At 42.6% G+C, this 254,686-nt stretch overlaps 6 protein-coding genes across 13 annotated transcripts; 5 read left to right on the top strand and 1 right to left on the bottom strand.

The window, feature by feature from the left end:
- The first annotated feature begins 43,180 nt into the window (after positions 1-43,180).
- Positions 43,181-69,125, top strand: BDKRB2 (bradykinin receptor B2). 2 transcript variants are annotated; one of them, XM_053375746.1, is made up of 3 exons: positions 43,181-43,317; positions 57,592-57,714; positions 66,429-69,125. In XM_053375746.1, exon 3 carries the CDS (start codon positions 66,449-66,451, stop codon positions 67,559-67,561), a length of 1,113 nt encoding a protein of 370 aa, XP_053231721.1. In that variant the 5' UTR covers positions 43,181-43,317; positions 57,592-57,714; positions 66,429-66,448; the 3' UTR covers positions 67,562-69,125. The 2 variants fall into 2 exon arrangements, with proteins under 2 accessions (XP_053231721.1, XP_053231711.1); XM_053375736.1 differs by lacking the exon at positions 57,592-57,714 and having other exon boundaries at positions 43,182-43,317.
- Positions 69,126-84,432: 15,307 nt separating this feature from the next.
- ATG2B (autophagy related 2B) lies at positions 84,433-124,859 on the bottom strand. Of its 3 annotated transcripts, none has more exons than XM_053375725.1 (42): positions 124,192-124,859; positions 119,314-119,476; positions 118,814-118,966; positions 118,114-118,216; positions 116,892-117,054; positions 115,483-115,662; positions 112,376-112,472; positions 111,160-111,342; positions 110,610-110,764; positions 109,136-109,247; positions 107,493-107,754; positions 106,298-106,448; positions 104,494-104,589; positions 104,169-104,357; positions 103,152-103,425; positions 102,364-102,466; positions 101,395-101,590; positions 100,927-101,069; positions 99,691-99,842; positions 99,255-99,427; positions 98,889-99,036; positions 97,874-98,073; positions 97,701-97,781; positions 97,297-97,403; positions 97,036-97,128; positions 96,856-96,923; positions 96,260-96,336; positions 95,819-95,989; positions 95,518-95,659; positions 94,935-95,137; positions 94,048-94,274; positions 92,905-93,013; positions 92,323-92,517; positions 91,883-91,984; positions 90,770-90,848; positions 90,432-90,636; positions 88,990-89,059; positions 88,050-88,132; positions 87,285-87,406; positions 87,014-87,168; positions 86,063-86,212; positions 84,433-85,392 (listed from the first exon to the last, which is right to left on the bottom strand). In XM_053375725.1, the coding sequence occupies exons 1-42, from the start codon at positions 124,351-124,353 to the stop codon at positions 85,162-85,164; spliced, it is 6,228 nt and encodes a 2,075-aa protein (XP_053231700.1). In that variant the 5' UTR covers positions 124,354-124,859; the 3' UTR covers positions 84,433-85,161. The 3 variants fall into 3 exon arrangements, with proteins under 3 accessions (XP_053231700.1, XP_053231691.1, XP_053231681.1); XM_053375716.1 differs by having other exon boundaries at positions 98,889-99,039; positions 109,136-109,244; XM_053375706.1 differs by having other exon boundaries at positions 98,889-99,039; positions 124,192-124,858.
- A 1,081-nt stretch (positions 124,860-125,940) lies between these two features.
- Positions 125,941-132,928, top strand: GSKIP (GSK3B interacting protein). Of its 2 annotated transcripts, none has more exons than XM_053375682.1 (3): positions 125,941-126,080; positions 129,130-129,388; positions 131,173-132,928. In XM_053375682.1, the coding sequence occupies exons 2-3, from the start codon at positions 129,131-129,133 to the stop codon at positions 131,332-131,334; spliced, it is 420 nt and encodes a 139-aa protein (XP_053231657.1). In that variant the 5' UTR covers positions 125,941-126,080; position 129,130; the 3' UTR covers positions 131,335-132,928. The 2 variants fall into 2 exon arrangements, with proteins under 2 accessions (XP_053231657.1, XP_053231667.1); XM_053375692.1 differs by lacking the exon at positions 125,941-126,080 and adding an exon at positions 126,938-127,049.
- A 342-nt stretch (positions 132,929-133,270) lies between these two features.
- On the top strand, positions 133,271-163,337 carry AK7 (adenylate kinase 7). Of its 3 annotated transcripts, XM_053375634.1 has the most exons (19): positions 133,271-133,417; positions 141,631-141,657; positions 142,020-142,205; positions 143,246-143,354; positions 144,356-144,450; positions 144,813-144,923; positions 145,638-145,721; positions 147,738-147,826; positions 149,350-149,440; positions 150,767-150,844; positions 151,712-151,861; positions 152,759-152,887; positions 156,365-156,515; positions 156,753-156,881; positions 158,070-158,138; positions 158,371-158,568; positions 159,310-159,530; positions 160,990-161,148; positions 163,194-163,337. In XM_053375634.1, the coding sequence occupies exons 1-19, from the start codon at positions 133,313-133,315 to the stop codon at positions 163,230-163,232; spliced, it is 2,220 nt and encodes a 739-aa protein (XP_053231609.1). In that variant the 5' UTR covers positions 133,271-133,312; the 3' UTR covers positions 163,233-163,337. The 3 variants fall into 3 exon arrangements, with proteins under 3 accessions (XP_053231609.1, XP_053231618.1, XP_053231627.1); XM_053375643.1 differs by lacking the exon at positions 141,631-141,657 and having other exon boundaries at positions 133,272-133,417; XM_053375652.1 differs by lacking the exons at positions 133,271-133,417; positions 141,631-141,657 and adding an exon at positions 141,671-141,906.
- On the top strand, positions 154,639-155,105 carry LOC128407381 (prothymosin alpha-like). Its single transcript, XM_053375667.1, has one exon. It carries the CDS (start codon positions 154,782-154,784, stop codon positions 155,067-155,069), a length of 288 nt encoding a protein of 95 aa, XP_053231642.1. The 5' UTR covers positions 154,639-154,781; the 3' UTR covers positions 155,070-155,105.
- A 2,950-nt stretch (positions 163,338-166,287) lies between the features above and the next one.
- PAPOLA (poly(A) polymerase alpha) lies at positions 166,288-209,040 on the top strand. Of its 2 annotated transcripts, none has more exons than XM_053375621.1 (22): positions 166,288-166,556; positions 176,809-176,982; positions 178,966-179,032; positions 179,523-179,604; positions 181,705-181,814; positions 182,132-182,185; positions 183,570-183,681; positions 184,682-184,771; positions 184,870-185,008; positions 186,488-186,560; positions 188,150-188,270; positions 189,305-189,389; positions 193,910-193,963; positions 195,189-195,308; positions 196,269-196,378; positions 198,127-198,248; positions 199,843-199,985; positions 200,633-200,730; positions 202,169-202,389; positions 203,799-203,861; positions 206,062-206,139; positions 206,788-209,040. In XM_053375621.1, exons 1-22 carry the CDS (start codon positions 166,549-166,551, stop codon positions 206,881-206,883), a joined length of 2,220 nt encoding a protein of 739 aa, XP_053231596.1. In that variant the 5' UTR covers positions 166,288-166,548; the 3' UTR covers positions 206,884-209,040. The 2 variants fall into 2 exon arrangements, with proteins under 2 accessions (XP_053231596.1, XP_053231586.1); XM_053375611.1 differs by having other exon boundaries at positions 200,630-200,730.
- Positions 209,041-254,686: the final 45,646 nt, after the last annotated feature.

Below are 254,686 nucleotides of genomic sequence, written 5' to 3'. Positions count from 1 at the left end.
AAATGGTAAAACTGACTGGAAAGCTCAGAAATAAAGAGGACAAAAACTTTAAGAAAGAATGGGGAAATTTTACCATTTATTTAGGAGACCACTGTAAGCAGATGAAAACATTGGCAGGATTTTAATAACACTGTCTTCTGTGGATTACATTTGAAAAAACCAGAGGATGTGAATTATCTTGATTTTACAACCCAGAATGGCAAACACATCTAATGTGGAATAATGTTGATGTGCTACAAAAACATAAAAATGTAGTCTTCCACTGGAAATCTATCTTCTATCGGTGATTTCTAATTATTTCTCCAGGCGATAGAATTACATTATTTGGGAAGTCAGGTTGGATGATGATATGGACCAAGGAGAAGATTAGATTATAATAGCATTAGAGCTGAACGTTAAGTCAACATAAAAAAAGAAATCAGCTTCAGAACTGTTGTGCAATCTTCAATGGATGATTCATAGATAGGGTAATTTGCATTATTCATAACGAGTCTTTGCAATGCTCCTAAATCAAATCTAAACAACGAATCTTGTGGCATTTTACAGGCTAAGGATGTTTGTTATGCCATAAGCTTTTGAGAATTTGAGTCCATTCCATCAGAAGCACACAGCGTTATCATCAGTTGCAAATAGATATTCATGGTGAGCGGGTGTGTAATTGTTAACAGTGAGGTCAGAGGGACATGAAATGAAGAAAATACCATGTGCCGACTCAGTGAACCGGCATGAAAAAAAATGACGTTCATTAAGAATATTTGTGTGTGTGTGTGTAACTCAAGATGGGGAAATGAACATTCCCATCCTCTCTAAATGACATTTTTGCCCGATCAAGTTGCAAAATCCCGTGGATAAAGTATGCCTTAAAAGGGCAGGAAGCCAGTTCCAGGTGGAACAGGGCAGTGGAAACCTGAGTTAAGTAGGACACCAAGGAGGTGTGAATATTCGCAAGACTGTTCTTTGAAAAATTACACTAATAGGACCTGTTGCTATAGCAACATTGGAAGAAGGGGCTCAGCTTTCTCCTTTTCTCTCCACCCGTCTGCCTGCATAGCATCATCAGTGACCTCCTTTCTGCTCACTTTGTAGAATGGGATGGCAGCTTCAAGAAGTAACATTCATTTGGAGGGCCACAAATGGAACACCAGTTGACTTAGGACAGGGGTGAGCAAAATTTTTCAGCAGGGGGCCGGTCCACTGTCCCTCAGACCTTGTGGGGGACCAGACTATATTTTTTTGGGGAAATGAATGAAGTCCTACGCCCCACAAATAACCCAGAGATGCATTTTACACATTTTACACATTCTACTCATGTAAAAACACACTGATTCCCAGACTGTCCGTGGGCCGGATTTAGAAGGTGATTGGGCCGGATCCAGCCCCCGGGCCTTAGTTTGCCTACCCATGACTTAGGATCTCTAGGCTTGGGCAGGGTGATAATACAGAGCAGCATTATATAACAACCCTGTATGGTTCCGCAGTTGGTTGTGATAGGCTACTGGTAACTGCAGGGACAGCGAATGCGGTGTCCTCCAGATGTTGCTAAACTACATCTCCCATCATTCCTAGCCCTTGCCATGCTGGGTGGGGCTGATGGGAGTTCTGGAGGGCACCATCTGGAGGGCACCATGTTTTTTTAATGATTTTTTTTTTAATCTGTAAGTTGCCTTGAGTCCTGTTGGGGGGAAAGCAGTGTATAAATAAAAATGTTAAGGAAGAGCAAAAGAAGGACAGAATTGTAAATTTATGTACAGGGTGGAGAAAGCGGATAGATAGCACTAAAATTAACCCCCCATTTTTATTTTTGCAGTAGATCCTTGACCTGCAGATGGATCCCATACAGGACATTATTATCTTATGGAATTCACTGCTGTAAGATGTGATGATAGCCAGTAGATGGGGATCAGGCAAATCCATGGAAAGTACTATCTGGCTTAGTAAAACCTCCATATTCAGGATAATGATCATGATGATGTTCAGAAGCAGCATTCAAGGGCTATAGCCTTCATGACCTACTTGTGGGCTTTTCAGAATTATTCGGCTGGTCGCTGTAGCAAACAGGATTTTGCGCTAGTTGGCTTGATCTATTGGAGCTCTTCCTCTGCTCTTGCATAATGCTTTACGAAAGAATGGTTTTGAGTGATGTAATATCCAGCTGTTTGGCATGTCATTTTGACATGCACGTTAACAAAAATAACAATTCACAAGTGCAGTGGAACTATTGCACACTAACAACAAACAAACTTCAATGCATGCTTTGAAATTAACATTTTTTCTTAAAGAAATATGCTCCACCGATTTTGAGCAGATGTCTGCGCTCTGCCTAAAATTCTTTTCCTCAACGCACACGATCCATGGCTTTGGTTTTCTGTGAGCAAACCAATGTGTCTGGGGAGGCATGAGAGAGAAATGTTGGGATTTGTTCTCTTTCCAGTTTCTAGATCCAATTGTTTCAGGCTCAAATTTCATGCCTGGTTTAATCAGCTTTGATCCTTTGCCCAGGATCTCTCTGCAAAGATTATACTTGCATATGCAACACATCAATAAAAATAAGGAAAATCTCTGAATGATAGAATTGAGCTATGTGCTTAGTGATAAACTGGGGGGATGGACCACACATAAAAGCACACATTCTACTCATGTAAAAACACCAGGCAGGCCCCACAAATAACCCAGAGGTGCATTTTAAATAAAAGACACATTCTGGTCATGTAAAAACACGCTGATTCCTGGACCATCCGTTGGCTAGATTGAGAAGCCGATTGGGCCACATCCGGCCCCCAGGCCCCTGGTCAAAACCAACTGAAGTACCATCAGACTCTTCCTCTGTTATTATTGTAGAAAAGCCCTTGTGGAAGGTCCAATCTGGTCAAAACACACCGGGCATTAATAAAAAGTGCAACACTCTTCAGCAGAAGGAAAGAGTCCAGAAGCTGGCTGCTGGGACTGCAAGACACCTAAGAATGGGTGGATCAGTCTCTGTATGATTCATGTCAGTTTCACTTTGTTCATTCATAAGTCCATTTCCTCGCATTTCCACATCATCCTGTGGAATTTTGTGCCCCCTCCATCACCTGCTGCCAGTCAGTGGAGACAATACTGGTCTAGATGGGCTAATGGTCTGATTTAGTATAAGGCAGTTTCCTGCGTTCCTCCTATGCTCCTATGTTTATATGCATTTTTAATGAAATTTTCAAGCCCAAAACAGTATCACAAAATGTAAAAGTGTAAAAAGTAAAGGATAGCTGCATTCTGAATGAGTTTGGGAAGTCTGAACCAGGCAAGTTCATTTAAAACTGCAAAGCATCCTTAGGGACTAGTTGCTTACAGGAGTTCCTTTTGCCTCTTTCCCAGGCCCAGTTGTATCACCAGTGCTTTGAAGTATATACCAACACTTTATCTTCTTTTCGTTCTTCCATTCAGCTAGAGTTTCCTCAATGTGCAGCTCCCTCGTGGTGACCCTTGAGTCATTTTGTATGACAGTTCGAAGTACCTTCATCCCTTTTCTGGGAAAGGAAATGGTTGCTCACATCAACATCATCATCATCATCCCAGCATACTTTTAAAAATGGATCCTGGGGCAATCCAAAGTTTGTTTTTCCTTGATTATTTTACAGCAAGCAAGCATGAATGCCAAGTTACATCCGAAGAGTAATCTTAGAAAAATTACAAGCAAGTGGAAACATTTGTAACTGGCAACTAAATATTAACACCCAACGAAATTTCCTGCTATGCTTCGGTAATTGTTAAAGCATTGCTCTTGGTGTAAGAATTTCCTGGTAGTGAAATATTTGGAACTGTTAACTTCCTTCAGGAAGTAGCGAATACTCATTGAGAAGTCTAGTTTTCCCACACAATTCTGTTGGGAGGCATGAAGAATTGTAATCCATTATTCAAATAATATATTTGGTCTTTCAGAAGGACTCAATGGATTTTAGGCAAATATATTTGTATTTTATACATGAAATCCTTCATCAGAACATAAGAAGAGCCTTCTGAATCAGGCCAATGGCCCATCTAGTCCAGCAATGGATCATAGAATCATAGAATCATAGAATTGGAAGGAGCACCAGGGTCATCTAGTCCAACCCCCTGCAATGCAGGAATCTTTTTGCCCAATGTTTAGGGAAGTTTTTAATGATTGATGTTTTAATGTATTTTTAATCTCTGTTGGAAGCTGCCCAGAGTGGTACAAATAATAAATTATGGGCGGGGTACAATAAATAATAATAATAATAATAATAATAATAATAATAATAATAATAATAATAATTATTATTATTATTATTATTATTATTATTATTATTATTATGTTGGGGCATACTCTCTTACTCTGAGAGTAAGAACCTTATGCTCTACTGACTGAGCTGGCCAACCAGATTTCTATGAGACATCTGTAAGAAAGGTCCATGTGCAACAGCGCTTTCCTCACTTGTGATTCCCAGTGACTGCTAATGCAACTGCCTCTGATAGTGGAGGCAGAATATAATCATCCTGGCCAGTAGCCATTCTTGGCAAACGTTTTTGCATCTTGCATTTGAAAGAAAATGTTTGAACTTCTTGTTTCTGAGACAAAGAAGGAAGGACAACCTGCAAGGCCACCTAAGAGGTAAATATATTTATACAGTATATGGATCTAATTGATGGATGTTTACATTGGCAATCTGAAAAGCAATCTTATGAACACTGAAGCACTGTTTCATTTTGCCTCTGAAATATAGTATGGTAATTATGATAATAATATTGAAAGCAGATGGAAGGGCTTGCACAGAAGGGTTTGTCAAGCTGAAAACTTAAGAGAGAACTTGATTTATCCTGGGTTGAAGTGCCCGTTGGATTTCATTAGTTCCTTGGTTGAAATCCAGAAACAAGGGTGCCTTGAGCACCAAAAGTTATGCCAAGCGAGTCATCACTGCTTGCACATCCATCCACAGATGCGCATTTGCGGAATGTTCAAGGCTGCAGCTGTTTCCACACTCTCGATATAAACAGAAGAACCAGTGAATGGTGTAGCTGGAGGCATCAGTGCCTAGATGGGCAGCCACCAGAGCCCCATGTAAATCACTTGCTTTTCAACAGAGGAGGGAGGTACAATCGCTCAAGAACAGAAGAAGAGCTCTGCTGGATCAGATGCATGTTGGCAAAGAATGAGCCCTGTGGCAGGGCTGGGGAACCTGTAGCCATCCAAATGTTGCTGAACTACAACTCCCATCATCCCTGAGCATATTGGAGTGGAGGCTGAGATGCCTTGGGGGAGGATTGTGAAATAATCAACATTATGAAACACCAATACTGAACCACCAATACTGAAACACCATAATGAAACAACAATCCACACTGCAGTGGATTTTTGTTGCAGGACCTCCTTGCACCAATTAACTAGTACCCAGCATTCTGTGTGTTTAGGCATGCTCAGAATGTGTGGCTCAAACAGAAAACAGGCAATTGGTTTGAAGGAATGAGGACGTATTGTCTCCCTCCCGTCCACATTTGGACCTAGATTTGATAACACAAGGAAAGGATGATACGTTTCCAAGGTTTTACTCCTGAGGGGGGTAGAGAGAAAGGGAGAGGTGAGTAAATATGTCGGTTTTAGTTGATCCCCACACACCCCACCACAAATCTTAAACTTAGTTCTCCACATTGCCACATCAGTTTGCAAATTATTCATTTTCAAAAAGTCTTCATGAAATTCACCAGCGTTCTCCCAATACAGTGGTACTTCGGGTTACATACGCTTCAGATTACATATGCTTCAGGTTACAGACTCTGCTAACCCAGAAATATTACCTCAGGTTAAGAACTTTGCTTCAGAATAAGAACAGAAATCGTGCAGTGGTGGTGCAGTGGCAGCAGGAGGCCCCATTAGCTAAAGTGATGCTTCAGGTTAAGAACAGTTTCAGGTTAAGAACGGACCTCCAGAACGAATGAAGTTCTTAACCCGAGGTACCACTGTACACACACTTTTGCAAAGCATTCCCCCCCCCCATGCTATGCATTTTGTGCATTATTTTCACTTGTTTGTGCATTGATAGGCTAATACATGCACTTTCGTATATATTACTTGGCACTGCAGAATTTAGAGAAGTACAAAACAGCTGGTACATTAGTTAATTTTGAAGGTTCAACAAGATTCTTTGTTGCTTCTATAGTTACTGTGTTACAGTTCTATTTTTAACTATTCATTGTGCTTTCTTATCGTAGATGTTAGCGTGGCCAACATCCCAGCTGGAAAAGAGAACTTCCTACCTTTTTTTAAAAAAAGCCTTTTAGAGACAAAAAGTAAACGGTTTGTTTTTAAATATTAAAAGTCCTTTCACAGGTCAATAATGATGCCATTATTTACAACTTGCTTTTGGAAGAGAAAAACATAAGATTCACATAACAATTTGTTTTGTATTATTTATCCAATGTCAAGTCTAATTTGCCCATAAAGAATAAACAGAATAAGGTGGCAGTTTCTTATAGCCTGTTTCTGCCAAGTAGGACCTCATCATATCATGAAATCCTAGGAACATTGACTTGGAAGTAATTCCCTTTGTTTCCTTTGGCGCTTACTTCCAGGTGTGTATACATAGCATTGCATCCAGGCAAAGCAGCCCTATATATATACATGAATCTTCCCCAACCTGGTGCCCTCCAGATATTTTAAACTACCACTCCCACCACTACCCAGCCAGCATGGCTAATGGAGATGATGGGAGTCATAATCAAAAACATCTGGATCAGTGTAGAAGGGGTGGTGGCATCATGTTTTGTGCATGCTAGGAAAGGGGGGGACACACACAACCAGAAAATACAAAATGGCTTCAGAAGGACAGTCATACACCCAACCCAGACATCCTCCCCTCCAGTTTCTGTCTTCAGGCAACTGAGCCACATCAGTTATGATGATGAAGAAGAAGTGTTTGGATTTGATATCCTGCTTTATCTCTACCTGAAGGAATCTCAAAGCGGCTAACAATCTCCTTTCCTTTCCTCCCCCACAGCAAACACTCTGTGAGGTGAGTGAGGCTGAGAGACTTCAAAGAAGCGTGACTAGCCCAAGGTCACCCAGCAGCTGCATGTGGAAGAGCATGGAAGCGAACCTGATTCACCAGATTACGAGTCCATTGCTCCTAACCACTACACCACACCGATGGGGGTTGCCACTCTTTGATGGTAGCCTAGCAGCAGCCATGAGGGATGCCATGCAGGCCCATACTTCTCAACTGTCCTGATTAAACCAGAACATACCATTTTTGAGGGCCATGCTCTCACGCATGTGTTTTGGGGCTCTGTGCTCTAACGTGGGTCACTTGACATGGGAGTGTGCCCAGAAGACAGGCGTCTCGGTTTTTGACATGTTGGACTATATGCAGGCCATGGAGCCACAACATCCACCCAAGTATTCTGCATGTTGATTCCAGGCTTCATTGCACTAGCATTTTTGTTCTACTAGACAGGCGTTTATATGCAAGTCAACCGGATTCAAGATACATCGAGCCAAGAATTCCAGAGAGCCAGGAAAGTGGGCTACAAGCCGAAGAACTCTGCTGAACACAACAGCAAAGTTGGAACTTGGCTCAAAATAGGACTTTTTAAAAGGTGATGTGGAGAATCCATTAGTGAAAGCGTCCCTTCCAAAACCCTACAGTCACGTTCCTCCACAATGTTTATGATTGAAGCGCCAAATTGGAAAGGGCTCAGAACTGAGAAACAAACATGAAGAATTTGGGAGGCAAAGCTTGTAAGGAACATTGGCTACGATTCATTTTGTTAAGTGCTGCAAACTGAGTGGAGGGTAAGGTGGTTTATTGATGATCCCAGGGAAGGAAGCCAAAAGAACCGCCTCCAACTAACTGATGAAGGATTGGTGAAATAAATACCTTTATTTTCTAAGCCATGCAAGGGGCCCTAGCTCACTGCTGTAGCAATGCTGTGTGTGCAAAAGGTCCCCTCACAGAGTTACCATTCCCAGAGTTCCCTGGGAAGATGGGTTGATTGTTATATCATGGTTAATTGTAGCTCTGCAAACGGCATTGTAGGAGATGATATAAACAGAAAGGATTGTAAGTTGTTTTTATATGCAATGATGGCAGCAAGAATATTATTGGCACAAAAATGGAAGCAAGAAGAATTACCAACGAAAGAAGAACGGAGGATGAAATTGATGGACTATGCAGAATTAGATAAACTAACAGGAAGGATTCGAAACCAGAGATTCTCAGAAGACTGGAGTAAATTGATGGACTATTTGAAAAGTAATTGTGATGAACAGATTGCGCTAGTAGGTTTGCAATAAGTTTTCTAAGGTGAACTATTTGAAATATTGCAAAAAAGACAATGAGGAGAATTATTAGTTAAGGATATTAAAGGCAATATGAAATCAAGAAATGCATAATATGTGATAAATAATGGAAAATCATCAGAGGCGTTGACGGAAGTCCAAAAATATTGTATAGGATGAGAAGTTATGTTGTATGAATGTTGGAATTAATATGTTAAAAAATTAATAAAAATGTATATTTAAAAAATTGTAGCTCTGCAAACTACAGCTCCCATGATTCTTTGGGGGAAGCCATGAAAGTGATATAATACTTTTTAAAGTGGTATAATACATGGCCTTAGTTAGCCCCAATATCCACCTGGTAAGATGGGTCACTTTTATACATTGCAGAACATCATATAAATTTCCCCAGACACTGGTCCAACAGTCCAGTAATTTTTCAGTTAATATGATTTCTTCACCACCCCAGCCAAACTTTGAGCTGTACCACAGTGTGCCTGTTCCCTTTTCTTCTACTGAGGAGAAACTTGAGGAATTCCTCCTTTGCAAATTCTAGTGTGAACTAATGTGCTCAGAACTCATGGATTAATGAGCATACTGGATGGCAGTTAAGTTGAAGGTAGGGTTAGTGTGTCGATTAGAAGCAATTAATACTAAGAAGAGGACTCTTCTGTGGTGGCTCCCCAACTGCACGATGCCCTTCCCAGAAAGGCTCACTTCACACCAATTTCATCATCCTTCCAACACCAGATGAAAACATTTTTATTCTCCTGGGTATTTACACAGTTCTACTGTAATGGTAGGGACGCGGATGGTGCTGTGGGTAAATCCTCAGCGCCTAGGGCTTGCTGATCACATGGTCGGCGGTTCGAATCCCCGCGGCGGGGTGCGCTCCCGTCGTTCAGTCCCAGCGCCTGCCAACCTAGCAGTTCGAAAGCACCTCCGGGTGCAAGTAGATAAATAGGGACCGCTTACCAGCGGGAAGGTAAACGGCGTTTCCGTGTGCTGCGCTGGCTCACCAGATGCAGCTTGTCACGCTGGCCACGTGACCCGGAAGTGTCTGCGGACAGCGCTGGCTCCTGGCCTATAGAGTGAGATGAGCGCACAACCCTAGAGTCTGTCAAGACTGGCCCGTACGGGCAGGGGTACCTTTACCTTACTGTAATGGTATGGCCTTTGGTCATTGATTTTTGGTGTTTGTGCTTATTGTTATTTTATGTTTCGGGTGGTTTTGCGGGTGAACACTTTTAGTATATTTTCTTCATTACTGTATAAGGAAATTTGTTTTGAAATGTATGGTGTCCTGTTAATCGCTTCAAGCCCCCATTTGCATGAAATAAGATATACACTGAATCAATCTAATCTGATCCAAATTTTGTGTTGCAGTTCTCGGCTCAGAAAAAGACACTACTGTGAAATGTATTTTAAGAGGAGAAAATACATAGTTTAGAAAAGAAGGTGTATGGAAATGCAAACTTCATGGAAAAAAATATGTTCAAAACATTTTTTAAACATTTTTTATTTAACCAAATGTATATGTAGCTTACTAGAACAGAAGATGTCTAAATATTATTTATAATGCTTAAATAGATAAATAGGTAAATAAATAAAAATATGCTGCTTACTTGCCAAAATGACAAATCCATCCATCCCTACTAATGATTTACGTATATACCGTATTTTTCGCTCTATAAGACGCACCAGACCACAAGACGCACCTAGTTTTTGGAGGAGGAAAACAAGAAAAAAAATATTCTTAATTTCAGAAGCCAAAACAGCAAGAGGGATCACTGCGCAGTGAAAGCAGCAATCCCTATTGCTGTTCCAGCTTCTGTGATAGCTGCGCAGCCTACATTCGCTCCATAAGACGCACACACATTTCCCCTTACTTTTTAGGAGGGAAAAAGTGAGTCTTATAGAGCAAAAAATACGGTAGTTAAAGGCTAAGAAATAGCCCTACAGTTGGATTTCTATCAAGCTTTAGCTTGGTTTCTTGTCTCAGTTTACATGCCTTTAGGATGTTTCAGCTCTGTGACCACCAAGCCCTAAAATCCCCAATTTAACCTCTTTTCTTGGAACCACTGACAGCCCCTTTGCAGCAGCAACAGCAGTAACTTAGCAGAGATTCACTATCTTAAAGGACAAAGAAGAAAAAAATACTAAGGTGTGAAATGTTCATCTTGATGTGATGCTCCTGTGCTGGCAACAAATGCTCAGCAATATGAAAACCCTTTCGACCCTGGATTCTTTCTGGAGCCGTGCATTTGTGCACTCCTCGTTTGTCTCTCTCTGCCCCAGGGAGTGCTGTGGTTTGGCTGGTGTTTTCCAGCACAGAGTGTTGAAGAACCACAGTAAATAACTTGAAGGAAAATGGGGCACTTGTGGGCATGTTTAGCGGGACCTCTGCCTTCCTGCAAGTGCCTCTGGTGTCTGGATTGTTGAGATCACCAGCAGTGAATATGGAAAGCCGCCTTATGCAAGGTTAGACTATAAGGATGTAAGGAGATCCCTGCTGGATCAGGCCAAAGGCCCATCTAGTCTAGCATCCTGTTCTCACTGCGGACAATCAGATACTCAGGGGAAGTTCACAAACAGAACCTGAGCGCAACAACACTCTCCTCACCTGCAGTTCCCAGCAACTGTTCTTCAGGGGCGTGCTAGTTGTGTGTCAACCACCCCCTCGTTGAAATGAAACACATAGGACACCAATATTAGGTTAATGTTATTGGGCAAATTTTGGTCACAACTTTATTGATTACAGAATGTGAGTGGTATTGGCTTAGGCATTGAATGGACCCGACTATATCTGACTCCCTGCGCAGGGAGTCCGGTATGGATAAACCACCAGAAGGGGGAGCCCCCATTGATGCAGACCAAATTGAGCTCCCCCATGTGTTTCCGACGGGGGTCATGTCATGGCCCACAGCCCTGGACTCCTTTAACGGAATACCCTTAAGCTTGGAGGGGCAGGTGATGGCCACACCTCACTTCCCCTATCAAAAGGTCAAACAATGCCTAACCGCGAAACCTTACAAAGTTGTGACGATTGCTACGAGGTAGGTGAAAACCAAATGGCTAGAATATAAAGCAAGGGGTCTTCCTCACCAGCCCCAACCTATTTAAATCATAGAATCATAAAACTGTAGAGTTGGAAGGGACCCTGAGGCTCATCTCGTCCAATTCCCTGCGTCTCAACTAAAGCATCCATGATGGATGACCATCCAACCTCTGATTAAAAACCTCCAAGGAAGGAGAGTCCACAACCGCCCAAAGGAGACCATTCCACTTTTTTCATTTTAGCTTGGGATGTCAGGGATTGAATCTAGGACCTTAGCTACAGTATGTGCCTAACTTCTCAGATATAGCACCAGATGTAGGTGGGGCTCAGGGACATCCTTGGGGAGGGCCCTTCTGGCATCCCATAGCTTAGTAAAAGACAGAGCTTGGGCAGATCCACACCATACATTTAAAGTTCTTTCAACTCACATTCAACCTGCAGTCCAAGTGTCCAAATAGATGCCTAAATAAAACTGATTGTGTGCATTGGTAACCTCATGGCTGGACTACTGCAATGCATTCTACATGGGGCTGCCCACGAGGTCAGTCCAGTCCAGTTCTGCTGCTGGTGCAGAACACAGCAGCTGGGTGGCATGTGGGGACAAACTACCACTGGCAATATAACACCTTGCTTGTGGGATTTGCAATGGTTGCCACTCTGCTACCAGGCTGAGTTCAATGTGTTGGTGCTAACATATAAGACCCTACACAGCTCAGGAGCCAGTTACGTGAGAGATTGCCTTGTGGCTTATATACCCAGTATTTCCCAGTAGGTTCTTCTGCGAGTCCCAAAGATCTCAGAAGTTTGCTCTGCAGTAACTTGGAGCTGGGACTTTAGTATGGTTTCCCCTATAAAAGAGCCTTCCTGCAACAAGTGCCCACTATCTGCACTTTCCTGAAACAATTGCAGACATTTTTGTCTTGCTGAATAAATGAGTCTTTACAATGAGTCTCTGTTTTGTATTCTTTTAGTTTTGTTTTAAATGCATCTGCTGCTTTTTGTGGTTTTAACTGTTTGCTGTTTTTATTGTACATCACCACAAGAAGAAGAAGAAGAAGAAGAAGAAGAAGAAGAAGAAGAAGAAGTAGGAGCAGCCATATGTTCAAACATAGAAAGGGTAGTGAGATCTTCAGATCACTAGGTGAGAGATGGTGGGTGTTTCAGCCTTCCAGTATAAATCTCTTGGGCATCATAAGAGCAAAGCTAAGGGTTAATTATTTCAACTTAGGGTTTTTAATTCAGCTAGTGGGTGTAATATCGGGGGTCACTCAAGGTGCAAGGATAATTAACAGTTCTGCTTTCATCCAGAGAACCCTGTCTGCAAAGGGCACACGTTGCTTAGCAACTGGCAGAACCAGTGAGTCCTTCAGGTTTTTTGTATATAAATAGGATGTCCAGTATGTGTACTAATTCCAGTTGTGCTCTTTGTTTCTGGAACAGTCAACAAATGAGTTCCAACTTTATTAAGTTGCCTTTCTCTCCCTTGTCAGAATCAAATTGAATGCACAATAATAATAATAAATAATAAATTTTATTTATATCCCGCCCTCCCCAGCCAAAGCCGGGCTCAGCGCGGCTAACAACAATAAAACAGTACAAAAGTACAACACCAACAACACTCTAAAATCATTCATTATAAAATTAATTAAATTCAAGCCACTGGCCACCATTGGGCCAGAGCTCCGTGAAGATTGCCGAGGGAGGGAGTCAGGCTGTGCCCTGGCCAAAGGCCTGGAGGAACAGCTCTGTCTTGCAGGCCCTGCGGAAAGATGTCAAGTCCCGCAGGGCCCTAGTCTCTTGTGACAGAGTGTTCCACCAGGTCGGAGCCACAGCCGAAAAAGCCCTGGCTCTAGTTGAGGCCAGCCTAACTTCTCTGTGGCCTGGGACCTTCAAGATGTTTTTATTTGAAGACCGTAAGTTTCTCTGTGGGGCATACCAGGAGAGGCGGTCCCGTAGGTACGAGGGTCCTGGGCCGTATAGGGCTTTAAAGGTTAAAACCAGCACCTTAAACCTGATCCTGTACTCCACTGGGAGCCAGTGCAGCTGGTATAGCACCGGGTGAATGTGATCTCGCAGCGAAGACCCCGTAAGGAGTCTCGCTGCAGCATTCTGCACCCGCTGGAGTTTCTGGGTCAGTCTCAAGGGCAGCCCCACGTAGAGCGAGTTACAATAATCCAGTCTGGAGGTGACCGTCGCGTGGATCACAGTGGCTAGGTCAGGGTGAGAGAGGTAAGGAGCCAACTGCTTAGCTTGGCGGAGATGGAAAAATGCCGCCTTTGTTATAGCTGCAATCTGCGCCTCCATGGAAAGGGAGGTGTCGAAGATTACACCCAAACTCTTAACGGACGGTGCTGGCACTAATTGCGCCCCCACAAGAGATGGGAGTTGCCCCCCCAATCCCATATCGTCCCGTCCCAGCCACAGGACCTCTGTCTTCGAAGGATTTAGCTTCAACCGGCTCCCACGTAACCATCCAGCCACAGCTTCCAGACATCTGGTCAGTGTGTCTGGGGCCGAGTCAGGATGGCCATCCATCAACAGATAGAGTTGGGTGTCATCGGCATACTGATGGCAACCCAGCCCAAAACTCCGGACAAGCTGGGCGAGGGGGCGCATAAAGATGTTGAAAAGCATCGGGGAGAGTATCGCACCCTGAGGTACTCCACACACCAAGGAGTGGCGCGATGACAATTCCCCCCCAAGCGCCACCCTCTGTCCCTGACCAGAGAGAAACGAGCGCAGCCATTGAAGGACTATGCCCTGGATCCCCACATCGGCAAGGCGGTGGTCCAGAAGTTCGTGATTGACCATGTCGAAAGCTGCTGACAGATCTAGAAGAATCAGCAGCCCCAACCCGCCTTGATCCAGCTGTCTACAAAGATCATCTGTTAGGGCAACCAGAGCTGTCTTGGTCCCATGACCAGCGCGGAAGCCGGACTGGAATGGATCCAGAGCCAATGTTTTGTCCAGAAACCCACCAAGCTGTTCAGCAACCGCTCTCTCAATCACCTTACCCAGGAACGGAAGATTCGAAACCGGGCGGTAATTGGATAGATCTAAAGGATCTAATGATGTTTTCTTTAAGAGCGGGTGCACCACTGCCTCCTTCAGTTCCCCTGGGAATGTCCCTGTGCCAAGGGACAAATTGATGATATCCCCCAGGAGGGCCCACACCTCGTCTGGACACGCTCTAATCAGCCAAGACGGGCACGGGTCGAGAGGACAGGTGGTGGGCATGTTTTAACCATATGGATTGTACCATCCAAATCTCACTCACCGATTTTTTTCCTCAGTGGCCTGAGAAAAGCTGCTACTATCCTAGCTGTAATAAACAAGTTTGTCATCAATTCTTGTTTTCTTTCACATACTAGCAGCACAATTCTGTGCGCTCTTCCATACCCTCCAACATTTGTCCGATGAAAATAAGGGCATCCTATTTCATCATCATCAATATCATCACCATCATATATCCCTACCCATTTGACTGGGTTGCCCCAGCCACACTGGGTGGCTTCTAACATATATAAAAACATAATAAAACATTAAACATTTCAAACTCCCCTCTACAGGATGGCCTTCAGATGTCTTCTAAAGGTTGCCTAGTTACTTATCCCCATGGCTCAGGGGTCACATAACTTCATACCCTCCAATATTTCTCCAATGAAAATAGGGACATCGTAAGGAAAAACAGGACATTCTGGGATCAAATCAGAAACCAGGATGGCTTCTGTAAATCTGGGACTGTCCCTGGAAAATAGGGACACTTGTAGGGTCTGCACTTACAGGGAAGTAAGCCTGTTGTCATGGACTTGCTGGATACAGAGGAGTGGTGGGAGGCACTGGTTGGGGAGCCCCCAAAGGAATCCCCAGGAGAAGAAGGCTCAGAGCCAGGGGATTGGTGGTGAGGCACTGATGAGTGGTCAGAAGTAGAAGAGGAAGCAGACTGGGAGAAGGCAGTGTCGGAAGCTGATACTCACCTAATACAATACTTCCCATTCAACTCCCACACCTCATACACTTCCTTCCTCCCATCCAGGCCCCAACTACAGCCATCTTCAAGCTGGATTGCTGGATGATATGTGATGTGCGGCTTGCAAGGTGATTGAGCGAGTGGTTGCTGAACAACTCCAGGCACGCCTGGAAGAAGCAGACCACTTGGATCCCTTCCAGTCGGGATTCAGGCCTCATCGTGGGACTGAAACTGCCTTGGTCAGCGGCGTTTGATACCATCAACCATAACATCCTTCTGGACCGTCTAGAGGGGCTGGGAGCTGGGGGCACTGTCATACAGTGGTTCCGCTCCTTCCTCCTGGGCCGTGTTCAGAAAGTGGTGGGGGGGGATGAGTGTTCAGACCCCTGGGCTCTCACTTGCGGGGTGCCTCAGGGTTCTGTCCTCTCCCCCATGCTTTTCAACATTTACATGCAGCCACTGGGAGAGACCATCATGGGGTTTGGGCTGGGTGTTCATCAGTATGCGGATGATACCCAGCTATACCTCTCTTTCAAATCAGAACCAGTGAAGGCGGTGAAGGTCCTGTGTGAGTGTCTGGAGGCAGTTGTAGGATGGATGGTGGCTAACAGATTGCGGTTGAATCCTGACAAGACAGAAGTACTGTTTTGGGGGGACAGGAAACGGTGGGTGTGGAGGACTCTGGTGTTGAATGGGGTAACTATGCCCCTGAAGGACCAGGTGTGCAGCCTGGGAGTCATTTTGGACTCACAGCTGTCCAGGGAGGCGCAGGTCAATTCTGTGTCCAGGGCAACTGTTTACCAGCTTCATCTGGTAGGCAGGCTGAGACCCTATCTTCCCGCGGATTGTCTCGCCAGAGTGGTACATGCTTTGGTTATCTCTCGCTTGGACTACTGCAATGTGCTCTACGTGGGGCTACCTTTGAAGGTGACCCGTAAACTACAACTAATCCAGAATGCGGCAGTTAGACTGGTGACTATGAGCGGCCGCTGAGACCACATAACACCGGTCTTGAAAGACCTACATTGGCTCCCAGTACATTTCCAAGCACAATTCAAAGTGTTGGTGCTGACCTTTAAAGCCCTAAACAGCCTCGGTCCAGTATGCCCGAAGGAGCGTCTCCACTCCCATTGTTCTGCCAGGACACTGAGGTCCAGTGCCGAGGGCCTTCTGGCGGTTCCCTCGCTGCAAGACGCCAAGTTACAGGGAACCAGGCAGAGGGCCTTCTCGGTAGTGGCACCCGCCTTGTGGAATGCCCTTCCACCAGATGTCAAAGAGAGAAACAACTACCAGACTTTTAGAAGACATCTGAAGGCAGCCCTGTTTAGGGAAGCTTTTAATGTTTAACAGACTATTGTATTTTAATATTTTGTTGGAAGCTGCCCAGAGTGGCTGGGGAAGCCCAGCCAGATGGGTGGGGTATAATATATTATTATTATTATTATTATTATTATTATTATTATTATTATTATCCGCAGCTGAATTTAATAAGTATTTGAAAATGTTTGCATTCCCATTTTAGTAGGATCATCCACACAACATTCCCCTCAAACAAATCCTGTCCTGCTGCTCCCCCCCCCCATTCAGATTTCCCTGATCCACTGAAAATGCTGGTAATTTTTGAAAAATGTGACTCCAACCTGTCAGGGACTGGGCAGAGAAGGAGGAGGACACTGGAGAGAGGGGTGATGTCAGGGGTTGGAGAGGAGGAGAAGCGGTGGAAATTGCCTCCCCATCTTGACTCTCCCAGGGAGGAGGAAGAGGAAGACAGTACAATGGTACCTCAGCTTAAGTACTTAATTCGTTCCGGAGGTCCATCCTTAACCTGAAACTGTTCTTAACCTGAAGCACCACTTTAGCTAATGGGGCCTCCTGCTGCTGCTGCGCCACTGGAGCACGATTTCTGTTCTTATCCTGAAGCAAAGTTCTTAACCTGAAGCACTATTTCTGGGTTAGCAGAGTGTGTAACCTGAAGCGTATGTAACCTGAAGCGTATGTAACCCGAGGTACCACTGTATAGATTTACAACAGGGGTTTGTGGAAGGTCACAGCTCAGAGGCAGATGAGGAGAAAAGTTGGGAAATAATGGGAGAGGAGGAGCAGGCAGAGCTGAGCAGCAGCTGGCTGACACGTTGTCACTAGAAAGCATTCCAGACCCTCTGTCTCCCAGAACCTAGCAAGCCTTAAAAGTAGGAGAGCAAAGAGCTCAAAGGCAGAGGGCACTTAGCGGTACCATGATGATGATGACAAATGATGGAGTGGGAGAGATGGGGGGTGGAGATTCACTCAGGACAATACCATTATCCAAGAGGCTGGGCTCTATAGCTTTTCTGTGTAAAGTCTGAAATAAAAAAAGGACTGTAAGCAACTTTTCCTTGTTTTTATACTTTCCTGGGCAACCAGCCGGGAGCCTCTGACAGTACCCTGACACAAACCAAACCTCTCTACAGCAGATACATTGCCTTGATTTTTCCTGGGGATGGGTCAAGCATCCATTTTTGCTTCTCTCCTTACAGAACCCTAAGGGTAGAAGTGTTCCCACAGCAGTATTTTTCCACTGATCCTGGTGTCCCCACCCCCCCAAAACAGATTTGTGCAATTCAGGAACACTGGAAAGAAAGGAAAAAACTAATGCTTTCTCCATATCTCACTGCTTCGTGTTTTTCTTTTGATTTCATTGTATTTTTATGCATTTGTTGCTTCTTTAAAAAAAAAACAGCTAGAGAGGTGGGGCAGCTGGATGCACTGTACTCCGAGGGGCTGAGGCTCCAGGCACATATCTCATCTTCATTTCCCAAGGGAAAAGAAAGTTCTTCTCTGCACAGTCTGCCCAGCCACCTGATCCTTTGAACTGTTATAAAATTTGAAGGGATCCCTTCCCAGATCCCACTGCTATTTAGTAAACTGGGCAGGATGGTTGCATTGGGTAGGGATAGAAACCAATGGAGCAGGAAAGCAGTGCCAGGGACAATGCAGAAAGTGGGGGGGGGAGTGCCCAGGATGGCACAGGGGTCCCTGGAGGGCACCATGCCCAGCCCCCCCAACCTAGCAGTACTCTACTCCTGCAAGAGTCTGGCTGTGGCAACCTGCTCCCCACCTCCCAGTCTCCCAGATCCCAAAGAGGTATGAAGAGAGCAGAGCAAAGGCAGACAAGGCAAAGGAGCCTCAGATTGCTTGGAAATGGACCAGGGGAGGAGGATATTTAGGGAGCTTTGGCAAGGCCTTCAGTCCTCATAACTGCCTCATAGGTGATAGATCTACCAGGAAGAGTTGCTGTGCTCACTAGGCCTGGGCTCCCTAGCTTTGAATACTCCTGCTGTTGGGTTTGCACCAATAACATGTTTATTTCACTGACTCTGTGTGAGTAGTTGCTGACATGCTCTTGGTTCCCGCCCTGACAGGCAGATTGCAACTCTACTTTTAAAAAAGTAGTATATTGTCTGCCAAGTAAACACACATATGGAGTTTTGAGCCAACCAGTGGGTGGATTTTATAATACAATACTAAATATTTGGAAATCACTTGCTTCCAGTTTTCCTTCTCCGTCAGCATTAGTCATTGGCTTAGGTCTGTGATGCAGCCACTTAGACAACACAGAGAGGGGGGGGGGATTTCCAATTTGTCGAAAAGACAAGTATCTGGAGTACAAACTGCAGGTTGAAATTCAAGAATGTGTTTAGAGGAAGTCCCACCCACATGCATGAGTCTGCTGCAGAGTAATTTACATTATTGTTGCTGTTGTTGTTTTACTAAGAGAGTGGCTTTTTCAGAAAGTTGTTGTTGTTTAGTCATTTAGTTGTGTCCGGCTCTTTGTGACCCCGTGGACCAGAGCATGCCAGGCACTCCTGTCTTCCACTGCCTCCCTCAGTTTGGTCAAACTCATGCTGGTAGCTTCGAGAACACTATCCAACCATCTCATCCTCTGCCGTCCCCTTCTCCTGGAGGAAGGAGACATTTTATCCATTTCCCTGTTAATAATCCCTCCATCTCCAGCTGGTGTTTACTGTTTGAATGGGGGAAATACAGACCCTCCAAGTGTCCCTATTTTCCAGAGACATCCCTGATTTAGAGAAGGTGCCCTGGTTTCTGATTTGATCCTGGAATGTTGGAGGGTATGGAGTTATCTGACCCCCGAGCCATCTGAAGGCAATCCTGTATAGTAGGGTTGCCATGTGTCCTCTTTTCCCAGGACACGTCCTCTTTTTCATGGGTAGAGTCATCATAGTGATCCATAGTTAAAAGTAGAAGTTGGCAAATGTGTCCTCTTTTCTGCTCTTCAAAACATGGCAACCCTCTGGGGAAGTTTTTTTTTAATGTTTACTGTCTTATTATGTTTTTATATATGTTGGAAGCTGCCAAGAGTGGCTGGGGCAACCCAGTAAGATGTGTGGGTTATAAATAGTAAAAATATCATTATGGAATGGGACGTGCCTATTTTCAAAGGAGAAATATTGGAGGGTATGGAAATACATGGAAGCAATTTAACCTGGGGGGGGGGGATGCCACAAAAGACACCTCTCTCTCTCTCTCTCTCTCTCTCTCTCACACACACACACACACACACACACGGTGTCCCCCACCCCCTGAACATTTCGTGCATACAGTTGTATTTCAGGAAACAAAGAATGATGAAAAACTAACCACACAATATGCAAGGCACAAGCTTCTGGGTGCAGAATTTTGATCTATTTCCTTAAGGCAGATTATGTAAAGCCTTGTAACCACTTATTGATTCATGAACTTTGCTGTTGACTAATCCAACATGGAGCATTGCGATCAATTCTGGGTGGGCCTTGACTCATCAGCCTTCCCCTCAGTGCGTCTGGCACACATCCCCCTTCCATATAGGTTCATTCAAACCACTCTTATGCCTCTGGCTCACTGGCCTTCCTGTTTCCTGCATCCATACAACAACGGGGTCATAACTGATTATAGCTTCAGTATTGTTATATTATACAATTCTGTCTGGGCAGTATAATAGGAGATCACTAACGGCTGAATGAGTATACCTTGCCCTTACAGTGGTACCTCGGGTTACATACGGTTCAGGTTACAGACGCTTCAGGTTACAGACTCCACTAACCCAGAAATATTACCTCGGGTTAAGAACTTTGCTTCAGGATGAGAACAGAAATCGTGCAGCGGCGGCGCAGCGGCAGCAGGAGGCCCCATTAGCTGAAGTGGTGCTTCAGGTTAAGAACAGTTTCAGGTTAAGAACGGACCTCCAGAACAAATTAAGTTCTTAACCAGAGGTACCACTGTATTTTTAGTTTTTAGTTTATGTTTGGGTTAATCAGGAGGAAGTAGAGACAGGAAGCATCATAAAAAGAATTTAATGAAAGTGGTTGGTGATTCTGTGCATAGTCATAAGGCCCATTATTTTGTGCTGTAATAACCATTAATATTGTATTCATGAAGCTGTGACAGCATGTTTACATGTCTCTTCTGGGAAGCTTAAGATGTGTCTGGCTTTTTGACCTTCATTCACTTTCCATCTATTTGTAATTTATGACTGGTTCTGTTATCGTTTTCTATTAGTTACTGGATGGTAACTAAGGTCAGGGGAGGGCCTAACGCAATTGCTTTTTTCCTGCAAACAGCATAGCAGCCAGAGAACTACGAATCACTCTAGGATTTCCAAATAGGAGGAAACCCCCTCCCTTTCTTTTCTTTTTCTTTTTAGCTTCTGTGCTTGTTGCAGGATGTAGGGTTCTCTGCAAAAGACAACCTATGCCAGAAGTTTCAAAGAAAGCGGGAGTATGTTTATTTAGTGTATGCTTTGGCTATATAAGAGATCCATGCATGCAGTTCTAAGGTTGGCTGCCACAACCTTCTGAGCTGTTGCTCATCAGGGTGCAGAATTCTGGCCTTCGTCTCCAGTTATTACCAAAATGTTGCCATGTGGGAGGCTCCTCTTCAGAGTACTCCATCTTAATCCCTACCTTTTTTTTTCATGCCTCACCAACAGTCAGTCGGCATCCTGAGGATGCTAAGTTCCCATTGGACAGTTTGTGTATCACCCTCTTAGCATTTCCCCCGCTAAACAATGTTTGTATTTTTGCAAAAATGTAGATTTTCTCCAGTCCTGTCGACACTTCCCTTTTATATGTGAGTAGTGCCTCTTAGTTGCATAAATGTGCAACACTTGGAGAACTGAGTTCACTGTTAGATTACCGTATTTTTCGCCCTATAGGACGCAATTTTTCCCCTCCAAAAATGATGGGGAAATGTGTGTGCGTCCTATGGGGCGAATGCAGGCTTTCGCTGAAGCCTGGAGAGCCCCAGCGCCAGCCGCACAAGGTTGGGGGGCAGAGGGAGGCGGAACACCGCCATCCCGCTGTCTCCCGAAGTGGTTTGGAGGCTGACGGCGGGAGACCCCGCTGCCTGCCCCACAAGCTCCGGGGACAGCTGGGAGGTGCAGCGCGTCTTCCCGCTGTCTCCGGACCTGATCTGAAGGCGGGCAGCGGGGAGAAGAGTGCTTCTCCCCGCTGCCTGCCCCACAAGCTCCGGGGACAGCTGGGAGGCACAGCGCGTCTTCCTGCTGTCTCTGGACCTGGTCTGAAGGCGGGCGGCGGGGAGAAGAGCGCTTCTCCCCGCTGCCTGCCCGACAAGCTCCGGGGACAGCTGGGAGGCGCAGCGCGTCTTCCCGCTGTCTCCGGACCTGGTCTGAAGGCAGACGGCGGGGAGAAGAGCGCTTCTCCCCGCTGCCTGCCCCACAAGCTCCGGGGACAGCTGGGAGGCGCAGCGCGTCTTCCCACTGTCCCCGGACCTGGTCTGAAGGTGGGCTGCGGGGAGAAGAGTGCTTCTCCCCACTGCCAGCCCCACAAGCGCCTGGGGGGGAAATAAATTTTTTTTTCTTTATTTCCCCTCAAAAAAACTTGGTGCGTCCTATGGGCCGGTGCGTCCTATGGGGCGAAAAATACGGTATATAGTAGCCTTCGCCAACCTGGTGCCCACTAAGGTTTTGAACTACAACTCCCATCAGCCCCAGACAGCATGGTGTAGGCTGCTATATATGATGGCAGAAAGCGTGGAAATTCCATTTCTAGTTCTGCTTCCTCTCCGCTGTGCATTATGGGCTCACCTCAGCAGTGGCCTTTCCAGCGCTTGCCTCCGGAGAGAGCTGTCTGATCACATTCCTTCAAGAACTTCTATCCCCCACTACAAAATAATACATGTGAGGACCAGCTTCTTCTTCGTCCAGAGAGGTATGTATCTTGGAAACCAATGAGTAAGAAGAAGAAAAAGTCCACTTCCCTGGAGTAACAATCAGTGACTTGCCATCTTTAAAAGGTCAGGCCTTTTTTTGTTGTTGTTCAGCCATAACATATTGTGTGCAAGAAGTGCTTCAGATTGGTGGATTCTTCTTTGCCTGCAGTTTGGAAGTGCTGTAGATTCTTACCTTGACAAAGATCACTTATGAAGTCCGGCTGACCTTGGGGTGCTGAGTTCCACGTTCAGACCCACATTCAGCAGCACAGAATGGTGTCAGCAAGGGGCTTGAGGGCAGTAGGTATTGAGATCATTAATATTGCACTTGCGGAAGCTACTGGGTGAATAAATACTGACTCTCATGCTGAAATAAAAATTATCCAGTCCAAAAATATGGTTCAAAAGCTTTACTCACAGGACTTAATTTCAAAACAACTTAAAACAATAAAAACTGCAACCAGTTAGTTTCATATTTCTTATATAGTGGTACCTTGGGTTATAGACGCTTCAGGTTACAGACGCTTTAGGTTACAGACTCCGCTAACCCAGAAATAGTACCTTGGGTTAAGAACTTTGCTTCAGGATGAGAACAGAAATAGTGCGGTGGCAGTGGGAGGCCCCATTATCTAAAGTGGTGCCTCAGTTTAAGAACAGTTTCAGGTTAAGAACCGACCTCTGGAACGAATTTAGTTCTTAACCCGAGGTACCACTGTACTGATCCCAGAATAAGGCATACTGCATTAAATATATGTTGCATTCTGTGCTAAAAATCAAAGCACTCTCTCTCTCTTCTCCATTGCAGTTTGCTGGAGACAGGGAATCACACATCCATTCTCTTTGGTAGCTTAGAACAAAAGGAGCACCACACCCAACATGGATGCCTACCAGATTAGCATATGCATAGACCTGAAATACTATATTTTTCATGTGACTGTGAGCTAATGACCTTGTGACAGAGCCACAAAGATACAGTTCCATTACACAACTCCATTAATGATTAGGCTGGTAGGCTCTTCTTCAACTTCATGGGAACTTCCAGCCATGCTTCACAGTATGTAATGCAAGCACATTATGTAATTCCCATTTCAACGTACATTAAACAATTATATTGGTTAGGGACAAACCTATGGCCATTCTTATGTCGTTTGAGTCCATCTCCCATCAGCTCCCAGCCAGCATGATCAATAATCAGAGATTATAGTTGTTGGAGTCCCACAACATATGGATAGCCACAAATTCCTGACCACTGTTCTAGGGCTTGAATCAGGATCCTTGTGGTGTGAAACAGGGATCTAAACTTCCATATACTGTTTATGCTTGGTTCTGAAACCCCTTGTCAAGCACAGAAGGAAACCACTGTTTCCGTTTCTCATTTTTCTCAAGGAGTCTGAGTTGGAGAACACCAGTTCCACTTACCTGAACTTGTATCAAGTTGCTGGTGATTGAAAGAGAATGAAGCGAAGCGTTTTCTCAACATTTCAAATGCATTTAAGATTCAAGTGCACTTGAAACTCCTGTGCTCCTGTGGTGAGTTTTATCCCTCTGGTTTCAGGTGCTGCCAGTAGACACTGGAGAGAAATGTTGCATAAGCATGTTGCTTTGAAGGCAGCGACCTTTATGCCTGCAGACCGACTCCATGAACAGCTTATTGTGGTCTCCCTGAATTTGCTCTCAGGCATAATAACTTCTACTGTAAGATAAAAAAGGTAAAGGACCCCTGGACGGTTAAGTCCAGTCAAAGGTGACTATGGGGTTGCGGCGCTCATCTCGCTTTCAGGCCAAGGGCAGCCTGAAATTTCTGCTGTACTTTTTGCACAAGCCTAAGACATTTTACAAAGCACAGGGTGCCCTGCACACACACACATTCCTTGTACAGGATGTACCCAGCCTGACAGAATCCTATCTTACCTCAACAGTGGCAATGAGATAACATTGCTCAAGGTAACCGAGGGCAGCAGGCTAACTGATGGGATCCAAGTGAATGGTGGGAGCTGTTTGGCAGGGCTGGCCGGCTCTGCTTTTGCAAACCACAAATTGTTGTTCATCTAAGGTAGGCACCCCCAAACTCGGCCCTCCAGATGTTTTGGGACTAAATTCCCATCATCCCTGACCACTGGTCCTGTTAGCTAGGGATGATGGGAGTTGTAGTCCCAAAACATCTGGAGGGCCGAGTTTGTGGGTGCCTGATCTAAGGAATCGTCCACACTTACCTTTCCTCTGCATTTCTCAGCACAGGTTTGGGCTTTCTAGGTTCATGAAAACCCGCTCATTATAGTTAAACCAGAGCAAACAGCAAACTGCTGAAAACTAAATTGCTGTTTGCTCCAATTCAGTGGTAAAGATTGGGTTTTCCTGGGGAAAGTGGCAGGGCAAAAAATAGAGCACTCAGACACAGACCAGAAAAACGCAGACCTGTGCCTAGAAAGTGTGAGGCAAAATGTAAGTGTGGGTGAGCCTTAACACTCAGGAAACTTTACCTACTCAGCCCAGTGCTCTGCGGGTCAGCACCATGACAACAACAGCATCAACCAAAATGATATCCCACTCTTCTACTAAGTGTACCCAGAGTGGCATATAACAACATCCTAAAACCATATCATGTAATAGATAAAAATGTCAGTACAATAAGCAAATTCTAAGCAGTAAGAAAACCAACACTTAAACCGAAAACATGAGATAAGTCAACCATTTGACTTCTTGGAAAAACCAAGGCAACTGAGTGACTTGAAAAGTTGGGGACTCCCTCGTCCCATTTGAGATGCCTTGTTAATGGAGTGGCCCGGCTGAGGAACATGAGAGTTTGCCCAGAACTGCCCCAATTTGCCTAGTTATTAGGGTTACACACATAGCTGATGCATACCCCTAACAAATACTATGCCCAACGTAGCTCTCAGCAAGAAGAAAAGAGAATACCTTTGACTGCGCACCTTTAAATAAATGATGTCCTCCTCAAGTGATATCATAGTAACGAAATCATTTTGCCAAAACTAGGAGCACTATGGGAACTGTAGCACGAAAAGAAAAGAAAAGGAGGACTAACCATCCTAATTATTGTTGGGCATCTCAAACACAAATATTGAACCTCACAAAAATTGGGGACACCACTAGCTTAATCTCTGAGATCTCATTAGCCTCCTTTACAATATGCATTTCTGCAGACAATTACATTGTCCGATAGCACTCCACCTTCCTCCCTTTACGCTCCCAGCCCCATGAATTTTAATGTGATGCTCAGCACTTATAAAAAGCTAGAATCTTCAAGATTTCCTTGTTAATGGATGTTTTATGTTCTCCTCTCTTATTTTTGAAATGTGTTAATGCTTTACTTATGCAAGCTACAGGATGCGCCCTACCACAGGGATGTTTTGGTGAATACAGCACTCATCACTGCAAAGTATTTTGGAGAGTTTGCTGCAAAATTGCCATTCCAATTCATTAGAGCCAAGGAACATAATTACCATCGGAACACCCTAAAACTTTCACTTCTTGACATTGAGAAGACAGCTTTTAATGGATGACCGGGGCCTCTCAGCTTGTCAAGTAAAAGTGGTTCTGGGATTTTTATTTATTGCTTATAATTCAATGGAAGCCAGAGTGGGCAGAGGGCATAAAAGGGAAAGAACAACTAATTAGGATGGGGTAAAACAGGAAGCTCAGGGTGGCAGGATTTGTCATTTTTAGTACTCTCCCTTCCTCATTTTCCCAGTCTTAAGTTCAATGGTCTGCAATTTGCAGCATTGTTCTATTTTAAAAATTGTAAACCTGTTTTCCCCACTAGTAAACCCTAGTCTTCCATGATACCGCTAGATTATGTCACTTAAGAATTCTAATGCGTATCAGTTTTGTTTCATTGTGCAACTTGGAGTAATTGGTCTGGTTGGAGTTTCGCTTGTCCATCACAGTGGACATGAAAAAGCCACAAACCTGTTGCAGGACTTCAAGGCACATTGCATGTGACATCATTCTGATGCCATGGAAACAGAAAGGTAGGCGGCACTACCCACCTGTCAAATGTGTTAGGATATTTCCGTTCCACCTTAAAAGGGAGCAGGCTGTGAGTCACAGAGTCTGCGTATTTCCTGTTTCACAGGATTTTTCTGTTGTGTCTTTGCTTTCGTTTCTCTCTTGTTGCCTGAACGCGCAAGCAGGCAGTCATGTTTTTCTTTGTTCTGATCACCGCTGAATAAACTTGGAAAAATGCTCTCCTGCTGTGCATCTTTCGCTGTGTGAATTCTGCTGATAGAGTGTGCACCAGCCTAAGAATGTGGCAATCTATTTCTGAGGCTTCGTGTCGCTAATTGCTGATACTGCGTGTCTACGGGAGATCGATGGATCGTCCGGCAGCCGGCTTGGGGGCTATGATGGACTCTATCCCCCTGGCAGTATCCCAACAAAATGTGCCCTGCAAGGCCGATCCTGATAAGCATCTGGCCCACTGAGCCAAAAAGGTTGCCTACCCCTTAATTACGTTAACTGTGTGTTTACATTCTGATGCTCACCTGGGCCCCAAAGAAATAGGTGTGTTCAAGGGTGCCAACTCATGGGGGCTGAGCCCTTTTGGGGGGACCGTGACCCTGCAATGTCCAAAAAAATCAGTGCTGGAGGAAGCTTAGTGGAGAGCCAAACATGGCATGGCTTCAGTGGTCAGCTCCTTTTCCTCCTCTCCTGTCAAGAAGGGGAAAGAGGGTCAAAGCAGCTCTCTGCCAGTGCTGGTGGTAGGAGGAGGAGCCACTGTCCATTGAAGCCGTGCAGCCACTGCATTTGTCTCTGCCCCCGACTCCTCCCAACATCCTGATGTCGCATGTGTGTGATGTCACAGGTGACTTCACGCATGCGCGACGTCAGATCCCCCAATCACCCTCGCAAGCTGGCGCCTCTGAGTGTGTGTCTCTCTTTTGTTGTTGATGGGGAGTGGGTGGATAATGTCATTATATAGTTTAGTCACTAGATGGCACTGGACTCGGTTGCATCTGAGTGGAACCAGGAGTTTCCTGTGTCTGTTCTATTCTTGTTTCAGCAAGACTGTAAAAGTTCTTAGACAGGAAGCTGTCATCTACCGAGTCAGACCACTGATTTGTTTAGCTCTGACTCTCCCAACCCTAACTGAAGATGCCATGGACTGAACCTGGGATTTTTGCATGCAAGGCAAATACTGTGCCACCGATGTGCCCACAGAACCCTTATTTTCTTTCATACCTTTATGAACAGCGGAGCTTAGATGAAGTGCTGTGAGCTTCAGAGTTAGACTGTGTGCCCAACAGGACTCCCTCAAAGAATGCCTGAGCACAGAGGGACTCCTCAGACCTGTCAGCTGTGTCATAAAATCCCCATGTGGTTGAAACCTGCAAAGCTCAGAGAAGATGTTAGCAGCTGAATTGAACAGCTGTCTAAACAGCCCCGTTTGCAGGCAACATTCCCTTGACTTTCCTGCTTCACTTTATTCTCCTCAGAATAATATCTATTAGTATGTCAACCCTGCTGGCTGCCACACAATTAAAATGCCACTTGTCATTTTCCAAGAGTCTTTTTTTATAAAAAAAAATCCTCTCAGGGCTGAAAGGATTGCAACTTAATTGCTTGGCCTAATTTCCCTTGAAATCGTCAACCTTTCTCTTTCTAGCTCTTTAGAGCCACTGAAGGTGGCCATTTTGCAAAAATATATTCGTTTCATATTTCAAGTGAGTGCTCAAGAGCTTGCTTCTTTATCCTCTCTAGTGTATGGTGGTTTCTATCGTTTCTCATTTATTTATGAAATTTACATCCTGCCCTTTGTCTCAAAGCAGCCCAGGGCCGGCCCTACCATTTGGCAGAGTTGGCTGTCTGCCCTGGGCAGCTGCTATTGAGTTTCATGCAAGGGCAACAAATGGTTAGTCTACATGTAATGTTTTTCACTGCCAGGAAGAGGGAGAGGCATTTGTGGGTTTCTCCCAGATAAAACCCATTTATCTGGGAGTAATGGGCGGCTGTCATTGAGTAAGCTGGATCATTTTCAAGGGAGCCTTGTATACCCCCTTCCAGCAACTCCTGCAGCCAAGCTGGTGTCAGTCATATTGCTCCCTTTCCTTGAGACCGCATCAGTGAGTCCGAGAGGGGGGTCTTGTCATTGGGCAGCCCAGGAACCCCATACACAATGCCCAGGCTTGTGCCCTGGGGAGATCACTTCAGTGTTGCTAACCCAGCAGTTTGACTTCTTCCCCCAGAGGTGCATCAACATGCCATTGGACCTACGTAATTGCATCTAAGTGGAGTTGGGAGTTTCCTGCACCAATTCTAGTCTTGTTTAAGAGAGGCAATACGAGTAAGAGCTCTTGGAACATAGGAAGCTGCCACATACCAATTCAGACCATTGGTTCATCTCACTCAGTATTGTCAACATGGCCAGCAGTGGTTCTCTAGGGTATCAGTCAGGGCATCTTTCTCAGCCCTGGGGGAGCATTCTGCCCCTGAGCTACAGCTCTTCCCCTTCTTACTTAGCTTCCTGACTGGCATGTCCTCCAAGCTTTCCATGAAAATCCCCACCCAGAGATATTAATTTTTGCATATTACCTGTACATTACTATCTTGATATAGCAGATCTGGGGAACTTGTGGCCTTCCAGAGGTTGATGAACGCCAATTCCTATGAGACCCAGCCATCATGTCCCATGACCAGGGTGATAGGAGATGGAATCTATCAACACCAGGAGAACCACAGGTTCTCCGATTTCAGACACATGTGTACTATTTATAAGCAATGCTGTGTGCAAAACTGTATACTGATAAATCCGTTCCCAAGTACAACAGGTACACAAGAAGCATCTATCTGATTCCCTGCCTTTCTTTCTCTTATGCTGGTTTTGAGCCATGAAAGCAGATGCAACAAGGCAGCACGGCATTCCTTCCGCCTGATAACAGAGCACAAGAGCTCTCTTCCTTATAAAGTGTTGTCGTCTCAGGCAGCCTCCTGCACCACTCTGTCGCAAACCCAGATGAGCGTTTGACCATTAATAACTTGATAACCAAGCCAGCCTTGCCTTTCCACTGTAGCTCAGAAACATTGGCAGGACCCAAGTAAGGCAACATTTATTTATTGGGTGCAACCGGGAACCAAGCGACGAACATCTTACAGTGTTCTTTGCTTGAGGAATTTCCCCGACACAGATTTAAATCTTACTAATTTTATTAGATACAAGCGAAAGAAATGGCACCGAGCTTGTTTAAAGGGCTTCAGGCCAGACACTCCACACTCCATTACGCTGCGCAGCTCGGTGGAATTCATCTGAGCTATGCCAGTGTAAAATTGATCCAACGGAGAGGAAAATCAGGCCTGTTAACAACCATTCCTCATTAAGAATTTCTCTTTCCTGGGTTGAACAGTAGGAGAGAATCTCGGCTTGTGCAAACGGGTCTCTTTCTGCTGTGGTGAGGTTTCACAGGAAAATGAAATAGGAAGGGACTGAGGTAATTTTTTTTTTGCCAAGGAACAAGAATGGGGCCTCCACTCCCCTTTCCCCTCAACCATTAAACAGAACTAACTTGCCTCAAGCCAAGAATGTCCCCAACTCCATGACCTTCCAACTTGTATGTCTAAATACCCTTGTATTTCTGAATTAATGTGTCCTGATCTGCCTGAATAGTTTCCTAGTCTTTCCTGTATGGTTGGCAGGTTGCAAACTAAATGAAAAAATAATGTGCATTTATCTTTAAAAGGAATCGATGGCACAAGTGATGAGATAGCTACGGCTGCTGGGTTTGTACCTTCTAACTGAAGTCCTCGTTGTGCAGTCAAATTGGCCCTGGTGAGTCACACTGATGCCATGCATGGTCCCCCCACCCCCACCCTCAACTGGTCTCTGGATGTGTGATTCAAGGAAAGGCATTGAAAGACATTTTCTAAAAGGCCACAGAATTTCCTGCACAGGAAAGGAAGTGAAGGAGATCGATGGATGGATGGATGGATAGTAGAAAGATAGAAGATGATGATAGATTAGATGATAGATAGATAGATAGATAGATAGATAGATAGATAGATAGATGGATGATAGATAGATGATAGATAGATGATAGCTTAGATAGATGATAGAGATGATAGATAGATAGATGATAGATAGATAGATAGATAGATAGATAGATAGATAGATGATAGATAGATGATAGATAGATAGATAGATAGATAGATAGATGATAAATAGATAGATAGATGATAGATGATAGATAGATAGATATAGATAGATGATAGATGATAGATAGATAGATGATAGATAGATAGATAGATAGATAGATAGATAGATGATAGATAGATGATAGATATAGATAGATACCAAATCTTGAGGGGGCCACACCTTGTTGGGCCTCCCCACAGTGGAGGCATTTCACAAGTGGGCCTTAAACCTGATTGAAATGGATCCTGATTGTACCAATCTGTACCATGCAGAGAAACTATCTGCTTATTTTTTCTTACTCCATTTTTAATTTTCCAGCTTGTGCTAAAGGCAGACAGTGCTTCTTCCACTCCCATTATGCATTTCCCTTCCTGCACCACATTGAGCATAAAACCTACCCTGCTCTTAAAGTGAAACCATGTGCGAGCACACACACACACACACACACACACACAGAGAGAGAGTGAGAGAGAGAGAGAGTACCCAGTTCTGTATCATTAATTAAAAGTAGTGTGATGTTGAGGGAAACAGTTCTGATTTGTCTAGAATCATAGAACCACAGAACAGTAGAATTGGAAGGGACCCCAAGGGTCATCTAGCCCAACCCCCTGCAATACTTATTGTCAGAGGCTCAGGAGCAGAAGCACAGGGGAGAGAGCAAATAGAGAGCGGAGGAGAGGAATCCGAGGGGAGCGTAGGGGAATATGACAGTGACCCGAGAGATTCCATGAGCTTCTCCAGCGAATCAGAAGATTCCCAGAAGGGGGCGCCTATGGTAAGGACAAGGGAGGTCCCAGGGGGGACGCACCAGAAGCAAGGGGCCAGCGGGGACTCCCAAGGGAGCAGCGGAGGATCAGGACCAGCTCCCCCACCAGAGCGCAGGGGGGGGGGAAGAATCACATGAGTCAGGACCAGCCTCTCCTCCAGCGGGGAGAGAAGATGAGTCAGGGATGACCACGCCCCCATCGGAAAGTGGGGAAACGGAGGGAAGGTCAGGTCCAGCTAGCCTCCCCGAAGGAGGGAGCAGTGACACAAGTGTAACGGTCAGAAGGAAAGTGGGAGGCTGCGCGCGCGCGCCAAGTTCAAATGTGCAGGAGCGCGGGACAGCAGAAAACCCGGATTGGGAGCCAGGTCCTAAAGCCCGAAGGAGGGAGGGGGAAGAGTCAGGGGACTCAGCGTCAGAGGAGTCTAGGAAGGGTGAGACCCCGACTAGCAGGCGGACCCAGAGAAGGAAGGAACAGAGGAAGAGGTGGAGTAAGGCTAGAATCTTAAACTGGTGTCAGGGGGGAGGAGATTCAGATGGAGCTTCGGCGGTCTAAGGTTACAGACGTAGCGTTGCACGCTGCGCGTGTGGAAGTGAAACTGAACTTCAATAAAGACTTTTATACTAAAGAACGAAGCAGCGTTGGTCTTGTGTGAGCTGGGACCTTGGGCAGCGCTGACACTTATGATTTTTCTTGATGAAGAAGTACCACAGGAGCCAGCTTTTAATACACTGCTTAGAAACAACCAAGCAGTATATAAGCAGCTGCGGTAAATAATAAATAAGTAAATTAGTCTCAATGTGCACAAACCATGCACATTTAAAGCAACAGATGTGGCCACTTGCCACTGCTCACACTTGCCCAGTCTCAGGGGATGTGAAGGAAGCCCTGGAGAAAGACTGGCCTTCCATCGGACACGTCTGAACAGACCTGAAAGGAGATGATGTACACTTTCCACTTGGGTCAACAATATTCAGATGCAGGAAAAGGAACATAAAACAGACCCAGATAGGCTGTATCAGGGAAGTCCTGGTCGATCGTGTGATCCTGATTGATGCCCCCCCCAAAAATATCACCAACCTTGGGGGTCTCCCTCCCCCCAAAAAGTTCAACAATTTGGTCAATACAATGGGTAGATCACTGCCAGTTCTTTTTTTAGTGGGAGTAGATCGCAGTCTCTTTGAAGTTGGACATCCCTGGGCTATATAATGCCATCATCCACCATCATTTTATTATTCAGGCTGAGCAACAGGAAAGAAATGTTACTGAAACCTTCACTTTCTTAAAATGATGTTGGAATTGACCTAAGTGGACTTGGTAATAAGATCAGTAAGAGTAAGAAAAAATGGTAGGACAATTAGTTAAGGTATAAAGTTGTAAATTCGATGAAAATCAACCTAAATGTTATAATGAAAAAGGGGTAAGGATATGCTGAACCAATGTTATGACTGGGAATACAGGAGAGGGAGGCGCGAGGAGGTCAAAGAAATAAGCGAATGAGAATTTTGAAAAAATGAGAAATTTGAGTTGGTTCTTAATTTTTTCTTCTTCTTTTGTTATGTGATTGAGTGTTTTTTCTTTTTTTGATGTATGTTCTGTGGTTTTTCTGTTTTTGTATGCATTTTTTTTGTTATGATTATTCTTTGTTTTATTTGTGAAAAATTTAATAAATATCTTTTAAAAAAAAATATGAAACCTTCACTTTCTACCTTGTGTCAGTTCCCCTTCAATGTAGGCTGTCTCCCTTGCTAGTTAGCGCTCTCTCTGTGCTATATAGTCTGCCAGTTTCCCCACAGGGAAAAGCAGGAAGAAAATCAAACTGAGACTGAAGCCTTCTAGTGAGTGGGAGGGACACTAATCCCACTGCTACCCGATTCCTCCTGGATTCTGCCAGCGCTGAATTTCCATGTTGCCCACTGTTTCTGTACTCTGCAAGTGGGTGGTACGTTTTCGCAAGGCCCGTAGAGTAGTTGGTTCCAGTTATTAATCATGACTGTGGATTTCCACAACAACAACACTCAAATGCTCCTTAAAGATGAGCTTTTAGTAAACTCATTAAATCATCAGTGATGGCAAAAATTTCCATATTTGGTGGTGCATTGGGAAGGATAAATAATGCATCAATTTCTCGACAGGCAAGGGCCCATCAGCTACTTGCGTGCAAGCTTGCTGCCAAATATATACAGAACATTTCAAAGAAGACTGGGTCATGTCATGTAACGGTTCCCACCAGTGTGATTTCACTAGGAAAATCAGTGCCAGAACTCATCATGAACTCGCTCTCTTAGAATGGCCATGGTGGCCACCTGAGAGGTGCCGGAGCTGAGTTGTGGTGAGTTCCAGCTGAAACTAGACTGGTGACTGGGAGCGGCCGCTGAGACCATATAACACTGGTCTTGAAAGACCTACACTGGCTCCCAGTAGGTTTACGAGCACAATTCAAAGTGTTGGTGCTGACCTTTAAAGCCCTAAATGGCCTCGGTCCAGTATACCTGAAGGAGCGTCTCCACCTCCATCGTTCTGCCCGGACACTGAGGTCCAGCGCCGAGGGCCTTCTGGCGGTTCCCTCACTGCGAGAAGCCAAGTTACAGGGAACCAGGCAGAGGACCTTCTCGGTAGTGGCACCTGCCCTGTGGAATGCCCTCCCACCAGATGTCAAAGAGATAAATAACTACCAAACATTTAGAAGACATCTGAAGGCAGCCCTGTTTAGGGAAGCTTTTCATGTTTAATAGGTTATTGTACTTTAGTGTTTTGTTGGAAGCCACCCAGAGTGGCTGAGGAAACCCAGCCAGATTGGCGGGGTATAAATAAATTATTATTATTATTATTATTATTATTATTATTATTATTATTATTATGGCTGATAGGCGTGGTAAACCAGTTGATGACTGTTAACGACTGCAATTACGGTAGTCCTACAGGAAAAAGCAAGGGATGGTATGCAGGTGACCAAAAATAGCTTTAGCATGTACAATGAGACAAGAATCCAATATCTCTATTAAGACCAGGTGTCTCCATAGTTTTCAGTTTAGTAATAAGTTGTAATTCAGCAACTTCTCCTACATAGATTTGAAAGAGAAGTTGCTGAATAACAAACTTAGTTGGTCTCTGAGGTGCTACTGGACAATTTTTTAATTTTTTTCATTTCTTTATTGAGATTCCTCCATTGCAGGAGATGGACTAGATGATCCCCTTGGGACCCCTCCCAACTCTCCAATTCTAGGATTCTCCATTTACCTACCGAAAGCTTTTCTGTGTTCAGGCTAAAAAGATCGCTGCAGTTTGATTCACTCAGGAAGCCTTTAACCGGAAAACAAGGGTCCTGCATGTGTAAAAACAGATGTTGAACAAGTACAGCAATAATTGAATTTATTTTCTTTTTCTTTTCCTTTATTTAGGGCCTCTGGTAAAAAATATTAAAGTGGAAGCAAATTCGTTTCCTGGTCCTTCATTATCTAGAGCCTGTTGCTGTTGTGCATTGCCATTAATCTAAATGGGATATGGAAGATGGTATCTTGACCTGTATGAGCAGAATAAACATGAGGCTCGCCTGGGGGAGCACTCTTTTTTCCAATCCTCTGTGCTCTCTCCATTATTTTTGGAGATAAAAAAGGAAGCTTGCCATTCTTCTTGACCTTATTTTTTACTGTTTTCTACACAGAAGTCTCCTCAGCAGCCTTGCCTCTGCAATACAGGAATCTTGCCTTCAGCACATCCCATGTCTTGATAATAATTAAGAGTTGGAGTGGTTCAGTTAGGGTTTTAATGCAATTAAAATATGTGAATTGAAACACAGCCATCTCTCGAAATTCCCATTTTTCTGAATCCTGCAATTCAATATAGGAAAATGCATATATTTGGGGGAAGCATGCAGAAATTCATCTCTTAGTGAAAATAACATGCAAAAATACATGAGGGATTTGATCGTAGAAATGTGTGTATTGGGGAAAATACGCACCAAAATGCATATTTTGCAAGGGGACTTCTAAAAGAAAATCACAAACTGATGTGGAAATGTGATGAACTGAAGATTGGAAAAGTGAGAGAAATAAAAGTGGACAGATCCGCCCAACTCTAATAACTGCAGACACTTTCACTAGCATGTGTGTGGAGCTAAAGTGACAACGTGCTTGATGTCTGAATTTCTCCATAATTCTCAGTACCAAGACCCATGAATACATCACTTATAATGAATTACATGGTCAAGACTCCTTGACTTTGACCCAGCAATAATAAATGTCTCCTACATCTATGTCATCTGAGTCTTGCAGCCCAGTGTTTCTGGCTCATCCTGTCCAAGAAGTTTGAGAAGCATTTTGAGTGAAGAATGGAAGGCCGTGGATACAAACTGAAGAATCACTCCCTCAGGCTAGTTGCTGCAGCTATGCGCAAGGCATTCAACCTCTCGGAAGCAGTGGAAACAGTCGACCCGCCGTAAGTGTTCCAGCAGGATTCAGAAAACAACCTCTTTCCTTTGGCAGGTTTCCAAAGAAGCATGCCATTTTCAGGCTGTTTTCATCTACCTTCTCTCATCTCCCCTGGCAACAGTGATGGGGAAAACAAAATCATCAGAGACTGCTTGGAATACTCTTTGCCTGGAGGGACCATGAAAGGGAGGGGGGGGGGTTGTTTCCTGACTTTGAAATTCTTGTTGAAGACCAAGAAGGAAGGAAATGAAGGATGCTTCCTCTGCTTGTGGACAATCCAAGAGTTTCAGAGTCGTCCCAAAGCTGGCATGGACTTAGACTCAGGTGTATAATTAAAGTCTTGTTGACTTTTAAAACACACAGTAAGTATCAGGAAGCAAGAGGCGGGGGTAAGGGTTCTTTCGACTGAACTTTCTCAAGGAAACAATGAAAGACACCTCAGACATGAGACATGCCCTGGGCTGATCAGGTAGGAAGAACAAGCAAGCATCTGGCTCTCTTGTTGTACGTACCTTCCAGTGTCATCAGCTAACCATTTCTTGGCAAGGGCACACACTCGTTTTTGCCTCCTTTCCCCAACTCCCCCCATTCCTATAGCAACACACATATTTAAATTTGCTCATCTGGGCGATTATAAATAATAAGATTCAAAAGTGACAAGAAACAGGAGTTTCTTCTGGGTGGATCTCTCTATGGAAAGCAATGGGCTAAAAACTGAGGAAAGTGAGGAACAGTTAGCACAGCTGATCCAAATCCAAGTTTTCATCGCTTGAAGGATGGACTGCTTCTAGCCATATCCATCCCCATCAACTGCCCTGGGAAAAACTGGGACATCCCATTTTTCCCTTGCCAGAGTATGGCAGCCATTTTGGATGCCTTACTCTCATGTGATTTTGGACCAAGAGCTCTCATTGAAAAAACTTTGTCGGGGATCTGCAATCTCATGCAGTGCCCCCAAACACAATTCTTGGAGGGTGTGTGTGTGTGGCATGCCTGAAAAGGCACTTTTTCTGAGACCACAATCTCATGTGGGTCACGTGACTCATGCAGGATTTTGGACCTGGAAGATGGCGTCCCAGATTTGGGCAGCATCGTGTTGGAGGGTATGCCATATCTAGTCATGACTTTTATACCAGTGGTATCCAAAATGGTGCTCTCAAGTTACTCCCAGAATCCCTGACCATTGACCATGCTGACAGGAGCAGATGAGAGCTGTTTTCCAGGAACATCAGGTAGGTGCCATGTTCACTAACTCTGTGAACATGTGTTTGCAACCAGGCTATGGCCTCTGCTTGCAATTCTGCATGGTCAAGGACCTTAAGGATGTAACCTAAGACGAGCCCAACTAGATCAGACCTATGGCCTATCTAGACCAGATGCCTGTGGGAAGCTCACAAGTTTTGGCCTGTTCCTCACAATTGCTTCCCAGCAACCAATATTCAGAGTCATACTGCCTCTGCTGCTGGAGGTCTTGTGCGTAGATGTTTGGCCCTCACCATGATTATCCAAGCCGGAATAAACAAATGTTACTTCTTCAGGTCACACTGTAGAGAAATTATTCATGCCGTTCCAGAGAGGTAGTCATGTTGATCTCTGGCAGGAAAGACGAGAAAGACCAAGTCTTACACGGTCAGACTCTGCAAGTGTTCCTATTTCCCAGGGGCAGTCCCAGATGTACAGAAGCCGTCCCGGTTTCTGATTTGCTCTTAGACTGTCCCGCTTTTCCTTAGGACGTTCCTGTTTTCATTGGAGAAATGTTGGAGGGTATGTACGGTACATAGTTAAACTATGGAACTCACCATAGCTGTCAACGTTTCCCTTTTTTTAAAGGAAATTCCCTTATTCCGAAAAGGATTCCTCTCAAGAAAAGTGGACAGCTATAGAACTCACCCCCACAGGATGCAGTGATAGCTACCAACTTGGATGTCTTTAGAAGAGAACTGGACTAATTCGTGGAGGACAAGGCTATCAACAGCTTCTAATCACAATGGCTGTGTTCTATCTCCACTGTCAGAGGCATCGTGCCTCTGAAGACTAGTTTCTGGGAATCGCAAGTGCTGTTGTGCTGAGGTCCAGCATGCAGGCTTCCCCCAGACATCTGGTCAGTCACTATGAGGACAGAATGCTTAACTGGACAGATCACTGGCCTGATCCAACAAGCTCATCCTATGTTTTATGATTCCATGAAGTCCTGTGCCATGGTAAATAAATGTGTTCATCTTTCAGGTGACGCAAGACTCTTGGTTGCTTTTGCTTCTTTATGCCTACTTCTTATTCCTTTATTATTATTTTGAAGGTCCAAAATGCACAACACTGGCTACGATGAGATAATGTCTCATAGAAAATATTACCGCATCCGTTGCTGTTAGACAAATAGTGGTTGATATTCTACTAATAAGGCTTACTAACAATTGGGAAGTGTGTGTTAGGGACCAGTGCTGAAATGCATCTGACAGTCCATCGGATGTGCATCGCCGGATGTCCACAGATGTCCTTCGTGGCCCAGGAGAATACTAATAGCCCTATCAATATGGGACAAATAGACTCTGAAGTCGCCTGCCGTGTGTTCCCACACTTAATAAGCTGTGAAACCTACTTTCGCAATGCCAAAAGGAATTAATGGATCTGCCATGACAACCTCTCAAAGCTTTTAAGAAGGCAAGCCCTTTTTCTTTTTTTAACTTGTGGAATGTAGAGAAAGATAGAACCAGTCAGAGGAGAGAGGTGTCTGAATAACTGAGATTGCAGTGATTGAGGGCCGGGGATTGCACAGTTGGCTTACCTTCCTGGCACGGAATGGAACAGTTATCAAATTCCGAAAGGATTAGACCCTTTGGCTAAACAAGCAAGTGGGATATTCCAAAGGGGTGAGGGTGCAATTTCCCCATATATTTTTTGATACTTTATTTAGAAAGAAAGAAGAAAAAGAACAATACATCAGTACAGAGGTGCATCTGATGCCTTCATTATACAGTTTTTAGCGAATGCTAAAAAATGCTTTTTATTCTGACTTTTAACACTTGAGGTTAAAACTTGATGTTTCTAACACCCACCTGCCTCCTTTTTATGGTTGTGAGTTGCTTTGAATTGTTTTAAATATTCTTTTTAATGCTGTATCCCACCCTGGGACCATACAGTGAAGGGCTGGTAATTAATTAATTAATTGCTGAGTAATAGATCTACAGATTATGATCTGTACAAATGAAGCTATTCAACAAGCTAAAGCAATTTGCACCAATCATTGGTAAAAGATATCCACCAATTGTTTAATTATATATATTTTCGTATCCCACCTTTTCCTCCAAGGAGCTCCAAGGTGGCCTACATGGTTCTCCCTCTCCTTGTTCAGTCTCCACAACCCTGTGAGGTAGGTTAAGCTGAGAGATAGTGAATAGCCCAAGGTCACCCCATGACCTTCATGACCGGGTGCAGATTTGAATCCTGGTCTCCTAGGTTCTAGTCCAACACTAACCACAATACCGCTCTTTCTCTCAGTGGCATCTTTCCACATTAACTTGAGACATTCCCAGAGTCCTTTGGAGAGTCCTTACTCTTCTTGACTCAGTTGTAAATGGATTCATCTAGTTTCTCCAGCTTAACCATAGGGATTCAGTCCACCATAATCAATAGCTGCCATTACCTTGTCTGAGATATAGCATAGGGCAAGTCTGGGATTGCTATAGAAGCAATGCACATCTAGGACGAGCCAAATGTCTAGAAATGACAGCTGCATTCAGCTTTGCCCCTAGTTGGCCGACAGAAAGACTGTATATCAGGTCCTCCCTTAAAGAGGGCACGTATTGTGGTGAGACCTGGACAACCGACACCCTGTGTTGTGGGTGGGAACATTTGGTAAGCCACAACACCTGATTGGTAGGTCCCTCAAAGCTGGGTACAATCTGGCCAATGGGATGCAGTCCAAACGGTTCGATGCACGTGACCCAGAGCGTCCTCTTTCGGCACATGCATTCGGAACACCCACCCACCTCTCCCTACTTTTAGGGCTTGTTGCACTTGACCTTGCTATACCTTCGTGTGTCGTCTGTCGTTGGGATAGGGGCACGGCAGGAATTTTCCCCACTTAGCTGATTGGCTGTTGCCATTTGGGTTTTGCCTGCCACGTAGCAAATTGTCACAACTTGTAAGGTTGCGAATAGGCTCTGGTTCAGGTGATAGGGATGGGAGAACGCTCTTGCCATCCCTATGTGAAGGGTATTCTCTTAAAGGAATCCAGGGACTTGATGGTTTGGTCAACCCCTGAGAGGAGGTTGTGCCCATGCCTGAGTCTAGGGGAGCATCTGAGGAGTGAACAGAGTCTGTTCCCAGGCTTTTCACCTGCCTCAGGTGTTCACCCTTGGCTGACCTATGCTGGTGCCCTGGGTCAGTGCTACCTGCATGGCAGGGAGCTAGGCGAACCAGAGCCTATGCAAGCAGTCATTTTCTGTAATCAATGAAGTTGTGGCCTAAATTCTGACAAAAACCAAACCAAAGATTTGAGTCAAGTGTGAATTTATTTTTTTTGGGGGGGGAGGTTTCTGGGTTTGAACATGCAATTAATTTTGGCAATTTAGCACAGACATTCCTATCTCTCATACAGGGAAACATTAATTCAGAGCTGCAGGTACACATATAGCTGAATTGGGGCCTTTTGCTTGTTGCAGTCAGTAGTCCAAACCATGAGGCTTCCACTTCACAAATCCTGTTGCATAATGCAACAGTGAAAGGTTAGTATTGCCTTTCTCAATTATCAACATGTTTGAAACGTTTCTATGATGCTTGCCAGAGAAGTGGGAAGTTGAAGGCAACTTTGGCAAGAGTTTGTTTCCTATGGAGGAAAGCACTGTGGAGATGTTTGTTGTCTTTATAATAACCTGTCTATCTCTGCAAACGGACAGATTGAAAACAGAAACGTCAAGAGTCCAATAGCAGACACAGCTGGCTCTGAAACAATTCAGGTTCCTTCAAATCCAATGGGCTTTTTGGAGTCTAGCAGGAAGTCTAGGTGTGCTGAAACAAGCACACGGGTGTTTTCTATTTATAGGCAAAAAGTGGAGAGAGGAGTCAACATTAATTAAGGGGAAATGGATCTTGTTGCACCACTGGCCACCAGCTCTTAAGAATTTGTAAGTGTGGTGCATTTAGGTAATTTTAGACAGTGGTCTTCATGGTCTCATTGTGTGTAGTTCTTCACTCACTTCAAGATGTAACAAGCCAGCCATGCAGCACTGGGGGGCGGGGAATGACTCCTGCTCAATCTGTTGAGTGTGGCCCTGGCCGTTCACCCAAAAGCTCTGCCCCAATGGCACTGCCGTTGTAGTCCTCACCTCCAGATGATGGACTACAGCTCCCATCATTCCCAGCATAGCCAATAGTCAGGAGCCGAAGTTCAGAAACAGCTACAGGACAGGATGGTGGGAACACCTGGTCTATAGCAAAGCCTAAAAGAAAACCCATTTCTCCCATTTACGTAACACAGCAGCATGGCTCCCAAGACTGCTGTATGCCATAAAGGATTTTTATGTCAACATCACACAATAATGCTTAGTTTTTCAAACTGAAGCTCAATTTTGTGAGGATTTCTTTGAAAACAAAAAATAGGAAGTCCCATCCTCCTATCTACTAAGAAGTAAGTCCCACTATTTCAGCGGGGCATAGCTAGCCAAAATTAGTTGACCTTACATAAATATTGTTGAAATTAATGGAACAGGTCAGTCACAACTTAGGCTGAAGCAAAAGCGAACGGGAACAGTTCCCTCTCCTCAGGAAAGAATGCCTCCCTTTCAGAACTCCCTCCCTGCAGACTGACTTATTTATTTATTAGATCTGTATACCACCAATCTGCAAACCACCAGATAAAAGCACAAATAAATAGTAACAGAAACAACGAAACAATAACCCAGGGCAGAAAGCGTTGATACCTTCAGCATGTTTTGCCCTCACTCTCAATGAGCTTTAAGGTACCCTGTCCGTACGGGCCAGTCTTGCCAGACTCTAGGGTTGTGCGCTCATCTCACTCTATAGGCCGGGAGCCAGCGCTGTCCGCAGACACTTCCGGGTCACGTGGCCAGCGTGACAAGCTGCATCTGGCGAGCCAGCACAGCACACGGAACGCCGTTTACCTTCCCGCTGGTAAGCGGTCCCTATTTATCTACTTGCACCTGAAGGTGCTTTCGAACCACTAGGTTGGCAGGTGCTGGGACCGAGCAACGGGAGCGCACCCCGCCGCGGGGATTCAAACCTCCGACCTTTCGATCAGCAAGTCCTAGGTGCTGAGGCTTTAAACAACAGCGCCACCCGCGTCCCTGTCTCAATGAGCTTTGCCTCGTCATAAAGCCAAATCTGATGCCATAGCAACCTTATACTATTCACAGGATCCCAGACAGGCTGGGAATACTACCTGTAGAAGGAAGATACAGTTTTTTAAACAAACAAACAAAACACAACAGTGTCAAAGCAAGTTCTGAGGGTTAGTGAACAGCATCTTAAAGTTAAGCAGTCAAGGAAGGGAATTGAACACCTGACCAGGGCCAGCCCTGTCATTAGATGATGTGAGGCAGCTGCTTCAAGGCGGCAAATGCTGGGGGTCAAGAAGCAGCAATGAGGAACTGAAGGATGGAGCCATGTGTGCTGCACAGTCTGTTTCCATTTTCCTATACCAGCTGCTGTTCACAGCTCACTGCCCTATTGCCAAAACTGAAGTGAGAATTAGCTGACTGTCCAATTGGCTTCTGTACTTTTACCGGGAGTGGCAGGGGGTATCTTGACCAAAATGCCTTAGGCTGGCCCTTCTCCTGGAAAGGTAAAAGGTAAAGGACCCCTGGATGGTTAAGTCTAGTCAAAGGCTACGATGGGGTGTGGCGCTCATCAGTCGTGCTGGCCACATGACCTGGAAAGCTGCCTGTGGGCAAACTCCTAAAAATAAGCCCTCCCTTTAACAGACACACACACATACCAATTGCAAACTTTATATTGTTCCACTGACCTGGGTATCACTGGTTTTCTATGGGCATGGTCTAAAAAGCGAAATTGGCCACCTTTATGTTTCTCCTGAGAAAAGAAAGAAAGTTACATTTAAGTCTGTCTGAAAAACCACAGTGAAAAAGATGCTTGCATAAATAAAGATTTTTATTATTATCTTCTGCTTTAATTTTTTTTTTACAAAAATCACGTCAGAGCATACTTAGTCCAGCACAGTGAAGTGACCACACTGGGCTGCCAAATTAGTTTATCAACATCCTGGGAGTGATTTGGGTGTTATTTATTCCTGCTATGAAGTCAAATGCCGGTGACTTCATCATGCCAAAAGCAGCTGCGTTAAAAGGGGTGGGTGTGGAAGTGTGTAACAGTCTCAACGACAGAGGGAGGAGCTGCTTCAGTACTCTTCGGAAACCACAAGAAAACTCCTCAGAAACATTCACAAAGGCACTCCACAGCCAGCCCCAGCGCTCCCAGAGCTACCCAAGTCTTTGCTAGAAAGGTATGTACTTCTGCTTCTCTCTGACTTCATAACTCTGTTAATGGTGGAATTTCCCCAAAAGTTTTCTTAGCTCCCGGTTGCAGTTACTAATGAACTTTACTTTTTCTGCGTTACAAAAATTCCGCTACAAAAACCCATCCCAGGTTAGACCATGGGTCCATGATGTTTTCAGACAGGGAGCACTCTACATCTCTACCTGGAGATGGCAGGGATCAAACCGGAGACCTTGCGCATGCAAAGCAGATGCTGCACCACTGAGCTACAGCCTTTCCTCAGTGTGTCCCTTTGTTCCCAAAGGGCTTGTTATTTCTACTTACTGCACTGCAGTGACAGCTTTTATCGATGAATGCAATTACTTGTTGGGAGTCAACATGCACACAGACGCACACACAGTCCCTTTGCCTCTGGCACAATGAATGGGCACACACAGCTGATTTTGATAGTATTAAAGTTAGGGTGCCAAGGCAGGACTTGCCAGTGGGTTACATAAATGTCCGAGGCATGGGTCACTAAAGTTACAGTTCTAAACGCGATTGTAAAAGGCAGTGAGGCCCGCTGAACACACGGGGACTTACTTCTGAGTAAGCAGGCACAGGATTGCTCTGCTAGCTGGTGATGGCAGCCAGTTTCAATGAGTTGTGGACCCTTCATGTTTGGGATGATGCACGTAGAATGATGATCTTTAACTGCTGGATCAGGACCCATATGGGTTGTGCCTGCAGCATTGCCAGAACCGTTTCCTTTTGTTGTGCTTTGGGTTTTTCTTTTTTCAAATGAAAGAGACAAGAGGAGGAAAACAGAGAGATAAAAGTGTAAAAACAATTGAAGTGGCTCCCAAGTTGCAGGCTGGAAAGATGGATTCTAGTTTTGGAAAGGCTGCAGAAGACAGTTATGGTTATGAAAGGAAACAACAGTTATCTGGTTCCTAGTGCAATTGCCTTGTTGTAGGAAATGTGACATAGGGAATAGACGGGAGCAGAAATACCCTAGCGTGCGTACTTGGGAGTAAATCTCATTGACCTCACTGGAACTTAGCTCTCAATGAAAATGCAAAAGAACATGTTATGAAACAAAGTGACAACTAGTTAGAGAACTTTATTTCTCCGTATATGCATACATAAATGTCTCTGGGCTGGTGGACTAATATGTTTTATTAATATATTTGCAAGTTGGCAATAGCACTAGTACATGTGTCTGAGCAGGTGAGCAACTAACTTTCATGAATATATTTGCAAGTTTGTAGTAGTAGTAGCAGCAGTACTACTACTAGTAGTAGATGTGTCTGGGCAGGTGGGCTAATAAATTTTATGGAGTTTGCAGTTGTAGTAGTATTAACGGCAGGGGCAGTAGCAATAGCACTGGAACTCCAGACCATCACTTCATTGTTACCATTTTCCAAGTGAGTATTTGCCTGCAGCATACGTGTTTCATACAGGGCAGCTGTGTGACAAATTACAGTGGTGCTTGCTCCCCAATGCAATCTGCAGAAACTGGTCCCACCTGGTCTCAGGGCATTAGGTGTCCTGTGAGCTCTCCCCAAGTCCCATTCCTTAACTCATAATTCCCCTTCCCTGAATTGCACTTGTGTTGGGACTCCTGTTTCTGAATACAGAAAACTATCTCCAAGCAGAGTTTCCCTGCGGTGATGATAGTACCAGACTAGAAGAAGATAGTTCTAGGGAAGGAGATGCTACCTATGTTGATCATACAAGTCACTTTGAATTGGTAACCATCAATATGAGGTCATAAAATTCTCAGTGTGGCTTGCAGGTAGCTGCTCACCTGCAGAAGTGCTAATCTGTAAAGGCCATGAAATGTATGTGCAAAGTAAAGGTAAAGGGACCCCTGACCATTAGGTCCAGTCGTGACCGACTCTGGGGTTGCGGCGCTCATCTCGCTTTATTGGCCGAGGGAGCCAGCGTACAGCTTCCAGGTCATGTGGCCAGCATGACTAAGCCGCTTCTGGCGAACCAGAGCAGCGCACGGAAACGCCATTTACCTTCCCGCCGGAGCGGTACCTATTTACGGTATCTACTTGCACTTTGACGTGCTTTCGAACTACTAGGTTGGCAGGAGCAGGAACTGAGCAATGGGAGTTCACCCCGTCGCGGGGATTCGAACTGCCGACCTTCTGATCGGCAAGTCCTAGGCTCTGTGGTTTAACCCACAGCGCCACCCGCATCCCATGAAAAGTAACATTTACTTAAAAGATGGAGAACAAGTGGCCCTCCAGGTGTTGTTGAACTCCAGCTCCCACCAGCATGGTCAATGGTCAGGATGGTAGGCATTGTAGTCCAACAAAGGGCCACAGGTTCTCTACTCCAATTTTTAATTGCTAGAAGGAAAAACAAAATCAAACAAACAAAAATCCCACACTGATATAAAGAAATGTAAAGAGGGGGACACAGAGCCCATGAGACAAGATGAAGCAACTACCTCAGGCAACAGGGTTCACCGTGGGCAGCAGATCCTGATGTCAATCTCTTCTCTGTTCCTGATGTAGATCTTCCCTGCCTCCCATGTTCTTTGGTGGGGAGGCATAATTTTGGAGGTGCGCCTCAGGTACTGAAATGTCTTTGGCTAGCCCAGTGGGGGTGGGCATAAATGCCCCATTAAATCTCTAATGCATGTTCAGCTGCAAAGAACCTATTAAGCTGCAAATAACCTTTTATGTAAGGGAAAAACTCCTACGTAAAAGCTTCTCTTTCCTGAGGGAATCTGCAGGAAGAAATAGATAGGGTTTGTTTTCCTGGCAGCTTTGTCTGCTATAGGGAGTATGGGAGATGTGCTCAAGCTTGATTACGAAAAGGATCATAGAACAGCAGAGTTAGTCCAACACCCTGAAAAGCAACAATCACAGCTAAAGAATTCCCTGTTTAAAATCCAACCTTTGCTTAAAAACCTCCAGTGGTGGAGGGTTCACCACCTTCCAAGGTGGTCCATTCTACTGGTCCCAACTGGGAGATTCTGGAATCAGACAGTTGATGAGAAGGACAGTTTCAATTGACCTCAACTCTCACTGGAATATAAGAGGCAGCCTTATACCAGGCCAGAACATTGGTACACCTAACTCAACACTGTCTGCATTGATTGGCTGTTGTTCTCCAGGGCTTCAGAAGGGACTTTCATTGTCCTAGTTGAAGATGCCAGGGCAGTGAAGTTAGAAGATTAGGTGGTATCCATCTAAGTCATTCCATCAATGCAAGCATTTCAACTTGCACAACAGAGCAACATTTGTTCTGCGAGTTCCTCCAACTTTCTACAGCAGAAGGCAGGGAGACGAGTGGGGGAAGTTCCATTGTAGAAGTGGAAACTCTTCCATTGGTTGAATGAGTTAGCTGGATACTGCTCTGTGTCTGCAAAACATGTGAGATATGGCCCATGCCACTGGGATATGGTCCTTATATTTAGTTATCTCTTCCCAAAGGTTTTTTTTTTTTAAGCTGCAAAAACCCACTTTTATTCAAATTTCCAACAGGTATGTTTTAAACACAAAGGTAATTTTTAAACCACATGGAAACTGTGGACAGGGGTAGGGGGGAAATTGTTTCACTTCACACTTAAAAGCAAAGCTACTTAATTTGCACTTTCCAAACCAATAAATAAATTGAAACACAGCCGTCTTTCGAAATTTCCACGTCCAAGTAGTGTATATAAAAATGCATATACTAAAATAAAATGTGCATAAAAATAGTAGGGAAATAAAATGTGCATAAAAATAGTAGGAAAATATTAATATACAAAACTACATTCTATTAGGGGAAATTTCTTTGCAAAAATGTATATAGGGCAAAATTTAATTTTAAAATTTATATCTTGTGAGAAACTTTCATTGAAATGTCAATGAAGAGAGAAAGAGAGAGGATAAAGGGTGGTATATAAATTGAATAAATTGTGTGTGTTCAGTTCTCCTCATTTCTGCATCAGTATGTAATATATATCACAAACGGATGTAAAAATGTGGAGCACTGAATGGTGGAAAAATGAGAAACTGAGAGCAACTGAAATTGACAGATTTGCCCAGTCCTAATGGTGGATGTGTTCTGATTTTGTTAGTTCCCAAAGACTGCTGAGGTACCTACCATTAGGCCTCGCTTCCACTTCCTGTAGCTGGGCTCACTTGGGCTGTGTTCTTCTTATTTCAGTCCCATTTGTATACTACCCATACAAATGTATCCCAGAGCAGTTCACAATGAGAATTTACAAGTACTACAATGCAATTAAACTACTGCATAAAGCAGGGATCAGCAGCCTTTTTCAGCAGGGTCCACTGTCCTTCAGACCTTGTGGGGGGCCGGACTATATTTTGGGGGGGGAAATAAAATGAATGAATTCCTATGCCCCACAAATAACCCAGAGATGCATTTTAAATAAAAGCACACATTCTACTCATGTAAAAACACCAGGCAGGCCCCACAAATAACCCTCATGTAAAAACACGCTGATTCCCAGACTGTCCGTGGACTGGATTTAGAAGGCGATTGGGCCAGATCCGTCCCCTGGGCTTTAGTTTGCCTACTCATGGCATAAAGCACAGTTAAAATTAAAGCACTTTCCAAAGTCATCACAAGCCTCAGACCACAGAATGGGCAACTGGGTTACTGCCCGTTAAATATAATTTCCTTTCCCCTCCGATCTTAAACGCCTGCAGCAGGAACACTTGACGCAATCAGCAAAAACATGTTTCATAAACACAGGAGGCAAAAAGTGCTGTTTGGAAACCTCGGGTTGTGCCCTGGAAGCCTCTTCTCCTAATTCCAGATGTGAAGATGTAATGATAAGGAAGAGCACTTCCTATGTTCTCAAGTGTGGAAGCGCCAGCAGGCCTAAGAGCATTCAGTGAAATTAGTGCCAACAAGTCCACTTTAACATCCCAACAATGCAAGATAAAGTGGTACCTTGGGTTAAGAACTTAATTCCTTCTGGAGGTCCGTTCTTAACCTGAAACTGTTCTTAACCTGAAGCACCACTTTAGATAATGGGGCCTCCCGCTGCCGCCGCGCCGCCACAGCACGATTTCTGTTCTCATCCTGAAGCAAAATTCTTAATCTGAGGTACTATTTCTGGGTTAGCAGAGTCTGTAACCTGAAGCGTCTGTAACCTGAGGTACCACTGTATTGAGACAGGTGGTAGGGATTACACAAACTCAAGGACATTGTCTCCAGCAAAAGTAGCTCATTCACTTCAGTTGGCTGATCAATGAGCAGGCTGAGTGCTGCTGAGCTGACTTAGCTCCTTGCTGAGATTAATGATATTGGGGTGAGTGATCTTACAATAATGAGAACTTCTACCAGTTGTTTCACTCTGTAAAATAATAATAAAAATTTGGATTTTCTGAACCTGGAGGTCAGGGGGAACCCAGAAGTTGAGCAGGGAAAACATGGGAGCAGAATGTTTTGTAATTATTATTATTATTATTATTATTATTATTATTATTATTACTCCGCCCCCGCCCCCGGCCAGAGCCGGGCTCAGGGTGGCTAACACCAATAAAATCACAGTAAAAAACATGATCGGGGTCAAAGAAAAAGAAGAAAAAACCCAATTTAAAATACAGGTTAAAATGCAATTTAAAATGCAGCCTCATTTTAATAGTAGCCCATTAATCAAGACCATAAGGGGAGGGAAAAATAAGGGTCAGACTGAGTCCAAACCAAAGGCCAGGTGGAACAACTCTGTCTTGCAGGCCCTGCGGAAAGATGTCAAGTCCCACAGGGCCCTAGTCTCTTGTGATAGAGCGTTCCACCAAGTCGGGGCCAGTACTGAAAAGGCCCTGGCCCTAGTTGAGACCAATCTAACCACCTTGTGACCTTGCAATTGCCTCATGAAAAGTATGTGAATCTAGCATGGTTCTCCCCCCCCCCAGCCGCTGGCCCCACCGCCGCTCCCCCAAATGGCCAGTTTGGAAGCAGTCAAGTCTCTACAGCATCCAAGAAGCCTCTGCAAAGAAACTTGTTGATGAGACATCTCCATTCCTTTCTCCTCCATGCCAGACAAATGATGTCATGGTGACTTATAGCACTTTCAATCAAATGTTTGCATTCTGGAAGTGAATGCAAATATAATCAATTATGCTTACAAGTGAGCCAGTCTTTCACCCGTCCTAGGTAGCATTCACCAGTGAAAAAAGAAAATCTGCTTTACTTCGCTCTTGTGCCCTTAACAGCAGCTTGACATGCAGAAATCAGCACAGGAAGCTTTTAAATGCATGGACATAAACATTCTCACTTGGCAATACAGAGGTAGCTTGGGTTACATACGCTTCAGGTTACAGACTCCGCTAACCCAGCAATAGTACCTCGGGTTAAGAACTTTGCTTCAGGATGAGAACAGAAATCGCGTGGCGGCAGCAGGAGGCCCCATTAGCTAAAGTGGTGCTTCAGGTTAAGAACAGTTTCAGGTTAAGTACAGACCTCCAGAACGAATTAAGTACGTAACCTGAGGTACCACTGTATGTGCACATCAAGGAGCTATTAAAGACACAGGAACAATACAAAAAATGGTCAACACCACCCCTTGGCAGATGTGTCCAAATACTTTCCCTAGATTCCAACTTTAGGGTCTTTGGGGGGAGTGGACTGCTGATGGGAGGCAATGTAATGTTATCTGAGTTACAGAACCCAAACTGTTGTCTTGGCTCTTTAGCAGAGAACATTGGGAGTTTTGCTCAGAAAGTTTGTTTTGGAGTTAAGGTGCTTCCAGGGCTGAAGCCTCTGAGCCATAACCAGGCTTCACACCTGTGCAAACCAATGAATGTAACTTTCTCCTTGAAATTACTAATGGGAGCTGAATACAATAGAGACCCTCTGGTTAATGCTAGCCAGTGGAAGATGTCAAAGGACAGACAACATTCTTTCTCTTAGAGACTCTAACAGGCTGGCGTGTGTGACTTTAGGCAGGAAACAAGAGGCAGATGTTTGTTCTACTTTTTGCCACAAGCTGAATCTCTCTGGCAGAAGAATGCAAGTTGTAACCGGAAAATTCTGCTTTGTCTACCTGACCACTCCATTCTCCACCTCCTGAAGGAGAGTGTCCTATCTCTGGCTTTTAATTTCATGTGATGACTTATCAAGTAGCACTTATTTGGGGAGGGGCAGCCTGCCGCACTGGGGAAAATGCTCACAAAACTGCACTGAGAAGGGGCACACTCCCTGCCAATTTCAGGCAATAAAGTGGCGTAGGTCATATCCTGCAAAAGAGAAAATGATGAGTTCCCTTTAACCTTGGCATAGCTCATTCCCCCTATGAAGCTGGTGATTAACAGTTTAGCTTGTGATGAGAAGCCTAATATGTGAAGCACCATCCAGAAGTTGCTTCACTCAGTTCTGGCACCTCTCAGGTGGGCACCATTGCCATTCTAGGAGAATGAGGGAGGTGTTCATGGTGAGTTCCGGCACCTCTTTTTCTAGAAAAATAGCACTGGTTCTAAGTATTAAAAAACAAAGCCTCAAGTTGCTTTTTTCCATTCTTTTTTTACTCAGCTCACTCTTGAAAAAGCATGTTTTTAAAACCTTCAGAACGTGTCTTTTTATCATGGACTGTTTCTAAAGCATATTTTATGGTACAAAGTGCTTTACAGGATTGATGCTTTGTATTTACTCCCAATGCAATCAGAGAAGGGGTTTTCTTCAAGAGGAAAGAGGTAAATCTCACTCCTCAACTGCTATAGTCTTGATAATTATCTGCCCCTCCTGTTGATTAAAAAAATCTGCAGGGTAGCTATAGTAGGCCCTGACATTTGAGAAAAATTGAGACTTAAGGAGAATGGCAGTGGCCTCTCTTTGTGTTACATGCAATCAGGACACATATCTATCTATCTATGAAACTTGGAGCTCATTCCATTTTCCAACTCTCCTGCCACTCCCCACCCCCACATTAAATCCCTAGAACTTTCCCTTCCCACCCAACTAAGTTCACTTTTCAGCTTGCCAGCCTGATTTATTCATGCAAACCCAGGATTGTGATGTGGCACTACAAAGCCTCCAATGGGGCATGCATGATGACAGCCTTACATTTTTATGTATATAGGAAGATATACACACACACAAACTCATTCATCCATTTATTCTCATTTGTATTAGGGCAGGGGTCAAATCCAGCCCTATCAAGTGAAGCCACTAAGTTACCGTATTTTCCCCTGCATAAGACTAGGTTTTTTTCCTAAAAAACAATGTCAAAAATTAGGGGGCATCTTATACTCTGTGCCATCTCCCCCCATTTTCTTAAATCTGAGTCCCCCAAAATAGGGGGCGTCTTATACATGGGGGTGTCTTGTAGATGGAAAAATATGGTATATGGCTTCACTAGGCGATGAAACAAATATACGGAGGGCAAGGTTATAAGGATGACTATGTACTTCCTGAAGTATCAGAGGCAGCCTGCTGGGGAACAACAGCAGGAGAGGGCTGTTGTCTTCCCATCATCTTTGTGGGCTTCCCAGAAGCATCTAGTTGGCCACTGCAGGAAAGAGGATGCTAGGCAGGCCTTTAGTCTAATCCAACAGGGCTCTCCTTATTTCCTTATCCTTGGTATCTGCAAAGGGTGAGTGAACTGCCTCTGCCTTTGGACACTCCCCGCTCCTCCAGACATTAGAAATATATTAAATTGGATGACGTGAAGGGAAGCAAAATGGCAGGCAGACAAGTCCTACAAGTCACAGGGGAAATTGCCCTCTTTGATAAAGATCTCCGGCGCAGACAGATATTTTTCTGGCACGCTGTCAGAAAGGTACGTTATGTGGTCATTTGGATGGCCACATAATTGTATTGTACAAGAAACCCACTGCCTACAGTATTCAATTTATCTTTTGAGCTAGTTGCATGGCAGCTTCATCAGACGATGCCAGTGGCATCTCTGCAGTTTACTGCTTCTTTCCTGACGCAGGCAAAAACTATTCTGCTTGTTAAAAAGAGATCAGGAATTATTTTCATCAGATGAAGCTGACGTTGCTTTCCATTAGGATCAAGACTGTTTTATTCTTTTAAAAAAACAACCCCAGAAAAGACCCAGAAACATAAACAACCTAGTTTGAAGCATAGGCTCCTTTATTTTTCTTAGAGGTTTCTGAAATCCTTGCTGTAAAATAGTGAATGGTGTTGCATTCTGACCTACAGGCCTTCAATAACCTGATGGTAGGATTGCCTTTATACTGAATAAATCCAGTGGTACATGTAGTCCAATATTGTCTACATCAGGACTGCGGAGCCTCAGCAAGCATGGCCAGGGATGATGGCAGGTGTTGTCGCACAACACCTGGAAAGCATTGTGCTAAGAAAGGGCAGCTTGGGAGGACTATGAATCTCGTCAACCCTTAAGATTATCTAAACCAAGCAAAGGCAAACTCAGTCCTCCAGATGTTTTGGGACTACAATTCCCATCATCCCTGACCACTGGTACTCTTAGCTAGGGATCATGGGAGTTGTAGTCCCAAAACATCTGGAGGGCCGAGTTTGCCTATGCCTGATCTAAACCATGATTCAACATCATGAGAATGAGCCTAGTCTTGCCCCAAGCTCATATGCTTTCCCCTACCCTCTCCCCTGACATCGACATGAGGCCAAGTTTGGATGCTTTTGTTTCTCTTTTAGATCAACTGCAGCTTGTTGTGTTGTCCAGACATGGACAATGTGGTTAAACCTTAACTACAACTCATCTTCAACCACTGTTGAACTCACCAAATATGAAAAAGCACAGGCATTTATACATTTACAAGCATAGGAAAGCCTTGTCCATATATAGTTATACTTCCTTCTGCTTTCTTTCTTTTTTAAACATTTTTATTTGGTTTTACAAATATAATTTTATAACAATCCGTATACATATCCATATATGGAGATTCTCTGAATCTCGAGACTTCCCCCATCCCCTTCATGGGTGCTATTGCCAACATTTGAAACTGCATATTATTCCTTAATCTATATTTTATATCAATCCATTGTCAGGAGCTTGTCCTACACTCGAGTAGGACCCTGGCAGAGACACATGCCCGACTGGCATGTTCTCTCCCTCCTGGTCAATCGTTCAGGAGCTTCAAAAACTATCTTCAGCCCGAACATCACAGTGACCGATGCCAACAGACATTGGCACACTTAGGGATCCGCAGAGTCTTCACAGCTTGCGTGACAGACCTCAGCAACTCAGCATTTTGGCTAATCTACTTTATTTACATATAAATACACACGGAGCACTGCAACATTGCTCCCGCTCTCTCTAGCATCAGACAGCAAAGAGAAAAAGAACAAAGGACAATAGTCCCACTTCACGGAACACAGTAACACAAACATCCTGTCTTCGTCACTTCCCACTTTGTGGAGTCAAAATATACGCCGTCATGTGATAGACAAAAATCCCATGACTGCAATCATGGGGCAGGAATTCTAACATCCATATCATCCATAACATTTGTTACATTACAAATGAGATTAAAATCCTGCTAATGTTTCCATCTGCATGCAATGGTGTCCTAAGTATATTATGAATTTTTCCCATTCTTTAAAAAAGTTTTTGTCCTCTTGGTTCCTGAGCTTTCCAGTCAGCTTTGTCATTTCAGCATAGTCCATCAGCTTAGTTTGCCATTCCTCTCTGGTAGGGACTCTTTCTTCTTTTCATCTCTGGGCTAGTAACATCCGTGGGCTGTTGTCCCATACATAAATAATCTTCTCTTTTCCTTTGGAATGTCAGTACCTATAATTCCTAATAGAAAAGCTTCTTCTTTTTTAACAAAAGTTATTTTAAACATTTTTTCATTTCATTATATATCATTTCCCAGAAAGCTTTCATTACCTTACACGACAATCACATATGATAAAAAGTATCTTCTTTTTTTTTACATTTCCAGCATGTATTTGTACTAGTTCTATACATTCTTGCTAACATACTAGGAGTCAAATACCACCGGTACATCATTTTCATATAATTTTCTTTCAGCATACAACATGCCACAAATTTCAAATCTGTTTTCCATAACCTTTCCCAGTCTGCCATCTGGATATTATGTCCCAAATCCTTTGCCCAGTGTATCATTACAGATTTAACCTGTTCATCTTTCGTATGCCACTCAAAGAGCAAACTGTACATTTTCGACAACAATTTAATGTTATTTTCTAACCACTCTTTAACTAAAGCCGTTCTTGTTATCCATCTTAAAAATATCATTTAATTGGTGAAACTGTAACCACTCTGTTAATAACTCCCTTATCTTGTCATAACTAGCTAGCTTCTACTTTCTTATCTTTACTGTCTTCCCTTGCCCTTAACCCTTAAAGCAATCGCGACTGCACACATGTTGTTTCGTCCTTTTCTCACAGTTATCTTGCAAACACAATCTTCAAATTCCAACCTTCACTTGCTCATTCTTTCTCACGCCCATTTCAACTTTCTTTAATTCTTTAATTCCTTCATGATTTTATTCTTCTGCAGTCAAGGCCTGCCACAGCTTTCAACTGCTGCATCAGTTCTTATCCACCTAGGACATATGATCCAATTCTGTTTTCCCCCCGTTCAGTGAGTCCCAGATGTTTTCCCCACAGTATCTCTGCTCTGCCTTCCTTATTTTGTCTAAATAATGCTCTTAAGGTTCAATCAGGGCCGGATTTAGGTTTGATGAGGCCCTAAGCTAAGAAGGTAATGGGGCCCCTATATGTCCAGCTGTCCTTTGTCAACAACAATTTGTTGCTGTTTTTTCTGTTTGAATATATGCTATATGGTAATTTATGGACCTAATAGGTATCTAAAGCCATTTGCACATAACAAAATATGTATTTTATCAATGTAATTGTTGAACTGATATATAATTAAGAAGTATATTAATAGTGAAATACAATTAAGAAGAAGTATATTAATAGTGAAATAATATTTTAGGGAGCAGGCTAGCAGGCAGGGCCCATTACTTACACCATAGGAGCCTACAAAACACTGTTGCTGTATGTAGGTTTTATTTGTTTTTTAACTTATATTTTGGAAATGTACATCCAGCGTTTTTTTTCCTTTAATTTTTTTTGCCCCCCCCCAAGAGAGTGGGGTCCTAAGCTATAGCTTGTTTAGCTTATACGTAAATCTAGCACTGGGTTCAATCCAGTAGCATAGTAACATTTTTGTTATCCCAAGGTCTCTGTGTGTCAGACATGTTTGTTGTGGGTCAATAAAGAGGCATCCTAATCAAGTAATAATAGATAAGGCCAGGTTTTTACTGCCAAACTTTATCTGAGTTACTTACTTGATGCTTTCTGTGGCGCCATCTTACCTTAGGGATACCTGCTGTGGATTAAACCCCTGGACCAGCCTGAACTACTATGGGCAAATACACAGCTCCTAGGAATACGTTGCTAAATTTAATGGAATTGGCATGAGAAGATTTGACCTGTTCTCAGACAGGTATTGGGTAATCTGATCGTCACAGTGCTTCCAAATCCTTGTTAACCGTTTATAAGTGAGGCAGGAGGAAGAAGAGTGATACATCTCACACTGTGGTCTTTATAGTTACATCCACATTACTTAGCCCCCAAAGAATGACCATCAACGAGTGAAAACATGCTGATATCTATCATTCGAAAAGCCCTGTGGCTTCACGTCTGTGCCGGTGGCTGAGAGAAAAGCACAGGCAATGGAGCTGAAAATTTGAAGCACCAAATCATGAGATTGCTCCCAGAAGAATGCACTGAAAGAAAGTCAACAAAATCCATTCCATTCCTATACTGGCCTGATTAGAATGAACAAAATTGCATTGCTATTTTTTTTGAGAAGGTGAGGGGGATCTGACTCCACACCATAATAACACTCGTCAGAAAATAAACAACAGGTAGCATTTAACAGGAAGCCACAGTGCAGAGGCAAAGCTATGCAAGGAATCCAGAGCATGTCTGGAGATGCTGAAAAGCAGCCTGGGTAGCTGAGCTGGGAAAGGACTCTGCTCAGTTCCCTGGAGAGCTTCTGCCAGCCAGAGCAGACAGAACTGGGAGAGATGGGTCAGCACAAATCTCCTTTTAAGTTGTAATATTCCCAGCTTGTGATACCACCCTCCCCCACCTTGCTGTGGCAAAGCATCATAGCAAATGTGCCAACATCACCTCATTACTCCCGCTTCATCCAAAGCTCTTGCACTCCTCTAATAAATTTAACCTCCTCCTCCCTCTAGCCTTCTATTTGCCCTGGAAAGGAGGCTGTTGTGGGTGCAAGTAGCAGATTTCTTCTTGGCTTTATAGCAGCTTAGGTGGTATCTTCTTAGGGGAAATGGCAAGAGGGGAAAGGGATTAGATCCATTTTCTCCTGTATTATGGTCTTATTTCGGAATTGGGGTGACCTTTTGCTGTTACTCCTTTAAAAAAATATATCAGTGTAACTACTATCAGATATATCCCATAATGTCCAGTTTGGCCTGAACGCTTTGATCAGTTTTTAAATCTTGCTTCCTTTCCAGGGATCCGGGCCAAAAAAAATTGTAGGTGGACAGAAAGAAATCCCCTCCACAGTTAGCTGATGCCAGGAAGTGCAGCGTATTGATGGGCTGAGCTGCCATCAGCACGCAATTGTGCACTGACCTTTGCCTCCCCCACAACAGCTTTCAGAACTGTTGTGATGATAAATGGGACTCCCATATGGCTAGGCATGGCTCCAGGAAACAAAAAACAAACAGAACAGTGAGGCGAAGCCTGTTAATTACATACAGACTGGATCTGTGCTAGCAAGGTCTGTGAAGGCACGATGAAAGGCATGCATGCAGCCTTTAAGGAACTACTAGGATTAAATCTTATGACATGTTTGGGGACCTTTGGCCCTCCAGATATTGCTGAACTACAACTCCCATCAGCCCCAGCAAGCATGGCGAATGGCCAGGGATGACGGGATGAGGAGCTGCGTGAGGAGGTGGAAACTGGCCTGATTTAAATACTCAAGAGTGGACCAGAGTGAGACCTACAGCTCAGTCTGGTCCACCCCCAGGGGCAGAGCCAGTCAAGTAGCCCTCCCACAATTGGCCGATTTGGGGGCAGGCTGCGTGAGGATCATTTTAAGTGTCACACCATCCCACAATGCCGGGTCGGTTAAGCAGACATCTGAACAAGACTTTATCTGTCAGTTTGATTCCATGGGTTTAAGACTCAGTCCCATTCCTAGCCTAAAGTTAGCAAAGCAAAACTGGATTTGTACAATGGGGCAGGTGGGAGTTGGGAATTCAGCAAGATCTTAAGGGTCATGTGTTAGCTACCTCTGGTCTAAGTGATTCATGTATACAAATAAATCACAGGCTGTACTTTGGCATTAACTCTCACCCTTGTTTAGGAGCTAGCCATTTTTGTGCATATATTCATCATGAAGAAATAGCCGGTGCATCCTTGAGAAAGCAAGAGAAAACAACTGCTCTGACATCCTCCCACACTTGCCAGGTGTCTTCTTTCTAAGCAGGTGAAGTTTCTGCTTCTCATTAAACCCACAATAGTATTTATTTTCACAAGGAATCGTCATGATGAGATGAGATGAGAAAGAGCAAAGAGGGCTACTGGATAAGTGCATCACACAGGGTCAGAGACATTCTTTTCATGCAACCCTCTAGTTTTATTGGGATTCTTTGCTAAATATTTATAAGAATATCATAAGAGCCTTGCGAGATTAGGCCAAAAGCCCACCTAGTCCGACATCCTGCTTTCAAAGTGGCCAGCCAAAAGCCTCCGAGAAACCCACAAGCAGAATTTGTCATTCCCAGATGGAGATACAGTGATACCTCTGGTTAAGAACTTAATTCCTTCTGGAGGTCCGTTCTTAACCTGAACCTGTTCTTAACCTGAGGTACCACTTTAGCTAATGGGGCCTCCTGCTGCCGCCACACGATTTCTGTTCTCATCCTGAAGCAAAGTCCTTAACCTGAGATACTATTTCTGGGTTAGCCGAGTCTGTAACCTGAAGCGTCTGTAACCCGAGGTACCACAGCTATCTTGGCAAGCAGCCATCTCCTTATCCTCCATGAATCTGTCTAACCCCCTCCTATAGGCATCCATAGGTGCCAACTCCCAGGAGCCCAGCTCATTCCCCACCTCCTAATGTACAGAACAATCAGGGGTCAGAGAAAGCTGAGCATGGAGGGGCTTCAGTGGCCAGCGCCTCCTCCTTTTGCCGTGGAGGAGAAAGAGCAAGGAAGCAGCCTCCAGCCAGTGGCAGCAGCAGTAGGAAAAAGAGGAGGCCGATTGTGGAGATGGGCGTGGCTTCAATAGTCAACGGTTCCTCCTCCTGCTGCTGTCACATAAGGGAAAGATGGGAGAAGCATCCACTGGTGGTGGCAGTGGTAGGAGAAGGAGGCCGAGCACAAGAAAGGAGGAGCTGTTGGCCATTTAAGCTGCACTCCTAGAATCATAGAATAGAATCATAGAATCATAGAGTTGGAAGAGACCACAAGGGCCATCGAGTCCAACCCCCTGCCAAGCAGGAAACACCATCAGAGCACTCCTGACATATGGTTGTCAAGCCTCTGCTTAAAGACCTCCAAAGAAGGAGACTCCACCACACTCCTTGGCAGCAAATTCCACTGTCGAACAGCTCTTACTGTCAGGAAGTTCTTCCTAATGTTTAGGTGGAATCTTCTTTCTTGTAGTTTGGATCCATTGCTCCGTGTCCGCTTCTCTGGAGCAGCAGAAAACAACCTTTCTCCCTCCTCTATGTGACATTCTTTTATATATTTGAACATGGCTATCATATCACCCCTTAACCTCCTCTTCTCCAGGCTAAAGATGCCCAGCTCCCTTAGCCGTTCCTCATAAGGCATCGTTTCCAGGCCTTTGACCATTTTGGTTGCCCTCCTCTGGACACGTTCCAGTTTGTCAGTGTCCTTCTTGAACTGTGGTGCCCAGAACTGGACACAGTACTCCAGGTGAGGTCTGACCAGAGCAGAATACAGTGGCACTATTACTTCCCTTGATCTAGATGCTATACTCCTATTGATGCAGCCCAGAATTGCATTGGCTTATTAGCTGCCGCGTCACACTGTTGGCTCATGTCAAGTTTGTGGTCAACCAAGACTCCTAGATCCTTTTCACATGTACTTCTCTCAAGCCAGGTGTCACCCATCTTGTATTTGTGCCTCTCATTTTTTTATTTTTTTTGCCCAAGTGCAATACTTTACATTTCTCCCTGTTAAAATTCATCTTGTTTGTTTTGGCCCAGTTCTCTAATCTGTCAAGGTCCTCTGGGGTGTTAGCCACCCCTCCCAGTTTGGTGTCATCTGCAAATTTGATCAGGATGCCCTTGAGTCCATCATCCAAGTCATTGATAAAGATGTTGAATAAGACCGGGCCCAAGACAGAACCCTGTGGCACCCCACTAGTCACTCTTCTCCAGGATGAAGAGGAACCATTGATGAGCACCCTTTGGGTTCCTGCCATGTTCAACTGCACCACCTTGCTATGGTTTTGCCTGTCACTGTATTCTGGGCCGATGAGGAATTTATCCTTCAGACTAATTGAGCCTGTCTGTGGGTTTTGCCCTCCTCATAGTAATTGTCACAACTTGGGCAGATTAGGCATTGGGTGTAGCCTTAGTCATGATCAGAGGGGAGGTTGTAGGCCTCTGCCTGCCCCTCCAAGGGAACGGGGTATCCTGTTAAAGGGACCCAGGAGAAGGTGCTTCTGTCCAAGAAGGTGCTTCTGCCCAGGCAGGTGCTAGGGCCACAGGGTCCCAGCGATCCTGATGAGGTCACTCCTATTTGTTGTATGTATGTCGTAGGACCTCAGAATCAACCCCATTGGAAACATCCAGCAAGCGGGTTGGTTGATTTGGGATATACCCAATGCTTGGGGATAAACCCCTTTCATCTGTAATCAATAAAATGGTGGCCTAATTTGAACCTGGGAGATCAGTGTGTTTTGCTCACTGGAAGGACAGATCGTGAAGCTGAGGCTCCAATACTTTGGCCACCTCATGAGAAGAGAAGACTCCCTGGAAAAGACCCTGATGTTGGGAAAGATGGAGGGCACAAGGAGAAGGGGACGACAGAGGACGAGATGGTTGGACAGTGTTCTTGAAGCTACCATCATGAGTTTGACCAAACTGCGGGAGGCACGGGAAGACAGGAGTGCCTGGCGTGCTCTGGTCCATGGGGTCACGAAGAGTCGGACATGACTAAACAACAACAACAATTGGAACCGTAGAACGTTGTCTTGTGTGGTCTTGTCAGGGCGGCGGGCCCTCGGCGCCTGGGCACGCAAAACATGTTACTACAAACAGCCAGTAACTGCCCCTGCCAAATGGTTGAAAGGACAGGCTTTTTATAGACTCACTACACTTAAATGATGTAATGGCAGGAACACTCCACTTAACATTGTCGGCAGCTTTTTTTGGTTGCCCTGAACAAAACTAACCTCACAACTCATCTGGAGTTGAGTAAACATACAGGGGTTAGACTGGGAGTCCTTCCCTGTCAGCTTGTTTTGTTTTGCTTTTTTATATTCTAACTGCTTCTTTTGGGGTTGTGTTTGTCAATTTTAATATAAACACATACAGGGAAAAGGCATAATGACACGAGAGAAGACAAGTATCGAATGAGAAAAGCAATATCCGTTTGCTGGTGTGGAAACTGGTTACTCCTTAATTCACTTCAGCCATCCTCATGTTGAAACAACAGATAATAGAAACTGAGAGGTGATTTGTCATCTATATTAGTAACAAAATGGAGGACATGTGGTTGATCCTATACTTATGAATTAAAAACTCATTCTTGGGGCAACAATCCTTACATTCCCAAAACCTTGGTTTGTATCCCATGTACATGAATGTTCAATCGGCGCAAGGATTTCAGCTTGTGCAACAAGATGTTGTCCCCCCCTCTTCTCCCCCCACATGTCCCCTAAATCTGTTGCCCCAACTCTCTGGAACAGATTTAGGGAGGGAGGGAGCATGGGGGAGGGAGAGACCCAGGGGAAGAGGAAGGGGTGGGGGCAGTCTGCCCTGGGTGCCATCACTGAGGGAGGCGACATTTGGTGTGCTGCCCACCCACGACTCCCAAGCCTACCCCGAGCCATTGGGGGAAGGGCCAGAGCTGCCCCACTTTGCCAGCGTCCTTCCCCCCTTCCCCCTTCTTTTTGACAGCTCAGAGGAGGCTTGGGAGTCACGGGGGGCGGCGCACCGTTGCCCCCCGCTCCTGGGCTGCTTCCGGGGGGAAGCCTCCCCCGAGCTGTCAAAAGGAAGAGGGAATGAGCGTCTCCACCCCCATCTTTCTGCCTGGACACTGAGGTCCAGTGCCGAGGGCCTTCTGGTGGTTCCCTCACTGCGAGGAGCCAAGTTACAGGGAACCAGGCAGAGGGCCTTCTCGGTAGTGGCACCCGCCCTGTGGAAAGCCCTCCCACAAGATGTCAAAGAGAAAAACAATTACCAGACTTTTAGAAGACATCTGAAGGCAGCCCTGTTTAGGGAAGCTTTTAATGTTTAATAGACTATTGTATTTTAGTGTTCTGTTGGAAGCTGCCCAGAGTGGCTTGGGAAACCCAGCCAGATGGGCGGGGTATAAATAAATTATTATTATTATTATTATTATTATTATTATTATTATTATTATTATGAAGGAAGGCTGCTGGGAAAGCGGTGCAGCTCCCTCCCACTCCCCCCCCCCCAGGAAGCAGCCCGCCATGGGCAGCTTGCTCCACCACCCATGGGTGGCTCTGCCCCCATGGGTGTCTTGCCCCCAGGACACTTGCCACGGTGTCCCCCTTGGATGCTCCCCCCTCCCCATGGTCCCACCCCTGGGTGCACAGCGGCTAGCTCCGCCTCTGGAGAGACCACCATTATGCAAGCTGAAATCTTTGCACTGACGGGACACATTTGTTGAACCCAACACACTTTGCACACAAATAAGCTATCGGGTATCTTAGGGGAACCCCGAGGTCTGCAGAAGAACTAAAGGCATTAGGGGAGAAAATCCCTCAGCTACCAAAAACATTCCAGTGAAGAGTTTTCAGTTCTCTGTGCAGGAACGTCCAGGCAAACCTGCCCTTTTCCAGAATGCTGGACTGCATCCCACGCCCAATTCTTGGTATATTTAGTGTGTGAAAGCATCCTGCCATTACGTGGTTGATGCAGTTGGGCTGCGTGGAACTGCCAAAGGAGTCTCCTTCCATTTCCTTTGTCCTTGTTATGTTGCCATAAATAGGTGAGAGAGGAGAGCATCTCGTGCACACGACAGCTGTCTTTGTTTTGCTACTGATAAATTTGTCCACTGTTAAAGGTAAAGGTAAAGGTACCCCTGCCCATACGGGCCAGTCGTGTCCGACTCCAGGGTTGTGTGCCCATCTCGCTTAAGAGGCCGTGAGCCAGCGCTGTCCGGAGACACTTCCGGGTCACGTGGCCAGCGTGACGAAGCTGCTCTGGCGAGCCTTCACCAGCACAGCACACGGAAAAGCTGTTTACCTTCCCGCTATAAAGTGGTACCTATTTATCTACTTGCACCCGGAGGTGCTTTCGAACTGCTAGGTGGGCAGGAGCTGGGACCGAAAGACAGGAGCTCACCCTGCCGCGGGGATTCGAACCGCCGACCATGAGATCGGCAAGCTGAGGTTTTACCCACAGCGCCACCTGCGTCCCTTGTCCACTGTCAGTTGCCCCCAAATCAATAGGGATCACATGCAATGTGTTTCTTTGGATTTAGTTTTAGTAAGCAGCATTAAAAAAAAAAAAGTATGTGCTGCTTAGTTTTATGTACTGTTTAAAAATCCACAAAGTTTTTCCAGTTACCAAAAGGAATTAAATTGAAATATTTGACTAGGAGAAAAAGAAGTGTGTGGGGGGGTGTTGCGAGCTGCTGGGACTATTTACATGCTTGGGTAAATCTGTTTGTTTTAGGAGGAGACAAGATGCAAAGGGATCCTGGGATCCTGTGCGTTTAATATTTGTGCAGAAGACAGAATTTCAGCAGGTGAAACTTGTCAAATAAGGGCAAGGAATGCTGCAATTATTGTAATTCTCTCTTCCATGCAATAATGAACAGCAGCAGAGTAACCCTGCCTGCTTTGCATCCGTCCTCTCTGATTTCTTTTATAGCCTGTGTGATTCCCTAAAACCTCTCTCTCTGCCTGCCTGATTTTAACTGTCCGCTTGTACTTTCTTTTCTTTCTGGTTAATGGCAGAGACAGACTTATATCGACAATCGGTTCAAGGTGCTGTTAACACCCTTTGATACCACTTTTTAAGGCACATGTGACTGCAGCATGGTAGCAAAGAGAAACTTGCTTTACTATTTTGACCAGGAGCACTTTTTCGGAGTGAGAGTGCAACCCAAAATCGTGGCACCCAAAATGGCTGCAGTGATCCTTTGTGAAAAAACAGGATGTCCCATTTTTTTCTGGGGCACTTTGCAGGTATGAAATTATTTACATTGTCAGCTCTGGGCAGCTGTGAAGTGGTAAAGGTAAAGGTAAAGGTACCCCTGCCCGTACGGGCCAGTCTTGACAGACTCTGGGGTTGTGCGCCCATCTCACTTAAGAGGCCAGGGGCCAGCGCTGTCCGGAGACACTTCCGGGTCACGTGGCCAGCGTGACAAAGCTGCATCTGGCGAGCCAGCGCAGCACACGGAAACGCCGTTTACCTTCCCGCCAGTAAGCGGTCCCTATTTATCTACTTGCGCCTGGGGGTGCTTTCGAACTGCTAGGTTGGCAGGTGCTGGGACCGAGCAACGGGAGCTCACCCCATCATGGGGATTCGAACTGCCGACCTTTCGATTGGCAAGCCCTAGGTGCTGAGGCTTTTACCCACAGCGCCACCCGCGTCCCTGCTGTGAAGTGGAGAGACTTCTAAATGCCACAATCAAAGGCGCAAACCAGAAGTCCATTGGAAAGGAATTATGTGGCTTTGGGGCCACCATCAATAAGGTCCTGCCCATTTTGTGCTCCAACCTAACTGATGGTGGACACTCAAGAAGAGCATATGGGCAGGATTAAATGAGTGAAGTTGGCCCACTACTAATCTGGACCCCAGTTGTTTGGGGCTTTAAAGCTTAAGGCCAGAACTCTGAATTGCACCCAAAATTGGGCACAAAACTTGGCTGCCTGCTATTCACTTTTCCTGGCAATGCCTCTCTCTTTCCAGCTTCTGGGAAAGGAAGTGCCCTCAAGGCCACTTAACATTCTCCCACCTAAAGCAAGCATCCGGGGGATGTTTCACTCCCCAAAAGAAGGAAGGAGTAGTGACAGCATTGTTAGCTAAATGGCTGTAGCACAGCAGCTTTTGATTCACAGCTATGTGCAAGCGTGCCTTCCTGAAAATGGTGTCTTCTGTATGTTTTGTTCTACAAATCCCATCTAGAGACATATCTAGGGTCCCTGTGCCCTTGACAAGGAGCTGTATTGCTGCCTTCCCCCTGGAAAAAAATCACCTTACCACACATCTTTACCATAATAAATTATAATAATTGTTGTTTAGTCGTTTAGTCGTGTCCGACTCTTCGTGACCCCATGGACCAGAGCACGCCAGGCACTTCTGTCTTCCACTGCCTCCCGCAGTTTGGTCAAACTCATGCTGGTAGCTTCGAGAACACTGTCCAACCATCTCGTCCTCTGTCGTCCCCTTCTCCTTGTGCCCTCAATCTTTCCCAACATCAGGGTCTTTTCCAGGGAGTCTTCTCTTCTCATGAAGTGGCCAAAGTATTGGAGCCTCAGCTTCAGGATCTGTCCTTCCAGTGAGCACTCAGGGCTGATTTCCTTAAGAATGGATAGGTTTGATCTTCTTGCAGTCCATGGGACTCTCAAGAGTCTCCCCCAGCACCATAATTCAAAAGCATCAATTCTTCGGTGATCAGCCTTCTTTATGGTCCAGCTCTCACATAAAGAAGGCTGATTAGTATAATAATAATAAATTTTTATTTATACCCCGCCCTTCTCAGTTCAGAAAATCGGGCTCAGGGCGGCTAGCAACAAATTTAAAACACTTAACTGATGCAACAGAAAACAGCATAAAATACAGTATAAAACATGACTAACAATAAATTCAGAATTCAAAAATCAATTTAGGGGGGAAATCCATCCAATAAACATTAGATAATCACCAGGGCTAGCTGGCTAAATTAGTCCTATTTGGGCCAGCGAGGAGACCAGGGGAGAATTAACTGTGGGATCCCAGAGAGGGTAATCTTCATAAAAAGGGGAGGGGAGAGAAGGAAGGGGAGTAAAAGATCAGGCTAAGTTCAAATTGAAAGCCACTTCTCCTGTGTTTGATCTCGTTGTGGCAGTGGTGGGGTGTCACCACACATCATACACCCCATTAGTCTCATAAGTGATTTTTGTGCCTTGCCCCCCCCCAGGCCTGCACTGCCAGCAGGGGCCAGTTTCTCCCACCCCTCGGTTAACCACTGCTTCCATCAGCCCCAGCCAACCTGCTTAGGGAAGGCCATTGCTGTACATTTAAAAAGGTTGTCTCAAGGCTTGTTCACAGTGTTCTCTTTTTGATAGATGCCTGTCCCTTTCCAACATTGACTGCTGGCTGGGAGTGTGTCACCTATGCACAACACATCGCCGTGTGGGGACCTAGCCTACCAACCCTGATCAATCTCAAATGTCTCGGCGCTAGCAGTCCCGCAACAAAATGCATCTTTCATCTTAGCAGCAGTTTTTCATCTTTTTAATGAGCTGCCCAGGCTGGCTGTAACACAACGCTTTCCTCAATCTGTTCTGATGGGGTCCCCTAGCCTTCCACAGCAGATTGGGGGTGATGCAAGGTGTCTGCAGCAGGGTGTGTGTGTGGAGGACTCCTGTTGCACTGGTGGAAATCCTTGCAATGGCTTCTGCTAGTTGATTATGCACCCCAAAAGCCAGCTTGGTGTAGTGGTTAAGAGCGGTAGACTCGTAATCTGGTGAACAGGGTTCGATTCCCCGCTCCTCCACATGCAGCTGCTGGGTGACCTTGGGCCAGTCACACTTCTCTGAAGTCTCTCAGCCCCACTCACCTCACAGAGTGTTTGTTGCGGGGGAGGAAGGGAAAGGAGAATGTCAGCTGCTTTGAGACTCCTTCGGGTAGTGATAAAGCGGGATATCAAATCTAAACTCTTCTTCTCCTCTTCTTCAAAAATCTGGCCCTTGGTTTTTAATTGCATATTGAGCTTCTGCATATTGCGCCAAAGACTGGTCTAAATTTACCTCCTTGTTTTCCAGCCCCCACGTGGACCACTGTCATGGCCGAAAACAACACAGCTCTTTATGGTGTCACAACTGCCTGGAACTCTGGGGTGAGCCAGTCTGCTTGGCACAACACGACAAACAACTCCTCCTGCGGCTGGCCGCAGGAATGGAACTGGCTGCTCGAAATCCAGCCAGTGTTCCTATGGTTTCTTGCCACCGTGGGAATTGTGGAGAACATCTTTGTCCTCAGTGTCTTTTGCTTCCACAAGAGCCGCTGCACGGTGGCCGAAGTTTACTTGGCAAACTTAGCAGCCGCTGACCTCCTCCTCCTCTGTGGTTTGCCTTTCTGGGCAATCACGATAAGCAGTAACTTCCATTGGGTGTTTGGGCTGCCCCTCTGCAAAGCCGTCAATGCCATCGTTTCTATGAACTTGTACTCCAGCATTTACTTCCTGGTGATGGTGAGCATTGATCGCTACCTGGCCTTGGTGAAAACAATGTCTCTGGGACGCCTGCGCCGGCCTTCTTATGCAAAGTGGAACTGCCTCGCCATTTGGGTCTCTGCGCTGTTCTTGAGCTCTCCTGCTCTCCTCTTTAGATCGTTGAAAGAAGAAAACAATGTCACCGCCTGCGTTCTGAATTATCCATCAGTTGTGCAATGGCCAGTGATCACAAACACTTTGCTGAACACAGTGGGCTTTTTGATGCCTCTCTGCATCATAACCTACTGCACAGCGCAAATCATCCATGCTTTACAAAACAGCACGTTTCAAAAGATCAGAGCTATCCAGACAGAGAAAAAAGCCACTACCTTGGTTCTCTTTGTCCTTCTTCTCTTCATTGTCTGCTGGCTTCCTTTCCAGATCACCACGTTCTTGGATACGTTGGTTCGCACTGGGGTTATTCTTGATTGTGGGGTTGAACAAGCCAATGACGTGGCTAGCCAGATCGCCGTCTACTGCAGCTTCAGCAACAGCTGCCTTAACCCAATTTTGTTTGTCCTGGTAGGCAAACACTTCCGAAGGAAATCCAAGGAGGTCTACTGTGGAATGCTCCAGAGAAGACCTAGTGCAGCACCATCCATCCAGATAGTGACAACCGTGGAAACTCTCCGAACATCCTTTTCAGTCGAAAACCACCAGAAAAAGTCTGCTGTTAATTTGTGATAGCGCCACTTGCTTGTTACCATAAGGAAAAAACACACATAAAATGTTGAATGTAGCAGGCTTAAACAGAGGGTTTGATATGGTGCCCACATTTTGAACCAGGTGGATTAATTCATTGCTGATGAAACTTTGGAGAAAACAGATATCAGATGTAAAGTTTGCATTGACACCTGCTCCAGCCAATGAATGAATGCTGTTTTTATTTCTAGGACTGAATTCTGTATACATATACATTTGCACTTCCAGGAGCGATCTGTCTTGGGCCTTCTTCTATCATTTGAACTTGTGCAATTGCACAAGGGAGGGATTTCAGTGTGTCATTGATCCAAATCTTGGTCCTTGGTGCTATCCTGCTTCTCTTGGTACCTACACTATTCAGATCTGCAACACAGAGACCTCATTCAGATGAGATATTTGTGCAGGGAAAAATATGCATGGCTATTATTGAAATGAGATTCTAGGGCTCATTCAAAGAACAGCACCCCATTGCTCCTGGCTGGGAGAGTTATAGACAGCAAAAAGCCCCAGAAGTGTATCATGGTGCAAAGTTAGGACATTCTGTCCTGATACACCCCATGCTTTTGTCCTGGGACATTTGCACATTTGTGCCATGGACACGGCAGCCATTGACTGCTGCAGGAGTGGGGGGGGGGGCTGTAGCACTTATTATATTGTTGGATTCAAAATCCCCTTAGTCCCAGCTAGCATAGGCAATGGTCAGGGGTGTTGTAGTTCAACAACCACAAAAGATTGCCTCCTCTATGCAGATGAAAAGCTGAGTTCACAGAAATGCACCAGTGCATCAAGACCAGTTTCTCCTCCGTAAGTTCCTTGTAACATGGGGGAAAGGATATAGAGTAGGGGATAAGAGAGTCAACTGATTAAAAAATTGCACCCACTGACAACGTGGAATTAGGCAAGCCACAATTCTCTTCATCATAGTCCTGTCCCCCATTCACCCCATCTAAAATATGAGGATAATAAGCTGCCCTGTCTTACAGGGTTGATCTGAGAGAATGTATGGGAAATGCTTTGCCATTTCTGAAGTGCTATGTAGATGGCAATTGTCACATGCCACCCCAGTCTCTGTGAGAAATCCCACAGGTTCCAGGTGAGGGATTAGCCAAAGTTGAGTTTCCTTGTAATGAGGGATGGCGAACATTGTGGTGTATTTAGGATATATGATTTATTTGCACACAAGTATAACCTGAGCCTAAGGTGGAGGGGCTCACAGCATTAACTCCCCAAAAGGTTTTGCTTCTCCCATAGTCAAAGCCTAGGAATTAAACACAAATCAATCATGGCTCTGGCTCAGCTTCTCAGGCTGCAGCCTGCTCTCAGCTCAGCTCAGCCACAACTCTGGCTCTTCAAAACAAAACAAAACAAAACAAAACAGGGCAAGTGCATTTTAAAATCACATAGGATTTTAGACACAAGCTGAACTTCAAAATAAACGAGAATGTTCTCCAAAATGTGCATATGTACAAATATATCATCAGGACATTTGCTGTGTGGTATTGTAAAATACGTTCTTCTACAAAATAAAACTCTTGTGCAACTTAAACTGGAAGTCCATCATTTATTTTGTTACTGCAGCAGATTGGAGAAAAGGGTGATTAGTTCAGCAGTGAAATGCAAAGGGACAGCAGAGTGTTGCTGTTTTTCCTCATTTCCTCCCAGGTGTGCTCTTGTTCAGGAACCACCAGCCACACCCTCTTCTAGGAAATTTCACCTCACTTCAGATTTCCATCTTTCTGCTCACAACTGACAACCATCACTACTGAGCATGCTCAGTCCTCACTGGGATGTGAGAGAGGGAGGCATTGCTCACTTAGCGTGTTCTTTACATGATTTATTGCAAACCTTAGGTGTCTCCCCCTGAGCATGATGGGACAAAAATTGGGCATTGGGGAGTGAGAAATGTCCCTATTTTCATCTGAGGAATGCTGGAGGTTAGGCCATTGGCACTCACCACTTGAGTTGCTACAGTTATGTGGGATTGTTACATTTCACATGTTTGTTCACATTCCACCACAGAGTGCTGGAGTCCCGTGAGCGGAAGATCTGCTCTGTATTGCTTTTGTTTTCTCTCTCCCCGAGAGGAACGACAAGGAGAGAGGCCATGTTTTCTTTGCCCTGATTTATGTATAATAAATGCATAGTTTAGTATCGTATCCACGCGCTCAAGCCTGATCTGTTGTGCGTTTACTCTGCTGAGTAATGTGTGCTCTTGCATGCACAGCAGCTTGAGTTGCGGACACATGTCGAAGGAGGATAACTGATGGATCTCCACAGTGGCAAGGCTGAGAAGGAAGACACTCTGGCTGGGGCCAAGCCAGCTGGCTTTCCATCCCATGGTTCCGACAGAGTTTGCTATTATCACTATAGAGGTTGTGCTGTTATAGGGAACAATGTTACACACTAAAAGCTTGAATTTGTTATTAGGGGGAATGATGTTTAGGCTGTGCCTCAACAGTGGGAGTCAGTAATGCTCCTGAATACCAGTTGCTGCAAACTGCAGGATGGGATGTCTGGATCCTGCCCTTGGGCTTCCCTGGCAGCTGGTTGGCTGCTGTGACAACAGGAGGTTAGATAACATGGACCATTGGCCTGATCCAGCAGTGCTCTTCTTAGTTTTTCAGGTCTTGGCTTTGTTAATCTCATGTGCTACCTGAGAACCAAACGAGACAGGATCGCAGCAGCTGCATGAATGTAAATACAGAGCTGACCTAGTCACATAAAACAAGAAGGATAGGAGCCTCTGCACCACAGAAGGTCAGATTTTGCACCCATTGTTTCTTTGGCCCAGCATCAGGCATTATGTGAGTTTTATAGTGGAAAATATTCCCCGTAATTCCCCTCTTCCCTTATGAAAACCCCAGGCACAGCTGAAATATTTTAGCCATGATTCTTATGCAGTAAATGTTCCCGGCTAGGAATGCTTTATTCCAAAAGGAGGCCAGAAGTCTTCTCAACTAAGACAGGTTGTTTTTATGCAAATATCTTTGAACCTGGAATAATTGCTAAGCGCAGGAATGTTAACAGTCAGCGCTGGCAATGGGGAGACATGGCAAGCCTTCTCACGAAGGCCTCCTCTTCAGCCAGGCTTGCCTTGTATGAGTTGTTAAGTGGGATGAAGCAATTGCATCAATCACGAATCCATCCTGTAGCCAGAAGACCTACGACTAGAACACGGTGGTACTGCCACCATAGCTCTTGAGGATAAGCATCATTCTGAGAACCGAAAAGGTGAGTTGGATTTTTCCCATAGTCAAAGCTGTTGCTTGTGCAGTGGTAGTCAGTCACCTTGTGCTGGAGGTTTCCATGATGCACGACAGAAATCGCTTCAAAACAAGTGTTTTTCCAAAGTTTTAAAGGAACCTGTCCCAGATCCATGTGACTGCATGACTGCTATGGGACATGTTCTAGGCTGCACACATTTCATGTAGAGGCCTTTTGCTCTGTGTGAACTGAGACTACATTCAAGAGCACATCCAGTGCTTACCGGAAGCTGGAAGCTGGATGAGCACACAATTTGCAAGCAGAAGGTCCGAGATTCAGCCCCTGTCATCACCACGTAAGACTGGGAAGGACTTCTTTGCTTTTATCCCTTCAGGCAGAAGAAAAAGATTCTAACAATCCTTAAAGAGGACTTTATTGATAACCTCCAGTCACACTCCTGTTTTCAGGCTCTCTTCCTCCTTCTACCTCTTTCTTCAGTTATTGGTTACCACTAAGGACAAACTTCTCAACACTCAATGCACCACTGTATGTAGGGAAACTGAGAAGGAAGCTCCTTTCTCTGCTCTCCATCACTTTAAGTGCTGCCACAATTCTGCAGGTGAGATTTAATTACATGCCAGCAAATTCAGGTTGGGCAATTATCATTGGTTGGGAAGCCTTGTGCTTCCCCTGCAAAACTCCTCTTCCTCAGGACTTCGGACTTTATGCTATAAGGAAAATTACAGGTAAATGTGTGAGGTAACACTTGTTTTGATATGGTGTCACCTAAACTCCCAGCAAACAGATCAGGATGAATACTCAATAAACAGGTTGTCTGGAAGCGCCCTGCGTGTGGATGGGTTATGTGACTGGAGCTCTCCTTTGCACAGGAAATCATCCCTAACTGGGGCTACAAGGGTAGTAACTCAGAGTAAACTTTCGTTCCAACCTGTAGAAGACCTGTCAAACTTGCATCTCTCTCCTTGAATACAAGCTTGCTCCCCACGAACTCAGCAGAGGACCAATGACCTCCCATTCAGCATCACCAGATTCAGCATTTGCCATCTGCGGGAGTTGTCATCTTTCATGGTTGCACCATTCAGTCTCTCAGAGTTCAAGTAAAGTTGAAGTGCTCAGAAGTCACACAAGCCCAGAGCCTGGTGCCACTTCGCTGTTTATCTCCTTCATTGAGTTGCTTACATTCCTGCCGTGCTGAGATCCCTCCCGTCTGTTCTTTCCCCTGGATTTCTTGTTCTGTATGAAAGCCGCTGAGGGACTTTCGTGGGGGAAGTTGCTCGTTTTTGCAACCAGGTTTTCTGCATGCTTGGCTTTTACAAACAGCTGTCTCAATAGGGTGGCCATTGAAGGAGATTAACAAAATGGAGAACGGCACTTTGTCATAAGCCCCTAGAGCAGGGTTCAGCAAACGTTTTCAGCAGGGTGCCGGTCCACTGTCCCTCAGACCTTGTGGAGGACTGGACTATATTTTGGGCAGGGTGAATGAACTATTTTCGCCCACCCGCAAAGAGGCCTGAAGATGCTTCTCTTTACGTGTCCCAGTTGTCGTCCCAATAGCCACAGTTGGGCTTCTCCAGCCAGCCAGCTGCCGTTACGGGGTAGGAGGCTTGGTTGGCTGGCAAAGACAGAAGTAGGAGCCCTGGCGGAGGAGCTGTGGTCGGAGGTTAGGATATTGTTCTGTTCCAGCTTTAGAACACGCATGTGGAGTTGTTGTATGTCACATGTCTGTTTACTTCCAGCACAGCCTGCTAGGAACTTCCGTTGTATATAGCTTTTGCTTATGCTGTTTGCTTGGACACGAAGGGAAGCAGACATGTTTCTCCTTTGTCCTGTTGCTGAATAAAATCCTTGTAAATATGCTTACATATGCCTCTGTCTGCCCTTCTGTTGCAAAGAGTTCTTATCTCTGCTGGTTTGCGTGCTCAGTCTCTAAAGGTCTCTGAGGCTTGAGTCGCAGTTTGGATGCTGTTCCGAGAACCGGAGTTCGCCCGGCTGCTGGCCATGGCCTCCGCCAGGTGTTCTATCTATTTCCTCTATCATCTTCCCAGCAGCCTTTGCAGAAAAACAACCCTTTCGCATCCAGCATTCCCCCTTTCTCTCTGTGGGCTCCATTTCAAAAGCCTCCTGGAAAAGGCACTTTTTTCACACACCCTGCAATCTTGGCAGCCTCCCCCTTTCTTGTCTGATGCTGAATGTCTCACCTTTTGTCCAGGTAATGACTCTGCTATCGCTTGTATTTGTTGTTAGGTGGCACCTCTCAAAGTCTAGCTCTTGGGGAAGGTGGCTTGACTTCAAACCCCATGTTCACTAGTTCCAGAAATCATGGGCAGAATCTGGCACCTAAGAATTTTAGGGGATCCTGGCTCCCTGCAAACCCCTAGCAGTACCTATATGCTTTCCATCAAAAGGTAAATAGTGACTACAGAGGGTGACACTTTGGTCATCTAGCACTGTGATTCTGATATGATTCAGCACACACATATACTGCTGTCCCACCTGCAGAATATTGAACACTAGATCTCCTGATGTTATGCCTGAATTTTTTTTGCCCTAAGACCAGAATCACTGAGACATGGAGGAAATGAGGCACAGAGTGCTGAAGTTAAAGCCTTTTGCAACTTGCACATGCACTTTTGGACGGAATTGAGGAATGTGAGCAGAAAATCCCTCTGATGTGCAATACTCATTCTAGTGAGTCATCTGTGAGCAACAACCTGCCCTCCTCAGCTAGAATGCTTCTGTCTGTGACCATGATGAATGAATCCACAATTCTCATTCCATTTCTTTAAAAATAAAATAAAAAAGCACAAAGACAGAAGGAAAAGGAGTTGCAATACTGGAATAATATTATTTTTTTATGGAGTAGATAAATGAATCCTTCTCCAGCTTCTGGCATTCTTCTGCACTGGGATCTGAAAATCAACTCTCGCACAGGCTGACTGAATAGTCTTTCCTTATATAGCTACAATGGGAAAACCTGCAACCACGATCAGGCTATCCTGAACCTTCTTTCCTCTCTGGACCCCTTGTCTGTGTTGGTGCTCATTTCCCTCTTTCTCTCTGACCTTAAGGCAGCCATACGGGAACAATAAACTTCAAAGGGAGACTGTAACATGAAACTGCTGCATTACAATTCATCAAAGGACTCAGTGTTATTACTGACAGACTGAAACAGCTCAAAGCTTTCATTTAAATGTTAAAATAACTCTTCATGTGCTCACTGGCTCACCAATGCCAGAATGTCTGTGTTATCAACAACTGTGTTTTGTTTTGGTGAATAGCAATCGCTACTAATATAATTATCACTGTCTGTGCTTTTTTTTTTGCATTTTGTTTCCTTCTGACCTCAATATTTCCAGCCCCAGCCACATGTGTGTATGCCTACAGCTCAGGATAATGTGTCATTGATGAAGTGGACCATAGTACACTAAGAAATGCGTCAATCTATTATTATCAAATGACTAACAAAATAATTGTTAGTCTTTTGATAATCAAAGACTAACAATAGAATCCTTAGTCTTTTAATAACCAAAGACTAACAAAAGGGGTTATTAGTTAGACTAATATTATTTTGCTGCTTTGCATACTTGTGTTTCTGTGTGTGAGGCGAGGGGGGAATAAGTTGGCAGCCTCCATTTAGTGAGCGCCGAAAGATTAAGAAAAAGTTTCCTTGCCCTGAAAACCAAGAAGCAGGCAAGATCATTACACCATCTGGTTTGATAAGGAAAAATGATAAACAGGAAAATTGAGTGGATTTTGTAGCCCACAATCACCATCTTAGATCCTCTCTGCTTTCTTCCTCTTTCCCCCACCCCCTTTTTAAAATTTTGTGTTGTGTCTTTTACATTGCAATTCCGTGGGTAGGAACTACCTTTTTAATCTTTGTGCAGCTGCTTAGAAACATGTAGATGGATTTATAAATGAATAACAGTTCTCACGCGCATTTATAAGTACTGCTCCTAGTTTCCTTTCTCCGCTTTACAACTGTAAAAAAAAGGTAAAGGGAGCCCTGACCATTAGGTCCAGTCACTGACGACTCTGGGGTTGCGGCGCTCATCTCGCTTTATTGGCCGAGGGAGCCGGTGTACAGCTTCCGGGTCATGTGGCCAGCATGACTAAGCCACTTCTGGTGAACCAGAGCAGCACACGGAAACGCCATTTACCTTCCCGCTGGAACGGTACCTACTTATCTACTTGCACTTTGATGTGCTTTCAAACCGCTAGGTTGGCAGGAGCAGGGACCAAGCAACGGGAGCTCACCCCATCGTGGGGATTTGAACCGCCAACTTTCTGATCGGTAAGCCCTAGGCTCTGTGGTTTAACCCACAGTGCCCTTAACATCCAATACAAGATGAGAGGGCTCTCAGCCATGTTCTCTGCGATGCAGTGGGAAAGCAGTTGGCCAGCAAACCTACTTTCATGTGCCTCTGTCCAAAAGTAAATGCAAATACTCTCCCCAGCCTCCTTATATTATCACTCTAAGATTTTGGCGCTCTTCCTAGTGTGCAGAGTGGTCCTGCCGGCATCACGGCTTGTGAGCGCCTGTTTCCAAGCTAGTGGGTCACCTGCTCCTCTCGCTGCCACAAATCCTCAGATAATAAAAGGTTTAGCATCGGCATGTCAGTCACTGTAAGTTCACACAAATTGAAGTCAGCGGAGCTAGGCTGCATGTACCGGCAGAGTCTCTGTCAAAGAACAGAGGCAGCAATGCACTTTATACCGTAGTTCATTTGTGTTTTAAGGCAGCCGTCTGATTTGAAAAGGGCTAGTTAGACCAAGCATGAAATCAGTATGGAAAGAGTGGGAAAGGAGCCCAGATTACCTAGCATTTTCCATCATTGCTTTGGCTTCTTGTTGTGTCCTGGACGCACTGTGTCTTTCTGAGAAAAGACCATTGAAGCTGAATAAAGAAGCAATGGGTGTTGACTGTTGTGAGGAACTATAATTTGAGCCTCCCCCACCCCCCGGAGTCAAATCAAAAGAGACTGTGGTGAAATAGAAAAAGAGGCAGAGATCATTTCTTTGCAGAGCTCGCAATGCCAGTGTTGGTAAAGTGCTAAGAGAGTCTCATGTAGGCCAGGGTGGAATCTACACACATATAAAAAAACGCTTTGAAAATGCTTTTTTTTAATAAAAAAAACTGTTTTGAAAAATACATTGAATTTGCCATAGCTCACCATCGCCATCTAGTGTCACGTTTGTAGACTGCACTTTACAACACACTTGTAAACATTGTATTTGCAGCTGTGTAGCTGAGTCTCAGGCGTGGGGAAACCTTTGGCACTCCAGATTGTTGCTGAACTACAACTCCCATCATCCCTAGCCATGAGCTATGTGGCTAATGGGAGTTGTAGTTCAGCTCCCCATGCTTGATATAAATAGTGGAGCACTAATCCGTAGTGGATGGCATGATGGGGTGCCGCCTCTCACCGGACCAACAGGCCTGTAACTTCCAGGAATCTCTTGGGATCACTTTTTTAAAATTGTGTTACACAGACTATTTTCCAGTTCTCAGGTATGGAAGCTCATGGACAAGTTACGTTTTTTGTTTTTGTTTGTTCACATTTGAGTTCTTTGAGAACTCTCACAGGGAGGTAGTCTGCTAACATCTGCAGATCAAATTGAGTCAAGAAAGTTGGCCCACTATGCACGACTCGTCCCATTTCATGATTCACAGCAGAATATGGATTGGAAAGGAAGAATAGGATGTTCTTGTACAAGGAAGCAAGCCAGCCCTGTTTTGCCAAACATAATTAAAAATGCTCTGTACACATAGCTGTCATTTCACTCTGCAGACTCCTGCTTTGACATAACCATTCATACAGCAGACTAAAATAAATAAGCAAATGTCCTTTGCCCAAAAGAGTATGGAAGTAAGTGTCCCAACATATTTAAGTCAATGAAATAAATCTATACAAGGTTGGTTCATCAGCAGGAATGCCAAGCACAGAATGACTGGCTCACTACAAGAAGTGCTCATAGAATGAATTACTCATGAGCAGCCTCATGCATTGTTGCAATGCAAGCAGAGACTCATGGGAAAACAGCGAAGAGGCTCCAACCAGAATAAAGCCAATCTGGAGGAACTGCAGTGAGGAATGGACTGCTCTGCAAATGCAAACAACAGTTCAGATCAAGGGAAGTAATAGTACCACTCTATTATGCCTTGGTCAGACCACACCTGGGATCCTGTGTCCAATTCTGGGCACCACAATTTAAGAAGGATGTTGACAAGCTGGAACGTGTGCAGAGGAGGGCAGCCAAGATGATCAAGGGTATGGAAAGTGGAAACTAAGCCTTACAAGGAGCGCTTGAAGGAGCTGGATATGTTTAGCCTGGAAAAGAGGATATGTGATAGCCATCTTCCAATATCTTAAGGGCTGTCACATGGAAGAAGGAGCATGCTTGTTGTTCGACAGTGGAACAGGCTCCCACGAGAGGTGGTGGATTAGCCAGTGTGGTGTAGTGCTTAAGAGCAGTAGATTCGTAATCTGGTGAACTGGGTTTGCATCTCCGCTCCTCCACATGCAGCTGCTGGGTGACCTTGGGCTAGTCACACTTTTCTCTCAGTCTCTCAGCCTCACTCACCTCAGAGTGTTTGTTGTGGGGGAGGAAGGGAAAGGAGATTGTTAGCCGCTTTGAGACTCCTCAGGGTAGTGATAAAGCAGGATATCAAATCCAAACTCTTCTTCCAACCTTGGAGGTTTTTAGCAGAGGTTGGATGGTCCCCTGTCATGGATGCTTTAGCTAAGATTCCTGCATTGCAGGGGGTTGGACTAGATGGCCCTTGGGTCCCTTCTATGATTCTGAGTTCAGCAACCATGACCTTTGCAGATTCAGAGTTAACGCTTTTCATATGCTGATCACTGCTGTGTGAGGGAGATCATTTTCATTTAACTTTAATATGTTTCTTCATATTGTTGTTGGAGAGGGTTCCAGAAGTCGGTTTGAGTATAGGGAGGCTTGAGCCAAGGAGACGGTTACTGAGCGCCCTCTACTGACTAGAACCATTAGCTGTCAAGGAAAAAAATGGAAATCAAAGTTTCTTAGTGGCACGACGGGTGCCAGAGATCTTCGGGCTGTTTGCTGTAGAAACCTTGCCACTTTAGGGTTATGGAAATTGTAGGGATTCCACAGAGAAACTGTTGTGTAAGACACATACAAGAGCTACAAAGAACTCCTCAAAATTAGGATACAAAGATTGGTACAGTATTTTCATTTCATTTCCTTATTTGGACTTCCAGCCTGCTCTTCGTACACATGATCAGGGTGGGTTATGGAAGTGTATTGAAAGCATTGTAAAATAACTTGTACAGTGGTACCTCAGGTTACATACGCTTCAGGTTACATATGCTTCAGGTTACAGACTCCGCTAACCCAGAAATAGTACCTCGGGTTAAGAACTTTGCTTCAGGATGAGAACAGAAATCGTGCTCCGGCGGCATGGCAGCAGCAGGAGGCCCCATTAGCTAAAGTGGTGCTTCAGGTTAAGAACAGTTTCAGGTTAAGAACGGACCTCCAGAACGAATTAAGTACTTAACCTGAAGTACCACTGTACATTAAAGAACAACAAAAAACAGCAAATTGAGAAGAGTTGGAAAGGTCCACAGAAGCAATCTAATACAGCTCCCGGCAATGCAGGAATCTTTTGCCCAACACGGGGCTCAAACCCACAACCCTGGGATTAAGAGTTTCCTGCTGTAGTGACAGAGCTATGGATCAAATAGCACAGACAAGAAAGGGAAGTGGGGGGGGCTCTTTAGCTAAATGAACCGGTCTTTCTGCTTCCAGCCCCCAATGTGCTTCTGCAGCAATTCTGAGGCGTTTGGAGCTTACACTTCACAAGAAGCAGCATCGGCGAACAAACCTCGGCTCGGATGACGACGTGAAAGACTCTGAAGCAAATTGGCTTTGAAGGCCCACTCTCTGGATGTCAGCACGGATCGTCATATTAAATGGTACACGGAGCTTGAGGATATGCTGTGCGGACTGCACTAGGAGATGCAGGGAAACACGATCCACCACAATTGCCTCCTGTCAACCCAGCAGTTGGGTTAGGCCAAACAGACAGGGCCCAGTTCAAGCTTCAATGCCGAGGAAACGTCCCCCCCCCCAAATGACCGTTTTTTGCAATCCTTGTGGCTTGCATTGCCCTTTTTAAAACAAATAAAGTTGGAATCCGCCACCTCGGTGGTCCCATTCTCGGGGAAGAAGTTGCAGGATACAAATTTAGGAATTGTTTTGGTTTGGATCAGTTGCCCGAGCAAAAGTTAGTCAGCTCACACCAATGAGGCATACACACCAACTCCTCTTTATTGTAGACTCCCACCATTTAAATGAAAAGTGTCTCCTGATTTTCACAGATTTCCCCATCACATCCCAGGCCTTTACTGAAGGTTCCCCAAGAAAGGCTTTTGGGGTACATGGGCGCTTTCATGGAGAGTAAAAGAAAAAGCCCAACTCTAATCCACTGGCTAGTATCTATCATCATCATCATTATTATTTATTATACCACCCTCAGGTGGCATATAAATACCCACAGGTCTCAGGGCAGTTCACAGAATAAAACCACAATATAAAAACACAAAATATATAATCAAAATCAAAACAGTATCTATCAACACACTTTAACTCACCCTGAAGTTCAGCACTCCGGATAACTGCTTTAGCATTTTAGTGGCTGTCTTCAGGCAATGAAAACTGGTTATCCCTGAAAGGTGTAAATTTGTAGTGCCTGCTTTTAAGCGCAAGACATGGGAGGCCATAAGTAAGCGCAGCGATGAAGCTTTGCTCTCTCAGTTAATCATATCCCCATGTTGTGTGCATCCCCCCCCCCCCGCAAAAAATGTAAAAAAATCAAATGACTTATGGGTGATCACCTCAGTCGCTTGAGTGCAGTTAACTGGTTCAGACATGTCTACCTTAATTTCTCATTGATAACTAGCAGCTGTGTGATCACAAGGGGATGTGGAAACTCAGTGGTGTTTTACAATGTCTGTTTACACATTCCTGTCACCATCTGAGGGTGCAGTCATGGACCAAGGCACACATTTGGGATCCAGCCAATACTGCAGTGTGCTAGTCCTTTGGGCACTTTGTGGGCCTGGACTTTACAGTATATTTGGGAATCTAGTATTTGGGGTGACTTTTGCTAAGAGTCAAAGGGCTGGTTTTGGTTTCCTTATCATATAATTGTAGCGTTCCTGCTGATTTGGACGCTACCAAAGAAAACTGCAGGAGACAGTGGAAGGCAGGAGTGCCTGGCGTGCTCTGGTCTGTGGGGTCACGAAGAGTAGGACACGACTAAACGACTAAAGAACAACAAAGGGGAAAAAAGATTGGCTATGTGCATCAGACCTTTTTACAGTTCCAATGATATGTCGACACAAGAAAACCCACACAAAACATCAGTTTAGACTGTTTATTTTGATGACAGCAGCTGACAAAAATCATGAATTAATTGCATCGAACAGAACACCGTATTTGTGTAAGGCCTTTACTAGTCGATATACATCAAAATTGATACCAAGAAACTATGCTGGAAGCATAGCTGGGGGTGGGGGGGAACTACAGTGTTTGAAGCCAAATAAGGAAAAAAGAAAAAGAGGAAAAAGGACTACAGCAGCTCTCTTCCAGAGTAGCTTCTAGTTTTCATATGATTCTGCAGTTTGGTTTTGCATTTATTTATTTTTTACAATATCAGGCTATATACAAAATTATACCACACAAAGTGAAGTACATGTGTACTAATGAATTAAACTTGATTTCAAAATGTAAACACAAACCAGCATTTGCAAAAAGTTCCATTTCCTGTCAGAATCATAAGCTGTAGAAGGCTGGTGATGGACGAGGCAAGGTTATAAACAATAGCAATTCAAGAGAACGTATACCCGCATGTTTGTCACTGTTGAAAAATACTCTATTGCTACGAGGCCTGGCATGTTTCACATGTAAAACAGATTTCTACTAAATTAACCACTTCTTCCTATTTTACAAATACAGTACGTAGAAAAAGAATGAGGTGTCCGATTGGCAGGCTGTCTAGCTCAAGTCCGTTTCCAAGAGATTCGGATACTTTTACATCAGCAGCTGCTGATATATAGAGCTTCAAGGATGCAGCTTACGGTTTATAATGTTCACTAAATGGTGGTTAATGCAACGTAATATTAATCCAAAATCAAAAGAACACCAGCTCACAGCAAAGCGTTAGGGACAGGCAAGAAAGATAGTATATGAAGCAGAGAGGGAGGGAAAGTAGCAAAGAACTAGCCTGAGTAGTAGTTGAAGAAGCTGAAGGGATGGTTGACTGAAAGTGTCAAAGGCAGGAAGCAAACTAGAGCGACATGATAGTGGCCCACTTTCAAAGTGTTCATTCCTGCCTTGAGCTGAATGTGGTGCCGTAACCCATTCTACCAGCCCTGCAAGCCAAAGGGAAACCTTTTCTGTGTCACCTTTCTCATAGTCAAGGAGGACTGTGGTGGCAGTTGGTTTTTAGAAGGAAAAGTGGGATTTCTAGCTAGGAAAGCATGTTCACAGGATACCACAACTGTGTGCAAATGATGCCTGAGCAAAACTGGGACTGTGCAAGACTTTTGATGTGAACTCATTGGAGAAGAGCCATAGCTTAGCATAAGAACATCTGCTTTGCATGCAGAAGGTGCCAGTTTCAGTTACTGGCATCTCCACTCTTCGAAAGCTAGATGGACTTAGTATGAGGCAGCTTCCTATGTTCCTCTGCCATTGCGAAACAGACGACCCCACAGATCATCTATGTGAAGCAACTGGGTTTAATTGTACATATTATTTTACACCGACATAGAACACCTTGCCTTCTGCAAAGTAGCAAGTTGCAAAATGTTAGTTATTTGGTTCTTATATGTTCCAGGAAAAAATATGTTCTTGACACTTCCTTCTGTTGATCAAGGGAAAGAGATAGGGTATCAGCAACTACCAGAAGGATGTAGACACATATTGCAACCTGCCTGAATCAGGACACTGAATACACAACAATGGTTGCACGAGTTAACCACTCCAAACCAGCTGCATTGGGATCTAAATGCAAGGGCTTGCTTGTAGCTTCTTTTCCTCTAGAGAAGTTTTCAAAAGTTGGTTCAAAATCTGTTTCTACACCTAGATTAGCACCCAATGGGCCATTACCATGCTAAAATCTCACTGACTCATCATTTTCCTTCTCATCTTGCAGACATTAGACTACCATGAAGGCTTTGGCGCAGTTGGCTAGAGGCTAACGAAGGAGCTCCGATGAGAAGCTACTCGAGTTGAATTGGCACAAATTAGCTCTCAACCCTGGTTCTTCTGCGTTTGACCATTTGTGTCACACAGTCAAGAGATTAAGGACAGATCTAGACCAAGTGGCACCATTTATTTAAAATATTTACTTTAGATTAATGCATCTTCTTTTGCCTTTTCTGCACAGCACTGTATTGAGAAATGTGGGGTATTCTTATTGGATGGACATGTGTATCTGAAGAAGTGTGCATGCACACGAAAGCTCATACCAAGAACTAACTTAGTTGGTCTTTAAGGTGCTACTGGAAAGAAATTTGTATGTTAAAGGAAGTTTATGATGGGATGGTTTGGTCTATCTGTTTACTTCACGAGAAGCCTGTAAGTGCAACTGTTCCTTTATCTTCAGTGCATGTGATGGAAGAGCAGATAAAGCACCTGCAGGGTCAGCAAACTTTTTCAGCCGGAGGCCGGTCCACTGTCCCTCAGACCTTGTGGGGGGGCCAGACAATTTTTTTTGGGGGGGGGAATGAACAAATTCCTATGCCCCACAGATAACCCAGAGGTGCATTTTACATAAAAGGACACATTCTACTCATGTAAAAACACACTGATTCCTGAACCATCCGCGGGCCGGATTTGGAAGGTGACTGGGCCGGATCCGGCCCCCGGGCCTTAGTTTGCCTACCCACGACCTAAAGGGAAACTGGCAAATAAGAAACAGCATTGCTTTGCCTTTGCAAAAAAGGCATCACAATACACAGCGCAACAGGCTGAATAATAATAACCGTAAACATTTTATTGGTTATTTCCTAACGTAAAGGTCTAGCCCAGTATGTGCAATATATACAGTTCATATGTACGGTATATACAATAAAATGTTTACAGTTATTATTGTTCAGCCTGTTGCGCTTTGTGTATTGTGATAACTGTATTTGCGTAGCAAGGTATTGAATATGTTCTGCAAAAAAGGCAGCAACACACCAACGTGCTATTTCTGCAATAAATATCAATTAGCATTTTGATTTAAGTCCTTCGTAGTAATGTCTGTTTGTTAATGGAAGCACTCCCAAGAAGGCAGGCAGTCTGATTCTTCTTATGCACTGTGGGTCTAATCTTTAAGTTGTTCTAGGTCCAGCCATCTGTATCAATTACTACCATTATTTAAGCTGCAAAATACTGCCAACAGTGCACTCAGGACAAGTGAAACTGTGTTTATTCCCAACACATCAGTAAATGTATTGACTTTACTTCTTCTCAACTCATTGTCATCATGTTAACATAGCAATCAGCAATGTGAAGTGGAGAAAGATTACTTTGCATTAAGTGCTGTTAGACAAGGTGCCCAGAACATCCATCCTAATAGCTTGGTGAAGTTCGTAAGTAACTTAAGTTAGGGATGGGCAATATTTTGAACCAAAAATAAATAATCCAGGGTCATAGTGTCAAATGGCATGCATACAGAACCACGGTATCCCAAAGGAAAGAAAGATGGGGAATGAATGCTGTAAACACTTGTAGCCAATGTCAGAAATAAAAATACGAGCCTCAGAAGAGTGGGGTAGATTGCAATTTCCCTTGTGCATTAGAGCAGGGGTGAGGAACCAAAATATCTGGAGGGTCAAAGAAACCCCTGGTTTAGAGACAGCTGATTGTAATGTTATTGCTTAGCTTACTGGTGCTTGTTCTTTGCTCTATTAGCACCTATCTCCAAATATCTCACTCATTCACCCAAACACTAGCTGGATACCTCTGCCCAGAGGACCTTTATTCAAATGTACACATTGCTTTTAACTATGTTAAGAAAGCGGCTTTTAAATGACAGCAACTTATTTCATTGCTGAATGTCTCCATGAAGAACCCCAAAATGCAGAGTTTATTTTGAAAAAGCTGCAGTTGCCACTGTGTGTCAGAAAAGAAGCTTAATATGAATCTGCATACCCTTCTCAGGGTACAATATTTCTGAGCTCTGTTTCCAATGAAAAAGTGTACACAAATTAGGTTTTGGAATCAATTAAGAACATTAAGATCACAGTAGAACAGCAGCTTGTCAAATCAATAAAAAAATATTCTGATATGTGAACAAGTTTTAAATAACTTTGCTGTGAAAATTGGAAAAAATGACTATCAAGATGTAACTTGCATAGCATTTAAACTGAATGAACTCATGTCAACATATACAAGTCCCAATATTCCTTTCACAAGACACCTTTCCCCACAAACTGTATTCTCTCTGTGTGTATTCAGAACCAACCGCTCACTAGACCCCTTTTTCCTATGCAGCAATCTGAATAACTGCAAGCACTGCAATCCATTTTTAATGTCACTGATGATCTTGTAGTGTTCTGCCCCTTTAAGTGATTTGCATAAGTTTTAAAACTACGTAAGGACAAAATGCACATTTATTAACAACTATTTTAAAAAGGCAATATACAGGCAAAATTCTTTAAAGTGCAACACAACAGAACATGTCTGCAACATTCAGATTGCTCAAATCTCCACAAAAGGAGGAATTCATTATGAAGGGGAAACAATTAGTGTCCACAGTTGTCTGAAAACAATTTTCTGACCAGGTATCAAGACAGATTGTCCTTGTTGCTAAGTGCCACATGTGAGACACTCACAATTAGCAAAATAATTGAAATCCCCTTTTCCTTTTAGTATCCTGTAGTGTCCATGTCTCACGCCAGACATCAACCCTGTTACAGAAGGGCACTAATGTAACCCTTTGCTTTTTTAAACATATTTCAACCATGGTTGGGGAACCCCTTTATATACATGTAGACTGATAAGTATGGGAAGTGTGGTTGCTTCAAAAGAAGGACAAAAATACCCTGCCAACAACAAATAACAAGATACCACGGAGGACATAGCGCCCAGTCTAAAGCAAGCATTTTCCTGGATTTGGCCGTAATATTTTTTTTTAAGGTGCCACTCCATTTGGCACTGACCAAACTTGCTTTCAGGTTTTGCCATCAAATTGCTTTCCAATCTCTTGTGTTCCTGAGATAAGCATATTAAAAGGATACGTCCCATCTAAAGCTGCCATGAGGATAAACGATTTATGCTTCCAGTTTCCCAGTGTCTGTACGTCAAGCACGCTTTTAAAGCTATCAGTCCTCTCCAAGGCGCCACTTCTGGGACTCTTCCTGACGCACGTCGGGCCTGATTTGGTTTCTCATGCCGCCCAACACATTTGACGTCGCCTCCGTTGCCATTATGAGAGGTTTCACCACAGTTGGCGGGATCTGGCGGAGGACACCTCCCACCGCTCCAGTGACTCCTCTGTTCTCATGTTCTCGAGCAGCAGTTTCATAGATGGTATGCGCCGTATCGGTAATCCCCTTAAGAGAGTCCCAGACACACAAAACAGAGTGTTAAGAACTGCACCATCTCCCTTTAGTGAAGTAAACTGCTTGGGGAAGGGGGGGGCGGTGGGTTGGGTCATCAATCTTTATAAGCCCCAGAATCCCTGTCAATTACATCCCATTATTCACCGCAATGAAACAGGGAAGCCCTTCCCACAGATCAGCAAAACGGTGAATTCAGTTCTTGCAGACCCACACTGGCTAAGTAGCTTGATGCCCATGTGAGTCACCTAAGCTCCAGAAGCTGGTTTCAAGGCGAGTAGATACAACCAGTGGTGAAATGCAGTGTGTGGCCTGCTGGGCCGCACATTGGGCAGAGAAACAAAATGTCAAGCATGGATTTAAATCTGTTCCAACGACAGAGCAATCAGAGCCAGCAGTGGTTAGGGGTTCCAGCGCGTCACAAAGGGCAGCTGAAATGCCACATTCCACAGATACCAAGCAACTGCAACCCTCTCTTGGGTGTCCACCTGAGAAACCAACATGGAGAAAATACCACTCCCCTAAGGAGAATTAAAATTATTGTGCAGAAAAATGAAGGATATATAGCCTCATTAAAGCCATAGCAATATCCTAAAAATGGCATCTATCCCTCCCTCAGTGAATGCAATGCAGATGGCCAGAAGACAATGGTAATGCTCCTTACCTCTTTTACAACGCTGTATGCTTTGGCCACACCTTCACGAAGGTCCACAGGTTGATGAGCCAGGCGGTAGCGAGAAAGTCGTTTGATCTTCTTTGTCTCAATTAAACTAGGCCCGGGGGAAACCATGTCATAAGCTGTTTCCGCAGCTGCCTAAGTATCAGTTTCAATAAATAAATCAAAAACACATTCTCTTATCACGTGTGGTGAGCCAGTAAAAACCTAGATATGGCCATAATATCCAATTATTTGTACATTATGATAAGCCTCCTAGCTTTTTAAAACACAAGCCAATGCTAAATATTAAGAATACATTCACATCTCCCAGGGCTCCTTGTAATCCATCTATCCACTCCTGCCGATTCCCAACATACACTAAGACATGGTCCAAAAAAGAGCAAATTATGGCGTTCAAAGGGACCAATTAGAGCACACCTTCATTTTCTCTCAACTAAGTTAATTATTGACATTCACTTCTGTAGGGATATAATATTTCTTGGGGGTATTACTGTGGTGTGGATAAAATCAGTCTTTCATCTCCAACCCTACGCTACCTGGGCTCTGCTGACATGATTTCCACGGGGAGCTGCAATACGCATTCCCACAGTCTCTTTACAATATATAAGCCCTCCTCTTTCACACAACGCCTGCTGCATCTACAGATATTTTGCCAGCAATGAATAGACATGACTTCCAAAGGGGGAAAAAACCCAGTGTGTTCAGATTTCAGCATTCATGCCTAACTCTTTAAAATGCTATTCCAAATACCAAGCTACCGAAACATCACAGGCCACACCTTCCCTCCTCTTAATTAAGGATGAAACAAGAGAGATCTCAGTTAGCAATGTAATTGTAGGCTTTAGTTGACTTCTGAAACCATTTCCCAAAATCTTGTTTGCTTCAAATAAGATTAGAACTCCTTTGCCTATCCCCATTGATGAAGGGAAAACATACCTGTATGGTCTGAACCATTCTGTTTGTCAGTTCCAGTGCTGCCATTGCAGTAGATGTACCAAAAGAAGCTGCACCTCTCTGAAAGCCTCTTACAATGCGGCCGTCTTCTCGGTATTGTTCTATTGGTAACCACACCAAGTCTTTTAGACCCTGCACTGTAATTAAAGATAGCATGCCATGGATAATCGCTCAGGAAAAATATTCATTCATATGAATGCATGTGCATAGAATAAAAAACAGAGAGGCTTAAAAAAATACTGCAGGAACGTACCTAATTGAACCAATGAATGCATTGGCCCGACTCCTCCTAGAATACCTGGTAGCTGGTTTTTCTTGATGTCGTTAATCCATTCTGAGATGGCGTAAGAGAAAAGCTTATCCACACCTAGCAACCTGTGTGTGTACAAAAGTAACATTTTGTTACCTTAAGAATGATAGGAAGGTATGATGGAGAGACTACATCACTTATTGCTACTAAAATCTGTGAATTACTTTGGCCAGTTATCAACCAAAGAGTTCTGCTAGAGCAAGCACCGTTGGCTGCACTACAGAACTTCCCTCCCTCTCCATGTGCACCTCTAAATATGTTTTGGGGTTCCCCCAGCTCTCTGGGGCAATTTAGGGGGCACACAGGGGTTTCACAGAGACAGGAGAGGGAGGGAAAGTTCAGCTTTGCAGCCCAAAGTGCTTGAACTAGTGAAATTGTTCTGTTTGTCTTTCCTTCACAGCAAACACAGGGCAGGAGTCACCTCACCAGCCCCGTCAGCAGAAGTCCTGCACAAAGATTTCTGCCCTCTTGCTTTCCTCCCTCTGTGCACCCCCCCCCAAATTGTCTTAATGGGGCCAAGAACCTGCAGAACGGTGCACAGGGAGAGACGAGTAGGGATAGTTCTGTATAGCAAGTTGTAATGCTTGTACAGATAGAACCATTGGAAGAGTGCAACACTGAATCCCACCCACCATTACAATGCTCAATGTTGGTTTTCCTGGAACGGACAGCCTAACACACAGCAACTCCATTAGAAGAGAAACTTACCCATGTCTATAGCAAAGCCTCTTCAGTTTCAATTCTGAGCAGTTTAACTGAGCAAGCCCAATCAGAATCCCAGCTAATGTACCCTGAAAGTTAAATGGGCCAAACAGTTCATAAGGAGCAAATAAACACCAAAGTATTCTTGACTGCTTTTCATCATTTCTTTACTAAATTAACTGTATTTATAAGTTGCCTCCCAAAATAAAGTCCCCGGGTGTTGTACAGAAAAGCAAAGGAAATGCTAGAATAAGAATTCAAAATAAGCTTCAGAAAGTCGATTGGTGCAAAAGCCAAACACAAAATATAATAAAAACGGAATAAAATACAACCAAAAGCATAGAAGCTGGCATCACCATCAAGTTACAGGAGGTTAGAAGCCACCAACCATAACAACAGGGACTAAAGTACATGATCTTAAATGGCCTGGGAGAACAAAGGCAGTCTAGGCCTGGCATCGAAAGGACAACTTTAGCTTTCCTAGAGTAAGCATTCCACTATGAGGGGCCACCAATGAAATTATGCCCGTTTTGCAGTTAGGTATGTAAGTTTTACCAAAAGGTCTTTCACTACTACCTACTGAAGAATGCCATCTGAAATTTAATGGCATATTGGGTTCTGGATGCTTTAACTTTCATGAAAGCATGAAACTTTAATGCAAGTTGCCTGCAGTGAACAAGAATCTCTTCCAGGTGACAAAGAAGAGTTGGTGTTTTTTTCTTTTAAACCACAAATGACCCTCAAAATGGATGTGTGGGAGAATGGACTGGTAAGAATCTTTGCAGGCTACCAGCTTTTCTGGACTTATTTGCAAGACCGTAAGTTTAGCAATCTTTTGATTTATTTGAAGATTTTGAGCATATATATATCATCTTTCCAAAATAAAGAAAGAACTATTGAATGTGACACTCCAAAAGGCTAATTTTATCAATAAAAATCAACAAACCTGATCCATAGAAACATGCTTGCCATGGTAATCAAGACGTATTGGAACTTCTGATGTAAATCGAAATTCTCTAAAAGGAAAAATACGTTGATAACATGCTACACAGAAACAAAAACAGTTGAAAGATTGGGATCAACAGATAAAACCTAAGGTGGTCAAAAGTAAAACTAACATCCCTGAGCCCCATATTTTTTTTAGGATCACTAACCTTCACCTATATTTGCTAAATCCCCAACTTTCTAGGGATTTAAAAGTTGCCAGACCTACTAGTCATCTTAATCTCACAAGAACCAGTCTCATACTTCTATTCTTTTTGATAATGTTTATATTCATAAAAGTCACCTTTAGGAAAATTAAAGTGCAGTGTAAGAATACAGTCATACCTTGGATCTTGAACAGCTTAGTTGCTGAACATTTGGCTCCCGAAAGATTGGAAAGCGGAAGTGAGTGTTCTGGTTTCTGAACGTTTTTTTGGAAGCCAAACATCTGACGGGGCTTCTGAGGCTTCTGATTGGCTGCAGGCGCTTCCTGCAGCCAGTCAGAAGCTGCGCTTTGGTTTCTGCACGTTTTGGAAGTCGAACAGACTTCCGAAACCGATTCTGTTTGACTTCCAAGGTACGACTGTACTACATGCAAGCAAGGCTTGGTCCTGTGAAGGAAACTTGTATTTCCTACTATCTTTTTAGTTTAGCATCAGATGAAAACAGTCACATAATATACACTGTGGGGGAAGTATGAATATGATGAGCTTAAACATCAGGTGGGCAACCTTTTTACCCCCAGGAGCTACTTTCCAGTGGATGGGACCAGACTATGTGGTAAGTGTGGCTAAGGCTGAAATCCCCCGCACCCCTTTTTATGTTAATGAGTGTTTTTTTAATACACACATCCTTCCCAACCTTACACAAAAGGCACAAAGACAAACAACTGCCCCCTTACATGCAGGTGCATTTACGTGCACACACGCAGTCTTCCCACTTCTCTCTTTTTTACCCACAAACACACACTAACCACTCACTATCAATGCAGTCAAGATCAGGGATGCTATTAACAGTGCAAGGACTGTGATCTTTACCCTACTAAGCATGGATAGCCTTACACATGCAGGTTCCTTATATATACATGCATATATGCTTTGCTACTCATATAGGGTTCTGGACTGGGGCTACAGATGGAAGAAGTCCACTGATTATAAAATAGATGCTTCTGGACTGCAGAAATTAAGAGTTTACCAAATGAGTGAAATAAGAGGTGACTGTAACTTCTCTAGACTAGAGCATCTCATGGATCTAAGGTGGTGGTAGGGGGGGAATCTGTGGTCCTCCAGATGTTGCTCAACTACAGCTCCCATCATTCCTGCCCATTGGTCATGCATGCTGTGGCTGATGGGAGCCGGAGTCCAACAGCACCTGAAGCCACCTGTGATCTACGTCTCAAGGTACCTGAAAAAGATTGGCTGGTCACTGAATGGTGCCTCTTCATGTGCAAAATTATGGTCATCCCCATTGAGCATATCCACAGAATCGACACTTCCGTTCTGGCTCGCTCGCTTGTGTAAGGAGAAAGAAATGACTGGACTTGGCTCTTTGAAACTGCTGTGGTGCCTGGGCAAGGTACATGTCACTTCTGCACCAGGAGGCTTCTTAACTGCAAACAGATAAATAAATGAATGCTGAAATCTAAGGCTGCCTGCCAATGAAAGAGTTATTTGTTTGCAGCTCTGCTGTCCATGTATATGTTTCTATGAATTCATTACCAAAAAAAAGGACAAATTATTTACCCTCGGGATCTGGAGTCATTAGGACTTCTACTTCTGTAGACAGGCTAGTGAAAAAATCCTTCAAGAAAAACAGGGCATCCTGAAACATAAAAGTAGCATATAAATCACAAACAAGTGAAACCGCCTTATATACCAGGGGTGGATAAACTGTGGCCCTCCAGATGTTACTGAAATACAACTCCCATTACCTTTGGGTGATTGGCTATGCTGCCCGAGACTGATGGGAGCTGTAGTTCAGCAACATCAGGATAGACACAGCTTGACCATCCCTGTTAAGACACTTCTTTGAGTTCAACAGAAGGAAGGGATAAGAGAAAATGCATTTTTGCATTTTTATATACATCACACACGCCTATAATAAGCCAGTCTTCTGCCATGATAAAAAGGGGAATGCAGAGAAAAGGAATGGATTATTCTGACACAGGCTGGCTCGATTCTCAATGGCTCCCATCAACATCTATGAGTGAGAGTAAATGGGCTGCCAGCCAGGCAAGTTGAGAAAGAGCTACTGGCTCCATGAGTGGAAGGGTTAGGTCGAGTTGCGGTGGTTTCCCATGAGCCCCTTTTACTTTCTCCTATGCTTTCCATTCATATTGAGGAAAATAAAAGTGCTGCATGGAGAAGCACTGTTGCAATGATGGCAAAAGATCCTTACCGCCTGTCAGTGAGTGGACCACACAAGCAGGTGCAAAGATACACTGTGCACAAGGCACAAAAATACACACTGAACATACATCCCTGGAGGAACCTCCATCCATAAATACCCTGCCCACCATGATTATGAGATTTTCTCCAATGATTAACAAAAACATTTTGGCTATAAGTTGTTTTGGGTTACCTTTGGCAAAAGAAAACAACGAACAAATTCAATAAATAGCAACAACAACCATCTGTACTTCATAAATGGTTCTCTTTCTTCCACCGAAGCAAGTTACTTATGCAATAACGGCAACTTTGCACAATTATAGTTGCAAACTTAATCAAATCACAACTTTGCAATTCACACCCACAAAATGTTTACTACAGATTATAGGAACGAGTGATTAAGGAATCATTACACTGCATAAATTCTATATATATATTTTCCTAAGAAGTGTTGCTTGCTAAACCAACCTGGTCAATGTTGAGACGAAGTGGCATTAATGACACTCGCAAACAACACTCCTGGGGCGATCTGCCCGACTCTGGACGAACATGCAAAGCTTTGACCGTCAACTGAAGTAACAAGCGAAGAGAGAAAGAAAAGCTGAATAAAAATGAACGTATATTTGCGAATTGCTCTGAGAGCATATATAAAAGATACAGAATCTTTACGGCAGAATCATTACTGGGTGCTTTAAACTTGTGTCAAAATTGCTGTCACTCTAATTCAATGCAACATGCAGTAAAAGTTGTAGCCATTGCGTATGTGAATTTTTATGGGCTGTTTTTCAAGTCCCAGTGGAGGTCAGACACAACTTTAGTGGAACACATACTTCTACACTGCATGTTGATGCCACATCTATTCTCAGCCCCATCATTTCTACATTTAGCAAGTTGTTACACGGCCTTACCATATTAGAATGTGCCTTCCTAGGCATCTCCTTACTGCAGTAGAGGTAGAGAAATTTATTCATCTGTGATGTAGCCAAGCGATCTCTGATCTCAAGATCTTGAACCACAAACACTTGACGAGACACGGGTTGCTCCAGCAGGTTGACCTCACATTCTGCTTCGCCAGATGGATATACCTCATGCTGGAATTTGACCTTATAACCAGGAAAGGCAAAAGGCAAGAACTCTATTAAGACCCGCCCCCTGTAGCATTTTCAATGCTTTTTGATACAGAGTTGTCACTTATAAGTTCGGGTGGCTTCAGTGGCAAGGAGTGCCTGTTTCCAGCTGTGGCCCATTCACCAGCTATGGCCATTCCACTCTCTGCCCTTTCTAAATTCAAAAGGTCCAAGTATATACTGCTATGGCTCACAAAAAGGTCCTCAGATTTTAGAGCCTGAGGAAAAGGTCACATTGCCTCTGTATTTTTGTAATACTTCATATCCTATGCATGCCAAACAAATGGGCAAATACGGTCCCCATCAGTTGTAGAGAACTTCCCAGCAATAAAGAACAACTGTCGCCATTTCAGTTATTCTTACCTTACTTAACTGTATTTCCATCAAGAAATCTGGGTTCCTTCCTCTTCCACCACAGACTGTGTTGCGTCCATGCCTTGTTGGTGTGTGAGAAGGAGAGCTCTGAGGACTACTGGAATAGGAGAAAGGGGATTATTTTTTCCATTTAAACTTTAAGTTTGGCTTGCAACAACTGTTTCAGTGCTCAACTGGTCATCTTTTGGTGCTGTATTACAGTGGTACCTCGGAAGTCGAACAGAATCCATTCCGGACATCCGTTCAGCTTCTGAAATGTTCCGACTTCCAAAGCACGGCTTCTGATTGGCTACAGGAAGTTCCTGCAGCCAAATGGAAGCCTTGGAAGCCCTGTCCGACGTTCTGCTTCCAAAAGAAAAACTTCTGTTTTTTTATTGTTTGGGAGCCGGAACGTTCGACTCCCAAGGCGTTTGGGAGCCGAGGTACGACTGTATTATTATAACTTTTATTCTCAGTGTATTCTCAACACTACTCTGACATTTTGTAAGGTGAGGATTTTTATGTCTCTATAAATAGTAAACAAATTGAAGAGTAAAAAAAGAAAAGAAAATCAACTTGCTGCCACTGTTAACCAGACTGCATTTTCCTCTTCAAAAGAACTCGATGGACAAGCATTCCATAAGTATTAGGAAAATGTAAAGTGGCTTTTAAAAAAACAAACCTTTCAGAATACCCTCACTGAAAGTACATTGCCTGCTTTTACCACCTTAGATTCGACCAACAATTAATCACATGCTTCAAGGGAATGCCAGCCAGGAAGAAAAAAAACAACACATTTGAGTGCATACTTTCAAGCTGCCATTTCCACTTGCTCAGATGGAGCTCCAGGGCAAACTGAATGAGATGGTGTCCTGACACAGATAAATAATATCCCTTTATGCACTAGCCCAGCGAGTTTTATGTTCTGAAGACAAATGCATCTTTTTCCTATGTAAGAAGGTAATAAACAATTTTCTGCCATGTTTAAGAAGTGGAATGCAGAGAAAAGCAATGGACTATTCTGAGGGACAGTAAATGAGAAAGGGCAAAACAACCCCTCACCTGGACACGGGGTTGAGTTTTATGTTTTGAAGACAAATGCATCTTTTCCCTATGGTATGAATCTAATAAACTAATACCAGAAGTACTTACATGTAACTCTTAGCTGGAGACGTAGGGGGTGCATTTCCAAAGTCCTTTCCCCCATAAAGGTGCCAAATGAGTGAGATTTCTTTCACAACGTAGCGCACCAATGGGATAGGAAATCTCAATGGCCCTTTGTTTGTGTCTGCCTTCTTTACCGGCAGACTGAAATGGTTCTCTTTTATCAGGATCGCATCATCAACCATCGTTTTCACTACTGGCTCTTCTACTTTATCCTAAAAGGTTACAGGAGATTAAGTGCATGAACATTAAATGCTATTTAATTTTTTAAAAAATCATCCATTTGTTGTTGTTTTTCTGTAGCAAAACTATAAATATTGCTTGGCTCCGAGCTGTTAAGTTTACTGCAGGTTTGTAAATAGGCACTTGCCTGTGGCCAGTGGCAAGGAAGAACGGCCTTCAAAACGACCAATTCTGCTAATTAGAAGGTAGCTGGAGACTAACATAGGTAAAATTTGGGGGCTAGCATTTTCTTTTGATTTAGCTTGACTCTGCTTTCATCAAACAGAAGGGCTCCTTTCCTTTGACCAAAGATAACCTCTAATTCTAACATTAAAAATACTGAAAACAGCACTTCTAATGCATATATAATACATAGTAGCAGACTTCATGCTAAATTTTGCACAAAATGGCAACTACCCATTTCTCTTCATAGCATGCTGTAGTTATTGCCCAATTTGAGCAACTGCCTTTAAGGTCATTTAGCAATTGTGTTATCAAACTGCTTTGCATGGATTTGTCATGTCACATTCCAAAAGGATGACCCAGTGAGAAGCTCTCCAGTTCCAACACAGATTGTCTTCATTCAACAGCTGTTAACCTATGAGTTTTAAAAGGTCACATTTGATTTCTTATTAACATTAGGTTTTCCTTACAGAGACAACAGCTTTCGGTGCAAAAAGAATACAGAAGTCATCGTTTTCGGAAGGTACATCTCCTATCGCTTCATTAATCATATGGGGAGTGAATGATGCATAAGTAGGACTTGGCTCCTGAGAGAGGTTCCCACTTTCATCAGGAAACAGGAAGAGATCTGAGCAAGTTGGTGCTGGCGTTTGTGTCTTTTCATCCAAAACTCCTGGGAGAAGAGAAACAAGACAGTTCTATCAAGATTAAGCAGGTGAAGTACGAGAAGAAGGCATTTAACATAGGGTTGCCAGATTTCAAACAGTGAAAATCAGGACAGAAAAAGTTTTGCCCAAAGTTGTTCAGCTTTTCTTTGACAAATCCGCAAAAAGTGTTTTTCAGCTACTTTTAGGAAAACAGCAAAACAGCACTGCCCACAGATTTTCATGGACATATTTCTGATTTCCACCCAGACACTGCTAGAGATAGCAATATTCCGCATATGTCTGGGAAATTCCAGATGTATGGCAACCCTAATTTAACAGGATTGATTTGAAATACTGTATTTAAATGGCATCTCTTTAAAAACAGAAGAAACCTGGAAAGATCTACCATTAGTTTGTGGCTTAGAGGGGGAAGTAAATTGCTGGGTTTCAATCTCTTCCATAGCATCACTCATTAAATCCCGTAAAATCTGTTGGTCAGCTTCTGCCAGGATTGGACCTTGGGATGATGGCCGGCTAGAGAAATCTGCCTGGAAGATAAGAAATACACCAATCTAAACTTATAAAGGAAATACAGTGTGGTTCTTGATAAATATCTGTAGCTATGATGCATGCTAGCTTAGTTTGTTACAAGAGTGTTGTTTCTCAACTTTACAAAAGTGATCTAGTCCAGTAATGCCTTTTCATACCTTAACATTTTGCTTGGTCGCTCCACAAGTATTCTCTATCTTTGCAGGTGGATTCAGATCACCGTAACTTGCAATATACTGGATAAGATTCATTAACGCAGCACAGGAATCTGAGCATGTTCTAATGTGGATCACATCACTGGAACAATGGAGTTCAAAACGTGGCTTACTCTAAACAGACAATAATTCAAAATCATGTCCGACACCAGCAGAAGATGCACTTTTCTCAAGTCAGTCCTGAATGTACGATCAAGGCACCAGACATATGTGTTTAGAAAATGACCCAGTATGTTTAAGAGCCAAAGTCAATTTCAACCACACTTTTTTGAACAAGTATCTCAAAGTCCAAAGCTTTATTATACTATTACTTAAAAACACACACACGCTCCAAAACTTAAACCACACATAATTTAGCTTTTATATTTTAACTCAGTTCCTTACTCTCTCTCCATCAGATCCAGGTTTCACTGCCCTTATAGTCAGTTCTAAGAGTCCCATGTCCATAACTCGAACATAATCTGAAGAAAACAAAATAATTATCTGCTAAACTCCTGAATTGCTGCTTATGCCTCATATTTAAGACCTCAAATGCCCTCATGATGATGGACTGTTTTACGACTGAAACTCAAGCCCTTTCTAAACTACAGAAAATGAGCAGACAGCGCCCCCACCCCAGCTATGATTCTATCTGCTTTTTTTTTTGTCTTATGAATGGGAATGATTTTAGAATGACTATTTTAGTGCCCAATTTTGTCTTGTGCTTCCATGGACAACTTTACAGTTGTCCAGCAATAAATCCAGAATTCATTAATATACTGGGATGCCGGTTGGCTATTTGATTCTGATATGTTGACCATAACTGGACAACCATCACATGCATGGGAAATTCAGAACGACAAAGCTTCTTTCCTCCATCATGCTACATCAGACAATCGTGTCCAGTCAGCTAACAGTTGCTTAACATAAAAACACCTTTTAATATCCTTACTAGTTACTTGGAATTGTATGAATCCCTTTAAAAGCTGAAATGCACTTACCTCTTTGGAGGTTCACTGCAACATTACACTTGTCAGACAGATGCAAAGCAGCCTCATCCAAGATTATTCTATAACAAAAAGGATTTTTTTTAAAGGAATTACATTTTCCAACAATTTTGTAAGTGTTGAAAGAAATATAAGTTAAATGTGGGATTTGTTAAAGTTCTTAACAAACTTTACCTGAGAGTAGAAGATGATTTATCCAGTGCCACACTACTTGAAATGCTAAATGTTTCAACGGTAAGAAGTGATCTAGTTGGCAAAAACAGAGGCCTACCCAAAAATAAAAAAATTAAAATATTTGAAACATATTTGGAAAGCAAGCAGTTCAGAAATTCATGTGACCATAAATAAACTTGACAAACTGAATATTAAAGCAACTGGTTCAGGACAACAGTTGACTTAATAGGCTGATACAAACACTTTATTTGTTTAGCTTACCTATAATTCAGGGCACAACTCCAGAGATGGACGTGAAAAGTTGTAACAGAAGCTGGAGGATTATATCCCAACACAGGCTCATCAGAAATGTTCAAAAAATACAAAATCTACAATTACAAAAGTGTAAAGATAGGCCCACTGTATTCTAATCAAGTAAGGCAACATCAGCTGTCACTGAAAGATTTTGCAGACTATATAAAAAGGAGAAGAGATGGATAATATATTTATTGTAAAGGCATATTTTACTCAGAAGGATGGGGATTCCCAGTTATACAGGACTGAGCCACACAAAGCAAGCTTACAGGAACTCCAATACTCAGTAGGAATACTCTACGTTAGAACATACACCCCCCCCCCAGAATGATCTCCAGATAGACCATAGAACATTTAGCAAATTAACATACCTGTTCATGCCAGCTTAAACCTGAAGGAAGTACTCTGTGTTGAAGAGTGGCTCCTCTTAGTCCAACAGCAACTAAAAACTCCTACAAAAACAAGTTCATCCAAAGTATTCATGTAAATACTTTCAGAGCATATACAGATATAGATATACAGATATTAATTTCTAAATACAAACCTTTGTATTGGTCTCCAGCTTATTTGATTGTATCTTAACTGCAACAGACAACATGCTTAAGCAGTCCACTCCCACACCATCTGAGGAAGCCCTACTGAGACCTTCTTCTTCCGAAAAGTAAATAGTAGGCTCTAACCAATGGGGTGGCGTTGCACTTGGGAGCCTTACTTCAGATGGACAGACAACTCCATCCACCACGCCTGCAGAAAAACGGCTTTGTGGTTAGATGGTCCTTCAAAGAGATTTGGAATTGAGGTACAAAAAATCCACATATTTTACTCTAAAACTTGCTAACATCTGGCTGATGCTCTAAACACCCAAACTTTGTTAAGTAAAACTGCAGGGAAGATTTCTAAAATCTTATCAATCGTCAGCAATTTCTTCTGTTATGTATACTGACAAACGGAAATACTATACTTATTTTAAAAACAGAACAATGCATTTTGGAGTAGTTCTCTTCTAGGAAAGGCGGCCTTCAGAAATACCTGCAGACATCCAACACAACTTTCTTACTGTACAAATAGAAGGTTTTGCAACCATAGGTGTACTTAGAAAGAACTTTCTATATGTCAGCTCTGAATTGGTTGTTATTAGCAATTCACCCTCCTGTGTTCACATAAGCACCATGACTAGCTCCTTAGACATATTATGAGTACATTTCTTTCCATATGCTTACGGAATGCAGTTGTGGTGGATAAATTGGACTGCAGTAGACTTACATTTCTAAAGAAGTAATAATTCCCAATTTGGATTCATATATTTGTACTGGGGGGGGACGACTGAAAGGCAAGTGCTCTAGAATATTAAATCAAATCAAATCAAAATTATTTGAGGAACATATATAGGAAGGAGGAGTTGCTTCTCACTGATCTTCAAACTGTAAGGCCCACAAACCCTAGCTGTCAAGGTTTTGTATAACTTGCTAGATGACAATCACTCATTTTCTCCCTTACTCAACCCCTTACCTTTTTATAGCATGGAACACAAACATTATTTCTACACTGACATTTCATACCTTGATGATATAAGCTGAGGCTACTGGAATGGAGACAGATGTAATGCTGGTCTTCAAAGCCTTCATACTTTGTCACACAGAACAGCGACCCACTACTGAACTCAAACCAAAATTCTCCATGTTTGTCTTCACATACACTCCCATCGTCCTGCTAGAGAAAGAATCAGGGAATTATAGGTTGTCTGAAAAGATCCCTCTGCTTAGTCCACACTTTATCTGAAGCAATCCCATCCTTTAAAACAAAAACCAACATCATCCCTTACATACCATGAACATTCAACGTGCTACCATAGTGGTTTATGCAGAATAGTCAAAATAAAATCTCTAGTCAAGCTATTATGGGTTCTCTCACCCTAGATGTCATACCTTGACATCAGTGAATATTGACACTAATCCATGGTTAATGTTCAAAAGAACTGACAGAAAACTCTGCGTGTTCCTGTTCTGGGATTCAGTTTTTTTCTTTCTCCGGGAACAGTAGTTTGGATCAACAGTGGAAAAATATTGGAGTGTTTCCTCCTCAGACCCACTATCATCATCTACAAAAGGCAAAGCAAAAAACAAGTGAATCTTTAACCATGCATAATAAACAGCTTATCATAGAAAGTGAAAACACATTTTTTTAAAAATAAGGATGCTAAAAAATAAGCAGATTTTAAATTTTCCCTCAGGAACAGCAAGTAACCACTTTATGTATAGTTTCTCCCTCTATCAATTTAGGAGCTTCAGCTGTTTTAGAGATACACTTGGACTTTTATATGCTTAAACATAATAATTTAGTAAGATGTTTATAGTATATTACCATAGTGAATAGTAGATTTGAACTGACTGTCTTTACTGAATGTGTTGATCAGCTGGCTGGCCACTGAAAGTCCAACACCGTAAGAAATATTTTCAAATGTTTCTACAGGAGATGGAGCTGTGGGTTCCCACAGTAATAAATCATTACTGATCCTAGAAAGGGGGGGAAATACAGGCATATATTAATCTGAACCTGGAAGAACTTGAACAAAGGCAGGTCTGTGATCTGGAGAAATGAACTGATAATGGGTTTATTTTATTTAACTTAACAAAATGTATATAACGCTTGATTACAGTAAAACACCTAAGTGGTTTACAAGCAATATTTAAATTACCTGTGTGAATCTGAAAACAAATACAGTCATACCTTGGGTTGAATGTGCTTAGGAAGGAGGGCGTTCGAGTTGTGCTCCGCGGCAACCCGGAAGTAACAGAGTGCGTTACTTCCGGGTTTCGCCGCTTGCGCATGAGTTGCTCAAAATGACGTCACACGCATGCGCTGAAGCACCGAAACGTGACCCGCGCACGCACAGACACAGGTTATGTTTGCTTCTAGATGCGAACGGGGCTCCGGAACGGATCCTGTCCGCATCTAGAGGTACCACTGTACTTAAAAACATTTAAGAGAGAATTAAAAGTTACAGGAAAAGATTGAAGCACATTAACTACTATGTATCTGGATGGGCTTGCCTAAGCAAAAATGTCTTAAGCAGGCACCCAAAAGACTATATTGAAAGCACCTGCCTGATGTCAACAGGCTGGGCAGACTAGAATACAGTCAAATCTTGGTTCTTGAATGGCTCCTTTTTCAAACGTTTTGGCTCCCGAATGCTGAAAACCCGGAAGCAAATGCTCTGGTTTTCAAACATTTTTCGGAACCTGAACACCCGACATGGCTTCCGCTTGAGTGCAAGAAGCTCTTGCAACCAATCGGAAGCTGCGCCTCGGTTGTCGATGGTTTCGGAAGTCGAGCGGTCTTCGGGAACTGATTACATTTGACAACCGAGGTTTGACTGTTTGGATTTATTACAACTATGGAACAGGCATTATGTGGAACCTGTAAAGGGGCTAGGAAAGGTGATCCTAGCCCAAAGCAGGAAAGGGTAGTGAGAGGTGCCCTTAGCTGTAGGGTGGAAGTGGTGGAAAGAGCTTTCCCCTGCCTTCTGCTCAAAAAAAGGCCTCCTCTGGATCCAAATCATGGGTCACGCAAACCATGAAAGCTAGCGCTTATACTTACCGATTATATAGCTTTTCATAAAAGGTCTTGTTTGGGAATGTTAAATACACATTTGGTAACATGAGCTCCAGTACATAATGAGAATTGCTGATTGCTTTATCCTGAAACTCAGTCATCTCCAGTGCGTCTCCTGGCATCACCATCTAGAAATAAAAACATCATCTCAGGTATATCTGTGGTTATTATTAGCCTTCCTTAAACGTGTCTCAGTGCAATGTACAAAATGCAATGACAGAGCAGCTAAAAACAACACAGGAAATAACAACAGAGTAAATAACAGCATATTACTCCATATTGTTTTTAGATGCTCATGTAAGTTACACAGGCTTGCCTTGGGGAAATAGTTGAGACGATGCCAACTAACCAAACAGCGTAAGTTGAGCAATTTACGATGGCTAATTATTTGTTGAAACTGAATACAGCAACTGGATGCAAAAAATGCCATACAGATAAGCCCTTTGTGCTTACTTCTTCATTCTCAAACATGACTCGACGAGAAGAAAAGGGAGATGGCTTTGGTCTTCTAAGATCACACACATCCTTCAGGGAGTGAGATCCTCCTTCTTCCTCTTCTTGAAAATGACCATCAACCTCCTCTTCATCCTCAGGAGCTATCCTTTCCAGAATGGAGTGCACAGCCAGTGGGTTTATTTTAAGTACAATCCTAATAGTCAAATAAGAGGAGGAAACTGTGACTAATTCCAGAAATAGTTACGCATTTTGTGGCAATGAAAAGGTTCTCATAAAAGTTTCTACAGCTATTTCCGACACACACAAAATCTATTTCCATGTTATATAAATGTACTTCCCCTAAGTAGGCGGAATATGTGTCAAGCATGAATTGTTTCTCAGCTTTCTGCAGTTCTGAACCCTGTGTATTAAGAGTGAGGAAGACCAGTCTCCTGGGCAGCACTGAAACACTAGAAGTGACTATATAACTGATATTAAGAAACTGGACATGCTTATAATGGTGGAAATAAGAGTACCTTTAGTAACCCTTAGTCCTACAGTAGAAAGAGACAAGCATGGGTTTATGCTGGATTAATAAAACCTCCTCCTGAGTGTTCTCATTTTATCTCAGACATTTAATATATTTTCCAAATGAGACCCACACTGCCATCTTTTTATTATAGCTCTGTTATTTCTGCTGTTTCACTAAGTACTGTCAAAAATAGTTTTTAAAATGTCTACATATTATAGATGTTTTTAGTAGTGGTTATGATGGCCTTGGGTCTATGGAAGAGCAAGAGTGGTCATATTCAAGCCATGATCATTGATGGGGGGAAAACACCATTCCAACATCAAGAGTACTTAATTACCAGACCAACACAACCTAGATTTAATTTAACTCTGATCTAAACAGTTACAGTTTTTTCAGCAGCAGCACATCAGAAGCGGTTAGGATTTTCACAGAGAACAAATAGTATTTTGTTTTACCGTGGCCAGTCAAAGTTGTCTGATGAGATCATCTCTCCAACTACACCACTGGAAACTTGAAAAAATTGTACAGCTGATTCCTCTTTGCCTTCTTCAAATGATGCTATGGTGAAACCGAAGAAGATTATGTTGTGCATGCCTAGGACTAACTGCGTAGCCATTTAATCATGAAGAGATTAGCTTCTTCATTTAGCAGTGACACAAAATCAGCCTTTCTGAAACAATTTTTCCTTTTCCATCACAAAGAATGGAAAAGTAGCTCCTTGTTAGCTCTGAAAATAATTTAGATAGTGAACTCCTCCGGCATCAAAAGAGGATTGCAGACTACTATGATTACTCAAGACCAAATATCTCTAACTATCATGTAACAGTTGTGTCTCAAATGCCAAAGATTTATTGGGCTTTGTCTAAAGTTGCAAAAAAAAAAAGTAACAAGCGAATTTCCCTGTAATCTCATATGCTATATATATATGAAAACTGCCTTCCTTTCCATTCTCTCCGAAGAAAGCCTGCATATTCCTATAATAATAGAAACTGGAACAATAAATAAGTATCATCTTACTAATAGGTCCCTCATATTGCCCAGGAAGAACGTAGCTACAACCAGGATTTTGGGTGGGTAGGTGCAACAGTACTAAGTGGTGCTGAGTACCAGCAACCCTTTTTTCACTTCCCATGCCAGCCATTTTGTGCTGGCATCCACTGCACTTTTATCAATATATGGCACCTCAAACAAAAAGCACTGGCTACAACCATCTATTGCAACCAATAGAGATCCCTTCGCTTACCAGTTAGCTCTTTAAAAGTGAGTTCTAATTTAACTTGCTCTGGAGTTGGTCCTCCTGTAAACTCGGTTTTGAGTTCCATATCTGCAAATTCTAAATGAAGAATTTCTTTCTGAAGCGACTTCTTGAACCAAGGTCCTCGTTCTGGGTCTGACCGCAGGTCAGGAATTGGGAAGCGAACTGAGAGCTTCAAAGCTGGTGCAGTCACTTGTACCGACATTTTGCAATTTGCAGGAGTACGGGAATCGTCCAGGAAAACTTCAGCAAATGCCTTGTGCTGAAACAATTGCAAAATAAGGGGAGGGCAAACAAATATTTTTAGAACAATTCTGAGGGGCCAAAAACACAACTTAAGGGGCAACATCCAATGTCACATGAACACCCCCTTCCAAATTTTCTTTGGAGCACACACACCAAACTTTCTGGAGTGGATTTTGGAGGTGTGCAGAGAAAGGAAGAATCTATTCCGGCAATGGTGTCCATTCTGCTGGCTAACAGACACAGCTGAATTTCACATCTCACAAGGTTTTGGATCACCTCCCACCTTCAAGAGAAGCTTTGATGGGGATTCAAGCATGGCAGTCAAAAGCAGTTATGTCCACAGTCCATTGCATTACAGCAAACATGTACAATTTAGTATAAATTATAGAAAGTCACAGTCATTTTTAATGCTTCATTGTACATTTCAAGCACTCTTAACAGTATTTGTTGTTTAATGTGGGAGCACTGTCTAAAACCAATTAACAAAGGTCTAAGCAAATAGCTGTTATACTGCAAAAAATGGTTCATCATAGATCAAATAACACTGGTATAACTTTTGTTCCATCTAGCCTCCCTAAACTTTTCAATGAAGTTCACACACTGAGTTGCAATTAATCAACTTCTGAGTGGGACAAAACCTTGCACTGTAAAATTATTTATTAAATTATTTACATGGAAGTGTGAACCTGACAGATAAAAGCTGCCACATGCCATCTTGTCATTTTCCTTTTATCAGTGATAAAATTACAATTACTTTACCAGGCTAATGTGTTTGTTGTAGGAGGTGTACATGTGTGATGCCATCATCTCCACTGTGGTTAACTTCTGCGGCTGAAGCAGTGAATTTAGTCTGTCCACAATGCTGATATCTAATTCACAGAAAGCTGGACTCAACTTGATTTGTAAATCTGCTTTCTGGGGGACAGAGCTCAATCTCCCTTGGCTACCCTGTCACAAAAAAGTAAAATAAATAGTCAGTGGCAAAATACAGAATTTTCTACAGAGCTACATACATACAACTTGGATTATAGATTTCAATTGTTTTTATTCAAAAGATAAGAGGAAATAATATTTTCTAATCTACCTGAGGCCCTCTGTTATCCGAGTGCTTGTAATGGAGCTGAAGGCAGGCGAGAGGGTGCAGCTTGTTCCCTTGTCTTTCAGAGTTAAACATTAGCAGCTATAGCAAAATAAAAGGCAGTGGTGAAATGCAAGTATATTTCACAAGTAATTAAAATCCCTGCATTGTAGGGGGTTGGATTAGATGACCCTCAGGGTCCCTTCCAACTCTACAATTCTACGGAAAGCAAATACACTGATTAGGGAGGAAGACAAAATTATCTACTAGAAGGTCACCTTATTCAATTTGTTTCTCTACCAGATGATCTGCTGTGGTCTAATCCATTACAGACCTTCGGTATTTTTTGACATTTTATGAGTCATCTAGAGAAACTTGCAGTGACACAACAATTCTATTGCCAAGATGCCATCTCTCTTTACACTACAAGCTGGATGTGTAAAGAGAAAATATGGAGCTTTGGGAAATTTACAAGACAAAGGAGAAGTAGTCCAGCAGAACCAGGGGTCTTCTTATCATGCTCTGGTCAGTGATGTCAAGAGCGTCCAGGAAGGGATGGAGTAATTCTGGAGTATTATGCACCAGGGGCATCCGTAAACCCCATCACCGGGGTCAACAAAAATGACCTTTACCTGGAGCCAACTTTTCTATATCCTAGTAGCTGTAGCCTTGCGCTGACAGCAGGCCCATTGATCCAACGGAGGCTTCTGCCAGCAGAAATGGGAGGTTAACTTTTTTTGCTGATTCCCTCTTCACCTGCAGTGCTGTGCCACCTGCCACACTGTTCTAAATAGTCCCCAACACTCTGGAGCAGATTTTGGGGACACGCAGAGGGGGCAGGCGGGCAGGCGGAGGATAACTCAGCAAAAATCACCTCTCTCCATTCTGTTGACAGAAGCCTCTGCCGGAGCAAAGAACCTTCTGTCAGCACAGGCGATAACACTGGACATAGCCCTTGGGATGAAAATATATCATTTGCAGCTGACAAGAGAAACTCTTGCTGAGCTACAGCGCTGATAAAACATGCACTCAGGCTATCCAACTGCTCCTTTAATACTAGAACGTGGAGTGACCCCAATTCCACAAACAGTACGGCACATAGTACAAAAGCTTGCAATATGCGAGATTCTTCCCACACAACCTGAAGCAAGAGATATTTAATCTCCGAGCCTAATTTAAAGTGAAATTTCTAATCGAACGGCTCAAGTTATTGAAAAATTCGAGTTGTAGCACAAAGTGCCAGGTTCAACTAACTGGTCCCACTAGTGGAAGCCCATGCAAGGATTGCCACTAGTGCAATGCGGTCCGTCCCCACCCCTGCAAAACTGGCCCAGTGTGGAGGTGTCAAAAGGACCTCCAGAACAGCATGAGAGGGGAAGAGTTTGGATTTGGATTTGATATCCCGCTTTATCACTACCCGAAGGAGTCTCAAAGCGGCTAACATTCTCCTTTCCCTTCCTCCCCCACAAAAAGCACTCTGTGAGGTGAGTGGGGCTGAGAGACTTCAGAGAAGTGTGACTAGCCCAAGGTCACCCAGCAGCTGCATGTGGAGGAGCGGAGACGTGAACCCGGTTCACCAGATTACGAGTCCATCGCTCTTAACCACTACACCAAGCTGAAATGCTTGTGCTGATTGAACATCTGGAAAAGTGTGACATTGAATTCCTCCCCAAATAAGCATTCCTATGGAACACTTGGCCACTGAACTCAGTTTACTTGAAAGCAAATATTCACAGGACAGTACTATTGGAGCATTAAGAGTTTTTGCAATGCATTTCAATAGCTAGTGTTAAGTCATATGGATTTCTACCTCTGTATAGTGAGGTATGTCAGAATGAGAGTCCATGGAAAAGAGGCACTCCAGAAGTTCCATCTGTCCAATATATAAATCTGTACTCAAACAACGGGAAGCCAATCTCTGTCTTTGTTCATAGGATACTTTGATGTCTGTGCCTATAAACCTATGGCGAGAAACAACGGTATAAAACTGCATAAACTGAACACCTATAGTCATTCTGCATTGAAAATTATTTAAAATATCATAAAAATACATCAGTCATTAAACTGCCAATGTCACTGAAAGAAAACAAGGAGAAAGATGCAATTTTGCAATCTTATTCCAGCACATGCTAATGCTTAATTCCTTGCAAAACATACAAAGATGTGTTAAAACTGCAAGGCAGAAGATAAATAATGAAAAGAACTTATTTATATAATAGCTCCCCCCCCCCACTAGTGACATCTTAATTCGCATTGCCAAACAAACATCCATGTCCTTCCTCCACTGTAGAAGACGTTTGAAATTAAATGCAGCGATTTCCAATACAACATTGCCCTAAACCAGCTTTCTGGCAGCTGATGCACACACAAAGGTTATTCATTAATTTCACTCAAGAAAGAAGTTCTGCGAATGCTACAGGATGCTGAACCCTCTACTAAAGTCAACGGCAAACCTCACTTCTTGTAGGACTTATGTGCACATTGGAGGGCAAATGAATTTCTGAATCTGAAATTCTTCAAGAAAGAGATCTGCTCGTGATCATACCAATCTATATTTTGCATGGTTCAGTACGAATCTTCTAATGCCTATAAAGTCGTACCTTGGTTCTTGAACAGAATGTGTTCCAGTTCGACTCCTGGAACTGTTCGAAAACCAAGACACGGCTTCTGATTGGCTACAGGAGCGTCATGCAGCCAATTGGAAGCTGCGGGAGCCGTGCTGGACGTTCAGCTTCCGAAAATTGTTTGAAAACCGGAACACTCACTTCTGGTTTTCGATCGCTTGGGAGCCGAAACGTACGAGTTCCAAGGTGTTCGGCAGCCAAGGTATGACTCTATAGTGAAATAATAGCTGTGCTTACACAAAGCAGCAACCATCAGTTAACTTAGCCTCTCAAGTATGTTCCAACAACACTCATATCAAATATTTACTGAGCAAGCTCAAGTTGTCACAGAGTTTATGCATTTTGTTTGCTATGTTATAAGATGAATAAGCAAAGTTGTACCTAAGGTGATCATGTGAACAAGCCTTTGCAAATACTTCTCGGAGGGACAGAAAATCTTCTGTTGGAAACTTAACTGGATCAACCTTTTCTATGCGGGTAAAAAAATCCTGTGCCATTGGTGTAAGTGGACTGGCATTCAGTGACGTTTCAGGGGGTGGCAAAGGATCAATATGAAGTACCGATACTGAGAAAGCACCCACTGCCAGTCGAAAAAGAAGTTCAGGCCTGGATTCATCCACTGAGACAGATCTGGATGGAAGAGCTAAAGGGAAGGAAAAAAATGTTTAAAGGTAATATACAGTAGGTCTCAGTGTATGTGTTGTGTATGTATGTGTATAAACACACTTTTTTATATATAATGCAGTCTCAATGAGTTCAATAGGACTAATTTTCAGGTAAGTGTATGAAGGATTGTATCTCTGACTAGTACAAAAATTGTTAAGTATTAAATTTGCTACAAAGATACAAATTTTTTAAAAAACCTCTCCATTTAAAATAATAAGTTGCTCTGGTTTGCAGAAATGTATTTTGGCACAAATTACAAATAAAAACAACACTTTCAAACATATGGTGGATTTCAATATGCTCAGATCTCCTTACAGATTACAGATAATAAAACGTGCAAAATTAACTCCAACTTCTTGCTTAACGCTCTGTTCTGAATGTATTCCCACAAAAGTAATACTCTCCTTTTAAACCAAAGCCACAGAAAGTAGTGGAGACTCTCAGGCCCAGGGGCAAAAATGGGCCTCTCTTTCTGGCCCTTGGGTCTGCCACACCCTTATTGGTCCTGCAAACTTTTGCCAGGCAGGAAGAAAGCTGGAGACACGACCCCCACCCCACCCAGGACACAGATGAGTCACTGGTTTCATTGTTCGGTTGTCTTTGCTTTTGAGGAACCACTGGAACCCTTGCCTTCCTTGAAAACATTGGCGAAAGGGCTGGGATTGGAATCTAAAGTGCCACTGCCTATTTTGGATTCGAAAGGGGCAAAAGGACTGAAATTGAGAAGCGTTTGGTGAAAAACGACTGGCTGTTTGTTTGTCATCTCTCTGGGTTAGCAAAACTTTCCTTTTATCCTTTTATTCAGTAAGGACATCTTTCCTGCTCTACATCCTCCTGACGTGCTTCTGCTTGGGTGAAGTGTGTCCTTGAACTGATAATGTCTCTTGGTCGCCCGGTGTGAGTGGTAACCACTGACTTATTCATTCCTGGAAAGCAGTCTTATTATACTAAGGTAAAAGGGGGGGGGGCGCTGTGGGTTAAACCACAGAGCCTAGGACTTGCCGATCAGAAGGTCGGCAGTTCAAATCCCCGCGACGGGGTGAGCTCCCGTCGCTCGGTCCCTGCTCCTGCCAACCTAGCAGTTCAAAAGAACAACAAAGGGCAAGTAGATAAATAGGTACTGCTCCGGTGGGAAGGTAAACGGCGTTTCCGTGCACTGCTCTGGTTCACCAGAAGCGGCTTAGTCATGCTGGCCACATGACCCGGAAGCTGTACACCGGCTCCCTCGGCCAAAAAGCGAGATAAGCGCCGCAACCCCAGAGTCGGTCACGACTGGACCTAATGGTCAGGGATCCCTTTACCTTTACCTAAAAGTCACATTTGCTTCTGGCCCCAACCACCTTGACTTATTTACTTACAAGTCCTTCGCAGTGGAGCTGCGTGGATGACACTAGGTGTAAAGGATGAACCTCTTATGTGTGGCGGTTCCTGTTTGTTTTGATCAAAACAGTCTCCCCAGGCTGGCTGCTGCTAAAAGGAAAAAGAGAGAGCTGGTTGTTACACCTGTACATCACCTCAACTTAACTAATGTAACAGAAAATGAACCTCAACATACAGTGGTACCTCTGGATATGAACACTTCTGGTTGCGCAAGCGTCAGGTTATGAGCTGCGCTAACCTGAAAGTAGTTGCTCCTGGATGTGAACTTTGCCCCGGGATGCGAGCAGAAATCGTGCGCAGGAGGCACACTTACACTTAATGGCGCCTCACGTTACGAACAGTTACAGGATAAGAACGGACCTCCGGAATGAATTAAGTTCGTAAGCAGAGGTACCACTGCATATTATCGTTATGACATGTAATTTTGTAGTTCCGCTGTTTCCATACTTTAAAAAAACCCACTCAAAGGTTGCTACATGTTGCCTACAGGGAAAGATCAGTGGTCCTCTTTACCTAGTGCCATAGATGTGCACAGCAATTTGCAGAGGACAAGTTTTTGCCCCGAGCAGCTTGTACCCTAACATGGCTTCCCCCTGGGTCTAGAGAAAGGAAAGCAGGGGAAGAATATTTAGTTAATTCAGTAATATGTACTTAGAAATAGTTTCAGTAGGTCATGGGAATAGGGGGCTGTGCCAAAGGCTTCACAGGAAAAGTAGCTTTACAACTGTGGGAGGACGTAGGATACTAGTTGCCACCGTGAGATCAAATATGTGCATCTAAAGGGGAAGGGTCAAAACTCAGTGGTAGAAAGCAGGCTCTGCATGCAAATGGTCCTAAGTTTAATTCCTGATATCTCTATCAGGACTGGGAAAGATTCCTGCCTGACACATCCTACAGCCTCTGCCAGTCAGTGTAAACAATACTAAACTAGATGAGCCAATAGCCTGGCTTGGAGTGATGCTACTGTTCATTTTGTCAAATATAGTCAATACATAGAATTTCGCAGAGCTTTAAACTGAAGCATTTCTTGGTTGCATTGTCAAATTATCTCACCCACCGGCATTGGACCTATTGACATCACAGCAAATGATGTCACACATGACATCATAGTGTCATGGTGAATTAGCGGAAAGATGTGAGGTTTCAATGCAGCTATAGTGCCTTCACGGAGATGCAGTTAAAAAAAAAATCATCCTGTAGCAGACACTCTTTGGGATGATGGCTATAAGGGTATGAAACTGGAAGGCAGACAGCCATGCACAACAGAGATTAGTGCCACTGTTTTAAAAAGCCTTTTTAAAAGGCTTTCAGACACGACATATTCCCCTCCCTTCCTGCAGATCCTGGGGACTGAACCTGGGCCTTTCTGCATACAAGCAAACTGCTCTACCACTGAGCTATGACCTTTCCCCTCTTCATTTGCTCAAAGACAAACAGTTAAAGACAACCTACCACTGCAGCGCCATGGGGAGATCCTGCGGGCGTATTAGTGTATGTACTAGTCAAAGAAAGGTCTAAATCCATAGTTGGTGGGTCTCCAAGCGGTGGCAGAGAGGAAAGACTGTGAGACATCTCCATGTCAGCCATCGAGAAAAACACTTCTTCTTCTAATAGGAAAAAAAAAATATCATCTTGTGTGATCTGTTCACAATGAAAAACATTTAGGTCAACTACAGCACACCAAAGCATGAATGAGATGGTAATGCTTCTTTCACCTATCCTACCTTTAAGGGAGAATCTGTGACCATCACCTACCTGCTCCATCCTCTAAGTCAGCAGTTCTCAACCTGTGGGTCCCCAGATGTTGTTGGACTACAACTCCCATCATCCCTGAGCTCTGGCCTTGCCAGCTAGGGGTGATGGGAGTTGTATTTCAACAACATCTGGGGACCCACAGGTAGAGAAAGGCTGCTCTAAGTTGAGCTGTACTGCAACCAAGAGCAAGTCTTGCTCCAAAGGAAAGAGGAAACCAAAAAGCACCCTAAGATGTTCAATTGCTCACCCCGGCTTGAAGGAGTTCTGGCTGCCTCCGTCTCATAGAAACTCGGATCAGACTGTGCTCCTGTTGGCAATGTGTCTTTTCTTAAGTAGCGGTTGAGCTCCATCTGAATCCGATATTCATCTTCCTGCTGCATTGGCCGGTTTCTCCTATCTTTATTGCACAATTCTATTCTGCTAGGATTCTCTGTAATTGAAAACAGGGTGTGGCAACTTGACCTCCGATTCAATTCCCAAGCCCCAGAGACATCCAAACACCAAATAATTCCCCCCAAACAACAACTCATTTAGCTGTAAAAAAAATTCACACTCTTAAAAAAATGCTACCTAAAAGAAAACTAACTCCAAGCAACATTTCCATTTCACAAAGAAAGGCACTCAACAGAATTTGTGTGAACATTTTGAGCACTTTAGGTTGAAATGTTTTTCTCCCAATTTCAACCTAAATTAGTCGGAGGGCTATTTTAGGGTTCGTTTGGGGTTTTTTAGAAGACAGGAAGAAATATGTTAGAAATTTGTGTACAAAAGGAACAATCTGGCATATAAGGAGGGAATTAAAGTTTCCTGATTTGAGAATTTCTCTGTTTAAGAAAAATCTATCAAGCATTACTTTAAAATACACTATTTACTTTTTGGCCAGAGATCTTGAATCTTCTTTTGTTGCCTAAACAACTAGCCCTCTGCATGGAAGTGTATGAGGAAGAAGAAAGGGAAACAAACATTTATCATCCCTTACGGGCTTTCAAAAAAATCACAACAACACTAACTGATGAAGACTAGATAAAGTCTGCATGAGAAAAATATGTTACTAATATTAATCACAATTATGGAGCTACTAAACTGGTTTCAGATCCTTTTGACTATTTCCAATTTTTATTAGCTGCTTTCAGAAAGAGGAACAATACAAATCTACTTATGAGAAAGTTCCCCCCTAACATAAGATTTTCTTTAGACTTTTTGAAATAAAAGTAAAGCTTCAGTAATTTAGGGCCAATCTAGTCAAAGCATTTTAAAAACCCTTGGGTTTCAAAGGAAGAGTTCTAAGCATGTGCTTTCCTTTGCAGTTCAACATATGGGATTTAAGAGTGTTTAACTTTAAAGGTACACTTTGATACTGCCCTTAGTCTAGAGATTATTCAAAACCTTGGAAATAGTGCAGCGTGTTTAATGCAGTGCTCACACTCTTTCTAACCACACAAGGCAATGCAACTTTGGCTCACCTGGTCCAGCGATAGCTGCTAACATATCCAGCAGAAGATGTACCTGTCTGGGTGACAGGAATAGGTGTATCGAATCTATCTCTCCATCTACATCCAACTTAAGAAGAATAAAGAATATATTCAAGAAATATGGATCAGAAGAATTCTTTCTTTCCAATTCTCGGATTATGTACTGTCTCATCATTGAACCAAAACAGACATTTCATTCCCAGCTTTAATTCCTTATTATTATTGGTCTGTATACACACTATATTCACCCAAAGACTGATAGGGTATCACAACACAGCATTTAAATTGTTCTGGATACCAGTATTAGATCCACACTTGGATGCTTATAATGCTTACTTTGACATCTCTGCATTGAACAAGGGCCATTTGCATACTCAGAATCTACAAGGCAGTTTGTGCTTCTGGGCCTGTTTGTACAATTGCCTGGCAATTTTAAATCTGCAGCTGAGGTTTTCAACATTGGACTGGACACCTGTGAGATCTCTTCCCAGATCCTTGCCTACTACCACAGAAAGGTGAGCTTGAAAGGCCGATTCACACTAAGTTTTTAAATTCATCTCTTTTAAATGTTTGTAACCTGCTATACAGATACAACACATGAAACAGGCCAGCCATACAATCATTAGTAATGAAATTAAAAACACAACATTCAAAATAAACAAAGGCAGAATACTTGACTAACCCTGGTAGCTAAGATTGCATTGACAAAATGTTACAAAATGTACTGGAATATGCTGAAAAGACCTGGACTTTCAGTTCAACAGTAAAATATGCTCTATATTACAACAGCATTGCAGCAGTTTCCAATTGCTGACATATAAAACTCTTGGCAGTTACAGTATATGTAAGTTGCCAGACATAGCACAAAATTGTATGAAGATGCACAGAGGCAAACCACTGTTTCCTCTTTAGCTTTCGAATTCCATCTCTCATTCCCACTCTGTAGAAATCAGAGCATATTCTAATACCAACAGACTTTCTACAATAAAACGAACAATATTCTGGGTCTTTATGACAGGATAAATTCTCTGTCTCTTGTTTTCCTTTGACCCAGTAATTTCTTCTTTTACTGCCTGCTCCTGCGACAGATGCCACTGCCAGCATATCCTGCCAAAAGGAAGCCCAAAAGAAGCTCTAAAAAGTAACCAATTCCTTCCAAATGGCTTCCAAAACATTTCATCTCACCATCTTTAAGCAACAGGGATCACTTAACTGAGTGTATCTTAGAGACAGCATTAGTTGTCTGTGAGCAGCAATTCCTCAAAGAATTGCTTATGTTTACATCAGAAGCCTTATTGCTTTCCTGTTACGTGTAGACTTATGTAATGATGCTTTCTTGTTTTGGTTGATTTACACAATGAGCTAAATCCTGACTTGTCTGTTCATCCAAACCTAATCCAAGTTCATTATAACTTGTTAGGAGCAAAAATACTTCATGATCTATACTGTGCTTTGACACCGGTTTATGAATCTTGGCTTGCACCATCTGTGGTTTGTTATTATGCCTGAACTCTGCATCCAAATTTAATCCTATTTATTTACTCATTTATTTCTCACCTTTCCTCCAAAGAGCTAAAGGTGGTGTACATGGTTCTCTCCCTTTCCATTTTATCCTCCTAACAGCCCTGTGAGGAACATTAGACTGAGAGATAGTGACTGGACAAGGTCACCAAGTGAGCTTCATGACTGTGTGGGGAATTGAACTCTGCCTGGCTACAGAAATGGAATGTGAGAGAGACGAGAAAATCAAACCCATCACATGGCTAAGAGATTTCCCCAGGTATCCTTTCCCCACCTGCCTCTTTACTCACAAGCGCTCTCTCTCTGCATCTTAGCTGCCTAGTTCCACAGTAACCTTCTGAGGAAATTATTCTTATTTCTCTTAAAGGACGAAGGGTACTTTCTCCCAATTCTAATAACGAGATATATATTAACTGGGGGGTTTTCTCTCTCTTACCAAGCTGTTATTAGCAGTTCAACAAATACAATTACAGTTTCATCTAAAAGCTTCCCCTAAACACCAATGTCAACCCCATACCCATTTCCCACTAAAGTATTTCTGCAGCAACCCGTCTACCTCCTTTTAGATCCCAAGGACTCCAGTTATTGTTTTTCTGCTTGCTCACCAGTAATTTGACTACTGAAAAAAATGAACCATTATTGAAAGAGCAGGCACAAAATGAAGAAAATTTGTTCAGTACTGTTGGAAGGAAAGGACTAATACAAAAAGCTAGCAATCCTTCATAGGGAGGTACCTAGGAATGGGGAAGAGAGGGTCATTTTTTTGACTTTGCTTTGGCTCAGGGTCATGCTGCAAGCCGCCACGGATTTCGGAGATGAGTTTTTTACTTCCCCACCCTGTTTTTGCAGGTGGCCAATGGTTAGAGAACTGGCGATCCTTTGGACCCCATAAAATACTTTCATATAGCAGCTATCCATTCACAGGGGCAGTGCAGGGTTGGGTGGAAGACAACAAACCACCAAAGGCGACAGCTGTATATTAGGTTTGCTTGAATGTGAGCTGGATTCCAGCCTCTTCAATGTACAAAGTATGACTTAGCTTTCTATCAGAATACAGCCACTGATGTATTCGGAAATCAAACAAAAACAAAGGTCACAGGGTGAATACAATCTGTGCCTGGCCATCAACTGACTAAAAGGAACATTCAGTAGCAGCAGGAGCACCTGCATAAAGAGTGGCAGAGTGTCAGCTTCCAGGTGCCCACACTACGGTTACCTTGCTTCTGTCCTGGGCTGGCCTTTATGCTGAATCCAGGAGAGAGGAAGCAAAAACTAGCCTGCAGCAGTTGCTTCCATGCTCTGGAAATTTTCTAGATGCTTATAAATGTCAGTTGTGGAATTGCCTGGAGATCTAAACATGCCTACCCTTCTCCCTTTTTCAGGCCCACCAAATTAGCCAGGAGAGCTCAGCTGTGTGCATCAAGGAAAAAGAGGAATAGGGAATAAAGCAAGGTATCACCTCAAGCCTTGGAGTAAAGGGGGAAACGCATGACTGCATTTTTTGTCTACAACTGAACTCCTGCCCTGGCAATCTGAACACATGTCTTTTACCTGTAATGCATGAAGCTACAACTAACCTTTGCTCCTGGAAGCACTTCGTTTTGCTTTAATGTAAGGCTCAGTTCCATCCTTCCAATCAGCTTACATATTTGCACAGGATCAGATGGAGAAACCTCTGGCAAGTTTCTTGCTAATTGTGGGTGTGGTTCGTACACAATTTTTGGGTTCCAGCTAGGTGAAAGCTTTGGTTCTGTTGCCTTTAAAAGAAATACAAGGAAAGGCATTAATTCCATAACACAAATTGACTATTTTATACTCTTAAATATGGCATCTCATTTTAATGAACATACTGATTGTCAAACTGCACTTGATGAATTCCTAGCATTACTTTGTTACATCTGTATCTTCTTTCCTCTAAAGACCTCCAAGTAGCAATTTTAGATTAGCAGCAACTCTTGACTTAGGCTACACTGAAAAATAGCAATGTTGCTCACTGAGCAGCCTTGACAGACTAGGGATTTGAACCTGAATTCCCACAGTCAAGAGAACATTCTAGCCACTAAAATCACGATGGGTATCCTCATTCAGAATTTGTTTACTATAATATTGTAGGGCATAATGTATAAATGGAATTAACCCAATGCTATAAATCTTGCTCAATTCAGCCCTCACAGAAGCAGAAGCAGAGATATACAACACTGCAAGGAGCGAAATAAATCTGAGAGTAAAGAACAGCTGGGCACAGGGTCACTTTCTGGGTTCATATGTCCAAGAGATAGCTAGACGAAATGCATGGAAGCAACTCATCGCATAGCAAAATATATTCTAGTACAGTGGTACCTCAGGTTAAGTACTTAATTCGTTCCGGAGGTGCATTCTTAACCTGAAACTGTTCTTAACCTGAAGCACCACTTTAGCTAATGGGGCCTCCTGCTGCCGCCGCGCCGCCGGAGCCCGATTTCTGTTCTTATCCTGAAGTTCTTAACCTGAAGGACTATTTCTGGGTTAGCGGAGTCTATAAGCTGAAGCGTATGTAACCCGAGGTACCACCGTAAAGGTAAAGGGACCCCTGACAGTTAAGTCCAGTCGCAAACGACTCTGGGGTTGCGGCGCTCATCTCACTTTACAGGCCAAGGGAGCCGGCATTTGTCCGCTTCCACAGACACTTTTTCTGGGTCATGTGGCCGAATGACTAAGCTGTTTCTGGCGAAGCCAGAGCAGAGCACAGAAACGCCGTTTACCTTCCCGCCGGAGCAGTACCTATTTATCTACTTGCACTGTGTGCTTTCAAACTGCTAGGTTGGCAGGAGCTGGGACAGAGCAACGGGAGCTGACCCTGTCGTGGGGCCTCAAATCGCTGACCTTCCGATCGGCAAGTCCAAGCCGCACAGTGGTTTAAACCACAGTGCCACCCGCGTCTCTTAAAATATATTCTACGTTTCATTAACTATACATATGCATATATGTAGATCTAATTTTTTTTTACCAATTGTGTAGCTGAACACACTGGAGAGGATTTTGCTGATGCCAGAAATTCATCCCAGAAGAAAGAAACACCTGTGAGGTGTAACAATTTGTGAGCAAAAGCTGTGGGCTGATGCACATTAATTCCAGAGCATTCATCGGCGGTTTCATCGTAGTACATCGTTCTAGAAGGGTGGAAATAAAATAATGAAATACTTCTACAGCCATGTTGGACAGCGTTCCATTATTGGTTTTCTTAAAAGAGGCACTAGTAAATCTATAAGTAAGATTAGTAAAGGTAAGGGTAAAGGTACCCCTGCCCGTACGGGCCAGTCGTGTCCGACTCTGGGGTTGCGCGCATATCTCGCTTAAGAGGCCGGGGGCCAGCGCTGTCCGAAGACACTTCCGGGTCACGTGGCCAGAGTGACAAGCTGCATCTGGCGAGCCAGCGCAGCACACGGAAACGCCGTTTACCTTCCCGCTAGTAAGCAGTCCCTATTTATCTACTTGCACCCGGGGGTGCTTTCGAACTGCTAGGTTGGCAGGCGCTGGGACCGAGCAACGGGAGCTCACCCCGCTGCGGGGATTCGAACCGCCGACCTGATGATCGGCAAGTCCTAGGCGCTGAGGTTTTACCCACAGCGCCACCCGCGTCCCAGAAGTAAGATTACCTTTCAATAATTTGGTTGCTGTTTACTTCAATTATTCAAAAGTAAATTTTTAATTTTAAAACCCACAGTGAGAGTATGTACAGCATGATCCTAAGCCTGTTTACTTAAAAATAAATTCACTGAGCCTTGCTCTCTAATTGGAATTGCAGTCTTAAAATCCATTGTAGCACTGTGACCCAAGAAGTCAGCACCCCCATGGAGAATTGAGTGCTAGAAACCTATTTCACTCATGCTGTAGCTATTGTCTATTCAGAACCTGATCTGATGTGCATCCAAAAGCCCATTTCTTCACATGCATTCCCTAGTAGCAGTTCCTCGTTTATGAAATGCCCTCCCTGGTGAGGTTACAAACATTCCTGTTCACCCACATATTTAGTGGCTGAAATATACTGCTCCTAGCAGCCATGAATGAGGAGATTTGGCTGTTTTAAAATGCTTTACTGTTTGCCAGCTTAGACTCCTTAGGGAGAAAGGGCCGGACAGATATCAAATAAATAAAAAAATACAACGAATTCTCACACACAAGGACAAGATAACATTCTAAGCTCTACTTAGAAGAACAATACTACTTACTTCTCAATGCGGATTTCAAGTGCTGTCCCACTTTTTGAGTTATCTGGCACATGTTCAATTCGCAGAACAGTGTCTAAAAAGGTGACTTTCACTCTCCTTAAAACTATAGTGAAGAAAGCAAAATGGAGGGGGACGTGTCACATAGAAACATGAATATAAAATATGATTTCAGCTATGCAGATATCTGTTGGCTATACCAATAAAGAGAAAATAACATAAAATACTATGAACCCTCTTCCCCTCCTCACGTATGCAAGAAATTATGTAGAAGGAGCAGCTGGTATGTGCAGCCCTGAAACCACCTAGCTCTTCTTTTCCTCCCCAGGACAGGAGTGACTTGGGACTATGGTGCTGGGGAGAGAAAGAACTGCTGAAACATTGCAGGGAACACACAAGCTGGTTTTCCTTTTTAGATAATGACTAATGCATTTTGGTCCATGCATGCAGACTTGGGGGAAGAGGGATCACTTCCCCCAAGCAATTTCCACTGTGGACACAGCAAGATTTGCATATTGGTATATCATGGCCCAAATTTTAAAGCTGACTACTGTTACCATCAAACAGGGAACTCTTCTAACCTGAGCAAACTGCACATGGAATAAATTATCAAGGTCAACTCAGTTGGCAAAAGATCCCTCAGCTCTATGTAGCGCATCTTGATACAGTATAGTGTTTTGTAAGCTCAAAGAGTCCGTCGTACCTGTTTCAATTGTTTCAGCAAACTTTTCAAGCCCTTCAAAAGGCTGGGAACCTTCTCCTTGTTCATCTGTCAGTTTCTGGCTAAGACATTCTTTTGCAAGCTGCATACTACTAGTCATGAAGCTTGACCAATACATGGGCTCTGAACCAGAAGCTAGAAAAGAAGAGATAAGCCTCAGGTGCTTTGTCATAAATGGCCTTCAGCAAATGTTCAACCATAACCAAAGCACACGCATACAGGGATAAATTAGAAGCCCAGCTTCTGTATACAAGAATGAGAAATTCTGTGAATGGTACCTCCGAGCTGTGGGCGACACTCACAACAGAAGTATCAGCCTCCCCAGGAAGAAAGTAGTATCTGCTTCTCTATAATGTGCTGAAGTTGGGGTCACCCTGCTGCTTCGAAGAAATCAGTACTCACTGTAGAATGTCCCAATAGTCCACTAGTCAGAAAATTAAATAGGCATGACTTGTTTTTGTCAATGATCCTTCTTAACTTACTTAGTCGGGGTCTTGGCTTGAAGACCATCTCTAAGCCCTTCACTTCAAGTGCACAGTTATCTTGAAGTAACGAACCCCAGGGTACAGAAAGCGAAATTGACTGAATAAATCCCTCAGTGACTTCCAGAGGAGCATCTGCTGATTCAAGAATCTCATTAAGACTCTGAAACAAAGAGAAAAAAGAATCAAGAATTGCTTTGCATATTGCATAAGCAGCATATGATCATTTTTTGTTGATGCCCATGACATTTTATATCAAAAATAATGTAACTTCCCTTCAGTATTAAATACTAAAGTGAATTGTGGATCCGTGGTTTTGGTGAATATGTTATATGTCATATATATATTTGTGTGTGTGTGTGTGTGTGTGTGTGTGTGAGAGAGAGAGAGAGAGAGAGAGAGAGAGAGAGAGGGGGAGAGAGAGAATGAATGTATTTTGAGTAATTAATGTGCATAATAACTGGCCAATGTGCATATTCCCCAGGCCTTATGGGAAATGTGCACATAAGCCTTCCATGAACTGCGCACATTTCCTGGTCACTATACATAACCCCAACAAGCCTTAGGGGAAGTGCATATCTCAGATGAACTTTGTACATTCTCCAGCCATTATGCATAATCCACAACAGGCTTTGGGGCATGTACATAACTTGGCTGCATTTTGTACATTCTCTGGCAATATGCACATTCTCCAATCGGTATGCAGAGTCTCCAGGAAACGCTACCTTTTTCCTATTTCTTGTTTAGAAGTGTGCAATCTGTACTCCGCAGGTTACTTCTGGCAGTTTTCTCCCATCTTTTCCTTCATCTGCATTCAAGTTATCACCTCAACTATTTCATCACTCCAAACTCCCTGAAATACCATGCTGCCAATTTATCCCTAGTCAGTGTGGAAGTATACCTGGAAGCAATGATATTCACACATGCAGTTGTCTTATTGCAGAGACACCAGAAAACCATCCAAAACAATAAGCCTCCCCAAGAGGACCAATTGAATTGCCCCCTGCCAAGCATTAAGAGCTGCTAACAGCCTCAACTTTACCAGTAGTAATCTAGATCTATGGCAGACTCTATGGCATCAGACTGGGCATACACACAGCTACATGTGTTGGGTCGAAAATGTTTTGGGACAGCCTCATGGCAGACATTAAGGCTTGAACTGCTCCCCTGTGGATGCAGGAATCTCCCAAGACCTAAAAATTTTGGAGTCATCAAGTCCAAGACCACCTCTACCAATCAGGAAAGTTATGTTAGTAAGCGGGGTAGACAGACAATACAAAGTAACAGAATTCAAATATCTATCCAGAGAACACAGAAAGAGAGGATGCTACCCTGATAAAGTCTCAGAAATCTGGCTCCCTGGCTATCAAGTCTATGCTGATGCCAAATTACAAACCCACTTGGGCACTGCTGCGGGAGACGGAGACCAATATCACCTCCCTCATCCAAACAACACTGATATAGGTAGGAACATCCTCCATATGACAATGATGGCACTTCACTAAACTATACTGACTACATATCTGCTAATATGTACTCACCGAAATATGCTTGCATTAATAAAGTTCACATCTGAAATCAGGAATGGCTCTCCAGATGTTGCTACACTACAACTCCTATCATCCCTGAAGCTTGCCCAAGCTGGCTGAGCTTCATAGGAGTTGGAGTCCAACAACAGCTGAAGGACCACAAGTTAGTCACTCCTGCTGCACATGCTATGACAGGGTAGGAATAAGCCAATAGGCCAAGCTGGTGGCCTCCATATTATTATTTTTTACTACAATTCCAATCAGCCCCAGCCATGATGTTCAATGGCCAAGGATGATGAGAGTAGTAGGTCAAAATGATCTGAATGCCGATAGTTAATGCACAGGTAGCCAAAACAGTCCCCTCCAGCATTCTGCACTATAACTCCATCAGCCCCAGCAAGAATGGCAAACATTCGGGGTTCATGAGAGTTTTACTCCACAACATCCAGAGGATGTTAGCTACACCAAAATTAAGGGCACTATATATAAATCTGAAGCCTGCTCCTTATCTCACCATGCATAAAGTTCCAGAGAGCACTATTAAGTGAGCAGTAATATTATTTAATTCTCAGTGACAGGGATTATGAACAAACTTGAACACAACTGGTACCTGTCAATACGTCCCCATTCAGTTTCACATCTGTATCACAATGCAGAAAATACTAGATTTTAATTCAATTATATTTTTCTTAAAAAGGCCTTTCCCATTTAGTGCAGGCTGTAGATTTTCAAGAAAGAAACTAAGTAACATCTGTTAAAATACTGAATAGGGAGGTTCCAGTGTGTTGGTTTCCTAAGCACTGCTTTACACTACAGTGGAAAAAATGCTCAAGAGACAACCTATTGTTGGCTGATCCTACCAATGATCTCTTTGAGTAATCTGGGTCAAATGTGATCACAATGAATAAACCTCAAATATCTACAACCAAGTGTGCCACATAATCCCCATACATTCCAGAAGACAAAACAAAACAATGGGTACACCTGGAAAGAGACATAATCAAAAATTCCCCCACCACAGCATACCAATTCCAGGACTGTAGCATTCAGGTGCAGCTCTCTATTATCACAATGAAATTATCCAGCTAAACTATCACAGAAGACATGACAGACAGTAACTGTAGAGAAACAGACAGAGATGCCCCAAATGATACGGAAGGTAACAGGTGAGTAATCTATTCTGCCCTGATTCACATGCCTCTACTTCAGCGGGGGGGGGGGTGTTTCCTCACAGTTGGGTTTTTAAGACTTCTGGTTTTTAAAACTTTATGAGATGCATTTATACATTATAAAGAGAAACATTTGTACTATTTAGAAAACAGGAGGCATGCAAAATAGTCAACTCAAAACTGAAGAATCAGCATATTTAAAAGGCAGTTACTAATTTACTTATTCTTTCTAGCATAGCTTGCTGAAGGGAGCAAAGGTCCTGGGGTGTCCACTAGAGGATATTTAAATCAAAACATTCAAGGCTACCTAATGGCTATAAAAACTGAACTGTGCCACAGGGTCATATGAGAATAACCTTTAAGCTTTAAGTCAGTTACATCCAAACTCGAACTGTTTACACAAATGCTGAACATACCATTTAAAAATTGTTATCAGGATTCACAGCTAGCCAGTGTTTTTAAAATATATGAACACAGAAAAATAGAACATCATAAAATTAAGCATCTTCAAATGGTAAAGAAAAAATGTTTTAAATTGGTCTCCAGATTACCTGGAGAGAAACAGAGCAGACTACACCCCCCCACAAACATATACTTATAAAAAATAGAAAAAATCCTTCCAGTAGCACCTTAGAGACCAACTAAGTTTGTTATTGGTATGAGCTTTCATGTGCAAAAGCTCATACCAATAACAAACTTAGTTGGTCTCTAAGGTGCTACAAGAAGGATTTTTTTTATTTTCTTTCGACTACGGCAGACCAACACAGCTACCTACCTGTATATATTTACACACACACATATAAACTTTGGGAGTACTGTACAACAACAAAATATTGGGGGGTGGGAATGACGTGGAAAACTGTGTTGACCACTACCAAGATGAAAGCAACCACATAACCAAAATAGTGTGCTTCCTGACACTTCAATGAAGTAGACAAGCTAGTTTGTACAAATAGCACTCCATACCCCAATAGCCACTTAGCTAGAAGTTAATTGCTGACACATATGGACCCAAAATTTCTATAGTGTCAATGAATTAGCAACTTTAAGATTATGAGCATGTTTAAGATTACAGACTGAATAAGACACCTGTCTCCCGGCAAAAAGAGCAGTCTTTTCCCTTCTATCTTCTGCTTTTCCCTTTCCCTCAAAAAAAAATCTGATCAAAGCCCTCCATGTGTTGTTTAACTCCCATAAGCTCCAGCAAGCATGGCCAATGGGCAGGGCTGATGAGATTTGACATGCAACAACATCCAGAGGACATCAGGATGGGGAATGCTGCCGTAGACGATCTATTCACTTCAATAACAATAATGAAATTCCCATTGAAGTGAATAGATCGTCTACGGCAGCATTCCCCATCCTGATGTTGGAGTGGGTAGGGAGAAGCATTTAGGTTACAAGTCCAAGTGTTTGGAAGTGAAATGCAGTGTTCACACTTGCTCAATTATTGCAGCAGTAACCGTGACAGGAAGTTTAAACAGTTGGCTAGGGCATGTCTGTCAAAGTGAAAAGACAGCTTTTGACACTTGACAGATAGCAAGCTCCTCAGAGGGGATATATGAGGGGTAGGCAGGAGAAGATGTCATGCCGTAGGGGCAAAAAAAGCTCATTCTATTCCAGATAGCATCATCAGAAGTATAGTGTCCAGATCCATTCTATGCCGCTTTAGTCAGACCACACTTGGGAGTACTGTGTCCGGTTCTGGGCACAATTTAAGAATGATATTGACAAGCTGGGATGTGTGCAGAGGAGGATGATCAAGGGTCTGGAAGCAAAGCCTTACAAAGCACAAAACTGAGGGAGCTAGGCATGTTTAGTCAGGTTATGAGAGGAGATATGATAGCCATCTTCAAATATGTCAAGAGCTGTCACATGGAAGACGGAGCAAGCTTCTTTTCTCCTGCTCCGGAGGGTGGGACTTGAACCAATGGATTCAAGATACGAGAAAGGAGATTCCGACTAAACATATGGAAAAACTTTCTGACAGGAAGAGCTGTTGGGCAGTGGAACAGACTCCCACGAGAGGTGGTGGGCTCTCCTTTGGAGGTTTTTAAGCAGAGGTTGGGTGGCTTTAGCCGAGATTCCTGCATTGCAGGGGGTCGGACCAGGTGACCCTCGGGGTCCCTTCCAACTCCACGACCATACTGCTCCTAAGAGACGCGTGCAGCACCACTTACCCACTTGTCCAGGGGCACCTGTGCCAAGGAGCCAGTGCCTTGGTAGAGGTCCAGGGTGAGCTGCTCCAAGCTGAGCTTCTCCTGGAGGAAGTGGCCCAGGTACCTCTGCAGCAGGTACCTGCAGGCCCTCTTCTTGATGGACTCCGAGAAGGGCCAAGGCATGGCGGCTGCGATACACGGGCTGGCAGGCGAGGGGTCGGAGCTGCGGGGTCCGCAGGGAAAGGAGCCACCGGCTGGGCGAAGACGAGGAAGGGGCTGTCCTTCTCCAAAAAGAAAAGGCTGGTTATGAGGGCTGGGAAGAATGAGGGGAGGCCCGGCCCGCGGTGAGCCAGGCTCCTCTCCCAATTCCTATTCAGCGCCGTCCAGGAAAGCGGCAAGTCCTGAGGGAATTCCCGCGCGGACAATAACAAGAAGCTCCATCGCCACCGCCTCCTCACGCAGCAGCAGCAGCCGCAGCCGCCATCTTGTCAGCGCAACCCCGCCTTCCCGAGTGAGGGAGGCAAGGGGCGGGGCTTACGGCGGCACAACAGCCACGAGGGTCTCTCTCCCTTCTCATTCGCTGCCCTCACAGTCTCCTCCGACTGAGCTCGTCGCGGGGCCCGCTTCTCGCCCCGCCCACTCGCACTCCGCCTCCCTATCAGCGCGCAGATTGGAGCTTGACTGGTTGTTGTGGTCATTTGGCCCCGCCCAAGGGACCGTAACTACGCTAGGCTGGACGTCCCTCCCACGGGAGAGCGTCGTCATCTGTCCCGGCGCTGGGGGGACGGAAACGTTAGGGAGGGCGGGGCGAAGGAGGCGGAAATGACGCAGGTTTCCTCCTCTGAGCGAAGTTGGGGAGCCAGCGCGTGGATCGCCCAAGCTTTCTGTATAGAAACATTTCCGCATTTCATTACAATCTGCTTGTCTCGCTGTGTGGCTTTTTTGTGGTTGAAATAGATTTTTCAGACTTTTATCATTAAATCATTTGCATAAACAGCAGTAACTTAAATAACGTGCTATCATCATCAATATTTATTTGCCGCCTAACACAAAACCTATCCATGGGGCTTACATGCACAATAAAAAGTAATGAAATATAAGAATACAACAATATCCATCGTCCTTTACAAACACACGCAAGAAGCAGCGGTGTTATTATTCCTCAAAAACCCTAAATCTGGTGCTGAAAGGATGATGCTGTTGGCACCGGGTGAGCTTGGTTGGGGAGAGCATTGGGACGGGGAAATAAAAAAAGCCCTCTCGTCATCTCCAAAGAGCAGGATACATGGCGGAAGATTTCAGAAGATGAACTCAGGGTCCAGGCAAGTTCAAGTTGGGAGAGCCATGCCATTAGCTCTACATCGGGATCCTCTGCCCTGTGGATCTCGCTGCTTGAGGCAGTCGCCTCAATTTGTCTAATGCATGGGCCGGGTCCTGCCTGTGTGAAACAGCAGAACAGTACTTCCCTCCTGAAGTTTCCAGCAACCGGCATCCAGAAGCATCAGCGTATGTTGCAATGAGAAACATTTGTTTATTTGCAACAGTCAATGCGAGGGTTCCCCTACTCCCTCACCGCCTCCATCTGCGGCCGTGCGTCCCTCCTCCTCGCCCCGCACGCTCGGTCGAGAGCCGGAAGTGTCGGTACCGCTTCCAACCGAGTCTCTCGGCGCTTTTGCCCCGGCGCCTGTCCCGCCGATCGTGGGCTGGGCCTCGGCACGTGACTGGGGAGAGAAAAGGCCGCGAGTGGGAGGAGGGAAAAGAGAGCAAGAGGGGCCGGGCGCAAAACAGCTGAGAGAGGGAGGAACAGGGCTGGCTGCGCACCTCTCGTCTCGCGAGAACTTAAGGACGGGATAGAGCGGCTCGCGGGTGGCGAAGAGCCGGAGAGTAGGGACGGGATGGAGTAGGGGCAGGTACGTCGTCGGCGTCCGTTGTTTCTCTTGCTCTTCCGCTTGTTAGATTGGCAGGTGGAGCTGTGTGCGCGTGCGTCGGGTTGTGTGTGGGGAAAAGCTTCTGAAAGACTCCCGAGAAAGCGTGAGGGGGGGGGCTGGGTGAAGGTTGCCAACTGACCCCCATACCAGCCTGTGCCTGTGCCTGTCAGGCGACAGCTTACTAAGGCGCAAAAAATAAATATATTAAAATAAAACCAGCAGCGGGCGAAGCTCTTCTCCTCGTGGAAGGGAGCACGGTCCCCTTCCTTCTGTTTAAAAGAGGCCGGCTGGGAAGTTGGCAGCCCTTCCCCTCTCGGAACTAGGGCCTGCTCTTGTTTAACGGGGACGTGCTTCTCTGCATGTCGTGGGATTGCGGCATCCTCACGTGTAGGGAAGGGAAGGAGGGAGGCAAGCAAGCAAGCAAGCAGCGCGTGGGTGTTTTGAGAGGGGCGGCGAATCCTGGGTCTTGAATTTCTTTTTGGACAGTTCTGTGGGTGGGTGAGTAGGAGCCAACTCCTAAGGACTGAGGTCCCTTCGGTTCTCCCCATCCACCCCCAATAAAATATTTGAGGGGACCGCACTCCCCACCCCCAAGTTGATAGGCATTGCCATTCGAATTGCCACATCTTGTGATCGGTTATGTGGTGCTTCCTTGTCCCCGCACCCGATATTTTATTCAAGTTGGCACCCTTGGGTGCGTGCCTGAACCCACGAGAGTTGGTCTTTTTCCTGTGTACAGTCACTTAGGCAACTCATCGGGCATAAACTTGAACAAAATGAACGAAAATAAATCCTGTTTTGAAATGGGGGCGGGCGGGCGGGCAGGCAGGAGATGTATGTCTACTAGGTAAAGCTGGAGAGCAGGTGGAATGGATTGTACAAGGAATCTTCATCATCATTTATTTATACGCCACCCAAATCAGATGTCTGTCTCATCCAACCTTAGAAACGGTATGGCTAACAACATCTAGTGATTATTTTTTTGTGCGGGGGAGATGTTTCTGACATGCATAGGTGGAAATGCAGACTGATGGTAGAAGATAATTTTGAACAGGAGGAAGAGGCACTGAGTAGAGAGTTGGCAAATCAGCTTTCTCAGAATCAAAACGGGTACCAAGATGTTCCTTTCTTCAAGTGATGTTCCATTATGCTTTCTAGAGTGATGGTGGTTTGTAACTACCAATGCCTGGTAGAGTGATCCTAGCTGAAGAGGAGGGGGGAAACAAGGAGAAAGGATATGGAGTTTAGTGGTAGAAACCTGTGAAATGGTGTAAGGCAGAAAGGGGAGAATTATAGCATGTTTTGATGGCGCTGAGCATGACAGAGTGCAGAACTTCTGGGATTTTTGCTCTCATTTTAGGCAAAATGGCTAACAGAGATGTGTAGTCATCTTCTAAGTATTAAAAAAGTCAGTTTCTAGACCAAGGTATTGCAGCTTGTCAATACTGTTTGGATCAAAACCTTTTCCCTGCTGACATTGCTATACATTGTATTTATTATGTGAAAGGCATCCCAGAGGCAGAGGGTGATGATAATATTATTCTAACTTCTTAAGGTGCATATTGAAAGCGCATTTTTTTAAATAAAAAAAGCTAAATTGGCCTTTAAGAAGTACTAAGCATTATGCATTTGTATTAACTACTGTAATGCAGGCTGCAGGGGGTTGTAGCTAGTGCAGAATGCACCTGCTAGGTTGGTAAGTGGGGCAGCTCAATGGGACCATGTGTCACCTGTCCTGAAAGCTCTGCACTAGCCAAATTCAAGATGTTAATACTAGCATCTAAAGCTCCTAATGGCTTGGAATCCAAGTATCTAAAAGAGCACCATCCTCATTATCGATAATCTTGCATTCTATGATCTGCAAGTGATGCCTCCGCTGCTGGCTATCAGTTGTGATAGTGCCTTTTCAGTGTTGGTTCCTCTTCATCATAGCAAGATGCTCTTTCTCCCCCATTACTCTGACTTTCAGGGGAAAAGTTAAAAACATTTCGGTTTGCCCAGGCATTTGATGCCTGAAAGACACTATTCTGGCAACCTTTAGATCACTGGTTGAGAATGTTTTTTAACTTAAAAAAAATGTTTTAAAACCATTTTTAGTTTTTAGGTTTTTTGTGTTTTATCATTGCTGTGTCTGCTGTCCTGGACTATTTCTGGAGGAACAGCAGAATACAAATTGAATAAATGAATAAAATAAATTTCACTTTTCTGTTATCTATCCCTTTTTAATGATCGCTTGTGTTAATCCACATCTTATTAACCCAAATCTACATGGGTGGGATTTACACACATAATTTACACTAAAGTTCATTTAAAAAATTGGATTTTCGTGGTGTCACTAGTATCAGCAGCTGAGTGTGTCATTTACCAGGAACAGATAATTTTTCAGTGTTTGCACTTCTGTTATGGCACTCCCTCCCCAATGAGATCCAACAGGTCCCCAAATGAAGCATTTAAAATGATGTCTGAAAAGTTTTATTTTCCCACTAGGACTTCTCGTCTATGGAGTTTGCTGGTTTTAATTATAGTAACTTGAAGAATTATATTGCAATTTGGTATTTTGTTACAAGCTACTTTGCAGCCCTTCAGTTAAGGAAGAAAAACAGAGTATAGGTAAAATGACAGCTGCATGAAATGCAGTGTTAGCCATTTGGACTTCTTAGGCCTGATAATTGATTTGGATTATTAATAATGTATTTAAAGAACCCATGCTTTTGAGGGGTCTGTATGCTGATCTTCTAGATATATCTTGGAATTCCAGAATCCCATTGTCATTGCTGTATTGTAGAATCTTTTACTTTGCATTTTTTTTAAAGCCTGATATGCAGAAGTTTCAGTGCCTTCACTTGGTAATGGTGGGGGTTTGTATTTTTATTTTTTTATATTGATATACTACATTAGTGGGTTGCTATTCATAACAATTGACTGATGATTAAAACACAACAAGCTTAAACTCCCTGTGTGTATGAGCATTTGTCTTGCTGAGCATAGTTCTGAATATATTTTTATTTTAAAAATTGTGTTGTGTGTGCAGAATGGAGATGGACTGCAATCCCATGGACCTATCCAATAACACAGGGGTTGAAGACAATTCTGAATTCAAGGATTTTGAAGGAACAGACGTGAAGGACATGAGATTAGAAGCGGAAGCTGTTGTGAATGATGTGTTGTTTGCTGTGAGCAACATGTTTGTCTCTAAAAGCCTCCCATGCGCAGAAGATGTGGCGTACATCAACGTGGAAACTAGGGAAAGGAACAGATATTGCCTAGAGCTCACAGAAGCGGGACTTAGGGTAATTCTTCCTTTTGTGAAGATTAGTTATAAAAGAAATGTTAGCCAAAGGCTATTTAGTAATCTACTTTATCACAAAAGCAGCCCTCTTCAATTTTTTTTTTTGTACCGAGTGTTTCAGAATGTTTATATTTATACAGAAGATGCTAACAAACCTACTATAACAACAACAACAACAACAATTAAGTACTAGCCTATCTGACTGGGTTTCCCCAGCTACTCTGGGCATCTTCCAACAGAATGTAAAGAACACAGTGCTATTTCTAATTAAGAGAAAAGATGTTTGGAGTTAACAGTTTTGACTCTCCAGTCTTCTGCAATAGGGTTTCTATACAGTTTCTTTTTTAAACTTTGCAGGGATCCTGACTGGCAGAAATGCATCAGATAAGGTGTTCCATGTCACTTGGTTCATGGTAGGAAGGCCCTAAATCTTGAATTTCTGATTACTAGGCAGCTTTTTTGTCCTAGATGCCTTTTCACTAAAAGGTGCTATCTATCGTTTGCCATTTTCTTTTCTTGATTAATGTATTGAAAGATTCTGCATTTAATACTTCATCTTTTAATTATGGATAACTGTCTTTCAACATCTAATTACACTGGAAGGGAAAATATTAGCAGGTGCAGCTTGTAATGTCTGCAAGGAGCATGGGCATCTGCATCTGGCAGAATTCTTTTAAATGCACATTAACTTCCATGTTGAAAGCTAGTCATCCATGAATTAAAGCAGGGGTGGTGAACTTGTGGCCCTGCAGATGTTGGTCTTCCAACACCATCAGGCCCTGACAACATAGCCAAAGACTGTACTCCAGCAGCATCTAGAGGACCACAGGAGGTAAGCATCCTTGATTAAAGAAATGAAGTCTTCCTTCTCTGGTGATCCACAGCTTTAAACCATTGGAAACAAACTGCATGATGATCACCCATGAAAGAAAACACATATTTTCCACACATATCCAACACTGTAGACAGCTTTTTCTCCATGAAGGTTTTTATTAGGAATGCAACTGAAGTCTTGTCTGTGCCTGTTTGTGTACAGTAAGTATTAACTGTGAACTGCACAAATTGAACTTGCAGTCATAATACAAGTCTTTTTCCAACTAATCACTCTGTAGTACTGTAATCGTATACTATTAGTGTGCATCTCAACTGTCATGGTTACTCTAGCTGAAATAACACATATGGAGTTATTGTTTCCTTTTTGACTCAGTTTCCCCCCCAATATTAATATCAAAATAGGGCTGGGAGATGTCAGCTTTTCAACATTGCAATGAATCACCAGCCAAACATCACGGTTAGGTGATACATTGTGATGGTGAAACGGAGGAAGGAACAAGCTGTAAACACTGCCACTCCTGCCAAGAGATGTGAAGCGGTTTCACCCCACGGGGCCAGAACCAAGATAGCTTGTTCCTCCCACCAAGTGCTGGGGAGTCCCTCCGCCCCCAGTGCCCAGTGGGGGGATTCAGGAGTGGTGGTGGGTTTACTCGTGTTATACTGCTGGGAGAAGCTACCATCACGCTCTGGCCCTCATACTGATCCTGGGCAATGTATCAATATACTACACAAGTTTTACTAGACAAGTTTTACTCGATAACTTTCAGGTATAATGTATTCAGTACCATTTGTAAATAGTTCTTGGGATTGTAAGATCTTGATAAACTTTACAAGCCCAATAAAAGGGCAACTCACTAGAACAGTTGGTTTGGTTTCTTTATCAACCTTTTTGTTTATGTGTATGCACTTGGTCACTTAATTTCTTAAGTATGTTATTTTCTCTTTTTGCAGGTGGTTGGCTATGCTTTTGACCAGGTGGATGACAGCGTACAAAATCCCTATCACGAGACTGTCTACTCTCTGTTGGACTCTGTTAGCCCAGCGTATCGAGAAGCATTTGGAAATGCTTTGCTACAAAGACTAGAGGCTTTGAAAAGTGATGGGCAGTCATGATTGAATTTGCAATCGAAGTGGGCTTCAACAAATGTTGCTGCTGGATCTAAATAGTTTTTTCTGAGGCCTGATGGCAGAGGGGGGGGGGAAACATTAACCTGAACTCTTTGCTTTCAAAAAATCCCTTGTTCCATGACTTGCAGTGACACCAACTTGTAAACTATGTCCTTGATACTGTTGTTCGGAGTTAGTTACCCAATTTATTTTTAAGGTAACATAGTTACATATATAGTTACTGTTCTTTGTTAAACTTTCCTTTAGATAGTTACAATGTAACACAGTATAGTTTTGGTCTCTGATATTTAACTTTAAAATTCTTCTAACAACTTTTGTATTTGTTCAGTAGTGTGCTTCACAAATAACTTGGTTTTAAGGAAACCAAATATTTGCCATAGCTAATTTAATGAAATGGGTTTTGTTTCATTGAAAAGTTTTGTATTTAGCTCAACTTCTTGTATGTGGATTTAGACATTCTCTAGCTCATTCATTAGAGTGGTAAGACGAAACATTAAATAAAACATCTCTTAGGATATGATCCACTAAAACGTTAGGCCAGTACTTTTCCGTAACCGAACAACAGTGTGCAGTATTTGGTGTAGTCTTGAGGGTAGCAAGCAGCAATGCTAAACAATAGATACATTGTTGGCATAATGAATGTATTCATCAGCTGAAATACAAATGGGATAAGCACAGTAATGAAAAAATAAAAAGCCACATTCTGCATAAAGCCCAATCCTGCATTGCTTTTGTTAAACTATTAATACTGTGTAAAGAGAACTATTTGCATTGCTTTGAATGTTTACATAATGTACAGTATATCTAAAAGTATTTTTGAATCTTTATTTACTATATTACATGAGTATTTCTGCAAAGCCCCAACTATGCTGTAACTTACAATGGTTCATTGTATTGATTCAAAACCAAAGAAGGAAATTGGTATTTGAATTGGGAGAATAGGTGGTCTTAAGTACAATACTAGTTACCTTCCAGTGCTGTAATCTCAGTATATTTTCTTGGGATAAAAGTGGTTTTAAAAAAACAACAACCACCCACAAAGCTATAGTAATTGTGCATTGTGATAGATAATACTAACAGATGTTTTAATTCTCAAAGTGAGTGAATTTACACAATCATCAGCTCCTTGATGGATGTAAATTTATATTTTGCAAACCTGAATCAATATGAGTGATGCTGTTTAACCTTGCTGAGAACCTGATCTAGGAACTGAAGAAGTACCAGCTTAGTTGAAGCATTTATTACAGCTTTGTCTTATTTCAGCTAATTATAGGATAACTAAGAATCTATAGTAAAACCTGTTATGAAACATTGACTGTTTCTTACTGTTTTAAACGCTGAAATGTCTTGCTTTATCCATATATAGAAAATTAGACTAAAATGTGCATTTCATTTTCTAAGAAAACTGGGTACATGTGCACTTACAATCTGGATTTATAGCATGGAAGTTAAGAAAACGAGGAAAATACATGAAGAAAATGTGTTCTGTCCATTTTATCTGTACTTCCTTGAATAAGGCAGCCGTGTTTATTTTAGCAGTTATACGCTTGAAATAAAAGAAGCAAAGTGGTCTGCATAATGAGTTTGCTCTTTAAAATACATAATAAAATAAAACAGTGGACAGAGGGGTTTTTGGATTTCTGCACTAAACTCGCAGATTTTGCTGAATTAACTAAAACCTAAAGCAGCGGTAAAGATAAATGGCTTGCATCATTTATCTCTTGGGGAGGGGGAGAAAAAAGTCAACGCGCAATCTCTTTGTTTTCACATTATTCCATTGGCCACGCCCCCTTTCCTCGAGGAGGAAGCCCTGCCCCGTTTCCTCCTGCCCCGCCCTCTTGTCCGTCTCCCGTTCTGCGTTCTGTTTTCTTCCCAAGGCCCCGCCTCTTCCTCCTCCTTCCTCTCCCGGCGCGCGCGCCCTGGTCGCCTAGCAACCCCCTGCGCTTCCCTCTCAACCGCAGCCATGTCGGAGGAAGAGGAGGCGGTGGCGGAGGCGGAGGAGATTATTCGGAGCCAAAGGATCTTCCTCAACCAGTTGGACACCTACGGCGGCAGCAACATGGGGAGGGTGAGGGCCGGAGGCGGATGGTCGCGGAGCGTCAGTGGGTTGACGCGGCCCGGTAGTCAGGGCCGCCTCGCCGAGGAGGGAAGTTGAAGCAACCGCTTCGGGCGTGCAGGACCCTCAGGGGTAGCAGGTTCTCAGTAGTTCCTGATGTAGCTCTTTATTTCCCACCCTCTTTCCCTCATTGTTGTTGTTTAGTCGTTTAGTCGTGTCCGACTCTTCGTGACCCCATGACCAGAGCACACCAGGCACTCCTGTCTTCCACTGCCTCCCGCAGTTTGGTCAGACTCATGTTTGTAGCTTCGAGAACACTGTCCAACTATCTCGTCCTCTGTTATCCCCTTCTCCTTGTGCCCCCAATCTTTTCCAACATCAGGGTCTTTTCCAGGGAGTCTTCTCTTCTCATGAGGTGGCCATGAGAAGAATCACCCCATTCTTCTTAATGTTTTAATGTATTTTAATCTTGTTTTTTTAAATTGTATTTTTTCCCAAAAATTTTTTTATTGGTTTTCACAACATTATAAACAAACAAACACATAAGACAAACAAACATAAATCATAGCCTCATTGAAAATTGCACTTATTAACATTGTTAAGTGACTTCCTCGCTTCCCCTTGGTTGAATTTCATTGCATATCCTTTTAACGGTTTTCCAAATCATAGTTCTTATAAAATTTAACTTAAACATTAACAACCTTAGATCTTTACATTATAAAATTAAACATATTGATTCATCACTTAACATAAATAAAATCCTAAGCCAATTAAGTATCTGCAAGCTGTTTTCAGTTAATTTAACTTAACATATTTAACTAAGTAATCATTAAATTTAATCCACTCTTCCTGATACTCCTCCTCCTTCTGGCCGCGGACTCTTCCGGTTAGGTTGGCTAGTTCCGAAAAATCCATCATCTTCATCTGCCATTCTTCTATCGTGTTTTTTAAATTGTATTTTAATCAACTTGTTTTTATTATTGGTTGTTAGCTGCCCTTAGCCCGGTCTTGGCTGGGGAGGGCAGGGTATAAATAAATTATTATTATTATTATTCCCTGGAAGGGCATCCTTTTGTTGTTTGCCTCAGGTGTCAAAATGTCTTGGGGCCGGCCCTGCCAGTGGCCCACCTGGTCCATCATCCTGTTCTTGCAGTGGCCAACATAGGTGCCAACTCCCTGGGTGCTCGAGCATCCACGAAATTCCCCGGGGCCAGGCACCCACACATTTCGGTGCTTGCATGCCGCATGCACCCACAGGCCCCGGGGCACCCGCGGTTGTGGGGCCAAGTTGGCAGTCCTACCAGACGCAAGCAGGAGTGCTCTCACCACCTGTGGTTTCCAGGAGCTGGTATTCATTCAGAGGCATTGGGGATTGTACTCCAGCTATTACACTGAGGGGTGGGCAAGGTTGAGAAGGGCTGATCTGATGTGAGAAGAAACTACTTTCTATCTTTTAATACTTCCTCCCCTCCACACACACAAAAAGAACCTGTGTGTGTTTTCCAACTACTTTGGGGGAGGTAAGAAAAAGGGAACGTGAGGTGTTACGCCTGGTCATTTAAAATAAAACGCAACACACGTGAAACATGCTGATTTGTAAAAGAAGGGGGGTGGGCAGATCCCAAAGCCCACAGCTGGAGAACATGAAACCGTGTGTGCTGTTTTGCAGATGTGGGTGGCGCTGTAGTCTAAACCACTGAGCCTCTTGGGTTTGCCAATCAGAAGATTGGCGGTTCGAATCCGCACAATGGGGTGAGCTCCTGTTGCTCTGTCCTAGCTTCTGCCTACCTAGCAGTTCGAAAGTACGCCAGTGCAAGTAGATAAATAGGTATTGTGGCGGGAAGGTAAACAGTGTTTCTGTGCACTCTAGTTTCCATCACAGTGTTTTGTTGTGCCAGAAGCGGATTAGTCATGCTGGCCACATGACCCGGAAGGCTGTCTGTGGACAAATGCCGGCTCCCTCAGCCTGAAAGCGAGATGAGTGCCGCAACTCCTTAGTTGCCTTTGACTGGACTTACCTGTCCAGGGGTCCTTTACCTTTTAGTCCTGTTAATGAAAGTATTGTCCAGCTGCGGATGTTGGAGTTTCAAAATAAAATACCTATCCTCAGAGTGACTCTATTTTTTTTTATATATAAAATTTTTATTGGCTTTTCAACATACATTATAAGACAATACAAACAACAAACACAAACAAACAAACATAAAAACATGTATAATTTCATGAATTTTTTCATGTACCCAATTTCAACGACTTCCCCATGCCTCCCTTTTCTGCATCCCTATTTTAAACTTTTTCAGCAACCCCTGATCTAAATTACTTAAAAATTCCTTTCTTTAACCCTTTTCTTTCCTCTTGTCCAATCATTTATCTCTGCAAATCTGCTCTGCTTTACCCATGACATTTTAACACTCACTAATTTTACAACAATTTTTAAGATAAAATTTAAATTTCTTCCAATCTTCTTCCACCGTCTCTCTCCCTTGGTCACGGATTCTGCCCGTCATCTCTGCCAGTCCCATATAGTCAATCACCTTTGTCTGCCACTCTTCCAGCGTGGGTAGTTCTTGTGTCTTCCAATACTTTGCTAGTAGAACTCTTGCTGCTGTTGTAGCATACATAAAAAACCTCCTATCTTTCTTTGACACCAATTGGCCTACCATGCCCAGGAGAAAAGCCTCTGGTTTCTTATGAAATGTACACTTAAGCACCTTCTTAATTTCATTATAAATCATTTCCCAGAAGACCTTAATCCTTGGGCACGTCCACCAAAGGTGGTAGAAAGTACCTTCAGTTTCATTACATTTCCAGCATTTGTTATTGGGCAAATGATAAATTTTTGCAAGCTTGACTGGGGTCATGTACCACCTATAAATCATTTTCATGATATTCTCTCTTAAGGCATTACATGCCGTGAACTTTATACTGGTGGTCCATAACTGTTCCCAGTCAGCAAACATAATGTCATGACCAATGTCCTGCGCCCATTTAATCATGGCTGATTTAACCGTTTCATCCTGTGTATTCCATTTCAACAGCAAGTTGTACATTCTTGACAAATTCTTAGTATTGGGTTCAAGCAATTCTGTTTCTAACTTTGATTTTTCCACCTGGAAGCCAATTTTCCTGTCCTGTTTAAAAACTTCATTTATCTGATAATAATGAAGCCAATCTCTTACTTTAGATTTCAGTTTCTCATAACTCTGTAATTTCACATTTCCTCCTTCTTGTTCTATGATTTCCCAATATTTTGGCCATTTAGATTCCATATTGAGTTTTTTAACTTCCTTAGCCTCCATTGGTGACAACCACCTAGGGGTTTTATTTTCCAACAAATCTTTATAACGAATCCAAACATTGTATAATGCTTTCCTAACAATATGGTTTTTAAAGCCTTTATGAATTTTTACCTTGTCATACCATATATATGCATGCCAACCAAACCTATTATTGAACCCTTCTAGATCCAAAATGTCTGTGTTCTCAAGAAGTAGCCAGTCTTTCAGCCAGCAAAAAGCTGCTGCTTCATAGTACAATTTTAAGTCCGGCAGGGCAAACCCCCCTCTTTCTTTTGCGTCAGTTAATATCTTAAATTTTATTCTGGGCTTTTTGCCCTGCCAGACAAATCTCGATATATCTTTCTGCCACTTCTTGAAACAGTCCATTCTGTCCACAATCTGCAATGTTTGAAACAAAAACAACATTCTTGGCAAAACATTCATCTTAATAACAGCAATTCGGCCTAACAAGGAAAGTCTCAAATTCGACCATATTTCTAAATCTTTCTTAATTTCTGACCAACATTTCTCATAATTATCTTTAAATAAGTTCACATTCTTAGTTGTTAAATTAACCCCCAGATATTTCACTTTATTTGCTACCATTAATCCAGTTTCACTCTGAAACTTCTCTCTTTCCTCCACTGTTAGATTTTTCCCCAATACCTTTGTTTTTTGTTTGTTTAACTTAAAACCTGCTACTCGACCAAAAGCTTGTATTATCTCTAAGACTCTTTTAGTACTAGTGTCTGGCTCTTGTAAGGTTAGAACTAAGTCATCTGCGAACGCTCTCAACTTATATTGTTTAGCTCCGACCTGAATCCCTTTAACCAGCTGGTCCCCTCTAATCATATTTAATAACACCTCCAGAACAGATATAAAAAGTAATGGGGATATTGGGCACCCCTGTCGTGTCCCTTTTTCAATAGCAATTTCTTCAGTAACCACATTATTTACAATTAGTTTTGCTTTTTGTTCAGAATAAATTGCACCTATACCATTCTCAAAACCCTGGCTTACCCCCATTCCTTTGAGATTCTTTTTCATAAAATTCCAAGAGATATTGTCAAAGGCTTTCTCAGCGTCCACAAATATTAATACTGCCTTCGTATTAATATTGTTTTCAAGCAACTCCATAGTGTCTATTATATTTCTCACATTGTCAGATAAGTGTCTTCCCGGGAGAAAGCCAGCCTGATCTTTATGAATCTCACCCACCAAAACCCTCTTCAATCTTTTTGCCAAAATGTCTGCAAAAATTTTGTAATCCACATTAAGCAATGATATAGGGTGGTAGTTCTTAATCTGGTTCTTTTCAGTCTCAGATTTTGGTATAAGTGTAATGTATGCTTCTTTCCACGATTCGGGTGCCTTCTCCTCTAAAATTTCATTGCAGACTTCCTTGAACGGTTGTATCAGCCAATCTTTCAAAGCTTTGTAATATCTGGAAGTCAATCCATCTGGTCCTGGAGATTTTCCCAATTTCATATTCTGAATGGCTCCCTCTATCTCTTGCTCAGATATTTTCTGATTTAAAATCACTTTACTTTGTTCAGATATTTTTTGTAGTCCATATTTTTAAAGAAATTCTTCTATCTCTTTTTCATCCACCGGCCCTTGTGCATAAAGTCTTCTGAAATAACTCTGAAAACAGTTTCTAATCTCATTTGGTCTAGAAATGTTCTTTCCTTCAACCTCTAAGCTTGTAACCATGTTCAATTTTTGTCTTTTCTTCAATTGCCATGCCAAAAGTTTCCCACATTTGTCTGCCGATTGAAATGTCTTTTGTCTCATTTGCCTTATTTTCCATTCTATCTCCTGGTTCATCAATTCCATATACTGTCTCTGGTAAAACTTTATTTCTCTTAGAATTTCATGAGACTTTGACTTTGATCTCAATTTCTTTTCACCTTCTTTGATTTTTTCCAAAATCTTATCTTTCTTTTCATTCTGTCTCTTCTTTTTTAAAGTATTCTGCTGTATCAAAAATCCTCTCATCACGGCTTTGCTTGCGTCCCAAATTATTCTTTTCTCCACCTCTGTTTTCAGGTTTATCTCAAAATAATCCTTCATAGTCTTCTGGGCCTTTCTGTACACCTCTTCATCTCTAAATAGGGAATCATTCATCCTCCATCTGAAGGAACCAGCTGTTGTTATGTTCATTTCCATCTTTACAGCGTTATGGTCGGAGCAAGTCTTTGGGCAGATTTCCACTTTTTTTATTTTAGGTGCCATCCCACTAGTTACCCAAATTTGGTCGATTCTGGTCCAGGTCATTTTTGCTTCTGAGAAGAAAGTTCCCTCTCTCTCCAGAGGGTTTCTTGTTCTCCAGATGTCAATCAAATCCATGTTCTCTGTCATTTCAAAAAAGGTCTTAGGTAGTCTCCCATCCTTAGAAACCACCTGTCTTAGTGCTTTGTCCATATTTGTAGAGACCACTCCATTCATATCTCCCATCATAATTACATTGTAGTCCAAATAGTCCATTAATGTCCCATGTAGTTTCTTAAAGAACTCTGACTTCCCTTCATTCGGAGCATAAATCCCAATTATCAATAGTTTTTCTCCTTGGACTTGTATTTCAATTGCCAAATATCTTCCTTGTTCATCTTTAAACATCATCTTAGGGGCCAATTTTTCCTTAGCATAAATCACCACTCCTCTTTTTTTCACTTTGTCTGATGATATAAATTCCTGTCCCAGTCTTTTGTTAACAAGTAATTTTCTATGTACTCTGGTCACGTGGGTTTCTTGTAAACAAATCAAGTCCAATTGTTCCTTTTTTAAAATATGAAAAACCTCACGTCTTTTTCTGGGAAGGTTCAAACCGTTACAATTCCAACTTAAAAATTGTAGAGCCATCTTGTTATTTACTTAGTTGCTCCTCCAACTGCCCCCAACAGTTGTTCTTCCTTTGTCGGAGTTTTAAGTCCAAATGTCAAGTTCGAAATGTCCACCAAGTCCTTTGCCTCAGTAGTCAGGTCCACCACTTCCTTCACGAGGTCCTCTTCGTTTCTTGCCAGAAATTGTTCTTTATCTTGCACTGTTTTTATTTTAGTTTTTTTCCCTTTATAATTAAAAGACAAACCTTGTGGGAACTCCCATCTATATATTATGTTGTTCTTCTTCAGCAAAGTGGTCAAGTCTTTGTAGTGAGTTCGCGCTTCCAGGATGTATTTAGGAATATCCTTGTAAATCTGCACAAAGGAATTTTCAATCTCAAGAGATCTTTGATATTGTAAACTTAATATTTTGTCTCTCTCCTCCTTAGATCTCAAAGTTATCAGGCAGTCCCTTGGGTTCTTTCTATTTTGTCTTCTGCCCAGTCTGAAGGCCGTAACTATCTTGAATTCCTCCTCATTCAAATTTACTTGCCAAAATTCTGAAAGTTCTTTTGTGAGGAACTCTGCCAGGTTGTCCTGTTCACTTTCTGGGACTGATCTCAATCTCAGATTCCTCTCCTTTCTCTGAAGTTCCATTAAAGACAGGGCCGCCTCATGCTCCTCCAGTTTTTTGCAAACTGGTTCTAGCTTTACTTGTGTGGATTCTGCAATAGTTTTTGCCTCTTCAGCAGTCTTGCGAATTGCAACATTTTCTTCAATTAGTTTGTTTATAGTCTCTGTGTTAGATGCAACACTTTTAGTATTTAAATCTAGCTTCTCTGATAACTCTGTCAACTGTTTTGAATTTTCTGTACCTTGCTTGGTCAGAGCTTCTAAGGACTCATTGATTTTTATTAATGCTTGTGTCACTGTATCCATCCCTTTTTCCTGCCCTTCTACACCTGCAAGGGCTAGGCCTGATATAGAACCTATTTTCCTTTGTGCAATTTTTGTTTTAGCTCTTGTTTTTATCTCATCTTCTTGGCCACTCATGTCCCAAGGTCGTTCCCACAGGAATTATTTCCAGATGGAAAACTCCACTGACTTGCTCTTTGCACACTTGTCTTTATGGCTATTTTCCCACAACCCTCTAGAGGGAGCAGCTCACAGTTCAAAATACAGAAAAACAAAGAGAGAAATGGCTACAAAACTTCCAGTAAGTTTCCACCAAGAAAGGCTGTCAGTTTGTATCTTCAACCAAACTCCTAACAATAGCAAATAAAGTTCCAACTTTGTATCAAACACGCAATGCACCAACTTTGTGTCTAGTTTCAGATGACAGTTCCCAGTCCCGGTGACTTACTCTTTTTTTTTTTAAAGCAGTCCTTTCCCAAGGGTTTAAAACGGCAGAGAAATCTTTTTCCTTTCACCTCTTTCAGACAGGTAATACAAGTTCAAGTTCATCCCCCCCGCTCCTGCTGCTAAGGGGGGAGGTTCAAGATCAATGTCTGGGTTCAATATTAATAGGATTATCTTCCTTCAAATTGCAGCTTATATATCGTTGCTTTAGCTGTCATGCAGTCCGGGAAAGGCAGACTTCCTTATTTTGACTCTTTCCCGCTTTCGGCCAAATTTTAAAATTCCTTGCTTTAAATCCCAAAAGTTTTCCAATCCTACTCACAGGTAATTTGTAAATCCAAGTGCCAGGAAGGAATCGGCGCTCTCCGTTATGGCGACGCGGCTTCACTCCACGAGCTGGGTAACGACTCTCAGCACCGCGCTCTCACCCGATGCCGCTCCGAAGCCTTTAAAAAGGCTCCTTCACAGTAACGGGGGGCGCTTAGGGTGCCCACCGAGTCTCCTTGCTCACAGGCTTCTGCGCCTGTGATTTTAGGGGTCCCCGCTTCGCCGTAGCGGTCAGACCCGAACTCGCGGAGTAGTCTCCCTGAGCGGAGCTCAGCAGGAGACCGCCATTAAACGCTGGTGCCGACCGGAAGTCCAGAGTGACTCTAAAGGTTATTTAAAATATATACATTTATTACATGTCTAACCCAGCCTTTATTCTTCTACGGAGCTTCTGGCAACTTTCATGATTCTTCTCCCTTCCCTAATTTTGCCCTCACAGCCATCTTATGAGGAAGGTTGGACAGAGGTATAAACAATGGTTTATTGTTTCCAGAATGTGTCACAATATGCTTTGGGTTTGTGTGCTCCCATTTCCCCCTGCTTCATATGCATGGCAAGGAAACTGAAGTTCTGTCCATCATTTAACAAGCTAAACTTTGATTTGCACTGTATTTGGACACAGCAAAAAGGATTCAGGTCCTCTCATTTTACACATGAAGGGGGAGTGGACAAGCCCATAGCTCACGGCAGCATGTTGTCATAGCAACACACCATGGTATGTTGTTATGTCCAAATGAGCACAATTATGAAACAGAAAACTGATTACCATATCACTATGAATGGAATTCTCTCACACTATCCCACTGGTCATTTCTTGTATACTTCAAGTATCTAGCGAGCTGTACTGTTGGAGCCTCCCTGGAAGAAGTAGCAGAGGAAGAGGAAGAAGAAGATGAAGGTAGATCAGCTGTTGAAATTTCACCTCTGAAACCAAAGGAAGGAATATACCAAGTAGTGGGAACTCTTTCACAGGAGACTAGTACAAAACCAGATTTTGCTGTGGAAGCATATGGAGTGAGTATTACACTTCTTTAATTTACTAAAATACTTGGGGATATAGGTGGTCACCTTTATTAAACAGCAGGAAAAGAAATCAATAAATCAAAAGAAGGTAGTATAATGTATAGCCACATAAACATTTGATAACTCTAATTCTGTAAAACCTAAACGCTACAGTCTACAGTAGCTAAAGATTGTCAGGGCTAAGCAGTGAGACTTAAGGTAGTCATCATGACTGAGAGCCTGGCTTTGACATTTGCCATGTGAGAACAGCCTGAGTCTACCTTTTGAGAATTCTGAGCATGGTTAAGCCAGCAGTCAGAACACTAGAGTGGATCACAATCTCTCACACTGTAAAAGAAGAACCCTCAGCCAGCTTCAGCTATATCCATTGCTTCGCCCTGCTTATCTCTCTCCCTCTTTATTCACTGCTTAAGTTTACCCAGTCAGTGCAATATCCAAGTGCCAGCAGTCAGGGAAGTTAGATGGCAATGGAGATAAAAGCCACAATGATCTAATAAGAAATTGATTTTTTGACGGAATATATATGCTGGAGGGAGTAAAAGCAGGCCCTATCTAATTATACTGTAAGGTCCCTTCAGGATCCTCCTGGAGTGAAAGGTAGTTATAAACCAACCTAGCAGTTCAAAAGCATGCCAGTACAAGTAGATAAATAGGTATTGCTGCAGTGGGAAGGTAAACGGTGTTTCCGTCCGCTCTGGTTTCCATCATGATGTTCCATTGTGCCAGAAGTGATTTAGTCTGTGGACAAATGCCAGCTCCCTTGGCCTGAAGCAAGATGAGCGCTGCACCCCATAGTCGCCTTTGACTGGACTTAACTGTCCAGGTAGGGGTCCTTTACCTTTACCTTTTTTATTAATCAAATAAACAAAAATCCTCATCACCCCAACCCCAGCTTCCACTCTTTTAAAATTGTTAGAGGATAAAAAATAGAGGATTTTCTTCTTCTTCTTTAAAAATGAAGGATTGATTGCTAAAAGTTATTACTAAATACAGGGAAATAATTCCTCCTTATAGCTTTTGTTTGTTTTTAGACATCTTCTCGAGAAGAGCTGCTAGCTCGCCTGTTAGAGTGTGACATTATTATTTATAACATCACTGAAGATGTAAAACAGATTGAGGAAGCAGTCTGGGCAGCAACTGGTTAGTACAATTTGTTCTTAATCTGAAATGGGTATGGCACATTCATCAACTTTGGGAAGTGAAGCAGTAGATCTAGTGTGATTCAGCAGACTGAGACTTCAAGTTGGCACTACCTGAGTTCAAATCCCTCAGCCTTGAACTTACCAGGTGGTATTGGGGAAATCTCAGTTTCTTATCCTCTTGTTAGAAGAGCATAGTTTGGCTTAGCTCACACATACAATTTTAATCATGCATGTTGGGTGAATCTTCACCCAAATGACTGTGCTGGTTTAAATGGTGTGGTCAAGTTGAGCAGGTGCACAATATCTGAATTTGAAATTGGATGATTTCCCTACTTCTGATGCAGTTTATGCCCATCTCTGTGGCCTAATCCAAAAGACTCAGCCTGGAAATGACTGTGTATATCCCAGCAACCAAAGTGTAGAGCCCTGGAAAACATGGGCAATTGCCATTGGATGGGAAATGGCTGTGTGTGGACTAATCTCAGACTATGTGAGATGGCTGATCCAAATGGCTGATCTGTGCTATCACTGAACTTCTTACAGGGCCACATGTATATAATCTTATTAGCTGAATCATAGGAGGAATCCTGTACACAGCTTCCATTTGCGCATCTGGTTTTTATTCATTTTATTTTGTTTTTTCATAAAAATTATATACACTTGATTGTAAAAAACCCCTCAAAAGTGGTTTACAAAGCAGGTTACTCATTTAGATAGTGATCCACATGCTGAACCATCTAGCTGGATCGAAATTGTGTGTAAAAGCTCAATGTCTCCCATTCTGAGCCTCCTCCACCCACAGGCTTCTGAAATATCTTTGGATGCATAACAATGGATTGCTGTCAGGGGTGAAAGTGAGAAGTCTTGATATGTGTGTGCAAGTCTTTGTACAGCATTAACCCTAATTTGGGGAAAGAAAACATTTTGTCATAAAATGTAAGTAGAGGATTTTAAAAAAACAACATTCAGTAACATATATACTATAATGTAATTACACAGCAATACAAGCGGAATCATCAAAGTTTGAGAAGCAGAAAGTGTTCATTCTGCTTTCAACAATAATGACCTGGGCAAGAAGCAAACCTCTTGATCCGGTGAGTGGCAGAAAAAGTCAAGAAACCTCTGACATTTATTGACCTCAGCAGGTAAACCTGCACTTGAATTATTTGCCTTCCATAAATTTTAGTGACAGAATATATGGTGCAGGCTCATTTCTCAAACTTGCCTGGCACAGTTCCATTTGAACTGCATTTCCATTTTTTAAAATAGTTTCTAGCACAAGAAGCAGGGATTAATTCTTACTATTTCATACAATGACTCTTCAATTAACTAATATTAGGAATGCAATTATTTACTTTAAAAAATCATTTTGCTTTTTTCACAATAAAAATTGAATGATATCAAAGGATACAGTTTTAGAAATCTTTATTTTTTCTGTTTACTCCTCTCCACCCAGGAAGATCCAGAAATACCTTTCACTGAAGAAGACTATCGTCGAAGAAAACCCCATCCTAATTTTATAGAACACACTAATGCTGAAAAAACTATTACCAAACTTGGAAAAATCGTAAGTATTGATGGAAAATAAATTATATATCGTTTTTAAAAAGAAAGACGAAGAGTGTATCTACACTACAAAATTATATAAATTTTGTGATGGATTCTGAGACTTGGAGGGGGGCACCAGCCAGTTTCTGAACACCACAATCCACATTAGCTCCCTCTCTGTATAAGGAAAGGAGGAAAACACCTAATCCTTGGCACCTAATCCTATGACCTGCAGTGTTAACAGTGGACTATTGCATGGTAGCCAAGCAGTTGTAACCTAGGCTTGTTGTCATCTGTCTGTCTTGAGAGACAATGGAGTATGCCCCAGGGATGAAGTGAAACCACTGTGTTAGCACTGAAGTTACCTTCCTGGGGCGCAAGCCTTGGCAGTGTTTATGGAGGTCCTGAGCTGCCCAGACGTCAAGCCCCCCCCCCCCGGCCTCACTGATGTGGACCAAAGGAAAGCAGGGCAATATTTTGACACCAGCTTGGTTGCAGGAGTTGCTGGAAGGAGGCATACAAGATGCCTTCCAATCGCCTTAGTAACTCCATTCCATATTTGTGTAGAGTTTACTTCTTTGCCTTTTCTTATGCTATTTGTCATCTTGGACTTGTTGTGGAAGGGCTGGATATAAATGGTTTAAATAAATAAGAAAATGAATAACTTGCCTTAAATTAGGTTTGTAAAATGTTTTTCATTTTTTAACACAATACCTTTTACTCTTATCAACAGGCGAAAAGCAAATTTAATACGTATGTTGTTGCTTCCGGTGTTCAGTATGGAGCTGAAGAAAAACTTTTACACTACTTCTTTAAGGTAGATATATTTCAAGGTAATTTGGATGATAGTTAATATTGCAGGACTTGTCAGAAAGTGGATTTAATACATTCTTAAATCTGTGAGCATGCGGAAAGATGTCCTCTATTGGAATTAGATGCTAGGCTAGATGGATGTTTCATTTGATCCAGCAAAATTGTTCTTATGTAGTAAAATGAAATGGCATTAGGTCTTTACAAGTTTAGCAGAGGATTTACTTCTGGTTCAGAAAACCATGCACTGATATGAGAATTCCTTAAAATATAACTAGCAGGGTGCAGACTTCCAGCTGCCTGGACACCAATGTTGACCATATTGCATCTAGAAGAAAGAAAAGGAACTAGGAACTGTGCTTTACCCCTCATAAAGCTACAATTCCCAGCACTCATAACAAACCACAGTTCCCAGGATGCTGGGGTGAGGGAATGTGCTTTAAATGTATGTTGTGTATGCAGCCACAGTGATCTCCCCTCTATGTAACAGATGAAGGAACAGCATAAGAATTGAAATGGTTGAGCTGTAGATTTCAGCTTTTCCTGATCGTGCTACTGGGTGCATTAAGGCTGTTCTCCAGCTTACTTATCAGTCACTAAAGATGGCACAGTCAGCCTAGGAAGAAATAAAGGTAGACATGGAAATATGGAAAGAGATAAGAGGGAGAGGAGAATGTTGTGGCAAGCACTGTGTTTGAGTTGGGAAATTTAAATGAGTTGCTGTATGGAATCTATGCTATTCTCATTGAGCATTTTAAATTTGCAGTTCTTACTGTGCTCCTCTGTCAGCAAATCTGATCTAGACCACCACTATTACATATGTTCCAGTTCTTATACAGGAATAGTCCCTATTTTGTCTTCCAAGGGGACTTTTGAGGAACGCCTTTTAAGAACGTCTTTAATTTGAGTTACTGGAATTGCCATTCTCAGAGATTTGGGTGCTAAGAGTGCCCCAAGAGTGTCCTATTTTCTTCTTTGAAATATTGGAGGTGTGCTGCTATTCCTAGTTTCTGAATGGAGGACTGCAATGGAGCACATGGGAGACTTGCCCTATGCCGCACAATAACTCCATGGTAGAGGCAGAACTTGTACCCATGTCTCACAAGTTGACTTTCTATGGCCAAGTATAGTATGGCCTAAATCTGCCTCCTTTAAAATATAAAATTTGGCAGGTGTGGAAAAACACTAAACAGCATCGGAATGCTAAGTTACAACTTAATGAAGGAGCAATGAGTAGCCCAAAGCAAGGCCAGGGCCCCAGCAGGAGCCATTACTGATTTCCCCCTTTAAAATATTCTGGCCTAATGCTTAAAGCACTACTGGGCACCTGAGTCTAGCTGCCATTGTAATTTTCTACATTGCCCTTAAGTGACACTACACCAGAGGCACTAGAGGAATTATAATGGCAGCTAGACTCAAATAATTGGACTACTGCTGCTGTCACTACCAGGGCTTAGCAATTGAGGAAGGGGTCCATCAGGGCCCCCTCAAACTGGGTTTTAGGAGTTTTGCAAAAGAAATTGTTCAGTGTTAATTAGCATATGTGTTCTGCGTCCTAAAAATGTAGTGAAATATGTGGTCTGTTGTGTTGGTGAAGATGCATCAATGGTGACAGGTCACAGGAACATGTGCTTTTTCATTAGGCACCAAGTTGAACTCTTTCTATATACCTGTTGTTTTTGTCCATGGAGATTTCCATGGCTTGCTGGTTCCTGCTCCAGGTGGATCTCATTTAGTCAAAACCCTCCACTATGACCTGTCCGTCTTGGGTGGCCTTGCACAGCATAGCTCATAGCTTCTCTGAGTTATTCAAGCCCCTTCGCCATGACATGAACTCTTTCACCTTCGTTTGCATTTTCTTTTGCAAGTATGTGAAAACTTGCAAAGCTGTAGAACTCAGATCCTATAAAACATGTTGTTAATTTGACTCCTCTAGCTGATGAGGTAGCAACTGGAGTGAGTGATTCCTCATTCACATATACTAAAGTTACCAACTTAGGATACTCTGCAATTATTTTTTCAGTTATCTTGGCTTGGTGAGACTCCGGCAATACCAATTTTTGGAGATGGACGAAATGCTATTCCAACCATTCACATTGCTGACTTAGCAGCGTAAGTATACTTCTTAGCCATGCCTCACTTCAGGGTTAGAATCATAGTATCGTAGAGTTGGAAGGGACCCAAGGGTTGTCTGGTCCAATCCCCTGCAAAGCAGGAATCTCAGCTTCCATCTTCTTCCTTAATGAGAATCAGTGTTACCCAAAGGTATGCTTATCTGTTCAGGTTCCAGGAAGGATGACTTTTAAAAATTGATTTCATTTTTTGAGACATCCTAAAAAGGAATCATGCCTAATATTGTAAAATATACTAAGACTTCATTGTCCTTAACAAGAGGCAAACTTTCATGAACTGTATTAGTACCTTTCTCATTTTATGTTTTTAATAATAAGTTCATGGAAGCTTCCATATACCTAGTCAGTCCCTTGGCCCCTCTAGTCAATATTGTCAACACTGACTGGCAATGACTTTCCAGGGTTTCATGCAGGAGTTTTCCCCAGCCCTACCTGGAGATAATAGGTCTTGAATCAGGGGCCTTTTGCCTGAAAAAAGCATGTACACCATTGAACTATGGCTCTTCCATACACATGTAATAGTTGCAGTTAGTTACTATAGAGCATAATAAATTTCTTAAAAATGAGATAGAAGCCATTACAGTGGTACCTCTAGTTATGAACTTAATTCATTCCGGAGGTCCATTCTTAACCTGAAACTGTTCTTAACTAGAGGTGTGCTTTTGCTTATGGGGCCTTTTGCTGCCGCTGCGCCACTGGCAGACGATTTCCATTCTCATCCTGGGGCAAAGTTCTCAACTTGAGGTAACTCTTCCACGTTAGTGGAGTTTGTAACCTGAGGCGTTTGTAACTCGAGGTACCACTGTATAGTTATTTATTAAATTTGTATACCACCCTTCATCTGAAGATTTTGGGATGGTTCACAGCATAAAAATACAAGATAGAAACACGAAATACATAATAAAAACAAAACAATGCCCCGCCTCCAGCTGCTATCTGACTACAACTATATCCACTGATTTTTGTTCCTTCCGCATAATTTGTATTTGTAAGTCTCCTGCCTTACATTTTGAGGAGGGCCTGGGGAAATACCTTTTTACATTTGTGCTCCCTCCAAGTTCCTTGCAGCAGAGTCCAACCAGATCCTTGGCAAACCTTCCATTTGAAAGGGTTGAGCCATCCTGATACTCCAGCTGCATGGGTATGTCTCAGCTGTGACATGTGAGGGACATCTTCATTTAATGCCAGCTAGTTTAGACTGACTGGGTTGGATCCAAAATGCCCTTCTGCAAATTGCATGAGTCATTCCGTTCACAGAATGGCGGCGGAGGCTTCCAGAAATTTAAGGGAAAGGCAACTTTTGCCAACTTTTTTCTCCTGTAGCCCCTCCCATGCTAACCCTCTGGAGTAGATTTTTAGGTAGTTGCAGAAGGAAGGAGGCATCATAAAAACTTGTCTCCCTGAGTTTGAAGAATTATAGTATTTGTATTCTGTGTATTTATTCTATATTAATGTTAAAGATTGAGTGACTGACAACTGTATCTTTTGTTTCCTCCCCTGCAGAGTGTTACAGAATATAGCAGATCATAGGCCAAGAACACATTACCTTATTGCAGTGGACGAATCAATACAAACTTTTAGTGAAATAGTGAAGGTAAAGCAGTTTAAAACTTTTGACTGTCATGTGTCTCTCTATTATTCTTTCTTAAAGACTTTGAACCTCTGCAACAAATCTCGAGGACTGCAGTCCTAAATCAGAGGCAGGAAACCTTTTGCAGACTAAAAGCCACATTCCCTTATGACATACCTTCCAGGAACAACTGCTTGGCAATATGTGGCATATAATATATATTGAAGGAAGAACAGTTCTCACATCTACACTATCTGATTGTCCCCTTAACCTAGGGCTGCGACATATTTAGCAAATACAACCCTTGTCCTTGATCATTCTGTATGCATAGGATTGAGTGGTGGGTCGCGTCCAGCCACATTAAGGCTAATCTGCTGTGAATGCATAACAAAATTTGGCTGAGCCCTTTAGTCCTGGGGATAAACACTGATCGCTAGAATATGTGTAACACCTTCATTATGTTATGACTTACTCGATTAACTAACTGTCTGTGATGAGCACCAAGCTTCCCAAGCTATATTGAAATAATTCCTAAAAGCAGTTTTATATGAAAAATTATTTGCAGGTCAATATTTGTGGGCAGTGAATACCCCTTATACAAAACTGCCAGAGAAGGGCTGTTGGAGATTATTCTAAAAAATGTTTCGTATTGGCCTTTGTAATATAAAGTTGACATGGAGTGCAATCTGAAAGGGAGGGGAAAGGAAAAGTGAAGGTGGGTGAACAGTGTTTTCCTGTCCTTTGGCAGCTTCATGCAGCAGAGTGAAAGGAGTGTCTGCATTTTTCCTCTTTCTGTGGTTTGTTTATTATTATTATTATTATTATTATTATTATTATTATTATTATTATTTAAAAAACAGTTGTACATCCCACTGATGACCTTGGAGTCCTGATGTTAGAGAAGAACCACCTGCAAACCCTTCTGCAGCCTCCCATAAGATGCATTCAAAGTTAGATTTCTGCTTAATGTGGGCCTCTTTCTCCACCTACATAAAAGGAGCTCCAATGGATCCTCTTGCCCCCTCAGGGCCACAGCATTGCAGCATTGCTGAATAGGAAAAATATGTTAACTGCAAAGCAGGTGGCTCAATCCACTATGACAGCTTCCAAAATTTGCAGCAATCTTGTACAAAGGAATTCGATGCAGTGTTGCAGGGATAGTTCTGAACAAATATTAATTTTTGGTGTACTGTGCTTTTTTTGTTGGCACCTGACTACTCGATAATTGGTTCTTATTGTTATGGCCTTATGGCTTAAAACAATTAGTAATCTATTTTTATTCTTCTTTCTGCATGTGTGATATTTATTACTGCTGCGTTTAAAACTTACCCAGTATTTTTCTTTTAACAGTGCATCAGCAGAAATGTTGGTCCAGGAAAAACACAGAAGGTTCCAAGAGAAAATGCTTTCCTAAACAAAGATTTAACGGTATTTGTTTAATCTTCCAATATTTTCTGCCAGAGAAGATAACAGCACTCTTTAATGCTAATGGATTAAAGAACCCTGACATGACTTTAATGGTGACTGCCTTGTACTGCTTTTTTTTTTTTTTACGGGGAGGGGTTTACAGGACTGGGTTAGGATTGGGAGTCACAGCAACTGCTAGTTACAGTTTTAAAAAGATGTATGCAGTGCCAAATTATATGTTTAAAATCAGGTCAGTAGTCAAGCTTTTTAATCAACAGGGAGAATGAGAGAGAGAAGAAGTGGACTTACTGGAGAGAATGTGGGAGTCAAAATAAATGAATGTATTTCATACTTTATGAGCTTATTTTTCGGTCCAGTTAAAGGTCTTTTTTTTAATTTACATTGTAAAGCCTTATAGAATCTGGGCCCTGATTATTTCAAGCAGCACCTTCCCACGTATTCTAGGTTTTATTCTCTTGTGAGGTTGGATTATCATCTACCAAGGACAGGGCCTTCTCGGATGTGGGCATGGAGATATGCTCACACTTGAGAAGCTCATCTAGCTTTTTCCCTGATTGTGTTTTGGAAACAGCTTAAAACATATTTTTGGTGTTTTAATGATTTTAAGTGAACTGCCATGATATTGTTCTTATGAGTTGGTGATGTAGAAATACTCTTATTTAGAAATACTCATAAATATGTATTCTGCCAAGCAGTTCAAAACTGAGATTTTCTATTTATCTTAATGTGTATTTTACTATTTTTAATTAGTTTTACAATTGTGGTGTTACACTTTGTATTGTTTTCATCAACGCTGTGTTGAAAAGTCATTCGTAAATACTGTTAATAAGAGTGCATCATTATAATAAATTATTGCATTTTCTTTAGCAAGAACAGTTGGATGAATTACTTGTGAACTTGCGAATGGAAGCTGTATATTTGAAGGAGAATTTCAACATTAAGTGGGTTGCTCAAGCAGGAATAGTGGAGCACATTGATCAAGTAGTGAAGGAATACAAGCAAAGTCGAGGCTTACTGGTAAATAAATAATATTTTATGTTATTTTATAATCCATAGGTGGTGCAATATATGCTCTTAGAAGAGGAAATGTGAACTATCCCAGGAAACCATAGTATTTATTTTTTGGAGGGACATGGGTGGCACTGCAGTCTAAGCCACCAAGCAAGCCTCTTCGGCTTGCCAGTTTTAGGTTGTCAGCTCAAATCTGCATGACGGGGTGAGCCGTTGCTTTGTCCCAGTTCCTGCCAACATAGCAGTTTGAAAGCATACCAGCTTGAGTGAATAAACAGGTACCACTGAGGCAGGAAGTTAAACAAAGTTTCTGTGCGCTGTGGCAATCGTCATGACCCAGAAAAGCCGTCTGTGGACAAATGCTGGCTTCCTTGGCCTGAAAGCAGAGATGAGCGCCACACCCCTAGTCAAATTCTACTGGACTTAACCATCCAGGGTTCCTTTACCTTTACTATTTATTTATATATTGTAAGATGTTGCTAGCAGGGAGTAAGTTTCATTGGACTCAGTAGGGCTTACTGAGCAGAGTGGCTATTTCCTTTCATTAAAATCGGGGGTGGGGGTGGGGAGAGATACTTTGTGCCACGTCTGAGGCTAATGTAGTGCTGTTGATGGAAGGGAGGGTGGTTGTAGTCAAGGAGGATAAGGTACAACTTAGTGTCCCCTTTCCCTGTGCTTTAACCATTCCACCGCCATATCTCCGCTTGTGGAACAACAACACCAGCATTGTTTTCCATCAACAATTCCACTGGCATATTTGTTGTGGTGGCACTATATATTCCGTTTCACCAACTGGCCATATTTGAGTATAGGGTTGTACCCTTTGCCATTCGTTTTACTTCTGGCCATGGGATGCAAAGACTATCTATTATAATAAACACATTTCCATGTTTTCTCTTTCAGCCCGTCAAGATTTGTATTCTTGGCCCTCCTGGGGTAGGAAAAACTTCCATTGCAGAAGAACTGTGTAAACATTACAAGGTGCACCATATTAAAATAAAGGATGTGATTGCTAAAGCCATAGAAAATTTGGTAAGCAGGTCACTGTTTCATTGGAAATAAACTGAAAAGTTGTTAGGAAAATGTGGGCAGAAGACATAACTACCATTGGATGCAGTTAAAAATAAGTTGTTTACGGTTCATTACATAGCTCTAGATTGTGCATTTTATCTTTCTTGTTCTGATGCTTGATATAATCTCTTCCTCCAGTAAATGACTCAATGGTATTCTGCTGCACTATTTCAGTAGAAATATTAGAATATTTACAGACCTATTGTCAAATAATGAATTTCACTATAGTGCCATTCTTAGCCTTATCGATACAAGGATTGTAGATTTAAGATAATATATTGATCCACTTTCAGATAGCTTATAGACATTTATGAACATGGTCTACCAAAAGTTAACTTAGTTGTGCTGAAACAGGCTTCATTTTGACTTGATTCTGTCATCAATTTCCAACTTAGGCTTAAACCCTTTGCACACTTACCGAGAGTAGTTGAATTTAGTGAGATGTGCTTTTGAGTATAACATATGGATGATGGTGCTGTTATCGGACTGGGAAACTCCTCCTTTCTGCCTTGCCCCCTAGGGCATATCAAAGAAAGAAAGTTTGGGACATTGTGGACCCACTCGCAGTCACCCCACCCCAAGGAGCGAAAGCCTAGTTTAAAATTGGCCACAACTTTACTGATTACAGGTGTAATTAGGCTTTAGCTTAGATACTGGGTGCATCTTATTTCTCAGCCTCCTGATGGAGGGCTGGCGCTTGACAGGGTCAAGCCTGAGATTATAGGTCCTCCACAAGACATAGGTTCACCGGGATGGCCCTCCCAAGCCACTGCAGGAGCAGTCTGCATTTGAATAAGAAAGATGAAGTAAGATTGAAGTGGAACAAAAAAAGGAGAATGCAAAGTGGATTATTATTATTATTATTGCCAAGAACAACCAACAACAATGTCAGTTCAATGAAAAGGAGAAGGAATATCAAATTAAAGAAATTATTTCTTGTGCTAGTGCATTACTTTTAATACATGGCAAGTGTCATTACAAAGACGTGTCCAGATTGCAGATCTACTTAAAGGGTAATTCAGTATGGCTATTCAGTATTCATGGATTATATTCATTCAGTCATCATTGACTGGAAAGCTGATGCTCCAGTGAAAATGTGTATGAAGATCTTGTCACAATGCATTAAAATGATGTGGAAAGACTTTATTTGTTTATTTATTATTTAAAAGCATTTCTAAACTGCTTAATATTTAAAAATCTCTTAAGTGGTATTTAAAAATACAACATAAAAACAATTAAACAGTATCATAAAAACAGAAAAAACAGTAAAACAATATTATAAAAACAAGAATTAAGTAATAATAGGTTCTAGTCTTAACGGATCAGGGAAAGGATTTGATAGATTTCTTCATATGTTAATGCAAATCTACCTAATTTTCAAGTTTACAGATCTTCCTTAATTAAAACAAATCTTTCTCAACCAATAAACAGACCAAAACACAGCTATTCCTCAAAACTCATACTTCTCTAACTAAATAATGCATATAAACATGTATATTGGAGGAACATGCAGAAAAAGGTAAATATTAGGCGAAATGCACACAAAAATAGAGATGAATTTTCATGCAGACCTTTTTAAGGAATCACAGACTGAACTAAGAACTGAGTTAAGCCCACTGGCCATCCCAAGCCATCTTTGCATTATTCTGCCTTGCTTGCTCTGGCTCTCTGAGTTTTTTGTTTTTTCCTCTTCCCACCAAACCCCTTTTCTTCCTCCTCTTGCTCCCCAGGCGCACACTGGTGGACCTGTACATTGCTGGGGTCTTTATTTTTGTATTTTAGCTCTATTTTACATAGATATAGAGAGATATATCCCCGCACCCTGAAATATGCCTGCGCAACTCCCAAGCCAGCCATGTCAGACGCTGCTGTGGATACCAGCTCTGAGATCTCCACCAAGGACTTGAAAGAGGAGGAGGAAATTGTGGAAGAGCCAGAAAATGGCAGAGATGCCCCCGAGAACGAGGGAAATGGGGAGCAGAAAGCAGACAATGTAGTAGATGAGGAAGAAGAAGAAGAAGTTGGCGAGGACGAGGAAGAAGGTGAAGAAGATGGCAATGAGGCTGAGGGACCCACAGGGAAGCAGGCAGCTGAGGATGATGACAGCGATTCCAAGAAGCAGAAAACCAATGGAGACAATTAGGAGGCAGAGTAAATTTAAAAAACACACATTTTTAAAAAAAAACTTAAGAGGTTTTTTTTTAATAACATGCCAGCATGACCAGTTCACCTTTGAAACTCCTGTCGTAAAATGTCCCCTCCTCTTCCTCCCCGCTACCCCCTTTTTGCTGTGGTCACTTGTCATCAAGTAGAGTGGGGGGGGGAGCCCTTCTCCCAATTCGGAGTGGAATGAAAGTGGGGAAAGGTCTCCACCTACTTTACCCATTATGCCACTTTTGGGGGGAGGCAGGGTTGGGGGGAGCGGAGAAGTTAAGGTACTGCCCCCCACCCTCCCTCTTCTCCCCACAGAAAACCTCAAGGCCCAGTTTGCTTTCTTAAAAGTAACTTTGAAGGATAATTTGTTTGTATTTTTATTAACAGTGTGTGTGTGTGTGTGTGTGTGTGTGTATTGTGACGAGGTCAGTCATTTATAATGCGATCTCCGGTTGACCAAAGGGCGGGGGGGGAGCTTTGAAGTGTGGTGGGTTTTTAAAAAAACTCTTTCTCTCTCTCCCTCTGTTCCTCAAAAACAAAACAAAAAACCGAAAAGAAAAAAATTGAAATATTTCCTGACTTTACTTGTGGTGTGACCATGTCCAAAACATTTATCTCAAAAGGAGAAGAAGGAAAAAACACAACCTTGTAAAAATAAAAATAAAAAACGGAAAAAAGTCGAGTCTTTATTCTGAGCATTCCAGTAACACTTTCTCTTTCTCTTCTGTGTATGTATTTTAGCTGTACCATAACTAGTGGGTTTGTATGAGATGTCAAGGTCAAAGATAAAAGGGTCTTTCTTTCCTTTTTTCTTTTCCTTTTTCGTTCTTTTGTCTGTAAAAAAATTTAGTTAAGGTATTTATTTTGCCTGTTTGATGTATGTGTGAAAACAATGTTGTCCAACAATAAACTGGAATTTTATTTTGCTGAGTTGTTGTAACAGAAAAACAACAACCTAAGAACTGAGTTAAGGCCAGAACAATGAGAAACTGAGAGAAACTAGCATTGACAGATGTGTCCATTCCTATTTTTGTTTACAATAAGTAATAGATTAATTCATTAACTCAAATACATAACCGAGTATAGAAACCATAAGCTAAAAATCCAGTGTCATGCAGTGGGATAGGAGGGAAGAGAAATCCAAGCTGGAGTTGCTTTGGAGTAACTTTGGCAGGTTTGCGGTTCCTTTCAGAGTGGCTCAGCTTAGTTGCTGTCATTTTTGTGTAACTGAGGCAAAATTTGTCCAGAATTTGAGTGGCATTTTCTTTCCTATTACATCCCTAGGAGAAAATTGTTGCTCCTAAAGAGATAGTAGAGCCTGAAGTGGTGGAAGAGGAGGAAGAAGAGGAAGAAGAGGCAGAAGAAGAAGGGGAGAACATAGAAGAAGCCCAGGAATTATTAGATTCAGTTAAAGAAAACATGGAGCAAAATGCAGGTGAATCTTGTTTGCGATGAAAAGATAGTCTAGTTATTTGCATGCAGCTTATATGAAATGCATGTCTGCCTTCTGAATCTTGTTAAACCTAGTTCATAAGATTTCCAGTCCAATACTCAGCATGACATACAGTGTCTTGTTAGTGAATTCGGGGAGAGGGCAGCAAAAAACAGGATGTCTCACGTCCCCAATTATAAAAGATTATGCAAATTTAATAATGTTTCCCTGTAAAACTAGGTCGTCTGGATGATAGCTTTGTGGTTAGGTTCATGAAAGAAAAGCTAATGTCTATGCCTTGTAAGAACCAAGGATATGTTTTGGATGGGTTTCCAAAGACCTACGACTTGGCAAAGGACCTTTTTAATCGTAAGTAAGAGTCCTCTACTGTACTTGTCGTTACTGTACATTGCACTATGTAACAAGTGCTAGTGGCCACATTTACAATAAAGTAGCTTTATCATAATTGTGCAATTATGCTGAAACAAGTGTGTTCATGATTATAACTTGAAATATCTATTCTCTATCGAGGATCACTAGTGTTGTTAAGTTACTAGCAGCTCATATATGAGAGAGACGAGGGTTAGGAAAATCCAGAAGATCAAGACGGACAACAAATTCTGCACTAAGGGCAACACTGGAAACACTGGAGAGTTTCAACTACATTAACATCTTTTATTGTTTGCCTTTGTTTCCCTGTTCTCTAGGTTTAGTGTCGTAGCTTGCAAGTGGATTTAGAAATCATGATATCTGAAAAGATAATGAAAAAGTGCAACTCTGGGGTGGGGAGCGTAAACAATTTAAGACTATTTTGCTGTTCCCCCTCTCTTAAATTGATTATTTTGCCTGTATCTTATACTGTGCTGCTGTTTACGGCTCTGAGATAAATTATGAAAAATAAATAAAAGATTATTCCTAGGGGCAGGAAGGGTGAGAACAAATAATAGATGACGGAGATCTGTGACTACCTTTTCCATCTCATTAAATTTTGGCAAATACAGTCAACTCACAACTTACTGTACATTCTACAATTTCTTTGCCAAAATTTAAAGAAGCAGGAGAGTCAGTGATGGATCTCACTTATCCTGTTCTGTTTTGCCCTCTGACAGAGATTTTTTTCCAGAAATGTATTATCATGCATTGAGGACACTATTGTGCCCTGTACACACAAACCTTGGTTGGGAGAATCTGCAGAGCCTCCTTGAGGATCTTGGGTGGTTGAGTGTCTGCTTGTATGGGGAAAATCAACAGATCAGACCTCATTTAAAATAACTACATATGGTAGCAAACTGGTTGAGAGATATCTGTAACTTGTGAAAATGCCATGGTTTGTGAAAATGCTGTACATCAAGGTTAGGTACAACAATGAAAAGGAGAGGGAGGAGGAGCATGGAAGAAAGATCCTATGAGCCTGCAGGCTAGGATGTGTTTGGGGCATGGTTAGAGAACATAAGAGAAGAGTCCTATCTCTGCTGAGTGATATTAGAAATTTTTAGTACTGTAATCTTTAGTGTGCAAGTTTCTATTGATGACATCTTAATTGCATTTTTTTTTAAGTTGAAGACGATGAGGAAGAGGATGATCTAAAAGGCAAAATTCATCACTATGACAAAGTAATAATTTCTGGTAAGTTAGCTTTGCTTAAGGCCAAACTAGATGTGATGGTGGCAGTTCCAAGTATTTAAACCAAAATCTGCCCTGGTTATATAAGAGGGTGGTTGAAAGTATCCCATTTTTAACAACAAAAGAAGGTACACTGATGGAAAGTACAGCCCCCTTTCTGCAACTTCTCTACCTAACTTAACTAACCGTGTGGTATTCTCAGAAGATTAATTCTCATATATGTTTTCCTCCACAGACTATGTAATTTCCTTGAATGCTTCGGATGAATTCCTGAAAAATCGAATCATGAATCTCCCTGAATCTGTTGTTGCTGGAACTCATTATGCTCAGGACCGGTACTTGAGATCCCTGAATCTTTTCAGGGAGTTAAACACAGAAGACGAAACTGTTCTCAACTATTTTGATGAAATAGAAATACACCCACAGTATATTGGTATAGTTGAAAGTGCATTTAATTTCTTAATCTCCCTTCCTTTCTCTTTGAAAAACCAGCTTCAGGGAACTACCAAGAGACGAGAGACACCATAGCTCTCTCTCTCCTGAAATCCCCTACTGAAAAAGGGAGGGGGAAAATCTCTGTAAAGGTAGCTTCAGTGAACCAAGAGGCCAAAGTACTGCAACTAATAATCAGGGCAATTTTCTAACAACTCACACTGAAATCTATAGGAGCAATATTTATTTGAGATAGTAAAAAGAGCACCAATTCAAAGATCCTGTAACCCAACGCATTTAAAAAAAAAATTGAGATAAGTCAATAATTTTAGCACACACACCAAGATAATAAGAAAATAGTTCAGTTTAGGTTGGAATACTTTTTACTCTTCAACCAATCTTAAGGTAAGATTGTTGGAACTTTCCAGAAACTAATCAGGAGATGGACCCTTATGACAGGCTCAGCCGCAAGGTGTTGTCTCTCGTGGCTTAAGAATGCACAGTGACCCTGGGACTTCAGTACCCACCTCAAGATAAGGACTGTAAATCCCAAGGTGCTAGCAGTTACTCAGGGTCCCAAACAGCCTCAATTTGCCAAAAAAATGCCCAGCTTTGAATCATCACAACTCCAATTATTGTCATGTTTAAGATAATAACGTAGGACAAGGATTTTAACTAAATTAAATTGTGCCTGTGGTGTAACTAATAAGTTTCCTCATTTTTCTCTCTCCATACTTGAAAGATGTATCAAAGTTTGAAGGTCTGGAGAACAGAGTTATAGCGAAAGAAATCATCAAAACTATTGGCGAGCCTCGAAATTATGGTTTGACAGATGAAGAGCTGGAAGAATTTGAACGAAAACAAGCTGAAGAACGCCTTGCAAGAGAAGCTAAAGAAAAGGCTGATTTGGAACAAAAAGAAGCTGAGGAAAGGGCTCAAAAATTGGCAAACTGGGAAGAATGGGTAAGTAAATCCCAAATGCTTGATAATTCTAACATAAAGAGATTGCCCCTTCCCCCCCCACACACACTAAAAAATGATAACATGGCACACACAAATGCCTATTCACACATTGCAGGTGGGAAGAAAAGAGGAGAGGGAGAGAATTCTTTACATGAGGCACTGCCACTGCTTCTCTCATGTAACTTTACAGGCAAAGAGATACAGTAATAGATTACTGAAAGATTTTAGATGGTTTTCTTCTGTGTATGTAGTACAGGGGTCTGCAACCTTTAAGACAAAAGGAGCCACTTGGACCAGTTTCCGAAGGGGGAAAAAAGGGAGCCGCAAAACCATTGCGACATTTAAAACAAATGTATCTCCGGAGCCGCGATCTGACAGGGGGCGGGAAGGTGACGTCGGGACGATGCGTGACTAACGCACGCACCACCCCCATGCGACGTCACAGCCAGTACAGCGCCCGCCACAGTGGGGAGTGTCGGGGCGCACAATGCGCCTCCTCCCCTCGCTAGTATCCGCCCCGGAGCCGCGGCAAAGGTATAAAAGAGCCACATGCGGCTCCGGAGCCGTGGGTTGCAGACCCCTGATCTAGCAAATATACTCAAGAACAGCATTGGCAACACAACGAATAGGCTGCACTGGGATTGCATAACTATATTGATAGTTCCTATTTAAAGTTAATGCAGAAGTTTACTTTGTACCCTTCAATTTTTGTTATAATTGATTGTATGTAAGTCACACTGGGAATGGCTGAATGGGGTATAAATGCTATAAATAAACTCTAAACTTCATGTCGCATTTCTGGAGCAAAAAGCTCAACACCCCCCCCCCGCGGGCTTAAAAAGTTCTCAATATTGTGTCTACTTACCTCAGTCTATGGGGGGGGGGTTTGTACACCATAGTACTTGGAATATATTTCCAAGTACTTAAAGTTTTAGATTAAGGTACGAATAAATAATAGCTGAATAGGGGAAGGAACTATAGCTCAACGGTTGTGCGTACAGAAAATATTACACCCACAGCAAGTTCATACGCAGAACTCCACGCAAACTGTGTGTCCCATTTCATCACACATGAGGATTGATTATATATTTATCTTCTTTTTTTACGAAGAACACAGAATGCCACACACATGTGTGATTGCTACATGGAACAATCTGCTTACAGTTGGCATGGAATTTTCCACATGGAATGGCATTTGTGTAGAAAACATCACAGCAGACCTCAATCATTTGTTATTGTGTTAACATTTTCTTTGAGGCACGTGCATAATGGTTTAGGTATGCAGTGTTAAATTTCAGAAATGTGTATTTAGATCTATTTAGAATTTAAGAACTAAGAACCAGGAATACAAAATGGAATGCATTTCATAAAGTCAAATTTCCTGGACCTAAATTTGTTTTAGGTTTTGTATTCTGTCTATGCATAACCTAAATATATATTTATCTCTGCATTTTTTAAGAATAAACGTTTGGAGGAAGTGAAGCGGCAAGAACAGGAGCTTCTGGAAGCTCAGTCCATTCCGTTGAGAAACTACTTAATGAAGCATGTCATGCCAACACTTATGCAAGGCTTGAATCACTGCTGCATGGTTAGGCCAGATGACCCTGTTGACTTTCTGGTAAGGAAATGCATTTTCCCAGTATTTGTCTGTCTGTCTTTTTCAGTTATAGTAAAAAAAAGTATGTCCCATTTTTTATTACATACTTGTGAATTCTAGACATGCTACATTGTTGTCATAAACCCAACAAAGATTTTTGTACTGTCCTGCCTTTATTCCATCAGTCACTGTGGGCAGCCTATAATTTCACCAGTAAAACTCATTTGAAGCCCAAATAGTTGGATTTTGAAATTTGCTTCATTTGTTCAACTGTGAAAAATCAAACTGTGCACTACAGTTGATTCCAGGTTGCTTCTTTCTTCTTCTTTTTTTGTCAATTTTTAAAATTAATTTTCACAAAATTATAAACAAAGAAATAAACAAACATATAAACATAAATCATAACCCTACAGTGGTGCCTCGCAAGACAAAATTAATTCGTTCCGCGAGTCTTTTCGTCTTGCGATGTTTTTCATCTTGCGAAGCACGGTCCGTCGCAACTGCGCCTCTTCAAGCGGCTTTAGGAAAAAAGCGAACAAACTTGCAAGACGTTTTCGTCTTGCGAAGCAAGCCCATAGGGAAAATCGTTTTGCGAAGCGTCGCAAAAACCGAAAAACCCTTTCGTCTTGCGCGTTTTTCGTTTTGCGAGGCATTCATCTTGCGGGGCACCACTGTATTAAAATTACACTTAATAACATTGTTAAATGACTTCCTCGCTTCCCCTTGGTTGAATTTCCATGCATATCCTTTTAACGGCTTTCCAAATCATAATTCTTATAAACTTGACTCAGTCTGTTAACATCCTTATATCTTTTCAATTCGAAATTAAACATATTCAACATCACTTAACTTATATTAATTCCTAAGCCAGTCTGTTACTTGCAAGCTATTTCCAATTAATTTAACCTAACAAATTTAGTTAAATAATCATAAAATTTTGTCCATTCTTCCTGATACTCCTCCTTCTTCTGGTCGCGGACTCTTCCAGTTAGGTTGGCTAGCTCCGAAAAGTCCATCATCTTCATCTGCCAATCTTCCACCGTTGGTAATTCTTGGGTTTTCCACTTTTTAGCTAGTAAAATTCAAGCAGCAGTTGTGGCATACAAAAGCAATTTAACATCTTTCTTGGGCAATTCCAAACCTGTTATTCCAAGAAGAAAGGCCTCTGGTTTCTTTATAAATGTATATTTCAACATTTTTTTCAATTCATTATAAATCTTTTACCAGAAGTCTTTCACCTTGGGGTAGGTCCACCACATGTGATAAAAAGTTCCTTCCTTTTCTTTGCATTTCCAGCAGTTATGATATATATTTGCTAATTTAACAAGAGTCAAATACTATCTATACATCATTTTCATTATATTTTCCTTTAACATAGTACATACAGTGAACTTTACCCCTTTCTTCCACAGTCTTTCCCAATCCTCAAACATTATACTATGTCCTACGTCTCTTGCCCAATCTATTATCACAGATTTAACTTGTTCATCTTTTGTATGCCACTCCAACAATAACTTCTACATTTTCGATAAATTTTTAGCTTTATTATCCAACAACTCCGTCTCCAACTTGGATTTTTCAGACGCAAAACCATTTTATACAATTCATTAATTCTTTTTGGCTCACTCTCCAATCAGTTTTCTTTGCCCCCAGTAGCGCTGTCACATAGCCAAATCTAACTGGCTGCATAGTGTTGCAATATCATTCTAATTATGGGTTTTAGGTGAGGGGTAGTACTTCTGGTGAGGAACATGTCGTGCTCTTTCTGGGGTAGTTTGTTGACATCATTATTATTATTATTATTATTATTATTATTATTATTATTATTATTATTTTGGTCCCAACCCTGCACTCTGCTCTGGCAAATTGAGTGGGTGAGACCAATAGTGAGTCCAGCGGTCAAGAAGCAGTGCACAGGAATGGAAAATGGTGAACAATCGCACAATTTTGGAGGGTTTCAATAAATGTTAGTATAAGCCACTGTTCAGTGCTATATGTACGGAAACAAACCTATATTACGGTATTAAAAATGTGTAACTCTTTTTTTGTAAATTTTAAATCAACAGGCAGAATATCTCTTCAAGAATAATCCTGAATTTGACTAAGAAGTATACAACCTCATTGCACTATCAGGTGTAGATTCAGATTATTATGTTTCCTCTTTATCACTGTAAAATAATACTGGAATAAAAAGTTTCATGATTGTTCAAGATACTTGTAATTTGTGGTTCATTTCATATTACCCTCTTACCCTCAAAAGTGCTCTGACAGCTGAGAGCATAAGAAGGCCCACATTTGTATTTAGAGCAGAGAAGCCACATGCAATAAAGTGTTAAGCACTGTCTCCACACCATTTTATTTGCTCTAAATCTGAAAGTCCCTTTTCCTGAAAAGATCAAGTTTTGGTTGCACATGCTTATATGTAGCATGTACTTAAGCTCCAGAAGTAGTGGGCATGAAGACTTCGCAATTCCCTTTCATGCTGTACTACAGGTTCTTTTTACAATGCAATCCTATGCGACTTTATTCAGCAGTAATTCTCACTGGTCAGAGGAACTTACTCAATGCAAGCGTACTTTGGATTGATAAAAGAAAAAAAAATCAAGCTTAAACCATCTATGATCTTGGACAATTGCCACAGAGTCATACTAAAAGTAGACCCATTAATTTCAATGGTCATCAATTTTAGTGAGTCTACTCTTAAGTATGATCTGGTTGCATACAGCTTCCCCCTTCTTTCCCTATTTGAGCAAGATATTGGAAAGGCTGGAGCCCTCTTACAGTGAGGGGGGGAAAGTATTTGATCCCCTGCTAAATTTTTCCCCTTTTGCCCTCTGACAAAGAAATGACCAGTCCATAATTGTAATGGTAGGTTTATTGTAGCTGTGAGAAACAGAATAACAACAGGAAAACCCCCAGAAACCCAGAAGACAAAAGTCAGAGATTGATGTGCATTATAATGAGTGAAATAAGTACATGTATTTGATCCCCTATCAACCAGCCAGATGTCAGGCTACCTGGTATCTTCACTGTATGTAACGAGCTGAGATTAGAAGCACCTGCTATAAGGGAGAGGTCTTGCCTGTAATCCCAGCTTGTTACAGTACTGGTACAAAAGACACCTGTCAACAGAAGCAATCAATCCAGCAGATGTCAGGGACCAGATTGTAGACCTGCACAAGGCTGGACTGGGCTATAAGACTATTGCCAAGCAGCTTGGTGAGAAGGTGACAACAGCTGATGCAATAATTCGCAAATGGAAGAAACACAAAAAATAACTATCAACCTCCCTCGGTCTCGGGCTCCATGCAAGATCTCATTTCGTGGAGTTGCAATGATCAGTAGAACGGTGATAAAACAGCCCAGAACTACACGGGGGGAACTTGTCAATGATCTCAGGGCAGCTGGGACCATAGTCACCATGAAAACAGTTGGTAACACACTACGCTGTGAAGGACTGAGAACTTGCAGAGCCCGCAAGGTCCCCTTCCTCAAGACAGCAGGTGTACAGGCCCATCTGCAGTTTGCCAATGCACATCTGAATGACCCAGAGAAGTGGGTGAAAGTGTTGTGGTCAGATGAGACAAAAATCAAGCTCTTTGGCATCAATTCAACTCGCTGTGTTTGGAGGACGAATGCTGCCTACGACCCCAAGGACACCTTCCCTACCATCAAACATGGAGGGGGACATATTATGCTTTGGGGTGTTTTTCTGCTAAGGGGACAGGACACCTTCACTGCATCGAAGGGATGATAGACGGGACCATGTATCGTCAATTCTTGGGTGAGCACCTCCTTCCTTCCGCCAGGGCATTGAAAATGGGTCGAGGATGGGTATTCTAGCATGACAATGACCCAAAACACACGGCCAAGGTAACAAAGGAGTGGCTCAAGAAGAAGCACATTAAGGTCCTGGAGTGGCCAGTCTCCAGACCTTAATTCCATTGAAAAATCTGTGGAGGGAGCTGAAGGTTCGAGTAGGTACACATCAGCCTCAAAATCTTAGTGACTTGGAGAGGATCTGCAGAGGAGTGGGACCATATACCTCCTGAGATGTGTGCAAACCTGGTGGCCACCTACAAGAAATGTCCCCTGGGAACTGTAGCTTAATGGTGCTGGGAACTCTCTGTGAGGGCTAAACTACAGTTCCCAGGAATTGGGGGGGGGGAGCCAGGTGCTGTAAATGTAGAGCGGATGTGACCCTGTTTTTCATGGTTTTGTCTTCATCAGGCAACAATCCAAGGCCGGATTTAGGTTTGATGAGGCCCTCAGCTACTGAAGGTAAGGGGGCCCTTTATACCGTATTTTTTGCACCATAACACTCACTTTTTTCCTCCTAGAAAGTAAGGGGAAATGTCTGTGCGTGTTATGGAGGGAATGCCTACGGGTGGCATGCCTACGGATTTTCCTCCTCTAAAAACTACGTGCGTGTTATGGTCGGGTGCGTGTTATAGAGCGAAAAATACGGTATGTCCAGCTGTCCTTTGTCAACAAGAAATTGTCACTTTTGTGTTGAATATATGCTTTTTTGGTAATTTATGGACCTAATAGGTATCTAAAGACATTTGCACATAACAAAATATGTATTTTATCAAAGCAATTGTTGAACTGAAATACAATTAAGAATGAAATACAATTAAGAAAAAGTATATTAATAGTGAAATTGGGGGGGGGGGCAAGAGAGAGGGGCCCTAAGCTATAGCTTGTTTAGCTCATACATAAATCCGGCACTGCAGCAATCCTATCGTTTACAAACTTTTAACGGTCCTCCTATAAAGTGGATTAAATGAGTGATAATTATGCGCTAAGCCGGCGTAGTGGCTCGCAAGGAATTACACCAGAATGCAAACGTCTCCGAGCGCGTAGTAGATGGATCTCCTCCTGTTTGCCGCTTAGGAAAGGCAAACAGCAAAGGACGGGTTAACTGCGAACTGCGCGCCACCAAGCGAGTCCTTTCCTCTGGCGCCTGCGCAGCAGCCGCGCCAGCCGTTGGCAGCTTTCAAAAGTTCGAACTCGCCTTCCTGCAAGGACTACACTTCCCGCCAGCCAACGCAAAGACCTGGCGCATGCGCGGGAGTGCACCTCTCACGACGCAGGGCGGGCGCCGCCGTTGCGTCAGCGCGCCAACTGGCCCTGCACGCCTCTGCTCCCCCTCCCCTCCCTCGCCCCAGAACGTTGCTGTGGTAGCGCCTGGGCGCCATGTTAGGAGGCCGGAGGGGAAGAGGAAGGACTAGAGGAAGCGGCGGCGGCAGCAGCAACAACAGCGGCGGCGGCCACCAGGCCTAGCAAGCGGCTCTCCCCCCTCGGCCAGAGGGCCCGAGCCAGGCCCGTATCATGCTCGCGTCGCCCGCTTCCCAGGGGCAGGAAGAGTGACTGTTCCGGGGAAGAGGTGGCGGCGCTTAACCCACAGCCGGAGAGACGATGCCGTTGTAAGTGGAGGCCGGGTCTGGCGTGAGGGGGGGCGGTGGAACAAGCCCCGGGAAGCCTGGCAGGGGACTTCGGAGGCAACCTGAGCGAGCGCTTCCGGGACCTACGGCTTCCCCTCCTCGCCGTGTAGGCCCTCCGTTTGAACCCGCCTCGTCGGCCCTCTTTTCCCTTGGCGCACAAATCCTCTCCCTTCCCACGCTCTCTCTCTGTGTGTGTGTTTCGGCGCCTGAGGGCCTCGTTCCTCTCGCTCCCCCCCTTTTTTTGCCCTGGCGCAGAACTTCGGGGGAGGAGGGGCGGCCTCGGCGGAGCCTACGACCCTCAGCCGTAGCCCCACAACAAGTGGCGGCGGGCGTTTCACGCCTCGCCTCACACTCGGCCCTCTTGCCGCTTTCTCAGGCCTTGTGGGGGGTGACCGTTTTGTGGGGGAGAGAGAGGACGCATGTGCGGCGTCTCGCGGGCGCCGAGGCCTATCTGGGGAGGTGCGCAGGCCCCGCCGCGCGCCGGAATCAGCCGGATGGTGGCAAAAGTCTGCCAACCAACTGCTGGGAGCTCCATCGCCGCCTCCCTCCCGCCGATGTTGCGAAATCCCTGCCCACCTTCCTCCCCGCATCCCCGCCACACGTTATTTGAAAGGGGGGAGGGGGGCTGGCGGGAATTGCAACGCGAACGAAAAATCCTGTGCTGCTTAGGAGATCTTGCCTGAAGCACACCTGCAGCTTTTTAAAGTTGCACGCCTCTGTTGAGTAATACCTGGAGAGGGCCAGCTTATTTTGAGGCCTTAGCCTCACCCACACCCCGTCCTCCTTTGTTTTCTCTCCAACTAGAGGTTTTCTGTTGGCCGCTGAACATCTCGCTATACATTTCTATGTAAATGTGTTGGCACTCGTTTGGTTGCACCGTGTTCCTTGTGAGGCATTGTCATGCTCGTGAACGCATTTTTTTATCAAAACAAATTGGATTTGGGGTAACTGGCACTGTGCGCACACCATATGTTTAAAACCCATCCAAAGCACAACACACACCCCAGAAAAGAATTCTGGGAACTGTAGTTCTGCTCCCAGTCCCAGAGCTGCAATTCCCAGCATGCTGAACAAATTGCAGTTCCCAGGGTGTAGGGGGGGTATATTTTTTAAATGCATGGTATGTGCACAGCCAAAGTCTACATTTATAATTTTGTGTACAGCTCTTTTCTGATTCACAATGTTTGCTGGGGGTTGAACTGTGCGTTCTAGTTGCATTCTACTGCAGAAACCCCTGGAGAGTCTACAAAATAAACGTTTGTTTTCATTGTGAACTTTGCCATAGTTCTGAGTATGTTAGGTAAATAATCCTTGACAATTCTTAATAGTGGGTATATGTTTGTGAAATGTATGTAATAGGTTTTTTAAATTGTTTTTGGGAACAGTTGTTTCAGATTCCTTTCTGAATGTCTTGCAAAAACTAGTTTAACAAAGTTGTAAGATCCTGAATGAAAAATTAGTTGGTGACTTGAGGTGATGATAATGAACACATTCCCTCTTTTCTAATATGGATTTGTTTCATGTATTTTTCATTAACAATTAATTTTGAAAAATTTAAGAGGCTATCCCCTGCAGCCAGTGTTAGAAACTCAGATATATAAGCTAGGCGCCAAATGGCTCTTTAAACCAAAAGGGAATGTATAGTTGCCATTGTGGGGTAAGGTGGCTCTAAAGTCTTATTTTTCAAATGATTGATTGTGGTTGATTATGAATTAAACATCAGACAACCTTGAGCTAACTTAAGAACTTTGAGAACTTTAAGAAGAGTCGTCACTTGATCCAGGGACAGTCCACATACGTATTGGCCTATTTCTACCTCTTTTTCTTAATTGTGGCTGCTTCTGCTCAGGCTGCACAGAAAAAGCAGTTTGGTTCCTGGAATTCATTCTGATTGTGCAGATAAAATATAACTGAATTCTATAGGATGGGGTCTTAGTGTGTGAAAACTGTGATCCCTAGGCATGCACCTCCAGGTGGTGGAGGTGTGAGGTGCTATCCTGATGCCCAGGCATCTTTACTTGGTCACATGTGGTTGATAGCCAGCTGCAAAATATGCCTGGCTAATTTTGACCATTGCCTGCAGCAGATGAATAACTTACAATGAAATACTGTAAAGTTTAATCTGCCTGTTTGCCAACATCATAATTGTATTTGAGAAGACCACTTTAGAAAAATAAAGAGCTATACATACTTTTGAGGATCAGGCTATATCCAAACCCTTATGAGCTCAGTTAAGTGAGAGAAATTGAGGGTTCTTTCAAAAACTTAATACATGATATAAGTGTGGAGACTGGTTTTTAATTTGATACAATATTTGTATTCCGCTTTTCCATCAACAAATCTTGAGCTCAGTGTGGCTCACAATAATCACAATAGCATTTAAAAAACCAACATTGTGGTCACTAATATCAAACACAATAGTGTATAAATAAAGCAAAGAAAAACAAATTCATCAAAATAATAGAATTCAATAAAGTAAAAGTAACTCCTGGTACTGCAAGGCTACATGGAGCCTTACTCCAGAACAAGCTGATCTACCTGGGCTTTCCAACTTCTGCATTCCCCACAGAACCTTTTTCCACGAGGACTTCTGCTTACACTATGGAATTTCCCTCCCTCTCTTCTCCTTCTCCCCCCCCCCCATCTGCTCTAGAGGACTGGTGTTTGATGGACTTGGATCCAGTACCTGTAATACCCATCAGCATGTACAAAGTAGGATTTCCCCTTTTTTCTAACAGCATCCCTTCCGCAACGTACTGCAAACTGCTTATGAAGGTTGATGAATTTGCTAGTATTTAGCAAAATTATTATATATTGCATAAGACAAAAGGGAAGCAGTAGAGACGATAACAAAAATGTGTTTGCGAGTACGTGTATGTAAGATACAGTTTAAGAAATATAATCTTAATGTTTTTAAAAAGGTTGCTGAGCATCAAATAATACTTCATTGGAATTTTTATTTCTCTTTTTTCCATTGTTTTTAAGGTTGAAGGCTCTTTGGGATGGAGCATAGTGGTGCTTTTCAATGTTTTGTTTAGATCTTTGAGTGCCATAACAAGGCAACATGGGGTGAAGGAACTTTAAAACTGTTTTCCCAGTACTGACAGAATACATAAAAGGGAAGTAGGATTGAAAGCTTTCATTATGGTTGTGTCCTTGATTAATAAAACCATAAGGATCAGAAAAGATAAACTAGTGCTGTCTGTTTCTTCTGCACTGGAACTGGAGGAAAGGTTGTTTGGGTTGTAACAGTGATTAGCTCCCTTCTCACTCAGTAAGTAAGCTTTGCACTTTGTGGAAGTATATTGCGGACTTAGAATCTTTTGGGGAAATTTTAGTTTGTTTGGTTTGAATTTTAGAATCAAATGCAATTGATTAAAGGGGTAGTACACTATGTATTTTGAAGGGAGAATCCATAGTTTCTGCATGGTGCTTAAACATCTGATTTTAGTGTCTTTGTATTGTTTGTGGAATTGATTTAACCATATTATAATTAGTTTTACTGTAGCCTTAGCCTCAGCTCAGCTTATATTGGGATGTGTAATGTATGGTCAGAGAGAAAAACCCTCCCTTTGTGGTAGGGTTGAGTGAAAAAAATTGGATCACTGATGAGAGTGGTTTAATTTGTTTTCTACTATAGAACTTGTTGATGATTAAAGTGTGTTTAATTCATATTTAGTATGAAAGTATGGCCATATGTAAAATAGGGTTTTTCCATTGCCTTGTAACTCCCAAAGACGTTGAAAGATTTTATTTCTGGAAGCTTTGAAAATATTAGTTGTAATAATGATTGGCTTTGGGGGTTTTTTTATGCATCATTGTTTTCCACCCTTTGCTTCTTTTAGAGACAGGGCTGGATAAAAATCATTTAATCTTCATAATAAAAACCTCTCCTGAGAATTGGGGCCTCTCAGGAAAGGCTTATTTAGGATGTTTGTTTGCTGAAAATGACAGAAATCAGGCTGGGCCCACTCAGTTTACGTCTCTCTTCATAGCAGTATCATTTTAGTTCTAATGAAGATGATGCTTTGAAAACATATGATAGGTCAACTGGCTTATTTTTTGACTTGTCACACAAATACACAAGTCTAGTGACGGTTATAGTGTTTTTTATTACTAGATTATATGGAAAATAAATTCTTCATTTCTGGCTTGTAATGGAATTTAAGCCATTTTGAATATCTTGTGGGGCAGAGCTTCATAAGTACAATTCGTCAACAATGTATGTGCATGTTGTACAACAAACAATGATGTACAGAAATTTTTTTGCAGAGTTTTATCAATAGCATATGTTAATTTGTAACAAGTGGATGCTAGTTGCAGATGCAGTATTAGACATGTTTTACAGTGTCAAAGTTTTTAGCTTTGTTTACTGACTGCAAGTAAAATAAACTTGCTAAATTAGATCACTTTGGGGGCATCACAAATGCAAACTGGAAATTCCCCCCCAAATCCCCACAGTACTAGTAATTACAGTCATACCTCATGTTATGTTTGCTTCGGGATACGTGTTTTAGGGTTGCAGACCGTGGGAAACCCGGAAGTACCGGAACGGGTTACTTCTGGGTTTCGCCGCATGTGTAGAGGCGCTAAATCGCACTTCGCGCATGCGCTGAAGCACCAAATGCCGCCTGCGTAGACACGGCGCTTCAGCTTGCGAACGCTGTGGGTTGTGGACATGCCTCTGTCACGGATTACGTCCGCAACCCGAGGTTCCACTGTATATTATAATTATTTTTAAATGGTTGTTTCTCTTCTCCAGTTTAGTATACCGTAGACACATGGAGCTGAGTTTAGTTTAGTTCCTGGCTCCATATCCCTCTAGTTCCTATATTTTTGATCCAAGAGAATTATTATATGCAGTACCCCATAGTTTATTTTACAGTATAGCTTCTTATTAAGGCTTCTCATATTGCTGTGTTTCAAACCTTTGTGGGAGCTGGGCAAAGAACTGGGAACTAGTAAGCAGGCACGATCATAAACTTGTGGTAGAGACTATAGAGAAAAAGGATATGGTAAATTCAGAACTATATTGAGTTGCAATGCGGAAAAAGGATTTGATTCCCAAAAAACTTTTACATTGAAATAATGGATCTAAGGTTGTAATCCTGAACACAGTTACTGGTGAGCAAATTTCATTGAAGTCAGTAGGATGTACTTCTAGGTTAAACTGGCTGTGGATTGTTCTGTATTCAGTAGAGGTCCTTGAGCATTAAAATGGTTAGCCAGTATTAGTGATCTCTGATGGTTTGGCATTTACCATGGCTAATCTGGATAACTGGCATTCAAAAAAAATGTAATCAAAATGAAAGTATTAAATGTCCAATATTTACTAAAGAGGTCACCGTCTGAAATGAATCACCAGGATTAAGTTTCAGTGGGTTTACTCTGAGTAAAAATTAGTCAACTGTGTGTTGGTATGTTTGGTTTGATCACATAGCTAATACTCCTCATTATGGCCTGATGTCCAGATTGTTTTTGTTTTTAATGGCCTATCAACTGCGGAATACGTTGGTTTGCTGTGATACTTTTCTTGTGTTAACACTACACTGATAATGATGACTGAAGAAGGGTCATAGCCTTGCATGCAGGAGGTCCCAGGTTCAATCACCAGCACTTCCAGAAAGAGCTTAGAGCCCTCAGTTTGAAAACCTGGGGAACTGGTAGGGGTCATTGTAGACAGTACTGAGCTAAATAGACCAATGATCTGTCTCTGTATAAGGCAGCTTCCAGTATTCATATGGAGCATCAATGTTGGTAATTCAGGATATGGTAGCGTAGAACTTTAGATAATGCTTTCCAGAGGTGAGGCCATGTTAGTCCCTTGAAGCAAAAACAAGTACAGGCAACTCCCCATTTATGCACAGTCTGTTTGTGTGTGACCGCACATACACACATGGTGCCTGGAACTCGAAATTGGAATGTAGAAATGGAGAGCACCCTGGAGAGGAGTCCTGGCTTGTGAGGTGACCCTCCTCAGAACCTGAAGGGAACCTCTGTGTGAGCCAGAGCATTGTTGAGGCTGCTCAGCTGACGCACAGGGAAGCAGCAACTGCTCCTCTACCCCACACATCAGCTATTAGGCAGGGAGGCTGAGCAGCCTCAACAAGCCCCACTGCCCCTTGGGCTCTGGGGTAGGTCTCTTTGCAGGCCACTAGGACTCTCCAGGGTGCTCCCAATATATGTGATTTCACTTAGACTCTGGCTACTTGGCACAGTGCTGCAGAGATGTTGCTTTGAGCTGGATGTATCTAGATAAGTAAATAGTCCCTACTTTAGCACTAACACCTTTATAAATGATATAAATATAGAAACAATGAAAATCTCAGCTATTCTAGAATAGAAATAAAATGAGCTTGCGTTGCGTAGGCTGGAGTCCAGTGTTGTTAGAAATAGTGATGGGAAATCTCTGTTAAGAAGAGAGGAAAGGAGAAGAAAGCAAGGAGCAAGGAGTGATTATTCCTGAAGCCTGTTCCTGATTTCAGCTGAGCCCATTATTACAATTGCACTGACTAATATCTACAGTGGACGCTTGGGTTGCGAACGTGATCCGTGCGCGTCTGCGCACACATGGGTTGCGATTCGGCACTTTTGTGCATGTGCAAAGCGCGATTTGGCGCTTCTGTGCATGCACAACCGCCAAAACCCGGAAGTAACCCGTTCCAGTACTTCTGGGTTTCGGCGGTCCATAACCCCCCAAAAAACGCAACCTGAAGCGTCTGTAACCTGAGGTATGACTGTATATGGTTTTCTTCAGAAAGTTCACAGATGGGGGTTTATCCTAGTAACCTTAAGTGATGTGTGCTAACTTTCTCTTCAAGTGTTTTTCTTTCAGTTGAATTATTGAAAATATTGTCTGCTAGGGATCATTGAGAAAGGGATGGAAATTACAACACATATGTATGCCTTTATACAAAATTATAGTGTAAGCATGTTTGGAATACTGTGTACAGTTCCGGTTGCCGCATTTCAAGAAGGTGTTGAAAGGAGCAGACAAAGTTATCAGCAGAGTGGAACAACTAACCTATGGAACTTAATACTTTAGAGGAAGTGGGAATATGATTGAGATTTATAGAATTATGTATGGAATGGAGAAAGTGGATAGAGTATTCATTACAATTCGTTATATATTGCCTTTAAAAGATACAGATCCTTCTAAGGTGACTTGTAAGTTACATTAGAGTACCTTTTTAGAAATCACAGAAAGCAATATCTGCATGTAAAAAGTTGTCGGAATCTTTCTCACAGGGCACGTAGACTAGCTGTGTAAAGGTGAGAGGGCGGTTCATAGCTAAGCTACCTTGAGCTCAGTCTTCTTTGCCTCTCCGCTGGTATCTATCACAGGACAGTTGAAGTGCATGGTCCTGTGAGTAGTGGAGCAAAAGTCCCATCTTGTGTCATGCCTTAAGATAGTCTTCAGCTGCCTTCCTCTTTTACCTACAATATTTCCCACAGAACAGTTGATACTAGAATTTTCTTCATCAGTAAACACTGGTTCATCCAATGACTGACTGGTGAGAGAAGTGGGACATACAAAAGTACCGTATTTTTTCTTGTATAACATGCCCCCATGTATAACCCTATTTTTTTCTTTTGGACTACAAAAAAGGGGGGATTGTCCAAAGTTGTAGAGCTTTGGGGGGGATTGCCCATAGTTGTAGATCGGGGGGGGGGTCACCGCCATAAATCACTCTACAACCTGCCCGCCACTGCAAATAGTACACATCACCGACGACTCCTTCTCACTGCCCTTAAACCCTTTCATTTTATGTATCTTCACAGTTAGATATTCTAAGATTATAATATTTTTTCATTTTTTCCCTCCATTGGTTCACCCCTAGGTCTTCTGCATTTTTCCAGTTACCCACTATAATCTGTCTGGCTGTAATTACCATCAATTTTACCCATTTACATTCCTCTTTTGTTTCTAACTTGGTGCTACTCAGGCTAATAAGAACCATTAATTTAAATATTTCTACCTTCCTACCCACAATTCCCGATATTTCTATACCAATCTGTTTCCAGAATTCATTAACTAACAGACAATCCTACCACATACGACTGTACGTTCACATCACTCCACATTTCCTCCAACAATTCTTACTTCCAGATTTTGTAATATGATATAACCTTACAGGTGTGTAATACCATTTTTGTACCAACTTCAACCCTTGTTCCTGGATTACCCTAGAGGTCGCAACAAAGGGTGGTTGCCAAAAGATTCTGTCCCGATCTTCATCTAAAATCTGTTCCTGAATATCTAGCTTCCAATATTATTTCAAACTTTCCTTTCTCTTTGTCTAATAACACGTTATAAAATTTTGAAACTATTCTAGCTCTATCTGTCCTATATCCTTTCACTAATTCTTTGAAGGGTGTAATAATTCCTAATAATAATTTAGCAGAGAGGAAATTTGTCTTTTCCGTAACCAATGAATCTTATTCCAAGTACCACAATCCTGTTCCATCATACCTTCTGTTCCCCAGCTCTTCTCCATCTCCTCAGTTGTGATCTCCTTTAATTTATCCCCTACCTCCTTTGGGATGAGCTCCCTTAACGGGGCCATTTTATCATAATACCACATTTTGGTAAGGGGAGAGAGGCCAGGAGAAAACTCCCTTCTCCGCTTCTCCCATACCCAAATGGACCCCGTAAATGTTAATATTTTATCTACTTCCCTTTTCCTTTTCCTCCTATCAAATTTTCTTATTTTCCCTCCTACTACTTCCAAATTCTCCCGCTCATCTGGGATGACTACTAGTCATGAGAGTTAACTACTACCTCCAGGTTCAGAGGAAGCGTGCCTCCTAATACAAGTTTTTGGGGAGCAGTGCAGGAGAGGATTACTGCCCTTGTGTTCTGTTTGTAAACAAGGCATATGGGTGGTCTCTGGGGAACCAGGATGCAGGATTACCGTATTTTTCGTTCTATAGGACGCACATTTTCCCCTCCAAAAATTAGGGGAAATGTGTGTGCGTCCTATAGAGCGAATGCAGGCTGCGCCGCTAAGCCCAAAGCCAGAACAGGAAGACGGAGCACTGTGGAGCGCTCCGTCTCGCTGCTCTAGCTTGGGGATGGCTGCGCGCACAGCCTCTCCAGGGCAGCAGGGTGCCTTCACCCCGCTGTCCTGCAGAAGCTAGCAAGGCTGTTCCCAAGCCAGAACAGCGAGACGGAGCCCTCCATCTCGCTGCTCTAGCTTGGGGACGGCTGCGCGCACAGCCTCTGCAGGGCAGCGGGGCGCTGCGCTCCAAAGGCTTCAGGGATCTTTGAGGCTGGGGGGGGGGAAAGCAGCGCTTCCCCCCCTCGCCAGCCCCACAAGCTCTGGTGAATGTACCTTGAACGCACCTTGTTTTAGAGGGGGAGAACAAGAAAAAAAAAATTCCCTGTTCTCCCCCTCCTGTGGTCCGGTGCGTCCAATGGAGCGAAAAATACGGTAGATAGGCTGAGTGCCAGTTGCTGGAAACTGAGGAGGGGGAAGTGTTCTTGTATTCAGTTCATGCTTGCAGGTTTCCCACAGGCATCAGGTTGGCCACTGTGAGAACAGGATGCTGGACTACATGGGCCATTGGCCTGATCCAGCTTGGTACTCTGATGTTCTAAGGCTTCATGTTTTTCTAAACAGTTTGCAGTTACAGTGTAATCACATCTTACACAGGGGTTATGTTCTGGGGATGGCGTGTATACACAAAAATGAGTGTACTCAAACTGCCTCCTTGAAACCATATCTGTGTGAACACAGAAAGGGCCTTGTCCCCCAAGTGGAAATGACACAGAAAGTGCTTTTAAGCTCTCGTGTCTTGTTTGCATTTAACTTACAGAATTTCAACCAGATGACCTTCAATTACATATGGTTGAAATTGCATGAGTGAAATGCATACAGCATGCAATGGTACTGTACGACTGAGTCTGCAGTCACTGTACAAAGTAGGTCAGTTTAATTCCATATAGTCAAAGAGCTCAATATAAAGGACCACACTCTTGTACTGTGTTCACTAATCTGGAAGGTTTGCTTATTTACCATATTTTAATTACCCTGATTATGAACAAAGCAGAGTTGTTGAATATTGTTAAGAGGTTGTTAAACCAATTTAAGTAACTATGTTTTTATAGTATAGAAACAGCTGAACATGTGCCCAAGTAAACACTTTCATTTTTTGTATTATTATTTTTTACTGCAATGAATGGATTTGTTGATGTTGCATCTCTTAATTTTGTCTTACTTACCTTTATTAGTCCAGTTACAACCCAGGGATCACAACAGACACAGCAACCACAGAAGCATTATGGCATTACCTCACCTATCAGTTTAGCTGCCCCCAAGGAGATTGACTGTGTTCTTACTCAGAAATTAATTGAAACCCTAAAACCCTTTGGTGTCTTCGAAGAGGAGGAGGAACTGCAACGCAGGTAAATAAGACATTTATTGATACATAATATACTGTGGAGAGGTGACAATCCATACTGGGGTTATGGAATCACAAAACATTGAAATTATTTCAGGTCCCAGTAATAGAAATGCTATACAATTCTAAACAATAGCTCGATATTCCATTAAAGTGTGTCTTTTAATTTGTTCATGAATCCAAGTTTCTGGAATGTCTAGTGTTCATTGATGGGTTATTGTTGCAGCATAGTTGTTTCTGCACAGCCAGCTTCCATGTCATGCTGGTAACATCCAGGAATTGCATAGCACAGGTGAATGACATGATTACCTTCTTTGTCAGCAATGTGTCAATAACACAATAATCTATTCTAAGCTGTATGCAGTGTGAAGTGGGAATTGCATTAATTTTTGTAAACCACTCCTGAAATGTTTTACTTTTACTTACTGCTTGGAACCTCCCTTTCCTTCCTGTGGAAATCCCCAAGGCACTTACAAAACGGAGGGGGGATTTGTACTCACAAATATTTGTGCGAGAGGGTATCATAGAAATAGTAGTACATAATATTTTCAACAAGTGGGACTGCAACAGAATGATGCAGCATATCATCCCTCCTGAAAGCAGTGCTCCTGTTCTGAGTTCCAGTCAACCATTACCCCTAAACCAAGGACATTCCACCTTTCTTCTCCACATGCCCCCCCTCTCCCTCCCATTTACTGTTCCATGTTTAATTTCCTTCAGACACTCTACATTCTGTGGTGACTTAGCATGTTTAGTCCTCCTTGGGTTGTTGAAAAGGGGTGGCCCTGTCATTTCCCCCCCATATATATTGTACTTCCGAAAGTCTCAAATACCCAAGTGTGCTTTTATTTCCCTCTTGTTTCTCAGTGTCACATTCTGGTTACAATTCTAACAGCATTCACCACCTGAGTTTACTAGTAAAAGAAATAATAGACAACTATTGACTTGGGAATGGGAAAGAATAGAGCATTTAAAAATGATGCAGTTGTGTGAAATTTTATAAATGAAATCTTAACTGTATCCAGTAATTTTGGTTTGGGGGTTCTTGTATGCTCTTCTCACTCAGTAGCAGTTACAAAATTGGGGAAATGCTGAGTATTTATCAAAATTCCGGATAGGTGTTTTATCTTTATAGTAAAGATAAAATACTGCAAGACTTTGAGCTGTATAAGGTGCTGAATTTTGCTGCTTAAGTTAATGTTTGGAGGAAGGCATTATTTTGTGAACAGACCATATCAGGTATGTCCCGTCCCTGTCATTGTCCCCTCCTGCCCACTCTGCCAGCATATGATGGGGTAAAAAAGGAAGCCTTAGTAATTTGGATCCCTTGTCTTCCAAATACTATTTTGGCCAGTATTGTAGCCACTGAGCTTCTTGGATTTGTGCATGGAACCCGGCTATAAAAGTAGGTGCCAAATATTCCACGGATGAAAATACTTTCCTCCGAATATCTATTAAATTATAATTTGAAATAGTGGTTTAATTGATAAAGTTTTGAAAGACCTGGTTCAAATACTAGCTCAACTATGACACACTTTTGTTGACCTTGGGCCACTTATCTCAGCTAATCTGCTTTGCAGGTACAATGCCAAAAGGCCCCTGTTATTGTGTCTTTAACTCAGTTCTGCATCTGTTAGCTGCTGGTGGTTATCTCCATTTCTTGGAAAGCTTCACTGGTGGGTTTCTGCAGCTCAAGCTGCTGTGAAAGGCACAAGAGCAGGTTAGGCCATTTTTTTCTGGTTGCCATCCTTGTTGGGCAGCTGCTGTGAGGAATATATGTGATCATGTATGCCTCACCCTATTCCTTTGAGAAATGGTGGGATATAAATTAAATAAAATCAATAATTTCTGGACTAGCTTTGACAAATTACTTGAAACATTCTCCTCCTCTGCTACACTCTGAGTTCCCTTTTCTGTGATAGGGAGTTTAAGTGCCTTAACCCAATTTCTTCATTGTGTGTAATTTATGAATGTGTTCCATCAACAGAATTCTAATTTTGGGGAAACTAAATAACCTAGTAAAGGAATGGATACGGGAAATCAGTGAAATTAAGGTATGAATTTCTTTATTCATGTAGATGTACATTAAGACTTGTATCTTTAGCTTCAGCAGAATGTTAAAGCCACTGCATTTGGCATTTAGCAATTGACATTAGTGGGAGAAAGATTATTTTATTTGTGATCCTTTAACACAGTCTTGCATACATTGATACTTAGCTGTTAAGCAGCGAAATATGATGTTTAATTAGATTTGTAGAATATGCAGTTTAATGAGTGTCTGCTGCATCAAGCTTAAGCAACTGACTGTTTCTGTTGATAAAACTAGTAGGATGCTATTGCAAATGGTGTGACAGCAAATTCTCATAGTGGCTTAGCAGTGATAACTAGCTAACTTTTTGCCCTTTCCTCTTATCAGTGTGCCACAACGGAAATAAGCTCCTATCAGTAAGCTTGAAGCCAGCGTCTAGAGTTTGAAGTGTGCTGCTATTTCACTGGTTCTGCATTGCTTATAAAAATTCAAATCCTGTGTTTGCTCCCTTTTAGAATCTTCCACAGTCTGTAATAGAAAACGTTGGAGGGAAAATTTTTACATTTGGATCATATAGATTAGGTGTACATACAAAAGGTAATGTGTCCCTAATATGTACCTAATATTTTATACATTTATAAAATATGTTTGCTTAGTGCCTAGTTGGTAGCCAATAGAAGTATAAAAATCCACTAAAGAGCCTATAAAACCTTTTACGATTCTGCTGCAAGTGACATCAATGACTTGCTTGGACAGGAGACTTGCCCTCACACAAACATGTGATTAGGAGAGGATGATGGCTAAGGGCTATACCATAGCAATCATAGCAACAACTGGTTTCTGTGACTAGCCGTACCTCCAAAGCACAACGGTCCCATAGGTAGTTCTGTCTACACCATTTAATGTGATTCCATTAAAATTAATTATTTTAATGTGATTACATTGAAATAAATTATGGTTTTTGCACCACCACAGTTCAGTAGAATCCCACTCCTGAAATGCAGTCCTAGGACAGCAAAAGGAGCTCATCTTAAGATGAGGGAATGTTCCTCACAGTTGGACACATTTTGATAGCAAATCATTTGTGTTTGTGGGGGGCTACTATAAGTGCTGGTATAATATTAGATACGTTTTTAAAATGAACTTAGAATGAATTAAATTCTGATTAAATATTTAAAGCCTCTGCAGACACACAGAAACTGTTAGGATCTGATGCTAAAATAAAAGCATGCTGGGACCTGACACTTGATGGTGGCAGGGTAGGTGTTGGTATTAATGCAACAGAGCTCTCTGTCTGCCCTTCCACAGCACACCTGCACCTTGAAAGGCAATGAGATTAAAAGTATATTTCTGCCTTGTGTAGTTCAGGCCAATCAGAACTACAGAGGATGGTACAGTCCTTCAGTATACTGTATTTTTTGCCCTATAGGGCGCACTGGCCCATAGGGCGCACCTCAGTTTTTTTTGGGGGGGGGGAATAAATTTAAAAAATTTATCCCCCCCCCCAAGCCGCGGGGCTGGGGCGGGGGAAGCCTGAGCTTCCCCCGACCCCAGCCCCCAGAACAGGCTGCTATCCACAAGCCTTGCAAGCCCGGCGGGAACTCCCGCCGGGCTCAGAAGGCTTGCAGACATCTGTGCGAAGCACGGGGCGCGCCCCGTGCTTCGGGCTGCAGGCTGCTGCCCGCAAGCCTTGGGAGCCTGCATTCGCCCCATAGGACGCACACACATTTCCCCTTCATTTTTGGAGGGAAAAAAGTACGTCCTATAGGGTGAAAAATACGGTATGTTATTGTTTGTCAGGAGTAGAGTTGGGGCTGCCTTTTCTTGGTGGCCATTGTATACTTTATGTAATCGTTAGTTGTCTGGTACACGAATGAATTTATTTGCATTCATGTTTAATGCAATATGGTCTAATTGCCACTCCATAATAAAGATATCCTCAACCAGTGTCTGCTGCAAGCAGGTAATAAATTAAGAGTGAGGAGATATGAGAGTTTTTAACTCGCATGCTGTGCTACCTCTGGTATAGATAAGAAGCCTAGCATTGAAGCTCCGTTTTAGTTTCATGTAAACTATTGAAAATTGTGAACTGTATTTGCTTATATTAAAAAAACACTGCTGCTTTCCAAACGTAGCTCCAGTGCAAAACAATAAGTCAACTAAGTTAAATTGAGCCTTGTTTTAACTTATATTTCCATTATCAATTATACCTTTGTAAGTTGAGGATCATACTTGTGGTGGTTGATTTCAAATGGTAGATTTCTTGAAGTGGAAGTTGCTGTACATACTGAGTGAAAGAATGTACAGTCGTACCTTGGTTGACGAATGGAATCCATTCTGGAAGTCTGTTTGACTTCTGAAATCATTCAAAAACCAAGGTGCGGCTTCTGATTGGCTGCAAGAGCTTCCTGCACTCAATCGGAAGCCGCATCGGACGTTGGGTTCCAAAGAATGTTCACAAACCGGAACACTCACTCCCAGGTTTGCAGCATTTGGGAGCCAAAAAGTTTGAGTCGCAAGGCGTTCCTCAACCAAGGTATGACTGTATTTCAATATGATATTACCATTTTTAAGTACAGTATTTGAAAGAATCCTGTGCTGCAATAATTTCTGTTCAAAACGATACCATTGCTCTGTTGCCTCTTTTCTGGTAGGCTTTATGTGGTAACTAACTCTGTTTATTCACGCTTCTTTTAGGTGCTGATATTGATGCATTGTGTGTTGCACCAAGGCATGTTGACAGGAGTGATTTTTTCACCTCGTTTTATGAAAAACTGAAACTACAGGAAGAAGTAAAAGACCTACGGGTATGTGAATTACTCTGTATAAAGAAAGACATAAGTCCCCAAAGCGTTACGATAATTGTACATTAAGAACTGAGTTGATTATAGGCTGTTTTAAATAAGCATAATGTTTCAGTGATGTTGGAAGGTTATTGTAATATCTATTTCTATATTTCTATATTTGAATCCAATTTCTGATAGAATTGCTTGCTGTTGTAAATTCTGGTTGATGTAGAATTAGAGTTGAATGAAATAAAAAAGCTATCCTAGCCAGGCCCTTAAATAGTTCCTGTTGAACATCAGGTATGAGTACTAGTCATTGTAAAATATTTATTTTTCAGGCTGTTGAAGAAGCATTTGTTCCTGTTATCAAACTGTGTTTTGATGGAATAGAGGTAAGAGTAATTAATACAGCTTTTGCACCACCATCTGTTCACATAGTCCACCATCTAGTCACGTAGTCCACACTGAGGCCATCCTCACATGGAAGTTATTTGTATGAACAGTTGTTTCCGTTTAAGGGACATATACCTTGCAACAGTGACTTGTTTTTTAGTGACTGCTCAAAAAATGCTACTTTAGTCAGGGAAATTGTGGCATCCATTTCAGATTCTATTTCAGATATTATTATTGTGCAGCTTGAAGCAGTAGGATGCATAAAAATTGACCCCACTTGGAATAAAAATGTCCAGACCCATCCACATATACAGTCCCCAGCACACACAGAAAGATGCTGCTGCCTGTAGCAGCTCGTTCACAGTTCATTGCAGTCCCAAAATGTTTGCTTCGGGTCTGTTGCCAAGCGTGAAGTGAGAGAATGTTACTGATTAAATGCTGATTAAATTCTTCCCGTTGCTGCACACTAAAATGCTCCCCAATTTGTCAACAATATGTCTTACATGCTATGTAATACCTTTGTAAGAAAAAGATCATGCTGCAGGTAACTGCTGCCTTTTGTGTTGCTGCTGCTGCTGCTGCTGCTCCCCACCATTAGTCTCATGCATGCACAATAGGTCAAGGGAACTCCAGGGTTCAGGTGGGCAGCCTGGCCGAGTGAGCCGACAGGCAGGTGGTCAAGTAGAGCAAGTGAGCAGACTGGCTTTCACACACTCCCTGTGGTCACTATTACCGTGATAGAGTGTGAAAGTCTTTCTCTGCTTAGTCCATCACCACCAGTAGGAAGCGTGCATTTCAAAATGCATGACTGTTGGCGGCAGAGCATGGTGAAGGAGCGAAAGACTTTCCTCTTCTTTCCCCTTTTTTCTCTAAGTGATGAGAGCAGGAGGACCTTAGGATTTGGGTAAGCTGCTAGAGGAGGGGAAGTTTTGGGCAAGCAGTGAAGGGATGGGGATTGGGACATGGTGGGAGTAATGGGTAGGCAAGGGTGGGGTTTGAAGGAGCTGGGAGAGCTTGGCAGGTGAAATGTAATTGGAAGGAGGGCAGCAGTCCTGAGTTCATTAATATGATGCAAACTTGTGTCCTTGGCAAATCCTTACTTTACTATGAGGGGTAAATGAGGATTCTTTTTCTTCTGTCTCATAATTAATTATAAAGCAGTGATGATGTAGCAGTTTAAATTTGCATCCAGTGTCCAGAGAAGCAGGTGATCCTGAAATCACTGGCTATACAAACCGAGAAACTAAGTAGCACTGTCTCTACAAAGTACATTTTATGGACTTTAAAAAAAACAAAAACCAACAACAACAGTTCATAGACTTAATGACTAGCATAATAATGGAATGATAACATACTTCCCTTCTTTGTTCTTGCTTATTTTAGATTGATATATTGTTTGCCCGATTAGCACTTCAGACTATTCCTGAAGACCTAGACCTTCGAGATGATAGTCTTCTTAAAAATTTAGACATTAGATGCATACGAAGTCTTAATGGTAAGTTATATTATTTTATTTGGTATTTTTTTATAATTGAGAAGATAGCTTTTTTGAAACTTCATACAAATATCTTCTGTGGCAACAGAAGATACTGCATATTTCAGTATTGCATAATAGTTGTTCAGCATACATTAATTAAAAGTGTAATAATTGTTAAAGTGGCCGTCAAAACACTGTTTAGAGGTAGTTTTAATGACATTGTTGCACACTGCAAGAATCTGAATTCTGCTGACCTTCCTTTGCAAAGATAATTAGTCTGTTCAATGTTAACCATAGACAGAATTAAGGTTGATTGATGTAAAAGTGTGTGTGTGTGTTTTCCCATTCCTTAATATGGCTTGAGGCAAACATACGTATCAATCTATGCAATTTCAGCTCTTAATTTTGTTCAGTTACAAAGTATATGAATTTGTGTTTAAATCAGACAGTTCATTTAATCTGTTTGGGTTGTATCTAAGAGTTGTCACTCAGCTGTCAGAGAAATTGAGAGGAAAGCAATCTTGGGGATCCCCTGCACGCCCCTATTACTATATCTGTGTCCCTCCCGGTTCCACTGATGGAAGCCTTACTGTCAGCTAAGCAAAACGGCTAGATATAACCCTGTGTATCCCAGTCCCACAAACAATTTGAGATAACATAACGTAGTGCAATAATTTGCAATGGGAGTCAAGCAAGGGCTTAACAAAGGCATAAATTCTCATTGATATGGAATGGTGGAGGTGCTGTAACTATGCCTTACTGTGACAATTGTATATGCTGAATTACCATCTTTCAGGCTATAGTATAGCACAATATTATATTGTGATTTTATGTTTTTGTTGTGCTTGTTGAAGAGAGAACCTTTATTGTGCATAGCTTTGTATTGGTTAGGCTAAGAAATAATTAGGCTAAAAAAGACCCCTCTTCTGAAAAAAGCAAAGTAATCCCAAAACTCTCCAGTTTTGTCTAAAGTCTTTTCTTTAATATTCATGATGGAAAAATGGTTTCTGTTTTCTAGGTTGCAGAGTAACCGATGAAATTCTCCATCTAGTACCAAATATTGACAATTTCAGATTAACACTGAGAGCTATCAAACTATGGGCTAAACGTAAGTGGGGTTTTACAAAATGGATTTTAAAAAAATGCTTATTTCCAGTTGAATGAAAGTGACTAAAGTTGTCTTGTCTTTTATCTCTACAACAACAGGGCACAACATCTATTCCAATATACTAGGTTTCCTTGGTGGAGTTTCCTGGGCTATGCTAGTAGCAAGAACTTGCCAGCTTTATCCAAATGCAATAGCATCAACTCTTGTACATAAATTTTTCTTGGTATTTTCTAAATGGTATGTCTTTTTAGATTACACTAAAATAAAATTTATTATAGACCCTGAATTTTAGTGTTGTTTCTATGACATTCCTTCAGATGGTATCAGGTTAACAAGTGTACTCATAGGAATATTAATCACCCTTCCGAGAAATTGCAATACACTTGTCAGGTTTTATTTTATAGTCCTCTGTGCAAAACATCTACTTACATTATGTGAGGCACTTAAACACATGAGCTCTTGTGGAGCTCTGGCCTTTTTGTGTGGCTCTATCCATTTTAGGGCTAATTGAGCAAAGGGTCACAGACGGCATTCATACCTAGTCTGAATGGGTTGGTGTGTTAAAATGGGAACTCTTAACGTGAACAGCATTTGCCAGTTCATGTATGATGTGATTGTGCTACATGTTTAGGGGAATATTTGGGATAAGTGAACTGCCTGTCTTCTAAAGCACAAAAAATATTTTGCATAACTGGAATTATTTCCATATACAAGAATTAACAAATTTCTGCATGTGCTCTCATATAGAGATGAGATTTCAAATTAAAAGTGCAGAGTTCATTGCACAACACATGCTAGCTGCCCATAATCTGAAACCTTCTTGGAACCTTTGAAGATTTGATTTTTCTAATGTTAATTTGCTGAATTGGATTGATAGTAGCACCTTGGCTCATGTGCTGCTGCATGGTTTCTCTAGGAAAAACTGATATGTTTGGGGGAGCTGTGCCTGTAAGAATACTAAATTTAAAATGTACATTGCACCGATGCACTATTGGTACACAAGGTTTCAATAAATAATCTGGTTGTTTAACCTGTTCCAAATACTTCTAAGGCCTAAGACAAATGGGTAGCATAGTGTGTGTGGAGTATAATCTAGAGTGGCACTTCAAACTTGCATTAAGGTTAGCTTCTTAAAAAAAATAACTTTTTATGGACAGAATAGCTGACGCATTGAAGATACCGTTTTTTTAAAAAAATACTTCCTATCAGTCCTAGGATCAGTTTGCACATAACACCAGTGTCCAAGTAGCAGGGGGTTTCTTAAGCAAAGACACAATTTATAGGGAGACATTCTACATGCCTTTGCCAAATTATGTGGAGTGTCCATACTATTGGTATCTTGCCGCTGTCTGTTGTCACCCATCCTGGACATGAGGAATGAGATGGATTCCAAATGTTAAAATAATGTTCCCCATAAATATTTCTAGCATAATAATAGCCCTAAAGAAGTGTGCTCTAAAGGTGTATCCATTTGAAGATGAATGGCTAAAAACCAAACCTTAAGCATTTGTCAGTTAAGTGCTATGAAAGTTGTTTGGATTGAAGGGAATAAAACAAAATCCATTCTTTAAGAAAGCTGGTTAGGCAGTTTTCTTTGAAAAAAGCTTCGTCTGATGCTGCGTCTGGTGTATAAAATGAAGGCTCACATTCAAACATGCTTGCTTGTTGTTATAAATAAGTGCTTTTCTTACTCAGTGCTACAATCTCTCTAAACAGGGAATGGCCAAATCCAGTGCTATTGAAACAGCCAGAAGAATGCAATCTTAATTTGCCTGTATGGGACCCAAGGGTTAGTGTATTATTTTTTCCCCCTATAAGATCAAACTGCTTAAAACAAATTGCTTAAGCCCTAAGGAATCTACCTTTGTTACAAATACAAATACTGGTTAGTTTTACAGCACTTCTATACTTTCTCTGTAAAATGTAGGCTGTCACTTAATTTTGTCCCAAGTTTTTACTTGAAGCCTGCTCCCCCCACCCCCGTTTTTGGCCTCGGGATTTCTCTTTTTTGCTGTAAAATTCCCCAAATGCAGTCTTAAAAATGTGAATACAGTGGTAACTCCGGTTGCGGACAGGATCCGTTCCAGAGGTCCAGTCGGATCCTGAGGTGTCCGCAACCTGAGGACCACTTCTGCGCATGCGCAGACTGCTTCTGCACATGTGCGTGGGGCGAAACCCAGTAAAATACTTCCAGGTTTGCTGTGCAAGCATCCCGAAGTTTATGTAACCAGAGGGTTACGTATATACTTAAATTGGGTATTGCATCCGTTTATTCACTCTATGATTTCTGTGATGACCATAGAAAGTTGGGCCAGTACTGTACACTTATGCCATAGGTGTCTATTCTGTAGGCAGGTGTTTATACCAAACCAAGAATAGTAAGTAGCTTTTTTGCCATTAGTTTTTCCCATTTTTCCTTTAGAAAACTCAAGTTACTTTCATGGGACTCCCAGTAATCTTCTATCTGGCACTGATTAGGGCCACATCTCCTTAATTTCAGCAGTACTATAGGATTACTTGCACCTGGGCTCCTGCAAGAATTACACGTCATGTATTATAAAATAGGGTATTTTTCTCCCTATTGAATGTGGCTATCACAATCGAGTTCTGGGCTTGCTGAAACCCAGTTGGATATCAGAATTGTGACTACACAGTGCGTGGAATCGGAGCCTGTTGGTTGACCAACACAAGCAAAAATTGGTGTATATGAAGACTGTACAGTTCGTTTTCAATAAAAAGTTTACTTTAATAAAAGCCCACATCAGATGTTATGATTGTTTTTTGCCTTGTTATCCTTTGGCATATGAGCAGTATGTAACACAAGTCCTTTGTACTCCAGTAGCTAAAGAAAACCATGTAAGGAAATGGTAGGGTTTCAACTTAAAATAATTACAACTTTAAAAGTATTGACATGCATCTGCACATTTCCTTCCTTCATCAAACATACTGTTCTAAATAAAGGATATGTTAAACACATTTGATCCTGTTGGGTGCTTAGTTTTTTATTTTTACTTTTTTGAATTGGCCTCTTCATGACAATTAATATACTACAGGAAAAAAATGCACTACATATTTCAAAAGGGTTGCAAACCGTAGTGTGCCTGGTAATAAAGTTCTTCATGTATCAGTCAGGTATCACTCCAGTTTCATAATTATAGACAAGCTAGCATTCAGTAAAGGTGCAATTGGAAAACAGATAATTAATCTGCTCTTAAAAATATGTCACTTTTCCTGAGTTTGAAGTAGGCTGCCAGTATTAATTACCTCACAGACGTCACTAGTGGTATATAACATAGGGATTTTTTTTTCAATGGACAGATCCACATTTTTTAACTTAAATGTGATTGAAGAAAACTGATTGGCTGTTATTATATGTAGGTAAACCCCAGTGATAGGTACCATCTTATGCCTATAATTACACCAGCATACCCCCAGCAGAACTCTACCTACAATGTGTCCGTTTCTACACGTATGGTGATGGTTGAAGAATTTAAGCAAGGTAAGGAATTCTGAACATCTATTCCCGAAAGAATGAAAATAACCCTCCTTAGATTTTGTGTGTGTTGATAGTTTGGATCCAGGCATTGTGCTAATGCTTATCTAGTAGCTTTTTCTAATTGTAAAGGCTTTTAGAAATAGCATTTCCAAACTAATTGGAAAGCAGCAATTCTTAAGTGTGGCTTCTTATCCAGCTTCAGCTTTTCTGGGTATTGCAGTAGCCCAGTACTCTCTTTGCTTACAGCAGCTGGGAATAAATATATGGTAGTTTGGAGATACTGGGGAAAAAATGGGTTCTTGGAAACTTGTTCCACTGGTAAAATGCTGGTCAGAAAGGACGCTTAAGACAGTTTTAGTACTTGGAAAGATGGTGTTGTATCGTAATTATTTTAGCCATAATTGAACACGATAAGCAAAACTTGTTTAAACGCCACTTGTACATAGCCCGTATAAATGAGGTGTTTAAAAAACGTATTTATTTGTTTGCTGCCTTGGGCTCCTTTGGATGGAAGGGCTGGTAATAATTTGAATAAATAAGTAAATAGTTCAGTGATACCATTCATAATGTCCCAGGTTCAATTCCCACCACTTCCTATTTAAAATATATATATTTTTTCCATTTGGAAAGATCAAGGCAGAGAAAGAAGCTTTGGTCTGAAACTTTAAATAAACTGTAGTTTGTTATTTCTTAGTACAGAGTTGTATACCACCATCTAACTTAAATTATGAACAAACTTTCAAAATTATCTCCATATGGGGCAGGCTGATAGCTCAGGGATACAGCACTTTCTTTGCATGTAAAAGGTTCCAGGTTCAGGATCTATCATTTCCAGGTGAGGCTGGAGGGCTTGGAGGGCTACTAGGCAGTCAGAGGTGGCATTGCTGACCTAGGTAGGCTAATGGTCTGACTCATTTGGCTTTCATTGGGTAGCTGTATTTTCATTTATATGCTCTTAACTCCTTGTGTTCAGTAAACTGTTGTTCCGATGAAGAAAATAATATATGAAAAGGCTGAAATGTGTTTTTATAATTCAGGTCTTGCTATCACAGATGAAATTTTGCTGAGTAAGGCAGAGTGGTCCAAACTTTTTGAAGCTCCAAACTTCTTTCAAAAATACAAGTATGTATTTTATGGCATGAAAGATGTTTTATGAGTATCTATTTTAACACTTTCACACTCATTTAAACTGGCTAACTTTACTAGCAATGGTTATAGTGGACAGATGTGATAACCCTGTTTTGCACGACATTGATCAAATTTTACCTAAATATGATGGGACATGTATGCATTTCATTTGAATGTAAGATATTTGTGGCTTCTAATCATTTACTAGTAAAACACTTTTTAAAAGTTACCTGCTAAATGCAAGCACTCTCTTCTGGAGGATTTCTTGAGACTTGCCAGGTATTTTAAGAGTTCCTAATAAGAAAGCTTCTTGACTGTTTCTTGTATTTGGGTGAAAGTTGTAACATAGTTTATTTTATTTATTTTTAAACTTACCTTATTTGCCCTTGGTTAAAACTGGTCAGATGGCCACTCCAAGCTGAAACTTAAACATTTTCTGTATTGGGTGGTTATGTATTAATCTAAACAAAATGACAATGCAGCGTTTCACCCATTAAAAGAAGACTGATGATCATGATAATGCGTCTGTGTTTTGATTCCTCTAACTCTTTGCATTACAAATGCTAGAATCTTAAACAAATTTTGGGAGGCTAATCCACTTTGTGTCAAAATGGAAAATGAGCGTGCACACCTGGTATTTCAAGGAATATTGAAGATGTTTCTCTTAACACCTCATTTTGACAAAGTGGAAGGAATGCTAGGACTAATTTATCATGAAGTAAACCTTTCTTATCCATCAGTTATAAATGATATGAGTGTCTCAATTGTCATAGGTTTCTTAATTCAGGTGCTGCATAGATTAAAAAAAACAAAAACAAAAACCTAATTGCAGTAGGTTTTCTGACCATCAAGGAAGAAAAATGGATTTGGTATACATTTAGTGTTATCCAGATTTTGAAATTGAAAGGTTGGATAACTAGGTCATGAATACTTTGCCCGAAACATAATATTCAGTCTTCTCCCTGTCTGGTTCCTATATGTGTTGTCACTTATATAGCAATATAAGCAGAAATTTCATTACAATACAGGTATATGTGAAAGAAGTTACGTTAAAATCCATTATATTAATTTGAGAAGATGTTTTAGGAGCCTGCCAGTGCTAAATCACCTTCTTGTCTTCCAGCCGATGCATGAAAGATTAGCATACACACATTATTTAATATTAATTTCCTTTGGTTAAAAAAAAATTGTGAGAAAATGAAATAAAGTAGCCTCTAAGTATGTTTGGGGGTTAAAAACAGAGATCTAATTGCCAGACCAGCATGATCAGTGGCTGTAAAAAGAAGGCTAATGAGTCAAATGCAAAATGTTGATGACTAGGTGTTCAATCAGGAAAGGGAAGCTTGTGGCATTCCAGAGATTGCTAGACTATAGCTCCCATCATCCCTGAACATTAGCATTGGAGGCTGGAACTAATGGGAATTGTTGTCTAAGAATATCTGGAGATTCAGTGGTTTCCCATCCCATCTATCCATTAAATTAAGGCAGCCAATAGCAGGCCAGCTAACAATTTCCATCAAGGAAAATATTTGTAATGATATATGATAAATCCATGTCCCTGACTCTTGACACCATTCAAAAGGTCAGAATCCAGAGAGTTCCTTTAGCAATTCCCATGAGCTTGTGTATAGCAGTGGCAACTCTGGACAACAGCTCCCCTTGCAGTCAAGGAAGAACACAAACTAGTCTGCTTTTCTTCAATTGATTCACCAAAAAATTCAGAATAGGAATTTCTAGATGTCACCATACAATCACTTTAGAAAGGTCTGTTTTAAAAAAGGAAAAAAAAACCTTTGGGTTCGTAATTACTTTAGTAATCATTCTGTAGACTTATTAAGACATTTATATACTGCTTAATTATTCACATTTCTAAGCTGTGTACATAAAATCAATCCACAGAAAATGGGTCAATAAAACAGTACAAATTAATCATAGAACCAAGTACAATCCTAAAATGCCTGCTGGAACAAGAAAGTCTTAAGTCATGCGCTCTCAAGTTCAGCAAGGAGGGTAGCCTGTCTAATCTCAGTTCAGAGGGAGTTCCACAGTCTTGGATAATGGTTTGATAAATCTTGGGTTGTAGAGTTGGAAGGAGACCCTGGGGGTCATCAAGTCGAACCCCCTGCAATGCATGGTCATACATGGTAGGTGACCATCCAACCTCTGCTTTAAAACGTCCAAGGAAGGAGATTCCACCACTTCTCCTGGGAGTCTAGTTATAAAAATTTGAAGCCCCAGCCCTGACTACACTGTTGGACTCCAGCTGAAAAACCTACATGCCAACTAATAAGAAATCCAACTGTATTGCTTGTCAGAGTTGTCTGCACTTCTACAAATTATGCTGACTGCAATCTAATCTTCAATAAACTGTTGTGCACACTAGATCCATAATTATAATTTATCTAGATCAGATTTTTTTGATCATGGTGTTTGGTAGCTACACATGGAGCTAAGTAAACCATGTTTGTTCTCCAAATGCCAATTTCTCATCTGTGTGCTTACAGAAACCAGCTAAATTTTAACTCCAAATGTTTTTGGTTACAACAGAAACAGTTGATTGGCATATTTAGGAGACTGGTGTTTAAAGTTGCAGTCATATGGCATCTCAAACAAAAAACACACTCTTTAAGAATCACCATTATATTAATTCCACCAGTATTCATATTGTAAAATGGTTTTCAGAAAGTGTCCTTTGCCCTTCAGATAGCATTGGAAATTATTTCATACTGTGACATGCCTTAAAAAAACCCCTGCTTCTAGCATTTTAAAAATTATATTTATATTCTGTTGGTATATTATGAGTTGTTATATATTCTTCCTGTAAAAACAAACAAACTAGACTGCTCCTGTGGGAGGAAGAGCCACTTAATAATGACATCCACTCACTCAGAAAATAACCTGTACATATTGGCACCAAGATGCTCAAGCCTCTTCATTATATTTAATTTGTGTGAATGAAAAGATTCCAGATTCCTTTGGCAATTCCCCCCTATTTTTATTTTAATACTTTAAGAGCTGTAAACTGGGACTTGCTTAAATTGCTACTTATAACAATCAGTTGTTAAAGTGCATGTTTTTGCACCAGTTTCTAAGAATGGAGTTATAGGTTCTGATAAGATTCTGCTATCTTACAAAGAACCTTTCTGAAAAAGACAAGTCTTACTCTTTTTAACATGTCCAGCAGGCCCACAATTGCAAATCAATATTCCCAGTCCTGGGTTGTGTTCAGGATTGGCATGGAGCAGAACTCTACAAAAATGGGTGCTCCTGCAGGAGGAAGAGAGACAGTATTCTCAGGGATCAAGTAAATCATATTTGCTCAATAGAGGCCCCGTTCCCCCTTCATTCCTAGAGCCCTCTCTGTCCACAAAAATCTGCTCCCAAGTGTTGCAGCACCCTCTGTAACAGCTGAGGGCCTCATGGAAAAAGGAAAAAACTGCCACCCTCTGCCCATGGGAGTGTCCAGTTTGTGGAGCAGGAGCCTCTGCTGGATCCAACTCACAAAAGTGGATGCAACAGCAGATCTAGATCCAACTGCCTGTTTGCTTTGTAATGCTGATGTGGGGGCAGTATATGCTGGGGCAGTTGGTGATGTTGAATTCTTCCACCTGATTCTCCCCTGAAAATCTCCCTTGATTTGGCAGTTTTGCAAGGGAGGAAGGGTGGTATATAAATTGGGATAGAAAAATAAATACTGAGCTGCGGCTCTTCTTCTATATTAAAGTCTAATTGGCACATGCGGAGAGTTTGCTAAATTCTGCTTTCTGCATTGCACTACTGCATCCTGCCACAGGTGTTCTCATAGACCACGTAGAAATCATGTGCCCACAAATGCAGTACTTTATTTCAATAGTAAAGGGATAGCGTTGTTGGCACACAACTGAACAATACTGCCGCTGCATACACAGCAAAACACATTTGGTATTTCGGATTGGAATCTGTATTTAGGATTGAGGTGTCACTTGAGCCTTGCAAAGGCTCTGCTCATTCATGTAGTATTCCAGGACTATTTTGATTCTTTACCAGTCTTATCACAGTTTTTGGTATGGATCATGGGGATGTCTAATATTTAGAAGAGCATTTCTTAACAGTGCACTGTAAAAATAACACCTGCCTGCTTCCTTTGATTAAAAATACATTTATGTTACCCTTCCCAATAAAGCCCCCCCCCCCAATTACGATTTATCCCTGTTTGCTCTCAGTTACAGTTACGTGGCTGGTGAGTGTATTTCTGCTGATTCTACTAATGTTATTAGTTAATACATTTTTGACAAATACAACTCTCTCAGATAAATGTTAACAACTTAATAACTTCTAAAGGTCACCTGAATTTTAATTGTAGCTTAGACATAATGAATATTCACTTCCCATTGACTGAAGCTATGAAGGGATTGTTAATCTTACAATAAGATTTCGTTTATTGGAAATTCATGAGGTGTTGAAAATATACCAGTTATAATCTGAACTTTCAAAATCAAGATCGTATAGTATGTTTGTTTGTTTTATCTTCAAAGGCATTATATTGTACTTCTAGCAAGTGCACCAACAGAAAAACAGCGACTAGAGTGGTGAGTACGTGGCCACTCCCTATGCCTCCTTCCCCTTTTAAAGTTAACATTTCATTTGGATCATTGTTCTTGTTTTTATTTTGATTATATGATTTGTGTTTTTATATTGTGATTTTATCCTATGAACTGCCCTGAGGCCTGTGGTTCTTAGGGTGGTATATAAATTTAAATAATAAATTTGGGTGCAGGACACCTGTCTTAACACAGATGCTAATTAGAGCTATCAGGAACTCCTGCCTTAAAATATAATATAATGGAATGGGAAGGGCATGCTAGGCTGAGCTTGATGAAGCGCTTTTTCTGAGTTACTCATAGTTCAGGCTAGCAATTAAGTGTTTTCTCAGTCTAATCTGTGACTTGAAAGCCTTGCAAACCAGGGAATGAGGGAAAGTGCCATGAAGGCCATGATATTTTCACTCTCTTTTTCTTGAATGCTATTTTACTCCAAAAAAGTAGTATAAAACTTTTAAGTAGAGCAAATATTTTAGAATGATAATGCACCTTAGGGTTTGATTTGTAGCTCACTAGAAATAGAAAAGCTGTGTTATATTTGCTAAGCCATTGTTGAACCTGCTGCTACTGCACAGGCTTCCTTAAAATTAAGGGACACAGAGAGCTCAATCCTTATAACCTTAAGTTAACTCCTAGATACCTGTGTATAGTAGTGTAGTATTAGGATTATGGGGAAGAGTCTATGTTGCAGCATTTCCCCTCTTCTCTTTCTTGTATAAGCAGTTCATTCAGTTTTTAAGAGCGCTTTTGGGGCTATTCTGAGAGTTTTCAGTTCTGCATGCCAAAATGTTTAATATTAATGGGATGGCTGGCAGTGGGGCGGGGGTCAAAATCCAGAAACAAATTGTAGGTGTAAAGTTTTATTTAGGAGTATAAAAGCAAAAAGGACAAAAGTTTACAGAAGGTCTTTTGATCCTTTTAACAGAATGAGAAAGAAGCATTTTTTGCCCATTCCCCCTGCATCCGTTTTGCCACCTCCCACACTGTTTGAAGGGTTTCCCCAACCTCCTTGAGTTGTGAACGGAACTCTGTTCATGGCATCTCTGGATACTAACCCATAGTACACATAGTAAAAATTATTTCATTACATGTGTACTTACCTCCCAGTTTTTCGTGTGTTTCCAGTACTAATTGAATTGGAGCTTCCTTTTCTCAACTAGAAAGAGTATCTTTACTTGCAATACTCAGTATTAACAAGTTTATTTTTATTCAGGGTTGGCTTGGTAGAGTCAAAAATCCGTATTTTGGTTGGAAGCTTGGAGAAGAATGAATTCATCACACTGGCTCATGTAAATCCTCAGTCATTCCCGGCACCCAAGGAAAATCCTGACAAGTAAGGCTCTTAATAAGACTGTTGGCAGAAACTTCTTCCTGAAAGAGAAGGGGTGGGAATCAGGCTTACTGTTAGTATTGTCAAATGCTTTACCAAGATTTACAGTTCTTTTAATATAAAAACATCATTCAGAAGAGGAACTCTCTTGTTCTTTGTCAATACATACAGGAAATGAAAACCATTAGAAAGATTGATGCTGTGCATGTTAAACAATATATAGTTTAAACTACCTCTACTGTGTTACAAGTGCTGGTTTAGATCCAGAAATGTACTAGCAGAAAAAATATATAATATTTGTGCTGAACTGTTGCACAAGAGCTAGCTTGAAGACACTAGCCACATTTGCACATAATGGGAAACTAAACTTTCTAGGCCTTGTTTGCAAAAGGGCACCTCTGGTTCTACCTTCCTGTTATAGATCAGGCACCAGACAGTCCCAGCTGAAAACATTTATTGTCATCAAAACAGTCAAATGCTGTTGTGTATCTATTTTTGGAGAGGCATTGCTTGTTGCAAATTACTTAAGACCAAAATCAGTGGTGCCGTTTATGCATCTGAAAGGTAAAAATAATAAATGGGGAGGGGGGGAGGGTTTGCATCACATTGAAGAAAATCACACTAATGAGCTGGAATTCTAATGTGGATCTAAAACTCAGATTGGCAAACTTGGCCTTCTATTGAACGTTACATTTAGCATATTCTCTTTTGTAAATCAGAAGTAGATCTATTATGACTTAAAGTGAAATATTCCTAAGACCATGACGTTTCTCAAGTTATTCAGGTTTTTTGTGACTGTATTATGGCATCCAATATGATTTTTTATGTGGCTGGCCACTGAAGAGTAGCAGTAATTAATTAATACTAGTTGGAAATGGTTGGTTACTGAAAGGTGTATTTTTAGAATTTTCTGCTGTTTTCATTTGTGATGGTAGTTTTTACTTTATTTTTATTTTTTTCCAGGGAAGAGTTTCGTACAATGTGGGTGATTGGGTTAGTGTTTAAGAAAACTGAGAACTCTGAAAATCTGAGTGTTGATCTTACATATGACATTCAGTCTTTTACTGACACTGGTAAGCTTGACTCATGGAAATCGTTCTATCTCTAAAAATATGACAGCTAAGTTAATTGTGATTTGCCTTGGATCACAAATGTCCTTGCAGTTACTGACAACCAGTAGCAAAACATTTTCCTTCATAACAATAATTTCAACATTTGTTGGTATAAATAGTCTGATCCTGTGACCAGGGCCAGTAGTAACCATTGTAGCAAAGTTGGTCTCGCCCTGTGCTGCAGCTTCCACAGTGGACCAATTGTCTGTATCCCATCTGAATCATAGCATGCAAAATAGTCACATAGCAATATTAAAACTTCTTGGTTCTCTGTGATCATCATAGTGGCAGTTAGTGAGGGCTGAAAAGGCAGAATGCTGTCCACTTTTCGACATTGCAAAAAAGGGTTAACTTGTGAAGAAGCTTTTCTTTAAAAGATAGAAATGGAGAATTGTGAAGCAAAAAGAGACAATTAAGAGCAGCCTGGATAGAAAGAGCTCTAAAGTTCAGGCTTCTCTTGAGAGAGATTCCACTTCTGAAGCATTGTTTATCATAGCAAGGCAGTACAGGAATTTCCATTCTGACATGAACATCCCTGTGTTAAGGTTCACTGACACTGAACTTACTTCTTTCCAACTTTCATATTGCATTGGAGTTATAGGAAGGTGTCATGTTTTCATAGTGGAACACTAGTCTCTCATCTTGCTGTTAATACCAGCTCCCACTTCCTGTGCCAGTTCACACTGCAAACATATGACTTCCCAAAGAGGAGTTTGCAGCTCCCCCACAGTCCTTATAGCTGCCAAACTAAGCCATGGTTTGTTCTTGGCTACAGCTTGTGGTTAGTGAGGAGAGATCGTAACCACAAGACCAAATTCAGACAACATGCCAAGCCAAACCTTGGCTTAGTGTGACAGTAAAAAGGTCTGGCAGGGAGTAGCAAAGTGGCTAAGAGCAGCTCTTTGGGAGTGTTCTTCTTTGCACTGCCTTGCTAAGCCAGAAGTTGTTGGATCAGGCCCATAATTTTGCAGGAAAAAATGTGTTTATGTAAAGAAGTCCATATGATGATTTTGTATTGCATAAAGCCCTTGTGAAATGCTGCTGCAGAGAATTTCAGGTGATATTCGGGGCCAGGTTTTCGGGGGACCAGAGAGGGGGCTTAGAAAGAGCAGGGGGAGCTGCAATGTGTCCTGTGACTTGGTGGTGCTAAGAGAGGAAAACAGATTTGCAGGAGCAACCACATTGCTAGTAGCAGTGTTGAAGTTTAAAGAAGGCAAGAAGGAAGAGAGGCTTCATGCAACTTTTCTGCAGAATTACTTACACCACTTTGGTTATTATCTCTGTTCCTCCAGTTGTGATTGGGTAGGTGCAGCTTTTTGAACCTGAACTATGAGCTACAGCAAAATCCTGTTAACTTGCTAGCCATGTGAGGTCAGTCTGGGAAGGTGGATAACCCCGTCCCTTAGCGTCTGAGCACTGTGACCCTGCCTACAGCCAAGAGGAGGTGCTATACAAGATATAACTTGCCACTTTGGGAGAAACTTTGAGGCAAAAATAGTAAAAATCACATAATGCCTTTTGAAAAGTTAGGAGAAAGGCATTTGGCATGATGATGCGGCACTGTGCATATTCCTTTTTCTCAGGATTGAAGAAAGTACCGTTTTTCATTCCAAAAGCAGAATTCTCAGGAATGCAAATTTCTTTCAGGGCAGGCAAGTAATAGGCTTTCTCCAACTGTAAAACATCTTAACGGTCTTCTCGTTATATAGTTTATAGGCAAGCAATAAACAGCAAGATGTTTGAGATGGAAATGAAAATTGCTGCAATGCATGTTAAAAGGAAGCAACTTCATCAATTGCTACCTAGTCATGTGCTTCAGAAAAAGAAAAAGGTAAAGCTTCAAATGAACTGGCAAATATATGTGTGTATACTCTTAATACAAGCATATTCTAGTATCCCAGATTTCTGATGATACTAACTTGTCATAAAATATTTGTAGTCATAATTATAGGATGCCCAAATTCTCTGTAGGCAACCCACTCTTCTTGTCTTCTCTGACATGAATCTGGGATTATCTTTGACTTGTAGTTTGGGTGGTAACTGCTCAGAATTCCTGAAGCATTTCAAGTTAGTGAAACTTGCTCATTTTTTAACAGTGGACAAGGATTAAAAGGAACAATGTTAAAAAAAATCCTCAGAGGCTTTCGCAGATATACTGCTTTGACATCTGTCAACAGTGATTTCAGCCTTATGCAGCAATTCTCAGACTTGCTGTAGCAGGTCTGTTGAACTTATGAGAAAATGAAGTTACCCCAAGTACCGTATTTTTCACTCTATAAGACGCACTTTCCCCCTCCAAAAGTGAAGGAGAAATGTGTGTGCGTCCTATGGAGTGAATGCAGGCTTTCGCTGAAGCCTGGAGAGCGAGAGGGGTCGGTGCGCACTGACCCCTCTCGCGCTTCAGGCAGCTATCCGCAAGCCTTCGGAGCGCTCAGAAGGCTTGCAGACAGCAGCCTGAAGCCCGGCGAACGCTGCGCTCGCCGGCTTCAGGCAGCAATCTGCGAGCCTTCTGAGCGCGGCGGGAGTTCCTGCTGCGCTCAGAAGGCTTGCGGATAGCTGCCTGTTCTAGGGGCTGGGGTTGGGGGAAGCTCAGGCTTCCCCGCCCCCAGCACCCAGTCCCGCAAGCTCCAGGAGCGGCGGCGAGGTTGCGCGCAATCTTGCCGCCGCTCCTGGACCTGGGGGGGGGGGATAAATTTTTTTCCTTTATTTCCCCCCCTAAAAACTAGGTGCGCCCTATGGAGTGAAAAATACGGTATTTTATTTTTTTTAAGTACCAGCTCATCTGGAATACCCTTTCACATAAAGTCCAGAGATGGGCATTGCATAAGAAAAGGCAAAGAGGAGGGATCACTGACCTCCTGCAAAGTTGGGTGTACGGAAGCATCTATGTCCCTATTCAAATGTTGCTTATGAAGCAATCTCAACTTTGTAATAAGACACTTGGTCTTTTCTACTCCCCCTCATAGTGATAAGAAAGCAGCATCTGATCCAATGTTGCTTGCTTGCTTTTTGGCCCCCCCAAAAGGTCATTTTTTAGGAAATAATGGAGAATTTCCTGATGTGTCAGTTAGACATGCCTCACTCAAGCCCACATCAGACATTACTCTTGTCAGTGAGGGGAGGGATTTGCACACGTACAAAGCTTTCGTGTTGATATATAGGAGAGAGTGAATTAAAGCTAACAGGCATGGTATGAGCAGACTTCACTTTCTCTGTAACCCATCCCCTTCCCAAATCTGCCCTGGAGGATCTCCCACTTCTAGGGCAGATTTTGGCAGTGCAGGGAGAATTCCTGTTGCACCATTGTAAGTCAGTTCTGCTGACAGGTGGCCATGTAGGATGTCACTATTTTTCTGCCAAATTACAGTAGACTTTCTTACTGCTCCTGAATAGCATTTTGTGATTTATGGTCTCACCGATTTCAGCATTCGACAGAAGGGGTCAAGTTGACAGCGCTGAACGACAGCAGCCTAGACTTATCTATGGATAGTGATAACAGCACATCTGTGCCTTCTCCTACTAGTGCTATGAAGACAAGTCCATTGAACAGTTCTGGAAGCTCTCAGGGGTAAGAATTCGGCTATCTGATGACAACATTTTCTAAACCACATTTATCTCAAAGTAAAAGGAAACAAATGCTTGCTGGGTTTGTTTTTCTTGTCTCTGCACATTTCCACATAGGGGTTCTGCATCTATGCAGAACATCCATCCCTACTTTCAAGGTGTACTAATTAAGCATCATTGCTCCTTCTTCCCATGCTACTGTTTCAGCCATCACAACTATAGTGCTTTTACAAGAACTTCCTGGTGCTAGAGTAGTATTTTATTCAGACAAAAGCAAGAATTATTTCTCTTTGTTTTGCTTTGTCTCCTATCATTGATGGCCTGTCTCTTCTAACACTCTGCAGAATTGCCAATGAGGGTGTTTCACCAAGTTGATGCTTTCTGATGGATTGAAACTTATATGCTGATAATTGTGATTCAAGCACGTACAGATTGTGGCCCACCAAGCTGAATGCAGCCCCTCAGCCATGTATTCTGGCTTGCCAGGTTCAGCTACCCTGTTTGTACACCCCTAGGGAGTTAGTAAATCCAGGAGGCTTATCAAGCCTCTCTAGATGCTGGTGAACTATTTGACTTGGTGAGTTGCAAGTTGTGTGGGCTTGCTTTAATTCATGAATGTGTTGTGTTTTTTCAAAAAAATTATTTTAGCAGAAGCAGTCCTCCTCCAGCTGTGACGGCAGCATCTGTGACCAACATACAGGCTTCTGAAGTCACTGTGCCACAAACAAATTCCAGTGAAAGCTCAGGGGGTAGGAACATAATAATATTATGCAAATACTACCTTTCTAAGTTGGTTGTCCATTAAGTCATTTTTTTCTCTCTTTAAAATTGTTGGTGATTTGCCACTTGGCAAAAACATATTTGCAGTACAAATATTGTCATATACTTTGCAACTTTTATTGTGAAATTACATGCTGATAAAGCAGCCAAAATGCAAACAGCAGAATTACTTTAGGAAATTCAGAATCTTTTAAAATGGTCTTTGTGCTCTTCACAATATGGTTACACAATGATTGCACTGCAGCTAAGCGGCATCATTCCACTGACAAAATCAAAGTTATTTCCTGGCTTTATTGTCCTTGTCACCCACCCCTAAAATATTTTGGCAATATGGAAACAGAAAATCTTAATCTGCCCTATAGTGTGTATGTAATAAAACATGTGAATAATAATCCATTATTCAACCAGCTGTCCAGTGCTGGTCAGTATCTTAATGCTAGGGAATGTGATACGATGGTTGTCTTTCCTCTAGACAGTAACATAAAACATAAACAGTAACATAAACATAAAAGTTACTCTTTTGATAATGCCAGGTCGTCAATATTAGGAATTCTCTGTCATGGCATTGAGAGCTCTGCCAAGGAGCCCCAGATTTGAAACTCAGCATAAATACTGTGAATTATAAATTCGATGTATTGCATGCCTTTAGATGGCAGTATTTCCTGCTGTGGAGCTCTGAGCACTGAAAGACAGAACTCATGGCCGTTGAGCCTTCAGTCATTGCTTAAAGCTCAGTAACAAGGAGGCTTAGAACCTTTTTTTTTAATGCAATAGCAGATTTCCCAAGGGCAAGATTAAGTACTGAAACCCATGTTTTGTAGTATGATGTATTACATAAACGCTTGATTCCTCCACCCCACCAAGTAGCCATTTAATGTTCGTTTTGAATGCAGTTTGACCTTGAAAACTGAAATGTCTTTGAGCAGAGCTGTACATATGTTGTGATTCTGTGGGAGTGCAAAAGAAGTATAAAATGTTGATTCCTGAGAAACTGGGCTCTTTTTTGTTTTTAAAGAGAACTGGTAGCCTTTTGAGACATAAATACATGTTTTAAATTGTACGAGCAATGCTTGTTGAAATCTCAGGTGCCAGAGAGGTGTGTTGAATAAGTTTATCAGTGATTAAGGATGGCCCATAGTGTCCCTCAGCCACATGATTTGGAAAGCTGGAATAAATTGTATAAAATAGCAAATTTGGGTAACAAATAACATACAATATGAAAACACTGGAGATTTGCACAATTTGAGAAAATTATCCAGGCCACAAAATTCCTCAGTGTAGGACTTGGATTGCTTAGGCACAGAACTCTTGATTTATTTATTTTTAGTTCTAAATGTACAGCCTTGCTCGTGGGATTACATGCTGAATATTTGATTTCATGGTAATCGTTACAATATATTTCCCAAGGTTCTTCAAGTGAAAGCATTCCTCAAACTGCCACACAGCCAGCCATCTCTCCACCACCAAAGCCTACCATCTCTAGAGTAGTTTCTTCAACCCGTCTTGTCAACCAACCACAGAGACCTTCAGGAAACACCACAGCGAAAGTAACTAGCCCTGTAGCAGGTGTGAAGAGGACATCATCCCCTCATAAAGAAGAGTCTCCCAAAAAAATAAAGACTGAAGAGGTAATTTTATTTACTGTTGATTTGAGTCTTTTTGTGTATGCTGCCAGGAAGTGGTACCAGAACTATAGGATTAATTCCTCAGTCCTGGGAACAGAGTTTTAAAATAGGTGGTGAATTCATTGGTTGCCTATGACAGCCAATGAGATTTCTTTGAACAATTCAATACAAGTGAAAATAACATAAGAATTAGCATGCAATGCAAGCAAAAGGTTTTACACAGTTCAGCCTTCTCACTACAAGTTGCTTTTTCCAGTTATTTTAGACATCCTGTGGAAGATTCCTAGGTGATTCCAGAGTAAGCAGGGTTAGTGAGAGGGATGTATGTGTTGTCTGCACACAACATGTTTTGGGAGATACCCATGTAGCAAAAGTTGCTCCCAGCTCCAGTCAACACACAACTATTCAGCTTAAGGTCTGAATAGTTTACTGTTGCAGAAGACAAGGTTTCAGTTAAACAGTTCTCGATGTTGAGAAATATATATATAGAGAGAGAGAGACAGACACACAGAGAGAGAGAGAGAGTTTGTAGGCTATGCAGATAATGATACAGATATGTACAAGTGCAAAAAATATATCTGCAGCTCCAGCAATTCAAGCTGTAACAGAATCTGTCTCACTGTCAAACACTTCTGGTCAGACTCACTCATTTTATCAAACCTGCATTTGCTTGCGGGGTGGGGTGGGGCTCTTGCTGAGATGAAAGAACTTGCTTGGCTTTAGTCTGGATTTAGGGCAGGGGTGGGGAACCTTTTGAGTGGCAGATCCTAATCAGGACCAGCCTTGCAGGCCAAATCCTACAGGTGTGTGGGATCATGTACCTGTCACTCAAATGCCATCATTAAGATGCTGAATGATTGACAGCGGCGGGGCTGCCCATCTGTCAAAATCCTTCTTTGCAAGCCTTCCCTTTGTGAAACGCTGCTACCAGCTATTTTCCTTCAACATATTGTTCTTGGACTCCAACGAAATATTTGAATTTACTTGTGTCCAATTCATTTTCAATATGTAAAGCTATATTTTGACGAAGTTCCAGTCAGCAGTGGAATAAGGTTGGCAGAGGGATACTTTACTGCCACCACCTGTTCTCAAGAAGCCTCTCCCAAGAGTCAGAGGGTGCACACTGGCACAGGGAGCAGTGAGAGATCAGAGAAAAATCAGACGAAGGCACTTCCCACAGCTTAGTTTATGGAAAGCGCTTCTCCCAGATTTTTATCAATTAACACCAGAAATACTTTCCATCCGATTCAGGGAATCCACATCCTTGTGCCTTGGGAGAGGCTTGACAGGAAAGTTGCCTCCCATTCATCCTCTTCAGTTGACATTCCTCTAATTCCAACCGTGTAGGTTAGTCTTCCATCATGGCCCGCTGTCCTTTTTAAGATGTTAATTTTTGTTCTGTTTTGTGACAGGAGGAAGTGAATGAAGATGCTAGCTGTCTTGATACGAGTGATCACGATAAAACAGAAACTAAGGTAAACATCTCATACAACTGTAGTACAGTGGTACCTTGGTTTACGAACCTAATCCGTTCCGGAAGTCTGTTCTTAAACCAAAGCGTTCTTCAACCAAGGCGTGCTTTCCCATAGCAGCGGGGGACTCAAATTACATTCAACAAGAAGCGGAACATGTTCTGCTCCTAAGGCAAGGTTCACAAAGCAAGACATCTACTTCTGGATTTGCAGCGTTCTGAATCCAAGTTGTTCATAAACTAAGCTGTTCTTAAACCAAGGTACCACTGTACTCTGATTCACACAGCTTCTGAAACATGATGCTTGTACGCTCAAGTTTTTGGGTTACTTTGTTTTCTTGTTCCTCATGGAGATACTTCGCATAATGCAGAGAGGCATAAGTGAGGAAAAAAGATTGGTTTGGGAGCAAAAAAAACAGGCTTGAAATTGCATTGATAAATCCATGTTTACTTTGAAAACAGCAGCTAAAAATTAGCATTTTCCATTTCTGACAGCTTCAGCATATTAAGAACAAAAGATACCTGCTAGATGAGGTCAAAGATCCATCCAGTCCACTATAGCCAATCAAATGCAACAACAGAATTAAAATTCATCAATCACTTAAGTGGCATCACTTCTAGGTTAAATTGAGACAAAAGATTTTTATCACATTACATGTGTTAATTAGCTTACCAATGCCATGGTTCCTGTGCTATCTCTGACTGTTTCTTACAAATGGTTCCCTGCCCCCTCCAGGTATTAATACAGTCATCTCAGCAATTATCACCAATCTTGTGCTGTTAAAGGTGTGCCTGTTTAATATAAATTTAAGCTGTAATCATTTTTGTCATCCAACTCCCACCGTACAATTTTCTTCTTTATATACCTGCCAACTAAGATTTCACTTCATGCATCTGTCAACGTGAAATCTTGTGCCATGATAAATTTGTTGGTCATTAAGATGCAACGAGACTCTTTTAATTGTTTGGAGCACCCGTGTTGTGTAGATACTGTCATTTTAATGCTGAATATTTGCCTGTTGTTTGCACTTGGCCAGCAATAGGTTGTTGAACCTAATCCTGGAAGACCTGGAAGAGGCAGGAGCTTACAGTACTTACCCCAGAATGCTTAAAATAGGTGGTATGGAAAAATCTCAGGAATAGTGTGTAACTATTTCTATCCTCCTTGACATTAATAGCTCATTCAGTGGTACCTCGGGTTAAGAACTTAATTCGTTTCGGAGCTCCGTTCTTAACCCGAAACTGTTCTTAACCTAAGGTACCACTTTAGCTAATGGGACCTGCCGCCGCGCCGCCAGCATGCAATTTCTGTTCTCATCCTGGGGCAAAGTTCTTAGCTCAAGGTACTACTTCTGGGTTAGCGGAGTCTGTAACCCGAAGTGTTGTAACCCAAGGTACCACTGCATTGCCCTTTTCAAAGGCACCATCCTCCCCACACACAGTGCCAGGGAATATGAGAGAATCACTGTTTTCCCCTTCACCCTGCAGATTAAACAGGGTGAAATAGCAGTGTATAAACAGGACACTGTGTACTATTACTTCCAAACTTAGGTTTCCGCATGCTCTGCATGTTAAGTGAATAATAGAATCGTAGAGTTGGAAGGTACCCATAGGGTCATGTAGTCCAACCACTTGCAATGCAGGAATCTGAAATAAAAAAATCTGTGATAGACGGCTCTCCAGCTTCTGCTTAAAAGCCTCTAATGAAGGAGGGTGCTTGTGGAAGATGCTGCAGCACCACTGTTATAAAGGTAAAGGGACCCCTGACCATTAGGTCGAGTCATGGACAACTTTGAGGTTGCGGTGCTCATCTCGCTTTAGTGGCCGAGGGAGCCGGCTTACAGCGTCTGCGTCATGTGGCCAGCATGACTAAGCCGCTTCTGGCGAACCAGAGCAGCGCACAGAAACGCCATTTACCATCCTGCCGGAGCGGTACCTATTATCTACTTGCACTTTGACGTGCTTTCAAACTGCTAGGTTGGCAGGAGCAGGGACCAAGCAACGGGAGCTCACCCCATCGCAGGGATTCGAACCGCCAACCTGATCGGCAAGTCCTAGGCTCTATGGTTTAACCCACAGCGCCACTCACTGTGTGATAATTAAGCTTGTGTGCTACCAGCTGTGCTATAGCATCAACTCTTAAATGCCTGGTGCTAAAGTTATGTTGGATCTTGCTCATACCATTTTTGTTTCTGCCTTTTCAGGAAGCACTTGATACAGATTCAGAGATGGCCTCTCAACCAGAAACCCTTCCGACAACAGTATCACTGCAAGCTCCTCAGGTACTCGAGTTTCGTTTCATAGTAATAAATCGCACAAGGCACCAATAACTCCATGATAGGTAGAGTTTTGGGGATGCTACAAGTGGTCCAGAGACCTGCTCCACACAGCCATGGATGAGAAGCTGCTGTTTGCTATCCTCCTGGATAGCTCGGTTGGTAGAGCACGAGACTCTTAATCTCAGGGTCATGAGTTCAAGCAGAAAATTCCTGCATTTCAGGGGGTTCAACTAGATGACCCTCATTGTCCCTTCCAACCCTTCAGTTCTATGACTCCACCTGCAAGCATTCACCATAGCATGTCACTTGATTTCTGAACCTTTGTAGACATCCTAGCAGAAGGGTAGATTGACTGCATTTCTCATTGTGCCAGGATCCCCTGCCCACCCAAATGACAAAGAAAGGAAGGGTGAAGGACCACGAGTTTAAGACCCAGACATTGACTTACGTAAATTTTATGTATTCCTCCTTATTTTCGTTACCTACAAGGCCAAAATAAAGAGGTTGGGTGTATTGCGTGACTGAAACCATTATGGCAGTGGGAGAATTTAATAATGCAACACACTTGGCATTGTTGGACGTGTTCCTAATTCCATTTGTGCTTGAAATTATGTGTCCTAACACCTTTTTCTCACTTTTCCACTCCATCAGAAAATGCCCAGTACAGACCTTTCAGATATTCCTGCTCTCCCTGCAAACCCTATTCCGGTTATCAAAAATTCAATAAAACTAAGATTGAATCGATAAAACCAACCTCAGGGGTCCATAAACAGTATCTGCCAATTCAACCTATTGTCTTCTAAATGCTGAAATGGAGAACAGAGAGTGCAAGACGAGAATGTGAACGCAGATGGATTTAGGTGTGTTTTCTGCACTTCCCTTGCTGGGCTATAATCACTTGATCTGGAAGTCCAGGTTAGTATGTGAAGTCAGGAGTACTATTAAATGTGTTAGCAACAGTTACATTGAATACTTCAAAGGATTACTGCCTTTCAAAAGGAATGGGAATACTATTTCTAGCCATATTTGACACTGATTGGATTTATGTTGATGCATTGTTTGGAACACACACACACACACACATACACAAAAATAGAGCTTAAACTGGCAAAAGAATCCCTTAAAATGCACTTTTATGTACTTTTTTATTGAAATATGACTAATTTTAGCGTTTCAGCTTGATAGTTTTTTTTATTTTTTATTGAAGATATTCTTCAATATCTGCAACCTTCAAATTAGAGAATGGTCTGATACATTGTGTACTGAAGTATGCGCTGTATCTAGCTCTGTTACCAATAACCCAGAGTAAAACTTTAAAAGAAAATGTCAAATCTTGAGGTTATAAGTTTGAGAAAACAAGTATTGGGTATTTGGCGGGGCATGATTAAGAAGTGGTCTATTTTTTATTTATAGGATTATTTTATGGTGCATACAAATCAGCTATCAAAAAGCAAATAATTTTTCATTCAGCTAATCAGATCCCCTCCCATTCCCTTCCTGTAGCTGTCATCATATTTCTTGGGGGGGGGGGGAGAAAAGCTTTTGAATTTAACTTGTGTTTCAGTTTGTATGCCTAAATTTGGACTAATGTCGTCCGTCAAATGCTGGTATTTCTTTTAACTGGTCGTGATGGTAGTTACAAAAGCTCTATAACTCTGTGGCGCTTCAGGCACGAGTGCCACGTCCCCCCCCCCCCCCGCCCCATGACTGAAATGGAGTAAATAAAGTGTGCCTGTGAAGCATTTAACTCTGTCTTGATGGCCTTTTCATCACTAAATATAAGAGTTTTGTACACTCCATAAAAGTCCTGTCTGCATTACAAACATCTCAAATTTTAAATATATATATATATGAAGGCAGATCTTTCTTACCCTATAGGATTTTAAGTTTATTTTATTTTATTTTTAGGTAGCTCACCTGAAAGTAGTTTTTACATTCTGAGCGTTTTCTTTTAAAATCACAATTCTAGCAGACACTTGAAAACCTGATAAGCTCTCCTTGCCCAGTTGTCTTCGTTTTGTTCTGTAGAGCTATAAAAATGACTAGCGGCAACTTTGTTTAAAGAGGTATGAAAATCTCACGTGACTAAGCAGCAGAAAGTGAGGAATGCCAGTGATTATCAGATGGAGATAACAAGCTATATATAACTTTTGATTCAATCAAAATTAAGTGGGGATGGTTAAATTGCTCTTCCCATATTTTCTGATCAGCATGTTTAATGACTTCCTTCCCTGCATTGTGCTCAATCCTCCTACATGTGCATTTCCATGTTAAAGTAAAATTACTTGCTCTTCCCCTTCCCCCCCTATAAGTTAATTTTCCAAAGCCAAGAGATTGCAGCTTACTCTCCCGACCTCCCCAGTTGTGCAGTAACCAAGATTTTATTTTCTGCCCTTTTGTCTACGATGCTTAGTATACAAAATTCTTGCCCTTGCCCTGTACAGCCTCCAGTGACCCAACCTTCGCTCCCCTAATATTACCTTGCACCCTCCCTCTCCCCCGGGACCCAGTCCAAAGGGTTTAACTAACAGTTGAAGTGTACAAACTGTCTGTGTATTTTGTGTAGCTATGGAGTTTAGATCGAACTTGCCAGGCACAAATTTAGTCTCGTTTTGTTTACACATGAGGAACTTTTTTTTTTTTCATTTTATTAAACGTTTCATGTATCTGCACCCAAGTTTTGCCAAGCTGGGAACTTGGAATCTTTTCTGTATAGTGACTTTTTAATTCTAGTTTTCATAACCTGGAGATCAGACTGTTGCTTTCGCATGATGTACGTAGGTGTCTCATGACTGGAGTTGCTTTGTTTTATAGTATCTGTACTCCTTGTATTTTTCAAGAGCTATTTTGTAAACAGATGATGTATTTCTCCATGGAAAACAATAAAAAAACAGCACAATCGCACCGTGGCTTGGTTTCTTTCGAACGTGTAAAATAGTGGTGTCTCAAAATGGTCAAATTGACTTAATTGTCTCTTGCTAGTTGGAAAACTATGTGAAAAGAACGATGCCGAGAAAAGTATTCAGTAAATAGAAGCTGGTTTTAAAACCATCAATTAACAGTGTGCTCAGTTTGAGTCTGTTAAAAGGGGGGAGTAAATTGCTATTTTCCGACCTACTTTGTTTTTCAAAAGACAAACAATAGGGTACTTACTACATATTATCACATAGTGTCCAACTTAACCTTGCATGGTAGAGTAGGGGGAAAGCACATGAATACAAACAATTGAAGGGGGGGATTTAATTTTAAGCTTGAAGAAGCTGCTTCTTTTTTTGTATTTGAACCAATCAGTAATGTGGCTTTGTAAGTACATATCTCTGTGGGAGAAGCATTGTTAATTGCTTTATTACCAGCAGATGGCAGTGTTTTCTTTGGTTTCAGTGGTTTAAAACTCAAAATGATAACAAAGAACTGCTACAAACAGTGCCTCACTTAACTTGAATTGCCCATTGGCCTCTAGGCCAGAATAAAGCAGGTGATTTTTTTTTTAATTGTTGTGCAATACTTTAAGTAACAAGCTGTGTTAATGTAAGCCTCAAACAGTATTTCATTGAAATATCTCATCAACTGTCTGGTTGCACCTGAAATTAGCTGGCCATTCTTGGGTCAATTTATAAAAGCTGCACAGAACCGAGTTGCCCTGTTCCAGGATTTCCCCCAAATTTAGCTGTTTTGTGCAGCATCAGAAGCTACACGGGAGTGTCTCTGAAAGCTGGGTGAATGGGAGTTGAGATTGATCGCCTTGAGAAACCTATGAACACAGTTGCACAAGAAAGAACTGCCTGTAGTTCTGATTAAATTTTGATTTTAAATATATTTATTTAGGGGAACTACCAAGTTCCAGTGCATTTTCATTTACTCCTGACTAGTGCCACTTGCACATCTCATCTTTTATACTGGGTGTATATATTTTAAAACACATACCTCTCTTTAAGTGTACATTTGGAGAGTTTCTATGTGTAAAAATCTCCAAAAACTGAATCACCTTGAAGCATGATTCTTTCTTGGCTTTCTTACCAAATCAGGCAAATTATTCAGAGATTTAAAGTCACTCTGTTCTCCCTGTTATAGAATACCTCCTCTATTAACAATTATTTTAGTTTTGCTTTAATCATCTTTAAAGCATTAGTTTGGTATTCAGCAGAAACAACATTATCACAAGTTTGTTGATTGAAGCAGATGCAATTTGAGAAGGTTCAAACTAGTATTTGAAATCTATACGCATCAAACATCTGTCACTATCATCACCAAAAGAATAGTGCCAACTTTGATATCAAACTTCAGAGTCTATGCCTTGTTATAAAAAGATAACACAGTGAACCGCTGCTGGATGTCCCATCTGTTTTGGTTGATATTTAAACCCTTAATGACTTTTAAATGAAGTTTAGGCATGTCAGTTTGTTGATACTAAATTCCGCCATGTTTGGTGCTCACACTTAGATGAAGGTTAGGTCGTGGCAGAGCTGGCTGCTTTCCTTTTTCTATCCGTGCATCATACTATCCAAGCATTCAGTACTACAGGGAAATGATTTTAATTTGCTTTTAAGTACATTAGGAATTCCCTGTCTGTTTCAATAAATATATAACAAAATGAACTTTAAAGGCAAAGTGAGAAGAAGCTGAATTCAAGTAAAATTGTTTTGTAACGGATGCAAAAGCTGCGCATTAATTAGTCTGTGGAGACATAACATCTAGCAAATTGCTGTTCAAAAAAAATAATGAAAGAATTTGTACCGGGAGAAGAGTTTTTAGCTATAATTAGGAAAGAGAAAAATTAAGGAATGGTAAAGATGTGGAACTTTACACCATGTACACTTTGCAAACAGATATTAAAGGGCTGATGGAAGGGGAGAGGTCAAAAGAGGTATTTAAGTAGGCAGCTTACTAACTAAATGTAGCTTCTTGCCAGTGCATTTGTGCACATACATCCAGATATGTAGCTGGGGTGGTGGTGGTGCAGAGTTGTGGCCCCTTCCAACTCCGCATTTATGAATCGGGGAGTAGGGAGTAAATGGGTAGCAAAACAGCCCAACTGCCCTCCTATTTTGTACTAACCGCTCTACAGTAGTAGCATGACACAGTCATTTATTTCAGCCTGTGGAAAGCGTTACAGCAGGAACTTGAGGTTGGAAGGAAAGTTTTTCTAACACAACAGTGCTGTGATAATATTTTACCAGGGCTTCTCTGCTGGGGCTGGGCGATATATCATCCAAAACCAGTCCATATCATGAAATTGGTTTCATAATTTTTGACCTGGCAATGTATCGCAAATCGGAGTGGGTTGTGTGTGTGCTTGTGTGCTATGCAAAGATCACAATATGTGAAAAACTGTGAAGCCAGCCAATGTTTCTCCCGATTCCTACAGCGCCTGTTAACTGCCAACTCAGTTCTCCCCTGCCTCCTGCAACAGGCAGCAAATCACAAGAGCAGGCACTGGCAAAAATCGCGATGCAAGAAAAACCGTGAAGCCAGCCAATGACTCTACATAGCTCCATCCTTATTCCAGATATCATGTTATATTGCAGTGTTTAGCTGATTTATCGCGATGTTGAAAACCAGACATCGCCCAGCTCTATTTGCCACAAAGTTGATCTGCTGAAGGTTTGGGTGGTCACGGATCCCATCCTCTTGCAGGTCTAGAAGAAAATAACACCCTTTCTCAAGTTGGGGTGATGGTGTGGGCCAGCCTGGAAATCTGCCAGAAAGCTATACACGCATGTAAAAGTGCTACGGTAATTGGCCCAGTTACAAATGACTTGCATATATCTGGTAAAAGGCAGTTGGGAAATGATGTGCTTGGACATAGGACTGCCTTTCTGTGTTGGTGGCGGGGGGAAGGGACCACTGGCCTGCAACTTTACATTTGCAAAAGCAAAGATAAAAGTATTGCCACGGTTGGATCAAAAAGTGCTCTTGCTTATGGGTCAGGTCTCGTTTTTGCTCTCTTATCTCCTTACTATGTTCCACCCATTGGGTTCTGGAATAATGCACACTTCCTGGAGACTTTGGCAAGAGCCTTGATAAACTTTGCATTCTGCCTGCAGCGAAGTTGTTAGTTAAGAGACTGATGATGAATTTGTCTGAAAGAGACAGTTTGGACGGGCTGTTAGTTCCCCACGAGTGGAGAGAGAGAGGCCACGCTTTGTTATCACTGGCAAGAGAAGACCCGGCAGAGAAATGTCCCTGCTTAGACATGGTGTCAAGGTTGCAGCCTTTAGTGGATCCATGGTATTATTAATAATCATACCTTTTGCTGTTTTCAGCACTCCCTTTTAATCTGAGATAGCTCTCCCACTCAGTTTTTTATTAGCTGCTTCCACATATTGGACAAAAAGTTTCAATTCTAGAGGTTAACGGACCCACATACTTTCTGTTTACTATTAGAGTTGTAGCAATCTTTTGGTTGATGTCTTGTTTTATGGGGAAATGCAATCTTTTCGATTAATGAAGTTTGGATGTAATAAGTTTTTGGTCCAGACTATTGGAGAAGACACTTTGAAACAGCTTTTAAAAATACCTTTTGTTGTTTTTCATAGGAGATCTATAAAGTCTACCCCCCCCAAAAAAAAACACCTTTTGAGAAACTCAGGCTAGCTTTCCAATTCAAGAAGCAGATTTAAATTGTCGTGTTTCTAAATACATTTGCAAATTACATCAGTGGCAGGCACCTTGAAGGCATCCCGCCTTCCGCATAAGAGAAGGACTTCCTTCTGACAGAGTGCATACTTTTGACATGTGCAACATCTAAAACAAAAACATTTTTCGTCTTGACTGATTTATATTGTGGGGGGAATTTTGCTTGCTTTTGAAAACGCCTGCAGACAAAAATCTCTCCAAGTAGCTAATGGGTTTAAATCAGGGGTGGTGAACCTGTGGCTCACCAGATGATTTGAGCTACGATTCCTTCTCCCGGCCCCCCCAACCCTTGGCCACTGGCCATGCTGTCTGGGACTGATGGGAGCTGAGAGTCCAGCAACAGGGAGGGCCACACAGGTTCCCCAACCCCTGATTTGAAAGAATGGGGATATAGCTCAGTCCAGGAGAGCATGGGACTGTTAATCTCAGGGTTGTGGGTTCGAGACCACATTGGGCGAAAGATTCCTGCATTGCAGTTGGTTGGACCAGATGACCCTCGTGGTACCTTGCAATTTTATGATTCTATGAGATATGCAGGTTAAAAAGCACAGGTGTATTGACCAAGTTGAAATCATTTGCAACAGGGATTAGGAATCTGGGTTCCCAATTCCCATTATTATCATTATTATTATTATTTATTTTATTGATTACATTTGTAGTGCTCGTTTCGACAACACGTATATTAAAAATGGGAACAATACAAAGAAGGTTAGCATTTATTAAATTTGTTTACTGCCCTTCATCTGTAGATCTTAGAGGGGTTCACAGCATAAGAATACAAAATAAAAACACGAAATGCACAATAAAAATGATCAAAACAAGCCAAAAACCTCCCGCACCCCTCCCACAAACACATTTTAATTAGCCAAAGGCCTGGTTGAAGAGGAACATTTTTGCCTGGCGCCTAAAGGTGTATAATGAAGGTGCCAGCTGAACCATATTGGAGAGAGCATTTCACAAACGGTGAGCCACTGCAGAAAAGTTCTGTCCTTGTGTTGCCACTCTCCAGACCTCTCGTGGAGGAGGCATGCGAAGAAGGCCCTTAGAAGATGAACACAGAGATCTGGTAAGTTCATATGGGGAGACGCAGTCCTTGAGGTATTGCGGCCCTGAGCCGTTTAAGGCTTTATAGATGAAAACCAGCACTTTGAATTGGGCAGCCAATGCAGGGCATCTCCAGCCAGCATGCCCAATGGCCAAGGTTGATGGGAGTCTACAACATCTGGAAATGAACAGGTTCCTCACCACTGAGGTAAGTCGTGAATTTTCAAAGATGCCTACGCCAGGGCATTGTAATACATACTTACATTATTGCTACCTTTTACAAAGTGCTTCTCTGGATGTTCATGACATACCAGTCTATCCCAAGTTTCTGCTAAAGAAGAAAAGAGATCAAGCAATGAAGATTCAGTCTGTTGCCATTAACTCTTTGGAGCCTCATTTCCCTCCTTGACATTTTACACATTTGCTGGTATTTGCAACTAGGTTTGTCCTCAGCAACATACGGCGACTACAGAAGGTGGGTTTTTATTTATGGTGAGGCGCTCAGAGGTCCAGTAACTGCCTTTCCCCAGCTTCTCCCTGTATCTTCCTGTCCCAAAATCTATAAATGCCTGGTTCTGTACACAGCTGAATATGTATGAGTCTTTATTTAAACAACTTTGTATATGTTTTACTGATAAAACTAGGTGCCGAAATATGGACAACCCTGATATGAGCAGCGGTTTTGTCCAAGCGACTGTTCTGGCACTTCGCCATTCCTACTCGCCTGCCCTCACACTGGTACACATACACAAACCCCTCCATTGTCTTTCTCATATTTTGAACTTTATATAAGCACCTTCCATCATCTGATCTCAAAGCTTTCAGCAAACATTAATTAAGCTTCACAACAGCCCCAGGAGCTAAACAAATATTGGACCATTGGAGTTAGATGCATATTAGATGGGTAAAGGAAGATACGAGAGGTTGCAATTTGACCAAGGTCACCCAGGGAGTCAGCGGCAGGGCTGGAAAGTCACTGAAATGGACGTGGAATCCCTAATTCTCTCGCTTCCTTCCCTCTGTCCCTCCCTTCTCCCCGGATTCTTGAAAGTTGCTAGTTTATCTCTCCGTGCATATGAATGCGGAGAGCTCTGTGCATGCAGAAAGCCAGGGGCAACATGGAATTTGACTTCCTGATATTGTGGTTGCATGATCACCGTGCACTTTACAGTGTAAAAGTGGACAGGGCCCCGCCCCCAAGGAGCTTACAATCTAAAATTCAACACAAGGGAAATAACGGAAGAAGTGGAGGGGAAAGGAGGCAGGAGCGAGCGGGAAGCAATATGGAGCTGTTTTCGTTACACGAGCTTAGCCTTTGCACAGGCTGAGTTGCAATAGAATTTGGGGACTGAGCAAAAGATTTCACAAATATAAGTGGGTTTTGAAGTGGGAGAGGTGGCATTCCCCAGGTGTTCTGCAAAACAGTTCCAAGCCTGAGATCATCATTATCCAGTTTCTAGCACTCATGAGTGCACCAGGCACTCAAAAGTCCGGGTGTTTTATCAGATCGTATATACTAATTCCTATCCTCACATTTAGAGGGATGCAGGGGGCGCTGTGTTCTAAACCACAGAGCCTAGGACTTGCCGATCAGAAGATCAGCGGTTCGAATCCCCACGACGAGGTGAGCTCCCGTAGCTCGGTCCCTGATCCTGCCAACCTAGCAGTTTGAAAGCACGTCAAAATGCAAGTAGATAAATAGGTATCGCTGCGGCGGGAAGGTAAATGGCCTTTCCGTGCACTGCTTCACCAGAAGCGGCTTGGTCATGTTAGCCACATGACCCGGAAGCTGTCTGCAGACAAACACCATCTCCCTCGGCCTATAGTGCTGAAATTTGAGTGCCGTAACCCCAGAGTTGTCTGTGACTGGACCTAACGGTCAGGGGTACCTTTACCTTTACGTTTATCCTCACATTTATGTAGCCAGAACCACATCACCTCTGCCCAACAGATTCTAGGCAAACCTGGTGTTTTCAGAATACAAAAGAAAAAAAATCTGTGACCCTCCAGATGTTGCTGGACTCCAACTCCCATCAGCCCCTGCTAGCATGGGCCGATGGTAAAGGGATGATGGGAGTTGTAGTCTGACCACATTTGGGGGGGGGGTGTCACAGAGTAGTTACCCAACTCCCCTGTGAGGAAAGAGTGCAACATTTGGGTGTTTTTACTATAGAGAAAAGGTGAACAAGACCAGACACAATGGAAGTTTATAAAAAGTATGTATGGAGAAAGCAGATAGATAAAGATTTTCTCCCTCATAACTCTAGAACCCATGGATATCCAATGAGGCCGGATGTTGGAAGATTCAGGACTGATAAAAGAAACTAATAAAAATTATTATAAAATGAAACAAAACTGTGAGAACAGAATGCTGGATCAGATGGGCCATTGTTCTGATTCCACAGGCTGTTGCGTTAATGAGCAACATAGGTCTAGACTTAGTGCATACCTGCCAAGAGCCCTGGGGGAAAAGGGACATCCTGGTTTTTCATGCGAGATTGCGGGGGCCATTTTGGGTGCAGCAATGTCGCGCTGCTCTCTCATTTCAAAAGAAAGCTTTTGGGGAGGGGGGTGGGAGCGAGACGTGGATCCCATGACTTGCTCAGGAGCATGTGTCAGAAAACACATGTCCCAGTTTGTGGTTTCCAAAGTTGGACAGTATGTGAGTGCTTCATAGGGCAGCATTCACTTTCCAGATGATGAGGGGGCATCTCTCTTCACTTCTGAAAGCTGAGAATGAGTCCTAAGAAGGATCCCAAAGTGCAGCCGAGGGACAGGAGGAGGGTTGTGGCTCAGTAAGAGCAGATCACCTGCCTTGCATGCAGAAGGTCCTTGGTTCAATCTCTGGTGTCTCCGGGTATTGCCAGAAATCCTGGAGAGTCTCTGCTCAGTGTAGGCAAAATGGCGCCGTATGAAGAAGAAGAAGAGTTTGGATTTGATACCCCGCTTTATCACTACCCTAAGGAGTCTCAAAGCAGCTAACAATCTTCTTTCCCTTCCTCCCCCACAAGAAACACTCTGTGAGGTGAGTGGGGCTGAGAGACTTCAGAGAAGTGTGACTAGCCCAAGGTCGCTCAGCAGCTGCATGTGGAGGAGAGGGGACGCGAACCCGGTTCACCAGATTACGAGTCTACTGCTCTTAACCACTACACCACGCTGGTATGAGGGAACTTCCTACTCTTTTCCACCGTCTAGAAATAAAAGCGAATCTTGTGGTCTTTCTTGTCTGGGGTGGCCTGCAGAAATTGCTTGACCCGCTGTCTGTGAGGACTATTTTGCGTTTTGTAGATGAGGCTCCCGCTCACCCAGCTGATGGGGACACTGTGTGTGCATGCGTGCGAGAGGCGCACTGGCGCTTCTCTGTAATTACTCCACGCACAATCAACTCCGACACCCTTCTCTCTTCAATACGCCACGTCTAATTATCGAAGGCTTCCTGTGGAATGTGTGAAACTTTTTGACCAGGCCACCGCAATGGAAGTAAACACTCTTTGGTCTCGAGCTGGCACACCGCCGCGAAAGCTATGTGGTCAGAGCTGGAAGTTGGCCACAAATGGCTGCTCAACGTTTGGCACGATCGAGCCTTCAAAAGAAAGCAGGTGCCCTTCTGGCATTTCATAAAGAGAGTCATTTCTGAATTGCAAGAGACTTGTATTTTGCATATTAGCACAAGTGCCAATATAAACCCAGCTGTGTGCGACATAAAGTGAAATATATATTTCAAAAACTAGGACACAGCTTTTCTATGGAGTAATCGCAAAACATTTGCATATGGATAAGCTGCTTCTTTTAAAATGTTGGCTTTTCTTTGTTTGGGGAGGGGAATTTCCCCCTCCCCTTCCCCTCGTAAACACGGCACATTTTAAAAATGTTTATCCAAGGTGACAATACAATAGCCCAGACGCAAGCCAGCATAATGTGGGCAGGTGTGCAGCAGGTTTTGCTGCTAAACGCTGAAACCTGCACCTCTGTGCAGTCTTTGCTAACCTCCATCTTCTTTGCTCATGAGAACATAGGAACAGCGTGCTGGATCAGGCCGGTGGCCCATATAGTCCCGCATCCTGTTCTCAAAATTCCCAACCAGATGCCTGTAGGAAGGCCACAAGCAGGATCTGAGCACAACCGCGCTCTCCCTGTAGTTTCAAGCAAATGGGTTTCAAAAGCGTGTCACCTCCAGCCATGGAAGTAGAACACCCTGGCTGAGAGCATTCTTCTCCATGAATTGGTCCAATCCTCTTTTGTCCACGAATATGTCCAATCCCAAGTTGCTGGCTATCACTACCTCCTGTGGTACAGAATCCCATTCCAGTCTGAAGGAAGGTCTCCTCTTCAGTAGAATGCAATTCAATTCAGGATTCACTTCATTATGTTCCCGTTGCTCATCCTTGACATGGCGGTCCAGGTGATAACAAAGAGGAACTTCATAGGCTGCAGCCTTGTAGAGATAAAAATAAGGACCCTGGCACATGTGTCATACTTCTATCCAATAGTGGCCCATTAGGACTTCTGGGGCAGAAGGCAGGGAAACCATTTCTCCCCAAAAAGAAAGGAGCAGGTGGACTTCATCCTGTTTGCTGAGCTGAGCTCTGCAAAGCTGCATCCGAGAAGGTAGGAAAACAGCAGAGGCATCCCCCTTCCCTGCAGGATGACCAAGGTTATCTTAAACCACTTTAATCATAATGGAGACTCCCTGGGAACTGTAGCTTGAGAAGGGTGCTGGGAATTGCAGCACTGTGAGGTCATCACCTTACAAACTACATTTCCCAGTATTCTTTGGCTGTTCATGGCTGTTGAAGTAGCGTAAGAACGATTTCATGATATGGTGTGTGTGTGTGTGTGTGATCCACACTTTAAAAACAAACACACACACACACACACACACTAAATAAGACTTTCCTGGGATATGGCTATTAATGATAAATTAACATGTGTAATTAAGGTAAGATTGGTAATATGCAGGGGTGGGGTGCACATTTTTCTTTTTATTTATTTGTTATTATTACTTTGCTATAATAATAATAAAGAAGACTTTGCCTCCTAATTGACAGCTGGTGTTTCTGCAGCTTTTCCTTTTCCTCTTCTTTCCTGAGTAGGTTAATTCTTGTTCTCAGATTCATCTTGTCCATGGATTCTAACAAATAATAATAATAACAACAACAACAATAATTTAAAAATAAGCTTTTTGTTGTTCATAATCTTTAATATCTCTGAAAGAAAAGTGGAATATAAATGATAGCAATTAATGAGGAAAGTGATTTTAATAACAATATTTAGGTCTGCATTCTTGCTAGGGATGGCTCCAGAGGAAGGTGGAGAGGGAGAGAGATTTGTGTGCATGTGCTTTGGGGGAACTTAAAACTGAGGTGAGGACACATAGCTCCTTCCAAAGGATAACTGTGGAAATTTGAACTGGGTTTCTGAGTTAAGGAAATAGCAGTAGTAAGAGGATTCCTAATCAGAAATGAAAGAGTATAAGACCAGAGTGCTGGCGTGTGGGCCATCAACTCCCTCTCTCTTAATTAAAAAAATATCCATGTGTTTATACTTTCTGAACCCAACAGTTATGAGAAGGAACTGGCCTTTCACTGTCGCATCTCAGCATTTTAAAAAAAATGTTTTTTTTAAAAAAACATTTTCTTGGGTTACAAAAGTACATACATCGTCTCTGTTTTCAGGTCATAAAGATATCTCAGCATTTTACAGACCATCGCCCAGCAGTAAAAGCACATAGCTTCCAAACAGAAGCTCCCAGGTTCTTTAGATCTTGTGGGGCTCCAGCTTCCACCAGGCCCAGTCAGCATAGCCAACGGATAGAGATGAGGTGGGAGATGGGAGTCCAATAACATCTGCAGAGCCACAAGTTCCCCATTCCTGGTCCAGACAATACTCTATGGATCAATGGCCTTCTATCAGTATAAGGCAACTAACTTCCTCTGTCTCTTGGCTGCCCAGAGAGCAGTCCCCATCTTTTCTGGAACATGCACCTCCACCCACTGGTTGGTCAGTATCCTGGAGTATCCTGGAGTGTTACAGGGGAATTTCTGAAGATGTGTGAAGCTACCACTTTGCTGAACCACGGCTGGTTTGAGTCTCATCAGTGCCTGGAGAGCTACATGAGTGTCAAACTGGACGTGCATTCAGACATGGGGATTAGTGCTTTAGTTTAGTTCTTTAGGAAAGAACTGCATGCCCAAATTTTGTCACTGTACTCCCATGATTTTCCAGCTTAAGGGGCCTGTGTGTGTCCCCCGGTATCAAATAACGTGAAAATGAGTGCTATATTTCATAATCATAGAATTGTAGAATGGATCATTTAGTCCAACCCCTTGCAATGCAGGCACCACAGCTAAATTAGCGTTCCAGAGGTTTATTTTATTGCCATGTGGAAGCTCAAATATAATGCAGAAACAAAGTGCTAGGGAAACACAGATGAAATGGAAGAGGCTGCCTTATGAAATGCAGCCTGGGTTCCATTATGAAAGGAAAAGGGAATTGTGGGTGTAAGGAAATAAATAATACACATTGACGACTGGGCAAGTACCTATCGTGGGTGACACTTTCTCAAGATTTGTTAAGGGAATAGGAATGCAGCTTTGATTTATCCTGAGTGCATCGGTTCCATCCACTGTTCTGGGCTGCAAACAAACTGTTCTAGAACTGTTCTAGGATCTCACAATAGGTCAGTTGAGCCTCATTCCTGCGCTTGGAAAGATAAGCCTGTGTTCACTCTCCATTAGCTGAAGTGCAAAGCATGCTCACAGAGCATCAACAATCCTATCTGCATTGACTTCTGTTCTTTTAAATAATTTTGATTTGTTGGCATTGTTTTTGGGTTGGGTTTTTTGTTTTTGTTTTCTGTATTTGGAGGATATATTTTTTCTAATGCTTTTCTGCTAACAGGTGCTTGGTTTAACAATATTCGTTCTCTTTTCAGTTCTGGTAGATTTAATAGCATAGTAGCTAAATGGAGTTTATATAGCTTATCTTGTATATATTTAGAGATAAGAAGTTCATTTAGGGATTAGGGAATGCTTCTTGTCTATGCACCATTAAGCACAGCACATCTGCTACTGAGCTGGCAATCAGCAGAATATTGAGAAAAGTTATAAAGAAATCTTTTTGTACATTCTAACACACTCTCCCACACACACACACACACACACACACACACACACGGAGCGGGGGACATTTGCATACAGGAGGAATCAGATCAGAGCACTGCAGCTCAAATCCACAAGGAGAGCACCAAATTCATAAAGTTTTCAGGAGTAGAAGCGAGCGGGGGGGGGGCAGGTTGTGGCAGGAGCAGGGGGGAGAGAGAGATTATATTTGAACTTTCTTTTCAGGAAAGTGGGTCAGTAAGATGGATGGCAACAACAACAACAACAGCAATGCAATAATATGCATATTTCTTGGAGGGGGGGGGGATATAGGATTTCCTTTGTAATACCATGACAGGCGGCTTATTCTGTTTTGCATGCTGTGTGATGAAGCAGAATAGTAATAGGGGAAGGGGAAAACAAATAATAGATCAAGGGTTCCCCCCCCCTCTTCCCTGGTTAGTTCGTATTCAGATGATGCAGAGGGCCCCTAGCAATGGCCTTTATAGTAATGCAGAAAGGGAAAGAGCTACAATAAACCCTTTGGTCCTGGACTCCTGAGAGCCACTTTGTACAAGCCATTTTGTACTAGGTGTTTCAATACCTGAGTACAAAATCCATACATAGCATCTTTCATGGATACAACCACCAGCTGACCAGGAAAACAACAACAACAAAATAATAATAATAATAAAATTTTATTTATATCCCGCCCTCCCCAGCCGAAGCTGGGCTCAGAGCGGCTAACAACAGTAAAATAATACAGCATTCTAAAATCAATTCATTATAAAATCAGTTCAAATCAAATTGATGGCAACCATTGGGCTAGAGTTCTGTGAAGAATTACCAAAGGAGGGGGTCAAGCTGTGCCCTGGCCAAAGGCCTGTTGGAACAGCTCTGTCTTGCAGGCCCTGCGGAAAGATGTCAAGTCCCACAGGGCCCTAGTCTCTTGTGACAGAGCGTTCTCAACAACAACAACAACAACTGGCCTGGCTTTCTCCTGCGCTGTTAACTGCCCACTGTTGTGGGACAGGCTCTTTTGCTGAAATGCTGTTCGCAGCCTGCCGATGAACATTATCACCTGCAAACGGTTGTAGCCTGAGCAGCTGAGAATGGCGCAGTCCAAAAGATCTGGTAGCAAAAGGGGGCATTGGTATATAAATCATGGCTTTTCCCCTTTGAAAATGCGAGACGTTTTCTAGCCGTTCACCCTGTGTGCATTTGGAAGGGGAAAGCTGCGATTCATGCACACACAGAGAGAGAAAGTTTGTCAGCCAGTTAATGGGCTTTCATTTGATGAATCATCTGTTCCTTAGTTAACCAATTAAATTTTAAAAGTTGTGAAAACTTCACAGGTGCATTTCTGAGATGCTGGAGGACGTTTCTGATAACTAAACATTTATTAGACAAAAGTCCTTATTAGAAGGAAAGGCTATGTCCAGTACTAATAATAATAATAATAAATTTTATTTATATCCCGCCCTCCCCAGCCGAAGCCAGGCTCAGGGCGGCTAACAACAATAACATAATACAACATTCTAAAATCATTTCATTATAAAATTAATTCAAATCAAATTGATGGCAACCATTGGGCTAGAGTTCTGTGAAGATTGCTAAAGGAGGGAGTCAGGCTGTGCCCTGGCCAAAGGCCTGGTGGAACAGCTCTGTCTTGCAGGCCCTGCGAAAAGATGTCAAGTCCCGCAGGGCCCTAGTCTGTTGTGACAGAGCGTTCCACCAGATCGGAGCCACAACCGAAAAAGCCCTGGCTCTAGTTGAGGCCAGCCTAACCTCTCTGTGGCCTGGGACCTTCAAGATGTTTTTGTTTGAAGACCGTAAATTCCTCTGTGGGACATACCAGGAGAGGCGGTCCTGTAGGTATTTCCAGCCCTCTCCCCTCCAGCACTGTGGCTCTGCCTACTCTTTAGAAGGAATCCCTAAAGAGCAGGCAGAGGGGTTTAATCTCCTGATCTTAGTGCGAAGCCCCACAGCGCTAAGACTGGAAGTAAGAGTAAAAGGCTGCATTTTCCCCTATCCCCACTCCAGCACTGGAGAAGGTGGAGCTGCTGCCTCTTGCTCTTATCTCCCATCTTAGTAATGTCCTGCTTAAAGCTAAGACCAGAGATAAAGAGATCCCCCCACCTGGTCTTCAAGGTCTAATCCCCAGTCTCCATAAAAAGGATGTGGAATGATTGCCAAGCTGGTACTGCTCACTGAGACAGACCCTGCGAGTCATTTGAGGGATGCAACGGGCTGGATTAGGCCTGCCGCCTCCAGGTTCCCCACCAATGTCCTGCTCTGCTGAGTCGTGCCATCTACACCAGTGCTTTTTTTAACTCAACTTGGTAGAAGCTCGCCAAGTTCTTAGGTAGTGCCCAGCCTTGCTGCCTGAGATCCTTTGAGCTGGAGGACCCAGGAACTGGAACCCGAGTCCTTCTGAGTGCAAATCCTGTGTCCTGCCTCTGTGGGCCAAAACTAGATGCGATGCCATTCACGCAATCGGCAATTTTGTCAATTGCTTTTTACAAGTAATCTGCAGGTGCAGGAGCCCTGGGACTCATCTACATTAATAAAGAAACAATGATTTGAATGCACTATAAACATGTGACATCAGATGGTGCTTTGTTGTTTAGTCGTTTAATCGTGTCCGACTCTTCGTGACCCCATGGACCAGAGCACGCCAGGCACTCCTGTCTTCCACTGCCTCCCGCAGTTTGGTCAAACTCATGCTGGTAGCTTCGAGAACACTGCCCAACCATCTTGTCCTCTGTCATCCCCTTCTCCTTGTGCCCTCAACCTTTCCCAACATCAGGGTCTTTTCCAGGGAGTCTTCTCTTCTCATGAGGTGGCCAAACTATTGGAGCCTCAGCTTCAGGATCTGTCCTTCCAGTGAGCACTCAGGGCTGATTTCCTTAAGAATGGAGAGGTTTGATCTTCTTGCAGTCCATGGGACTCTCAAGAATCTCCTCCAGCACCATAATTCAAAAGCATCAATTCTTCGGTGATCAGCCTTCTTTATGGTCCAGATGGCACTGGAGAGCAGGAAATTTTCATATGCGTTTTTCCATAGGGGTTTTTGTTGTTGTTGTTATAGCGATCTAATTTCTGACTTATTTATAGGGTGGTTTTTTTCTCCTCTGTGTAGATCCAGCCCTGGTCCACACTGGGACCATAGTAGGCAGCAAAGGGATCAAGTCCCTCTAGCGCCTACCCTGAAATACTCCCTACCATGCGAGGGTTCTGAGCTGAAGCAACTTCTGCAAATGCAGTTTACTTGAAACAAACACACACACACACATTTACAGAATTGCCAATTGTCCAGATTGGACCTGATCTATGGAGCATTGTGTTTGGGCAGTGTAGGTAAAATGGATTGTGTAAGAAGAGGCTGCTGGTCTTCCACCATAGGTGGCGACCCTCTCGTTTTTTGATACCACCAGTTTTATGTTTTAAGAAAACCACCCTACAGCCTGCGCCTTTCTAGAAACAACTTGAGAAAGTTTGGGCAGTGAGTAGATCAAGCTGAGGCATTGATGCAGGGAGTATGTTCACACCTTGTACACAGAGTTTAGGAACCTCGATGTTTCAGCACAATCCCCTGTGCAGCAGTGTACTGTTGAATGCAATATTCAGCATCAATATCCAAGCATCAATGAATATGATTCGACTGCAGGTGTCACTGTTACATCTGAAATCAGAGCTTGCTTTTTGACGGCTGCTATCATTTGGAATAATTTTTTTGTTCCCTTCCTCACATCACAACTGTGAAAGCATTGGAAAAAGGGGGGGGGATGAAGGAAGGGGCAGTGTGTTTTTGTGCGTGTGTGTGTGTCCTCCTCTCCCCATATAGGTGTACGCATGCATGATATACATACATAAAAATATCTCGGTCACTACGTCAGTGCTTTTACATTCACAATTTCTATACCAGAGTGGGGGAAATGAAGGTGCTGATGCTACTTTTAGGATGGACTTTTAAAATTATTATTATTTCAAAATACTATTTAAGGAGTGGTGCCTGATCTCCCCCCTCCCCCCCCAAACCCCCAGTTTGTAAAGTGATTATATTGTGAGATTAAGAAAAAGCAATTTTAAAAAATGTATATTTGATGCCGTAGCACAGGGAGGAAAAAAAATCTGGTCTGTAAGAAACCCAGAATTTGCAGACACGGTTTGTACAAATCCATTTTTATTCTTTACTGAAGTCTCCTCTCTCCTCCTCTTCTTTTTTATAGCATACACCAAAAAGACACCTGTGTAAGAAATAGATCGAATAGACAGGCAGAGGGTGAAATCACTCTAGGGCTGCTCAGCTTGGGCTGGCTTTTCTTGTGTGGGGCTAAGCCAGTGTGGAGAGATTAAAAAGAGAGGTTTGGGAAGGGAATATTTTAATTTATTTTCTCCAGAAGTGAGTTGAAAAGGTACGTCGTTCTCCAGAAAAACCTGTAAACAAATCTTCTAATTCTTTACATAAAATCTCAAATCCACGATGCTTGCTTATTTTCTGGCAGTGTGGCTGTGATGTAGCAAGCAGTCGTACGGTGCAATCCTGTACATGTCGACTTGGAATGAAACCACACTGAGCTGAGCGGGACTTACTCCGAGTAAAGATAGCACAGTGGACTGCAGCCTAACAATTTAAATAGGCATACTTCCACATGATGAAGTAAAGGCTTAAATGCTAGATTATTGTTTTGTTAATAATACTGGGTGGAGCCTGTGTATTCCCCTTTCTCCACTGTCCCTGAACATGCCAACCTGGAAAACTCTTCCAATTATTCTGTGACTATTATATGATGGATTAGTATTCGGCCTTAATGTTTTTGAGACTGTAGTTGATGCATTTGTTCGCCTGCCTTCCCAGTTTGTGGCACTGCTCCCAGCATACTTACTGGTGTGTTGTTGTGGTTTTAAAAAAAAGACGTCCTTTCAATTCTATTAATTCCTCCCGAGTGCCAAAGAATTATTTATTTTTACACTGTGGCCCATTTTCACGCCTGCGTTCCAGGATCTTAGTAGTATATTCGTTTGACACACTGTGACTTTTCTCATTTCGAGTGTACAATGCAATATACATTAAGCTGGCATGTAACCGTTACATCCCGTCTGTGAATAATTGTTCTGTGCCCTCCTAAGTGAATGCAGAAGGTACTGTAGGACAGTCTTCCTCCTGTTTCGTTCTGGGTTTGTGTTTTGTTTTTTAACCCACAAAGCAAGAAAATATTTCGAAGGGGGTTAGAGAGGGCCAAAGGGGATGGGAAGAGCAGGCCTGTAAATTTTTGACTCTGAATGGCCTGTGTTCTGTGACCGCAGGGTAAATGCAAATCTCCGTTTTCAAAACACAGGCTTGTGAATTCTTATTAGGGGTTCGTGACTTTGCCTCCTAGCGCATCATTCCATATTTATAAGTGTCGAAGGAAATAGACTCCTTCCTCGTTCAGGTGTGTTCAGCTAAACGCTGCCCCTTTAATCTTAAAGAACGGCTCATCTGCTACGTTTTCTTCAATTCCCAAATTGTTAAGGGAATAGAAGATAAAAGATGCACGCTCACAAAAAAGAGAGAGAGAGAGGGAAAGCTGTACTCTTCCACAAAGATCTTTTTAGTGTCAACTTAAATGCACACAAATAGCAGATGATGATCTCTTTTATTGGGCTAACATTTATCCAGTAATATCCACACACTTTTAAAACCATTTGAGACCTTCTCTTCAGGTGTTCATTTGAATAGAAATAGCTGAACGAGTGTTTTTATAATTGATCCCCTGAGTACGGAATGTCTAGTGCAGCATAACCAATACCACCCCCTCCCCAATTGCTGATTTCCCCCCCTCCAAATTGCTACTATGCAGAATTAGGATTTTTGTACACTTTAAATATGAAAAATTAACCTCCCAAATGCCAAAATCCCCCACAGCGCAATCTACTCAGAAGTAAACCCCATTGTTTTTCAGCGGGAATCGTCACTCTGGTGAATGAATACAGCATTGCAAAATTGGTGTTATTTACTAAAACGCTTGGCTCTTGTAAGTCCCTTCTTAATTGGCAAAAAAACATCAAAATTTAGTTTTCTCTTCAAATCATTAAATGAATAGAGAGGTGTCCCTAAAGGTTAAAACATATTTATTTGTGTGTGTACAGAATTTCCATGTTCAAGAATCCTTAACTTGCTTCATGCCGGGCGGGGGGTGGGGGGGGGAGAGAGAAACAACCCTTTATTTATAGCAAAGGATATGGTGTCAACAACACTAGTAAGGAGGAAACATTTTTTTAAATCTTTCATTTAGCTTGCATTATGTGGCATGTAGTTTCAATTGCCTTTCTAAACTTTCACTTGTGCCTGGCATTACCTTCCAAACTGTTGTGCTGTTAAAAAGGGATGTCAATACCTTCTCTTTTAAAAAAAATGTTTGTTTCTTTTTTATTTCATTTTTTAAAAAGAATCTCGATATTCTATAGAACTCAGTATCAAAAGTTGAACAGGCGCTTTCAGAAAGCGCCGTCCCCTTTGAAGGCAACGCGCAGTCGTTAGGTGACGCTTGAATTATCCTCTTCTAGCAAGGCTTACCTGAATAGCATTTAAAAAGTAACAGAGGAAGATATGGTAATGAGCATGTGATAAAAACCAGTTAACATTTGTGTGCCATAGTAAACGCTTGAGTATAAAGAAAATACTAGCTGGCCACTAGAGAGATCCACTTATGTTCATGATACAAGCACTACAAACCCTGGTTCTATCAAACTATCATCAAGCACAAGATCCATCTTTAATTTAATCCTGCCAAGTCAAGACTCATTTTATTTGCGACTGTGCAGGGAGAAATTACTCTACTCCGTTCTTGCCTTGAACTTCACCCTCGCCCTTCTTTTTCTCTCTGAGCTTTTGAATAGCACAAGAGCTTACGCTCCCCTAGTACCGATTCTCTATTTTGTCTTTGAGCGAGATTATTCAGATCAACCTTCACAAGGTTCCTCAATGCGTTTTTTTTCCGGCAAGGAAGAAATTATGCATTCCTTTCTCTCTTGAATATATGTCAGCATGCTGCTCGGACACAGATCTAGATTAATGAGCATGAAGAAAAGGCAGCATTTTGATCCTTGGTCCCCCTCCACCTCCTTAAGCCAGATATCATCATCATCACCACCACCACCATTATTTCTATTTTTCCAAAACAGAAACTCAAAGCAACTTACACCAATGACAGAACCTCCCTAAAATCACCCAGCCACACAGCTACAATCGCCTTTTCCTTGCCTCGGTAATTCAGTACTTGAAACCTGAAATGATCAATGAATATCTCAGCATTGCTTCTCTCTCTCTCTCTTAAAAACCTATGTGGCTGCAGTGACAGGTTTGAAAGTGAGTCTACAAATATCTGGTGAGATTCTCTAAGTTCTAGAGGTGCCTTGGCAACAGCACCTCTTGGCAGTTTGAGGGATGGAGCAGGACAGCAAGAGGAAATGTATTTATTTATTTGTGTATTTAAATCACTCATATGTCACCTTTCTGGGCAAAATCTTCCAAAGGTGGTTTACGAAAGATAACTAAAACCGGAAAACACACACAACCCACCCACCCCACCAATCACAAAAGCAAAAACGGCAGCAATTTAAAGCAGCTTAAAAACACAAGCCACATCACTTTTAATAGAACACAGTTTGAAGCAAATTCATTGTTAATGAACAAAGGTGTACCCTTCTTCTCAGGGAGAGTTCCAAAGAAATGGGGCCACTATTGAAAAGGCCCTTTCTCTATTGCCAGCCAGTCTGACAGATCTTAGAATCGGAATTATAGAGTTGGAAGGGACCCCAAGGGTAATCTAGTCCAATTCTCTGTGATGCAGGTATCTCAGCTAAAGCATCCAGAACAGATGGCCATCAACCTCTGCTTGAAAACTTCCAGTGAAGGAGAGTCCACAACCTCCCAAGGGAGACCGTTCCACTGTCAAACAGCTCTTCCTGTCAGAAAGTTCTTTCTGATGTTTAGTTAGAATCTCCTTTCTTCTAACTTGAAGTCATTGGTTTGAGGCTTACCATCCAGGTTCTCTGATGCTGATCTTAAGGTAAGGTTGCCAGATTTTTTTCAATGAATCCGGGGACACTTTTCAACTTCAGGAGGAATGATACGATTTTGTATGGGGACTGATTTGTAGACCCGGGGACTGTCCAGGGACATCTGGTAACCTTATCTTAAGGCCCAGGCAGGTTTGTATGGGTGCAGGTTGTCCTTCAGACAGATAAGCTGCCCTCAAACCATTTAGAGCTTAAAAGGTTAGCACCTACACCATAAATTGAGCATGGAAATGAACATGCAACCAATGCAGCCAATAACAGTACAGTCATACCTCGGGTTACAGGCACTTCAGGTTGCGTTTTTTTGGGTTGTGGACCACCAAAACCCAGAAGTACCAGAATGGGTTACTTCTGGGTTTCGGCAGTCGCACATGTGCAGAAGCGCTAAATCGCGCTTTGCTCATGCGCAGAAGCACTGAATCGCAACCCGCATCTGTGCAGACGCGGGTTGCGAATGCTGCAGGTTGTGAAGGTGTATCCCGCATGGATCACGTTCGCAACCCGAGCATCCACTGTATGTGGCTTGCATGGTCTGAATGCCTGGATCTCACAAGCATCCTGCTGGCTGCATTCTGTATCAGTTGAAGGCTGGTATGCAACTAAACTGTTGTACCAGTGCAAGGATTAGCACTAGTGCAACACAGTTCCCTCCCTGCTCATCCCTCATGATGTTCCTAAATCTGCTTGGCGGGTTGGGGAAAAACCAAGAACAGATTTAAGGAATGTGCAGGATGGAGGAGAGGGAGAGAGAACATTCTATTCAGCAAGGAGAAATCCATGCGCCAGTGAAATATTCCTTTAAGCCCTACTTTGCATGTGGCCAAAGGTCTCAAGCCATTATGATGGGCAGCTGCAACGCATTTTAAAGAGGACACACAGATTTGCACATGCTGATTTGTATGTATAGATGCAAATTTAGAAATAATCACTGTAATGTAAATAGGATTACTGCACATCTCATCATAATGGGGAGTATGGGGGAAGAAGCACGTGAACTCTGTTCATCCCTAATACGCCAAACAAACCCCTGGGCTTGGAAGTCTTTGATTATAGGCACATGTCTTTTGCACGAGGCCCTGGTTGGTGGATATTGCAGTTCTTGTGAGTAGTCTGCCTATCTCTGAAATAGAGGGATATCCTCTGTAAAGTAGGACACATGGCCTTCCTAAAAATGCTGCTAGATCAGGGGCAGTGTGGCAAGTTAAAAACCTTCCTAAATTTAGCCACCTGGAGCTGCTCAGAGTGCTGGACCAGTTCCCACCCCCCCCCCAGTGGGGAGCCAAGGGCAGCGTCCAACTGCGGGCTCTAGTAGGACACAGCCCTTCCATCGAATTCCCCTTGGCCTTGAGCCAAACGGGCAAATCTGTGATTCACAGGATTTGGAACATCCTAAAGCGGAATTCCATTTTTTATTGTATCCTTCATTTGCTGTTTCTCATGCAGAATAAATACGCAGACCTGCTTTCATGTGATCTGAAATGCAGCCTGTCTCGCTAAATAAATTATGGTGCGAGGCACAAAAATAGCTTCCTGCCTAACCTCCGCTTCTTTGGCAGCCCGACCAGTTCATGCAAAGTTTATCGTTTAGAGGAGTGGCACACGTTTGTCTTTGCTCACAAGCAGGCCCCTGGCATGACTTGGGTTTGGCTCCCATCCTTTTTTAAAAAAAGTTTGCAAATATTGAAGTTCATCAAAACATTTCACAACACCAGCCCCTACTATTTGCAGTCCGTTTTGTGCTATTGGCTGCCTGAAGCTGGTTTAATTTTAACAGAACCCAGTTCCTAATGCTGAAGAGACAAGCTGTTTTTAAAACAACAACAACAACAACAACAACAACAACAACAACAACAACAACAACAACAACAACATAATAATAATAATAATAATAATAATAATAATAATAATGGCGGCTTGTCTCTTCAGCAGCCAACACTGCCACCGCATTGGTGTCAAATTAACTTCTGGTCTAGTTCTTGCACATATTGCTTCCCTAGATTACTGAAATATGTTGACATCAGAGCATGTTCCCTTCAGGGAATTTTAGCGTGTCAGATGGATCTGTCTGAAGTCTTCAGCAGATGTCAGCAATGGATATACTTACATTTTCCAGAATGCATTTGGGGGGAAAATATATTTTCCTTTATGCTGTAAGAATGCAAGAAATGCTCTGCTGGATCAGTTCAAAGGACCATATACAGTGGTACCTCAGTTTACAAACTTAATCCGTTCCGGAAGTCCGTTCTTAAAACCGAAACCATTCTTAAACCAAGGCACGCTTTCCCTAATGAGGCCTCCCGCCACTGGTGCCCTTCCACCATTCGGCTTCCGTTCTTAGACCGAGGTAAAGTTCGCAAACAGGGACACTGCTTCCGGTTTTGTGGAATTTGTAAACCGAATAGTTCGTAAACAGGGCTGTTCTTAAACCGAGGTACCACTGTGGCTAAGAAACTGGATGCCAATGGCAGTGGCAGATTTGGAGCTCTCAAATTTCAGCAGCACCCTATGAGATGCTAAATTTGGTCCCCCCCACTTCTCATGCTCCATTCTACATCATTGTTACACTGTTCTCCTAAAACCACCTCTGCCAATGGTCAGGGCCATTTCCAGGATTGTATGGGTTCCATTTTGCCATGTTCTAGAGGGTGTCCCCTGGCTCTCAGTCCCAAGATGTTAAAGCCTTTTAGCAAAGCACTTACCCAAGAGAGCAGGGTTCAAGGTGCAGCGTAGTCTCAGCAAGCCAAGATCAAGCAGAGGTCCAAGGTCAATAGCGTTGGGTGTTCAGGGAAGACACATCACAGCAAGGAGGTGTAGGAAGGAGCCAGAGGTAAGCCATTAGCAAACTGCTTCCTGGTGGTCTCTATCCTATGCCAATGCTGCCCCCAATGGGCTTACTCAGTGGGCAGTGGGCTGTTGTTTACATTTCCTATGATGCTCCGAACTCCAGGGCATTGTGGGAAATTTAAATGGTAGCTCCCACTGGGGAACATGGAACCTATCCAAGAAACCTTCAGGTTTAGTAGCGAGGAAGTGAAGATCTTGCTTCTATTATGGGAATAGCAACCACAGCAGGAGATTTTAAATACAGTGGTAGCTCTGGTTATGTACTTATTTTCTTCCGGAGGTCCGTTCTTAACCTGAAACTGTTCTTAACCTGAAGCACCGCTTTAGCTAATGGGGCCTCCTGCTGCTGCTGTGCCGCCGTGGCGCGATTTCTGTTCTCAAACTGAAGCAAAGTTCTTAACCCAAGGTATTATTTCTGGGTTAGCAGAGTCTGTAACCCGAAGCGTATGTAACCTGAGGTACCACTGTATATATTTTAAATAGTGTGTGGGGCGGTGTACAGAACAACCACAGTGCATGAGCAGGGGATATTTAACCCTTCCCTCCCAGTCACTGCCCAAAAATAAATTACCCTTAGAATTAGCCTTAGGGCTTGTCGACAATGGAGCAAAATGTGGATTCACACTGGCATGTCTCCCCATTAATATAGGGGTGCCCAGACACCACCCTCCCCATCTCAGACCTTTCTGGTCCCTGTCCCCACCCCACCAAATCAGACAGGTTCTGGTGCAAACAAAGGCTTAGAAAATAGCAAATTATTTCCAGTGGGTGACAATAAACAGAACTGGCTGGTTGGTAATGTTCAAAATAATATTTTAATATATTGATGTCTTCATTGTATATTATTTCAAACTCAGTGCGAACAGCCCGGAAGACTTTAATTAACTGGGAGGTCAATAAATGTACATAAGACCAGCCAGATGGGAAACCAGCAAGCAGGACCCAAGGACGAGAGCAACCCTCCATCCCCAATGGCTTACACCAACTGCAGAGCACAACCACAATGACCAGCAGCCATTGATAGCTCTTCCCTCCATGAATTTGTCCAGTCTTCTTTTAAAGCCGTCCACGTTGGTGGTTATCCTGTGGCAGTGAGTTCCATAGTTTAGCCCTGAGATGTGCCGACGAACAGCCCTTTCCCATTCATTTTGCTCATGTCAGTTGCTTCCAGTGTAATAAATGGAGTTCCTTCCAACACAAGTTTTTTTTAAAGAAGAAGAGGAAGAAGAAGAAGAAGAAGAAGAAGAAGAAGACGAAGAAGGTAGCATTCCCAATTTCTCTTTAGGAATTGTGTGTGTCTTTTGAGAGCTGCGTTGTCAGATCAGACCAAAACGATGCTGGCTGAGCTTGAAGTGTGTGTGTGGGGGGGGAGAGCCATATTTGATCTTTTCTGCTGATTGAGCTGTCCAGTTGACTGGAAAGGGCTGACAGCAGAGAGGGCCCTGGCCTGAGCAGAGCAGCTCCCCGGCCAGCTGGTGAGGCTATGGGCTGGAGCCAGGTAATTATCGCCTGGTGCAGAGATCGGAAGCCTCCGAGAGACTGATGCACTAATGAAACACAAATGGGACATCTGTGTTCAGGAGTTCAGCAAAGCATAGAGAGCAGAAGTTTGCCAAGCGCCTATGCACTTCGGAAAGCAGAAATGCTCTCCACTCAAGCCAACAGGAACCAACTGAGGAGCAAACAAGTTAAAGAAAGAGAGGGTTGTGGGTTTTTTTGCCACCTATTGTAGTTTGCTTTCATAGGCACGGTCAGTTTTAACACTTCATTGGTTTTTATCCAGACGCGCGCGCGCTCTCTCTCTCTCTCTCTCTCTCTCTGTGTGTGTGTGTCTAATATGGTACTGCAGACCCTGCAAGTTTCTGGGACAGTCCCAGTTTTACAGATGCCATCCCAGTTTCTGATTTGATCCCAGAATGTCCCGTTTTTCCATAGGACATCCCTGTTTAGGGAAGCTTTTAATATCTGAAAGACTATTGTATTTTAATATTTTGTTGGTGGCTATTAGTTATCCAGGCAAGTTGTGTATAAAAATCATATGCTAGGTTATAGCATGCACAGAAACGTGGGCAGAAACTTCCTCTTGGTATAATAATAATAATAATAATAATAATAATAATAATAATAATAATAAAATTTTACTTATGCCCCGCCCTCCCTGGCCAGAGCCAGGCTCAGGATGGCTAACACCAATTAAATTACAATAAAACATAATGGGGGGGGGACAAACAAACAAACAAACAAACAAACCAGTTTATTAAAATACATGTTAAAATACAATTTAAAATGCAGCCTCATTTTAATAGTAGCTCATAATTCAAAACCATAAGGGGAGGGAAACATAAGGGTCAGACTGAGTCCAAACCAAAGGCCAGGAGGAACAGCTCTGTCTTGCAGGCCCTGCGGAAAGATGTCAAGTCCCGCAGGGCCCTAGTCTCTTGTGACAGAGCATTCCACCATGTTGGGGCCAGTACTGAAAAGGCCCTGGCCCTAATTGAGACCAATCTAACCACCTTGCGGCTTGGGACCTCCAAAGTGTTGTTATTTGTGGACCTTAAGGTCCTCTGCCGGGCATACCAGGAGAGGCAGTCCCGTAGGTACGAGGGTCCTAGGCCGCATAGGGCTTTGACTGAGGTCACTTAACTCAGGCCCCACAGAGACTTTCTGGGTGGTGTGGTGGACTATTACTGAAAGCAGAATGCTGGAAACACCTCTTTGGCTCCCTGATCCTGTGCAATATTTTATGCATTTATTTATTTATTTTAACCTTTGTATTACCTCCCTTCACCGTCTTGCTCCAGGAAGCATCCTGACTGCTGGATTCTGCACCCAGCTGATGTTTCAAAACAGTCTTCAGAGCCAGCTCTACATGTTAACACATTGTAGTAATCTAACCTAGAGGTCACCAGAGCTCCTCTTCCTCTCTTTGTTTTCATTTGCACCAATATAACATTTCCTCTTTAGATGCCCTCTCTATTTCCCTCTTGTCTCCTTAGCTCCCCCGTGTCATGGACTCTGCTACCCTCCCATGTCCAAAACTACATGTGCACAGAGGCCACCCAGTCCCAAGTCCCATGTGTGATTTCCCCACCTCCATTCCCACCAACCTCACCTTTCACTTCAGCTCCTATCAGTTGTACTGTTTGTTAACATTGGTTGACTGCCCCTGTCCTCTCAGTGGTTAGAATGAATGTTTGATGGTGTTGGAGCTGCGCAGAGGCAAAGGCTAAATTTGGCTCAGACAGGCGATGGACATACCACTCAGCAGCACTCCCCAAACTCTCCTATGAAGGTCATGCACATGGAGTGCTTCTGATGATCAGGAGTGGATATTTAATTAACAAGTCTACAAGGGGAACTGAGTCTATAATTATGGAGAAGTCACTGAGGTTGTCTTTGTACTGCTCAGTTTAGGAACTCCCCTCTAGGACAAAATGGCAACAATTTCTTGTCAATTAAAGGCCAGCCCTAATGTACATTTTAGGTTTGGTGCTCTTTTTTTGAAAAATAATAATCAGTCATCATTCCACTCTGCAAGATGACCCCTGTATAACAAAATAATAATAATAATAATAATAATAATAATAATAATAGTGTAATGAAATAATGAGGTGAAATAAGACATCTTATCAAAGGAATGGAACAGCTTTTGCAATCTGGAAGCTTGACAGTTATCATTTGTCGTGGTCAGAATTTCATAAGCAGTATAGTTTTTAGTTGTCCATTGGTAAATTTAACTTGAGAGAATCTTCCCTCCCCATTCCATATAGGGCTAATGGGACTCACTCGTTTAAGAGACAATGGCTGCTTCACATTTAAGATTCACTCTGTGCTAACCGTATCCCAGCTGTACACAAGGATGCATTGGAGAAGAGAAAGTAGCCTGTGTCTTGTCCCTTCCATGGATGATTAGGAGAATATTGACATTTGTTGTTGTTGTTGTTTAGTCGTTTAGTCGTGTCCGACTCTTCGTAACCCCATGGACCAGAGAACGCCAGGCACCTCTGTCCTCCACTGCCTCCCGCAGTTTGGTCAAACTCATGCTGGTAACCTCGAAAACACTATCCAACCATCTCGTCCTCTGTCGCCCCCTTCTCCTTGTGCCCTCCATCTTTCCCAACATCAGGGTCTTTTCCAGAGAGTCTTCTCTTCTCATGAGGTGGCCAAAGTACTGGAGCCTCAGCTTCAGGATCTGTCCTTCCAGTGAGCACTCTGGGCTGATTTCCTTCAGAATGGAGAGGTTTGATCTTCTTGCAGTCCATGGGACTCTCAAGAGTCTCCTCCAGCACCATAATTCAAAAGCATCAATTCTTCGGCGATCAGCCGAATATATTGACATACATTATATCATTAATCCTTACAATGGGACTCTGAGGCAGGCCAGTACATTACCTCCATATGGCAGACACGGTGGCTTGCCAAAAATGCCTTAAGGAGCTAATAGGTGCTGTTCCTCCAAAGGGCACATACAGTTCTTTTTCCTCCTGTTTTTTATTCTCACAACAACCCTGTGAGGTGGATTAGGAAGAGACGGGGAGGGAGCGAAGGAGCAGTCAGCTTCAGAGCTGAGTTTGGATTTGATTCTGGGTGTCTCTGGGTTGTTCTACCCCAATACTCTAACCGCTACACCACTCACGTCACGACAATGTGCTCAACGAAGACCAAGCTTCATAGGAGTGGATTTTCTTCACTATGGTAGCTCCCTTTTCAGCTGCCATGAAAATGCTGCCAAGATGCTCTGCATTCTTGAAGGAACCAGCCATACAGTAGGTTGGATTTCCATATTAATGCACCTCCAATGACTGAATATATTGTCACAAAAGTTGGGTGCCTCCCTCCCTCTCTCTCTGCTGAGCGGTAGCAAGATTTCAGGAAGTTACAGGCACTCAGCCAGGATCTGTGTTCCTTTGGAGAGCTGTCATAGCTTTAAGAAATATGGTTTATTCACCTATTTACACCCTCTGTCTGCATGGAGGGAGTCCAGATCTTACAGCATGGTCATTTCAAGAGGGGCTTGTACCCCATGGCAATGCAGCTATGGAGCCCAAGGTATCTCTCCCAGCCAGCCTTCAGCCAGCCTGCCCAAGATGGATCCCAGTCTTTCTTCTCCCTTCTTCCAAGCAACCCTTGCTCAAAAACTCTCTTTTCCTGTCATTTCAAACACACACACCCATCACCTTGGCAACATCTGTCTCCGCAGGCTAAAGGATTTCTCTCAGATGACCCATCACCCCTTTTTGTCTTGTCAACAGATTTGCTCTATGCTAGGCCAGCCAGACTGGTTTGCATAAGGCAGCCCAGGGATTCCTTTTCCGGGACAGTTTTGCAGCTTGTACAGTCGTACTTTGGCTCTCGAATGGCTTAGTTGCTGAACAAATTGACTTCTGAACACCACAATCCCAGAAGTAAGTGTTCTGGTTTGTGAACGTTTTTTGGAAGCCGAACATCCGACACAGCTTCCACTTGAGTGCAGGAAGCTCCTGCAGCCAATCGGAAGTCACACCTTGGTTTCTGAACAGTTTTGGGAGTCGAACGGGCCCCTGGAACGGATTAAGTTCGAGAACCAAGGTACCACTGTACTTTCATCCATATCCCAGTTAATCAAAATCCTGCCATTTATCAATTTCTAGGGTTTAAGGGGGTCCCCTCCAAATCTATATCACCTGGAGCAGGGCTGTGGGCAACCCTTTTTTCTGCTAAGGGCCACATTTCCTCAGGATAATCTGTTAGGGGCCATATACTGAATGCTGGCAGGACCAAAGCCAGCAGCAGGCAAGATGAGGGTTAAAAGTAGGCGGCACTCTATTTTTTTTCTCTCTGTCCCCCTCTCCCTGCTTCCTATTCCTCCCAGCGAAAGGACAGGTTCCTCTTACCAGAAATCTGAACTTGTTGATGTTGAAGTTAGGATGAAGGCCACACACAAACAAGAAGAATATGCTAAGGAACACCCTGGCACAGAGAAAACTGTAGACATCTGAAATGACACCAACCAGTTTGTACTGTAGCATGAGTTCCCAAACTATTGTCTGCCGACACAAGTGGTCCACAAGATTCATTAAGTGGCGTGTGGCATGTCCACATTAAATATTGTTGTTGATTTTCAATTGCATCCTTATTTCTTCTTTTCTTTATTTTATTTCTTCCTTTATTTACAGACATCTGAAGGGCTGTTACTCAGAAGGAGGAACAGGCTCGTTTTCTGCAGCTCTGGAGGGTAGGACTCAAACCAATGGCTTCAAGTTACAAGAAAGGAGGTTCCAAATAAACTTTAGGAAGAACTTTCAGGCAGGAAGAGCTGTCTGACAGTGGAACGGGCTCTCTTGGAAGGTGTGGGACTCTCTTTCACCGGAGGTTTTTAAACAGAGGCTGGACAGCCATCTGTCAGGGATGCTTCGGCTGCGATTCTGCACTGCAGGTTGTTGGACTAAATGACCAACCCTCCATTTCTACGATTCTCTTATTTGTAACATTGTATTTTATTGCATTACGATTTGAATTCTACAGCATGCAGATTGTAATACCATAAAATACAATGTAGGAAATAAAAGAGGCAATAAAAATATAATTAAAAACCATACAGCACCCAGCAAAGTGCATTACAGTTGCTACAGCAGGCTGAAAAATCATGAAGGGGCTCTGCCAATACTCTCAGCAATTTTCAAGTGGTCCATGGGAAAAAAGTTTGAGAACCGCTGTGCTAAGGAACTTTGACTAAAACGCTGCCTACTTACACAGTGGAACCTTGGTTTTTGAACGTCTCCATTGAAGAACGTTTTGGTTTTTGGACGCCGTAAACCCGGAAGTAAATGCTTTGGTTTTCGAACACTTTTCAGAAGTCAAACATGCCATGCGGCTTCTGTATTGAGTTTTCCGTATTGAGTTTTCCATATTGAGGTTTGAGTTTTGGTTTTCAAACTTTTCAGAACTCGAATGGTCTTCCGGAATGGATTACGTTCGAAAACTGAGGTATGACTCAGTACCTGGAACTATTGACAAGCCAATTAGATTGGCTTGTATGTAGCCTCAGAAGCTCGTCTGAGAAGGTAGCACCCTCCAGTGCTTTTTAGGATGCCCTGTGAAAGAGAAGAGTTCAAAAAGACAACTTTCTCCCGCACACAACTAAAAAGAGAGAAAAGGACTGTCTTTGTGTCTTTTCATTCTTGAGGCAGCCATGCTAATAGTGATTCTTCAGCGATTCCTGCCCATCAGGAGCAAACTGTGTAGGCTTGAGGCATGCCAGTCTCGTTCTGGACTCAAACCGCTTGCTTCTGCAGAGAGGGCACGCAGGCCATGCTGCTAGGGCTGCCTTGCCAGCTCTCTGGTGCTACAGACGCTAGGCCAACACAGAAGGCCAGGGAAGATTTTGGCTGGTTTCTGCAGAACTGCTGAAAACAAAGGAAACAAAAGGCATACATGGCTGGTTAGCAGTCTTATTCCTTGTGTGTTCAGAAGTATTCTGTACAATTGAGAAGGCTTGTGTGATGTCTTGGAGTGGGGGGAAAGGGTCCCTGTAGCAACTCTGCGGAGAAGGCAATGGAGGGGATGCCAGCCATATGGTTTCAAAGAAGATGAATGTATCTTAAAAGGGGTTCCTTCTACCACCTTGGGCTGGTGACTGAAAATGAGCCCAACCAAGAGAAAGTTAGCTATCTTCAGTCCCATTGAAGCCAATGGAGCAAGTCTCATATGTATTGTTATAGGCTGGGGAGGATCCCTAAACCCTAGAAATTAATAAATAGTAGGATATTGATTGTTTGGAGTATTGGAGGAAAGATTGCAGGCCGGTGGAAAAATACAAGCTAAGGTTTCTTTCCAAACCAGGACTTCACCTGGGATAACATGACAAAAGGTGTTGATGGCCCATTTAAGAGGAATCTTGAGCCTGGGCAGGCAGAAGGTTGCCAGGGTAATTGGGTGTGAGGTGACAGGAAAAAATGTCTTTAGCAAGGTGTGCTGGGGAGAAGAAGGGAGAGAAAAAAGAGTGAGATCCATCTTGGGCAGGCTGGCTGAAAGCTGGCTGGGAGAGATTCCTTGGACTCCACTGCTGTGTGGAACAAGCTCTGATTGATATGACCATGCTGTAAGATCTGGACTGCCTCTGTGCAGGTTGAAGGTGTAAATATGTGAATCATTAATGTTTCTTAAAGGTACAATAGTCTCCAGCACGTCTTGATTCCAAAGGAACACAGACCCTGGGTGTGTGACTGGAACCACCAGGAATCTTGCCATGACATGGAAGAAATTATAGGTGGTATCCAACTTTTGTAACAGTATTTTGGAAAGGTGTTCCCTATGCATTTTGACTCCTCTTAAGATATCATAACCAAATTTAGTGTGATGGTTCCTAAGATCAAGGAACAGGTTTTGTATGCAATTAGGCATAATTTTGAATCAAGATGGGAGACTGATCCTTTCAAATCTGGCTGGTTTAAAGCAGTGCAGTTTTGAAAGATTCAGTCTGTCAACTTGGTTAAAAATGACACCCAGTTCTATCCAAATATAGGAAGAAAAATGTGCTCCTTGATATCAGGACTGCCATGCAGAATTTGGTTGCAATATCATATAAGATGTTCAAACACATAGGGACCAAACAACTTACCAAAATATATAGCTGAATGATGGACTGGAAATAGGCAAATACCTTCAACAGGACATCTCAGGTAGCTCTTTTGGGTGCTGGCTTGTTGATTCTCAATTAGGCAGCCAAGAAATGTTATCTACATTTCGTATTTCCCCTTTCCTTTTTTTTCTGAATTTTTCATTGCCCAAGTTTAGGAAGGTAGAGCAAGAGGCAGTCAACCTCGGCAAGCAAATTATTTCCCTGTTCGCTGGCTCAAATGCTTTCTTACGGGGGCTTGTTGAAAATGGACGTGGCATATTTTTAATCCCTTTTGCACAAGTCCCCCTAACCAAAACACAAAGCTGGCCCAAGATATTTGCTTGCCTGGGGTGAAGGAAAACATGGTGTTCCCACCATTCTACGTACAAAAGCCAACTTGACTGGCTCTTGAATCCTATTAGAATACTGGCAATGGGATCATGTCCTCTGCCATGCCTGAGGGCAGTAGGCTAAGGGATGAAAGGATCTGTCCATTTCTGTTCTCTTAGTTTCTTGTTTCTCCAAGCTTAAATTCAGCTCTCGACATTTCTGTAGCAATGTGTGAATTTATTTTTTTAAGTCCTCATGAAAATTTATGAGCATTTTAGTGCAAATTTCTCCCAATTTGCATGCAGTTTTGACTACACATTTTTGCAAGCGATTTTTCTAAAACAATACATTTCTGCATGTTATTTTCACTAATCTGTTCATTTTTGTGCGCACTTTCCCCTAATATATGCACTTTTATAAATGGAGAACTGCATTGCAAAATTTGGGTGAGTGGAATTCTGAAGGGTGGCTGTGTTTCAGTTCTCATATTGTTCTGGAAAGTGTTTCTATGATAGATTTGCCTTTAAATGCAAACCGAATCAAATTGATCCGCCAACCCTAGGTGCAGAGCAGACCACAAGACACACACTGCTCTTCCATCCAACATAAAGATCTAGCTGGGCACTCAGGAGCAGCTGACAAGATCTGCTGCTGCCTTTCCACTGCATATCCTGTTTGAGGTGGTTGCCCCACAGTGCCTAATAATAGGGCTGGTTCTGTCAAAGATCCCTCTGAAAGGAGGAATTTCACTAAACAGATTTGGTCAGTTGCTGATGAGAGATGGTTTGGTTGTCAGCTGTCAGAGTTGTGCAGTGGTCATCTGATTTTCTGTTCTCAATAGTGTCAGTGAGGTAGAGTGAATCCCATAGTGGGGAGCAAGACACACAATTGCAACTGACAGGTAAAGCTTGTAATCAGAGGGGGATTTTTTTTTTTACCTGGGTTCTCCAATCCAGAAAAGCAAGCACCTTTTAGTTCTCTCCTGCTCCCAAGCAACTTTAAAAGTGCCTAACCCAAAAGCCCCTAGACCAATTTGTCTGAAATTTTGCTTGCTTCTTACTAAGGAACACCTCTCTCATGCCTGCTTTTTACAGACCAATCACCCACAAAACACTGGGCGAGATGAAGTGAATCCTTCTTTACCCACCCTTTCCTTGCAGAAAAATCACTGCAACTATCCTTCTGAAATACGGAAGGTGTCATCTTCTCAGATGAGCCCACCATGCCTGCAAATTTCATTCACTTCTGTGAAAAAATCAAGAAATTAGACTCACGTGTGTGTGTGTAATTACATGAAAATAAGTTGAACTATTTGCCTGTAATTTAGCAAGCTACATTCACTCTAGAGAGCTCATCTTGTCTGAAAATTTCATCCACTTCTGTCAAAAAGAAAACAAGTCATAGTCATTCTTAGATTTTCTACTTGTGACTGTGGTAGGGAAATGAATTGTCATTTCCCCCGCAATGTGGGCTTGACCTCAGACCCCAAGCCAAACCAGACAGCCTCTGAAGCACCAAAGTGGACTCTTTATTTTTTGCAAAACTTCATATCAAAGTCTAAATCGAATCTTCTGGTTGGTCCACAATCCAAATACAAACCCCTCTTGAAATTGTCATTATATTCATCATCTGAGGTCATGTTCTTCATGTTGCCATCTTCAGACCTATGACTGCCTGGGATGCCCTTTTGGTTGTGCTGCAAAGGCTGTGGAATTTATTCGTTCAGACCCTTCGCTTGTGGTTTCAAGATGAATGGAAAAAACTTCTTTATTTCACTAGGCATTTGATGTGGTTGAACCTCTCCAGGGGTTTGGGGCTTTAGGATTACTTCTCTCCTTCCTTCCCCAGCTGGTCTCTCCCAGATCACTTGCTTATTGAGCATTTGTCCCAATTTTCTTGTACAAAGCTTATGTGGAGGTTAGACTATGTCCCATCTTTGTTGTGTGTTAATTCTGATTTGTTTGCTGGGAAGTTAAATGAAAATGAGCATTCACCTGGATTTGTTTGCATGTTGGTTATAGGCCTTCCCAGTAATCATTCAGTCATCCCACACTTTTCAGTACATTTCTCTGCCACTCCAAACTACAAAAAGTTACACACATTCACACCCGCCTCCGCCTACCCACACCCATACATACACATATATGAGGATTTGTTACAGTAGGGCAACAGAGTGCTTTAATCCACTTTAATTGCACAAAGCTAAATATCTGGTATGTGCTTGAATTTCTCCTTCAGAATACTGACATCTGAAGGCAACCTTTGACTGAGAAAAAGTTGTTATCGTGTGAACGAATCTATAAATTTAACACACAACTTAATTGCATGTACTAGTAGGGAGCCCTCTACCTAACAGCAGCACTGGTTCCCTAAAACAACAGCAGTACCCATGACTAGTTCTTGCTACTCAGCTACAACATATTTCCCATCCCTTGTGCCCCAAGTTGCCTCTCCTTCCCTCTGTTTTTTGCCTCCCAGGTAGAACACCAATCTCAATTAGTGTTACCTACATTTCCAGCTGACCTTTATTAATCAGTAACCTATATGGGTGGCTGAGCTGGCATCGACACCATGTGTTAGCAAGGCCAGCCCCAACATTAGGCAGAGTGAAGCAGAGGTCCCAGGCAGTAGATTTTTGGTGTCATGAAAGGGCAGCAAATTGCTAGCATATTATTATTGTATTTCAATTCCCAGAAAAAGGTGCTTGTGGGATTTTGCGCTTTGGCTGTCAAAATAACTTGACAAGCCTTAGGTACTATGTCTTGGGCTGGCCCTGTGACTCAGGACCAATTTTGCACGTGTCCCTTGTCTGGATTGGGACTCAATCTGGCAAATAGGCTTGGTATTTGCTGTCATTGTTTTCCCTCCACAGATGATACATAATTGATTACATTCCGACCCCCTCCATTTGCATTGAATTTCCTTGGCACTGACTTGGATAGAGTTGAATAACGTAATGAAATTGTAGTTTATTAAGTTAATGACATACATAATTTCATCACAGTGGATATTGAGATAAATTATGCCATTTCTGGCGGAAGGCGAAATGCAGTGAAACGAAAGCAGTGCTACCTGTGATGGATGCAGGGCAGAAAATTATGCCTTTTCATTTACTTATTTGTTTATTAGATTCATATACCACCCTTCATCAAAAGATCTCAGGGTGGTTCACAGGATAAAAACGTGAGATAAAAGCAGAAATAAATACAGTGGTACCTCGGGTTACATACGCTTCAGGTTACATACGCTTTAGGTTACAGACTCCGCTAACCCAGAAATATTACCTCAGGTTAAGAACTTTGCTTCAGGATGAGAACAGAAATTGTGCTCCGGCAGCGCGGCAGCAGCAGGAGGCCCCATTAGCTAAAGTGGTGATTCAGGCTAGGAACAGTTTCAGGTTAAGAACGGACCTCCAGAACGAGTTAAGTTCTTAACCTGAGGTACCACTGTAGTTAAAACAGAAACAACAAACCAATACCCCCCAACACATTTAAAAGGCCATAGAATATTAATCAGCCAAGGGCCTGGTCGAAGAGGAACGTTTTTGCCTGGCACCTAAAGATATATAATGAAGGTACCAGAAGAACCTCCTTGGGGAGAGCATTCCACAAACAGGAAGCCACTACAGAGAAAGTCCATTCTTGTGTTGCTATCCTGCAGACCTCACATGGAGGAGGGCCTCAGAGGATGATCTCAGGGTCCAGGTAGGTTCATATGGAGAGAGGTACTCCTCGAGGTATTGGTCTCCTGAGCCGTTTACTTCCTTTTGCATTACACAAGTGGTGTTTTACATGAAGGCTTTTCTGCTTTCTCCTTCTGGCAGCAACTTGTGGTCTCCACCCAATCCCCTCAAAATCAAGTGATCCTCTCAAATATATAGGTGCCAACTCCCCGGGGCCCTGGGTGCCCGAGCACCCACAAAATTCCCCATGAAAGGGCCGGGCACCCACAAATTTTGGTGCCAGGGCCATGTATGCTGCATGGTGCCCACTGTCCCGGACATCCGCAGTCGTTGGGCCAAGGTGGCATTCCTGCTCTCAAACATGTTGCATAAGGGGCTGCTATTGGAAAGGAAAAGGTCACTCCCTTTCCTCTCCACTCTTTCCTCTGTGTGCACATAAAAGCACATTATGACCACACACAGACCGCTCTGAATCCTGGTCCAGAACTCATAACACCACAGTCTATAAAATGGGAACAAGAGGAATCCACCACGTCAGAGGTGTTTTGTGAGGATAGGTGGAGTATTCTTAACCCACTCAAATCATTATCATTAAGACTTTGTGCATGTGGAATATATTAAAATGTTCAGGTGACAGCTTTCTTTTCTGTACTGTTTTCTGGGGGTGGAGGGGGGGATGATAAAACCACAAGGTGGCTTTTAAATCTTTCTTAAGTGCAGATGATCTGTAAATTCCATATGAGAAAACACACACACACAGAGAAACACACACCTTTTAACTAGTGAGCAATTTAAAGACTAATAGGATTCATCCATAATTACATAGTTAAGTAAAATTTATGTATGGAGGAATTAACTGATTTCCCTCAGGGCAATATAAACCATAGAGACAGCACTCTGGTTACTGAGTGCTGGGCGGTTGGGGGGGGGGACAAGGAGAGAAGGAAGGAAGTACAGTCTCAATGTTTAAAATACTTTGTCATCCTGCGGAGTGCTGTTAGGTGCCTGGGAACTGAGAGGCGCACGCATGGAAGTTTATTTACTGATCCTCAAATGACTGATATAACAGATCTTTGCTTTGTTTGGAATGGAAAACTTGAACAGCTTGTCCGCACCTCTCCGCTCGGACATTAAATCAACATGGCTCTATTAGTGTCCGTAGGATGCCAGCTGAGCCATCTCTAAGCCTGTCACCGTGATGTCTTCATCTGTAACCAGAGCAGACGTGAGCTCCTGGCAGCTTCGGGAGGTGACAACAAATCCAATTAGCTCCTCTCCATGGCGCCACAATGCTACTGTGAAACGGCCTGACAGGGAGGGTGGCTGCAATACCCTGCACAGTGGGGCATATCCTTCATAAAGGGAAGAAGGGGGGGAATCGCTACCAACACTTAATTGCTGGAATGACTTTCTAGGCGCCTGTTGGAACCTTTACGCACAATCTGGTCAGAAATGTGAGCTATCCTTGGGGGTTGATTGTTGCTGTTGTTGTTGCAAAGTGGGGCGTGGAGAGGGCAAAGGGTTTGTGTGAAGAAGAGCGCCACAGGCCCTGTGCAGATAGTTCTGTCAGCGCATATGCATCTCTCCCTCTCCCTTTCCTTTTTAAAGTAAGGGGTGGGGGACGTGTGTGATCTCTAAAAAACCGTAGGAAGAAGCCCAAGTGGCTTTTTGTTCCCGTTTGGTCTCAATCCACACGGAGATGACACCTAGCGATGCTGTCTGCGGCAGGAGCTCCACATTATCTGGGGTTGAAGCCAAAAGACAGACGCAAACCCACCGCTCCAGATTTTGTCTCTCTTGGAAGTGGGGCGGGGTGGAGGAGTGAGAAAAAGGAGTTGGAAAGAAGACTAGGCCTAGCGAAAGCTTTTAAATGTGGCACGCGAGAGGAGGGTGGTACCGTTCCAAAGATGAAACTTGGCTGTCTGCGCTTGGACAATTGCTTGAATGCAGGCCTCTCTTTCAAACAAATTAGCTAGCAGGAGAAGACACTCTGTACGTTACTTGAAAAAGTTGCAATTTCCCCTTGAGGCACAAGATATTAGCTTTTTGTGATATCATTTCTTTCTCCCAAAATCCACTATGCACCAGTGAACTTTTAACTTATCGTTTACACTTACCAGTGCGTTCCTCAAGTATGCTGCAGACTTGCGTTTTATATTTTTAACAGATACGGCTTCCCTCAAAGAATGTTGGGGGGTTGTAGCATGACAATTTCTTTTAAAGAATCAAAATTAATTCCTCATCAGCTAATAGAACTACGGCATCCGGAACTCCTGAAGAGAGCGAACAGCTGTTAAACATGTTTGTGAAGATATGCCCCTCAACAATATTTTCTCCTACTTGAGTCTTCAAGGTCTGATTTTCATGTTCTTTTTTTATATGCTAAGGCCTCTGTGTGGTAAGTTTAGCATCTTATTTGAATGTGACTTTATCTGATGAAATTAGGTATTTATAACTGGAAAAGCAACACTAATCCCGAGGTAGTAATCACATCACAAAAGACCTCAACATATAAGGTCTTATTAAAATGAAATATTCACTACACTACTGTTGTGCTAAACAACAACAACAACCCAGTAACCTTGTGGGTGATCTTAAAATCTCATAAATTAACATGAAAACTGGTCTGTGCTGGGAACTGGGAAAGAAAATGGACAAAAAAATAGTCTTTTTAATGTCAGAAAGGTCTACTCCTCGTAACTATTTAGTCTGCCAGTTGTGTGTATCTGAGAACTCTTACTGAAAAACCTTCCGCTTTGGACATTTTCTGCCTACCTCCCAGCAGGCTTCTTTATAAAGGAATGATTTCAGGAAAGTAACATTGGGAATGGCTCTGTCTCTCAAACATTAAGTCCAGAAGCAAGAAGCATATTAGAGAAGGTTATTATGAGAATCTTATTGTGGCAGCCTAGTCAACTGCAATGACCATAATTTTGGGACAAACACAAAGAGTAACCCTGGAAAGTGCTTTTTCAAGAAGTGTTTCGGCAAAACCTTATTTCCTCCAGCATGTATTATCTCTTAAATATACATTTCTTGCCTCACAGGTATAACATCTTATTGTCTGATTCTATTTAGAGTTTTAAATTGCAATTATGATGCATTGATGTACGATAGTGTGCCTCCAACGTATTTTATTCTGTACTTACCATTTTCTGTATCCTACTTGGCAAATCTATGCTTCTTTGTATGGCGTCTCCGACAATATTTTAGAAGGTATCGACCAGATGGTAAGACTCGTTTTCAATCCACTGTAGGAAGACAATCCTTAGTAGGTCTGTCACAGCCTCAGCATATCTCAAGCTCGCCAAACCTGTGCTCATCAACCTGGGAAGGTAGCCTATCTAGGAGAAGGAAAACTCTGGTTCCCTATCCCTGGCTTAGTGGACATACCTGCCAGGAGACTAAACAAGAACTTTAATGCCTCTCTCCAAGAAGACCAGACCCAGCAGACTCCGCCTACATACACCTATGTCCAGGGTCACCTAGTGGCTAAACAATATAATGACATTATCCCCATAGGAATGGTGTAAGCCAGTCTTTGCCAACCTGATGTTCTCCAGATGTTTGGAAGTACAACTCCTACCAGCCCCAGTCAGCACACACTGTTTGGGATGTATGGGGATTGTAGCCTGGAGGACAACATGCGTAGGGTAACGTAGATTGGGCTTGCCTAGGCAACAAATGGTGTTAACTAAACGACTAAACAACAACAACAATAAAATAAAGGCTAGAATAATTTGTAATAATAATAATAATATAATAATAATGCACCTTGCTGCAGTAGTATGTTATTACATAGACAGAAATCTCGTCCCAGATTTACTGGGCACAAGATCCAGGCATGTGACTGGTTTACTGAGCAACCAAATATTCAGTGAGTCTTGGAACTACTGGTTTTATTTTTGGAAACAAACGCAAAGCTGCCAGGCCCAATTATTTTCAGCAAACATCTTTTCCCCGCTACTGAAATGCAGAACAGTTGAGTTTTGGCCTGCTTGGTAAAGTATGGCATGGCTTTCAAAGCTTGCTAAAATTGTCATGGTTCCTAATGTAAGCTGCTGAGCCAGGGTCCCAATGCACAAGAGATAAAAGATGCCCTGCCTATTACTCTCCGAGACACCTTCTTAACCTGTACTTAGCAGCTGCAGCAATTTTAAAGCCCAGCGCACAATGTAGCACAACTGGTTGTTTCCACTCCAGAGAATGAGAGTGAAAGAGAAGCTGTCAGTTCTACAAAGATTAAAAGCCGCAGCGGAAAAATACTACAGCGTAATGATGCATCGTAGTCTGTATTCTCTTCAGTTCTTACATCTGTGTGGGTGACTCCATTGGGAGTTAATGGAATGACAGCAGATTTATGCCAACAAATCTGAGAGGAAGAATCTAGCTTACGAGGTACAATGCAGTTGCCCCAGAGTAAGATGCTGCCAAAACACGACGGCGGGGTTTCAGGGAATGCTTGAACACACAAAAAAAATGTGGAATAATTTGGCTGAGTAACTTGTGCGGATAAGAGTAGCTGGTTTCTTGCAGCTGAATATGTGAACTGAGGCCATTGGAAAAAGCACCTGCGCCATCTGATGATCTGCAGCGATTCATTCGCATGACATGAATAAGGAACCATACATTTGGGAAGAAGCGCACAGGAGCAAATGAAATATTGGAAATGTATGATTTGATTTCTTTAATTTTGGGAGACCGAGGGGGACAGACACAGGAAGGTGAGAGGTTTGGACTGCAGGGCTGACCCAAGGCATTTTGCTACCTGAGGTGAACCACAAAATGGCACCTCCACCGCTCTCTCCCCGCCTCCCACCTGCAGCCAGGGAAGAAGGGATGAGCAAAGAGCTATGTCAGGAACAAGGGATGAATAAAGATCTAGGGGGTCAGTGAATATCTGCATCAGGGATAAAGGGAGGGGACTCAAATCAACCTTACCTAGTGGTTGAAGTGGGAATGAAAGACCAGTGAGGGGTTGCTCTAAATCATGCTGGGCAGTTGCAGACTCCTGGAGACCCCAGAGGGCAGCCACTGCCTTTTCCTCTCTAGGGTGGGAGGAGACCTGCAGCCCCTGCAATTCGTCCAGAGTCCACTGTCGAGGTGCCATTGGATGTGTGTGTGTGTGTGTGTGTGTGTGTGTGTGTGTGTGTGCAGAGGAGGCAGCAGATCTGGCTTCCAAGTAGCATGCCATAGTTTAACTGTGTGTGAAGAAATACTTCCTTTTTCAACTGCTTGCTACTTTTGCCCTATGTATCATTTCTCAGTTGGTGACACCGCTGATACCTAGGCAGTTATCTTTCCACAAGGGCCAACATTGATGCCAAAATCCAGCATCGCCTGAGATCTGCGGGTGCGGCTTTCTCCCAACTGAAGTGCAGAGTGTTTGAGGACCAGGAAATTCGCAGGGAAACCAAAATGCTTGTTTACAAAGCTATTGTACTACCAACCTTACTATATGCTTGTGAAACATGGACCACTTATAAACGCCATCTCCAACTCCTCAAAATATTCCATCAATGGTGTCTCTGAAAAATTCTACACATCACTTGGGAAGACAGGCGAACTAATATCAGTGTACTGGAAGAAGCAAAGATCACCAGTGTTGAAGCAATGATTCTTCAACATCAGCTTCATTGGACTGGTCATGTTGTGATCGTCTTCCAAAGCAACTACCCTTTTCCGAACTTAAAAATGGTGGTCAACAAAAGAGGTTTAAAGACTGTCTCAAGGCAAATCTAAAAAAAAGTAGTATAAACACTGACAACTGGGAAACACTGGCCTGCAAGCACTCCAGTTGGAGAACAGCCTTTACCAAAGGTGTCATGGGCTTTGAAGACACTCGAACTCAGGATACAAGGGAGAAACGTGCTAGGAGGAAGGCACATTTGGCGAATCCACACCGTGATCAACTCCCACCCAGAAACCAATGTCCCCACTGTGGAAGGACGCGTGGATCCAGAATTGGCCTCCACAGTCACTTACGGACTCATTGTTAAAACCATGTTTATGAAAGACAATCTTATTCGGCTATGAGTGAAAAGAAGACTTTTGCCCTATGTATCGTTTCTCAGTTGGTGACACCACTGATATATTAATATTAGTTTATTATATTTGGCAAGTTGGGCTGAGAAGCAGGGTGTGGGTTTTTACATTTCATGTTGCAGTCCTTGAAGGCTCCCCATTGAGTTTTGTGGAACAAGGTATATTGCTCCCTCAGGTGCTCTTCCCTCCGTGTTGGATAGGTGTGCGGATGAGGAAAGAATAAGAAAACGCCATCCCTCCCAAATCTCTCAAACCTGACAGTCCACCAGCTGATTTGTTACAAAGCAGACTTCTCTTTCTGGTTCAGTTTGATTGCTAATCTCATGTTTCTGGAGGAACACCTTACTTTTTCAAGAACTTGTTTTAGCTGAGGCCCTCGTTTTGCCAGAAAGCCTCCCTCCTACGGTGCTAATATCACAACAGCAGGACTTTGTGCCCTGCAGTATGTCCGCCCAATCTCAAAACACTTTCATTTCCCCGGAAGCACCTTTAGGAGTATTCGCAGGCAGACTGTCTCTCCCTGGATCCTCCCATGCATCTTTGCAGACGTCTAGGTAACATGCTGGAATCCCCAGGGAAGACTTCTTGGAAAGAGCAACACGAGAGTGTGAGTCAGAAAGGAGCTGGCAAAGATGGAGTGGGAGCCAAGACAATTCCCTTCCCAGTTTTTGGCCAACCCCCAGTAGTGCCTCCATAGCTGCCATCTGGCATTTTCATCTTTGGTACAGTACCCCCTCCCTCCCCAACGCTCTGTGGCCCCTTCAGGCAACATCTTAATTGCACCAAGAAATCAGCAGCTTGCAGAAGGTAAAAGGGAGTTAGGTGCAGGACGACAACTTAATGAAACCTTTGCATACACTTTTGAGGTCAGCTCTTGAGATTGCCGTGGAAAGATCAAAGGAGCTGACATTCCAAGGAAGTCAGATGTGCCATTTAACTCAGCCATTGCTAGTAAGTGTTGGCTATCTAGGGTCACAAGCAGGCAGTGAGCACTCCAAGGCTTGTGTGTGCATGTGTGTGTACAAGTTGCACTCAGTGGGCCTTCCTTCTCTTGAAGGTGCCACTATCCACTTGCTTTCCCTCTTCCTCTGGGCCCAATCCATATAACTGTCCAACGGGATGTGGCCTAGACACCCACTGCTCAGATGTATCACTCTAGTCATTGTTAGGGTGCTTGGGGAGAGCAGGTAAACAGGCAGTGACAACAAGGAGGATGAGCAGCAGCAGGAGGAAGATGTTGAAAAACTTGCCCCCTCGGGAGAGGCTGGCCCCTCTCCCCGGCTCCCGGGGCTTGTTTGCCAGTGATCTACCCTGGCTGGCTTCACCGCAGTCCAGGAAGATCTTGATAGGCAACATCTCCCTGCGTGGAAGATGCACAACCCCTTCCCCCTTGCATACCAGCAGGAGAAAGAAGAAAGTCAGAAAGTCTGTTTCATCTACGGTTTATTTCTGACTGTACAACTGTACAAAACATGTCCGTTCACTCAGACTTCTCTCCGAGCAACTGCCAAAGACTTCCTTCACAAAAACAACAGGAAGGTCTCATATTACACAAAGAACAAATCCCTGTGAATTCACTGGAGCTTCTGGTCCCACAGTCAGCTCCACCATGTGATGTAGAATCATAGAATCATAGAACTGTAGAGTTGGAAGGGACCCTGAGGATCATCTAGTCCAACCCCCTGCAATGCAGGAATATGCAGCTGGTCCATACAGGGATCGAACCTGCAACCTTGGTGTTATCAGCACTATGGTCTAACCCACATAGCTATCCAGGCAACGAGCTGCTAGTTTGCAGCTGCGTAGTACTCATATCCCAACAGAAGAGTCTCTAGAGAATGGCCATGGATCCCTTGGAGGGCGATGGGTCTGTGCTAGGTCCCTTTCCATGCCTGACACCAGTTTTGCAAGCAGGAGTTTTGCACAGATCTGTTACCCGAGAGCTTTAATCAGCGATACTGGGAATCAGGGCTTTTTTTCCAGCTGGAACTCACCAGAACTCAGTTCTGGCACCTCTCAGGTGGGCGCCCTTGCCATTCTAAGAGAACAAGGGAGGTGTCAGTTCCAGCACCTCTTTGTCTAGAAAAATAGCACTGCCGAGAACCATATCAAGGACTTTATATACTGTATGTTCAAAGCATGATTTCCATTTTGTTGTGCTTTAGGGGTTCCCTTAGTGGTCTCGGTTCCAAGAGGTAAAAGCCTCTTAGCAAAACACTTACTGCTTCCAACTGTGGAGGCAGAGCACAACCATAGTGGCTAGCAGCCATTGATAGCCTTCCCCTCCGGAAATTTTTCTAATCCTCTCCGAAGCCCCCACTGCCTGCTGTGGGAGCGAGTTCCATACTTTGACTATGTCTTGTGTGAAAAGGTACGTTGTGTGAAGTCTCTCAGCTCCCATCCCTTCTTCCTATCTACAGGCAAGCAAACACTTAGGGCTGGAGATATGTCTGGCAGGTTCTCAGAGACTGTCCTTTTCTTAGCATTCACAAAAGCCATCTAGCATGAACGCTAGTAACATCCAGATGTCGCTTCTGAGAAAGATCGCAGAAACTGCCGTCGCCAAGATCAGCTCACATTTTACATGATGCTCTAAGGTTACATCTCACACCTTCCAAAAAAGAAAAACATGGATCCATGATAGCATCTGAATGGTTTTTAGGAGTGCAGTCAAAATGTTGTATCAGGGAGCTATCTAATAAAAGGAAGCAAAAGTCACCAGCATCTCACTTCAGTGTTGACTGCATCAATTTTTCCAATGGTCCAAGAGGCCACTGTGGATTAGGGCCAGCGTTGTGGTTTCTAAGTTGACGTGCATAGACAATTAAACTATCCCTAAAACACCACTGAGTCTAAACCACTGAGCCTCTTGGGCTTGCCGATCAGAAGGTGAGCAGTTCGAATCCCCATGACGGGGTGAGCTCCTGTTGCTCAGTCCCAGCTCCTGCCAACCTAGCAGTTTGAAAGCACACCAAAAAGTGCAAGTAGATAAATAGGTACTGCTCCAGCGGGAAGGTAAATGGCGTTGCCGTGAGCTGCTTTGGTTTTGGTGTTCCATTGTGCTGGCCACATGACCCGAAAAGACTGCGGACAAACGCTGGCTCCTTCGCCCTGTAAAGCGAGATGAGTGCCGCAACCCCAGAGTCGTCTGCAACTGGACTTAACTGTCAGAGGTCCTTTACCTTTTTTTAACCTTAGCAAGAAGAATAGTTGAGAAGATGAAGTTATTGCCCCCTATAGCCACACACACACACACACATTAATGAATGCTGTATCAAAACTGGGAGAGGGATATCCAATGAGCATTGGATTGGACAGGTGGGAGGGAGTTTCAACTGCTCCCATTGGCCAATGGCTGTTTCCTTTGCTCTGCAGTTCTCATGCGTCTGAGTCAATGGAGAATGTGTGTGTATGTGTCGGACTGACAGACAAGCCAACAGATCAAACACGACACATCAAAGGGAAGAAGAAAGACAAGAATGAAGCAATCCGGCATTACACTCCCTCAATGCTGGAAAACAAAGCTGACAACCCCCTACACACGGCCATTACTACCATCCAGAGACCGAGGCTGTGTATACATGAGTTTGTCCCAAAAGAACAGGGAGAAGGAGGAGGGGAGTTTCAGGGAGGGGGGTGGAGAAAAGGTGGTCTCTAGTGACTACATGACCAGTTATTGCACTATTCGTGCTCAGACACTCTGAGGGGCTAATTAGTGCTTTTAATATGCAAATCAGAGCCTGAGCAGATTAAATCTAGGGGAAAAAACCAGCTGGTGAATATGTTATTTTAATTATTGCTCCAAAGAAAATATGGACATATTAAGATGACGACAGAGTCGGCCCTCCATTCTACCTGCAGTTGCAAAGTTATACCATAGTAGTTTTCTGGCTATGCCAGCCACAGGAAACCAGTGCCACTTAAGAGGCAAGGAACAGTGAACCCAGCAGGAAATATACAATGTGCCATGAATCTAGTTAGAATAGCTTGCAAGTTTGGCAGTGGAGTTTCTAAACATAACCTTTTCCTAAGGATGTGGGAGAAATTGGATTCTGTTTGCCATTAAAGGTGGACCTATCCAAATCCGCACTTTCTGAAACAAAATGCAAACTGAGATGCAGCAATGGTGCAAAATTCGCATTTCTCCGAATTCTGCAATGCAGCTCTCCAGTCAAGTCATGTGTATAAAAAGATGGGGAAATA

This window comes from Podarcis raffonei, chromosome 1, assembly GCF_027172205.1.
Source record: "Podarcis raffonei isolate rPodRaf1 chromosome 1, rPodRaf1.pri, whole genome shotgun sequence".
NCBI classification, from domain to species: Eukaryota; Metazoa; Chordata; class Lepidosauria; order Squamata; family Lacertidae; genus Podarcis; species Podarcis raffonei.
The sequence above is the reverse complement of the archived record's forward strand: the minus strand, read 5'-3'. Positions and strand labels throughout refer to the sequence as shown.

Excerpts from the sequence above, each read along its gene's own strand:
- LOC128407381 (XM_053375667.1), top strand. The coding sequence starts at position 154,782 with ATGTCAGACGCTGCTGTGGATACCAGCTCTGAGATCTCCACCAAGGAC.
- AK7 (XM_053375634.1), top strand. The coding sequence starts at position 133,313 with ATGTCGGAGGAAGAGGAGGCGGTGGCGGAGGCGGAGGAGATTATTCGG. Across the intron at positions 133,418-141,630 it reads GCGGCAGCAACATGGGGAGG|CCATCTTATGAGGAAGGTTG; the intron begins GTGAGGGCCGGA and ends TTGCCCTCACAG. Across the intron at positions 145,722-147,737 it reads TTTTACACTACTTCTTTAAG|TTATCTTGGCTTGGTGAGAC; the intron begins GTAGATATATTT and ends TTATTTTTTCAG.
- GSKIP (XM_053375682.1), top strand. The coding sequence starts at position 129,131 with ATGGAGATGGACTGCAATCCCATGGACCTATCCAATAACACAGGGGTT. Across the intron at positions 129,389-131,172 it reads TCACAGAAGCGGGACTTAGG|GTGGTTGGCTATGCTTTTGA; the intron begins GTAATTCTTCCT and ends CTCTTTTTGCAG.
- ATG2B (XM_053375706.1), bottom strand. The coding sequence starts at position 124,353 with ATGCCTTGGCCCTTCTCGGAGTCCATCAAGAAGAGGGCCTGCAGGTAC. Across the intron at positions 91,985-92,322 it reads GGAAGGCACATTCTAATATG|TTGACGGTCAAAGCTTTGCA; the intron begins GTAAGGCCGTGT and ends TTGTTACTTCAG. Across the intron at positions 85,393-86,062 it reads CATACAGCGTTGTAAAAGAG|GGGATTACCGATACGGCGCA; the intron begins GTAAGGAGCATT and ends GACTCTCTTAAG.
- PAPOLA (XM_053375611.1), top strand. Across the intron at positions 185,009-186,487 it reads TTCTTGGTATTTTCTAAATG|GGAATGGCCAAATCCAGTGC; the intron begins GTATGTCTTTTT and ends CTCTCTAAACAG. Across the intron at positions 196,379-198,126 it reads TCAGTCTTTTACTGACACTG|TTTATAGGCAAGCAATAAAC; the intron begins GTAAGCTTGACT and ends CTCGTTATATAG.
- BDKRB2 (XM_053375746.1), top strand. The coding sequence starts at position 66,449 with ATGGCCGAAAACAACACAGCTCTTTATGGTGTCACAACTGCCTGGAAC.